Source organism: Pseudochaenichthys georgianus, chromosome 4 (genome assembly GCF_902827115.2).
Source record: "Pseudochaenichthys georgianus chromosome 4, fPseGeo1.2, whole genome shotgun sequence".
NCBI lineage: Eukaryota > Metazoa > Chordata > Actinopteri > Perciformes > Channichthyidae > Pseudochaenichthys > Pseudochaenichthys georgianus.
The window spans coordinates 8,804,639-9,063,667 of record NC_047506.1 but is presented as its reverse complement, the minus strand read 5'-3'; the positions used below and the strand labels follow the sequence as shown (position 1 = coordinate 9,063,667).

Here is a 259,029-nt window from a genome sequence, read left to right as displayed (position 1 = left end):
CCATTATTATTGCATTTAAACTATTGTTTTTAATAATGATTTTTTTTTGTAACATCCTGCACGGTTTATCATTTGTTACCTGTTTTGTTTGTGTGTTTTTAAATTGTGCAAAACAATAAAATAAAATAAAAATGTTTTCAATTCAAAATTAAATTGTGATATTATGACACCTACACATGTACAGTAATACAGCCCAATAACATACAAGCTTTTAAACTGCACAACAAATACTGCATTTTCAGTATCCTATAACTTAATTGTTTTTAAATAAAATCTATAACAGCAAGCATGTAAGTTATTAAAGAACACTATGTTTTTGCAAGACATGCTAGAATAGCAATTTGCAATATTTGCTCATCATACAAATGCTACTGTTGGCCAGTGGCAACCAACACACTTATATATTATTTGGCGTAGAAATAAAACAAATAAAATAATATGTTTTATTTACCTATTAACCCTGTAAGGCCCACTGTTGTAATTTTACAACATTACTTTAAAGGTGGGGTAGGTACGTTTGAGAAACCGGCTCGAGTGGCTAGAATTTGAAAATACACAACCGGAGAAAATCTGCCACTTCCTTATAGAGCCCCTCCTCCAACACACACGAACGCGCACATGACCATTGAGGGCACGAGATAAGTTTGTGCCCCGATGGAAGGCTGATAGGCAGGTAGGCTATCCAGTTATTATAGCCGGCCCGGCTAAACGGATTGGTTGTACTTTTTACAGTATTACGGCTTCTACAGATAAACATTTTTTATGGATTTTTTGTAAAAGCACTTAAGATATTCATTGCTAATCCTAAAAAGTTAGTAAATGTTTTTTTAAAGACTACATTTACATAGTCAAAAGGTCCTTTTGTTCAGCCTCACAATACTATTGAGTAGTAAATGTGTTTATACACTGAACAAAAATATAAATGCAATACTTTTGTTTTTGCTCCCATTTTTCATGAGATGAACTCAAAGATCTAAAACATTTTCTATATACACAAAATAACCATTTCTCTCAAATATTGTTCACAAATCTGAAAAAATATGTGATAGTGAGCACTTCTCCTTTGTCGAGATAATCCATCCCACCTCACAGCTGTGGCATATCAAGATGCTAATTAGACAGCATGATTATTGCACAGGTGTGCCTTGGCTGGCCACAATAAAAGGCCACTCTGAAACGTGCAGTTTTGCTTTATTGGGGGGGTCTGGGGGGATCCAAAAACCAGTCAGTATCTGGTGTGAGGGGTAGGGGTAGGGTTAAGGTTAAGGTTAGGGTAATGTTGTGAATCGAGTGGCCCATGGTGGTGGTGGGGTTATGGTATGGGCAGGCGTATGTTATGGACGACGAACACAGGCCACTCGATTCACAACATTAATGTGAGTAGAAATACAGGAATTCTGCTCCCACCTACTGTAAGCCCAACGTTGCAATATTACAACATTTGCCTAAAAACTTACCAAAACGTAAACAATGTGAAAACTCTTTAATTTCTGCTCCATATAGGCTCCCTACAACAACATCTGAAGGGTAAAAAAAATAATAATTATAATGTTTTTCTATATTTGGGCTTTACAGGGTTAACAGCATCTTCTGCCATCTAGTGGCTCATAATAGCAATTTCTTTAACATATATTAAAGAAAAATACCTGAGAGGAAATACAATAACATATTATCAGTTACTGCAAAACAGTATTAATGTATCTCAGATTTTACATATATATATATATTTTTATTGATCCCACGTTGAAATGCAAAATTACATTTTATGAAATATCAAGGTTAAAAAACCGTACTATAAACTACCCTTCAATATTTTAATATTTAAAAAATAAACTCTAATAATAAGAAGCGTTGCTTAAAAAAAAAACTTAACATGTCACTCACGTCTCCACAATTTATACTTTAAAAAGTAATTTGACACTTTTTGCTTATAGAATATACAATGGCTGCTGTTAACAACAACCTAATATTATCAGGAGATGAAACAAATGTACATACACATTTCAAGTTTAAATGAAATGCCTGCACCTGTAAAATACAATGTAAAATAAAAATAACTCCAGTAAATACAGCTATATGACTAATGAGAGTTGATTAGATTAATTAAGGCCCATGGCTTCTTTACAGTTTGCATCTCCGTTTGTCCTTGTGGCACTTCCGGGCTGGACTCGGGTTTCTGAGGTTTTGAGAGGAGGAAGCCTTCTTCAGGGTGTCCACCAGGACCCCAGGCCGAGGGGACGGGTGCTTGTTGGCCACAGGACGAGTGTTTGCATAGATTGGATCTTCTGCTGCATCAAGAGCAAAAACAGGGTGAATTACATTACAACTTTTTAAATAAAACTATATCTCAGACATCTACATAACAGAATTGTATAAGTTAGAAGTTATTCTGTCTAAAACACAATTGACCCCCTGACGGTAAGAGCTTAGATTAGAGACATGTCATTATATAGACAACGGTGTCCTCAAATCAAATATCCATCAAATATGTCATTTTTCTGGTTATCAGTATTACTTTATTTATATTTACAAATGTTGCATCATTTTATGTAGTCGGGTGCCCAGCCTTAAACATCATCTAATTGTAAAGTGTCTGTTTAACTTTTGCTGTTTTTAACACTAAAACTGTGTCCGTGTGCACCTTTCAAGTCCCCCTGTTCACCTGCAACTTGAAGTAAAAATAATGTAACATTCAAAAAGAAATACAATCTTATTACAGAGGTATTGTGTTAATTAGACCATTTACTTGTTCTGTAGAAAAGCTTCTGTCCTGCTTGTATAATTGCTTATAACAAAAACAGAAATTGGAGGTGTATGTGTGAAGTCACCTCTGTCCTATTCTTACTGCTCCATCCTGTGTGGCCAAACAGCAAACTTAGGTCTACTGACACATCTTTAATACCTTTGTCATGCACCACCATTAAACAAAAACATAAAAGGTCTTTGTTCGTGGTTAAGCAACTTTTGCTGATGAGTTACACCTGTAAGGCAAGGCACTTTTCAACACAAGGCCATTCAAAGTGCTTTACAAAAAATGAAAGACATTAAGAAAATGGCATTTAAAATCAGTCATTAAAAAGAAAAGCTAATAAAATAAACATTAAAAGAAAAAATACATGGATAAAAATTACAGTGCAGTCTAAGATATGAATAGTTCAATTAAAAGCAGCGACAAAAAGAAAAGTAAGCAACATAATGTTGTGTCACATGTTGTAAAAAATATGATAAATGTTACAAGGTAATTGAATCTCAAAGTCGACCACTCCCAATTATTTTGTCATCATGACACTTTCAATCAAATTATAAAAATGTTAAATGTCGTAAATAGTGGATGAAATATTTTGCATAAGCATAAACAAAATAAGAAAAGCAGTGTTCTTTTTTGTTTTGATTAAGACGTATTCAGTGCATTACTGGTTCATTTAAAAATATGTATACATTTGACTTATGTCTGAAAGCAACAACTTCTCCGGAGTTGCTCAAGGTGTGAGGCGCCGGGCGGGTGTGGGGATACTCACAAGTCCCCGGTTAGGTGCTTCGTTGTTGGAGTTTACCCCAGTGGACGAGAGGGTCGCCTCCCTACGCCTGCGGGTTATGGGGGGGAAAACTCTGACTGTTGTGTGTGCTTATGCACCCAACAGCAGTTCAGAGTATTCGGCCTTCTTGGAGACCCTGGAAAGAGTCCTGTATGGGGCTCCTGAAGGGGACTCCTTAGTCTTGCTGGGAGACTTCAACGCACATGTGGGCAATGATGGAGACACTTGGAGGGGCGTGATTGGGAGGAACGGCCCCCCTGATCTGAACCGGAGTGGTGGTTTGTTACTGGACTTCTGTGCTAGTCATGGATTGGCCATAACAAACACCATGTTCGAACATAAGGATGCTCATAAGTGTACGTGGTACCAGAGCACCCTAGGCAGAAGGTCCATGATCGATTTCGTTATCGTATCATCGGACCTGAGGCCGTATGTTTTGGACACTCGGGTAAAGAGAGGGGCGGAGTTGTCAACTGATCACCATCTGGTGGTGAGTTGGGGCGAGTGGCGGGGGAAGCCTCTGGATAGACCTGGTAAGCCCAAACGTGTAGTTCGGGTGAACTGGGAACGTCTGGAGGAGGCCCAAGTTCAGGAGGCCTTCAACTCACACCTCCGGCGGAGCTTTTCGGGCATTCCTGTGGAGGTTGGGGACATTGAACCAGAGTGGTCGGTGTTCAAAGCCTCTATTGCCGAAGCCGCGGTGGGGAGCTGTGGTCTCAAGGTCTTAGGTGCCTCAAGGGGCGGTAACCCTCGAACCTCCTGGTGGACACCGGTGGTCAGGGAAGCCGTCCGACTGAAGAAGGAGGCCTTCAGGGATTTGTTATCCCGGGGGACTCCCGAAGCAGTTGCAAGGTACCGACAGGCCCGAAGTGCAGCAGCCTCATCCGTGGCCGAGGCAAAGCAGCGGGTGTGGGAGAAGTTCGGAGAAGACATGGAGAAGGACTTTCGGGCGGCACCAAAGTTGTTCTGGAAAACTGTCCGACACCTCAGGAGGGGGAAGCAGGGAACCATCCAAGCTGTGTACAGTAAGGATGGGACGTTGTTGACCTCAACTGATGGAGTGTTGGGACGTTGGAAGGAACACTTTGAGGAACTCCTGAACCCGACAACTCCGCCCTCTATGTTAGAGGCAGAGCTGGAGTATGACGGGGGATCAACGCCAATCTCCCGGGGGGAGGTCACTGAGGTCGTCAAACAACTCCACAGTGGCAAAGCCCCGGGGGTGGATGAGATCCGCCCGGAAATGCTGAAGGCTCTGGGTGTTGAGGGACTGTCATGGTTGACACGTCTCATCAACGTTGCGTGGAAGTCGGAAACGGTACCGAAGGAGTGGCAGACCGGGGTGGTGGTCCCCCTTTTCAAAAAGGGGGATCAGAGGGTGTGTGCCAATTACAGAGGCATCACACTACTCAGCCTCCCCGGGAAAGTTTACTCCAAGGTACTCGAAAGGAGGGTCAGGCCGATTGTCGAACCTCAGATTGAGGAGGAACAATGCGGATTCCGTCCTGGTCGTGGAACGACGGATCAGCTTTTTACTCTCGCAAGGATCCTGGAGGGGGCCTGGGAGTACGCTTATCCGGTCTACATGTGTTTTGTAGACTTGGAGAAGGCGTATGACCGGGTTCCCAGGGAGTTACTGTGGGAGGTGCTGCGGGAGTATGGGGTGAGGGGGTCTCTACTCAGGGCCATCCAATCTCTGTACTCCCAAAGCGAGAGCTGTGTCCGGGTCCTCGGCAGTAAGTCGGACCCATTTCCGGTGAGGGTTGGCCTCCGCCAGGGCTGCGCTTTGTCACCAATCCTGTTTGTAATATACATGGATCGGATTTCGAGGCGTGGTCGTGGGGGGGGGGGGGTCTGCAGTTCGGTGGACTAAGGATTGCACCACTGCTTTTTGCAGATGATGTGGTTCTGATGGCTTCATCGGTCTGCGACCTTCAGCACTCACTGGATCGGTTCGCAACCGAGTGTGAAGCGGCTGGGATGAGGATCAGCACCTCCAAATCTGAGGCCATGGTTCTCAGCAGGAAACCGATGGACTGTCCACTCCAAGTAGGGAATGAGTCCTTACCCCAAGTGAAGGAGTTCAAGTATCTCGGGGTCTTGTTCTCGAGTGAGGGATCAATGGAGCGTGAGATGGGCCGGAGAATCGGAGCAGCGGGAGCGGTATTGCAGTCGCTTTACCGCACCGTTGTGACGAAAAGGGAGCTGAGCCGGAAGGCAAAGCTCTCTGTCTACCGGGCCATTTTCGTTCCTACCCTCACCTATGGTCATGAAGGATGGGTCATGACCGAAAGAACGAGATCGCGGATACAAGCGGCCGAGATGGGTTTCCTCCGCCGGGTGGCTGGTGTCTCCCTTAGAGATAAGGTGAGAAGTTCGGTCATCAGGGAGGGACTCGGAGTTGAGCCGCTCCTCCTTCGCGTCGAAAGAAGCCAGTTGAGGTGGTTCGGGCACCTAGTTAGGATGCCACCTGGGCGCCTCCCTAGGGAGGTGTTCCAGGCACGTCCAGCTGGGAAGAGACCAAGGGGTAGACCTAGGACCAGGTGGAGGGATTATATCTCTTCGCTGGCCTGGGAGCGCCTTGGGATCCCCCAGTCAGAGCTGGTTGATGTCGCCAGGGAAAAGAAAGTTTGGGGCTCTCTGCTGGAACTGCTACCCCCGCGACCCGACCACGGATAAGCGGGAGAAGATGGATGGATGGATGGATGAAAGCAACAACCAAAGTATACTGAAAAAAGGGAACACAACTCTATGCATTAACTGTTATCTGCCCACCAATTAATTTAATCATTGGAATAAAGAGATAATGCTGATTTTCAGGTTAATATCTGTATTTAGTGTCTCTACTGTGACAAGTGTACCTGCTTTAATGTTCAAAAAGGAATTTATTTATTTTTCTCATACTGCCCGTGCTGCAGCAACTCTTTTCACCCTCTGTCTGAAACCAGAGCCCACTCTGCTCTGATTGGTTAGCTGGCTGGCTCTGTTGTGATTTGTTTTGGGGTACTAGCCAATAAAAGTGTGAGTGTTCCATAGTGATGTCATTATGTTATGGAAGCAAACAAATGGGAGATAACTTTACATGCACAAAAACCTATACAACACACAACAGGAAAGATAAAACCAGACCTTTAAGTATAGTTTAAAATGTGTATAAACATGTATGTCCTTGCTTTCCAGCGTCCAGGTTGACATACCACACCCAATGATATTCGATTTACAATGAACAGAAAGAAACACTGTTTTTACTCAACTAAAATGTATTCAAACAATGAATCAATTAACAAAATAGTTGCTTGACAAGGAATTAATTAACATAGTTTCAGCCCTGTGACATTTTTGTGAGGAGTCATTTGAGGATTGAGATGAGAAACCATGGGTGTTTTCAGTTCACACTCTTGCTTTAGAAATGAGGACTTCAATTAAAAAGAAACAAAAACATTTAAATATAAATTCGTTGGTAAAATCTAAATATAAAAGTTGTTGATTGTTGTTTGTGAGTTATAATTCTCAGGTAAATTGTCTACATGGCTAAGCAGCTAAAGTGGTGGGTGGTGCAGTGTGGGGATTTCTCAGCTTTGCTTGCGTCTCTTCTGCATGTATGTATGGAGATATTTTCTCAGTATGGGTCAGTCAGCTGTGACCAAATCTCACTTTTTTCTTCGCGCACTGAGCTTTGCAAAATGACTTATTGCCTTTCAAGACTGTGGTCTGTTGTTCTCAAAACTAAAAAATGTGTGCATGTTTAACCACACAGCATTAGGCATGCTGTCTCGTTTGTCCTACATTGATGGTTTACTTTAGACTGTCACACTGTGCAGTAAAACCACACAAACCACTTGCTTACTCAGTTTGCATCCACCGGCCATGAGATACAACTACCTGCTGTGATGTGAAGAGTGCTTCCTCTCTGTATTTTGTTCTCTCACTCAGACATAAGCTAAGACATTTCTCTTGTTAAATCAATATTCATTTAGAGCAGGGGTGTCAAACTCCATTTCATCGCGGGCCACATCAGCATTATGGTTGCACTCAAAGGGCCAGTTGTAACTATATAAATAATACGTATACTATATATACATAATATACATAACATAATGTTTTATATGACATTATTGCCTCTGCATTGGATTATTATATTATAGGGTAATAACTTCATAAATAACTACGTCTGAAAGCAGAAGTCCAGGGCAAATAATTGCAAGTCTCTTCAGTGTGCATGTCACAAAATCAGATGCATTGTGGGACATGTAGTTTATGGGCAACCTGCTTCTGTAAATCAGCATGTAACCGTATAATATATTCTTTGCAAGCTCTTGCGGGGCCACATAAAATGAAGTTGCGGGCCGGATTTGGCCCCCGGGCCTTGAGTTTATTAAGACCAGTGTAATATAATGTATAAACTTCAAAGAAAGGATGTCTGTAAATAGGCCGATGTGGCTAGATAGCACACCGACATGAGTCATATTTAGTTCCGTGAAACAAGCTGCATGCGAGATCTGCTTGACTTCAACGTTCACTTGTAATGTATGTGTAGTACAGATGATTGCCTTATGTGTCTACAGGCTAGGCTGTATGGAGCATGTAAACTACATTATTATTGATCGTTGAATTTTTTAATTAATGTCTCACACAACCATTGACTTGTAATATTCAAGCCTGGGGGAGAAATGTGATCTGAATGCTGTGGTGGTAAGGAATATTTCTAAATAATGTTTTTCTACGAGCTCTTTTTGGACCAAATTGTAAGAACTTTGTATCACACATGCATCAGACATTTGTGTTTTTAATTCTTTTTTAGTATTTATTTATTTAAGAAATAGACAATGCACTAAATTAACATGAGCACTTGAGTCCATCATGTAAATGTGCCAGATAAAGTCACAGCACGTTCCCTGGCAGGTTGATGACATTAAAAGAAAGCGACTGAAGAGTGAACTGAAACATAAGAAGAGTGAAGAACTAAAAAAACACATGAGCACCATTTCATCACTCAAATAAAGAAGAAAACACACGAGCATACGCATAGGCAAAAACACATCCGGACAATACAAACATCAAAGCACAATTGCAGCACATTTTAAATCACATGGGCCCTTTACAAACCCAATAACATACAGATACATAAGCTAAGATGTAAGCTAATAGGCACAGACTATTAAAAACAATGATATAACCCTACTCAGTAATGAGCATGTTTGATTGTTCAGTAGCCAGTGTTTGACAGATGTGGAGAAAGACTGGAGAGATATTATGTTCTAAAGTTATGTATGTGAGCTGCCGGACAGGAAAGGCTAACTGGGCAAAGATACTTATTCTGAAAGGTGTGTACATGGTATTACTATTAGTATTACAATGGTAGCAGCTCTACTTTTTCATACACATGTGATCATGCTTACTCAGTTTGAGAAAACATATTCACTTAAATGGGGGCACACTCTGGACTTAATTATCTCAAAGGGTCTGAATATCTCTAAGGTTGTGGTGACTGATGTTGCGCTCTCTGACCATTCCTGTGTTTTCTTTGAGAGCTCTATTTCTGTTCACACAAGTGTTCAAAAAGAGGTAACCACAAAGCGATATTTAACTGAAAATACTAGGGAAATGTTTACTCAGAATTTTTCTTCCACACTTGCCCCTGCTAACATCTCAGTAGATGAGCTAGTAGATCATTTTAATTCAAAAATGAAAAATGTTATAGATGCCATTGCTCCAATTAAGGTAAAGGAAGTGACTGGGAAGAAAATATCTCCATGGAGAAAGGCCATGACCATTAAAACAGAAAAAAGAGAATGTCGAAAAGCTGAACGCAGGTGGCGAAAAACAAATCTCCAGGTTCACTTTGAAATTTATAAAGAGAGACTTGGCCTTTATAATTTGGAATTGAAAAACGCACGACAATCATTCTTCTCTGACATCATTACCAAAAACAAAAACAACGCACGTGCCTTGTTTGCTACCGTCGACAGACTAACTAACCCCCCAGTGTCAGTAGCCTCTGAATTTCTAACCACCAGGGCGTGCAATGATTTTGCCTCCTTTTTCACTGACAAAATTCAGAAAATCAGACAAGCAGTCAGTGCCTCTGCATCAGGAACAGCAAATGTGTTGTCTCTGTGTCCACTTAACATCAATTCAGACATCATGACACAATTCCATCAGATTAATGATAAAAACCTAGAGGACATTATACAACTTCTGAAGTCCTCCTCCTGCTGCCTTGATATTATTCCAACAGGATTTTTCAAAGATGTTTTGCCTTGCATGGCCTCAGAACTACTTCATATAGTAAACAAATCTCTTCACTCAGGTATTTTTCCACAGGCCCTGAAAACTGCAGTCATTAAACCGCTCTTAAAAAAGAATAATCTAGATGCTTCAGTAATGAACAATTACAGGCCCATATCAAACCTCCTATTTCTAGGTAAAATCATTGAAAAAGTTGTTTTTCAACAGTTGAGTAATTTCTTGCATTTAAATAGTTGTTTCGATGTGTTCCAGTCAGGCTTTCGTCCAAAACACAGCACTGAGACTGCTCTTGTAAAGGTCTTTAACGACATCCACTTAAACACAGACAGTGGCAGAACTTCAGTGTTAGTATTATTAGATCTCAGTGCTGCGTTTGACACTGTTGACCACAGCATATTACTAGACCAACTAGAAAACTGGGTGGGACTTTCGGAAACAGTTCTAAATTGGTTTAAATCCTACTTAAAGGATAGAAACAACTTTGTTTCTATAGGTAAATACACATCTGAGTTGACAAATATGACATGTGGGGTTCCTCAAGGCTCCATCTTGGGGCCTCTTCTCTTTAACATCTACATGCTACCACTGGCTCAGATAATGAAGAACAACAAAATAAGTTACCATAGCTATGCAGATGACACACAAATTTACGTAACAATTTCACCAGGAGACTATGCTCCAATTCAAACACTGAGTAAGTGCATTGAACAAATCAATGACTGGATGTGTCAGAACTTTCTCCAATTAAACAAAGATAAAACTGAGGTAATGGTCTTTGGAGCCAAGGCAGAACGTTTAAAAGTTAGCGCTGAGCTTCAGTCTGCAATGTTCAAACCAACAGATAAAGCCAGAAATCTAGGTGTAGTCATGGACTCTGACCTGAGTTTCAACAGTCACATTAAAACAGTTACTAAATCAGCCTACTATCACCTAAAGAATATATCTAGGATTAAAAGACTAATGTCACAGCAGGATTTGGAAAAACTTGTCCATGCTTTTATCTTCAGTAGACTCGACTACTGCAATGGTGTCTTCACAGGTCTCACTAAAAAATCTATTAGGAAGCTGCAGCTGATTCAGAACGCCGCTGCTCGAGTCCTCACTAACACTAAGAAAGTGGATCACATCACTCCTGTTCTGAAGTCTTTACACTGGCTTCCTGTGTGTCAAAGAATAGATTTCAAAATATTGCTGCTGGTTTATAAAGCACTGAATGGTTTAGGCCCAAAATACATTACTGACCTCCTGCTAAACTATGAACCATCCAGATCTCTCAGGTCTTCAGGGACTGGTCAGCTTTATGTCCCCAGAGTCAGAACTAAACCTGGAGAAGCAGCGTTCAGTTATTATGCTCCAAATATCTGGAACAAACTCCCAGAAACCTGCCGGTCCATTGCAACTCTGAATACTTTTAAATCCAGGCTGAAGACTTTTCTTTTTGTCGCTGCTTTTAATTGAACTATTCATATCTTAAACTGCACTGTAACTTTTATCCATGTACTTTTTCTTGTAATGTTTAATTGAACTATTCATATTTTAGACTGCACTGTAACTTTTATCCATGTATTTTTCCTTAATGTTTATTTTATTAGCTTTTCTTTTTTAATGCTTAATGTCTTTCATTTTTTTTTTTTTTGTAAAGCACTTTGAATTACCCTGCGTCGAAAAGTGCTATATAAATAAACTTGCCTTGCCTTGCCTTGCCTAAATGAATTAAAGCCTGTGAATAAATCTTCCCATTGCATGAGGCACTTAGTGAAATTGAGTTTGACACGACTGGTACATGATCATATATTAAAAAAGAAGATGGGTACCTCTGCTTCTGCGATGTCTTCTTCTCAGCAATAAACACACAACCAGCAGGACGATCAGGATGAAAGTAGAAACCCCCAAAGAGATCCACATCCACAGGTCGAGGAGAGGGAGGCTCTCTGTGGGGGACATGGTGGCTGCAAGAGAAAAACGTTGTTATGATATGTGATCACAATCATGTCAATGTATCTACTGTATCGAAGTAAGTCGATTTACACACACAATGAATCATAGAGCGTTGATGTATTTCTGCCCACAGCTAAGATTTGTTCTCTTTTCTACGCACAAATCTCAGGAAAGTTTTTTTCCCCTCATACTTTAGTCTTAAAACTGGGATTATATTATCCATTTAAATCTCATTATATTTTAGAATAAAAGAGAAAAAAAATAGCTTATAGACTAAATAAAGTATGATGTATCTGCAAACGCTTTAAATGTCAAAGACATGCTCACATATACCGTGTAAAACTATACTTGATGTGGATGATAATTAACAATCACAATGGAAGTGTTTTCACTTCAATAGTAACAAAATATCATTTTTCACGTCATCTAAAATGTTGTACGACTAGATACTTAAAGGTCCCATGTCATGCTTTTCTGGTTATTAACCGTCCCCTTGTGTGTTACAGTATGTCGTTTTTTGTATGCATGTAAAACCAATGTGTGATTGGAGAATTGCACAATATAAATCTATTTTAGTATACCTCAACAATGGAATCATGATCAGTAGAAATGGGACCTTTAAGACCTGAGCAAATGTGGCACTTTTACCTATCATACTCAATATAGTGTTTGGGCAAAAATGGCTTACAAGTCATTCTCACATTGGCCAATGTACAAGAATAAGGCTGAGATAACTTCCTTTAGAGAGAAATCACTTAAAGCATGGAAAGGGATGAGTTTTAAAGTGTGCTGTGAACCACAACATAACACTTGTGAGTGCAGAAGTTCACACATCACGGAATACAGTTGATCTCACTTCAGGTGTCATGACCCACTCGTCAAACTGACACACTCGTCAGTTCAGAGCAATGGGCACAACAACAATAGATGTTTACCAGAATAAAAGCTCAGGCTTCGCAGGGCACAGAAAAAGCTGCATTTTTCTTCATCAGAGCTATAGGTAAATACAGGGTTGGTTAGTAACAGATGACCTGGAAACAAATTAAAAGTGACTATAATCAGCCTGGATTGCATTATTGTTACAATGTCAAGAATCATTTAATTATATTTTAATCTTTGAATTATGGAACATTTGTTTATTTTGCATTGAATTTGCTTTATTTAATGAGGAAAACAATTATATTTGTAGAACTAAGCTGTAGTGGATGCCGCAATTGTTTTAATTAATTTGTAGTCTTTTATTTTGAAGTCGTATAAAATAATTTAGATTAGATAAAATGTATACAAATAATATGTTTACGCAACTACATTTTGTACGTTTTACTCCACTACATGTATTTAACGTCTTTTGTTACTAGCTTCTTTGCAGATTTAGATTATTAATACATAATATAAATTAAATAATCATTATGATTATTATTATATGTTAAGCAACCCAGTATTATATAAATATTATTTGAAATACTTAGTTGTGTTTAGACTTAGTTTTGTATAAAGTGCAGTATTTTTTATGTATTTCTTTTAAAGTTATAAGAAATGTTCCAGATGAGATTCAAACCTTTTTTTATAATTCAATCTAAAGACCGTTACTAATTACAAAAATTGCAAACTTATATTCAGGAACCAACTGTAATTTTACAAAACCCTGCGTACACACACCCATGCACACACACATACATACATATGGACATCATGCATGCACACAAACAAACCTTGTTTACCCGTCAGTTTGGGCAGTGACAGGTATGTTGTGAGTTCCTTGCTCTCCGCTGTCACAGAGAAAAGGAAATTATACTTTTATGTAGTCAAAGCAAGCCAGAACATTTAAAGAAATCCCTTAACTTTAGCTTTATGGCAACACTTTTCTTTATGTACCTCTATTTAGCATTTATAAGCAGCACGTTAAGATGTTATAAATGGTTTATAAGACACTATAATGTCGTTATTTTTAACAACTACTCCTGCTGTGGGCACCAATATAATAATAATACGGCACCTAGTCTGGTGTATGAACCGATAATGAAAAACAGTTCATTTAAAATGGGATGAGAAGATGTTATAATTGCACATTTCCTTATACTGTATGTGTGCAACAATAGTCATTATAGTCTGTTATGAATAATTCATTACATTTTTGTCTACGGTTTATACATGTTAAATAGGCGGACTTAGATTCAGCCCCTAGTTTTGCTGATATAGGCTTAGTTTGTCGGGGGACATCTTACTTCTTCCTTCTCTCTGTCTATACTCGTGTACACTCATGTTCCGATTAACCCAGCTTCCCCAAATGTCTTTCTTTTTGGTGTCTATATACGCTGGGATCCGGAGTCATGGATGATCCTGCGGTCCTGTGTCCTGGATCGTGAGCGCTGGATCTTGAGTCGTGGCTGTGGTCCTGGATCATAGGTCCTGGATGGATATCCTCGTGGATTCATCTTCCTAATATACACACATGCATTTCCAAACATTTGGACTACCTATGTTGCAAATGTATTATCTTTTCAATTTACACACGGCATCTATTGCACGTCTGTCCGTCCTGGGAGAGGGATCCCTCCTCTGTTGCTCTCCCTGAGGTTTCTCCCATTTTTCCCTTTAAACTGGGTTTTCTTTGGAAGTTTTTCCTTGTACGATGTGAGGGTCTAAGGACAGAGGGTGTCGTATTGTCATACTGATATTCTGTACACACTGTGAAGACCACTGAGACAAATGTAACATTTGTGATATTGGGCTATATAAATAAACATTGATTGATTGATTGACTTAAAGTAGAGTGTCACCAGCTTTATCATTAACAAGTTATACTTACTGATAACTAATTCTGTTCCGTTGCTTTCACAATGTTTCAAAACGGGAATCTCAACGATGATAATGCAAAAGTACCATCCGGTGTCATTTGTTGTTGCATTTATCAGAGTATATTTGTTTTTATCAATGTTCTGCTTTGTTTTGTTGGACACCACGGTGGAGGACTTTGAAGAATTGTTAGAGATGTCGTTTGATAATTTGCGTACGCCACCCGATGAAGGTCCAGAGGAATTAAATAACCAGTTCACCCGATATCCATCGAGTTTCCCTATCCTCACATGGCAGAGGGAAGTCACAGGACAGAAGAAAGTCACAGAGGAACCAGCAGGAACTTCCGCTCTCCTTTGTGTTTGAATAATCACATCTTTACCTGATGCCACCAGAGCTGCCACTGTAAAGAAAGATAGATAGATAGATACACCTTTACCAAATGCTACATTGAAGTGATGTACATGTAATTGATCAATAATTATAATACAATATCTCAAATATATCTGGTGCTTAAATGGGCCATTCTGCATAATGAGTACTTTTACTTTTGGTACTTTGGTACTTATCAAGTATATTTTGATGCTAGTACTTTTTTGTTTTACTTAAGTACAATTTTGAATGCACGACTAGACTTGTAACTGAGTATTTTTACATTATTTAAGTAAACAATCTAAGTACTTCTTTCAACTCTGATAGATACATAGATACATGACCAGATCTGAGACATTTTTAAATGTAAATATTTGTAAACTTCATTTAAAGAACATGTATCTCTTTTCCAGTTAGCCAGTTACAAAGAAACTATACAAACAAATGTGTCTAGCTCGGCACACATGACATTTCTGTCTGTTTATTCCTTAATCTCTCAGCCTCATGTTATGTATTCATAGTTATTTGTCTGTGTATTGCCTGTTATCTTGACTCTTACCTGTCAGCAACAGCAGAGTCGTCCGTTTCAGCCACATTTCCATTTCGTTATGTGTGAGGTGGTCTTCCTCTTCAGTCTCATCCTGTCTCTACTGTCTGCCTGTGAGCACATCAGACAGCGCTGAACAAAAAAACCTGTGTGTGGGTGGGAGGAGACGTCTTTACTTTGAGAACAAGTTACTGACTGACGAGGGGACTGTCTGCTGTGGAGGTTAAAGAAACAACAAGAAATGGAAAGTAGTGTAGGCTTTTAAAAAGAAAAGAGTACTGCACTGTTGTTTCATTTGCGTTGAATTCAAGTAGGCTACTTTAAAGTTCTGCTGCTTCCTCATTGTTAAATAAGCACATGCTGCTGAAGGCGCACTTCTGCTGACTGGGAACAGACAGTGAATCTCTCAATGGGATGCATATACAAGTGCTAACTTGTATAATGAAAAGAAAAGCTGGGCACAAATCGATGATACAAGGGGTTTCTGAAACCCTTGTGGGTTTTGGGGCAAGGGTGCTAAACACATTTCCACACATCGGGCTGAAAGTAAAGGAGCGCTTGGCTTCCTGTGACAAGACACAACTGAGAACCAATTACCAACCACAAACTACACGATAAAATGCAGCTGAGACAAAGAAAGATGAGAGAACAATGTGACCTGTATTTTACTGGCGGTTGTGTTGGAGAGAAACTCTTTAGGATTGTAGCCTTTGCAGACCATTTACATGGACAAACACCTACACTACAGGAAAAGGAAAACCCCCCAAAAGCAAAATAAGGCCTCTTTAAAAAACTGTCCTTAGTTGCTCTAACATCTTAAATGTAGCACTGATTTTCTTTCTTTTAGTATACATTTTTGTATGTAGTTTTTTCGACTGTTGCAGTAGTTATTTTCTTATATATTATTTAAAATCTTAAACAGGATAGATTAATAAGCACTTTATTTGGAACAATAAAGTGCCTTTCTATCTATTCTGTCTATTTTCATGCACAAATCCACATTCCCTCTATGTGAAAACTAACTTGACAATAAACCTGATTGTGATTTCTGAATTATGCAACATAAGATATTAAGTGTCTGTGTTTTATCTTTTCATCATGACGGTGAAGTGAAGCCACAAGAACAAACATCTCGAGTGTACAGTGGGGGGGGGAAACTTCTGAAACCTCAACTTCATTTTCACACAGAAAGTAGGTCCTGCCTAAAGACAGATGGAAAGACAGAAACGAGTTCAAATCACTCGTTTAGTGGAACAGCAGCTTAGGGTTGAGTGAGCTCTGTGGCTTGAATATACACCTTTATACATTGAAATTGAAAACAAAATTACCATATTTCCACTATTAAACAATTGGTAAAATAGGACAAAGAGGTTGGTGTAGTCTCTTTGTGTGTTCTTATCTTTTTTGTTGAACTTGTTTTATTTTGGTTGCAAATCATTACAGCTTTGTCTTAAAAGCTAAAATAATAAAAGAATCCTACAAACTGTTATCTTGTTTACTTTTTTGGCAAGTCACCTAGGATTCATTCAATTTACAGCAATAATCTTCAAATCTAGTAAGAAATGCACTTTATATTCAAGAGTTGAATTCATATTGCCATTACAAAATGTAATGGTTAGACAGTTTGCTGCAGACTGACAGAGAGAACGTAGGCATTGTAGTCATGGCCGTACCCACCATTGAGGTCACCGAGGTCCGGACCTCTGTAATTTTAATAAATATAATAAAACTCGTGCAATAACTTCACATAATTAACAGGATTCTTTGTAGTACTTTCATTTACTGGCGGTGGGTGCAATGCACAACTAAGTAGCCTACATTAAAGCAAACAGAAGAAGACAACATCAATGTATCAACAAACAGCCGCAGTCCCGACTTGTACCCATGGATCTATAATAAGGGAGGGTGAAATAAATACTTTACATTAAGTTATTTTCGTGTTGTGATAAGGATGCAATGCTTTTGAAAGGCAAATAATAATAATAATAATAAAAAAAATGTATATATGCTGAGCCCAGAGTAAAATGCTTGTGTGTGCACAAACTACAGGTGAACAGCAAACACCAGTGTGATTTTGGTGGCAGTACGACCACCCTGGACAAAGTTATACTGGGGGTGCCAAATCCGGCAGCACCAACAACACCTGGTCTACCACATGTGGACGCCCCTCTTTAGTTTGTCTCCTGCTGAGCCTGAGTAAAATGCTTTTGTGTGCACAAAAAAATGTGGGTGGTTAACATCAAAGCTTCTTTTAAAGTAATGCACAAGGGTTAATATATTTTTTTGGAATAGTGTTTGCTAAAATAAACGGGTTATGTAAATTGTATTGTATTATTTTATGATATATGATCAAATTAATAAAAACATATACATTTATTAATATATATTTGAATTATTTGATTCATATTTTTATAGACAATTGTTTGGGATTCTCATCAATTGGGAAAATCAATTTAGGGTCTGCATTATTATGTGTCTCATGAGTCATGACAAAATCAACACATGTTTCATTTGTTCTCAGGGTTATACGTAAGTCAGGTTTATAAGTCATTTTCAAAAAAAAATCAGAAAATAACTGTTGTATCAAAGTATATTATATATTATTGAAAGGCTGAATGGTTGATTCATTAATTACTAATATTTTTAATTAGAATAATTTGTGTTAATATGCCTAAAACGTATACAGGACAAAAAAAAACCTCTTTATTGTAAATGATTACTATAATTATTTGTATTTCTTCTTATGTGTAATGCCTTGTTTTTATGCTGCTGAAACGCAAACATTTCCCAATATGGGATCAATAAAGTACATTTTATCTTATCTTATTATCTTAAATTCACCTTTTCTCCGACAGTACTTGAAGGCAGCAGCCGCGCTGCAGAAACACCAGCACCCAGAATCCTCTGCTGACGCATGCGCACTACGCACTCTGGCCCGAAGGCGTTGGTGGTTGGTGTCCGTCCGAGGATGCGTTGCACTCCGGCAGCATCAGTACCAGCTCCGCCGTGCATATAAATCTAAATACCCGGAGGACGGAGCACACATTTGGGCTGTGTTTGCGGCTACAACCGCCCCGGAGCTTCGGAGATGGGGGACCAGAAGGTGAGCCGGATCCGGAGGAACAGGTGTCTCTGATGGGGGAAGCCGATTGAGGCAGGGCGTAGTGTACAAAGGAAGGAGGGGGACAAGCTGCAGGATTTGGGAGTTTGTGGATGCGGTACGGACTCGTATTGCACGGTGGTGTTTTGTATTTGAATCAATGTTGGTGTGGCTGCAGGGGAGGTTTGTCTTGAGCATGCCGAGATGTGTTATCGGTGTATCGGCGTTATAGTCACGGTCGTGGGGGCCTTGGCACATCTCCTCTCGCATCAACAAACATTACACAGCCCTTCAGTATGAATGGGCTTGTTCACTGTGTGCCAGATGAAACATAACCGGAAGTGGTAACATATCAGTTGTGTGATCCGTGTAATATGTTACCCAGTGTATGTCCAGTGCTTTGAAGTGGGCTGTTCAATGGGTTCAGATGCATTATTCCATTATTAATGCGCATCCTTCCGCCCGTGAAGTGTCCTCCCGCCCTGTGACACTATAGATCCCTCTCTGATCCCATCCAGTCTGATCAACACAATGTTAATCATGACTAAAAGGGAGCTCAACGCCTAAACCTCCATGAGTCCTCTTAAACCAAACACTGATTAGCATAACCTCCACCACAGAGGATACACTCAAGTTTGGTTAGATAATAAATTAGTATTCATGCTTAAGCAGTCTTTGAAGATGATAATATTACTGTACAGATTTTCCAGTCTCAAAGGATAACATTTCCTTTTTTTCTCAGAAATAACTAGTGTTGAATGTTATATATAGCTTGCTGCTATCTCCAATCTTTTGCAATGTACTAATGTTAATCTGGCTTCTTTCAACAATAGCACACTAGTCAGTCACTTTTATATTATGTGCAATTCACTCATTTAACATGCAGTTATCTCTTATATGTTCAACTTACCTTTCTAAAATGCTACTTATTTTTGTCCATGGGTGCATACTTATTTGTTTTTATTTAGATTTTTGTGTGCAAGCGTCTATATTTAATATGATCAGTCTACTCTTTTTATTTATGCCCTTTATCTGTACTGCCACCTTTGCTGTAACACTGTACATTTCCCCGCAGTGATTTTGATATTATATATTCAATAACATAAATATATTTTGTCTTCTCTTTAGGAATCTCTGCGTAAGATCACCCACACGCTGGCCATGAAGAACGAGGAGATTTCAAACTTTGTCTGCACCCTCAAACAGAACCTCGAGAACTTGGAGGTAAAATCAAATCACACATAGCTGGACTAGAATTGAATCCTGTCTGCACACAGTTTAGTAGTTAGTTCATTCATTTAGCTACAGAAAAGCTTACTTCCTGTATTCACTGTTTTTTGTTTGCGGCACCAGGGGAACACGAACAGGGTCCAGGAGGATCTGGAGTCTGAGTTCACCGCCCTGAATGCTGTTCTGGTCGAGATGAAGGAAAACATGGTGACTCGCATCAAACAGGAGAGAGCCAGCCGCACATACGAGCTACAGGTAGATGCTGTTTCATTTGCTTTTCCTCAAACATGCACATATTTAATTGCAATTTGTTTTTATTTAATAAGAAAATGAAGGCTTGTGAGAAGCATATTCTGTTGTCGGCATTTATTGTCATGTAAATAAGCAGATAGCAAAAAAGTACATATTTTCAACACCAGATTAATGATGTTACAGATGTACAGAAAATAATCGCAAACTGTTTTGATTGTCGATGACTGTTACGGTAAGTGTTCAGCCCCTCAAATAGGTTGATTTCCTATTCTCTGTTATGTTTAACTTAATATATTTTGGATTTGAAAGACTAAACAAGACATTACCTTGGACTTTGAGTAAATGTGAAGGGTACTACTTACAACACTTTTAAAGACTACGGTACGTTAATGGATAATAAAAGTAATATTTAGTTGTTGCCCTTTTTCAAAATGACTGAAAACACACTTTTAAACAAAGGAAATAAAACACAAGGAAAAGTAAATATATTCTTCAGATAACATAATTAGTTTTTACATCATCTGCAGAAATGTTTTATTATCAAAATAAAACAAATGTAATCAAATTGGCTCATGACCTCAGTGGTTGAGTGAGCTCTGTGGCTTGAATACAGCATCTTTTCCAGCTCACATGCAGTGAAAACAAGGTGTTATTATTAGTCAAAGTGATTATAATGACAAAGTGTTAGGTTACTCTGCAGCCTCAGGACTCAGCCATGACTCTCAAATGATGCAGCGAACACAGAAGTCCCTTTTATACGAAAGACAAACATTTAAGAGTTAAAGGATGTTCTGTGTTTGACCGTGGGTTGGGGATGTTTTCAGAGTCAGCTGAGCGCCTGCTCCAAAGCCCTGGAGAGTTCAGAGGAGCTGCTGGAGCTGGCCAATCAGACGCTCTGCTCCTCCGAGACGGACGGTTTCAATCAGGTAACTGACTCACCGTGATGTCCCATCTGCTCCCTGTTATAACCACATTGCTAATGACTGATGGTGCTAGGGCTGTACCAAATGGCCATTATGTACATTTAAAGCTTTTATGGAAGGTTTCGTATGTCTCTCGTCATATTTTATGATGTCGTCACCCTAAAAAATCATTAAACGTAATCCTCAATTTGAAAAAATCAAGTCCTAAGAGTAAGTGAGTTTTTTTAATCAAATCAAATCTCTTTCATGAATTTTCCTCATTATTGTGTGCCTCCCTTTGTGTGCAAGCAGGAGAACCAACTGTCTTCTACTGCAGGGACAATTATGCTTTTGAAAGGCGAAGTGCCAGCAAATATGTTTTGAAGTAGAATATTTGTTTGGATAAAAAACATGAACTAAGGAAATGTTTACACCTTTTTAAAAAAATACATTCCGACTTCTTAAATTATCGTCCCGATTAGAGAAGTCAGGAACATTCCTACGCATAATTCTACAAATAATATAATACTAATAATATACTATACTATAAGTGTTGCCTAAACTTCATCTGAAACTGTGCAGAAAATACAGGGTTTTTGGCAGAATTTGAACATTTGTATTAAGAATAAAGATTAAAAGCTTTTAACGAAACGGTACAGCTCTCACTGGTGTCCATGTATACTTTTAAATCTGTCTTTTCAGCGGTTTGCCACTAACAGTTATATTAACAAAGCCACCAGAGACTTGTGTTTAATAACAACATGATGAGCTACAACTCAGTTCTCTCTTCGCTCGTATCTCTCTTCTCTTTTTCCTGCCCCTCTCTGCTTCTCCTCTCCAGGCGGCCAAAGACATTAAGGATAGGTATAGTACTCAGTCATATATTTCCCTTTGTCATAGCCTCCTGTAGCCTTCTCATGATGTAGCATGCATGCATTCAGGACATGTAGCCACCACACCCTTTCTGTGGAAGCATAGCAGAAGAGAGCCTTTTGTGTTTGTGTTTCCCACTGTCCTCTCCAGTGTGTACCATCCTGTGTCAGCTCCCCTCCCCTCCCTGGATGATTTCCTTCTCTCGCTTAGTTTTTAAATGTGTATTAGGTTTATTAGCTCAGTGGTAGTACCAGAAGTCTAGCTAGAAGCCTTTCCTTATATTAGAAACACCTGTCCTTTCCCTCTGATCTTGTAAAATAACAGACAACGCTTGTTTCCACTCCTTGTGTTTGTTCGTTTTTGTGTGTCTCTCTTTGTCCGCAGCGTCACAATGGCTCCAGCCTTCCGCCTCTCCCTGAAGGCTAAAGCCAGCGACAACATGAGTCACTTGATGGTGGATTTCAGCCAGGAGAGGGAGGTGTTGCAGGGACTCAAGTTTCTCCCAGGTTTGCTCTGCTTATAATACAAATCAATACAGACGCTGACCACAGCAGTGGTGTAATGTAACTAAGTACTTTCACACAAGTCTGTCCATTTTATGCTGCTTTAAACTTCATCCAATTAATTTCAGAATGAGCTATTATATGTTTTGCTCCACTGCAAGTAGTAAACAACTGTAGCTACTTTACTTATTAGCTTAACAAATAACACAAATCAAGTTATTTGTCTTTATTAAGTCCGACCCCTTATTTTCCCAGAACATGGGAAAAATCCCCCCTTGCAGTATAGACATTTTCCATGCATATACATTTGTTTCAGTTACATTTTCTAAAATCAAGACCCCCTTTTTTACCTTTTGCACAGCGATACACCTCACTTTTTCTCTTTGTTGGACAGGTTTATTTCATTTTCAAACCTTTATTTATCCAGGTGTATCCCATTGACATCATTGATCTCTTTTTCAAGGGAGACCTGCTCAAGTAGGTTCCACATGAAACATAAAAAACATAAACAGAACAACAAAAGGACATCATACAGCATCGAAATAAATTTGAAATAAAAACAACTATTCGTATTGCAATAACATATTATCCCACTTATTTTGATATAATATGGTTTAAAGGAGGGTTAAAGCTATAAATCTCTTTATGTGATTGATACATTTGCTTATCTAAAGATTGAAATGCCCATCAGTAAAGTGGTCTAAGTTAGCAATAGCTCCACCTCGATTATTTGCAATAGTAAAATGCTGTTTTACTGTAATGTATACATTAGTAAAACTAATCTGCACCTATATAAATCACAATAAAATGGCCAATTCTACATTACTTTAACATTATATACACAATGATAATTTTCACATTTGGAGACCTATCAGTAGAAGTAAATCAGTTGCAACCACACAGACCTCTTTGCCTTGGTTAAACCATGCTCTGTAACAGGTCTAATCATAGCAAAACAAAAGCTCTATACAAACAAGCCTTGTGTTGAATTGGTTTCAATGTGCACTGCTCATTATGTTATGACAGTCAAATGGGTTTATTTAATGTGAACGGGGTCGCTTACAGCACTGTAACCACAGAGGGAAGTCGCCTACCTCTGCAGCTGTATGAGAATGCTTAACCTTTTTCTGCTGTGGTTTTTACATCTCACGTATACATTGTAGGGCTTGGTCTCATTGTTAGCAGCTGTTTCGGCAGGGAAAAAGCCGCTAGCTGGTGACGAAAGTTAAACAGGGAACAAGATGACAGCAACGCAGACAAAAAAAGTATAAAGTATAATTAAATTATTTCACACATTAGCTATTTCTGTAGTGAAATACCATTGAAAGTGTAGCTCTAAGTATAACAATTACAAGAAATGAAAATAAGGATCTTTGGTTTTATACCCTATATGAAATATTTGTAATGCAAAGAAAAAGGGTTCTTCTTCATGAAACTTCAGAATATTTAATTTGAGGAACATTTGGAGATATAGGACATTTATATTTTTCCCTAAGACGCCCAATTTTTTTCTTAACATTTTCTTTTTTTCTTATTATCTCCAATGAAAAACACCCCATACTCTAGTTGTGTGTTCTATGACCAAATTGTAAGAAGGATTTAACTTATGATGGCTGTGTGAACTGCTGCATCATAAGTGGATTTTCAATACATCCTGTAAAACACAAACTGTCTCCTCTCTGCAGTTCCTGGCACTCCAGAGATCCAGGTGTCAGAGTGCCAGGTGTGTGACAACACGGTGACGGTAGTTTGGACTCTACCGGAGCCCGACAGCAAGATCGAACACTACATCCTGGAGCACCGGCGCACAAACCACGAAGGGCCGCCGCGCCTCAGAGAGGATTACCCCTGGATGGTGGTGGAGGGGATCCGGGAGATGGAGCACTCACTCATCGGTAGGAGGAGGACTGTGGAGGGGTTTGTTGACTTTGATGACGCTGACTCACTGAGGAAACTTGTGTTTTTGTTTTTCCCAGGTCTGCGCTTTGACACCCGCTACTTGACGTTCAGAGTGAGAGCGTGTAACAAGGCCGTGGCGGGAGAGTTTTCTGAGCTGGTCACACTGGAAACCCACGGTGAGAATTTGTTGATGTTTTATGTTAGGCTAAATCCAAACATAATGTTCTTCCTCAGTCTATCTAGTTTATAATAATATGCAGATTTTTTTTCTTGGCTGTCTTGTCATAACTCATAACTAACACTCAATTTACACTGGATACAGTTTATTTTCAACTGTATTTTCAATTATTTAACCCATGTATTGGTATCTTTCTGGTTAGATATCAATTGAGAGACTCTTGACAGCTTAGAAGTGTTTAAGTTTAAAGTTTGTTTGTTTTATTATCTTTTAGTTATGTTGTTTTTGTTGAAAGTTTTTGTGCCTCTTATTGTAGTTTTGTTGTTGAGGAGCCCTTGAAAACAAAATGGTGCATCTCGTAGGGTTATCCCTGATCCTTTTTCAATTTGCAGCCTTCAACTTCAAACTGGACTCTGGTTCGGCGCACCAGAACCTGAAGGTGGAGGACCTGAGTGTGGAGTGGGACAGCTGTGGAGGAAAGATCCAGGACATCCGCAAGGAAAAGACCCGAACCAACTCCCCGATGCACTCTCCTGCCAGGTGTGTACCAGTGTTCATCTGAAGACTTAACAAAAAGTTACATAATTATATTTTTCTATGACAAAGATCAATTAGCCAACTGAAAATTACTCAAACAGGATGAGGTAGAGAAAACATCAATTAAACTAACAAGGACATTGAACTAAGACTAATAGAAAATGGCAAAAAAATAACACTAGAACACAAGCCTTTAAATCCTAGTTTTTACTGGATCAACAAGCCTAAAAAATAACTGTAATGAAGTTTGATGATGATTATTAAGAGAAATCTGGATCCTTGAGTGTTTGTTGTGTCTGTTCTCAGGTCGGCCCTGAATTCTCCTAAGAGGACGCCGACAGCCCGGCCCGGCAGAGACAGATTCACAGCAGAGTCCTACACAGTGCTGGGTGAGAGTGCGCACTGTTGACAGAAGTGGCTAAAACACACATCACACTGGAGTTTTAGCACTACAGATATTTGAGACCAAGCCGCAGCATAAATTATTTACTGCTTGACCTCAGCTGGTGAAACCAACCATTTGGTGTTTTACTAATTAGTGAAGACCTGCACATTGGCAAAGACTGGAAAATGCATCTAGACCTGCTGAGTTTGTCAGATAGCTTGCCTGTTACATTACCCAGTGACCAAGGCAAGCTAGTTGACCAGCCTGCTTGACTTCTGTAATGAATGTAATGCTTCTGAGTAGGAGAAACAGTTCTTATCATTCATATAGTTTATCCACGTTTAAACCACTCTCTGCCCACTTACAATTACACACTTGATATCCTTGTCAGGGTTGCCACATTTCCTGGAAAACCTAAAAAACAGTTGAACAATTTTACATGAATTGAAGACATGTAAAATGAGAGCGAAGTGATTTTTCTTTGGAAATGTTGTTCATTATAAACACATTTCATGATTTACATTCGATGGTTCTCGAGTGAAACTGCAAACATTTTAGTGTAATGTTCTCTTCCCAAAGTAGATCAACTACTAACACAACATGTAGCCACACCTCTCAGTCAACCCATCAGACTGTGTTTATACTGCATGTCTAAGAATTATCTGGGCTTATTCCTCATGACAGCTGACACCTCCATCGACGCCGGCCAGCACTACTGGGAGGTGCGGTTTGACAAGGAGAGCAAAGCCTTCGCTGTGGGCGTGGCCCTGCGGAGCCTCGGACGCTTCGACCAGCTGGGGAAGAGCAGCGCGTCCTGGTGCATCCACCTGAACAACTGGCTGCAGCAGAGCCTCACCGCCAAGCACAACAACAAGGCCCGCACGCTGGACTGCGCCATCCCCGACCGCATCGGAGTCTACGTCAACTACGACGAAGGTGCGATAAATATTGTTAGAAAAACATCACTCGTCACCGGCTTGAGCTTCAATATCAGGATACATGTATTTATTATCATTGCAAGAATGGAAGTAGTAATCACACAGAGCATATGGTACAACTAGTTCCCCAAACAGTGTCCTTCACTTGCTTATATACAAGAGAGGGAGTTACACAGTCACAAGATGCAGGAATACCGGTTCAAAGCAGTATACAATGTTTTGTTCAGATTAGCTAAGGCCCACGTCAGAAATGATCATGCTTGTCATATGTCTATCTCCATAGAGGCTGAATCATCATGTTAATCGTTGTCACATAGCTATCATATGCCTAAAACAGTCCTGACGCTCTTCTAGGTAATCATACATCCTGTTACGTACACAGCTACGTAGGGCCTTTGTTATCGTGTGCTACTCTGATATTGGAAGAGTACATTCAGTATTTTTACAACAAACACAAAGGGTCAATGTTGACATTTGAACAGATATACATTTACTGTAGGTTGAGAAGTTTTCCCCCACAAATAAATACTCTAATGTTTATCATTAATGAAAAGATTTGTTGCAAACGATAAGATCTACATAGTTTATTTTGAGTGGCAGTAATCAATTAAGTGAGTGTGCAAAATAGGACCTTTTTAAATATTTGTCTTTAGTGCAGAAACATTAGATTTGATTTGTTAATTGACACTAAGCTCATTATTCCGCAAAAATGGTTGAGAAGCCACGGTTTCATCTTTGAAAATGTGAGATTTTTAAAATATTATTAATATTTATTCAAACTTTATTTCACCCGTTAAGTCTCTTTAGGATTAGAAAACCTCTTTTGAATAAAAATAATATATTTTGATGAAGACAACATTAAAATCAGGCAACAGTGTTTTATATTGTTACAAAAATATGTCTTTGGTTTACAACTCTCGATCATTCAAGACATAACGTTTTGACATTTTATTGGCTATTTGACTAATTAATACTATTTGAAATATATGAATCAACAAAAAAGACACGTACATTTTGGCCTGGCTTTTAGAAATATAGTACCATGTTGGATTTACCTTCATTATTCTCTCCAGGTGTTCTGTCGTTCTACAACTCCAAAACTAAACAGCTGATGCACACCTTCAAAACCAAGTTCCCGCAGCCTGTTATACCAGCTTTCATGGTGAGAAACGTTCTTACAAAAGCATTTAAATACATCCTTACTCCTCTATATTGTTCCACCACCTGATTTGTTTTAACCTTCCTCTTGCTGTGGTGCCTGCAGGTGTGGAACGGCACGTTCTCGGTGCTGACGGGCATGCAGGTTCCCAGCCTGGTGCAGAGCGGCCAGCGGAGGAACAGCAACACCAGCAGCTCCAACGCCAGCCTCACCTAGACCCCCCCCCCCCCCCCCCCCCACACTTTATCCTGCTGGACGCTCTGCTTTAACACAGTCACCGCTGCAGAACATCGCCTCTGCCCTGGCTGGGGTCCAAGCCTCATATCATAGAAGAGTTACATCACTGGATGGTTCAACCCGTTCCAGCGTAACAACAAAAATGGTTTTGGCAAGAAGTGAGTCATCTGCCAGTGACAGAGCTCTTCAGGTGTATGACTGCGGCTGGTGTTGTTGCTTGAGACACATTAGCTGTACTAGTTTTTCTTCTCTCTACACATCATTTAGCACTGTCCCACTGCTGCTAGAGCAAAGATTTAGCGCTGGCCGCTGCCCTTCCTTCCTTGCCATCATCAGAAACTGTCAGAGGTACTGTCGATGCAGCTCTCCCTGTGCCTTCCTTCTCATTTCCAAATCGGGTGATGCTTTGATATATTTCAATGCGAGAAATCTCCCTATTTCCAGTTAAAAGAACGTGTTGTGTCAGTGTCATTATAACCTGGTTGTAACGTAGCTTAGTGGTAATCAATCCGCCATCAGCCAACCTATTTAACCCAAATAACCGGCTCCTAGACAATGCTAGTGATATATTGTAGTTTATTTAACCAGGTTTTAATCAAACTCTACTCTGCCACTTACGGATCATCAAGAAATACTTCACTTCCAAATCAATTATTCCCCCCGTGCTACATTGAATTCTTGAAGAAAACATTGTGTTTCTTGCATGCCTCCACAGTGAAATAAGAATCCAAAAACAGGGAGGAGTCTTAATGCATGACTTTATAAAGAGTCTTACACTTGCACAGACTTGCTGCTCTATGTGCAAGTCCTTTATATGTGGAAGAGTTTGAAATACTAATGATTTAAAAGAAGAAAAATCATGTGTAGGGATGTAGTGAGTATACGACTACACAAATCTGACTTTAATTGTGCTGCACTAGTTGTGTTAGAGTTTGTAAACGTATTGCAGCGACAAAATTACAAGGAAATCAAACAGAAAATCTACTCAAAATGTAAACCGCTGTTGAGGTTACCAAACCTTATGCAGGGAAAAGGATCCAAAGGCAGGAACGTCATTTATGCAGTTTATTCCAATCAACAATGATTTTCCTATATTCTTGCCCTGTGCCTTTGCTCTGGCATTCCTTGTCTTACCCTGGTAAAAAACCATTTGCCCTTGCTGGTGTGCTGATCCCACCACCACCTGTATCCAATATATACATAACCAGCATGTGCCAAAATCACCCAGTGCCCCAAACTGCCTTTAAAATAAAGGCATAAACAACGATGTCAATCAAATGATATTACACTAGATAAAAGGTATATTTACCACAAAGAAAAACAGCAAGAAAATAACTGTTTTCCATTGAAATAATGTAAATCAATGGAAGGGCTCCAAAGCATATGTATCTAAATAGTTTTGCTGTTATTGAATTGCAGAAAATATTCAGTTTTTGGATTCTTCGGTGTCTTTGGGGGCATGCGGGTAAATGAAGGATTTGTTGAAGAATTCAAGTGAAAATGGGATGAGTAATTTGGCAGGGCAGTATTCTTTTAGTACAAAACATATTCCAAACTTTATATTTTACCTCTCGCTAATGCATGCAGACTTGACAGCGTTTACTGCATTTGACTTATTTTGGTCAGGTCCCACTCTGTCATTTAGCCTCCTGCTGAGGTTCTGTTTTAATTCAGAGTCGGTGTTTGCTGTGAGCTTAATCTTTCAGCGAGACTGCACAGAAAGTTAAAAGTGAGTTTTAGTCTGTGCACCTCAGATATCCAGGATTTTGGAAACTGTACTGTATTCATCCTATTCACCTCACTGCACACTAATGCTTGTTTGTACAGTATGTTTGTGTCTAAAAACACCACTGTTTGCTGAAAAGGAATCCCATTATGAGTAGTGGACTGCCCTGTAATCCAAATATAACAAATAGCTAGCAAGTAGCCTCAGCTAACAAATTGTATTGAGAGTTAGCCAGGATGAGAAACAAGTGTTTAATTCTGGAAAATGATGTTATGAAGTTCCTATCAGCCCGACCTCTGAGTAGCGTCCACGTCATGTTACAGTCTTGCTTCTCCATGTTGCTCCCGCTGTATGCATCTCCTGAATAACTGTAGCCGGCAATGCTTTAAAGAAAATTGTGTTGACTTTATTTCACTCGCTGACACAATGTCACAGTTTATTGTAAATAGTTTTCCACTATAGTGTGTCAGCCATTGAGGTATTAAAGGAGCAAAAGCACTTTGTTCTTGGATTTATGCTTCAACAAGGAATAAAAGAAAGTAAGAAACGGATGTCTGCTTTATTTAACAAAAGCTGGTTGTTACACGGGAAATATAGCAGATACAGAACATCATAAAACTGATTTCTAACTGTTGCATAGCACATACTCAAAGTTGCTGGTTCATGTATTTAATATGATGCGACAGTTTTACAATTGCCTTCAATAGTCACACTAGCCCCCCAACTCCTCTTCATTCACAGTTGACTGGAAAGAGAGGCAGCAATACATTTGTTTGACTATATTGATACATTAGCCATGTACAAATATACAATACAATTCAAAAGTTGATTACTCTATAAAACAATAATATACAGTCTGATGGGGGAAAACGGACAGTCAGTGTTAAATGTGCAAAATGTACAAGAGAAACGGGGTGTGGATAATGTGACAGGTACACCCCTCGTTACAGCTGATTCATTTGCTAATGAGTGTGTTAGACGGGTGAATCAATAAAGTGTTAATCTTCGGAGAGGCTTTGCTGCCGACAGCCAGCTGACGAGGAGGAGCAGAGCCACGATGAAGAGGAGGAAGGAGCTTGTTTGTGTGGAAGCAGCTGCTCTACACACTCCCATGTGTCGGGGGACAGACTGGTGAGGGGTGTGTTCTGGTTTGAGTCACTGGTGGTGGTGGGTTTCACAGACGCTTTGAGAGGATCCCACCAGGAGAGGTCACTCTTGACCCCTCTTGACCTTTTGTTCCAGCCTTAGTTTCAGCTCAGACATGGCAGCAAAAGGAACTAGTGGGAAATAAAAGATAAGTGTTTTATATTATTGGCAATTAAGTTAAAGGACACATGACAGCAGATCATGACTTTACTCAGATGATATCTTCACACGTTAAGATCTAAAGAAAGCCTTCAGCTTCTTTAGCTTTAACTCAAATGTTTTTAAGGATAGGCATATGCTTGCATTTGAAAACAACTTTTGATAAATGCTTGATTTCCCCCCAAAACTCAGTTTTTTATCTTCATACTAAAACTTGTAAACCAAAACACTAATATACTGAATTTAACAAACACAACAACAAACTGTAATCCTAAATGAAAAAGTAAAAGAGTTGATGTGAGCATTAAACATTTCTAATGAAAATGATCTCCCCGGATAATGTGATATTGTTAATTGTATGCTCTTAGTTGATTGTTGATTGCTGTCATAGCTGTTGCATTCAAACATGTCCACTATTTCATAGATAAATCCTCTGTTGATATCTTGCTTTGGAAATGAGCATCATTAGATAACCTCAAAGTTAAAATGAACAGTTGGTCAAATACTGTAGTGATAAAGTGATGGCATACATTGATTTTGTGGGTATAATCACATTGTATTTGTATTTTGTGTCTACTGTGACATGTTTCCATGCTTTAATGTTCAAAAAGCTCTTTATTTTTCTCATACTGCCTGTGCTGCTGCTCCTCTTGTCACCCTCTGTCTGAAACCAGAGCCCAGTCTGCTCTGATTGGTTGGCTGGCCAGCTCGGCCAACCGCTTAGAGTAGTCCCGCTTCTTAGCCTATCAAGTACAATGTGTTGGAGCGCTAGCCAACAGAAGCGCGAGCGTAACATTAAGTCTTTAAGTTACACACCCTCTGGAACGCTCTCCCTGCGGAGATCCGCAACATCCCCACGCTCGATGCCTTCAAAAGGGCCCTCAAGGCCCATCTGTTCACCAAGGCCTTTGGCCCCTAATCTATTTGTTGTTTTTGTCTGTCTGACTGGTTGTCTGATTGCCTTTTGTTTTGTTATGTTTGTTTTGCCCTGTTCTTCCTTTTAAAGCGACCTTGGGTCCCAATGAAAGGCGCTATATAAATCTAAGCTATTATTATTATTATTATTATTACAGAAGTAAACCGAGGAGTCGAACAATGGATATGTTTCAGGTTGTGGGAGAGAAACTCACTACACTAAAGGGAAAACCCCAAGAATGATAATAGGGCCCCTTTAAGTTTTAAACGTTCTCCTTCCCGATTGGTTCTGGCTCTGGTTCAGGGGTTGGTTTTCTGAGAAGAAGCCATGTAACCCCAATAATGATATTAGGGCCCCTTAAGTTTCTTAGAAAGCACTTGCATGTTACTCCTGATGGCTGTAATACCCAGAGTCTGTACATACTCTGTCCGGTGGGCTCTGTGAGTCTCCTTATCCTCAGATCCCGGCTGTTTGATGAGGAGGGAGAGGAGATCTGTGGGGCGGAAGCACTTGACTTCAGAGTGCTGCTTGTAGAGGAGGAAGAGGAGGTGGAGGATGATGCTGTGCTCAGCATGCGAGGAGCAGGAGTTGGATTTGGAGGCATAATTGCTTTCCTCGTAGCTTTTTTCTCCGGTTCTGAGGAAGACCAAAAACATACAATGATTTACGCTCTTAGGAAAAAAAGAGTCATGAAATGGAAAATTGTATTTGCTTAGTCTTCCCTCTGTCTTCTTTATCAGTTCCACACTAAGGCATACAGACATTTTCACTACATAACTACCCTTAGAAACAAGATTACTATAACACATTTCTTTGTTTTGTCTTGTTTGATTTCATTATTCTGCTTTGTCTATATTGTTGTTTTTGTCTGTTCCTTTGTTTCGTAGAATGTGTGTAACAACCAGTCTATGGTAACAACCCCTGTTTTGTTTACATTGACCCAGAAAAAACGAAAGAGGAAAAAAGCTGTGAGTTTCCGAGATGGAAATACAAGAAGAGGAAACACTTACGTGGGAGTGGAACGGCTGAGGAATCCTCCGACTCCGTTTCTTTCTCCTCCACTGTTTGAACACAGACGTGAGTTAGTGATAGCAATGGAACAAATGAAGTCATACCTGTTTTATGTTTGCACGACAGAAGGGCAAATGCAGGAGGGGTAGAAGCATTGATTGATGTGGCAGAAGAGTTAGGCTCACATTGGTCATTCAGATAAACGTTCTCCTCCTCGATTGGTTCTGGCGTTGGTTTTCTTTGAGACACTGAGAAGGAGACATGTAATTATAATTATTACAGGGGGATTAGGTAAAAAACAAGGCACAACAATAGGTGCCGTCACAGGACACTTGAGAGACAGACAGAGGCTTTATGCTGGTTTAAAAATAGATCATGTACAGCACAGTATGTTCAGTTAGGATATGGATGGCAATGTTGGTCACATCTTATCTTTACAATGACATGAATACCTGTAGTCTATTGGAAGGATTGCCTCTGAATTTGGTATAGACGTTAATTTTCCTCAAAAGATGATTTCCACCAACTTTAGCAGTCCTCTGGGCTTCAAATATGTTGTTTTAAGTGAAATAGTTCAATAACTACTGATTGGTTTTCTATTAACACACTGTAATGGAAACTTCTGGAGCAATGGAGTCGAAACACAGTGAGTTCACTTTATTACGAAGTTACGGCCGGAGAATCGAAAAAGACATGTGCTGCAGCCACGAGTTGACACAATGGTTGCCAAACCAATTCTGAAGATCTCTTCCGTAGTCAGAGGTTTTAACAAAGTGTATAATCAACATTCTTCATTAGCAGGGTTAAACAAACAGGGCACTAAATCTAATTAAAACTGTCGTCCATGGTCCAAGAATGTACGCCAGTTCTACGCACCCGATATGAAGGAATCTAAACAATAAACTATTTCAGGTCAGCTTGTGAACCGGCAACAAGGAGCCAGAACTGCTCCTCCTTAAGGGAGCGAGATAGCAGCAAAACCCCGAGGCCGTGTGCAAGGAGAAAGTGATGGAATGGGTTAAAGGTTTGATACCGAAGCTAAATATTCCCCAACAACTACCAGTGGTGGAAAGAAACTAAGTACATTTACTTAAGTACAACAACAACAACAACAATAAATCCAGTAAAGAAAATGGTCTCCATATTGACAAACAACAACATATTTGCTATTACTTACTAATAGAACAATATAATATTCTTAAATAATATAATACTTTCAAAAGAGCCATTGTGAATAATGGGTACTTTACTTGTTAATTTATTGAACAAACAGAATTAAAAAATATAAACAATAATAAATAAATAGAAGCAAAATAACAAAATACTTAACAAGGTATACAAATAAATACCCAAATAGTTTCCTTCATTTCCATTTACTTTTACTATTATTGGAGTATTTTCAGACCCAAGTATTTCTACTTTTACTTGGGTTAAGGATCTGAGTACTTCATCCACCTCTGTTCACTACTCACAGGATAGGTCCCTGAGTTTGAAGGTAGTGCCATGATCAGGTAAAAAATGTGTAGCTCAAACATTTCCACTTAACAAGGCATTCCTTCCTCTCAACTGCCACTAACATGGTGAAATAAAGGCTAAAAGAAAAGGACTTGTTTACTTTTGCTTGAATTGCTACGTGCTGCACAAAGGCTGTAAAACAAAGAGTATGAGTGATTGGGTTGGCGTGGGTGAGTGGACTCACAAAGCAAATAAACCATTTCTGGAAAACATCAGTGTTATCAGAATCAGAAAGCCTGTATTAGTCCCGCAGCGAGGAAATAACAGCGTTACAGTAAATATTACTTAGCAGATAAGAGGCGAACCATAAGAAAGAGTAAGCTAACATATTACATATAGAGAAAAAGCACTCTTTAGTAATAGAACAAAGACAAATGAGTACATATCCATGGCTAAAAACGTATGGCAGCATTTTAAAATGTAAGTGAATATATAAAAGTTTGGAGACTTTATAAAAATGTCTTACACATACTCGTGATCATGCACAGAAGAATTGCATAAAAGTGTTTATATTGCTAACTGCAGGTTTATTGCACAGGATTGCCACGGATACAAATCACTGTTGCTTTATTCCTACAAGGTACATGTCTATAATATAAAATACAAAATGAAAAAGTGTATTTATTTGTTTTAATTGTTGTTGAAATGGTTGGTATTCTCATATAAGTCTCTACTCAAAGTCATGTTCTGTGTCACTGTAACTCGTTGGAATCAATCCAAGATTATTTGTAGAGTAGGTACAACATACCAGGACTGAAGCAAACAGGTGCAAATATTAAAGTGTGTTGACGTGAAGGTATTTGTGTTTGTGTGTGTTTTTGTTGATGGACACATTACCTGGTTTGGGGGGTACACTCGGTGGGACCAGGTTTGCCGGGGCCTGCCGAACGCTAATCTCTCCATTTTCATTATCAGACTGAATATAGGCTGTAAAACTTAAATTAGTCATGTATACATTTGAGTAAAAGTTCATGCTTTGGGGGGATTTATATTCGCATAGCTTAACAGCTGACCTTAAATATAAAGTGAGTAAAAAAAATGAGAAGAATAAGTAGGGTGAAAGACAAAATGAATACAAAAGTGTCTTGGCTTTTGTACGTACAGATTCTTTGTTCGTAGGCTTCCTCGATGATGAGAGGAATCAAAACGCCGTCCGTTGTTTCCACTAAATAGTTGATCACATCATGAAGTGTGGCACAGGGGATCTGCACAGAGGAACACTTTTATTTAACAAATCTAAGAAGAATAAAATACACACAATAATTAAAGCAGGCTGTGTTTTGCTCGGCTCAACCACAATCACTGCAATAAGAATAATAATATAATTAATTACTGATTATGTCATTAGAAAATCACGATGAACTATGTTAGATGAATGCTGGAACATCTTTCTCACTCACACACACGCACACACACAGGTGACAGGTGAGTCATGCCGCTGGCAGTCAACTTAGAGTCTTATCAAACACTTCTACAGAGCACAGATCAGAAAAATGTGACTGCCATGACAAAATCATCGCCCGTCACTTGTATTGCCGGTAAAATGTCTCACCCTTTCCCTAGAAAGGGTGAGACATTTTACCGGCAATAAAAGTGATGTCATGTTTTCCAGTAAGTCTGAAAACAACTTCCATCTCTTATCTGAACAATAAAACACTTGCGAACAAGTGCCAGGTTTCATGTGAAGTCGTTTCTCAAGTTGCAGACTGGTAAAGCTCATTTGCAAATATACAGAAGAACGTATATGCACAGCAGATTTGTATAAAGCAATATAACGACAATGCCTGTATCATCACCGATAGTCCTATCTGCCTGACACTGCACAGTATAGAACCTTTAACCTTTAAAAAAATGTATACTCACAGGATTGTCAACTTCAATAGTGAAGCCCCCGGCAGCTTTACGATTTATGCGATAGTGTCTGAATACAGAGCTGATGGAGAAAGAGAGGGAGAGGCAATTGTAACGCAGATGAAATCAACAAACATTTTGAATAACCATCCAAGACAACAACCACATGTGTGTAGGATCTGTGATTCAAGATAGTTAAAAGAAAAAGAGGTTGCTACTGATGGAGAGCAATCCTACACACCAAGTCAAAGCTCAGAGATCCTGAAATTAGCATCTCTATGTAATGAATCAATAATTGAAATGAAGTTCTGAGAAACTGAAAGATGTATACACCCTAGTCATTTTTCTTTAGTATTTAAATGATTGAGTAGCCAGCCTTGAGTGATCATACATGATTTGTGTTTTAGCATGTGTAACAACATCTGTGTTTTCAGTTTATATATATGTGTGTGTGTGTGCGTGCGTGTGTGTGTGTGTGTGTGCGTGTGTGTGTGTGTGTGTGTGTGTGTGTGTGTGTGTGTGTGTGTGTGTGTGTGTGTGTGTACCCTTCAAAGTCCTGCCTGGTGGTGACAGCGAAGGAGTTAACAATCCTCCCCGGCCTCAGCAGCAAGTTTCCTCTCTTGGATTCTCTCTCGAGCAGCAGCTCTGCCTCCAGACGGGAAACACCATGGTAACAGCTGCAGGATAGCAGAAAACACAGAAATTAGACAACATCAAACCTTCCAGCTTCACTCAACTAAAACTGATTTTTGTAGGTTAAATAAAAACTGTGCTAGGGTTGAATCCAGACCGTATACAGAGCTTATATATTGGAGAAAGTGTGTATTAACAACCACAAATATCTTGTCAGAGACTCAAGCAGGCAATGACTGAGCTGTCTTTTATTAACCCCTAATCTCGGGGCAATGACTGAGCTGAGCAGATACCACACAGTCAATGCCTTAAAAAAATAAAAACACTGCCTTAAATTAAGCTTCATGATGCTGCATCTTTCAGGTGATGTAATATACTTTTTGGAGACATGTATGTACCCATAAGAAATCATTGAATCATCCAGTATATCAGAAAACCCTGGACAGGGGGGCATTGAAACATTTGGACTAATTGGTAATCTGTTGTGTGCGTGAAACAACACATTTGTAATAACGCAGAACCTCAAATGCAGGTTCCTGATGCCTCTAGGCAAGGAATCAATCAAGAATTCAAATCATTTTCTAAGCTTGAATTAAGATCCTCAACCTTTTCTTCCTACTTACAAGTCTGATGCATACAGTAAGGCCTTTTGTGTCCTGTATGCTGTTCAAACTGTAGCTCGTTACCTATTCTATTTGTAAAAGTGACAGAATTAAGAAGAGCAGGAAAACCAAAGGCAGGTGATATACTATAGCCATTTAATAATGAAGTACTCCTTTTTGAATTAGCTTTAAATTCCTCCTCTCAAATATGAATGTTGGTTATGGGTTTTGTAACATCATCCCTTTTAGTTTTGCCACGTTAGAAATAAAAACAGTATTTCACTTAAACATAAGCATCAATACTTTGGCCTCCTGTTTGTACTCACGCTGGCATCTCTGCCTGCAGGGTGATGTAGGTGCTGGAGTTAATGGCAGCAGCAGGAAGTTTTATTCTTTCCTTTTCCTTTTCTACGGCCTCTTTCAGCATGAGGATCTGGCCCGGAAGCAGGTTGAGGGAGGACGGTACCGACAGCTGCAGGGACATGCACATGAGGAACTGATGTTAACGGGTCATCTTAAACTTGATTCATCAAATATAATCTGTGTTGTTCTTTGTTTCTATAAAGTCAGTTCAACACCACCCACCTCAGCCACAGAGCGGATGAAGCCCTTCCACAGCTCACGGGCCTCAGTATTAGGAGCCTGTAGATCCAACAGAGAAATTGTCAAAATTAGGAATAGCTCAGAAAAAAAGAGGCTTATTTAACTATATTTATATATATGCCCTCACAGTGAATTTGATATTTCTATCCTTCATCTGGAGGTTGAGTCTGGCTGCGTCCAGGTTTCGATCCTGGCTACCGTCGTCTGTTATTGAGATCATCCCACTGAGTTCCACTTTCTCTATGTACTGATGAAACACGCACACAGAGACAAGGTGACACACAAGTCCTGAGTGTTAATCTTTAATTAACATTCATCCAAATATCTGTCATGTATTAACCCCTAATCTCTTAAATGACTTACATCGCTGTCTCTCATCTCGTTGAAGAAGAACAGCGTGTTTCCACACAGGCATGCCCACAGTTTCCGAGAAGTCTGCACAAACACAGAGAGAGAGACTTAATGAGCGACTGAGAGATAGTACACCAAGCAGGGAAAACAACATTTGTTTGAGCAAAAACAAAGGGAAAGAAAAATAAAGCTTGTTTTTGTTATACACAGCAAGTAATTAGACATGATGGCTGCAGTCATTTCATTTCATTTCAAACCTTTATTTAACCAGGTAGGTCCCATTGAGATCATCGATCTCTTTTTCAAGGGAGACGTCCTGCAGTATGTGCAGGTGACATTGTTGAGTGACACTTGAGGAGTCAAGTTTAACCACAACAGACGCCAGCGTGTGTTATAACAGCGTTCAGTGTTTGGATTGGATAGACCAGTGTCGCCTGTTTCAGGTCAACCACCAAATCAAAATAACTTAAACTTAGATTTGACAGGATTTGGAGGCTCTTTCAGACACAATTCAAGGATCCTAATGTTGGATTATAACATTTTTATTTTCAATTAATCTGCAAATGATCCATTCATAATAGTTTGGGCTATAAAATGTCAGAGAATGGTGACAAATGTCCATCCCAGTTTCTCCATGCCCAATGTGATATCTATAAATGTCTCCTTTTGTAAGTCAAAAACCCAAAGATATTCATATGAATATTATATGAAACAGAGAAAAGCAACTGAAAACAGCTTTTACTTTTTGCATGAGAACTTACTTGTTGAATATTAGTTATCAAATTAGGTGATACATTTTTTTTTTAACTAAAATAAAAGTATATAAAACTGTATACTTGATGAACCAACATCCCTACTTCAATCTGCGACTGGGTTAGTTTTAAAGTGTTCTGAATGTAAAGTCTCCCCTCTGATTTAGTATTTAGCTCTCATTGTGATGCATTCACTCTCTTGTCAGGGAGGAGCTTGGCAGGTATTTTCAGAGCCTGCCTAGCCAGTTAGTGTCTTTACAGTTCTTTCAGTTCCCGGGCTTGCTCTATCTTTATGGCACAATGAGCAGAATTGCTGTCAGACCAGTTGAGAGACGCAGATGCTGTCAAAGTCCACACAGTTTACAAGAATCTATATGAGAGGCGGCTCCACCTATGTTACACATTATCTGACATGGTTTGTTGTTAGACCTCTGCACACACAGTCTTTCAAAGGGTTAAGAAAGCATCAAGCATGTCATCACACTGCAGGTTTTTGTTAATAAGCACCAATTAGATAGGTACACCGTCTATAATACTGATGTAAAGTAAAATACAGCTCCTCTGCACAACCACACGGATCAATGTGTTCCTTAAACAAACACAAAATCTAAACAAAAATAAAGACGTATTTGTTATGTTTCGAAAGTCTGAGTCATGCAGCGCTGGAATGACCCAAACGTTGACAGGAATGGCAGATACCTGCACATTGTTGGGATGCCAGTCATTCACATCTTTGTCTCTCTCTAACATTTGTGTAATAAGAGACACACACATATACACACACACACACACACACACACACACACACACACACACACACACACACACACACACACACACACACACACACACACACACACACACACACACACACACACACACACACACACACACACACACACACACACACACACACACACACACACACACACACACACACACACACACACACACACACACACACACACACACTGAGATACACTGAGCTAGATGGACACAGGCATAGGACATACACAGTCTTACATGCGCACCTATTTGAGGACATGTATGTGTCAATAATAATTGATCAATGACAATAAATTCTTTGTTTTAGTTGTTTTGCAAATGTGAGGATTTGTTGTTTTGCTGGATGCTAAATATCTGTTTCATAGCATTGGTCTGATGAAGCAAGACATCTTCAACTTGTGCTTCAGGAATTTGCAGAGGATATTTTTCACAATTTGCTGAATGCTATAACTATTGATAATTTAATTGAAATTATAAATCAACAGATACATCTACAATAAAACAATAAAATAGGGATAAAATACAAACAGTCACTTAAGGGTCTAAAGTCTTAACACCTAATCTTTGGTAAACATCTTAAAGCTGGTTCTGATTACTTCTTTTTTCCTGTGACGCATTATGATAACACAGATTAAAAAGCCTGAAAGCTACAGATAACCAGCGGTGGAATTACATTTTACAAGGTCAAGGTTGTGCAGCTTTATACTTTTACTCCACAATATCTCAACGGTATTTATTTTCTGTACAACATTTGTGTGACGGCTTTGGGTACTATATAGTTTTTAAGTTTGAGATAAACCGAAGGATAAAGTGTTTCCTTTATGTGTTGAGAACATGCTTCTACTTTTTTATTTTGGATCATCTGAAAAATGCATCTTTACAAATCTCACCTCATGTCAAATAAATGTTTCAGGACAAACAAAATGCAGGACGCTACAAGCATATTATGATGATGTATTGCTATATAGATTAAAATACAAAACAGTTCATGAGAATATTAAGGCAACAGTAATACAATATGCAAAATCATCAAATGGGCTATAATAGAAAAACACAAGGAACATTTTACTACAGAATACATTTAGCTGATAATACTAACATCATTGTACTTAAGGATTCCAATGAAGGACTTTCACTTGTAATGGGGTCTTCATATACTCAAAGTGTGGTATTAGTACTTTGGCTGAAATATAGGATTTGAATACTTCCTCCACCAGTGCAGATAACCATCAAAACAAAAAGTAATAATAAAACAAGCAGTCCGTTTCCGTTTCAACCTGTTGCATTCAACAAAGACAACCTTGTCTCGTGGAGTTAGCACAGAAAAACAAAAACAACTGTTACCTTATTTTTGAACGACCTCTTCTCCAGGTATCCCTGAAAGTAACAGGTGGGCAGCTGACTACTCTCTCGCGCGGTTTGCCTCGCCATCATTTTGATGTCTATAAAAAAAACTTATTTACAGTTTTGAAGTGAAGGAGACTTCCACTTTAACATATCAGAAGCTTCTGCCTGCTCGTAGGAAAGCTCTCGTATATTGAAGTCATACCTGCGCGTCAGGAAGACAGGTGGTGGTGTACTCACCGCTGATTGGTCAATATATGGAGCGGGCGGGGCATTTAAGTCTATCCACAGGAGGGGCTGCTTCTAAAAGTAGACCTATTTTTCAAATTTGGAAATAACCTGCCTGCGGGCTTTACATAAACTAAAACATGTATGTATCCTCCTCTTGTATTCACATATTTGAATAATATCCATCTCATGAAATGACTAACTTAGCTAGCTGAGTCAGACTAAATTGGAATTAATTTACTCAAAGACATATTGCGCAAGTGTGTTTTCCCACAACATGTCTGATTCTGGCCTGGTCTCTGTTAAACCAGAGATGTTCAATTGTTTGCATATTATAAATAAGCAATATCTTTTTATTTAACTTGTTATTATTGCTTGTGATTGTTAACTTGTTGTTAACAATCAACTAAGATTGACGTAAATTGTAGCTTATCTAATAAAATGTAAGGTAACAGCAGAGTCATTCGAGGTTGTTATTGCAGTGTTGTTTGTTTGTATGCGAGCAATGCTACTTTTTAAAGTTGCCAGTCTGCCGAGATCTACCAGTCCAAATAGAGAGGCGTAGCCATTACTGACAGTGACAGCCTACTACCAGGTAAATACACACTACTTCTATAAAACTGACCTTTGTACGATTAATACTTCATAAAATACTGCAGATCCTTTATCTTACCTCTTTCTAATCTACACACATACAAGTATTTAACTGAAGCTACACAACAGTGTTGTTGATACAGAGTTGGAGTTTATTCACACGTCACACACTACAGTGGGTAATGTTTTCAAGAAACATTGAACAGTGCTGCCACATATGACACAGGAAAAAAAGAAAAGACACCGAACCCTTTCTTTGCCATTATATAAAAATAGTGTTGCTACAAAAGTATAAATTAGGCTTACTAATAAGACAACTCAGATCTGAAGCTACACAGGAATCTGCTGCCAAAATGCAATAAAAAAGACAAAATTAATAGAATCAAACCCTTTTTTGTTGCATTTTAGTAGAGAATAAAAAGAAATGCCTTTAAAATAGGATGCAAGCAACACTAGCTTCTTAACCTGAATTGATAATAGACTATAATCAATTTAAGTTTGCATTCTTATACCATTTTGTACAATAATTATAATGTATAAGTTCAAACAAACTAAAACTTACAGCTGATTAATAACGGTATCTAACTTTAGTTTTTATTATATCAAAAACCTGTTGAAATGCTACTGTTATTTTTACTGTCCCCCAAAAGCGCGTCGGCAGCCTCCAGGAATGCTTCTTTCACAACTTCGCCGTCTTTGAAAGACTTCATGTGTTTCGCAAGAACGTGACTGACACGCATAGGCGGCGCGTGAGGCTCAGGTTTGGGAAGGCTAAATAACTGTTTGTACCTGACGCTGCCCGCCTCCGGCGTCTATAGAAAAGAGATCAACTCAGTGTGCGGAGTTTAAATCTCTCAAGTCATATTACAGGATAAAGGAAATACAGTTTAAACTGCCGTATGCAGAGAAGACGCCGACGTGTCGCACTTATCATTCATATTAGCCGACATCATCAATCACAAAGCTTTGATGCGTTCAAGTGCATTATTCTGGCACAGGACGATTATGTTATCAGGACATTAACGACAAAACAGAATATTGTTGTTCTATTTTTAGACAGATCTCGCGATCGACTGGGAATCTCCCCGCGGTCGACTGGTTGGGCACCCCTGCGTGATACGTTAAGTACAGGAAGTAATATTCTGAGCTTCATGTACTTTACTCAGTATTTTCCTTTTCTGCCAGTCATCTCAGTGAGGTATATTGCACTATTTTCTGTAATACATGTATCTCACAGCTTTAGTTACTTTGCTGGTTCAGATTAAAATTAATGCTGTCAAAATGATCGCGTTAACGGCGGTAATTAATTTTTGGAATTAATTGCGTTAAAATATTTAACGCATTTAACGCATGTGCAGAATGGCCCGCCCCATACGTGCCACCAGTGGCAGCGCCATGATGGCTGGGGTAGGCTACACCCATACCAAAAAATGGCTTAGCCCCACCATGAAAAATGATGTTAAAGTAAGCAAAATAAAGTCCGCCAACTCGCGCCGAGTAAATTGCACAGACAGCAGTTAGTAAGATTGATTTCAGTAGCCACTTGTCTGGAAATACCAAAGACCAGAAACGGTTTTGAAAACTTTGGTCACGTAGTGATCGTCTTCTCAATAGAACATCTTTGATAATGTCTTCTGGCCAATCAGAATCAAGATAACGGCGTGGTGTTGTCCCGACGGAGAATACTTTTGCTGTAGTAGGTGCACACATAGACATATAACATATCTTTATATGTCTATGAAGACATATAACATATAGACATAGACATATCTTTATATGTATATGGGTGCACATAACTGACCGCAGGTACGCATGTGCGGCAACAATCTGAAATGCTTATCACTTGTGTCACAAAGCGCATTTGCGTACCGACCTATGGTACCGACGTACTTGTGAAGTTTTCCAGAAGGCGGTTAGATCACCCCCCCCCCCCGTGTTGATAGAAATCAACACGTAAGGCAAGGCAAGGCAAGTTTATTTATAGAGCACCTTTCAACACAAGGCAATTCAAGGTGCTTTACAAAAATGAAAGACATTCAGACAAAGGCATTTAAAAACAGTAAAAGATCATAAAAGAAACATTAAAAGAAAAAATACATGAATAAAAAGTACATGAATAAAAAGTTACAGTGCCGTTTAAGATATGAATAGTTCACACAGAAGTTCCACTTTACTGATGAACACAACGGCTCAGTTTCAATTAAAAGCAGCGACAAAAAGATAAGTCTTCAGCCTGGATTTAAAAGTAGTAAGAGTTGTAGCGGACCTGCAGGATTCTGGGAGTTTGTTCCAGATATTTGGAGCATAATAACTGAACGCTGCTTTACCATGTTTAGTTCTGACTCTGGGGACAGAAAGCTGACCAGTCCCTGAAACGTAATGAAATAAGACCCCACGGTTTGATGAGGTGTGTGGGCCGACTTTCATTTTGACACACAGAACAATGTTATAATAAACATACATACATAGGCTACTGTATGTTAAATGGATATATCCGCCTTCTTTAATTTATCTTTCCATTCCCACAACAATATACATAAAGAAATGGCATATTTTGGACATAGTTCGAATGGTGATTAATCATGATTAATTAATTTTTAACTGTGATTAATCTTATTTAAAAATGTAATCGTTTGACAGCCCTAATTAAAATATAAATCAACTAATTATTTATAATGAGGTATAATTATAGTTTAAACTATCCATCAATTTCTGGTGTAATTAAAAGCTCCACCTTTACAAGCTACAACATTAAAGTAAGTGTACTGCATTCATTATTATAATCAAATATAATCTAATGTTATTAGATTACTAAAATGGGCCATTCTGTATTATGAGTATACCTAGAATATAGTTTTATGTTTATGCCATACTTACTTAATTTGAATATAGTCAAAAAGGCCTCTTTCTTGTTGCAAAGTATATATGTCAACAACAGTGTGGTAATAGTACTTTAACATAAGGCAAAGCAAGGCAAGTTTATTTATATAACACATTTCAACACAAGGTAATTCAAAGTGCTTTACAAAAATGAAAGACATTAAATTATAAAATGATATCTAAAAACACTCATTTAAAAGCAATGATATAAAATGACATTTAAAAACACTAATTTAAAAGCAAAGATACATGAATAAAAGTTACATAGTGAGATACACACATCTGATAGGTCTGACTCTCAATCATTGCTAACTTTTTAGCAGAAATTGTTTTCTATCACCTCCCTTTCTTTCTACTTTCTTGTTTAACTTGTCCTTTAGTTATTTAAAGTGTTTCATGCTAAACAAACCCCACTTTGGAAAATTATAATCTGACCCCATGGTACCTTTTAGGTTTCAACCTCTTTCTTATTTTTAAATGCACTAGTTAAGTTTACCTTGTCTTTCCAGGACTTTTTTGGTGTCCTCCGTGAACCAGGGTTTTGAAACCAAAACGGATTCCTGTACCCCATGGTGCCTTTTTAGTTTTCGCCAAAACTATTCCTCTTTTCTTTAAATGCACATTAGTTAAGTTTACCTTGTCTTTCTAGGACTTTTTTTGTGTCCTCCGCGAACCAGGGTCTTGAAACCAAAACGGCACATGTAGGGGACTTTAACCACCTATGAGGGGACTTTAACCCCAATAATGACTTTAACTCATACTCCAAGGCAATTCAAAGTGCTTTACAAAAATGAAAGACATTAAGAAAATGGCATTAAAAAGCAAATATAATAAAAGTACAGTGTTTAAGATATGAATATATCAATTAAAAGCAGCGGCAAAAATAAAAGTCTTCACCCTGGATTTAAAAGTAGTCAGAGTTGCAGTGGACCGGCAGGTTTCTGGGAGTTTGTTCCAGATATTTGGAGCATAATAACTGAACGCTGCTTCTCCATGTTTAGTTCTGACTCTGGGGACAGAAAGCTGACCAGTCCCTGAAGACCTGAGAGATCTGGATGGTTCATAATTTAGCAGTAAGTCAGAAATGTATTTTGGGCCTAAGCCATTCAAAGCTTTATAAACCAGCAGCAGTATTTTGAAATCAATTCAAAAACTACCCTTTCAATGATTTTTGAACATAAGTCAAAGTAAATTCTCATAAGTAAAAGTAAATTCTCTATGCATAAGAAACTATATCCTATTTGACCAGATTCAGTTCACTATTTGAACAAAATATAATCAACAAATAAGTTATGATTTAGGCTAATATTATGAGTTGGTCTAGGACTTTATTAGTTTCCAGGGTGAAGGACTAATAAAGTCCTAGCATTACATACAGATTTGATGCACATATTTCAAAAATAACGTAGGCCTACATGAATCCATCAATAATAATGACGGTAATAATTCAACAATAGTACTCATTATGAAGCCCATTTTAGATGGATATATATTAATATATCCATCTAAAATGGGCTTCATAATGAGTACTTTTGTTACTATTTCTAATGATTACATCTTTAAACTTTTACTTAGGCTAAGTATATTTGAGAATACAGGACATGTACTTGTACCTTACTATTACTATATTTCTGTCAAAGGGAAGAGATGGGGGCTCCCTCTGCTGGAGGAGCTTGTTATTGTTTTATCAACACAGATCAAATAAACTCAGTAATAGTTTACACATAACTAGAATCCGTGCCGTGCAACAGTCCTGTAGTAAATCCTACTTTCATGAAGGCTTGATATTTCAAGTATTTGTTAAAATAGTTTCAGGGAGGGGCTGATTTGACTGTTCACATTTGACACTATATTTTGCTTTGCTTTTTATTTATTTAAAGGGGACATATCATGCTATATTTGAACAATATATTGTAGGGCCATACCTATATAAAGTATATAAATATAGTTTGTTTTTTTCAAAATACCAAACAGATCCTGCATTTTAGCCATGCCTCATTTCGCTCTATTTGCTCTTTCCAGGCTGGGGGCTGATTCTGTGAGCTGCAGCTAACCACGCCCCCCTGCAGGAGAGGGGAGCATGCTTTGAGATCAGCTGCTGGGCTGTCAGAAGAGGGGGAGAAAAAGAGATCTCCGTCCTCCGTGTTTTATTCTTATAGAAGTAAGAAGAGAAGTGATGGGGCAGAAACCCTCCTTTTTACGCAGCGGTCCAGACATAGACATCAAACGGCGACACATATTCAGTGTGCAGTTCCTTTGGCATTAGGGCAGGGATATCTAGATACTTTCCAAGGTTTGACATAATGAATTGTGCTACTTTTAAAGCAAGCAACGATGTTTTCAAATCTGTAATCAAAAAGCTCCTCAAAAACGCTATCGAAGCAGTTCCTGCCGTTGCTACGTTAATTCAAACTCAAACAGTAACAACAGACTACTTTTCTTAGCGGATGCATGTCAATTTAAATCAATACAACTATTTTTTAAATCAATACAATCATTTTCTAAATCCATAAAAGCATTTCAATTAATATTGGGAGTCATATCGTTACTTTGTTGAGAATGTGGCCATGTAATAAGCGGGATAATGTGCACATTGCATAATGTGCCTTCATGCCGATCTAGATCCCTCCGCTTCGCGTCGGGCTCCTGATCAGCCTGTCGGTGTTCTTTTCCCCATAATGACCGCGTCACTGCACATTATCCCTTACATATGATTATATAGAGTCATTATTCATTTGTTTTAAAGCAGGAGGCGCAAACGCTTGCCTTGGGGAGGGAGAAAAAGAGCCACAGCGGAGAATAAACAGAAGGGCAACCATGGCAACCATGCAAGGGAAGTCTTCTTCGCTGCTTTTGTGGCAGACTACAGCGCCACTTACAGGCCTGGCATATGTACTACAGCGTCTCCAGCGTCTCCAGCGCTTTCGAGCGGCAATGGCCGGCCGTGGCCCAACCTCTCATTCCCCTGATAGGTGGAGAATTGACCACTAAGCGGAGCACCCCTTTTGTGACGTAGAAAATAATTCAAATCTGGATCAGTCTGTATCAGATCCGTTACAGCCCCTTTTTTAGAGATTTGGGTATAGAGGAAAAGAGAGAGGATTGTATTTTCTGACACTTGGTGAGTTCCCTGACACACCGGGGACACATATTCATGTATAAAAGACGTAGCTACAAGAGTGCATTTTGCATGATAGGTCCCCTTTAAATATTTCATTAGGCCATACCAATGGGAATAAATACACTTGTAAGGTTTACATTCTCAATGCATGTTCATTTATCTTCTACCTTTTTTAACACTGATCTTTTGTCTCATAAAGGCTTGCTGACTAGTACAGTACATCTAGCTGAGTTTAATTTATGCATCATATTACTTTCAATAGATTATGGAGAACCAGGGGTATTTTTGTTTTGTTTTTTGTATGGAGTCATCAGCACTAAATGTGTGAGAAAAGACAATGAGTAGCACATTTAAGGTGTAACATGAAACACTTAATTGCTTATGTTAGTTAAAACGCTGATACAATCATGTGGAAGCTAATATCTCTATATCTCTGGAGGTTTGTATTGTTAACTTTTCAGACATAAATAACAACTTATTGAAAGGACAACCTTTTATATAATTGATACTTAGAGGTGGAAGAAGAACTCAGATCTTTGAGTAAAAGTAGAAGTACCAGAGTGTAATACTTTGTTACAAGTAAAAGTCCTGCAATCAAAAATATTACTCAAGTAGAAGTACAAAAGTATTAGCATCAAGTACAATGAGTAAGAGTTCTAATTATGCAGATTGGCCCATTTCAGAATAATATATATTATATTTTATATATGCTTGATTATAAATATTGATGCATTCAAGTGTTATCACAGCTGGTAAAGGTGCAGCTAATTGTAATGACTTAGATTGTGAATTTACTCCAGATGTGACTAAAGTCTTTAGATGTTGATTATATTTCACATCATTAAACAAAATCTTCAAAAGTAACTCAAGTAAAAAATAAATGCAGTGCAGGGGTAGAAGTACAAAGTAGCAAAAAATGAAAATACTCAAGTAAAGTACAAGTCCCTAAAAAATGTTTACTTAAGAACTGTATTGAGTAAATCTACCTAGTTACTTTACATCACTTGAAATATTGACTCTTGAACTTATTACAGTACCTGAAGCCACATACCTGTAAGTCACGTGACCGTGTAGCGTTAACGCGGCTCCCTTACGCAGCATTTTCTTCTGTCATCTTGGCTCTGCAGCCTGGTTTCTGTGGTCAGGGAACATTTCTTCTGTCATCACCGTGATCCAATCAAACAATGGGGAACAGAGACGACGAGTATGATTTCTTATTCAAAGGTAAGCGGAACAGAATCCGCTTATTGATCACATATTATTTAGCGAGAAAACGAGCCCTGCTGAGGTTAGCATATGTGCTAGCTATGCTAACGTCAGTGGTCAGTTATAATATCAGCTGATGGTTGGGCAGCTAACTGAAGCTAGCCTAACTGTTTTCCGTTTCCCACTCGTCATGTCTTATTAACCTCTTACTTAATAATTTACTGTAACTAAGATTTGTTACCGCTTTTATTTGGGCAAATGATTGCTGACAGTAATGTCATTTGCTAAATGGATTTCACAGAAAATAGTGCGTATGGTGAATTAGCCCTGTAAGCTATAAGCTAACAGTACTTCAAACGGGTGGCGCTAATACTTAGCGATATTTACATTCTACTTTATTGTCATATAGTGGTCCTCACATATATAACCACACTTGTAAAGCACAAATAGAGGCGTATTTTATTTAGACGGTGTAATGTAATCCGATAGGTTTAATGGAAGAGGAAACAAGAGTTCCCTTTGTGGTGGAAACCTGTCCCCTGAGGGAGGAAACTCACTCTGTATTAGAGCAAAGAAGAGGAAACTCTTATGGGTTTTGTTAACTGCTTCAGGTGTGTAGGTAATTTCCCAGCCACCTATTTTACATCAGGGTGTATTATCATACCAAGCAGTCATAGAACTTACCTGCGTGAGTCAGTAGTCACATGTTTCTTTAACACCCTGGAGTTCAGGTTGCTGATAACATGATGCTGACCTGCTGGTATTTATTCTAATTAGTTGTAAACACTTGTGTTATGCATACATAAAACTACTGACCTTGACAAGAAGTGCTTGAGTATGGATGGGCAATAGCATATGCATTATTACTTTTCTATATTTGTACCACTATTTTATAACAATATTATTGCATTTTTATTAGTTTTAGTTATTATTTATTATACTAAATGTATTTTACAGTTTTGGGTATTTCTTTAGGCACTGGTGTTACTTTTCAATTTATATGTATTACTCTGCTAGATGTTGTAATTTACTTTTATGATTTAAGTGTATTTGTTTTAAAAAATGTACTTTAATTGTTGTCTATATATGTCAGAACTATTTCCCCTTACAGTCAACAATAAGTGTAAACAACATGAAAGAAAAGACAACACAGACACGGCCACACAAATAGGGCATGGCACACAGTCCTCTTAATAAATCGACTTTATGTCCCGCACCTTAGCTTCATACGTCCATTTTCAGTCTGCACAGATGGTGCCTGTACATTCAAATACTGCTGGATCTGGTGCAAAGCAAGTAAAGCCCATCCTACCAGATTATGATAGAGTGGGTCAAAGAAGGACAAAAAGTGGAGCAGGCTAATCTGTAAATGGTATCACCAAAGTCTAACTCATGCAGGAATAGGCGTGGAACCAGACATTTTCTTTTAGATATTATTAAAGTACAGGAGAACAAAAGGCCAGGCCAGTGTGGCAGCTGGAAATGGATTTGATGTACTGATGACTCTTCATAAATACACAGGAACAGAGACCTTGAGGAAGTGTCGAGTCAGATTTCCCAAAGAGCTGTTTTTTTGTGAGCCTCTTCCTGCGTGACTCCGAGCAGGGCAACGTCTGATAAGGTTTTCTCAGAACAGAAAGGAAACACTAACACGTCAGCACTTTTGCCTCGCCCGAAAACTATGGCAAGGATAGGAATGCCATTAAAATGAATATATCTATAAAAGAAAAACTATTGCTCTTGCTCTTCCCTGAAGGGCTGTCAATTGTTATTTTTCGTATTCTAGTTTTATTCTTATTTAATGGCATTGCATTGCCTCCATAGGATGGCCCTGGTCGATAATGAACTGACTATAGTGAAACTTTCAATTAAAGTTATAGCAGTTGCTTGAAATGTTGCATTCTGAAAAACATCAATTTGCATAGCATGACCGCACCCAGGGCTGCTGTTTTAATGTTGTTGTGCATTGTGTTTCTAGTCGTTCTAATCGGAGACTCTGGAGTGGGGAAGAGTAACCTGCTGTCCCGTTTCACAAGAAATGAGTTCAACCTGGAGAGCAAGAGCACCATTGGGGTGGAGTTCGCCACCCGCAGCATCCAGGTGGACGGCAAGACGATAAAGGCTCAGATCTGGGACACCGCTGGACAGGAACGCTACAGAGCTATCACATCAGCGTGAGTACTTGACTTTATTTAACTGCATTATATACCAGTTTTAAATGGTAATAAGCTGTTTGAGCCCATTAGGATGTTCAGTTTGATGCCCAAGAATTTCATGCACACATGTAGGTAACCTATTTTAAATCCAGCCATTTATTGTTAATGTAAAAGCATTATCACAATTGCTTTATGTAGTTTATATATAGCATTTAACATATTGAAGATGTATTTGATCATCTACAAATACATTTTTAAATAACTTTCATGAAGCACTTCATCACATTTTGACTGTTGATTAACAGACGATTTATACTCAGCAGATGTTAGGTAACATTGTGGTTATTCTTTATTCATTAATATATTTCTCTTTGCTCTGCCGTCACCAGATACTACCGGGGTGCAGTCGGAGCTCTCCTGGTTTATGACATCGCCAAGCACCTGACGTACGAGAACATTGAGCGCTGGCTGAAGGAGCTGAGGGACCACGCTGACAACAACATCGTCATCATGCAGGTTGGAAACAAGAGCGACCTCCGCCACCTCAGGGCCGTGCCCACTGATGAAGCTCGAGCCTTTGCAGGTAAACCACCAAGCGCTGTGGTAAATATATAATCTGTAAAATAGTTTCTGTAAAATGTTTAAAATGCATCTGTATTCTCTTCGCACTTTAGAAAAGAACAGTATCTCTTTCATTGAGACATCAGCGTTGGACTCCACTAATGTAGAAGAAGCCTTCAAGAACATTTTAACAGGTAGGAAAAACAAGACTCAGTGCTGCATGTGATTCACTATTACAAACTGTATTATGAGCTCTTTTGACATTTTATTATACTATGACATCTATCAACTGTATTTTAACACGTTGTATTACTTTTACTATGACAAACTATTCTGTAATTGTTTATAGGGCATACACTAAGACAGATACTTTGCCTGTTTTTAATGACTCACACTACTTTGACTTTTTTGCCGACACAATGACCTAAATCTTTTATGATTTTCTTGACTTGCTTATGACATTTTTTACAACATTTGTTATGGCATCTATGACTTTTTTTTAAAACAATTTTTACATCTTTTATTTTACAAGAGAAACTTATACTATTTTTTACATTTACATGACATATACCTATATGGCTTTTTTTTAAGACAAACTATGTTAGTAATGAAATTAATAATAGATTTTTTTTATTGGCATTTACTGTATAGCTTATACAATTTAAGCCTTTTTACTGACATACTACAGGATGACTTTGAATTATTTTTGCGACATATTATAATATAGCTGCTTGTGCTTACCATTTCACATTTTCCCGTTTTGATATGTAGCTACATGGTTTTATATAGGGAGACTCCAGTGCAGCAGCTACATAAACGAAACTTTCAACCATTCATTCAAATCACTGTCTGTGATTTTCCCTCTGCAGAAATCTACCGCATCGTGTCACAGAAGCAGATAGCAGACAGATCTGCACACGACGAGTCTCCGGGCAACAACGTCGTGGACATCAGCGTCCCCCCCACCACTGACGGGCAGAAGGGCAACAAACTGCAGTGCTGCCAGAGCCTGTGACACTAAAGCCCTGAAACTCTTCCTCCACATCACATCACCTGTGCACTTTTTGTTCGCTCTGCTTACGGCCAACGCCCTCTTTACTCTGTCCGCTTCTTTCTACCTGTCATTCTGTTTTATATTCTACTTTTGAACTCACTTGTGCGCTTCCCTTTTGCCATGAATGAAAACTTCCAGAAGCCTTTATGTCCATGTGAAGGAGGCAGTCCTCTCTGCCCTGGTGAAGCCTGTGAAGTTGTTTGAACTGAACCTCTGACGGCGTGGTTGTGAAATACATTTCAATGGTTACCACTAGATGGTGCTGTGTACATAATCTACAGGCAGTTACTCCACCCTGGTGAGAGCAGTATTATGCAGCATGGCTCCTCTAACATCAGATAAGTTATCATGCCAAAAATATCCTCATTATGTATTTATTGAAGAATATTTGGCTTAAGTTGTCATTGTTTTACTTTACATTTAAGAACTGTATACATTTACAATAAAATACTTGACAAAAGTGAACCGTTGAGTGTCTTTGTTCTTACTGAAAATAAGTTGTTTTTTTATAAGTTGTTAGAATTTAAATGCTTTTACTCTTAGTCTGTACCCGATTATAGTTTTGAGGTGCATTTTTACTTCACAATATTTTCGAGGGCATTGGTACTGTACACTCCCATACGTTTATGACAGCTTAAGTTTCTAGTTTTCAGAAAACATTTAAAAAAATGTATAACATTAAGGTAAACAATTTAAACATAAATATTGATTGAAAATGTAGCTGACAATTCTTTGTTAACGCAGCTTTAAAGCAATAACCTTTTTCCTAATGACGTCATTATATCATGTTATCCTGCTACTTTTAATTAAGTAAATTATCAAAGTACTACTTTTACTTTATAAAGTAACTAATAAGAGATCCAGAACGGTTCAGGAAAAAATATTCTCTCTCTTTAGTCCTGATCCTTCTATATAAAAACCTGTCTGAAAATGAGCTGATCAGATTTTGGCCATTTTGTGATGTCACAATGTTTTTTTGGGTAGTGCAACCATTAGCCAATCACCAACCAAGGTAACACCCCCCACCTTATCACCTGGATCTCCTCCTAGAGCACCGTTGTGTTTCTTCAAACCATATATCGCGCAGAGGTGCTTGGGGAGGGGCAGTTAATTTGCATTTAAAGCTACAGACACAGAATCAGCAGTTTTGAAACAGGGCTGAAACAGAGGGGATTATGGGATGCTACAATGCATGATCTGTTTGGTATGTCGAGCCAAACACTTCAGAGACATGTTTTGTATATATCTGAGGCCTATAATAATAGAGGACCTTTAAATAGAATACAAATCATTACATTCTGAATATCAGGGTTCCCATGATCTAACGTATTATTTGAATCACCATTCACACCCACATTCAAACATTTATAGTGTTTTTCCTTCCTGGAGAACGCAGACTGTTCAGCAGCATCTGGAACATTTTGAACGAGTGTTTTTCTAACTAAGCTGCTTATATTCTCCTCAGCGGTGTGGATGTGATGAGGAGATACTGCGAGTCTCCACAGGAGCAACACTTGCCATCACAGCAGTTGTTTTTCATCAGGATTAATGGGCACATACAGCGGTGGTCAAAAACAGAATTATAGTAATGACATCTCATCCTCTCTGGACTAAGAGGACGATCTGTAAACAGCCATATCACTGTACTGTAATGTTGACGCCCGACAACATGCATGTGTTTCCATTCGCAGAAATCAGACCATGATCATAATTTAAAAAGCTTCCTACACCAGAAAACAAATCACCAGTTCACCCGTCATTTATCATCATGTTTTATTTGCTTTGCAAACAATTCTTGGCTGATTGCAGGTACCAGTATTTTGGTGAAGACATCTTACTTTTTTCCACTGCACACATTGTATGATTTAAAAATGTGAATACTGAAGAATTGCAACATTAATTACAAATGATACATATTAACATAACCACCCTCCAGAAAATACATGTCGAAGGACAAACATGTTAGACACGATAACACAACAGAAGTAACATTTACATGTTTTGTAATAAACATCAAAAGAAAACACGTATTTAAAATCCCTTTTTGGATTGTTATTATGGTTTAAGTGTTAAATATAAAACATCTTTGGAGATTTGAGGATCTGCAGGGTGTCAGAGAAGTGTTGCATACTTTGTAGGCAAATTTGCACAAAAACATCCCACAACTATCATAGCGCTCAGATGCATTGACCCGCAGACTCAGCTGTTTGTTGAATAACTGCACCTCAGATCTTTAAATGGCTTCACATCAGATCTTAACACTTGGAGTAATTCCTCTTCATGACAACAGTAAACACAGGGATGATCAGATGACTCATAAGCTTGTGACCCCGGGGGCATCGCAGCACAGCAGGATGTAATCCTTTGTTCTGAGATCAGTTCAACACACAAACAAAGATTAATTGGGCCGATCCACCAGGAGCTGAAGTACCAGCACAGTGTCACGTTGTTGTGCACACACGGACAGGGCGAGGACCCTTTACACCCCCTGGGGAATTTAGTGACAAACAGATACATCGATGGTTGCTCAACACGACACTGGCATGTCAATGTCCCACTGAACGCGCTGCTGGGATGCTTCCTGTTCTCCTTAAGAGCCACTCGTCGTCATGGAGTACAAGTCTACATGGTTTCTCCTTACTGACAGCTAGAATCTGCTGGAAGTAAGTACACATATTGTTTGGCTAGGCCTGATTGTTATAAAGTAAAAACATATGTATTTTAAAAACATGTAAAGTATTAATACCACAATTGTGCATAAAAGAAGAAGTTCGGCCTCTGCACACCACTGCATGTAACTACAATGTGTTACGAAATGCATATTTACTCTCAATCTCTAAGGAGAAGCACATAGGACCAACACATCATGACACGTTTGTTAACTACCATAAATACATATGATGATCAAAAGTAATTGATAATAATACAAATGTCATTCGGTTGAATAGAGAATAACAAACAAATCAAAGGCCAATAATTGTAATCTAGAGTTCAGTCGCAGCATGAATATTAATAAAGCAGTGGAGCTTTAGCCTCTTTTTAGGCTTGACTAAATGCTGACGGTGTTGATGTCATTTCTTTGTTGAATTCCACAGACTTACAAATATAGAAAATAGTAAATACTGCAGAATAATACTGAACGGTAGACTTCCAATCCTGCATCAAACTCCGCCCCCCAAAAAGTGTTGCATTTCTGAAAGCAGTGTGTTTTGTTGGTTTTAACAATTACACATTCCTTCATACGACCAGGTGTTATCATTAATCTTATCTCCCTGTTAAGCAACAACAGTGTGAACTACTGTATTTGAACAACTGGATGATGTTAGGACCATGCCACCTGGAAACCAGGCAGACACTGTGGTTTGTTTTGTCAATAGCTGATAGAAAGTCACTATTAGCGACCTGATTACAAACTGCACGCAACTATATACACAAGAGAAAAAGACATGTTCACAAATCTCCAAACAACCAATACAGACCCACATGAGTCCAGTCAGTAACATGAAAACAAGATGAGGGCAACCATCAAATGGATTTTAAAAAGCACATAAGCATCTGATGAGTTCCTCTAAAGAAAAGTGAAAACAAGCTAGAGTGGGATTCATCTTCAGTGGGGCTTGCATAATGTACCCACCACCAAAGTCATCGTGGGGGTAGAGTTAATGTCAGACTAGCAGAAGCACTAAACACAAGCACTGAAAACATGTTGATGATGATGATAAGAGCTGATAAGTATGTACATGTAGCTTGTAAATATGTTGTATGATATCCTCTATAGTTTTATGTTGTTTTATGTTTAATTTGGAACCTAATGGCTGCAGGTCTCCCTTGAAAAAGACATCTATGATCTCAATGGGACAATCTGGATACATAAAGGTTTGAAATGAAAGAGAGATGGACTTTTTATTAATCCTCGTGGGGAAATTGTTTCTCTGCATTTGAACGGTGCCCGGGGAGCAGTGAGGTGCCTTGCTCAGGGACACCTCGGTAGCACTTGGTCTTGCCGGGACTTGAACTGGTGACCTTCCAGTTGCCAAGCCAAGTCCCTATCGACTTCGCCACCACCGCCCAAAGAGCAGAGCGTGTTTTCCTGGTTCTTGCTCTGATAATGGAAACTACACGCATACTGCAGTGTGTATTGTTTGATCATAGTTTAAACACAACAGAGAAGCTATAATTAGGTACTTAAACAAGCAGTTACTGTATAGTGCTCTGTGCCAGTCCCCAAACAACATTTGGAAATGTTCCTCTAAGAGCTATTTTGACAGAGATTTTAAATTGATCTACGTGCTAAGTGCTGATGGAACAAGAACCTCTATGAGGACACTGTTGATCCAACCTCAGTAGGAGTAGTTCAATAAATGTTTTTGAAACACAAAGAAAAAAAAAATATACTAATCTACAAAAAAAACGAAACAAATGTGAACAGTGCTCGCATGCATAACTGTGCATGTTGGGCGTGGTCTCTTCGTGTGCTGTGAAGACCTCGATGTCCACAGTGTTTTATTGCACAATCTCTGGCTTTACTAATGTTGTACTGTAACACATTCTTAGTTTAGAACAAATAAACTTAAGATAAAAATCAAATAAAAAAACGTTGAGAGAAGTTAGATAGGTTTGTGCTAAAATGCTCATGTAACACAGCACCCTGGCATCTGCATTGTGAATGGATGAATAAACTAAGAGTACAATGGGATCACACATTACGTGGTTTGAATGAGGTCATCAATGGGCAACGTTGTGCAGAGAATGCAAGGCCTTTAAAGGTAAGGGCATGCCCAGGATTTGCATCTAATCTCACTTAGTCATTGCATCACCACAATCATAGGCGCTGCTTTACTCCACAGTAATCTGTAGACGAAGGACGGGCTATTAAAAACCAGGCAGAAGAAGAACTAAAACATCTCACAGTCCACTCAACAAGTTAGTTTGGTCATTTCTGTTTCTGCTGTCACTGTTATTCATGTTATCATCATGTTCCCATGTCTCTGTCAAAGTCTCTGCACTTCCCCATGTGCTGCTCCGTTCCTCAGAGCCTTTGCATAAGCCGGGTCCACACCCAGACTCCATTCAAATGTGTTCATTTCTGCACCCACAGGAGGACAGATGTCGTTTAAAAAAGGGATGTAAAATAAGTACTGATGGGGCATTTGTAAAAACCAACAAGAAAAGCACAAAAAGTGCTTCTTTAAAGGCTAACTGGAAGGCGACAATCAGCCCCCGCACATTAAAGACACCTTCATCACCAACCGTCTCCACTTGGTCTCATACTATACTGTCATTGGCAGACTTCTTCATCAGTTTGGTAGAGAGCAGGGAATGCTGGGAAGAGTTTGACCCCTTGGCCTCAGGAAGGAGAAGGCGTACTTTCTGATTGGTTCTTCTCCACTCAGAGTACAGCTGACAGTGGTAGCGGAAAGACACCTATGAAGTCAGAAAAGACGGCAACAGAAGGTCCATTTTCAGTTTGAGCTTGATATTAGCATTATTAATTGTAATAATAGGTCCTTAATATTACATTTAAGATCTGATCTGTATGTGAATTAATTTCTTACCAGGGTCCACAGCACATATATGGTAAAGAGTGCGATGGTGAGGGCTATGAGGCCGACGGACTGCAGCCAGCTCCCCAGCTGGAGATGGTCCTGAGCGCCCCTCAGACACAGCCAGCCTGAAATGGCTGCTAGGGGCGTGATAAACAGGAAGCACACCATGTCACAGAACAGCGTCCTCTTCTCATTACGGGGGCCGGGGTCTCGCAGCCACTGTGGAATAGGAAGTGGAAAGAAAAATAGAGAAGAGGGAAACAATAGATAAGAGAGAAAGAGAGGGAGAGGTGGATAGATGGGCGGAAGTCAATCATGAATGAAAGAATAACACTACAATAACACTTTTATAACAAGCAAGCAAGCCAAAAGATGAGACAAACAGCAACGTCTCCTTCAGCACATAGAATAAAGAAAAGAAGAAAGATTGATGCAGACGAGGCAAAGAGCATTGACCTTTGTTACCTCTGTGAGAGGCCTGGGCCGGCGCTCGATGGTGAACTCCGTGTGGCAGAGCTCGCAGTAGCTGGTGTTGGACGATGAGAGCCACTTCTCCAGGCAGCTCTTGTGCACCGTGCCCAGAGTGCCTGTGCAGTCGCACGGAGACAGCAGAGGCTCACCGCACGCTCCTTCGTGGCAAATACGGCAGATGGGACCATCACTGAGACTAAAGACAATACATGCAAAGACAATACTATAAGTGTGACACCAGGGACCTGAAACACAGGTATATCTATGATTCCAATCATGATTCCATTATTTTCAAGGTCTGTTAAATAGTGTTCTTTGTTTAGGAAGGTTCCTAACTGAGTGAAATGACCCACGATAAGAGCTGCATTTCAAAATGCTAAGGAAAGGTGCTTCAGTGTGTCCTTTCTGATCCCCTTGAGCACAGGGTACACGGCACCATCCTTACTTTAAAGGGAACATACAAAACACCATCCCACATTCCTTGTTTCTTCCATGATTGTCTTTTCCTAAGCCCTGAAGAACTCTCCATCACATATTTCCTAACATCATGTGGTTTTCCAAGGAGAAGTGGTTCAGAAAAGACATAGGAATTTGTTTTAATATTCAACCACAGCCCTTGTACTGCGCATGCTGGCACACTTCATGAGTTATAACACTAATGGAGCACTTAAAAAGAACAGAGCTAACTAATGGTGTTTGTAGCATCTGTTCTTTCTCTGTGATGTGTTTGCCTTGTCCTGCAGATATCTGTGCATGTAAACACACCAAGCACTTCTTTCCTGATAACATGAGTGTGTGTGAGTCTCACCTTTGTGCGCTCATGGGTTTGAGCACAGAGGACAGCAGCCGCCCATCCATGGCTGTGACCTGGGTGATGTAGAGCGCCTGGCACGCCTCCCCCCCTCCTTCATCCACGTTTTTACACAGGCCGGTGCTGCTCGAACAGTCACACAGAGAGCCAGGCAGGTGGCAACACCCGCCTGTCGTCATGGTTACAGCAGCCAGACACAGGCCGCAGAGTCTGAGGTGAGGGTGTTGAGGATCAGAGGAGAAGGCTGGTTTGGGGATCAGGAAGCACAAACTCTGCTCTCCGCAGGCTGGGAAGGGTTCGTTTCTACAAATTGAGAATAAGAGAGACAGATTGAGAAGAAGGTTTTAATTTAAATGGACTTGAGAAATTTCCTTAAACTTCAAAGTTGTATGTTGTACTTATTTCTATACATTTATTTCATACATTTAGTTACTACATCATAACTATGTAGTATCTTTAGCTCGGGGGAACCAGTCCACTATGACTTTTTGATGACGTTTTTATTTAATATGACATTTCTATATTTGTTATGATGAATAATTTTTGATGACATGATAACCTTTGACTTTTATGGCAAACTACACAAACTATGATATTTAACCATGACTTTTATTTTGTAATGTCTTATTTTCTATGCCATAACACAGTATACTATGACTTTATTATAATTATTTGTATAACATTTTTACAACACTAAGATGTTATAAGACGTTTAATATGTTGTACTTGTTTATGATTTTTATATATAGTAGACATACTTTATTATGGTTTATATAAGGCCATTTCTATTACCTACTGTGCTGTGTCATCCCCTATTACATTAATATGGCATTTTTCCACGTACTTTAATAACTTCCTGCCATGTAAAGATAACGAGGGTCATCCAAGATGAAATTGTGTCATTTCAAGAAAGCTATCAGTTTTGGAGCTGGACCACTTTGCCCAAAGCAGCTGGAAATCTGTTGTAAAGCAAGTGTGTTGGTCAGAGACAGTGAGTGTGATGTGCAGCTCACTGATAAACAGCTGCCTCCCCTCAGATAACCCCTCACCAAAGATATGAAATGTGAAATGTTTCATGTCGAAGCAAAATTGTATATAGTTATAAGATATTACATTAAACAATTTATTCTAAAAAGCAAAACAAATGAATTGTCAAACCGAAAGTTATGTCTGACACGTATGTTGATTTTGCACTTTTGAGATGTCTCATTATATATGAGTTGAGCTTTACTACATATAACAGTTTAACTTGAGCACACACACCCCCATCTTATATAAGACACAAGAAAGTGGACACATGTTGATCCTTCATATCAGACTATTTGGGTGATACTGGGTCACTGTTGTTCCTCGAAAGCTGTACACACATCTCTATTAAACCATAGCATTAAACCCAAACATACATCATACATATATAATCCTATGTACTCAGCACCGGTGTTGTGATGTTCTTAAACTAGAGGTTTAACACAGCAGATGGTGCAGAAATTATTGTTGGGGATTTTGTCTTTATTCTATCTTCTTATAAATAAGAAATACAACAACTTGCACTCTACAATCATTTTAGCTTAACACTGATCTAATTAAATTCACAAAAAAACAACCTGCAATAAGTATTGTACGTGTTTATGGAAAAAAATCAAGCCTAACCCTAAATCATTAATACTTAAAATGTTACAATCAACTAGAATAATCTTATTTCCCCTATGGTAGTGTGTGTGTGTGTGTGTGTGTGTGTGTGTGTGTGTGTGTGTGTTTTTTAAGTCAAATATTCAGCCCTTTAAACTGTATATGTTGCATTTGCTGTATGCAAATATATTATTTAGCTCACACTTGGATACTTAAACCCAAAATGTAAACAGCCAGGAAACAGATGTTTGGTGAAACTAGAATGTCAATGTTCCTCTTTACAAAGCAATGGCAACAATTTCAGTATTACTGCTTTGCGTTATGCGTCAGTCAGTACGCATACTGATACAGCATGGGGGGGAACGATTAAAGGAACAATCCGTGACCCAGAAAAACAGATCGGTGGCCCCCAAAAGTGAGACAACAACAACAAATATTTTAAGGTTTGGAAGTGATGTACTTTATGTAAAAACAGGGATAAAACAGACCAATGTATTTTCAATTAAGAAAAATAATTAATCATGTTAATTGGAAGCCAAACCCTTCAATTACACATTTGAAGTTGACTGTTACAAGACGTACATTTTAAATGACTTGTGGCCATTCATCAATAAAGTAGTGCAGAAACTATATTCTGCCATGATACTATTATTAGAATTGAAGTAGTTGTCACTGTTTCACAACTAGCTAGCACCCAGGCTCCCTCACACAATGGTAATTGTATGAAAAATAAGATCATGAAAATGAAACAAGTCATAGAATAAAAAAGTTGAAATAAGGGATAACCTTACACAAATAAAATCAAGTAATAAAATGGAAATGTAGTAAATGAATGCCTGTGTTGTCAGAAAAAGAATCTGGTGCAAAAGGGCAACATTTGCACACCAAATTAAATATATGTACCCCAAACAACTAAATAAAACCCAAGGGTGAAAGATAACTATATGAATGTGTTTGTCTTTTAAATCCTGAACACTTTTCTGTTTGCCAATGCTTTTTATTAATCTATTTATATCTTACACTGCACTGTAACTTTTGTTCTTGTATTTTATACCTGTATTATTATATATTAGTTTGTTTTATGTTTATTGTATTCTCTTTGCTGCTTTTAAAAAGGGAATTTTATAATGTGTTTCTTTAATGCTTGTCATTTTTGTAAAGCACTTTGAAATGCCTACTGTTAAGTGGCATTGTGTTTGTGTAAATGTCTCAACCATAGGTCTCAACCTGGTCTCAATTATATTATTATTGGTTCTCATTATACATCCATGGTCTCAACATATAAGAAAAAAATAACCATACATTTCCCTGTGAAAACACATTTGATTGTATACCCTGGTTAGCTTATATGCAATATAATTTAAAAAAATGAAATATAGGTATATGGAAAAAGGGGCAACCATTAACATCAAGTCAATACAATAATATATTGACGTGGCGGCATACATTAGCTGTGTATAGCTATTTTGCAGTGACATATTTAACACATAAGCACCAATTATCCAAGTTCTTGCAAAAAATCAATAACAATTTACCCTGCAAACCGTTAACCATTGGTGTCCGTTACAGCTGTGTTGTTAGCTAGCTGCCAGCTGTCAATAGCTACCTACTAGCCGTCAGTATGGTATACAAATAAAAGCTTTAAATGTCTACTCACTCTGTGTCTTCTTCTTAAAAATGTCTTCCGACGGCAGGTATTACCGCCATAATATCCTCGTGTTTCCTTCTCGTTTCATTATTTAGTTTCGAGTGTGAAATAACAGATGAGAACGCTAGCTAATGTTATATGCTATGCTATATTCGGCGTTGTGCTAGCTAGCAGTCGTCCTCAGCTGATAACAAACAGCAGGCCAGGCTTCCGCTTTCCCGGAGCTTTAAATATTCCCCAGCGGCCCGCCTGTGATGCGCTGCAGACGGCCAGACGAGAGCAAAACACAACCAGATCAAGTGGTATTGTGTGAATAACAACAGCTTGACAAAGGGAGGGGCGCTCACAGAAAACATCTCATGCGTGCAGAAGAAATAAACAGAACTGACAGTACAAAGGAACATGAAATATTCAATACATTGAATTTACTATTAAAAGGCACAAGCTAAACAAGAAATTCGTCAAATCAATCACTTTTTAAAATGCATTTTTTCTAAGCTAAACAGGAATTGGGTGAGAATGGGGATTATTTGACACTCAACCGATTCATTTTTACAAATCTGGAAGCCAAGAATATACTATTTTTTTTTGAGAAAATGTTTTTTGTCATCATTTTATTTTAGGCTACTCCATTTTTTGTCCAATTTAACAACTACCCCATGTCCTCCTACCATGTTTAATGAATGATCCTTTTGAGTCATGGCTTTTATTTTATTTACATTGTAATGCCTACACGTTCTGTTTTGAAGTACTTAGTGTTGATTTTTAATAATGGAGATTTTTTAATAGACTTATGAACCCCTTCAGAAAATGCTTTCCAAGTTAGGCTGAACAAGCAAAAATATATTTATCTATTTAGTTTTTACAGCATTCTAAAATACAATTTATTTTATATTAAGTAGTACTATATTGAAATGGTCAACTTGTTTGAATGAGGAAGAATAACTCAAAACCCAACATTTTAGAGAGCCTACCTTGAATGAAGAAAGGGCTTTGATTAGATGCTGTAAACCTACGATTTCATCTTGTGTATAAGAACGGGCGGATTAAAATGGAAGCCTGTTCTATGGACTTGATGCAGCTAGAGCCTGTATCCTCATTGTACAAACATTTCCTCCGTCAGGACAACCACCCTTCAGTTAACACCTACATTGCACAACAACAGGAGTGGACAAAGTATTACGTTACGTGTACACAGAGTGAGTAATGTATCCAAACAAGTCTGTTTCCTATACAGTCATGTGGGTAAGGTTTATTTATACTTCAGTTTATTCAAAAGAAGCATAACAAGTTTATGTTGGCTCCCTTTACATATTTGAAAGAACTGTGAAATATTGCAAGAGATCATCAAATCAATCACACACAAAAGCATTTCTCCAATCGGAGGGAATACATGGTAGTTAGGTTACCTTTGAAACCATTTGCATTTCAGATTTTCAGTTTAACTTTCCAACGAGCTGGAGTGTTACGTGAATAGCATTTCTAATTGGTTAGTTGCCCATTTAAATGTTTTCAGATTTCACACATTTCCTTTTAACAGGTATCACTTTCAAATGAAAGCAAAGGGTGATCACAAATGAGAGAAACATTCAGTTAAATCAACATCGTTTCTTTTACAGCCAACAGGAAATGTTCCTCAACAAAGATTTTAAGTGTATGTTTAAAATTGATGGGACTTTGTTACACTGAAATGATTTGACATAAGTGCAAAAGAGATTCTTTCAGCTCCAAAATTACAACTTTTATATTTTACTCATCCGTCGCCTGCCAACTTCTTACCAACAAATGCATTTTCAGTCAAACCTTATCATTTAATACACTTAGTAGCAGACCTGCGCAAGCGTCGGACTGTAAAGGTCAAAGTATTTGATATACAAATTATACTTTTGGAGGTGGAGTATTCCTTAAAAAAAAAAAGATTGTTCGACCTCAACAAAGGAACACACAGATTCATCCAGGCTGATACTATTATTACACAAATAATAAAATTACACACCACAATTGTTAACATTATTTTTACTGTATAGCATTACACATTGTTTTGCAAATAGCCTGGATTGGTTTGCCAAATACAGCAATGAAATGCAACCTCAGCAGCCTTGAAAACGCTTAGATGAGAAAACCCAAAACTGACAACGATTGCATCAGACTCCTTTGGTATCTTTGTGCACTAAGATTGAAACACACACAGAAATAAAAACCCTTCATTTGTTTCACACTTGCCCATATTAAGCCAGACAGTCACAGCCAGTCTGGTCCCTGGCGCGTGTTAATTTCATGCCACAGTAGGCACAGTGCTTAAAGAGGAACATTAAAAATTAAAGATGCAAATAGAAAATCCAAACAGAGCAGAGAACACATCAATACTCCAGAGGTAGCTTCTTCCCAGCTCTTCCTCTACACCCGTATTGCATGATAGGCAGAATCAGGTCAACCTGACATGAAATTGGGATTCCACTGAAGCGGATCATGACAGCAAATCTATCATTGCAAGCTGAGAAAAGGAGGCAGGTAGAAACCACTTGAAGCACTGAGGGCTACTGATCCCTCACTATTCCTTCAACAAGAACGGGTCAAAGGGACCATAAAGTGTAGTTGGTTAAAAAGAAATTGTAGTTTACTACAGCTTTAAGATCAACCCCAAATGAGCTTTACTTGCTCTCTCTCTCTCTCTCTCTCTCCTCTCCAGGCCATATCATGAGGCTGTGAATTATTGTAGACAGATTCGTCTGTGATCAGAGGAAGAAAAACAAACAAAGAAAAAACAAAGAAATCAGAAAAAAGGAATGTCAAATACAAGAGTCTTGGTGTCGCAGACTTTTGAACCCAAAGGTGGAGCATGATGACAGTAGTATGACAACTGAAGTAAACCAGAAGTGAAGTGAGGAAAGACCGACAGGAAGTCGAACAAGAAAAGAAAATAGGAGTGTCACAGGCTTTGGCAGCAAGCGAGTTTGTTTCCCTTCTGCCCATCTGAGGTTGGGGGGAGACTTATGTCCACTACATTGTTTCCTGGAGATTCGTCATTTCCAGATCTGTCCGATATTTGCTTCTGAGATACAATACGGTAGATTTCTGAGAGAGAAAAACAGTGACCATTCAGTAAAAGTTTGCGTAACACTACCAGGATATTAACAGTGAGCTGGTTGTAATATTATACCCTTAATGACTTTCCTACCTGTGAGAATGTTCTTAAAGGCTTCTTCTACATTAGTGGAGTCCAAGGCGGAGGTTTCAATAAATGAGATGCTGTTCTTTTCTGAACAGAAAAGGAGAGAAAATATTCGTAACACATTGAAAGACATTCAAATGTACAGAAAGCTTGGATAATAACCTGCATACATTTCAAATAACCTGAATATTTGTTTAAAAAAAAAAAAAACACTATGGAATTCTACTTAAAGTAAACTAGTGCAGAATCCAAATGCTTGATCTATGGCATTTCTGCTTGCAATTTTCTCAGAACCGCTTATCCAAACAATTTCACCCTGAACCAAAAGTAATCTGCAGTCGGTGAGCCGAGAATCAATGAGAGTCAATTTACCTGCAAAGGCTCGAGCTTCATCAGTGGGCACGGCCCTGAGGTGACGGAGGTCGCTCTTGTTTCCAACCTGCATGATGACGATGTTGTTGTCAGCGTGGTCCCTCAGCTCCTTCAGCCAGCGCTCAATGTTCTCGTACGTCAGGTGCTTGGCGATGTCATAAACCAGGAGAGCTCCGACTGCACCCCGGTAGTATCTGGTGACAGAATAAACCTGATTATTACCATGTCTATACCATCTATATTCCAGTGCAGTAGTCGCACATATAGACTTTAATTTACACAGAGAAAGTACTCACGCTGATGTGATAGCTCTGTAGCGTTCCTGTCCAGCTGTGTCCCAGATCTGAGCCTTTATCGTCTTGCCGTCCACCTGGATGCTGCGGGTGGCGAACTCCACCCCAATGGTGCTCTTGCTCTCCAGGTTGAACTCATTTCTTGTGAAACGGGACAGCAGGTTACTCTTCCCCACTCCAGAGTCTCCGATTAGAACGACTAGAAACACAATGCACAAAAACATTAAAACAGCAGCCCTGGGTGCGGTCATGCTAGGGGTTAGGATACTTTTTTGCACTAACATAGAGTGCATATTTAGTCATTTAGAAGTCACATTAAAATAGTTTTTAGTTCCCTTCCTATTGTGACCATTATTATGGTTGACTATTATAAATGGCCTTGGATGTCACTTCCTATCCAGCACCTTTATTTCCCTATAGGCGGAAGCGGTCAGAATTTACAACCATCATGGCCCCTGGTAGATCACCACACATACAACAACACGACTATAACACCTCTGTTGTGCAATATATATATATATACATATCTCTTCATAATCATTATATTACTGGCTGCTGACTCCTCGTTATACAATTCAACGACTGTAATCAATCTGTAAGTAACTGTGCAATATATACTTGCACTGTTACTACTGTTACATGACTGCCATCACACTACTAATGTTAAACCTAGTATTATTATTTCTTAAAATGCTGTTACTGGTAGTTTTTGTTTTCCAGCTGGATGTGTATTTTTGTAACTTGTAATTACAAATATGTCTAACTAATATTTCAAGTATGCCTCTTAATGAGTGTTTGGCCATTTACTTTAGCTGTTACAATATACATTTCCCCTCTGTGGGGTGAATAAAGGTATTCTGTATTTCAAGCAACGTTGCTAGCTAGTTAGCTAAGTAGTCTTAGCCTAAACACAAGATGGCTCGTAAAGTGGGAAAATTATAAAAATAAACCTACTTTCTTTGACAACATATGGTGGCTGTAAAATAGCTTGCACTTATTTTAAAACTGAATTTCGTATCATGTGATGGTTTTACTGAGTCCTCGTCGCTAAGTTACCATGTTAGCAATCGAGCTAACATTAGCTTACTTGCTTAAATGTTAGCTTGCTAGGTCTCTGGCGTTAGCTGCCATCACCGGATTCTCTAATTGGTTTTCGAGTTAACGGTCTACATAAATTAAAGACGACGTTTTAGCTTTACACATCGATAGGTTAACTTAACATTGTGATTAAATGGGTTACTAATGTAATCGATTGCCTCTTGGTTACTAGTGAAGCTAACTTTAGCACTGGCTTAGATCACTTCCTCAGTTCGTGCTGCTGTCATCGTACTCACAAAGAAGAGTACCACGCTGTCATTCATTCACCATTAAAGAAGAAATTACCTTTGAACAAGTAGTCGTATTCATCATCGCGGGTTCCCATGTTGTAAAACCAGTTTTTGTACTTTTAAAGTACTTTATTCCCAACAAACAACAACAATCTTCCCAACCGGCAGCTAGTAGGCACCACCTTCAAGGAAGAGCCCAAGCACGTGAGGACAGGAACGTCCTTTTTGACCAATGGAAACTGTTGTCACACTCATCAACCAATCATCACGGAGAGCTGTGAGCAAGGCCTGGCTCGAAACGACTACGCCCTGCGCTTTCCTGTAGATTGAGCAACATCTTCTTTTTATAGGATTGAGGGGTATAAACCGTAAAAACATATTACCCAATTTCAAGAAAAAAGTTCTGGTACGACAAATTATAAGGCCCGAATGAGACGATAGACAACACACTATACATCCATAGGATATCATATAAAAAAGACAGGTTATTAACGAAGTAATGCATTACTGTCCATTTGCTACCACTATCACCTAATTCTTCCTCAGTGGACACAGTAGATTGTCAGGTCTGCTCACTTTTGAGGGTTATAGCCTATAGGGCTCCGACTTAGACTTTTTATTAGGCAATTATTTTTCAGCATTCTTGAAATGACAGGGAAAGCTAGATTTGATATTACTCCAATGGTATGCTGGTTGTCAGTGGAAAAGCAGAGCCTCTACTGGTAGGAATGGACAGTTGGTCTCTGGTTGTGCTAGAGTAGACTAGAGAACAGTAATGTGAATGTTTCAGTGACCACAATTGATCAGGCACAGTGGCGAACCGTCAGGGCCTTCAAGATATCCAGAGAATACCTTGGAACAGTCCGATAAAACAAACAAAATATCGATTTAATTATAGAAATAAAATGTAATAAAATGTATATAAAATGAATAAATGAGAATCGTATCAGTGTTGTTGATCTGTAATATTAGAGTGTTACGTTGATTTGTTTGGGGGGGGGGGGGGGGGGGGGGGGGGGGGGCAGCGGCGGGTGTGTGTGTCTACAGAAGGTCCAGTTGTGATAGACACGGTTCGCCACTGATCAGACATAACCAGGTCTGACAGCCACATTTTGCAGATATGGGTCCCAATAACAGGCCTGGATAGTGCTGTACACTGTCTAGCACTTTGGGGGAGAGCCAATGGTCAGATTCCCATCAAACTAACTATTTGTGACCTTTGATGTAGCCAATATTTTCAGTTTTATTTAACTGTACTTTCTTACATCATAAAGCTACATTTAAGGCTTATTTCTGCTGCTCATTTTGAATAGATCAAATAACTATTCATATCTTACACTGCCCTGTTACTTTTATTCTTGTATTTTATATCTGTTTTATTATATTTTATCTTGTTTTATTTTAACGTTATTCCCTTGGCTTTTTAAAGGTCCCCTATTATAGGCTACTGTGTTTCATTACTTTATTATAGGTCTCAGATATATACAACACATTTATCTGAAGTGCTTGGCTCCAAATACCAAACAGATCATGCATTGTAGCATCCCATAAACCCCTCTGTTTCAGCCCTGTTTCGAAAGTGCTGATTCTCTGTCTTTTAGATGAAAATAAGGAGCCACTCCCCACGCCCCTCTGAGAGATATTTGATTAAAAAGAACACGTGCTCTATATAGGAGGAGATTCAGGTGACCATTGACTAATGGTTACACAAGCCAAAAATCGTTATGACATCATAAAGTTGCCAAAATCTGATCAGCTTATTTTCAGACAGGTTTTTATTTAAATGGATCAGGACAAAAACTGAGCGAACCTTTCCAAATCTCTTTACACAGAGGGGACACATTTATGTATAAAAGACAGAAAAAAGTGGATTTTGCATAAGGTGACCTTTAATGTCTTATTTAAATATATTTGAATGTCATTTTATAATTTGTTTCTGTTGCACTATATCTTATTGATTTGAGTTTTATGTAAAGCACTTTGAAATGCCTTGTGTTGAAATGTACTATACTGTATAAACAAACTTGCCTTGCATATTTTTGTCATACTTACCCGTACAATTGAAAGTACCATGTACTTATATGACCATTATAACTTGGTCATATCTAATTTCAATTTCTGATTTGAGTATTTCTCAACCAAGAATCAATAATAATATCATATGACATTATCTCCATGAACAACAATTCATAGAACTGCTTTATTTTGTATTCATTCTGGTTGATTCAAAACACACACACATACAGCCATCTATTTATCCTCACGTATAAATAGATGAATATACACAGATATACATAAATACACATTTCTGATATGTATATTCATTTTGAAATCATGCTATGTCTCTGTAAAGGACTCTCCCTATTAGATGAGGGCACACAGCGATTTTAAAACACGTACACAACACAGCTGAACAGTTGGAAGAATCCCTATTGATTTGCATGTACAGTAAAACCCACAAATCTCTCAATGTTGGATATCTTACAAAGAAACAGCTGTGGTTTATAGACCATACATATACATCAGCTGAATCTCCATAAACACACTGAAGAATATGGTACAGTAAATTATGTAGATTGCAATAATTTCTTGCCCAGCAGCAAAAATAAAACCAAATAAAAATAATATTCTCCGATTCAAATGGAAAATATATTTGTATATCTTTATATATGTATTTATAATTTTATGTACACATTCGCAGGAGCATAACTATGAGAAATAAAAATAAATACAACAGCACAAGTGAAAAAAATATAAACGAAATGTTGATTTTCTCAATAAGGCAATAAACACGTAAAAGCTAGATTTTCTTTTTTTTACAAAATATTGCTGCTATGGTTTCCATCTGATAAACAACAGCAAACTGATTACAAATGGCCACTGCACGTCATGGGAACAAACTGATTTCTACTTCACAATGTCCGACATTGTGTGGAGTAGGTAATTCTGGAGAAACCAGCTCGAGTGCGCTACAATTTGAAAACATGACCAATGAGGGCACGAGATAAATGTGTGCACAGATGGAAGGCTGACAGGCAGGTAGGCCATCCAGTTATTTTAGCCGGGCCGGCTCAGATGATTGGTCGTGCTTTTTACAGTGCTACGGCTTCCACAGATGATATTTTTTTATGGATTTGTTGTCAAAGCACTTCAGATATTCATTGCTATCGGGATGTTAAGAGCATTCCATGGAATATAACAAAAAGTTTATCTCGAGCCGGTTTCTCAAACTTACCTACCCCACCTTTAATGTGTCCTCCCTCACTAACACACACAGAAACGCACCGACCCACTGAAGATACAGTTTCTGAAGTTAGATAAAAAATCAGTTTGTCGAACTTGAGAGTCCTACGATGTCAGCCACAGAAAGACGACAGTAAACACTAACGCTACAATGACTGTGATTGACTTCACAACACACACACTTGATAATCCTTAAAGAAATGCTGCCACATATCAGCCTGTGTGAGCAGAAAGAAGATAATGTGATGTATGTTTTATTTGGCCTCTTTCACTATTTTATCTTCAGGTCCTCTTGATAAGTGCAAACAACATTCAACCCATTTACAAACTGCTGTGTCTCCCCACGCTGCAGCATACTGTGTTCATTCAAATATACAGATAACAGGTACAATATCAACTGCAAATACTTACAACTGATGCTCTACATCTACAAACATTGGAAATATCCTGTCAATAGATTTTTCTTATTCTGAGGATGTCGACCAGATATAGCATCTGTCACTGATATGCTTTCCCCCCCCCCCCAACCTAAAATAAAATACATGTGTTATTGTTATATGATTTGTGTGCATCTGTCCAACAATAGGGCAACAATGGAAGACATTGCAATGATATGAATGTAACCATAATGACTGACAATGTCTGCTGCCTTAGTGTTGCAATTAATGCCTTTCTATTTCGAAGGCTAAAAGCCCTGTTTCGTTTCTAAACAAGAGCTGTAGTGGAAAAAGTAGTAGCACTGACTGAAATCGACAAACGTGATGTAAAAGCAAAAGCAAAAAAAGCTGCAGGATTGAAATGATCAAAGCAAAAATGAAAAAGTCTTTGGATGCAAAGTAAAACAAAAACATTTAAGCACTTAAAAGTTTAAAATACCAGCAAACAGTAAAAGTTAAAATACAAATACAAACAGAAAAAATAAATAAAGGCTCACAGAAGTAAAAGAAGAAAAGTTACAAAAAACATTTGATATAAATACATTATTATGCTATGAATGAAACACGTTGTCATCACTGTGTATATTGACTAATGAAATGATGCGTTCAATTCTTCCCTCTGTAAAATAAGCTGCATGAAATCCCTACTGGAAATGTGAGGACAGGTCTAGATGTTACGTGATTGGCCGAACAATGGTTATTATTGACACTCCAGTTCTATGCGCACAAGCACAACCCTCCAACAGCACAGGCCTGAACACTCACTCCTCATCAGCACAATGACATCTCCATGTGACCACGTGCAGGAGCAACATTGTGAGTTTAAAGGCCAATCTTAACCCAAAATCATGTCATGAAGTCTAACCTTCTGTGTTTCTTTCGTTTAGTTGTTGAAAGAAACCTTGATGCTAGGTGAGAGTAAAGTCACTCAGTACCAAGGAGGGTTGATGGGCTTATCCTGATAAATCCACAACATTCACAGTTCAGTGTGCTGCCCTGCAGAGTGAGAGCGCAAGCCTGTAAAGCCTGTTAGAGTGCTGTGCTTGGTGGAACTAGAACATACTGTACTATGCCTTTAAAAAGTATTCACATCACTTGGAAGTAATCATGTTTTATTGTTCTTATAACATTGAAGTTTTAATGTGGCCATGAGACCTTCCAAGTGGAGTGAATACTTCTCATAGGCACAGTAAGTTATGGTCTGTCATGTATTTCAAACACTTAAGACTACAGCCGTACACACACTACTGTAAGTCACACATACACATTATTATTAAATCGGTATAATTTTCTTTTTCGTCAAGGGTGAAAGGCAGGGATGGTTGGAAATCAGTGACGTTCCCCACTGTCAGGATTTTTTCCCCCTCTGGTACGCAAGTCACTTTTCCCTCGGTGTGTTCAGTTTCTGTATGTTTTAAATCCTGGTTCAGACAGAGATCCTGCTGCTACCGCTGAGGTCCGGACTTCAGACCGACGATTCCTCTCCACTGAGACGTTCGCTCCTCTCTGCCAGAGAACGGGGTTTACTGTTGGAGACATACAGAGTCAATGCATTAGGCAGAGTGCACACAACAATGCATGAGAAGATTGTTACACCCTGGGGTAATACAATTGTGTATCCTCTCATGCATCAGTTGGACATGATAGTGAAACAGTGAGTCAGGGGGAAATAGGGAACTAGGATAGGTAAGGCAAGCGGTAATCTGAAAAAACAGCACACCGAAAACTGAAAACCAGAAGTGAAGGGATTCGTGCCATTCAATCTGAGCGAGCATTAATTCAACCTCTAACACATATCTGCTGTGGTTTAAGAGGAACAGCTATCATCAAGTAATGCTGCAAAGTAGGAGTTTCCTGAGACTATATGAAATCAGCTGCATAATTAAAATAAAAATAATGGCCTCCTGTTTCTGCAGTATAGAAGTCGTTTTTTAAAAGATAGCCATATGTGCATTTCAGAATTGCTGATCATCATGCTTATGTGAAACAGGGATCAAGTTAAATATGATTTTATGTTCCAAGCACATTTTTTGGATGTCTACCTTAACTGAATGAACTGGATTAATCAGAAATCTCTCCACGGAAGTTACATTCAGAGATCCCTGGTGCAAAGATGTGTCGGAGCAGATGAAAAATAAAATGAGTAGGTCAAAAAATTCAATGGCTGATGACACTTTATTGGAGCATAATTCTGCAACACAAAACAAAGTAGCGGAGCAGCCTGCATAACACAACCTCATAAAACAGTGACCACTTTTTTTTATTTAACTCCACGTTTTTATGTCTTTATACAAATAAAGTTTTACCGAGAGGCAGATGGCTCTATCGGGGGTAGGAACGTTTCAAATATCAACCCTCACACTGAAAATAAGAGAAAAACTCTTTAAATAAACTCAAATGACCAAAAAAGGTCTTGAGTTAATATATATTAGGATAAAATAAATCCACCACATTACCTCAGGTTGATTACAGGATATCTATGAGGTGAGTTTAATGTTCACATTCTTAGTGTGAATGTCTAGCAGCATGGGTGTGGGAGTGTGGTGATGCATGAGTGTGATGGCTTCCTGCAGAGTGATGTGGTTTGCTGTGGGAGGGACACAGGATGGCTGCTCGTGGACTGAATGGTCATGCAAGCTGCAAGTGACCATTTCCACCAACGTGTCAATGAGAAATGAATGCTGTAATGTAGGGGTGGTTTTCTGGCCAGCCTTTCGAACCTGAGCTTTTTTTTTCTACATTTGCTGTAGAAGCTTCTCACGCAGCTCTAACCTGACGTTACACCTGATCCTTTCCATCTTTGTTACCCCAAATGAAACACAACTGATTTTATACCTGGGACTTTCCTGTACTTCATTATTTTAGTCCGATGCTTCTCACTTACTGTCTCTCCTTCCCAATCCCCATCTGGCATGGCCTGAGACTCTGAGCCATAGTGTAGCGGAGAGTACACCCAGGTCCTGTCGTCTTGAGGCTGTTTTTACACACCCACCACAGCAGAGGGGGCCAGAGGGACAGAGGACAGGCCAGAGGCACAGAGACAAGCAGCAGGGGCAGGCAGGAGAAAGACATGGGAGATCACAGGAGAAGAAAAGACAAGACAGGAAATGAAAATTAGGGATGCAAATAGGAGGAAATGTTGCTGAGACTGAGAGACATCGGAAAGTGTGAATTTGACATATCAAGTAGGTGTAAAACTGTTAAAGATTGAAAAAGGATGTTGTAATCCTTTTGGCGGTTAGCACACTTGAACACAGAGATGAAAATTTGGCAGATAACAGGTTGTTTCGGAACAAAGAGTGATTTTAGGAATTGCAATATTACGATGGGTCTGACTGACGTGTTTAAATCATATTTCTTAATGAAAATGAAGTGTGCAGAGCAAGGGAATGAGTCGCGGCATCATCCTCAGGGGGGGATGAGGGCCGGGACGGAAGAATGGGGAGAAAGCCAGGATGCCAGGAAATTCATACAGAGCATCCTCAGTCAAAGCAAAACACAACAACAGCTGTTTGTCTCCTTTTCAACGAGCAAACGAGCACTTTGCATAATGTAAATAAAAGCTTCTGTAGGTTACTTAAGGTACCGGCCCTTTAGGTTTGTTGGTGTAGGTTGATTTCACATGTTTACACACTCAGGCAAAGCTCAGCACGATGAACCTAACACATTCACACAGGTGTAATGGAGGAGGAGGGAGGCTGTCAGTGAGTGAGGAAGCAAATGGAGATTCAAAAAAGATGATAAAAGATAAGAAAAAAAAGACAGACTGCCCAAGTAAACATTTTTTTTTTACCTGCCTCGCACATTTTATTTTCTTCACAATGTGAAGAATAGGTAGTGTTTTTTTGTTTTTAACACAATCACACAAACACATGAGATTAAAGGGCCCTATTATGCTTTTGGGGTTTTTCCCTCACCTGTAATGGTTATCTCGGTTAAGGTGCATGTAAATGGTCTGCAAAGGCTAAAATTCCAAAGTTCCAACACCCCCCGCCCCCCAGCTTGAAACGCCTCTATTGGACTCCGTTGTTTATCTCTGTAACATAGTGACATCACTATGTAACACTCGTTCTTCTTTTGGCTAGCGCTCCAACACATTGTACTTGATAGGCTAAGAGGTGGGACATCTCTAAGCGGACGACCAATCATAACAGATCCCGCCAACTAACCAATCAGAGCAGACTGGGCTCTGGTTTCAGACAGAGGGTGAACAGAGGTGCTGCAGGCAGCACAGGCAGTATGAGAAATAAAGAGCTTTTTGAACATCAAAGCATGGAGACATGTCACAGTAGAGGCACACAAATGAGCAGAATAGGGCCCCGTTAACACATCACACAAGCTGCAGTTTAAACCATATTGTGTCACAAAACAACGGCGATGTACTCGGACTAATCTATTCTAATGCCAGGACAGCAACCGGCTATAATACTAACACCATCTCACTTACGGGCCAACTGAACTGGCATTTCTTCCTCAGTCGGAAAGGAGAGACCACCCAGGTCCTCCCATCGGGAAACTGACAACAATATGTGTGTATGGCACAGAGACAAACAAAAAAGAGATGAAATGTAAGACAGAGGGTGACAGAGGAGGAAAAGTGCAATAACATGATGAGGTGAAAATGGAAAACACTGTTCTGAATGCGCGTGAGATACTGCGGGTAAATCAGCGGAGACAGTTAGATTAACAAGTCTGGCAGCAACTCTGTTTTCCACACGACACAAAAGTATATCACTCATGAGGCCATCACAGGAGAGAGATGAAGCTGAGAGAATGAAGAGAACCGGAGGAGGATGGAAACAGGGTAAGGTGAAAATTGTTTAAGAGTAGGGGTAACATGTGATAACAGCGCAGAGGAGGATGGAGGTGAAGAATTGAAGACGAGGGCTCGCAGACAATACGAATAACAATCAGATGTGGATGACAGAGGTGAAGGGGAGCAGAGCGTGAATCATGAAAAAGTGAATGTGGAGAGTGCTGTGAGAGTGGCTGAATAATGTAGTCACGAGCCACCCTGAGGAACACACACACACACACACACACACACACACACACACACACACACACACACACACACACACACACACACACACACACACACACACACACACACACACACACACACACACCACACACACACACACACACACACACACACACACACACACACACACACACACACACACACACACACACACACACACACACACACACACACACAAAATTCAGACATATTCCCTGTCCCTTCCTTACTGTATGATTCAATGCTTTGAACAACTCTGTCCTCTAAGTCTTAGTGTGTAAGTCTGCAGTTTACATGTGCAATAAACAAATGCCAGCATGAGGGTCTAATTATTTTACTTGTGAAAAGAAATGCAAGTTGCTGGGGGCGAAGAAGGTGATGAGGTAAAATAAAGTAAATTAGCTCAAAAGCACAAAATGTGAGGTAAAGCATTTTACCCTTGAAACTACTCCAAAGCCTGAAGGATATGAGAAGCAATTATAGAGTATGGATACAGGGGCCATAAAAGTGACATTGTTTCGAGGTTCTTGATTTGTCAGTGTGAATGTTGTGCACCACCATGTGAGGTGGAGCAGCCATGCAGAAACGTGATTTGTGTGGGATGTCAGAAGTGATGATGATGATGATGATGATGATGGAGAAAGCAGAAACAGAGCGGGAACACAAAGGATGATCAGATGGTGGATTGAGCACCTCATCAGCAGAACTGACTGAAATTAGTTTTTTTCCAAAGTAGTTCTGTTTTTATTGTCTGATGTCATTGTCCCAACGGAAAACAAACTCAAGTAACCCTTATTTAAAGTTATTACTTCAGTGGAAAACAGCAACAATTATATATTGAAGCAGAAAGTGTCATCAGATTAAATCATGTTGGGAATTTAAAAAATAATAACATATAGCTTATTCTAAAAATGTATGTTGACTTATTTTGAATGATAGTCTTTTGGAGTGCAACACTCTGGATTTATTAGAAATATCCACAGCTGGAATAATTTTACAAATAATATACTACTTATAATATTAGTCTAGCCTAATTTTAATCTGCAACTGTGCACAAATACTATAAATTAAATTAAATAAAAAATGCAAAAATGTTGATTTCTAAGCATTATGAATAAAGCTTAAACAAATTGTTACTGCCCTATAATTTACCGGAACATAATCTATGTACAACATGTGTGAAGTTTGGATCCCCGCAGCACAGCATGTTATCAGCTTCTGAAACAGATGACTTTCCCTCAGTGTTGTCCCCCCCCCCCGCCTGCAGCATGTTTCTGTGTAGTTACACTTCAGGGTGCCACAGTGTCACCTCGAGCAGCGCCACAGACCCCCTGCTGCTGAGTGTCCGGCCTTTGAACTGAGCATCAGACGGAGCCGGTCAGATGAGAGGCCTGTTAAATAACTCAGGGGGCTCTTTGACTAACCTGTCGGCCATTAGTATTCCTCCTGCCACATTAGAGGGTGTTTGATTCCTGATAGGGGACACTCAGCAGGCCTGCAGCCGGGTGGGAAAGTTTCTCTCTGACACTGTGATCACTGGCTCCACTCTCCATCCTCCACCTGACACTCGTACATTAATGCATAGCTGTGCTTTTGGGAACATTTAGACCAACACAACACTATCTGATAACTAGATCATCTGCTAGACTGACACACACACACACACACACACACACACACACACACACACACACACACACACACACACACACACACACACACACACACACACACACACACACACACACACACACACACACACACACACACACACACACACACACACACACACACACACACACACACACACACACACACACACACACACACACACACACACACACACACACACACACACACACACGAGCTGACTGCAAACGCTTGGTTGTTATTCACTCAGAATGAGCTGCTGAGTGTGTCAGTTTATCATATTAAACAGGAACTCCAAAATGGTGTTGACATGCAATATCAATCTGCAAACACTCACCACCAGAGTGCACACTGCAACACACTGTGTTCACAACATAGTGTTAAATAGTTCTACAATTTGGGAATCATGCTTATTGGCTTTCTTGTTGTAAGTTAGATGAGAAGATGGATAGCACTCATGTCTGCACACTTATATGAAGCAACAGCCAGCAGGCTTTTAGCTTAGCATAAAGCCTGGACACAGGGGAAACGGGTACTTTGTGTCTGTCCAAAGGAAAGAGAATCTATCTTCGAGCACCTCAGAAGCCTACTGATTAAAATGTTTGATATGTTGGTTGAACTTGTTAAAAGGCGTGTTGTGCTTATCTTCTCATATAACTCTCTGAAGAAAACTCAAAAGTCTATTTCCCAAATGTCGACTTGTTTCACACACTGCAAGCAATAACTGCACACACTCTTATTCCCATACCAGCCTGAGTCGCTACTTCCTTTCTTTGGTCCTTCGGTCAACGCCTCTGTGGGATATCATATAGCTTTATACTGACTTTATGATCATAAGTACATTGTTAATTACAAATATGGCTCATATCAGTGACGATACACGATGGCCCTGATTAAATATCAAAGATGAGTTGATGGCTAAAATAAGAGGTCAAACTTAAAAAGATGAGAAGTGATGGGAGATGTGTTCATTTAATCTTAACATGGATTTGAAGTAATCTAAAAGTGTGTGTGTGTGTGTGTGTGTGTGTGTGTGTGTGTGTGTGTGTGTGTGTGGAGTGGTTTTGCTTACAAAGTAGATATCTGTGATTGGCACGTCGTCTTCATCGTCGACCGAGGCCTGGCTGGTGCAGCCGGAGCCGGACACCTGGCTGGCCCTGTCTGCCTCCACCACCACCACCATGGGACTGGGGGGGGCTTCACCGGCTGCCCCGGGAGAGAAGGGATCAGCGGGGGCAGTCAAGGAGGAGGCTGCAGCTGCTTCGGGTGCTGATGAAGAGCCGGAGGGAGCTGCTCCAGCACCTTCCTGAACCTCGCTGTGGGAGGGGGAGATGGGATTGTTGAAGAGTTAGTGCTGATCCAAGGCTTTCAAAGTCTAACAGTGCAGGACCCCCCTCGGACAAAATTAAGACCCCCTTACCCGTTCTGTTGTGTTTAGCACACATTCACCTTTCAATTCAACTTTTGCGTTATGTCTAGTGTAGAAATAGAGGTTTAAACAATAATATAGTGCTGTAATTATCAAAGAGGCTGTGTGGTTTAGGAACAAAAGAACAACCTAGTAACACACACACACACACACACACACACACACACACACACACACACACACACACACACACACACACACACACACACACACACACACACACACACACACACACACACACACACACACACACACACACACACACACACACACACACACACACACACACACACACACACACACACACACACACACACACACACACACACACACACACACACACACACTTCAGGGGACATTACATTGACTTACATGCATTTCCTGGAGACTTATCCTAACCTTAACCATAACCAACACATGCCTAACCCTAACCCTTGCCCCTAACCTTACCCTAGCCCTAATCCTAAACCTAACCAAGTCTTCACCCTAAAAGTAATGATTATGGGGACCTCCAATTTGTCCCCATAAGGGAAGCCAGTAAACAGATTTAGGTCCCCACAAGTATAGTAATGCTAGACCACACACACACACACACACACACACACACACACACACACACACACACACACACACACACACACACACACACACACACACACACACACACACACACACACACACACACACACACACACACACACACACACACACACACACACACACACACACACACACACACACACACACACACACACACACACACACACACACACACACACACACACACACACACACACACACACACACACAGAAGTTGCCAACATTGTGAGCCATTTATTGGGTCAGTTGCCATAAGCCACTTTCCTGCAGCAGGGCAGAGGAACAGGACAAAGCTATTAGAGCATACACTGGCTGAAACCCAACAGATGAGTGTGTGTGTGTGTGTGTGTGTGTGTGTGTGTGTGTGAGTGTTCTTGTGGTTTAGCTGCTTAAGCTCAAAGATTTGCCAGCTGGCTGTGCACTGCCACAATCCTGTATTGTTCCTGGCCAGATCATCAACTATTAGAAAGGCTTTAGAAACATCCACATTGCTGTCTCAGCTTCTGTCTGTGAGCTCAAATCCAGCTGAGGAAAAGCCCGGCGTCTGGCCACTGAGGGGGAAACAAAGCTGAGTTTGCATCTCAGAGATTGGCAGAACAAATTAGGGGGGGGGATGTCTGACTTCAACACCATCTCTCATTTCATTTAGATATATCTTTATTAAGATGTATATATATCCTATCCTTGTCTCTCTGCATATCAAAAACGGATAAATCCTTTATTATTTTACAATGTTACATCAGACTCTTTAATGCTTTAATTCCACTTTGCTCCCTTTCCTCTACATTTCTGCTTTTACTAATTTACAAGATGACTATTTTTGTCTTTCTCACCCCTCCAGCACTCTTCACATGAAACATTCTGTTTAATTTTCTCTTTCAATCAGTAAGTCTGCAATGATCCTTTCTCTGCTCCATGTCTCTCGTCCCACACCCACCCAGCTCTCCGTCTGCAGGTGAGTTAGAGCCTGGACTCAGTCAGATGGATAATTCAGTCGCCTGTCCACGTCTCTGCTCTCACATCCTCCCGCCAGCTCCTTCTCCAGACCCCCGGGCCATATGTCTAGCCACTGGCTTCTCAGCATCAGACACAATTATTCACTTGGTTGGCCCTGGCAACCACATCCTGATCCTAGTTGACCTCATCCCGACTCACAGCAACTTTCAGCCCCTCTTCGACCAGCTGTGTATGAATAAAGTTTATTTTATGAGGCTAAAACATTTGTACATGTGGTTTTATGTTTTCGCTCTCTAATAGCTCTCCAGTTTCTTTCTATGATGCAGTTTCAGTTTAAAAAATAAAATACATTAAATATAGGTTAAAATATGCAAAGTGTCAGGTCATCCCGTCTTTATGGGAACCCCCCCAGGCCTCCTGTCCCACTGCCCTACTTTCCCCCGCTGGCCCCCCATGTAGGGGCTCCTTCGGCTCTGTGTCTGCCTCACAGGGTCACCCCAAAAAAGAACACGCACTTCTCACGAACACAACACAGATTTTCATGCATGTGCGCACTCTCTCATAACTTAATTACTTCAGAGTGAATGCCTGAAGCCTTTATCCGTCCATAACAGGGCACTCCAAAGTCCCATAAACAAATCGGCAAAGCGGCTTCAGTGTTTAACTGTGTGTAATATTAAGCATTATGTGTGTGTGTGTGTGTGTGTGTGTGTGTGTGTGTGTGTGACAGTTGAGCTGGCAGCAGGTTATTTATAGTGCGGTGCCAAACGGAGTGATTTTGGTGATTACATTTTCCAGCTTTTCCATCCATTAATGGGGTCACACGAATAATAAGGGCGCATGACGGAGCTGAGTCTTTATGTGTTTCTGTTTGCAGTGGAAAGGACCAAGACATGTGTGTATCATATTATATATTTGAATCAGAATATAAAAAAATGATGTGAGCTGTCGTAAATTCCCAGAATGTCTTACATTAGTTAATGTCTAAAAACAGATTCCCTTTTCAATCTGTTCAGTTAATAAAGTAAAGACTAATTCAAATTAATTGATTAAACTGAGATGTGTGCAATTATGGAAAACATTTGTGTATTTTAATGTATTATTTAATGTGTTATTATTTTAACTTATGAATCAGATCTACAGTAAGTGCATGTAATACTCTTGCGTCTTCTATGTTTCCTGTATAAGACTACATGACAATGACATAGAGTTATACATTTAGAACTTGTTATTAACGAGACATTAACAACATTAACAATCAGGTAAAACAACATTGTGTTTGACCTGGCTTCAGGTGAAGGCTGTGGAACGGAGATGGTGGGCTCACTGTCGTGTCTCTTCAGCTCCACCTCCACCGTGATGGTCTGCTGATCCTCCTCACGCACACGCAGCTCCTCCTGGGTCCTGAACACAAGCAGACACACATGAAACAACACGCACAGAGGAAATGAAACACATGTGGAAAAACAAACACGGTCACTTCTTAGCAACAAGGACAATGGGCCTTCACATAAACACACCAACAGGCTGACCTCACATTTTCTCCTCTACACCCACCACACCCAGACATGTCTAATGCTGGGAAAACATGAAGCTAGCAACCCACACAACTCTGTAAAAACAGCGCTGTTAATCCTGTTCAAAAGGGTTTGTGATGTGAAAGCAGCATTCAGGCTCCAGACTCACCTCCCGTCGTGGCTGAGAGACTGGGTGTGCCTCCTGCAGACAGAGGACAGTGTCAGTTACAGCTGTACATGACAACAGCAGCAGCTAGCTGACTTGGAACATGCTGCTATGGCTGAGGAGACGCTCACAAGAGCAACTACTGACACTATAGTGGTAATTTATTCTCAGTTTAAATGGCATTTTAAGGGTTTTAATCAGGTTGTCGCAGCAAAATAATGATTCACTTGTGGAAGGTAGACCTTTTAACTCAAAATACAGGTAGAACATCTCTGACATTTTTTTATTTACACAGAATAAGGAAAGATAATCATACATTTCAGTTCAGCTATCGAAGACTGTCAATATGATGCTTCAACAATAAAGTAATATCAAAGGCAATGTCAACTGTACTTGCATATATAACGTGTCAGAAAAAGCATTTATCTTATTGTACGGTTTGCTCAGTGTGTGTGTGTGTGTGTGAGCACCTGTATCGGGGGTGCTCGACGGTGTCACAGGGGGATCTCTCGGGGATGGACAGAGAGGTGGTGGAAGAGAGAGTGGTGGCAATAGACGCTGTGGTGGCCTCTTCAAACGAGGGAGGAGTGCATGGAAGATGGTCTGCTCGGCCTGGAGGAGAAGAGAAAGAGAGACACACACATATAGATATGAGTGTATATAACTTCGAGATTATTTATTTCACCTTTTTATTACAGGTATTATGTTGTGTATCATATTTCTTCTTTACCTTTTTTTTAATCTAGTGTTATATTTATGATTAACCGTGAATTTCTTTGTCTATTTTTCAAACTGAAAAGCACCTCATGCTGCATTTAAGGAGGCATGAAGTGCTGTCCTGCCTGTGTTGCCCTATGATTCCAATGACACCAGCTAACAGGCCAGTTGTTTTCCAAAGGTTCGAACGATCAGAAGTTGTGTTGTTTAAAAAGGGGCAGAATATACCTTCCAGAACAACATTTTACTCATCCAAACTCAAACAACTGATGTGTCCTATTTTCTTTATTTGGTTATCCTCCCTGCACTACAACTCCGTATACAGATGTGATGTACCTTCATCCTCCAGCGTGGGGAAGCTGCGAGCTCCTCTCAGGTCATAGATGTTCTCGTCTCTCTCAGACGGCAGCTGGCTGGCTGACCAGGCGGCACCGGGGCCGATACACTTGGGCACCGACAACGACACGCGACCCTTCTTAGATGGAGAGGACTTCAGAGCTGAGGGGCACATTGACACCTTCAATAACTTGGTAAAAGTGGGAAAGCACATTTCACTTTGTTATTTCTGGGCTGGGTGCAAATGGGAAATTCCACACAGATTAAAACAAATCATAGCACCGGACTCTTTACATATATCAATGTGCTGTTTCAGCAGATGTATTTGACCTGTTAATCAATAGCAATGTGTTGAGGCTGCAGTACCATCAAAAAGTTTAAATTGTCAGTTGAAGTAAAAACGCAAAGAATTAAAAATGAAAATATCACATCTGCCCTCGGCCTCCACAACAAATAATTATTTGTGTGTTCGTTAATCTTTGGAAGGAGATGAAAACGAACTGCACAAGGATCAAATGGACGTTTGACTCTCACATGACACGAGGCAGCACCTAATAAGGCAGGTGGGCAACTGTGTCTGATTTCCTGTCAAGGCTCGGCTGTAAAAGAGACAAAAGCCTGGCATCTGACATTTGCGTCTGAGCTCTTCTCACCCAGCCCTCGTCTGATTATGTAAGGCAGTGAGTGGATGTAAATTGAACTCACAGGAGCTCTTCTTGAAAACGTTGCTGCTCATGAACTTGAAGAACCTGTCGGCGTAGAAGCCTGGCCGGTGGACAGACACGGTGTCCTGAGGGAGAGACAGAGACATTATGGACATTAGTGCACAGATAAAATGAGCCAACCATTGCTAATTGGAGATTAAACTGTCTATTAGTCCCTTTAGTTTTCCACACCAGGAATTATTTTGTATCAGTTAAAACGACCAGGCAGAGCAAACCGTTGAAAAAGTCAGAAAATATTTAGACTAGTTCTGTCAGGATAACTATGGTATACAGTCCGAACATGATTTTGATGATTTAATCCGACCTTTTGATTACATACATTCATTTTAACATAAGAATGTCACCAACATGTACCCTACCAGAATAAGACTTGCTCATTCTTAAAAGCAGACCCTGTGAGTCCATTTTATTTATTGTTTTTTTTAATTATCTTTCTTAATCATTTTGTTTTTATTTAGAATAGAATTTAGGATATTTTATATTCTTAGGAAATAAAACGTAATTGATCTTTGCTTTTTAATGCTTTTATATTGTCATGATATCAGTGGTATAGAATGGTATTGAAAGACAATATATAGTCCAACAAAAGTCGTTTTTGTGACAGGTTGCAGTCAGATCAGAGTCCAGACACGTCTCTTCATTATTCATGTTGCCGCGGAGTGAGATCACACTGCAGACTGACAGATGACACTTGGTGTTTGGTTTAGACTGACAGAAGGAAGGAGGGATGGAGGAGAGTGAGAAAGTGAAGGCTTGGTCGTTATTAGCATTTTTTTATCTGCATTACCAGACTCCACCATGAGTAACATCTGAACGCATTCACCTCACGGAGGCAACCACAGAGAGCAGCGAACCTCAGCAGTGACGCGCAGGAGGCTGAGCAGGGCTTCTGCTCGCTCCACATATATCTTGTTTTAGCGTATCATTGTGTTTCAGAGTGGGAGACAGGAGTGAGTAAGGAGAGAGCGCCGAGAGATTGACGACTTGATCCATCACCTCTTATAAATACCAAGGGGTTTTCTGAAATGCTTTGCAAGCTTCAGTTACATTTATGCAACCAATACTATGACACATATTATAAAATGTTCTGGTATGAGTGGCCAATCCTTCTGGATGACGTATTTTTTGTTTGTGAATTGTTTCTGATTTGTTGATAATAAACTACTTGTGTGATGTTAAATGTGTTGCATGCACAATCACATACAATTCAAAATGGAAAGAGGGATTTAAAAAAAACAACCACATACAGTCATTCATATAACTATGCGTACACACTTTTAATTAAAGTGGACCTATCATGCTAAATGCACTTTTGTACGTCTTTTATACATGAATATGTGTCCCCGGTGTGTCAGGGAACTCACCAAGTGTCAGAAAACACAACCCTCTCTCTTTTCCTCCATACCCAAATCTCTAAAAACGGGGCTGCAACGGAGCTGATACAGACGTTAATTTTTCTGACGTCAGAAAAGGGGTGCTCTACCTATATGGGCAACTCTCCACCTATCAGGGGAATGGGGGGTTGGGCCACGGCCATTGCCGCTCGAAAGCGCTGGAGACGCTGTTGTACATATGCTAGGCCTGTAAGTGGCGCTGTAGTCTGCCACAAAAGCAGCGAAGAAGACTTCCCTTGCATGGTTGCCATGGTTGCCCTTCTGTTTATTCTCCGCTGTGGCTCCTTTTCTCCCTCCTCGAGGCAAGCGTTTGCTCCCGCTGCTGTAAGTCAATGCAAATCCCTCCCGAGGTAAGCACTGTAATTCTCTCCGGTTTTCCACCAGCAGATGACAAACACCCACCTCTCCGCCTCTTCCAAGGAACGAGGGGACCGTGCGGCAGAGTTTCAGTTCGATTCTTTTTCGCCGGTCAACATGTCCGTTAAAGTTTAAATCTTCCGGACAAAATTAGAAAAGTGCCGGTCAAAGGTCTTCTTTGTTATTTATTGAGCTTTAAAACAAATGAATAATGACTCTATATAATCATATAAGAATAAAACACGTTGGACGGAGATCTCTTTTTCTCCCCCTCTTCTGAGAGCCCAGCAGCTGATCTCCCTCTCCTGCAGGGGGGCGTGGTCAGCTGCAGCTCATTTGCATTAAAGCTACTTCACAGAATCAGCCCTTGCAAAAACAGGGCTGGAAAAGAGCAAATAGAGTGAAATGAGGCATGGCTCAAATGCATGATCTGTTTGGTATTTTGAAAAAATACTTCACAGACATGTTTTATATAGGTATGGCCCTACAAGATATTTGTCAAATATAGCATGATAGGTCCACTTAAAAAATTGTTCAAATGTATGCATGTCATCAAGAAAGTGAGCTACATTCTGTGTGTGTCTCTCTCTACGTTTCTTAAATAAAGTCTGACTGCTCATAAATGATTCAAATTAAAAAAGGAAATGTAATTTAACACTAGAACCGCCAGAGGTCGCTGTATACCTAAAACCGCCAACGGGTCAAATTTACCCGCTATTGATTTGCAAGGTACAATGTTCTTTTATTTACTTATACCAATAGAATCTGTGGACTCTCAGCTTTTCATATGATATAGTTTGTGCAGATAGCATGAAGTATATAATATCGCTACAGTGCTGATTTAAACGCTTGGTGTTAGACTTGTGTTTTGTTTAGGTACAAATCTCTCTATATCTATAACTATCTATCAATCTATCTATAACTATCTATCTGTCGATCCCTCTATGGCAATTTTTTGGGCGATCTGACTTCATATTGACAATTTCTAACAACAGAGGGTGCTACATAACACACTTTCAGGAAAAGTCACAGACTGGGAGACTTTAATATTTTATTGAAAAAAAGTTACATACAATCAAAAAACAGCTGCGGGTAAAATTGACCCGTTGGCGGTTCTAGTGTTAAAACAAGGAACAACTCAAGTCATCTTTATGACAATAACAGAAAGATAATGAGAATGAGCGTATATTGAGTGCAAAATTATAGTTAAATACAAACTCAATAAAAGGCAACTGTGTCTTTTGATAGGCGTTTAATTCCCATTTAAGTAACCTATAGCTCTGGTTAGAGCTGACGTCTAATCAGATTTAATACACCTACTACTGGGCCCGCAGGATATTAATGAGTTTAGTCTTGCAAGTTAAAAGAAAGTTCACACATAGGGGAGGAGACAAGCTGCCAGAGATACACAGAAAAAGATTTAAAAAAAGGAAGAGGCCGTTGTCTGATGCCTCGCTAAATGTAACCTGTTGATATTGTTGTGTAATCTCCTAAAGGAGGGCCCGAATGTGTGTAAACAAAACGATCCACACAGTATGCGGTAGGATGAAAAGAGTCAAGATCAAAAATAATAACCATTTTGTTAACTGGAGAGTCAGTGTCTTTCACTGAAATATGGATGAGTATGATTTAATGTATTAGTGTGTTTACGAAACGTACCCCATCATGAACCAAAGCCTTCCACGTGTGCTCCAGTTTCTTGATTAGCCTGCAGAAAGAGAGAGGAGGGAAACAAAGTTTAACGCAGTAATGTTATAAATGTCATATAGTCTATAGGCAGTGTGAGAAGTTTTTAGAGAGTACTTGTCCATGGACAAGTGAGTTTGGAAATGTACTTGTCCGAATAAATGTTTCACTTGTCCAGAATGGACAAAAATTGGGGCCACTGGAATCTTCTTCTTCGTCATCGTATTTTACATTTTCCGACGGTTTTTACGACACCACTAACGTAAGTGAGCGGTAAGATTTTACTGCATCACACATAGGGTTGGGTATCGTTTGGATTTTAACGATTCCGGTTCTGCTTTTCGATTCCGGTTATTTTCGGTTCTCGATTCCGGTTCTTTGAGAGGGTAGAAATAAGTCAAACTGGGAGAAAAATATATTTATGAAAACATTAAGTCAAATCTGTATTCCTATTTACAAATCACTTCATACTGTTTAATTTCTTACGGTTATTGAATACAATTATATAAAAATAATCTCTGCATTGTTTAGTTAGTTCTAAGTGGTGCAGTTTGAGAATGTACAATTGGCCCAGTCTCCTCTGATGTTACACGGCAACCTGCCTGTGAGACAGAGTCCAACCACACATGTCCAACACATAGGACATAACCTAATAATAATAATACATTATATTTATAGCCTATAGGCCTAGCGCTTTTCTACAACTCAAAGACGCTTGCATGCTTACACATGTCCTGCAATACACATGCTGCAGCTGCCCAGCTGCTCACTGTTTGTAAAAGTAAATAAATAGTATTTTCATTTCAATAATGTACTTTCTATACCCTGCTTCATAAACAATACTGACATCCCTGTGCTCCTCCGAGTCTGGGGGTCCGGCGATGTGAGGACAGCGCGAGGACAAAGACAGGGAGGCTGCTTCACTTCATAAAGGAAATGGTGGTCAATATTAACAACACAGGAGCTAAAACGCTTAATAATCTTCATTACGTGTTAGAGAAAGAACATAAGAAAGTTTGACAAAGATGAGGCTGTTAAACGGGCAGCGGATCCGCTGTGTGTAGAAAGAGAGAGAGACGCTGAGCTGCACCGTGCAGCGATCAGCTGATACGGAGCATAGAGAGAGAGAGCTGCAGTCCGCGGGGCTCGGCCTCGCCTCCTGTCCTCACAACTCTTATTAATCCCGGTACCGGACAATTGTTATTTGTTCCTACTCGGAACCGAGTTTTGCTTCCCAACCCGGCCACTGTGCTACACTTCCCGCCCCGCCCCCGTCTAACTGTACAGAAAGCGGCGAGATGCATTCCCTTAAGCCCCCGTCACACTGTCCCGAAATTGACACCCGATGGACACACGAATATGGAATTGTGAATTTCGCACGAAGATGGCCCCGAACCACACACGAAGGCAACATTTACATTACATTTAAGACATACAACTGCAATGAAAGTACCAAAAACAATTATGTTACAGTAGATACTGTACTGATATCTTCAGACTTTGTTCTTTACTTTCTCCGTCTTTATATGTAGAAAATATTACGTTTTCTCCGTAATGTTGTTTCCATAACAACAACAACTTCCTGTCAACTGTCCTTCAAAATAATACATGATATCCTTTTTAGTTTCACAGAACACAAATTGGGTTATTTACATAATATGTTTACATGATTTTGTTGTGCAATAAAAAACCCGATGGACACACGATAAAGGAAATGTTCAAATTCGGCTGTGATCGTAGCAACATCGGGCCGTTCGTAAGGGCATCTTAAGCCATCGTATGATCGCTGGTGGAGTTTCTCAGGCTCCGGCAGCAACTTCGTGAGCGGTGGCAAAATCTTTGACATGCCAACAAATTTCAGAAGGTTCATTTTCGTGTTGAATTTGTGTGTTAATTTTGCCCTTTGTAAGGCCATCGTGAGGGCATCTTGTTATCATCGGTGCCATCGGGCATTCGCCCCGATCAGAGTGAGGGAGAATGCACCGATGATAACACGAAGATGACACGACTTGACAAGATGCCCTCACGAGTGCCTTACGAAGTTGCCGCTCACGAAGTTGCTGCCGGAGCCTGAGAAACTCCACCAGCGGTCATACGATGGCTTAGATGCCCTCACGAATGGCCCGATGTTGCTACGATCACAGCCGAATTTGAACATTTCCTTTATCGTGTGTCCATCGGGTGTCAATTTCGGGACAGTGTGACAGGGGCTTTAGGAATCGACAAGCAGAACCGAAACTAACATTTCTAAACGAACAATGGAGGACATGTACAATTTGCGAATGAGTTCTGCCTTTTGTAAACTGAATGACTCAATAATTTGTCAATAAACGCCACTTGTCCGCCGGACAATCTACTTGTCCGATATTGTAAATAACACGTCCCGGACGGTGGGACGTGTACTTTTTCGTACACTGCTATAGGCCAAGAACATTAAATGTGTTGTCTGAAGTGATGGAGTTTATTTGGAGCATGGCTGCTACAGAAGACAGGCACAGTGTGAACATATAGTTCTCTGAGGAGAATCTCCAGCCTGTCGCACTGGAAGATGTGCAGCTGATGACCTGTGGTGATGACGTTTAATCTCATGACTACTGTGATGCTCACCTGTAGGACTGCAGGATGTCGATGATTCCAACGTAGAGAAGAAGTCTCTCTCCTTTTCCATTCCAAGCTGGGATACCGCCCATCCTGCAATGAGAATGAATAAGTAAAGCTGTAAACCTGCTACAGTGTCACATTTCTATCCTACGAGAAGAGGAAAGATTTCAGCACAAGCTAAACTAAAATCTTAGTGTTAACACTGTACACATGCTAAAAATAAAAATATTCATTGTTTCGTTCTAAAATATTGCTCGGGGGTTTACTATTCAAAACTCTAAGCAACTTAATAGTCATATAAAGCAATGAAAGTGCATTGGGAAGTGTAAACAATGGAAGTAAATCAAACAGTTTAACGAGAAGAGTTTGAAAAAGCTTTTCTAGAAAAGTTAAAGTGGTGAGGAATGAGAGCACTGAGTTTGATGAAAAAGAGCAACGGATAAAGTTTATTATCTTACTACATGTATTCAACATTATTTATTCTTAGTGCTATGGCATGAAAGTGCAAGTCTAGTAGGGGTGTTGAAATGAATCGTTTCTACGATGCATGGCGATGCGGACGTGGATGATTCTGCATCGATGCAGTGACAGAACATAATCGATTATAGCGTAGTAACGTTGCTTCCTGATTTTCCGGCCACGGCTTTACAATAAAGTTTTTTTTCTCTCACTTGAATATCAAATCGGTCGGTGACGCAGAGATCAGGGAACAGACGGGACAGCGGCAAAGCGACACCAAACACGGAGCAGTCTGCTTCATCCGCCAACACAATCACCAGTCCAGAACCAACAGCAGAAGGACCCGCTCTGAATCACTCCGTGTCGCTGCGGCTCAGACACACAGGGATTTATGTTTAAAATCTGGCGTTATATGTCAGGTTTTTGGTGGATTTAGATAAGTCTTGGATTGCAGGGTATGAATGTCCTCTTGCTATTTTCAGACGATATATACGTGTGTAAAGCATAGGTGTAAAGTTTGTGAAGGCAGGAGGAAAAAAGGTTCCGCGATCACCGTCTCCTCTGTTCCTCCAAACCCCGCCCTGAAAAGAATGAGTGACAGGCTGATAGTAACCTGATAGAAACTATTATTCACTTAATCACTGATTGTGATATGATGAAGCTAACTTAATCTGATTTATGTAACAGTAAGACAGAGAATGTAAGTGTGCACCCATATGCAGTATTTTTGTTTTGATATGCTGTTGTAAATACTCCTGTTGTCTGCTGTGTTCAGACTCAAGTCCTGTGTGTGATGCCACATGCAGGACATTCAGTGTCCTTTTTTGAGCAGAAGACCGTAGCTAGAAGCTGCAGCTCGACTGCAGAAGCATTAGTTTTTTGTTTTTGAGGACGGAACAATTTCACAACCAGATATAGGGAGGCTAGACTTAATTCATTTATTTTGGTTTATAAATTAATGTCAAGACATTTATGTAATTGATTTCTGAAGCACTTTCTAAATAACGTACATAATAATGTATTTACTGCATGAATTCATTGATGAAAAAGAAGCCATGTGCAGTAATATAGAAAATTGAGGATGCAACTTATTTGTGTGAATCGTGATGCATCGGGAAATCGAATCGGGGACAGGATAATCGTAATCGAATCGAATCGTGAGACCAGTGAAGATGCACAGCCCTAAAGTCTAGTAGATGCACTCCCCCCTTTTATTCAGTGTCACATTTATCACTCGGCTCTCTTGCCACAGCCTCTTTGACTCACGTGTCGTCTGTGTCGATGTTCCCCCCGCAGGCCGCCCCCCCCTGGATGGACTCCATGGCGGTGGAGTATAGGGCCTTCTGCTGGGCCACGGGCCTCTTCTCATCGCTCTCGCCCTGGGAGCCCTCCATCTGCCTCTCCCTCTCCGCCTGGTCCATGTTGTGAACCCCGAGCAGCAGACTGTAGTCCATGATCTTAAAGCTCTCCAGCACCTGAGCAGGGGACAGGAAGTGAGCGGTGACTGACGGACCCGTGACGTATAAATCTGTCTCAAAGCTTTTATCCAGAGTGCATAACAGTGTCAGCACCAGGGGGAATGAGGACAGGAGTCATGGAGCTATACAGAGTGATGCACACACTAATTAACTATGCATAAGATAGCCAGTGTGAGCATATACTCCAAACAAGAACGTGCACTGAGAAGGTTATTACGAGGTGGTGATTTAAGAGACAAGGGCAGGCCGGCCACCACTGCAGACCCCTTATTAAACACAGTGCTGTAACAAAGCTCTAATTTATAGCGAGGGATCCTGGGAATGCCAAACACTCTCGTAAATAGCTTTTGTTTCTTTCACTGCCTTCTTCCATCCAATCTCCCTCCCTCCTCCTCTTTTATTAAAAGGTAATAAAGCTAACACTTTACATTTATAATTATCGCTTTGAATTGCCAAGGAGTGAAAGGATTATAACGTAACTCAAACTTGTTACCTTCCTTCGACTTTCTTGGTTGCCTAGAACAGCCTGTGGATTGATTTCTATGTAAAGACCTTGGGAAGCTTTCATCACAAATAACTGCTATTAGTTTGACTCATATTGCTAATTACAGTATGATTTGTGATATTAAAGACTTTAATAGAGGATGATCATTCAGCGTTATTGAGATATATGAATACTTTTCACGTTATTACTAAAAATCATCAAATAATATGATAATCTGTACCAAACAAAGATTTTGTATTAAGTCTGTAAAACATTACTTTATACTCACTTATTTTGCCTTTACCAAAATTGGGTTAACTGTGAATACTGCACTAGCCAATATTGTGGATTTCATACCAATTTCGATTAAATGTGTAGCGACTGAGGTTCCCTTAAAGGCGCTAGTACCAAAGATTTCCTAAAACTTCTAAATAGTATCTTTAAACAAGGCCCCATAATATCCTTCCAGCACGTTTCCATTTCTTTTTTGTTGAATTTCTACCCTATGTTTGTTTCTTTCCCTTTGAGACTTAGCCTTAGGGTATAACTTTATCCTTCCTTCAAACATGCTTATAATTTTCCGCTAAACCTGACTGCCTAGGATCTCCCTCCCTCTCACTGAAGGATCTCTCTCTCCTAGGCTCCTTCTCCCTCCTTCGTCCATGTCTCTTGCCTTTCTATCTGAGCTTAGACAAAATAGAAGTGGCTCCCGTGAAGAGCCTGAACACAGCAGCTGTTTGTGTCTCCGTCCCCCCTCTAACTCACCAGGCAGTCTCTCTGTAAGGTCTTCACCAGCGCATTGTAAGTGTCCTGGTCCAGCATCAGACCCTCCAGCAGGTTTTGCATGAAGTCCAGGTCTTTGAAAGTGGGCCTGGCTTTCTCTCTTTCTTTCTTGGATGCTCGCCTCTTGTAGGTGGAGCCCTTCAGGTCGTATTTGAGGTGCATGCGAACTACGCGGGGAAGGACGTTGTTCATCACCACCACGCGGATGTTCTTCCCGCCCGACTGGACACAATAGAGGCCGAAGAACTTGGGCAGCAAAGTGCGAGGGTTCTGATTCAAGTTCTGGAGAAGAGTGAAGGAGAAGAAGAGAAATCATAAGGTCTTTAAAGGTTCATAAATGTTTTTTTTGCTGCTGACAGGATTTAGAAGCAGGACATTTGAGGGAATTGTTTGAAGGAATTCAATTGTGCGAAGAAGCGGTCAGGGTCACCACAAATTGTAAGTTTTACAGAATTACCTTTTTACAAACACCCAAGGCCAAGATGTGCATTTTTTTAGACTTTGCACAAGTAGAACATGTTGGCACTGTAATGTAAAATATCTGAAAGATGTTATTTTTTGGCGAACAAAGACAGAAAGGAAAATATAACAGAACCAGGATCCCGACATCATTTTTTCATGGGACCTTTAAGGGGAGGCGTGTGGCGCAGTGGGTTGTGTGTAGGTTAGGGCTGCTCGGTTATGGCAAAAATCATAATCTCGATTATTTGGGTCAATAATTGTAATTGCGATTATTAAAAGGTCCCATGTCATGGCCATTTCCACTGATCATAATTCCATTGTTGAGGTCTACTAGAATAGATTTATACTGTGCAATTTTCCAAACTCACATTGGTTTCGCATACAGCATCTCTGTAGAGTATGTGTATTCAGCAGTATTCACTCTCTCCACTAAACGGCTCGTTGCAGCTCTTGCCCCCCCCTCCCAGTCGGGACGTTGTGAATCGCGCTGAACTCCGTGGAGGTGTGATTTCCTTGTTTAGCGATACACAGGGAAACACAGCCAAACTCACCCTGAGCACACACAAAGTCACAGCCGAAGTAAAAACAATAAGTGTGGCTTGATATTGAGTAAGAAAAAGGTTGGTAAACGCTGTGAGAATGGGTCTGCATGCACTGCAGAGAGAATTTCGCCGCGATCCCAACTGTCTGTTATCAGCCTGCAGCCAGGGAGGAGAAATCAGCAGAGCTGCCTGCACCGAGTGTGTGAGGAAGTCCGTGGATTGGTCAATTTGGACCAATCAGCGGGGGCATAACGTAACGGCTCCGCGGACGTAACGGCTCCACGGATTGGTCCATTTAGTTCCGGGGACTACATGATATCATGATGTACCCGGAAGAATCAAATGGACAGTGACGTATCTCCAACGAGGCGTTTTGGGGAGGTATTTTCTGTGTTAGAGTTTTACTCGCTACATGGTGTACTTTGAGGGTTTTGACTCTGCACACCGTTTACATGCATAAAAACCTTCATAACACACAAGGGGACGGGTAATAACCGGAAAAGCATGACATGTGACCTTTAAATGCGATTATTCATTGACTTTGAAAACATCCATTTATTGTACTTTAAAACAAATACAAATAATAATTTGAACTTTTTAAGTTCAGGGTAATCAACTGAAAAACCAATACAAAATAAAATAAATTATACATTCATGTCTACATTTAAATAAATAATATCAAAATAATAAATACCAATAAACAAGATCAACAAACATGTTGCAGTGCACTGTCACAACCTGAAAACTCCTTAACATATAGCCAACATTTTGGTAAAACATATTCAACATATTCCACTCACTCCACTGGGTCAATAATTGATATCACGATTATTAAAAACGATTATCCATTTACTTTGAAAACATCAATTTATTGGAGAAAAAACATTTGAACAGTATGTTTTTAACAGTTGATTACCCTGAACTTTAAATATAATTCAACTGAAAAAAAAAGTAATAATAAAAGAATAATCGTTTTATTTCGATTACGTTGTTTTCGTAATCGTTGCAAGCCATAATCGTAATCGCGATTAAAATACGATTAAAATACGATTAATTGAGCAGCCCTAGTGTAGGTGTTCTGATCAGGGTGTCACAGGTTCAAACCCCACTGTAGTCAGCATGACACTTCACCCCAAATTGCTCCTGTGGGGATTGTCCAGAGTATTGAGTACAGAGGTCGCGTTAACCGAATATTTTCCGTCTATGACGGATTTTTTTTAACAATGACGGACAAATCTGAAAGCAGTCCATCATTTTGACACATTAGAACAAACTCGGAACAGCGCCAAAGTTTCCCCGCAGCGAGGCTCCGGTGTTATGCCGTGTTATGCATGCCCTCCCAAAAGGAAATCATACCGTTTCCAAACCTAACTGTGCCGTACAAATCATTGAAATGTCTGTGAGTTTTGGCTTTACGCTGTGCACGCTCCCGCGAGGTGCAGCAGCCATGCATAACACGGCGCATGTAAACTGTCCCCCCCCCCCCCCCCCACCCGTTGACAGTTCACGAGCATGCTCCCCCCCCCCTCCCTCCCCTCATCAGAGTTGTGTAAAGGCCGACGGGTTATTCTGGATTTTGACGGAAGTTTTACGATCCTGTCCGTCAAAATGACGGGCAGCGAAAAAGTCTGGCGCAACCTATGATTGAGTATGTAAGTCGCTTTGGATAAAAGCGTCTATCAAGTAACATGTAATGTAATGTTAAAAAACACATGAGCAAAAGGAAAGGTGATACATGTTCTGCAAATAGTTTATTTATAAACACTACTTAATGCTCAGAGTACACAAACTGTCTACCCAGTTATTCATATGATTGCCCCAGGAAGTTTACATAACGGACAACAAACATGAGTCAAGATCTCACTTTCAAATAAAGAAGTGGTGATGCTTAAACTGTAATTTCATTTTCACTGGTATCAACTGTTTGGGATTTAGGAAGGCATTAAGCTTGCAAAAATCAAGTAACACAATTATCCTATATTTGTAAAAAAAAATGATTCTGCATTTTTACACTACAAGAATCCCCCATCGATCACCAATCCATGCTGAATAAACCAATCTCAACTAAGAGGTTACACTGTCTGGGGGCTCAGTTAAAAACCTGCTTTGACCTTGGGACTTGGGCCAGCTCGTTCCCATTAGAGAAATGAGGGGGGAGATGAAGAGAGAGTGGTCCACAAAGCCATTACGGAAAGCATTTAGGAGCAGATATGAGGAGAAAAAAAGAGGAATTGGCAGAGGAGAGATGAAGGATGAATGTGGACGTATGGCTAAAAGGCTCAGCACTTGTGTAAGTGACCTTCAGATTAGAGGAACAAAAAAGGAAAAAGAGAGATTGCAGAAAGACAGACAGAGACAGAGAGAGAGAGAGAGAGAGAGAGAGAGAGAGAGAGAGAGAGAAAGAGCATCCTCTGCCCTCAGCCACACATGACCCTTCTGTCAATGTTAAGAGGGCAGAGCAGTGACGAACCAAGACACGTGAGGGAGATAAGCAAATATGAGCATGAAAGGCTGGAGAAGGAGTGGATTAAAACACGACGCAGAGACAATAAGAGAAATAAATTCAAACGTGGGAGGAGATGGAAAGCCTTGGCACATAATAGAAGGGCTAATACACCGACGGAGAGCGGTGGAGTCTGTTACATCACTGCGATCTGTATGCTGCCCAGAGCTACACTCCTCAGCCAGTCAGCTGGGGAAGACATGAGCCGCTCCACCAATGGCTGCTGCGCGTTGTGTTTGCTACGAATACAGATGAGCCAGTTCCAATGAAACGTTTTGCTGTGACATGTGCAGTTCTGTACATCCTGGTTGATGTTTATGTAAGAATTGTATCCATGGACATAATGTTTTAATGGTTTTCTACCGTGTTTATCTTGGCGTGGGTTTGATTTGTCCATCTGTGTTATCTGCCTCTTTTCCCATAATCCACCTGCTCTGGCCTCGGGCTACAGCCATCTTGCGTGAGCCTGAATATCTCTGTTTTCATTAAACCTCTTTCTCAGACCAATCATTCGTGCAAATGTTCTTCAGAGCATTTCAGGCCACCGGAAAAGGTCACAGTGAAAGCGCTGAGCCTTTATTGCCCTAAATGATGAGACAAATTCCTGCACTGGTCTTTGGCCACGGCTGTTGGCACGGGAATATACACAAGGCTGATGGCTGTGGACCTCAAAAGGCTGGGATAGTAGCATGGACATACATGGAGCTGTTGTTGGTTGAGTTCATTCAGAATGAGCCAGCGGACTATATTGTAGGGGGGGGTACTGTTGGCGCAAGTCAGGCTCTGTTAGTCTTATGTGAAACACACCGGCCAGTCTCTTATGAAACCGCATGGCCCCAGGCTTCAGTCGGATATGATAGAGTTGTTATGTCTGCTGTATTTGAAAAGGATGTCATGCTCGGAGGAGAGATTTGCAGGGTCTTACATAAACCTCTAAAAATAAAAGTCAAAAAGAGAACATCAGAGCTGGAGGTCAGCAATTTAATGAGAAAGTAAAGGGTGCGTGTGTGCAGCGGCCTCTTTGGCCCGAAATACACGAACGCTGCTCGGCTTCTCCACCTTTGGTGCAGTGTGACTTCATGTGCCTAGATAACTCGCTGCGATACAGTTTATTTGATTTCCTTTTCTTTTCACCAACCTTTTACATAACATGACATTGAACATGTGCTTTTTTCCACATACACACACTTTGCTTACCATGTAGTATCCAGGCAACAGTTTCTGTAAGAATTCAGCCTCCTTGTGCATCACAGTCTTGATGATGAACTCGTCGTCCCTGGTGAGATAGAAGACCGAGCCACTCGCCCCGGGATTGGACAACTCGATCAGAGGCTCATTACACAGGGAGTACTGCAGACACACAAGAGGAGGGAAATGCTGGTTCAATCTTTGAACATCTTATAAAATGACAGCACTTATACGGAAGACAGTATTAACCAAATCATTTTAAAATGACTTTTCCTCGTGGACAAGACTTTTGAATCACCTAACCCAAATTGATCGATGGCTTATGAGGAAGAGAGAAAAAGATTGAAGGTGGAACTACACTTTAGTTGTAGTCTGTGACGTCATTGGGCCCAAATGAACTATTTCCCCATTGTCTTACACTGGGAGCGACATCTGTTAGCCAGAGGACATGTTTCCCTTTTTTAGCTAAATCAACTCCCCAGTACGAACAATTTTATAGCCCTTATTTGAATATTTAGGGTCTAAAAGTTGTAAAATGCTGTATCCAGTTCTCTTTCAGGGTCAGAACAGAGGTAATGAACAGTCTGACAAATATTTTCCCTCACTCTTATTTTCACCTCACAGATGAAGCCAAATGCTCCCAGTGTGTCGACACGGGCTGCAGCACTAGCAGTTTTCAATGGAGAACACAAGGTAGAGAACAGCAGTGAAAACAAGGGCTTTCTTTTTGCAGAAACTCATAACATGTAGGACAACATGCCTGTTTCTCAACCTTTTCCTTCACATATGCAGTAATACAAATGTTGCTTTCAGCGCTGACAATGAGCTCCTTTTAAAAACACCTGTGATCAAAGACAAATAGCAAATGAAGCTTTCAGCACTCGCACAACACTTTTAATGATGCACAGCAGCAGAAGGAAACAGACGTGTTACAGCCCCAAGCTTTCCTCAGCGCTTTGCAGATATTTGTGGGATTTATGGATCAAACACAAACTGCAAGTTGAAACAAATATGCACTAATAAATTAAAGCCCAAGATCAAAACAATTATAATGTGTCACACACTCGCACACTTATCATGTGGAGATGTGCAGAAGCACTTACAGTTAAACATTATGGCAGAATTATGAAAATAACTGATGGTGGAAAGTGGATTCACAGTGCATGCTGAAGTAGAAAAGAGTTAGCTAATATATATTAGACACATTAAGATGTCAAGTAATGACTGCTTTTTAGTTTTCGCTCCTTTAATACACACATCAAACTCCCGCTTAAATGACGGATAGCTCGGCTAATTATCTTGTTCTCTTCCCTCGGCTGCTTAAAAGCAAGTAATGACAGACATCAGTTTTCAAAAAAGCGAAGCCGCCGCTGCCTCTGTTTTGCTAATGGCAGACTTTCAGGAAAAAAAACCTCTCTGTGTCGCCTCATTTAATTTCAATATTTTTTCAATGCTGTGTTTGAATTTGTAACATCAAACACAACTGAACAGGGATAGAGAAAAGGTGTGGAAGCGAGATGGCTGAATGGAAATGGGAAAATGCACTCACAGAGGCAGGCAAACGGATGTAACCATTTTTTTTTTTTAATTAGGATGGATAATTTAACAGACAGGAAAGTCTGTATGTCATTAAACAGTAATGATAACGTAAGGTTGTAAAATGTAAGGGAAAACATATTCACAATGTTATCTTGTGATATCTTGTGATAGCCAATAAACATTGGCGACAGAAGAAGAAATAGATGATATAAATAATGCATTGTTAAACAACTGTTTGCTCCCTAAACACTAAATCATGACTACTTGTGCAAATATGATGTAAATCACTAAATCCCACGAGTGGCCGTTAGTCAAATAATTGATTGGCATTCGAAAACGATTTAATCATATTTGTCATTTTTAGCAAAATGATCACTGGTTCCAGCGCCCCCAATGTGATTTAATGATTTATTTGGTTTATATGATGCTTAACTAAATATCTTTGGGTTTAAAACTGTTGGTTCAATAAAACAATTCACAGTATTACATCACCCTGGGCTGTGGGATATTAAAATAAATGCACATTAATAAAGATAAAGACAGATAAAGACAGATTTGCAGATTCATCGATAATTTACAAAAAACATTAAAAAAAGACCTTGAGATGAGGCTGATTATAAAGATGTTTTATACATTAGGTAAATGCAAACATAGTTCCAGTATGTCTCTATGTGTATTGCTTTGGTGCCGTTTATGCGAGAGCTCTTACAGGGCAATAATTCAGTCTCGTTATTCTGCATGTTTAGCAGTCATTTCCTACACACACCCTGGTTACACCCAAAGCAGCGTTTATGCCAAACATATTCCACACAAGTGTATAAATGAGAACATAGTCCCCGAATGCTCCACCCAAACACCTCCTGAGGACTTCCATGGGAAACCCCTTTAAAAGTTACACTAATGTGTTGGTTAGAGGTGTGTAAATAATACCTTAAAGTTAGCTACACTACGCGTGTAAAGTAAGATTGGGATGAAATTCTTAAATGATGTGCCACAACAAGGGGTCTCTAAATCAGGGAGCGAGGTAAAACCGTGGATCTTAGTTTTTACCTGAGTTAAAACGGCAGCGAACCTCTAAATAAGGCGTTGTTTACACGAGAACGAAATGGTTGTATCTGCTACTTTTCTCTCGCGTATAGGCCGTTCGTTCACACAAGGCCGTAACGGAACCGCGGAAACGGACCCGCAAACGATAACGGGTCCCAAGGTGGATAAATCTGCAAACGGAACGCTCTGGGAGGCCAAACGGCTCAGTGTGTACGCCCTATTGCCTACGATCATTTCCTGATAACGATGAAGCCATAGATAGCCCCACCTCTGCTGCTCACTGCTGTAGCATGCTACAGATGTTAGTGCAAAATCTACAGCTCCTCTACCGCAACCATCAGCAACAAGTGGACATGGAGAATGACATGAACTACATGTTGCTATATCTACCGCGGGGCATAAACAGAAGGGCAACCATGGCAACCATGCTCAGGGGTCTTCTTCGCTGCTTTTGGTGTATTTTGTGGCAGAAGTACAGCGCCACTTACAGGCCTGGCATATGTACTACAGCGGCTCCAGCGCTTACGAGCGGTCTTGTGCGGAAGTACAGCGCCACTTACAGGCCCGGCATATGTACTACAGCGTTTCCAGTGGTCTCGTGTGAACGGGCACGTTAAATGAGCCGAATGCGTGTGAACGGAAGAGTTTTTTGATAACGAATTCGGTCCGTTTGCGCTCCCGTGTAAATGGGGTCTAAGGATTCTCTCCATCATTTAGGCCAATTAGAACCCCCTCTCCCCCCTAAGGTAAGGCATTACTAATGTCTTTTTTTAAACACTTAATAAGCAAGTACGTCAACATGGACTAACAAGGATAAACAAAGAGATTCTGTTTTGTCATACCTACAGCAAAACGTCAGTGTAACCAGACTTAAACTCTTAAAAAATGAGTCTGGTAGCAAGATGAAAGTAACATGCAAATCCCCAGATGGCTGGAGCTGATATATGTTGATGAGTGACCACAGACTGACCGAGAGGGATGTCAGGCAGGATGTGGTGTTTCAACGTGGCTGACCAACCGATGCATTAAAGATATGTGCACATGAGAGACCCAGAAACACTGACTGAGCAATGTATGTATATTGTGGTAGACTGCTGAAGGCCCAGCAGTGAATCATGCAGCCTCCAGGTCCTGCACACTGATGAGGGGAGACAAGCTGCAGACCTCTTCTCTCCCTCCCTCCTCCCCTCTGCTCTCTTTAAGCTGCTTCAAGGCGTCTTGCTCTCATTGTTCCCCTTTTAGCTCTCTAAACCGTATCTGCAGTTCTCATCTTTATGAATACCGTCCTTATTTAATTTGTATTTCATTGTCTTTCCCTTGGCTTGGCTGCCTTTCCTTTCTCCCTACATTCCTCTTTATTGCGCTCTCTTTCTCCCTGTTCAATTATAATCCTCTGATTGGAGGAGCTCCTACTGATGTTAGCAGTTCAATTAACAACATAACAATCATTGTGCATTTCTTTTTTCATCTTGTACCATATATTTTAAAGAATGTCTAGCATCCAAGAGGTAAGAATCCTCTTTAATTCATTCAGCAACACAGTAAAAGTAAAATCTCACCAGGTAGTCATCCGGCCTGATGCCGAACAATTCTCTGAAGTAGCGAAAGGCCACAGGAGCGTAGGTTTTAAAGCGGAAGTCTGGGAAGTGGTGAGCTGGAGTGAGGTTGCTGCCTTCACTGAAGTACAAAATAAGACAAGAAGACATAACTTACATTCATGTTTTAAGTGAACATCAAGGAAGGTTAAGAACATATCAGCAGCATACTTAATATTGTATAATACATATGTGCATTGGAAACATGCTGCATGTATTCCGTTTTTTAAGTGTTTGGCTGCTTTAGAAACCTGGGGAAAAAGATGCTCTCCACCACGTAGAAGTCCTGCATCAACACATCCCTCTCAGGCTTGGAGCTCAGGTTGCCCACTGTGTAACCGATGCCCAGCTGGATCGCTCCTTTCAAGGCTGAGGATGTGGTCTGTGGAGCGAGGGAGGCAGAGGTGAGTGAAATACTTACCCCTTCTTTAAGGCTGGTTTCGTTAAAAAAAACATGATACCAGTATCAACACCAGTAACCCTAAAGTGATACGAATACGAATAAAGTGGTTCATTCAATACTTTTTTTCCACTTCATTGGTAACCATCATGTGAAGGGAAGCATTCGGTATCTCCCCATTCAAAATATTTAACTGTTTTGAATCAAATTAAATAGTTCCTGGCATCCTCAGCAGACTGAATGACCAACATGAAATACACAGACATTGATTTCACCAAAGCACAGACTGTATGGGTTGAAACTTTAATTAAATAACTCCCAAGGTGATTGTAGTAATTTATTTCTAGATCTGGTACATAAAGGATCAAATGAGTGGAAAATACCACTTGGTTATTTTGGTCGATACTTTTTGGTGTAGATCATTTTTAGAGAGCAAAATGAGCTCTCTGCTTTACCTTCTTGTAAGTGGTTTCCCCTGATGCATCGACTCCTCTGTGGCCAATCTTCTTCCCCTGACCAGGCTGGCCTGAGGACGAGGGCATCTGGGGGGACAAATACAGAGGGACTTGTGTTACACAGGTTGATTTGCATCTGGTTATTAACATATATATTTCTGCAGAGTGACACAGAAGAGCTCATTAAAAAGACAATCTCCAAATTATCTTATTAACTGATTTTCAGAGTAGACCAGGTGCTCAGTTTGAAGCAAAATGCTAACTTGGTTTCTCTGTTCTCAGGATCTTTACTTAGTGTATAACCTTGCCTATTTCATCATTCTAACTCAAATGAGATGCGATAACATGTGTAAAGTATGAAGGCCTGATAGCACCGTTTGTAAGCTTATCTAAATTAAATTAATAAATAAATTAAAATTAAAGTTGTAATGGTAGAAGCTGTTCATTGAGCTTTTTGGTTTGAAACAAACTGTGCCATACATCAAAAGGATGCTTTCAAGTACAGCTGAAGCGCTTGATGGATGGGATTTATTAAATTAGCACGATTAAGGATTAGCAAAGACCGAAAAAACTAAAGCAATATTTAAATACTCTCTTGCAATTCTTGTAGACTGTTATAAATGTTGTGAGCCTTTGAGCACTAATCGAGGGTAATTATTTACAGTTAATATGTATTGACCCAAATATAACTTGCATCAGATCCTCAGATCAAACCTTCGAGGGCGAGTGGTTTCATAAGTGTCTGGGTAAAACCAAAGCACTACTTGTTATTGATGTGGAGATAAAAAAGGAACTAAAAAGAGAAGCGTTACGATCACAGGGACAGATGGCCGCTCACCTCGGTGATGAAGGCTTTTCTAGCAACAGCATCTGAGAGAGAGACAGGAAGAAGGAGAGAGACAGGGATGATTGTGTTAGTCGCTCGAAGACAGAAAGGCTCCATTACTCAACATCATTAGTGCTCTATATACCACAGGGTGGACGCAGCGGTGCAACATTATGTAATAACAGTGTCAAACACAAGTAGGGCCCTGTCAGCGAGAGGAAGCACAGCACACAGTAACACCAGCTACAAGGGCAAGTCCTCAGGAAGCCCTCTGTACACTGTACCAGTGAGAACATATACTTCAGGGCCAAGCTAGCTGCACGGCTGTAGAGATTGCAATGTTTGTGTGTGGGTCATTTGGTCTACAACTTGGAATTACATGGAAAGAGGTACAAATACAATGCCCTACTGCAGTGACCATCAACTGGCGGCCCGCGGGCCACATCCGGCCCGCCAGACATTCTCATCCGGTCCACACGACGGGGGTGACTGTGGCGTTAGCGGAGTGGTTAGTGCGTTCGCCCCCCACTCTTTTTTTTTTTAACAACGTCTCGTGAGTAATGTGCAGTACCAGAGTCCAACAGAGAGGCAGCAGCTGCGGGACAGTAGACTGCGTACTGCGTAGCCTTCCCCGCCTTGAAGAAGAAGTGATCCTTCGTTGTGAAGAGATGCTTTATGCGCTCCACAGCAGTAGCCCCGCTGCGACAGAGTCCAACAGAGAGGCAGGAGCTGCGGGACAGTAGCCTAGAAGTGATCCTTCGTTAGCGTGAAGAGTCTGCTAAGCTTTATGTGCTCCACAGTACCTGAGCGTGCTCCATTAAATTCTGGGCTATATATAAAAATCGCTGGCCCGCGAAAGTGTCTATTGGATAAATGTTGGCCCTTCGACAAATGTAGTTGGTGATCCCTGCCCTACTGGAACAGGACTAATGTAACAAGGGGAGAAGTCTGCATACATCTGCTTATATCGTAAATATTATACTAAATGACTTTTAATGTTCAATATTATAAGCGTATTTGTTTTTTTATGTTTGTATAATGTTCACCACAGTGAAAACCTTAAAAAACAAAACACCCCTATGCTTTTGCCAATCGCACAGGACTAATATTATCGCTTGATAAAATATGGTAGATAATTACAAATTACTCGGATAAAACCAGTGCTGTTCGAATAGGGCCTAATTTACATAATCATGCAAATATTTTGTTTGAAAAATGCTCAGACACCGTTTTATTCAAGTTTGTCCCAAGACTGTTAGTTTTACATTTGAACATCGAATAAATAACTCTGTAAAAAGCGCTGAAATGTGTTTCACAGAGAATAACAAATGCAAACATCACACATTTTAAATGGTAATCATTGCAGTGTTTTGATCATTTTCAGTCTAATAACAGGATGTAGGCAAAAGCGAGAGGCAATAAAAGGACTGTTTTCCCCAGGAAGGCCTGAAATAGATGCATAATTATAGAGATGTAACACTCAGCATAATACTTGAGGCATGGCTCAGGAAAGAGAAACCACTAAATGGGCAAATTCATTAAAAAGATACAGATATGTTTACAACAGTCTCAATTTAGCATATACATGAATGAGTGAGATTAAATAAGCCTTGGGGAGACATCTTCGAGAAGACATGCGTTTTATTTCAGTTTTTCTTTCACTTATTAATAACAGATATATTGTTAAATTATGACACTGTAGTATTTTGGATTAAAGGATTCACTTTAATATGTCACATGTTTATACATACATGTATAAACAGAGCATCCCATGGTTTAATTGTTGAACAGGGAGGGAGGGATGCACTTGTTTTGAACAGCCAGGTTACATCACGCTCCACAACTCACATATTTCCGTGCTTTTGCATCCAGTGTGAACCTGGCGAGCTGCAAACGATATCTGAATCGATGTCAGGTCTCTGTAGCGGCTGTTCTGCCTGCCTGCCTCTCGTGGACGTCCATGTGACCGAGCACAGAATAGCCTGTTTGTCACCCCTCCTCCTGCTCTATGTCTCTATCTCTCTCCCTCCGTCACACATGCTCACATTTGCACCAAGATGAGCAAGCCACAGCATGCCAATACGAACCAGGCAACGTTCCCAAGCTCGAACAACCAGGGGATACAAAACACGGCTGGTGAAGGAATGTTTGCAATGCAGATAATTAAAGAGGAGCCTCCTCTGCTTTTACCATCCCATCCTATTTACAGTATTCGTGTCTGCCGGTCCAAGTGTGTGGATGCATGTCATTTGCTTGGTGACTGGTTATGTGTTTTTTTATCATTTCCAAATGTCTGTTCCCTATGTGTGCGAGTGTCATGTATCTCACTGCAACCGCCACACTTCTTTGCATGTAAAGACTGCTCTCAGAGTGTGTGTTGCTAGCTGAGACAACAGGTTCAAAGGCATAGTGCGTGTGTGTGTGTGTGTGTGTGTGTGTGTGTGCGTGGGGAATGAGGCTATGCATGTTCAAGCATGTGCTCCATCTCTCCCTGCTCGACAAAGTTAGATGGCTGATTCTCTGTTCAATTATCTCATCTCTTATCTCAAGCTACAAAGCCACGTTCTTCCTATACACTAGCCTTAAACATCATGATAATGCTGTATTTATAATTTCTCCTAACATTTCCAAAACATTGAGCTGTCTTTGAAATAAAGAGCAGATAGCAGTACTTATTTTTAATGCGAAACCCATATACACTGAACAAAAATATAAATGCAACACACTTTTGTTTTTGCTCCCATTTTTCATGATGAACTCAAAGATCTAAAACATTTTCTATATACACAAAATAACCATTTCTCTCAAATATTGTTCACAAATCTGTGATAGTGAGCACTTCTCCTTTGCCGAGATAATCCATCTCACCTCACAGGTGTGGCATATCAAGATGCTGATTAGACAGCATGATTATTGCACAGGTGTGCCTTAGGCTGGCCACAATAAAAGGCCACTCTAAAATGTTCAGTTTTATCACACAGCACAATGCCACAGATGTCGCAAGTTTTGAGGGAGCGTGCAATTGGCATGATGACAGCAGGAATGTCCACCAGAGCTGTTGCCCGTGAATTGAATGTTCATTTCTCTACCATAAGCCGTCTCCAAAGGCGTTTCAGAGAATTCGGCAGTACATCCAACCGGCCTCACAACCGCAGACCACGTGTAACCACACCAGCCCAGGACCTCCACATCCAGCATGTTCACCTCCAAGATCGTCTGAGACCAGCCACTCGGACAGCTGCTGCAACAATCGGTTTGCATAACCAAAGAATTTCTGCACAAACTGTCAGAAACCGTCTTAGGGAAGCTCATCTGCATGCTCGTCGCCCTCATCGGGGTCTCGACCTGACTCCGGTTCGTCGTGGCAACCAACTTGAGTGGGCAAATGCTCACATTGGATGGCGTCTGGCACGTTGGAGAGGTGTTCTCTTCACGGATGAATCCAGGTTTTCACTGTTCAGGGCAGGTGGCAGACAGCGTGTGTGGCGTCGTGTGGGTGAGCGGTTTTCTGATGTCAATGTTGTGAATCGAGTGGCCCATGGTGGTGGTCTGGTTATGGTATGGGCAGGCGTATGTTATGGACGACGAACACAGGTGCATTTTATTGATGGCATTGTGAATGCACAGAGATACCGTGACGAGTTCCTGAGGCCCATTGTTGTGCCATTCATCCACGACCATCACCTCATGTTGCAGCATGATAATGCACGGCCCCATGTTGCAAGGATCTGTACACAATTCCTGGAGGCTGAACACATCCCAGTTCTTGCATGGCCAGCATACTCACCGGACATGTCACCCATTGAGCATGTTTGGGATGCTCTGGATCGGCGTATACCACAGCGTGTTCCAGTTCCTGCCAATATCCAGCAACTTGGCACAGCCATTGAAGAGGAGTGGACCAACATTCCACAGACCACAATCAACAACCTGATCAACTCTATGCGAAGGAGATGTGTTGCACTGCGTAAGGCAAATGGTGGTCACACCAGATACTGACTGGTTTTCGGACCCCCCCAATAAAGCAAAAATGCACGTTTCAGAGTGGCCTTTTATTGTGGCCAGCCTAAGGCACACCTGTGCAATAATCATGCTGTCTAATCAGCATCTTGATATGCCACACCTGTGAGGTGGGATGGATTATCTCGGCAAAGGAGAAGTGCTCAATATCACAGATTTTTTCAGATTTGTGAACAATATTTGAGAGAAATGGTTATTTTGTGTATATAGAAAATGTTTTAGGTCTTTGAGTTCATCTCGTGAAAAATGGGAGCAAAAACAAAAGTGTTGCATTTATATTTTTGTTCAGTGTACTGTTGGTCTGGCAAACTGATTCCAGCATAACAAAACAATATATATGTGCTAAGACTTCATCCTCCGGTCATTGTTTACCATCTGATTGGCACCTTTAGATGCAAGAATGGAGTTGGAGTTTAATGACAATGTCACGGGAAACACAGATAATTGTGTGTGGATGCATTTTTTCCCAAAAGATACAAAAATGCTCAAAACTAAAATAGCCGATGGGTTCTCAGTGTGCGTTTCAGCCAAAGTGTCCTGCCTCTTCTGACAGTTTGACTGAATTCAACCAAAGCTGGCTCAAACACTCTACTCAGACTAAAGCGAGCTTTCGATACCAAAATCGTTTCTTTTTGCCAACAGATTCATATTAAATTTGATATCTGTCTATAGAAATTATTCTTTATATTGATTTACTTTGTGGTTTCACATAATATATTAGAATGCTCATTTCATTTTGTCCCGAGCAGCATGAAGTAAAACACAAACACCATTACTATGAATTCGGTTATGGGAGGACAGCCTAAAATGTAATTATATTATGATAACAGGCAAGCAAATGTGACTACAAGTGTCAAAGCCCTGCTGAAACATAAAGGTGATGATTATTTATAGTCTATTACAGCGTACAGTGGACAAGCAGAGGAGAAAGTTATGATTGGATACAACAATGGGGGTCTTCATACGTGTCCTTCCAATCATATTTCATGATTGCTTTCCTGCAAAATGTGTGAAAATCGTCTTGAGAAATGCCTCTACCCAGCAACACAGGACTCTGATGTGATGACACGTTATAAGTGCTACCTTCCCTCCATTAGGCTTCAACAAGAACCCAGGTGATTTCATCCTTGACACTGTAAAGAGGCTTTAGAACGAGAGCATGAGGAAAAATAGGTCCTCCTCCACCGTCACGCTGCAGCAGCAGTCTGCACAGTTCTTCAGGGGATGGAACAACAAATAGACCCATACAAATAAATAGCTTCTGGCTGGAACTGTTGCCTAGTTGGACCGCTATGTGCAGGTTTAAGGGCCCACTCTTACACCCTTAAGAGAGCGGTCCATTACCAGCTGGTGGCAGCCATGGAAGGTGAAGCAAAATACAGTATTTCTAGGATTTTCACACCCTCTTTGACCCCACTGTAGATTATGGCCGTCACCATGTCTCCAGTTTGGAGATACGACTTCCAACTAGATTCAATTTCAAAATCCACCAGATTCCTTTGAGAAAAACAGCTATTTTAATTCACATAAATCATTTGAATGCTGGTGTATTGTGCCGTGATTGTTTCGTCTGTGTGTGTGTGTGTGTGTGACTTAGTGAATGCCAACTCACTCTTAAAAACACTAAAATCACACAAAAACAAACAAACTGCAAAAGACCAGTAGACCTCTGTTTAAAATCAGTGCATCCCAAGGTCACTCAAAGCACACAGCTGATCAGCACTAAGAACACATTCTTGTCCCAACTTGCTTTACGATGTAAAGATGGTATGGAAGAAACAATAGAGAGATATCAATCTAACTCAGGGTTCTGCTTTCCTTTCTTGATGTCGGTGTTTTGAACGATATAGAGTGGACTTTTCAGTATTCATGGCACATTTTCATTGTAATCTAAAGTCCCTTTAGTGTGCCACCGATCTATTCTAATAACCTGCTTTACATTCTGTGTGCTGGACTTGGGCATTACAATATATAGATATATAAAACGTTGTCTGGCCTTATGTTTATAATTCTCAAACTCTTGCACTTTTCCTGTACTTATTTCTATCATGCCCCGATTATAGTCACAGTCAGATAACAGACGGATGCTGCCCTAAACATGTCCTTACCTGCTGCAGTTAAAGGAGGCTTTAGCTACATGCAAAAAGAGTATACAACATACACACTTCTAAAATGATTGACCCACTCATTGCTATCAACTACTTCTTTTAAAGAACACACAAACAACAGATCTCTATGATGTCTTGGTGCATCTCAGCAACACAATGGATGCAAAACACATAATGACTTGGGTGTGTCAATGAATTGTTAACCTCACAGTGCATGCAGCATTGATGTGACTCTGATCAATACTGGGAATCCCTGAGGATGGGCTAAGTAAGAGGCAGTCTTTAAAATGATTGTTTGTTATCTGGGTTGAGGCTAAGTGAGGTTCCCTCTATCGATTGGGTGTTCATTTTGAATGCCACAACAAAGCAGCGCTTGCTTATTGTGTCAAAGAGCGTCAGCCCTGACCTACAGAAAGCAGAAATCCATAACTTGTCAAAAAGAGAAGGAAGATGAACAAGGCAGCCTCCTTTAATACAAAGTGGGGTAAAATACAGTCAGTGTGTTACCTTGTGTTGTGAGCAATGCTGCGTGATTGCAATGTTATCTCTAACATTAATGTGAGTATAGGTCGAGTGTTAGAGGAGGGTCCTTTTTCTCTTCTCTGCTGGAAGTTCAGATAGAAAGAGCCGCCTGGAGGACCTCCTTTTTTAAGAAAATATTAATTTATGGTTAACCTCAGCCTAGTTCACTTTGACACTGGAGAGTTATGCAACACTGATGGCGAGTGTTTAGACAGAGGGAAGGAAAACTGATCATCAGTCAGTGTCATCAGGTCCTTCCACCCTGAGCCCTTGATCTCAGTAGCCGGCACACTGTGTGAGAACACCAATCAGCCAGTGTGTTCCTCATCCTCCCCCATCCAAAGTAGGCTTGGGACAATAGCAACATTATGTCACCCTGCAACCAAAAGACTTGATTAAGAAACTAAAAAGGTGTTACTGAACCAAACGCTCACATGATACCCCAACTGACTTCAAATGTGATACTGTTCACCTTTTCATATAACACTCAACAAGGAAAACAATGAGCGTGTTGTCAAACTAGTCTTCCGAATTCACATCTTGTTTTCTTTTTCTACCTCTAATGTTATTCCAGTCAAAGGCACACCTGTGCAAATGGCAGTCCGTGATAATAAAACATGGATATGGTGTTTACAAGCCACAGTATCCTAGTTTCTGTCAGAGTAATCCAGCATAACACCGAGCTTCTCCGTGTTTCTGTAACTAGGACATGCTGTTTGCACAGGATACTCTGAAGGACCTGAGGCCTGTACTACGAAGCCGGATATTTGCTTAGCGAGCTAAATTCAGGGAAAACTCTGGGTTTCCGGTCCTACGACGCTGGTTCTCTTACCGGGGTATATCTCCATGGTAACTTGTGCTGAACGGCTAACCTGCTCCGGAGCAGGTTTGGTTGCAGGCTAAGAGCTCAACTCAGTGAAAGCACCGCCTGCTGACCAATCAGAGCTCCGTGTGCAGAGTTTAAAGCGATCAAGTCATATTACAGGAGAAAGGAAATACAGAAAAGCTGCTGTTGCAGGAAAGACGGCCGGCAAAAATCAACTGACTGTGTGAACGTGAACATTAATAGAATATCACCTCCATCTTCAGAGCAATCTGACTATTATAACATTAGCGTTAAGAAAGCTTACTTAAATATCTGCCACAACATAAGTAACCGGTTCAAAGTAACATTACGTACAGTCCGCGGCACAGTGAGTGCAGACGTCGATGTGTCCCATTATCATTCATATCACATCATAATGTATCATATATTTCCTTATCTGAGTCAGCTGAGCCGTATCTGGCCGTGCAACACTCACAGTGTCACATACTGTATGCAGAAGTATTATTTTAAGCAACACATTAAGTTGACGAAACACTCGAGACAAATGTAATGAAAGTCAGATCGTGTCTTAGACGGCAGTGATATCATAAACCTGTTAATGTACGCATTCAAACACTTTTTCTTTTACCAGCTGTATTCACCTTGCAGGTGCAGCTATGTGGCTTTTCTCCTGGATAAAGTGTTAAGTCATGGATGTTTAAAGTTTAACGTCTTCATATTTATCTAATATTATAGTTCACTTTTCATCCAGGAAGTATGAAGCTGCACTGTCAGTAAGCTTCTCCATGTTTGTGATTGGTCAAATGTTGCTAGCCCCGCCCCTTTCATGTGAACGCACACATAACTAGATAGGGCACACCGGGCTTGAGTTACCGAGTTGATAACCAGCGTCGTAAGACCGCTTAGCGAGAGCGCGTTTGTTTTGGACTAGGTAAGCCGGGTAACTCAAACATATCCAGGGTATGTTGAACTGGATTCGTAGTACAGGCCTCTGATCTAATGCGCATGTAAACAAACATGGGGACTCTTTCTGCTGCTGTGTAGATATATGTGTGTGATTCTAAGCATATCAATGATACCTCTGTACTGACCATTCCTCCTTGATGAGTAGTTAGATGGCAACGCTTATAATTAAGGAGTCATCAAACACTTTATGCTAAGCTTTTCAAAGAGGCTTTAAACCTTCATCGCAATTATAGCAGAATAATAATCTTGTCCTTACTGTTTCTGTATGTAAAGACACACGGTAACTGACACGCAGTAACTGACACAATGCAACGCCAGCTACTTAAAGACGACAGTAGAAAGTATGGCTGAACTCTGTCTAGAAACGTACGTCAACACGTCTTAAACTGGCGTTGTGGTGATGGCAGACATCCACAGCCTTCTCTCTGAAATACATTTCCTCTCAGCAGTCCTGACTTACTGAACAAAGCGGTGTGCACAGAAGGGGGAAAGCTGCTCTGTCCTTTGCTGTCAGTGCATATCATCCACTGTATAATACAGGGAGTGTGTGGAGGAAGCAGGGGCTGGAGAGGACAGCTTTTCCCTATGCCAAGTCATCCGTTACAATCAATGGCATCAAGCAACAGCAAGCAGGCTTAATAAAAAGCTTGCTTTGTAGCAACGAATAACAGTCTGCATACAAGCTATCTGGTGCTGAGTCCCAATATAAGAACCTTTTACAAGGGAAGCCTTTAAGAAATACAACCGGTCTGCAAGTAATTCATTACTTTAGTTTATAGATATCTGTTTATCGTTTTTTTAAGTTGTTTATAGTCAGGAAGCGTTGAAAAATCACCAACAATCTCCATTGTGTTGATATGTCTTCAAATTTAGCAGCAAAAGCAGCCAAAGATAGATAAAAAGCAGCAAGCCGTTATAACTGAGTAAGCATGACTCAGGAACTTTTGCTAAACATTAATACATTTCTTGATATTCTAGCTACTACTTATTCCAAAACTGTGTGTGATGATTAGCAGTAATAGTGTCTAAAAGTTGCTTTTCATTTGATGAATTAGTCTATCAACAATTAGGACATAGAAAGCTTTAAATGATCATTTATAATATTTGCTACAGCTTCTGCAATGCAAACATTTCCTTTCCTCATTTTAATTCTGTGCCATTGTAACCATGAGGTCGGTTTTTATGCTGTTGTTTACACAAACATGTGATTACTTTTGGGCATTTACGTTGCATGATTCATTTGTACCCAAACAATTTAGAAAACTAAAGACATGAATAAGCAACATACTTCAAATGAGCTGTAAAACAACACAACCATTTCAAAACAGACATAACACCATCATTTTCAGCAAAGACCCCTTACACCAGGCGTGTCAAACTAAATGTCATCACGGGCCACATTCGCATAATGGTTGCACTCAAAGGGCCGGTTGTAACTTTAAGACTATATAAAAATACATATATAAATATATTTAATATATAAAATAATGTATTATATTACATCATTGCCTCTGCATTGGATTACTATCGGATAGGGTAATAACTTCATAATTAACTCGGTATGAAAGCAGAAGTCTAGGGCAAATAATTGCAAGTCTCTTCAATGAGAATGTCACAAAATGATTTTAAAAGAAATGTTTCCAAAAAATAACATTTTTCAAAAAAAGTCAATTCTGAGAAAAGGGCAAATTCTGAGAAAAGGGCAAATTCTGAGAAAAAAAGGCATATTTAGAAGAAAAAAGGTCAAATCTGAGATGCTTGTGCTCCATGTATGGGCAACGTGCTTCTGTAAATCGCCATGTAACCGTATAACAAACATATTATATTCTTTGCAAGCTCTTGTGGGGCCACATAAAATGAAGTCGCAGGCCGGATTTGGCCCCCGGGCCTTGAGTTTGACACCCCTGCCTTACACCTTTTCAGGGCTGGAAAACGCCTCACACAGACACACTCGCTCCAAAGACTACAGTTGGCCAGGCTTAACTGAGGTTCTCCCAGACAAACCAGCAGACAGACGCTCAGATGCAAATCCAGCTAAATCACGGTCACTATTACTTTACTAACTAATCCCAATCCCATTCTCTCCAGGCTACTAGACTAATTGTCTGGATTATCAGGATAAAATAGCACCATCGCAAGGACAGGTGGGAGTCAAGAGACAGTCTGTCTGCTTATCTGCCTGCTCTGCTTCAGCATCAGAAAGAAGTGCTACTGTTTTACATTAAAATGATGACTAATTGCAGAGAATGACTGTTTTTGAATTATATAAACAGGCAGATTTACCATATTTCTCTGCTGGTTGTCAAAAATCCTCGAATAAAAATTCTAACTTCATTCAAATGTCACACCTGCAAACACTCTGCCTTAGCCATCCTAAATCCATCTATTTACAAATTAAACTGACAATATGCAGAGGATAAAATGACTGGCTTAGCAGCTACTGAAAGCAGCTAATAAACTCCAGCCTATATCTTACTGCCGTTCGGGAGAGGCTGCGACAGTAACATCTTCATTTCACACTGTGGATCGCACTAATGGAACAGGTGGGTATGAAAGTGGAATTTTTCCTTGGAGAGGCCTGAAAGCTCAGTGGAATATGAAATTGAAATTCAAAGCGAGGAGAAGCCAAGATGGGTGTTCTAATAAAGAGGAGTCTAGCTGCTGGGACAAGTCCACGCCTGACAGAATATTAATGAGTAGCTGTTTTTTATGCACACTGCAGAGACACTTATGGCGCGTTTCCACTGCAGGCCTCGCTCGGCCTTATTAGGCCCGGCTCACTTTAATGCCCGTCCACACAGCGGCGTGCGTTGAAGCTTCCAACGCTTCTGCCCATTCACTTTGAATGGGGTGACATCACTTTTAGCCGAACTGCATCGTGGGAAGCGACGCGGAGCGTTGCTGGCATGGCTCGCTGCAAAAGTTGAGCAATGTTCAACTTTTGACGCCTCGGCAGAAGCGTCAGCCAATCGAATCATATGCCAGTACAAGCTCTAGCCAATCAAACCGCTGCTTGTGTGTCAGGGGCAGGAGATTCATGTGATTGGTTGTTGGTCGATTGTCAGACACGCCCGCCGGCAAGCGGAACAGTTTAGGAACTGGGGTAGTTACTATAGTAACGCAGTGTAGGCGGAGCCGTGACGTCATCTTCAATGAGCGCCCCAGAAAAACAACACAGCCGTTAGCTGTTAGCACTCAGAGCTCACAGCTCTTTATATCTGTTCAGAAACTAGACAAAAGTTAAACAAGTACAAACCACAGACTGCCTGTGTCATGGCGAATACAGTCGCTGGTTTATTTATGTCTGTATAGGCCGTTGTTGTGAGTGTGGACGGTCGGAGCATATATAACGTTAGCTTAGCCAAGCTCCATTTAGAAAACACGCATTTTTGAAAGGGTTTTTCGCCTGCCGTCTGTCTGCAGACTTGTCAAAGCATTAATTCATGGTTTTTACTAACCGGTTTCAGTGTGTTGTTACTTCGGCATCATTTTGAAACGTGTATTACAATTAAATCACGGTCAAATATGTTCATCTTGTTGTAGTTGTAGCCCCCTTGCCAGCGATTCTCTCTCTAGTTTAGCATACTCAGCCCGACTCAGCCTGGTTGTTCCTGGCCCTAGAACCTCGATTTAGTCGGGCCAGAAAAAAGGTGAAAAAATAGCCCCGGGCCAAAACTAGGCCAAGTGGAAACGCAACCAAAAACGGGCCCCGTACGGCTCGGCACGCTTAAAGCGAGCTACCCGCTGCAGTGGAAACGCGCCATTACATGGCATACACCTCCGTAGGTCAATACATAGTCAGTGTTGGTGGCCATGTGATGTCTGCCCACAGTGTCAATATGAAGTCTGAGTTATTACAAACACATCAGGAGAAGACTTGAGGCAATATTTACAGTTAATTAGTCAGTTTACATTTCCTGCTGGATACGCGTCTAGTTGGGATGTAGTATTAATGTATCTATGTAGATTATAGTTGTCAAAAGTGTCCGGGAGGCTGGGAGGTTTTGCTGCTCCTAAAAAGACTTGCAGGGTAGCAGTTCCCTGATCTCTGGGCAAAGCTAAAAACAGCTCAGTCCTCCCAGCAAAGTCGCACACAAGGGCTCAAACCTCTTGTGCAATTTCAGTATGTTTTTCATTACTGGGCTCCTAGATCTGAACTGAGCTTATCCTCACTGATCCTGAAAAATGCAGTCAAGGCAGAGAATAAAGGTCCTTTTACGGAGAGGAGAGGAACTGTGTGGAGTCATGGAAGTGGATCGAGTAAATAAACATGCTGGTGATCAGCCTGGCTTCTGTTTGCTGCAGTAATTGCTGAGGACAGCATCTTCTGCCACTGGTGACTCAGTTGGAGGGTAATCTGCTCCAAACTACAGAAGAAGCAGAGTTGCACAACAGTGTGATTGGATGCTGCAGTACAATATCTAAAAAAACACTTGCCGATTTAGTCCGACACACATCAAGTTGTCTCTCCTGTATATCTATGTCATGTTTTATGCTATCATGAAGATGTGGAGCTAATAACTGACTGGTTTTCAGTTCCCTAATGGCATTTCAATTCACCAAACACTGCATAAATGTTGACTTACATGTATTCAAGTTGACCTTGCACCTCAGTCTTAAGGGGGATAACAGTATGTCATCACCCGAATGCTGCGAGTCGTTGCATTTTTCCCAGCATGATGCCCCTCAGACATGCTAAACATAGACAAGCTACACCACACAGGCCTCCTCTGCATGCTGACATCTGAATGAACACATACTAAACCGAGGATGATGTCTCACTGTTGGTGTGTAGCACCCTCAGGTAAAATACAGTTGGTTACTCGGCAAGGTGTACTCCATCATTTACCATCCTACCTTCAGAAAGCCGCCTCTATCTCTTCTGAACAGTGTGAGGCTGCACTGCCTGTGGTTTCAAGGAGAAAATCCTTTCCACGGCCCCTAATGGGCCCAGATAAATACCCACAGGAAAACTGATAGCAGCCTTGGCTTTTTGAAACATACAATGCAGCAAATAACACCGCTGGATCAGCTCAAACTGCATAGAAAATAAAGCTTATTTTCTGCCCTCAGAACTTCAGAAGATGGAAGAAAACAAACATATATCTGTCTGTGCAGAGAACCTGGAGAGAAGTGAGGAAGGTTTTATTTCCCAACAGTGTAAGGAAAGCAATAATCACACACTGATAGGATTTTGCACAACAACATGTAACAATTTGGGGCGAAACACAAACTTGTTATTTTATTATCATTATTTCATCTAATCACACAATGTTTAAAATTGATTGATTATTGGTTAATCATTTTAATACATTTTCAAAAAAGCTTAACTGGGGCTTATCTCAGGAGCACACACTGGGCAAAGAGCAGGGTACACACTGTGCAGGTCACCTGACACCCAAACCCATTAACTACAGGCAATTTAGAGTTTCCACTCGACCTGACTTGCTTGTTTTTGGACTGTGGAGGGAGGCGTGGAGAAAATGAACAAAGACACAAGGTAAACATGCAAACAGAGGAAGGCTCCAGGATGCTAGATTAGCTTTCGAATGCAGGCTGCTCTTACTGCAGTGAACATTTCTCCTCAATTGCACTATACCAAAATTGGTCCAATTACCGTAGCAGGCCCCACTCCAATTCTAGCTCCATGTGGTATGTTTAAGATGAGTTTGACAGCTTCATGCTCCTGCCCCTGATTATGAAATAATAATAGCCCACACAGTGGGCACAGTAACGCTCTTAATTGAAAACAGCAGGCTTTATTTCCCCTTTGAGGGAAGCCAGAGCATTATGACACTGCAGTCATGTAAGTGCAAAACTGAGCCAGGGCCTCCTGTGGCACATGTAACCTTTTACAGCTGCAAAGTCACCACAACAAAAGAAAAATACAGCCTAGAATGTTTTACATCTCTCCTCTTTACATGTGTCTCCATATCTGTATTTACCCTCATCCCCCTGACTCATCCTCCCAGCAGCTATTGCTTAGAAAATGAAAAACCCTGGACAAGCCCAAGGACAAACGCTGTGGAGTCTGTTTAGAAAAGCTACATTAGCACACAAGCCCCACTTCCAGATAAAAAAAACCCCAGCTGCACGGAAGATGCGACTGAAATGCGTCATCATCTACGTAAAGAAATATGACATTAATGACCGGGAGAAGGATGAACACGCTATATAAGCCTTGGCCACCTGCTTACAATCTGTTACTGGCAGACATAGCCACAGAAAGAGAAATAGAGAGACCTTGCAGAGTGAATAAGGAGCAAGCACATAGATGGTAAGTTACACCGAAGGCAACCACCCTTCGTGCCTCCGTCAGCAAATCTGACAGGCCTTGCCTTAAGCAGAGTATAGAAAAAAACATACAGGGGGGAGGACTGATGGATGGTGACAAATGAGTGGCTGAGCCAAGGGAATCACTCAGGGAGAACGAGGAGAGGAGAGGAGAGGAGAGGAGAGGAGAAAAAGGAGAGGAAAGGTTCAAGGTAAAAGAAGTACGAGTGTGGGGAAAAGATAAGTGACATTAATGATGCCATGCTGGACAGGACACTATAGGGACAAATTATGCAGCTTAAGGATGAGAAGCTTTGAATAGGAACGAATGCTCTGACAGATATTTAACAGCAAGCAGTGACACCCACACAAAGCATAGTTTTCACACATTCAGAGCAGACAAGCAAACAGTGAAGCCTGCACTTACACCGGACACAAACCGAGCTCTCAGGTTGACATGTTTCATCACTTGGACATCTACCATCTCTGGGGCCCAATGAGAATCAAGCAAAACCTCTTCAGGGGACATTTCCATTAATTTCTGGTGACCAGTGCTATGTTGTTATTGTACACTGTCGTAGAAAGGAGCACAGTCCCTGGGTTTAACATATATTAGCTGAAAAGCCTTTAATGGCCTTTAGGACCATTCACTAACAGATGTTGCATGGGAGTCACAGTGTGATGCACGCCTACCTCTCCCTGCTGCAGGGCTTATCAGACAAACTAGCTTAACCTACAACATCTTTGCATTAAAGGAGCAGACACTGACAGATATACTGTGTATATTAGTAACAAAGGAATAAAATCGATCCAACCCACAGTATTTGTCATTTCAGCTCCAGAGTTAAATGGGATAACATGGTATCGATGTTGGTGTTGTTGGTGTGTTAAAACAAGAAGCTTTAACAGTCAGCAGTGTTGTGGAGTCCACATTACACTGCAAATTGCACCATACTTGTCGTCTGTGGTTTTATTCAACATATATTTTGCTGTTCTCCGTCATCGTGAAGTCACTCAAAAGACAGTACAGATTGGGGATGCCAACTGTCCATCAACCTGAACTTGGCAGGTTAGAGGGGTACTCAATAATGCATCTGTTTAAAAAGCATGTGGACCTCTCTGTATTGTCTGTCGTTTTTCCTAATATGAAATATAAAAAAGAAGTACATGTACTGTATGTATGAAAAAATGAAACACTGATAGAATATGGCTACATTTTACAATCACTAGTCCAATTGCCAAATGCCTCAGCCTGTCACAGCTTGCTGTGGGGGCTGCGGTCTGTTCCTCAGCCTCCTCCATGCAGAAATGTGGATTTTCTGGCATCAGTAATATGCAAAGATGGTGGCAAATAGTAAATCCAAATTGAGGGTTTAATGATTTCTTCAGAAACGTAATGAATGTTTTCCTACAGCTTGTATTTCTGACAGGTGGTGATTATTGTGTTGTATAGTAACTAAGTAGATTTACTCAAGTACTGTACTTAAGTATTTTGAGGGAATTGTATTTTACTTGAGTATTTACATGTTTTGCTACGTTGTACTTCTACCCCACAACAATTCACAGGTACATTGTGTAGTTTTGCTCCACTACATTTATTTAGAACCTTTAGTTACTTGCAGATTTTGAGTAACGATTTGAATAACATTGAACAGATAAATTAAGACTTTAGTTACACCTGGAGTAAGATAAAAGTAATTACAATTAGCTGTAACTTTATCAGATGTGATAACACTCTTACATAGTGACTAGTGAGTACTTTTACTTTTGGTACTTTAAGTACATTTTGATGCCAATACTTTTGTACTGTTTTCCTACAGCTTGTATTTGTCACAGGTAGTGATTATTGTTGGTGCCTGGAGGCGTTTCCTAGGGAGAAGGTGGTCATGCATCCTGCAGCCCTGGCTCTTTCTATATGTCAACCCAGGTAATTAAAGATATTTACAGTAATACTACTGTACATATCATATTGCCCGTTCATATATCGATTCAAGGTTTGTTGTCCACACATATTTATACCTGCGTGTATTTACTACACAACGTATACAGCCACGCATAGCCTATAGGTAATAAAAACGTTACTATCCAACTTTACCTGCTTCCCACATACATTAAGCTAACGGTAAATGAGCTACTAGCTTAACGTTAGCTTACCGATTCCCTGCTAGCAAAGATGAGTCGGGACTTTCTGCTTACAGTAGAGGAAAATGGATGTCAGGTTGGTGAAATAATTACTAAAGACAGACAGATACGGTTACATTTGAAAGTACCCATGTCTCCGGCGTCCATGCCGTAGCTAACTCCGACGACCGTGTCCCCATCATTGGATGCTGCGTCTCCGGACAGCGGGCTCCCGTCCCCGGCCTCCGACAGCCCGACCGCTCCCTCTGCTTCCATTCAGCCTCCCGGAGGAAAAACAGGCAAGCCCTCCGATTGAAAGACCCACAGCGACGGTGCGAGAGCAAAGAGGGGATGTGTTATTGGATAAGTAGCTGTAATCAACTTTAGGAATATGTGATAGTAATCCGCGACGGTCCCTTCATGTGTGCGGTGTTTTCCTCACGAACAGCGTCCGCTCCTCTCCGCTCACCGCACTTGCTGCTGATGGTGCTGTGACTGTGATGGTGCTGCTGCCTGGTTCCATGCTGCCGGACACTGTGGCTCCCTCTGCAGAAAGTTATGGAGAACTGCAGCCAGGAGCTTCATAGTATTGTTCAGAGGTCAGCTTTAAAGGTCCCCTATTTACGGTGGCCCTGAGGTGCAAGTCAAAACAACATTTCACAAAACACTACATAATTTTCAAAAACACTACAGCATTTCACATTTTACGGCATTTCACATTTTACGGAAAGGGTATTCCTTTAGGGAGAACACTTCTTGTTTGTGATTGGACAGAGCCAGCCAGAGAAGCACTGCTGTGATTGGTTGTTTTTGCTACCAATCAAGAAATTACGCTTCGTGCTTGGTCAGCACCCGGCTGACAGCACCACGTATTTCCTGTTTGGTACTGTTCAGCTGTTTCTTCACACATTTTAAACTGAGTTGGAAAGAATAGAAGAAGAGATGGAAATCTTAAGGGAATATTTTAACGAAGGATATACATACGATGTTATCCTCGACATGCTCGACATACATCACGACATCAACATGTCCCTAGAATCAGCGAGTAGTGAGATTCAGGTGATAAGGTGGGCAGGGGTTACCTTGGTTGGTTGTTGGCTAATAGTTACACAAGCCAAAAAGACGTTATGACATCATAAAGTGGCCAAAAACTGATCAGCTAATTTTCAGACAGGTTTTTATATAAATGGATCAGGACAAAAAGAGAGTGAATCTTTTTTTCTGACACTTTCAGAATCTCTTAACGCAGAGGGGACACATATTGACATATAAAAGACATGAAAAAGTGGATTTTGCATAATAGGTGACCTTTAACGGACAGGGTGGTTGCATGGGGAAACACCTGGATGATTGACATAGTTTTGGAGATACAATTTACTTTATATGTAAAGAGCTAGTCACAGAATGTTTTTAATTAGAGACTCAAGGGGTTTGGGGTGAATCAAAATCTTACTTTGGTTAACTAAACTAAGCCGTTATTGTTAACACAACAGGAAAGATAGTAGGTTGCCAACAAAGACAATAGAGGACATCTTCATCACAGCTGTACACATTAAAGCCCTGTCAAATTTGAGCTATAACACATATTCCTTCTTCCCTGGATTGTAGTATTCCCCTCAGGCCAATGCAACACGTTAGACTACCTAACCTCATCCTTGGTGTAATATGTGTATAATACGAACAGGCAGATTTCTTAAGTCTTCTTCAACCACTATTGTAAATGCACAAACTGTAATGAATCATTACTGTGCCTGTAATCTAAGGTAATGATTTGTCAGTGAACAAGACGGTGACATTATTCATTTTTCAACCCAGAAAAAAAGAAATCTCAGTTTAATTTTAAGCTCCAGTGCTCAACTTTTTCAGTATGACAATAATTGATTTTCTGTCCTTTTTTCACCATTTCCATTACACAGAATAAAAAACGATTTCTCAGAATAAAAAAAAAACATCTATTCTACAAGCAAGCAAATCTCATATGATATAACATAACTTGACAAATGCCAATGTTTTCCTGACAGACAAAAATGATGGACAAAGATGTCATTAGGGCAACATTTTGTGCAATTTATTATGAAAACAATGCCACATATGAAACTGTCCTTTCCCCTTCTCTCTCTAGAACCAAATGAAAGCAAGTCTGGTTTTCTTCCAAGCAGGTTTGCACGCCATTTTCATCAGGTCTGCTCTGTCCGCCATGCGGGTTTATGAACAGGCCGTCACTGGTCTGGGGGGAAACCCAAACTTTATCCACTGGTGCCAGGGAGAGCCAGAGAAAGGAGCTTATATGATAGAGTTTCAGTAAGTGAGGTATCAATCATCTATTTACAAGTATTGAGGAAGATCCTTCTCCACCACCTGGAAAAAAGAAGAAGAGAAGAAGTTCAAATCTACTGTCCTAATGAATGAAGAAGAAGCACACATTGTATATACAGGGTTCATACACTTTTTCACCAATGATTTTCAATGACTTTTCCATGACCTTTACCTCATTTTCCATGACCAAAAAAAAATTCCCACTGAAAATGGTTTATTTGAACATGGAACAGGAAAATAACATCTGCATATGAAACATGTCTATGCCTATCTAAAACAAATCAAATAGTAGGCTTACTAGCTTCTACACGCTAAAGCAACTGTAGTCAGGGAGGCAAAGTAATCAGGTATGAAAAAGGTGGCAAGGACCCGACCCCTGACCCCCTGAAAGCAGCAGTGTCAATAATAACAGAAACGCCAAAGAGTCACATATAATAGAAATATATAAAAGCATTTATTTTAATTGTGTAGCAGTCAGTTTATAATTCTGGCAGCACTGTTGAGCATTTAGAAAATGTATTGTCATGCCTCTGTGCAAGGCTTAGTCTTTCTATCTTTATAGCCACTGGTGTAACTAAGTTCATAAACTCAACAAGTACTATACGGGGGTACAGTTTTGAGATACTTGTACTTTATTAAGTATTTCAATGTTTTGCTACTTTGTACTTCTACTCCTCTACAATTCAGAGGTACATGGTGTACTTCTACTCCACTACAGTTCAGAGGTACATGGTGTACTTCTACTCCTCTACAGTTCAGAGGTACATGGTGTACTTCTACTCCACTACAGTTCAGAGGTACATGGTGTACTTCTACTCACTACAGTTCAGAGGTACATGGTGTACTTCTACTCCACTACAGTTCAGAGGTACTTCTACTCACTACAGTTCAGAGGTACATGGTGTACTTTTCCTCCACTACATGTATTTAATACCTTTAGTTACTCTACAGATGTGGATGAATGATGTGAAATATAATCAAGTGTTAAATTAGACTTTAGTTCCACATGGAGTAAATTCACCAGCTACCCTGCAGAATACAAAGTCATTCAAACTAGCTGCACCTTTACCAGCTTTGAGAACACTTTGATGATCAATCATTATAAAACATATCATATATATTATTCTGAAATGGACCAATCTGCACAACGACTACTTTTACTGTCGCTACTTTCACTATATTTTGATGATAATACTTTTGTACTTTTATTTGAGTAACATTTTGAATGCAGGACTTTTACTGTAACAGAGTATTCCTACACTCTGGTACTTCTACTTTTACTCATAATATACTATTTAAAGAAACGGCTATTTTAACATACACAGACACACATAGTTTATATGAAAGGTAAATTAATGTTAAATGCAAAATTATGTCTACACTCCCTCTTGCCCTTTTTATACATTTAAAATCCTAGTTTTAACTTATTTATATTTTTTGCGACAAAATTTCAGAACTGTAAACAATGTCTAGATTGTTTCACATATTACCAGATAAGCTCTTTCCTGTGTCACTAGGCCCATAAAAGGCAAATAATTACGCAGCCGTATTTAAAAGATTAAATCTAAAATAATATATGAAGGGTGCTACAGTCAGGCTATATACACCATACTATCTGTGGCAAATTAAGACCGGTGTACTTACACTTGGATCATTGAGGGGTCCATATCTCTTCATCACGTGACCCTCTCTGTTGATCAAGAACTAAAGAGAAAGAGACAAAAAATACAACTCAAAGACATATATTTATAGAGACTTAAAATATGAAATACAATCATTATCTGTTTTACATTTAACAGTTCACAGAGTTCTTCTGTTACGTATTATCTACCCTATATAGTTAGGGCACCTTTTTAACGTTGATGTACATTACAGGAATATAGGATTAAATGTCAGCTATAACAACCATTGTATCATCTATATAAAATGACTGATATTTACCTTGGTGAAATTCCACTTGATACTGCTGCAAGAATGAAAACAAATCACATGTAAACAAAATAGACTATGATGATCAATAGTTGATTAATATGATCTGGTTTTAATTCAATCAGTTTGTAGATAAGTGTATCATGTCATCATCAATACTGTATACATGTTGTAAAATCACTACTTACTTTCCCAGGAAGCCTTTCCCATTGGGCTGACTTTTCAGCCACTTCCACAGAGGATGAGCAGTGTCCCCGTTCACATCGATCTTGCTGAACATGTCAAACTGAGCGTTGTAGGAACTGGCGAACTGCTTAATCTGAGTTTCATTTCCAGGCTCCTTCAAAGTAAAACAAGATGAGAGAAATAGACGTGTCAGCAAGAGTCAAAAGCCACGCAGGTTAAAGTGCCCTACTAAACCAATGAAGAAAAAGCAAATGGTTTAGTGTACTACAACGTGATGTCCCCTTCTGTTGAATAGGCCTTTTGCAAATATTAGGGCTGGATTCCATCTTTTGCAATGTGACCTGTCTGTTCCCACTTATGTGACATTTTCAGATCTCCAGCTTGTGTAATGCCTTTTCTAGCTTTGCATGTTAATAAAACTCTGATGTGTTTCGTACCTGGTTTCCAAACTGGTTGGAAGGGAAGGCGAGGATGCGTAAACCTCTCTCAGCGTACTGGACGTGCATTTCCGCAAACTGAGAGTAGTTTACTGGGGTTTTACCTCATTTAGAGGCAAAGTTGGTGATGATGACAACATCCCCCCTGAAAACACAAAGAAACAGATTCATAAGGATTTAGTGATGGTATGTTTATGGTATGCTTTAGTACATTTAGGGAAAATAAAAAGACATACCTGTATTTCTCTAGGGAAACCAGATTCCCATCAATATCTGTTGCTGAGAAGTCATAAATAGACGTGGCCCTCTGCCAGTCCTCTGCCGGAACAGCCTGTGAGGAGGAAAACAAGTTGAGTTAAAGGAGCTCATTTCAAAATGCACTTTTATGCTGCTTAAGGAATATCAAATAACAAGAAATATGACTCAGCAAATATATCAGCGACATACGCATTTCCCCTTAAAATGTATTTGTGAAGACAGCAAAGAGAGACGAATCTCTTTTGTATGCAAATATTTAAATACTAATATCTTAAATAATAGAACATCCTACACAACATAAAAAAAGATTAAAAGAACACTTTCAATTATCAATTTAGTTGGAAAAAATGTGCCATCTTCCAAAAGCAACATAATCCAGAGTTTCAGTCCTACTTTTTTCTTACCATAGCCTGCAGCAGGACAGAGAAAAGGACAGTGGACCCTAACAGGTGCATGACTGCCCTTCAGTACTCCCCTCTGAAGGCAGAAAGCGATACAATCTGTAAAACGCCCGAGTAATGTTCTCTACACCCTCACAGTCAGACCACAATCCGACCACTGAGGATGAGGACGCGATGCAGTGTCCTCAAGACAAGGGAGCGGGTGATCATTAACCAAACTGATAAGCTCTGGTTCTCCAATAGGTCCCTCTCTGCTGTTGGCTAAAACCTCTACGTCATACAGACACATGTACTGCGGTCCACAGTCCACAACATTTGGTAACTTCATAATGAAAGTTCTCAAAGTCTTCAGACTCATTAAAAGAGCCATGTGTGGTTGAGCCTCTTGTGGCCAGCGTTAAGAGCAACAGTCTGAACATTACATAAACTACTTATGAGATTAACATTGGAATGAAAAACAGCTTTTTGCAGCAGTGAATAAGCACACATAACCCCTTAAATCTCATAAAAGTCACAAGGCTGCGCCCAAAACACGTACTCTACCAATCTATCATAGCAAAACAAGAGATTTTGTGTTTCAAAATAATCTGTTTTTTTGTACCTGCCCATGGAGTTTTCCAGAATATTTTTCCTGCAAAAACCAATCCATAATAACCAGAAGAATGACCAGGCAAAACCTTACACACCAGGCTGAGTGGTTGAGCAATACACTTATCTGATTTTTTCATAATTTTCTAGGTAGAAATCCAGCTGGTTACACAATATAAGCCCTATTCCATACAAATCTTTATGGATAATTTACTGTATGATTCAAAATATACAACTAAAGAGCCAAAACTATAGGCTATATCAATGAACATTAAATACATAGATAGGCTTTGAAAGATAAAGGAATTTGTATTTTAAACATCCTATTGTGAATTGGAATACACGAAAAGAGAGAATAGAGATATTACACATTTTATGTGTATGATAAGATTAAGCAGTAACAGCCAGGAGCCCCCTTCTACTATTGGCATTGTTAACAAGTATTTATTGTAAACTTATTTGCAAGATTGAACTGTATGAAGTACATTTACTCAAGTAGGCAACTGTCTTTAAATGTAACCTTGACATACTTGTACTTCACTTAAATACCTTCATTTTTAAACTACTTTATTCTTCTACTCCACTTTTTATCACTTATTTTTCAGATAGTTCCCTTCTTTGATTAATATTTTGTGGGACTTATTGTTTTAATGATGCTGGTAAAGTCAATTTGATTGTACTCATATACTAACATAACATTTCAGCTGTACCGAGCATCGACCTTTTGTTATGAAACCTTCCAATGACTGGTCATGTTGCTGCACTACAGACTGATAGCCTATCAGCTGACCCCAGCTGCAGCCAGATGATGGGTGGTGCTGCTGCCGAACAGCGAGTTACACTCAGTCATATGAACTGTTGAACTATTATTCTCACACTAAAAACCTTAATGAAGTAATATGTATGTTGCACTATGTAAAATCACGTTAATGAACTTAAAGGCTATGTTATGCAAAGCAACGAGGAGCTCAGATTATTGACGTTTTGGCTACAGGCAGTAACTTTACCAGATATATCACTCGTTATATTGATTATATATAATTTGAATAAGGAGGACAGCGGTTGTTTCATGTGTCGATAATAGCCTGGCATCACTGTTACGCAGATAGGAAATCAGAGCAGCACGCGCACCATATGCTACATACCAACAACCATTAAGGTTTACGTTACCGTTGTAGATAAAACAAAGTAAAATACCATCGCCAGTAGTATTCCACTGCTCGCCACCGCTCCGAATGTCAAAATAATAAATAATGGCCTCATCTTGGTTATCAGAGAGGCCACATGTATCTCAAAAGCTGCTTTCGTTATTGATCCCCCCGCAGTTGGTTATGAGACTGCACCGGAAACAGAAGACTGAAAACAAAACTACTGACAATTAATTTGTTTTATTATGATGACATTTTGTGTCGTTAAAATGATTATTATAGTATATTTATTATTGTACAAATAATACAAATAACAAGTTTAATTTAGAAACGTAGTCTTTATGCTAAACTCCACCCACATACTGCTACTCAGTTTTCTCGTCATCAGTTTGCGTCGGTTAGACTGTAACGTGCATAGCGCGTCGCATGTACACAGGAGCTAAAGGGATAAATTAACAAATATAAACAATTGTTTTTGATAAAATATCAAACAAGTTAAACCTTTGAGATACTATGGATGATGAAGAGGAAACATACAGGCTATGGAAGATCCGTAAAACCATCATGCAGGTGGGTTAGATTTCAATGTGTTTTTAGCTTCATGATTTAGCATGTAGCTTAGCTGCGGTGCTCTGTGATGTTAGAAACAACCGAGTTTTATTTGAATTTAGATATTTAGATCAGTGTCACTTCTCTAAATTCCTGAATAAGTTTGATTTGCTTTGCACATTTAGTTAGAATTGTGTTTCAAGAAGCACAATTCTGTCTGCCAAAGTGCCTTTAATCCGGTCAACAAATCTTAACTTTGTTTTAAGTAATAGTAAGTGTAAGTAGCTGGCCCACATATGTAATATGTTGTAGTTGCAGATGATTATGGTTACTTCACAACAGAGTTCCCTCGCTAAACCAACAAACGACGCTGCATGCAAATACAATGGAAATACAGACGGTAGTAGAAGTATAGGAATATGACAGGAAATACATAAATATCACATTTTACGAATAAAACAACCATCCATTGATTCAGAGTTGCTGAAAGAAAACAAGGCTTTCCAGAGTGTCTGGAATTAGTCAGATTTATTATTGGGATCCTAAGTCTATTTATATGAAGAAGGAAAAGCCCATATCCATGATTTATATTAGCCAATCATGGGGTGATTTGAGCAGACCACTGAAGCAAGATAAACTTGAATTTGCTAGAAATGAAATAATCTGGTGTCCGTATTAGAAAGAAAGTTTAGTTTTAAATGTAAAATGATGAACCCTTTTCACAACATGTCTGTATGTGATCACATGACCAGAACAAGTGGATGAATGTACTTTTGTGTGTTTTACACTTATAACAGGTTTGAGCTATTGGAAACATTTCAAATGTTGTCCATGTAGGAAACATTAGAACATTTTAAATCTCAATGTAATCCGGAGAACTACATGGACTAGAAATATTTTGATTTGTACCATACACTCAATGAATTGATGGTTTCATCTATCCCCCCCTCAGCTGTGCCATGACAGAGGCTACCTGGTGACTCAGGACGAGTTGGACCAGACGCTGGACGAGTTCAAGAGTCAGTTTGGAGACAAACCCAGCGAGGGTCGGCCCCGGCGCACAGACCTCACCGTGCTGGTGGCGCACAACGATGACCCCACCGACCAGATGTTCATTTTCTTTCCAGGTAGGTTAAGAGTTATTATTAAATACTAGAGGGATAGAAGCCCTCTGTATAAAAATACGAGACTAGTGTATAATCTAGAATGGATGGTTGTTCCTTTGAAACATTCAGCGTTGTGATATTATTAAGTCGTATTTTTCTTTACATTGTAGAGGAGCCAAAGGTTGGAATCAAGACGATTAAGATGTACTGTCAGAGGATGCAGGAGGAAAACATTACACGCGCCATCATTGTTGTTCAGATAGGCATGACACCATCAGCCAAACAGGTAAACACACACATTATATATTATTATATTAAACAACTGATGCAAAAATGTATTTGAAAAACAGAGATTGCAGAACCTCTCTCGTATTAATTATGTGACTTTCTTCTCGACCTTTGACTTTTTTTATTTTGCTGTTAACATGTTGATTGAAATGTCTCCCTTCAGTCTCTAGTTGACATGGCCCCCAAGTACATTTTGGAACAGTTCCTTCAACAGGAGCTGCTCATTAACATCACAGAGCACGAGGTAAACAACAGACTGATGAATCCACTGTATTGCAATCCCTTTGACACCATATTTAAAACTCTAACAGACTATGCCTCTGATGTAGAATAACATTTTACTTTCTGTATTCTTTTCTGTTTTTCAGCTTGTTCCAGAGCACATCGTTATGCTAAAAGAGGAAGTGGTTGAACTTCTGCTAAGATAGTATCCTTTCACCCACTGCACTGTTGAGATTTGCCGGCAGAAAATGCAATTTGACTTTGAAGTACTTACTATTCATAAAAATGGTAGTTAATTGACCTAAAGAAAGATACTTTGTTTGGTTTGTTTTACTTCCTTAACGTTTTGTCTCAGTAAACTAAAGGAAAGTCAGTTGCCGAGGATCCAGGCTGGAGACCCCGTGGCTCGCTACTTTGGCTTGAAGAGAGGACAGGTAACTCATCCAGAGGCCCTTTTACTATGCATAACATTATCAGTATTATGTGACTGCATGCCATGGTGCTTTATATTTGATCTTGGTAAAATGATTTTCAGTAAAGGAGAGTGATAACACAAATAGATTTGTATAACCACTACTTGTTACTAGACATGTTGTGTGAAAGACATTTAAATGATCAGTTCGTTTTTCTACGATGTTGGTCCTATTATACATTTCCTCCAGCATTGTTGCTTGTTTCCAAATCGCATCATTTACCTATGCAAATAGATTTTGCAATACTACTGATAATGGTGGCCGAAACTATAGACTGGCACCATGACAATAATTCTGCTCCAGGCTAACATTCTGCTTTTCTTTCTACGACTTTTCCAGGTAGTAAAGATCATCAGACCCAGTGAAACAGCTGGGAGGTACATCACATACAGACTGGTGCAGTGACAGACAGGTGAGTGTTATGGATAAATATGTAGCTTGTTGAAAGGTCGAGACAGCCACACTGACAAAATCCTTTTGATACACAGCGCATATATACTCATGCAGAGGCTGCATTTTTGAGTTGTACTTTATTCCACACATACGTAATTTGTTTTTATAGTATTTACTTTGATGGGAGTTAAGGGATGTCACCTCACTGAGGTATCATACCAGCTCAGACACACAAAAAAAGTCAGCCGGACAAGGTCTGTTCATGCTCACTCTAACAGTAGTCTTTCATGATGCACGAGGAAGTAGCGGCTTTGAATAAAATGTAAAGTACTCTACATGTTTTATTTTTCAGATATTCTCCTGTATAAACATTGGAGGACCAGTGAAGGAAACCTGCGATGTTACATCTTTCATTACTCATCCGTGGACGATCCTTCTACTTTTGAATTGTTTTCTTATATTTTCTGACTTTGTAAAATAAAGTATTCCAAAAATGAAAATGTTATAGTTGACATCAATCTGTACACCTAAAAGTTATTAACTTAACACACCTATTCCATCTACTTTATGCTGTAATGATTTGAGACGCCTACCTTCTTTTTACTTTTGAAAGCCATGCAGTAGCCGCTGTATCCTGAAGCTTTTAGAACAGTCTTTGTGCCTCACATGCTGCACTTTAAACTTCCACCCACTGTAATAAAGTCCTCACACTACCAGGGAAGTGAACACAGCTGAATGAGAACAGTCAGAGGCAGTCTGCCGTCATTCAGTTCCTGCTCACTGTTATTTACCGGTTCCCTATTTGTCTAAACACAAGCAAGGTTCTAAATGAAAAGACAAAACCAGAGTAAAATTAAACGTTTATTAAAATAGACCAAAACATTAAAAACAAGGCAATACAGGCGACATTTATAAAAATACTTCTATATTTATTTTTAAAATGTTAGTGCTGAAATAAAACCAGCAGCACTTTTAAGATCATTTGCTTTGAATTCCTGCACATTGTGATGTTACTTACGACCTGCCTTTCCTCAAGCACGCAAGAGCAAAATGCTTTAAAAATACAAACTGCTGCAAAAATAGTTTCAGATCAACACACACGTAAAGACTTTAACGAATAGAAACCCAATCACTCCTGTAAAGACTTCACATACACACACGAGGACTTTAGTAAAGATATCAGACAAACTCGGGCTCGCTGTCCCTGTTCCTGGTCAGGGGTAATTTCGTTCCAGACAACCGTGACAGTGGATGCCCCGACAAGCTAAGAACGGGGGAGCAGGGGTAGTTGTTGTTGTTGGACTGGTTCACGTTGAGCTCGGCCAGAGAGACGTTCAGCTCCTCCTCTGTCGCTGTGTCTTCATCTGGGGGTCCGCTGACTGGCAGGGCAGGAGGCTCCACTTTGTCGGGGGTTTCTTCCTGGTCTGGTTCTGGTTCCGGGTCGGTCAGGGTTGCAGACTGGCTCGACAGGTCCAGGCTGTCCCTGTAGCTCAGCGGCTCGTCGTCCATGCTCACCTCGCTCTCCTGCTTCACCAGGCTGCGGGGGGGCGCGGCCCTCTGACCGCTGTCTTCCTGCTCTGAGTCGGAGTCAGGGAGCTGCTCACTGGACCCCAGAGACCCTAAAGAACTTCCTGAATGGAGAAAGAGGCCGGTGGTACGACAGGGGTAAAAAAAAGAAATGAAACGGATCATAAATAAACAATGCAGAAACTTACATATGTATTCCGCACATTTAAATGACAATGAAGATGCAAGAACATGACTTTTGATGTATACTCATTCAGGGGAATTCTGTTCATTTACAACGTAATATGAAATGATGCTTGTATGGCGTTTTACAATACGTACCACATCCCTCCTCCAACTTCTCAGATTCTGGTTTATTCGGCTCCTCTCCATCAGCGGCGCTCTCAATCTTTTCATCTGCAGCACCGACCTAAAGCAGAGGTTGTTATCAAGTCAGTCAACCTGAAGTGTTATTTGTTTCTATAATGGACCATAAATCAAACAACCAAAGCAGGAGGGTGAGTTGGTTTAAATTATTTGCAGCTGTAGGTCATAACTCTGGATGAGCTGATATTTTACTGCTTCTGTAATTTGCCTTTCCACAGAAAGCGGGTTGGACCAGCTTTAGGTCATGCCCAGACATTATTAGCAGCCTCTCTTTTAAGACAACCTTTTGATATTTTCACTGCGTGCCAATTTACATTTGCCTAGTGACCACAGAGGGTCTAATATATGGACGCACCAAAACTTCTCTTCCAAAGTAATACATCTTAGTATACAAAGTTATGTTAAATAGCAAAGTCACACACTATAAATATATTTAAATAAGTGATTTTAAGTTTTCAATTCTAAATATATTAAGAGTAATTAGTCATGCTAGCTGCTGTAGGAGGCTATTCTTTTTCTTCAGGTGGAAGCCCTCACATATCAGACTGAGAAATAATGTATTAATCCCCGGGAGGAACTTGGATTTTGTAACAGTAGCTCCATTGGATGAAACAAATATGTATATAAACATACACAAGTTAAATCAGTAAATATTTTTATTTATATTACAGTAAAATAGTGTTATAAAATACATTTTTTATAAATGCTGAAAACCAGATAATTGCTTTAAATGTAGTGTCATACAGTAATAGTACTTTGTACAGTTGAATAAATATAATTACAGCAACCTGGTTTGGATTAACTGAATGATAAGTTGTTGCCCGTGGCGTCATAAATCTACAGCACCATGAAACAGGAAGTCACACTCGGTACCTTATCAGAGGGATGAATATCCTCCTGTCCCACCTGCTGGGCAGAGGAGGAATCTGAGCGGATGTTTTTGTGTGTCTGAGAGGATTTGGACTGGAAGATGGATGAATAGAAGACGATGAGACACTCAATGATGCGAGCCTGGTGGGGGTAATCGACCAGAGAGGAGAGGGAGATGGTGGCCCCGGTGGGACGGGGGCGCATCAGGGAGGGGCCGAACACAATACCCAGGTTACTGGGACTCATCTTGTTGTCCTCCTCCAGCTCTGCAATCCTGGAGGGAGGACGATAGAAGAATGATCAAGAGAAACTATAGAGAGTTTGGAGCCGTTTTGTAAGGATTGCCCCTTAAAGTTAATACAAGTTCGGGATACAGTTTAAAGTCATTCATAAAGCATTTAGCTATTAAAAGAACTCCTAAGGTGATGAACTGAAGGGAGCAAGACTTGAAGAGTCTTAACAGTTTCTTAAGCAGAGAAGAAAACGGCAAAAAAACTGATATTTCTCAATGTTGAATGACGGCGAGGTAATAAACACCACAGATGATATTTAAGCTACATGCCAGCAACCACTGCTATCTACAGACTGAAAGGCAATCACAGATATTGTTAAAAGCTAGTACTTAAATCTATATAAAATAGATTAAGTACTTAAATGGCAAATAAATGTTACGAGATAACTTTAGAGTATTTTTCAAAATGTTTGTAAATGGTGTCCCAATTGTGTTCATGTCGTTTAGTTTTTTTAAAAGACTGACCTCCGGAGGTGGCGAATGATGTAGCGCAGCGTAGCGACGTTAGCTTTGGGCGGCTCCTTCAGAAGCTCCTTCAGCTTGTCCACCAGGACCAGGACCTCGGGGTCGCTGTTGGGGCCCAGGTCCACCAGCTCGGGCCCTTTGCCCACCGCCGGGTTGATGCTGTTCGACTCCACCTCCTCTCCCTCCGCTGTGTCAGCCTCTCCCTGCAGACTCTCCTTCGCCAAACCCATCAGACTGTTGTACAGGCGGAACAGCATGATGGGCTCTGGCAGCTGGGGGTGACGGATACAGGAGACATTTTAGAGAGACTGAAAACACAACCTTTAATATATGTGATTGTATTGGTCTGTTGACAGTGCTTTATTATACTAAAACCCTGCCACTATGAAAGCTGCCATGGTTCCACATCTCACTATAGGCTCTTGTGTTCACTCCTGCATGTTTACCTGTCGGAGGTAAAGCTTGAGGACATTGCTGATGTCATGCGGTGAACACTGGGACAGCTCCACCAGCTCCTTGCCGTTCTCAAAGGCCTGACACAGCTTCTCCACCCGAGTCTTCACCCCGTTCACCCTGTAGATGCCCTGCAAGGAGGAAGAAGACAGTTTAAAACACGTCAGTGGCAAAGACTTCCAGCGCTCTGTTTAATACAAACATTTTCACTGCCTCACCTTCATCTTGAGCGCCCGTCTCTCTATCTCAGAGATGCACTTGGTGATGATGAAGGGGATGCCGTCGCTGGCACAGCTGGCTACCTGAGAGAAGTCCCTGCCGAACAGCTGCAGACGGCCCTGCAGCTTCTTGTGACCGCACTGGATGGCCAGAGTCTCCAGACAGCGCTTGTGACACGCCAGGAAACACTGAAGACAGAGAAGAACCCGGTGTGATTATCATTGGGAGTCTCTCTCTGCAGGTCTGATGTTAGCAGATGATTACACTATTAAATAAAGGACTCACCTCCTCACACTCGGCCCCCTGGAAGTAAACGTAGCTGTCACACTCGCGGCACTTTGACGGAGTGCGTAGCTTCCTCAGCCGGTGGGTATGTGCTGCTTTAGAGAGGCCGACGTTACGGAAAGGTCTGGTGGACACCATCACGTCAGGGTCCATGCCGTTCATGTCTGAAGAGAAGGACGCACATCATACACACTCCGGAAGACTCATACAAGATTCACAGCAAAGCCATTTGAAGAGTAATATTGGGACTGCATGTTATCACGGAAGCTGGGAGAGGCAAGTGAGAAAGAGAACTGGAGATCCTTTGAAAGAAGGTTGGTTTTTCCTTTTCAATGCTCCTTAAGTATATAACATTTTTCAGCAAGTTATATAACATATTGTGGCTAGAAATGTGTTTAAAATGGTCGCATATCTGACATTAAGGAGAACACGATTTATTTTAGTCGTATGAATATTACACCAACCAACACTATTTTAATTGTCTTTTTAGACAGATTAAACTGGCTAAATCACCTTGTATGTGGAAATAGACTTGCCTCTCAGGGTTTATTGTAATGTCACATCAACAGTGATTATAATCTGTAAATCTTACTTGGAGATTCAAATGATGTCATATTCCCGTCTTTCTCATCTGCGTCCTCATTGGACGACATTGTCCCAGTGGATGATGTCCGAGCAATTTTACTGACGTCACCTAAAATGAATAAACACCTTAAGTACCATCACACACACACACACACACACACACACACACACACACACACACACACACACACACACACACACACACACACACACACACACACACACACACACACACACACACACACACACACACACACACACACACACACACACACACACACACACACACACACACACACACACACACACACACACACACACACACACACACACACACACACACACACACACACACACACACACACACACACACACACACACACACACACACACACACACACACACACACACACACACACACACACACACACACACACACACACACACACACACACACACACTGTGTGTGTTTTCCTTTAAGTGGAAAAATGCAATCTCTTATGGTTTATCACAGAGAGATATCCTGGTGTTACTGTGAACATGTTTCAACACAGTTCTCACTCACTGGAGCTGGCAGTAGGCGACTCTAGACCCGCCTCTCCTCCAACACTGTCGTCGCTCACTGTTGAACCCCAAGACTTATGTCCCTGCCCTGGGGATGACAAAAGGACAAAAATATGTGAATAGTCGGCATCAGAATAATGGATCTTAGATCGGTTGAAAGCACTTTGGTAACACTGTGTGCTCTTGTTACTGTTGTTCACTCTTGAACAATGAAATGAGTAAATGAACCACAGGCTGGATGTCTCAATAGTAGTCCTCTTTATAAAACTACAGCTGTCTATCATCTGCAGCAGTCGTCACTCACTCTTGCGCTGAGCCTCGGCGTCTCTGCCGTCTCCTGCTGCTGCGTCCACACTGGTGGAAGGACTGTCCGTGTTGAAACTGTCATTCCTTGGTCTGTGGCCATGGCTGCAATGCAGGAATATGAAACAAAAAAAACACTCTTAATACCACTCATGATTGCAGGGTGACTATGAAGCTACAGCAAGCAGATTAGATTAGTTTTGCACAGATGCTGGTCTCATAATAGCGAGCTAGCTAGTTAGGAGACAAGTGTTATACAAAAAATAATAATAATATTTGGGTTATGTGCTGAACTATTTATTGGTGCTTTGACTTCCTTGGTCCTTTCCTGTGTATTTTGTTATATTTGGACGGAGCTAGCCTAGCCACTTCCCTTTGTTTCCAGTTGTTTTGCTAAGCCAAGTGGCCAAAGCTTCATATTTACTGTACAGATGTGATACTGGTATCAATCTTCTCATCCGAGTCTTGGCATAAAAGCAAATCTGAACTATTTCCTTAAGGTTTTAATTGAAACTGCATATTGGTGGATCCGACTGATGCTCTTACTGTGACGATGAGCTGGAGGGACAGTAGTTCTCAAACGTATAGTGAACGTTGGGCTGCTCGGGCAGCTGCAGGTCTCGAACGTGAGCAGCGTACTGCTGGCCCGGATCGTACAGCTTACTGCTCTCACACAGAGTCTGGTAGTGGACCGGCAAGGCCACGGTCTGCATGTGCATGAGCTGGTAGTACGAGATGGTCGCCTGGTGGAGGGAAGAGTGACAACACAAGGATCAGGGGAGAGTTTCCATCACTGCTCAAATCTGGAGGATAGAATACAGAGCACGATAGGCACATTAAGAACAGGTAAGAAGCCGATAACATTTGGTAACAGTGAGGTTTGTTCTGACCGAGCGCAGGGTCTGGTCGCTCTGTTTGATGACGTCCTGCAGTTGTCTCAGCACTGTGACCTTTGTGTGCTCCAGCTCCTGCTGCTGGGTGGTGGCGTCTGCTATACATGTCCGGTAGGTGGCCTCCGCCTCGTCTGACTGCACACAACATTTGAATTTGTTTTATTTACCCTACACCAAGTATTATTGTTTGGAGTACACACCTAAAACACAACAGCAGTATAAAGGTACACAGGAGTAGATCTTCAGCACAAAGTCATTTTAAACAGAGACCAAACATTACTCGGATAAATCAAGGATGTAAACGTGGTTGTTTTCTATCTGCAATAATGATACCAGTATATCCAATAGAGGAATACTTTATGAAATATCTTGCAGGCACTCCTTTCTTTTCTAAACAATGCATTGCAACATGGTATTCCCATACATTAAATACAAAATAGTTTTTCCTTTCAAGACCTTTTGAATATTCCTGTTATTGTTCTGCTATTAAGGCACAAAGATGATCAATGTGATAATGTAGCAACCAGATCATAATCAGTTACATTCACCACGCAACTCTGGTAACATCTAGCTCTTGAAATATTTTAACATGCAAATCAATAATTGTTTCATTCCTGAAACCACAGATAAAGCCATGAAATGGAAGTGGTTGACAGTAACCTTGTTGCGCGCCTCCTCCTCCACTCGTTTCTTCTTCTCTACAGACTTTGCTGTAGACCCTCCTCCTTCCTCCTCAGCGCGGCAGGCTGCCGTTTTGGCCTTCTCGTACTCCTCACAGCGGACCATAAAGGCTTGCTTAGCTTTACGCAGGTTCGCCTCACACTCCATCTAAACAAAGACCAACAATTGGTGGTCCGTATGTTATTGTAATTTAGAGATGAATACAACGGTATATTACTACATGTGCGCACATAAATACAAGGTAAGTACCAGTTTTCTCTTAGCTCGAATCCAGTGTTCCTTGATCTCCTTCCGTCTCTTCTCATGCTCCTGTTTTCGCTGCATCAGAGGCTGCAGAGCAACACAATGTGAACACAGTCAAACACTCTAGTATAAACGGACATGAGTGATTCATGTAGCAACACACATCAGTAGAGCTTACCTGGATGAAGGTCTGTGTGTGCAGGGTGGTGTTGGCCTGCTGCAGCCCCACACTCTGCTCCTGGTCCTGCTCCAGAGCCAGAGAGTAGATGGAGAAGAGTGGCATCTGGGGCTGGAGGGAGCCAACGCAAACATTAAGGAGGTTTGATATACAACACAGAAAATGAGTAAAAGCTGTACTGCTTTATCGTTTCAGAGAGAACACTCGAGATGTATTCAGAAATGAAATGGTCAAACAAAAAAGGACTTTTACATGCGTTATGCTGTGTTTGCAGGAATGGTACAATCTCTGGAGGCCTTTGGAGAACTCCATCTCTGTTAAAAAAAATAAATGACAAAAAGGGTTCGCAATGTTTTGCTTCAAGTACAGCTAAAACTACTTTCCCTATATCTGTATATACATTTGAAATAAATGAACTCAAAATGTCCCGAACTTGTGTTATGTTTATATTTTCTCACATAACCCATTACATTTTTTATTTAAACATGTTATGATTTTGGCCATAGCTTGAACATGTACCCCAACGAGACAAACATACACCACAATAATATACATCTATTGTAAACATCAACACATTTCCTGTTAATCAATAATTCGATTTTTCTAAAAATAATCCGAACACTGAGGCACCCCCGCTCACCCAGGGAAGTTCTCTTCTCCACGTAGCTGATCAGGTCCTTCATGTATTTGGAGATGGTTTTGGCGTAGAGCAGAGCGGAGTCCACGCCTCCCTCGCTCTGCTGCAGGATCACATCCACCTCCTCAGCTCTGCCTGCACCACAGCACACAAACAAAGTGTGACGTGATGATCTCCAACATCCTGTGTTACATTTTTGTGCTGACTGTTTGTTTGCGATAAAGAGTTTCTGCAGCTGGCACTTAATTGTACTACAGTACTTACGTCAGCAGGGGGAGACCTATTAGTTATTGAGCATATCAAAATATAAACGGATGAAAGTGTACAAAAACTAGGGTGCCAAACTCTTTTCACCAGCCAAATGGGCAATGCATGTTCAAATTTGACACGCCATAGAGCAGTGCTTCTCAAAGTGTGGTCCGCGGACCACTGGAGGTCCGTGAGTATATTGGTAAAATTTCACATTTGAAATAAATAAATACATTTAAGTTTTCCGCACTCTTGCGGGAATATCTCCGCAATGGAGCGAGCTTAAGTTTCACTTTCGATTGCATGATATAGCCCAGCACAACACCTTCATCACACATGTGGCCACTTGTTTGTACCATTTTCAGGCGATTTGTAAAGAACGATGTGTTTTTGGATATTTGGAGTTAGTTGGTCCGCGAGTATTTTTTGTATTGGTTAAGTGGTCCTTGGTATGAAAAAGTTTGAGAAACACTGCCATAGAGTGATCTACTTAACACTTATTTTGACACACAATAATATGAACATTTCTTAAAAAGTTGCATTTCGAAAGGACTAAATGGAAAGACAGAGGTGCACGCAGAAGCTTCACAAACTTCAGCCATGATGGACTTAAGTGAGTCCTCTAAATCGGTAGTGTGTGTATAGGAGCATCTGGTCGCCGTACCCATGTAATGCAGGTCGTTCCTGAAGTGTCCGCTGTCTGCCCCATGGCCTGTCGAAGCGTACAAGTTCTCCAGCGACTACACCGCAGCACAAAGAAGATTATCACTGTCTCGCACACATTAATGCTCAACATTGACTAAAGAATGCCTCCATTTCATCCCAGAAACAGTTTTGAGAGGAAATCTCCTTCTGTACAGTAATATTTAATGGTATTTGGTTAAAAAGTTGACTTAGTTCATTAGACAACAATCCATTTGTAATAAATGAGCAGATTGTGATGAACTCACCCTGCTCCTCTCAGTGGGCAGCTGGGAGAGCAGCGTGCTGCTGTCCACCTCTCCGATCAGCAGCTCAGACACACTGAGGAGAAACAACAAAGAAACCTTAACATCGACCATTATGAAATAAATAAACGTTTTGTAAATATGATATGGTTGGGATGTCGCAGATGGTCATAAAAAACATTTTAGTTTTGTTAAAAATGGTAATAATATGTCATAAGGGACTTTATAAAGGCTTTTTGGCTCAGTGAAAATAATCAGCATAATGAATGAAGCAGTAACAATTATCTGGGTCTAAAAATTACCAAAAAAGGCAGATTTTCCAAAAATGAAAGCAGAAAGAAGAATCTTTGTAGGAAGGCTTGAGAGGTATAATTAACCAGAGACAGGAAGTGATAACATGTATTGATTTGCATTACTGTTCTACCTTTTATGATCATACTCTCCAACATGTATACTGTATGACAGAGTATTCATTCCATTTTCTAACAGATCCCTCATCAAATCAAGAAAATTCCTTTTTTTGACGTCCTACATTTTGGTTTATCGAGTTGAGGTGCTTGCCGAAACAAAGGGTGAGGAAAAATAAAAACAGCATCTCGATCTTGTTGTTTTTCTCTTCATGACAGACAATTAGTCAAACAGAGGAAGAGCGGAGGAGAGAATGAGGAAACGGACACGTCAGGCAGATTTCAACTGTCTGCCAGCTCACTTCCTCCTGAGCTCTGTGACAGATGTCTAAACCCTGAAGTGGCAGAGACACAGAGCATGTGATGAACGCTCCGTGAAATGTACGCCGATTACACATTGAACTGAGACGTCCCTCTACTGTGGGTTTACTTTCATTTATCATAATGTATCTTTTTAAAGATTGAAGATATATAGTTAAAAAATATAAATCCCAGAAAAACATTTAATGTCATATTTAATTATACGTCTGATTTAAAATCCTTTCCAGAGCCTGAAATAAAGAGACCGTGTTTGTGATTTCTCATCTTCTCCGTCTGTAAGCAATCTGTTCACAGAGAAGTCAACAGCAATTTCAGATTTTGGTTGTGTGTAACACGGTAGAAAAAAAACCCACTTCCTGTTTTCAACTCTGCCTGATGCAAATGTGTCACCATTGCTTCACTTCACTCTACAATTCCCAAAAACAGAATACTATTACGCATTGACCCGCACGCACTACCTTTGTCTGTAAAAGAGGTAATACCAGGGGCGGCGGGTACTGTAGGCTAGGGAAGGCTAAGCCTTCCCAAATATTTTTTTCACTGCATCCTGGTAAAATAAAAATATAATGTTTGTGTCTTTGACATTAGCGCTGCTATGCAGCTACCAGTAAACTGTACTACGAAGCCAGTTCAACATACCCTGGATATGTTTGAGTTATCTTAACTAACCCTAACAAACGAGATCTCGCTAAGCGGTCCGACAACGCTGGTTATCAACTCTGTAAATCAAGCAGTGTTGTAGTCAAGTCACCAATTCACGAGTCCAAGTCACCCTCGAGTCACCACTCTTCGAGTCCGAGTCCAAGTCCGAGTCACCAAGGGAGAGTCATAGTCGAGTCCGAGTCCAAGTCCGAGTCACCCAAGGAGTGTCCAAGTCGAGTCCGAGTCATCATTACCTGTGTTCGAGTCCAAGTCAAGTCCGAGTCACAAGTCTTCATGTATTAATATTCGTGGATATATGTTTTGAAATGTAGCTGCTCCTCTACATTGCTGTTATCCTGTCTATTGAACTGCTGTGAAGCGAGTTTGGCTACAATTCTTGTAATAGGTGCTATACAAATATAAAGCTTATTTCTAATATTAATATTATTATTATTATATATAAATAAACTATATTTAAAATGAGTTACCTTTTAGAGAAGTGATTATATTTGTATGCCAATATTTTCCTATGGTAAAGTTTTCGTTTTGCACTTTTATTTTGATAGTAATAAGATCGGGACTCTTATTTTGAAGGAACTTTTACGGGTTAAATCAGTTTACGATAAAGATTTATCCCCAGAAAGCACATGGCTACTTAGCATGCAAAATGAAGTCATTCTGCATGTTAAGTAGCCATGTGCTTTCGTTCGGCTGAATCTTTATTTATTTATTAGATCACGTTACTCTGATGATAGTGTTCAAGACAGCCTATATGTCTGAACTCGATCCTTAGAGTAATGTGTTACGGAGCCTTCTCTTCTATATTGTTTCCACATAACGAGCATTTTGCGCTGCTCTTTTCCAATGTGGAAGCAGAATGTGTGAAAGCATACAGCATGATGCGGGGTGTGTCTGTAGACATCTCTAGACTGGAACAGCGGGGCCCAGTACATGAACTCGCCATACAGGATAGAGGACATCAGACTCCAGAGAAAATGTGCTCGAGTCCGAGTCCAAGTCGGAGCGTCAATGTACGAGTCGAGTCCGAGTCATCGTGGGGGGGGGGGGAATTCACGAGTCCGAGTCCGAGTCCAAGTCATCCTGTGCGAGAATTCACGAGTCCAAGTCCGAGTCGCGTCAATCAGTGCGCGAGTCCGAGTCGAGTCACGAGTCCCGAAAATCGGCACTCAAGTCCGACTCGAGTCCGACTCGAGTCCGAGTGCAGGACTCGAGTACTCCATCTCTGAAATCAAGCAAGGGTTTCTTTCTCCAGCTGAGAGCGCATTCACGTGAAAGGGGCGGGGTTAGCTACATTTGACCAATCACAAACAGGGACAAGTGTACTGACAGCGCAGCGTCATACTTCAGTAATGAAAAGTAAACTAATATTAGACAAATATGAGCTTTAACCATCCATGACTTAAACATATAATTCAGGATACAAGCCACATAGTTGCACCTGCAAGGTGAATATAGAACAACTGGTTAAAAAATAAATAAACTACCGAGTGTTTGAAAGCGTACAACAGTTTTATGATATCACTGCCCCATCTAAGACACGAGTGGATCTGACTTTAAATTACATTTGAGTTGAGTGTTTCGTCAAGCTAATGTGTTGCTTAAAATAATACTTCTGCATACAGTCTGTGACACCGAGTGTTGCACGGCCAGATACGGCTCAGCTGACTCAGATAAGGAAATACATGATATATTATGATCGATGATCTGATTGATGATGTGATATGAATGATAAGTGCGACACGTCGGCGTCTTATCTGCATACGGCAGTTTAAACTGTATTTACTTTATCCTGTAATATGACATGATAGATTTAAACTCCGCACACTGAGCTCTGATTGGTCAGCAGGCGGTGCTTTCACTGAGTTGATCTCTTTTCTATACATGCCAGAGCCGGGCAGCGTCAGGTAAAAAAAGTTGTTTAGCCTTCCCAAACCTGAGCCTCACGCGCCGCCTATGGGTAATACCTGGTTTTATACACGGAAACCTGTGTCCACATCAATCTCTGTAGCAAGGACAATAACTCCCAGTAAGTCACTACAGAGAAGACAGAGAACTGTAAATGATCCAGCAATGGTGACAATTTAATCTTTACCAGGATTTTTGACAAAAGAGATTAAAACAAGTTTTAAAAAGTTACGATTGTATCGATTCATTATTAATGGTAGAGAAAGTAATAGCGTAGCAAAAAAAAAATTTCCCGGTTTTTTTTCTTCCAAAGATGTGATATTGATGGACAGAGCTTTCTATATTTATGTTTTGTAATTAAATGGGCTGTATTGTTATAATTAATTTAGATCTCTATGATGTGAAATTATGTATAACTTTCTGTTTTACTCTAGTTTAGTTTGTGTGAAATAATGAGTCTTGTATGCATCTCAGATGTTTTTGTATGATGCGTTTTGTTTCATTTTTTGTCACTGAAATATTGTTAATAAATTACACAAACCCCACAAGGAGTATATTGTTTTTGTTGACGCCATTATTAATTGAAGCCAATCTAAATAAACAAAAATACTGGTGTTACTTTAGGATACAAAATAAATCATGTTTCGAAGATGCATCAGATACTCACTTGCTGCTAAAAGCGACTGCGATGGTTTCAATGGCCTTCTCAAAGTCATTTTTATCTGCCTCGTTACAAGCCTCATAGTGGAAACCTGAAAAATCACAACCAAAGCATGTATTCAGGTTTCAGTTGTGGTTGGAAATTAAAAAACGCTGAACAAATGAATTCACACACATCTGCAAATCAAACTCTTTATACATGAAATACAGTATCACCAAAGGATGTTAAAACAGTGGAAGGAACCTTTAACAACTGACTGACCTTTGACCTTGGATATGAGCTTGCCAGCGGCGGTGAGGATCTCCACGGTGTTAAGCAGAGGGTACGTGTTGATGACCTGACGCAGCACTCTGAGGACCTCCCCCAAACACTCGTGAGCCACGGGACGCTGACTGTCCTTACCTGGACGAGAGGGAGGAGATAGATGGGGGGGGGGGGGGGGGCAGTTAGATGTGCAACAAGAGGAGATAATAGAAGACTACATATTTTTTTCATTCCATAAGTTGCGAGGAAAAACAAAGAATTTACGCTTTAAATGGATGCAATCTGTTTACTATTGGACTCCTGGAAGCCATAGTTTACTATATTTCAGCAGTTTATAAACATTGATGTCAGAGACTTGTATCTTGTTTTAGATCCATCACATCAAAGTGAAATGAAATGATCATTATAAATACTAATAAATAAATAAAAAGTTAACTAGGTGATACACTTTTAAAACTTATTGAGAGCTAAAACTAGTCTTTGCCTCAAAGAGGAGAAGGGGGGAGAGGAGGGAGACAGGAGAAGCTGATTCAGGAGCACAGACACACTCACAACTATAAATGAACCAAAAATAAATATTTCATATTGGAAATGGGATGTTATTGGTTATGGCCATGATTTTATGATTATTGAAATATATACAGTTCTGTTTCATATAGGTGTTTCCATAGATCTAGTCTCTTTATTTTCCCCTCAAAGTGCACCAGATTGATGCATTTAACTCCAACATTTAAAAAAAATAATCTTACTGGGAGAGCATGCCCCCGGACCCCCCATAGAGGATTTGAGGTCCACCCACACTTAAAATCACATGGATCGATTCCTAAATACATTTACCATTTTCTTTTAAAATAGTAACCCATGTCCATATGTATATTTGTGGGTAGTAGATTTAAACTATAGGGCTATCACTATGGGCCCTGCCTGTACCTGTTCGCTCTGCCATCGCGTGAAGGGTCTGCTAACAAACGACCAACAGAAAGGTTGTTGCACGTCACCTCAACCCAATGTTTCTATATAGTGGAAACCACAGGGAGACGGACAGTCTGAGCAGACGGTCAGGTCAGTGATAACGGGCAAACCAGTTCAAAATGTCAGACAGTGTCAACTCCTCTGCTTTGATGTCACTGGTGACCCATCTGCAGCCCGCATCCTCCTTTCCTCTACACTTACACACAGGGATTGGCTGGCTAGCTTCTTTCCGTCTAATGTCGCAACCTCACACTCCTCTGTACACCCTTTCTCTAAATGGAGGCAGCTCGGGGAGGAGGCCAGAGGGCAGCCGACCCACCCCTCCCTCAGTCTGTCTGAAAATGTGTGTCAGAGTGTCTGAGCAGCAGGGTGACCTGAACACTGTGCCAGAGAGGAAGTTATCTTCTCTATTGTTTTGCAAGATTAGAAACTAAGTCTGGTGCAGCGGTACATCTGCTTTCTGCGGCTCATGAAAAGAATCAACTCACTTTCGAGTCGAACGGTTTGATGAGGAAACAACGGTGAGCTACAGATTAAAGGTGCTGCATTGTATACAAGGTTAAAACTTGAGACGATGTTGGAACTCTGATTGTGCTGCAGATTAACAAAAGACGTGACGTCGCAGTGATGCAGCCAGCCTATCAGAGGAGGAAGTGTAGGACGAGGCCCTTCTTTCAGAGGCTATCCATCATGGCTTCCTGTTTTAGAAAGCTGGGTGGAGACAGAACAGAGCCAGATAATGGCCGACAGAAGACACACACAAACAAAGATCTTTATTTCATCTGGCCCACAAAACTCTGCTCTAAAAAAAGCTTCTCAACACTTGGAAACCTTCAAACAGGGAAATATTTCAGTTGGTGAGCAGGTGGAGTCTACACTCCATGAAGAAAAGGTATAGGTGTTTTTCTATTTTAAGCCACACTGGAGGGGAAGAGTGTGTGTGTACGAGACTGCAGTAAACAAGAAGCCGACTTCCTGCTGGAGACAAGAGTGCGGTCGGAAACGCAGCCTTCACTTGGAGAGAAGACGCTCACAGCCACTTGTTAGCTTGTGCAAGGTGGCTCCACCCTCACTTTTCCTCCTCCCCTCCCCCACTCGCCACGCACACGTGTTGGTAAAGAGAACCGTGTACGATCTACGAAAACCTTTTTTGGACACATTATGTCCTCTCATGTAAGCCCATTGTTATCGACTCGAGCATTTAACCACGAAGGGAAGCTAAAAGGCCAAACAATGTTTTTTGGTCTGCAAACTCTTACAGATTCATATCTACATAACACAAGAAGAAACTGACATACCGTTGTATTAACCATAATTACATTTTTAAAAAGTATAACTACTCACACAAAGAGAATATATTTTATCTCCACAGTAGTGAAAACAAGCCTTTTTCATGACTGTAGGTCTGTGATCCCAGCACTGACAGTGCAGTTCAAACACAAATCACCACAAACTCTTTTCAGTGCCTTGTAATTTGCCAAAAAGGCAGCATTTGACAAGACAGACAGGAGCCCAACAGTAAATCTGTGGGGCCTACAGAATCATACTCAATGTTAATGTTTCTATTGGATTATTTATGTCTGGTGTAAGTTTGATGCCATAGCTTTTAAAAACGTAAGGCTTTGGTGGATAACACTGAAGAATCTACATTTGTAGAAGTTAACCAACCAAAGAACCCAGCCCAATGCCCCCTACTCTAGTCATGAAATAGAATGAAAGTAGCTAGGGACATTCCAAAAAAACAACAAAAATCTAGCAGGAAAGTGACACATTTCTTAACACTCATAGACTATCCCTTCAGGCCTCTTTAGTGTTAATATGTCACTGTGCTCACCTTCAGTCAGCACCACATCCTTCAGTTTCTCCACAGCCTCTGCGAAGCGGGCCACGTCCCTCAGCAGGGCGGGGATGTCCTCCACCTCAATGGCCGTGCTCTCTGGACCATCAGACGGAGTGGTGGGGGCGGAGGCCGTCCTCCCCTGGCCTTTAGAGAACACCCAGGACTGGAGAGGGAAACCTGAGGAGAACAAATGCATTGTTTAAGTCATTTATCTATAAAAACTTGTTTTCTGTTCTCTAAGGTGTATCTATTTTTTTTTTAAGAAAGAGATTTCAATACCTATCATGTATTGGCTTATAAAGAATACCACCTTCTCACCAAATCTTGTACATACAACAAAATCCCCCTACCACCACCTATACAATCTTACTAATTAACTTGTTAGGTAATTTTTGCTTAATTCATAGAACATCCAAAGTGTAAATGCAATATTTTGCAGTTTTATGTATGTAAAAAACAGTGCTGGTTTGCTGATCTTGTTACCTTTAGCTTGAATGTACTACTTTTCACTTTTGTTTAATCTGTTAATTATTTTCTAGATTAATAATTTAGTAGTTTTGTCAGAAAATAGTGAAAGATTATCTATCCCAGATTCTCAAAGTGGAACATTTTGAGCACTGCTATTGCGTCTTCTTTCTCCAGATGTGGCTTTCCGTTTCAGCTCAGGTGTAGATGTGGTGCACAGGAGACATCACCAAGTCTATAAAATGAATATATGGATGTGTTAACAGACCTGCAGCACTGGCGTGTCGGCTCAGTGCAGTCGGCCTCTTCAGGGTGGACACAGGAGAGCCCACGCCCTGCATGGCCGCCAGCTTGCTGTGGTGGATGCTGGGGGTCCCGGGACAGGAGACGGCGGAGTCCTGAAGACCGGCAGAGGTCGGGGTGAGAGTTGAAGCGGAGGATAAGGGTGAGGAGGAGAGGGTGATGTCAGCTGCATCTTTCCGAGGCTGCTCCTGCAGGATGGAGAGCTGAGAGAGGGACAGGAAGAGAGAAAAGGTCACAACGATCACATGATTGAACCTTTCCCAGATCAGCATGAGGGCACCAACAGGACCCCTTTCTGCTTATGTGGCCTTAAACACAGAAGCGCTGCTGTTGGTAAACACACATGTGAAGGCTTTCACAAGATCCTGTGCTGCGTTGTGCAACACTTCCTGACTCCAAGCTGTCGTCGGGTGTGGCGAACAGAGCGGAGTGTAGAAATGTCATTTACTGTTTGGAATACAAACTGATATTTTTATGAGAAATGACACTCCTCTGCCAACAAAACACAAACTAGGAGGCACCGAATTGTTGTTTTTTTGGCCTGGTTGATGCATCTCATTTCCAACTTTTGGTAGACTTATAGCTCAGGGACTTGGCTTGGGACACTGCCATATGCTCTTTAGCAAGGCACATAACACCTAACAGCTCAGGGCACTATGCTGCAACATCACTCCACATTGATACACTTGTTGAAATTAACAACAGAATGAAAAAACATATGTTCCCCAAGAGGATACATTAAGTATATTTTCATTATTAGTGCCTGCCTAACTCACGGCTACAAAGAGTACAAAAATAAGAAATAGAAAAGCATCCCATATATATCTATATGATAACATGCATAAGCTCAGACATACCTGCTTAAGCCACACGTTTTGCTTGCTGGGCAGTATGTCCAGTCTGTCCTTGCTCTTTGCCTCAGCTTTCTTAACTCTCTGACTGGTAGAGTAAGGGTTGTAGCTGCCCTTACCGACCCGTCTCAGCATGCTCCTTCTTCCCCCTACAGCTCTGTCCCCATTCTAACTAAAAGCACCAGCAACTTCTTAAAACTGATCTCACCAGAGCATTCACACACTGCAACCCTCCACAGCTTCAGAGGTAAACCCCAACATCAGAAGTTACACTTCCTTTGAGTCAGATGAGTCAACGTGCAGTCAGGCTCACATCAAAATGGAAGTCAAGACTAAAGTAGTCAAACAGCAATAATGCCCAGAACAAACACTTGACAAAACAAAAAGTATGTGTGCAACTAGGCAAACATAATAATGATTTGACTAGGCTTTTTAAGACATTTTACCCAGTCAGACTACATCACAGTCAAAAAGAATTAATGATCATACTAAAACTTGACTAAACAACACTTATATTTGGTGGTGTGCAGTCAGGCACACATCAAAATGGATGTCAAGACTAAAGCAGGCCAAAAGCATTAATGCTCACACAGAAACTTGACTAAACAAACTTATATTAGGTAGTGTGAGTGAGGCACACATCATAATAATTTGACTGGGGTTTTGAAGTAGTTTCACCCAGTCAGACTACAGTTGAAAGGCATTAATGCACAAACAGAAATGGACTTAACACAACTTATATCTGCTGTTAACGACTGCACATTCACACACCATCACCACTTGTCTTGAGCCTGTCCCTCCAGCTGAAGGTCATCCACACACCCACCCACACACACGCGCACACACACACACACGCACACACACGAAGTGATGCGCTACTCACGGCCGGGGCGCTGCTCTGCGGCCCGGGGCTTCCTGCTCGGCTCTTCTTCGAGATGGATGGCGTTTTGATCAGTTCCCGTTTCTTCCTGTGGAACATCTTCAGCGTGCCTTTGCCGTCCATCCCGACTTCTTTGAGTTTCACGTACAAACCCCCCACCCACCCCCCGACTCGCCACTTGGGTGCCGTGTGTCTCAGCGGGATCTCGGTGCCATCCCTGGAGAGTTTGATCCACGGTCGCTGTCTGTCTGTCTTCCTGCTGTTGCTGCTGTCGCACATCGAGGCGCGCAGACTCACTGACGGAGAGACAGGCAGGTCACCGGCATCCGCTCTGCAGGAGGAGGAGGGACACGCGGGTAAAACTCGACTTTTCACTAACTTTTGGGAAGATTAACTGCGTTTGAATTACGGACACGGAACTTTAACCTCAACCTTTGTCATTAACTTAAACTTACTTTAAAGAGAAATGACTGAAGCGCACTAACGCAGACACAAACAAACAACTGTTGCTTTGTCCAATTTCACAGTAATCAGCTCGTCCTGATACACGTGTGTTTGAACATGTGACCTTTTTATTAATGGTAACCCTCCGCCTCCGCGTGCACCTGCTCCAAAGTGTAGACCCATGCTAAAAGCATCAAATTAAAAATGATATGATTAAACAAAAGATCATAAGACACCACACATTTTCTTCAATGTATGTTTTTAATTGGCCTATTATGGATGCAAAACAAATGTGGGTGTTTTAGACTGGGATCTCCTTTCCAATCAGTGTGTGTGCAGTGATAAATGTATAAATTCTTAATGCATGAAATTAAAGAATACATGTTTAATGTGTCAGCAGAGGAAGTAGAGGGGCTTGATAAACCCTGGGGTCCTACAACCCCCCTCTTCCCATGTGATCATTTATTTGTGTACATTTTTTAAGAATATGCTCCTCATGAGGTGGTCCTTAGTGCCATGTCAATGTTCGAATTCATTTATGTTAAGCTCAACCACCGGAATTTGTTATGATAGTCAAGAAAACTCTCCTGGTGAACTGTATTCAAATTCCAACAACATTTACCCCTCCCTCATCGACAGGTGGATGAGGGAGGGGTAAATGTCGTCAGATTGAGGAAAAAAATCACCAGGAGAGTTTTCTTGACTAATAGAATGAATTCTGGGGGTTTGAGCTTAGACTTTCCGACTTTCAATTTTAAGGACCACCCTAATGAGGCTGATATACTAAATAAATGTTTGAAACAATGTTTGACAAAGGGCTTTTGTACAAGAATAGGTCAAATGCAGAAGCCACATTTCATCTCTATATATCAAGTTAGTGGCATCTGTTAAACAAAATGAATAATCAATCAGATCGATGGATTCCAGAGAAGAGGAAACTTTGAAGGCCTTTTTCTCAAAATGATGACTCTGTGACAGTCATATAATGTGACATATTTTGCTTAATATTTGGAGTACAACAACAATCCTGATATTAGAAAGCTAGGAATCTCCTCTTTCCAACAGTGTATACAACTAAAAATGTGTCTTCGGGTCAATGCGTGAATTCGATAAGAGCAGGTCACAAATACACAATTCAGTATATAAACCAGAAAATAACTGTTACAAAAAGAACCTGCTGTCTTTGTGACATTTGTGTTTCCCAGTTGGTCATCCAAACTGGAAGGAGAGAATAATATCAAAACTCTGTCACAGTTGCTTTAAAGTTTACTTGATCAATCATTGTTTGTCCACAAAAAAGTAAATTCCACATATGTAGTTAATATCAGAGATCGAGGTTGTATTTTATGTAAATCATGGCAAAGACATTTATAGCATTTAGTCAAATTAAACAAACCCACTTTTGAAATCAGGAAAACAGTTTAATGTAGAAAAAGTGTCATCACAACATTTAATAAACGTTCCATCATATTTATTTGAAAAGACTCATTCATTATGACTTCTAATAAAACTAGAATTTGTTTACATGTTACATGCAGTAGCCTTGACAAATGGCATGATGATTTGTTTGACATTTAAATAAAAAAATATGAAAAGAAATCAAGCACGTCTGTGAGAACCTTTCTTCAAAAGTTAAAATGTTTAGTAATCTGTTAAAGGTTGTAAGATATCTTTAACATCCCACACCTGTACAAGTTTGCTGGGGGAGTGAAAGCGTTTTAATGTTCTTGTTAGATCAGTAAACTCCAGCTGTAATCCTTGATGTATCCTCTAGAGTTCTGTTGCAGGACCCCATTCAATGTCCTCCACCCCTTCCTCCTCCTCTTCAGAGCTGTCGCTGCCTCGGATCTGTGTGCGTCTGAACTGCACTGCCTGATGATGGTGTGCTAGCCTGTCAACAAGAAGGAGCAAGGGGTTAACATTTTGCACATAATCCTCATTTTGGCTCTACTGTGAATACCAAGGAGAGCTAAAGAAGACTTACACAATGAACTGAGGGCCCTTCTTCGCCTCCGCCACCGCCTGCGGCTCTGCAGAGCGCGCCTGGAAGAGAGGAGAGAAACGTAACATCATTTTAGTTTTCTATAGAATAAAAAAATGGGCCTAAAAAGATACATGTAATAAATCAGCATTATACTGTTTTTTCATGGATGATTAAGTGACATTTCTTCTTCTTTTACATTACTGACGAGCATTTTCAAAACCAGTTCTCGTCATAATTATTACTTTTCAGGTAAGAAAAGTCAATTTAAAGACTTAAGACTATAACCTTTACATCTGGGTTAAAATGGTTGAAATGCAGCTTTAAATGTTTCTGTCTTACACTGCTCGAGCATTCATTTGTTTGAGGGAAAATCAGTCATATTTAAAAACTGTTAAACATGAAAGAAAAAATATAGATAATGTAGTAAAAAATAAATACATTACCGAGGTACACTGAGGCTGCAACTAATGATTATCTCATCCTCAAGTAATATGCAAATAATTAATTACATACTTGATTACTTGTTAGGTTTGCAAAAATATTAGTAAAAACATTTAATCTCAGTTTTTCCTAAGTGCAAGTTGCCTGTTATGTCCAAACAACAATTCAAACCCAAATATATTGACATTGTTTTCATTGACTAATAAACCATCAAATATTTACATCTGAGAAGCTAAAACCAGGCGATGTTTAGCACTGAAAATTATGCATTTTGTTAATTTTATGACCAAACTTTAATAAACGTATTGTTCCAGTGCATTTGGTTTAAAGTTACTGGCCTTATATGCATAAAACACGCAAAAAAAGACCAACATTTAGTTTACCCGTTGTAGTTTCTCCTCGATGACAGACAGGCTGGCAGGGGGCGGGCTCTCCGGCTGGGCCTCAGCATAAGATGGCTCGTTCACAGAGTGGCGAACAAACGGGTCAGGGGCTATAAAGTCTGGGGGTCCTTCTGATGGAGTGGTGGGTGCAACTACCTCATGTGCACTGAAATCCGAGTCTGAGAAGCTGCGGTGGGAGGGGTCCTCCTCCTCTGCAGCGCTGTGGGGGGGGCTGTAGCTCTCTCTGCGGGACATCCTGAGCTCGGGCACGTGCATCAAAGGCGGGATATCCCGACTCGGGTCTTCTTGAGGCTCGGGGTCCTCGATGGGGCTGAGGCGCTCGGAGGCGGGCTCAGACGATCGGGCTAAAGCAGATCCAATAGCCCGGGACCCTCTGGGGGCAGCGGGGGCACTCTGCCCGGGGTACGCCTCCTCCAGGTCCTCGTTGTCCGTGTAGGCCTCTCCGTCAGTGAAGGCCTCTCCGTCAGTGTCCTCCAGGTCACTAGCAGCACTCAGGTAGTCAGACTGCGTCTGATCCAGAGCATCCAGGTCCTGCTCCGCTCCGGTCTCCAGCTGCAGAGGAGAAGACAACACATTTAATTAGTTTTACAGGCAGGAAGAGACATCCAATGAACTGTCAGTTAGATAACAGATCAGGTTAATAAAAAAGAAGTCTCAGAATATAAGAAAACCAATGCACAAGAATCTAACTTTTTCTTAATCAATCTTATTTTTTTATTTGTGTATTTACCATTTTTTTTTACTTGAACTTTGTTTATTTACTGCACTGTATCACCAAGTCAAATCCCTGTGTTTCCTCCTCTTGGGCAAATGTTTTTATGAACATTTGAACAAAAATAATTTCCAAAACTAATCATACACTTAAAAGATTAAAAACAGAAAGGCATCGGTAAATGCAATGTTGTAAATAATGTTCATTAGACTGCAGCACTATGCTTCACTTAAAAACAAAGAGAAAAGTGCTTACATGTGAAATAATCAGTGAGTGTTTCTTACCGTCACTTCAGACACCCAGACAGGCTTTGACTGTTGGTGGCGGATCTTATCCTTCAGAGTCTCGTACCAGATATGAGAGTTTGGCTGCAGGTCAATACGTGCTGTAAAGGTCAATAGAAAAACATTAAACTAAAAGTTTGTACATTGTACAATTTTACTAAACAACTACACAATTAGAGAATAAGGAAACTAACTTTATAGTATTCTCAATGATGATATATGACAGAGACAGACTTTGCTCCTGTGTGATTACCTGAGAAAAGGTGGCTGCAGTGTTTCCTGAGCTTCAGGGCCTGTGTGTAAAGGCGTCTGGAGCTCTTGTTGGAGTTGGGGCTGTACCTCTGCCTCATGGCCTTCACGTCTTTCCTGCTGTGAGGGTCCAGGAACAGCACCATCGGGTGGTACTGGATGTAGTTCAGCCTCTCCACTGCAGTGGGCGTGATGTCCAGGAGGGGGTGTTTGTCCTAAGAAAAGAGGTAATGAAAAATAAGATGCAAGGGGTAAGCAAGTACACAAACTAAATAAGATTCATGTTGTTTTTCAAAGTGACCAAATATAAAAGTTGAGGTTTATTGGCTCACCTTCTCTGCTATTCTCCTCACAGTGTCCAGTTTGATAACTGTGGAGGCGCCGTCTCCTCCTCCACTGCGAGGAACCATGTCTACGCAAAACAGGAGGCAGAAAAACAATGTTTACAAAGTGAACACACAACAGAATTACTGAAACAGAAAATGAAGGAAATATTTTCCTTATTGAAAAGAAGCCCCACAAACCTGCTGCTTCATAATCATCAGGCATCTCTCTAGCCAGTTTATCCATGGCAATATCATTAAGAGGACCCAGAATAACAATGGGTCTTTTGAAATTAGCTGGAAACAAAGAAATTCAGGGTTAAAATTAAACATGCTCCAGTCGAGTAAAGATATTAAATCAAATGTGTATGTGAGGTTAAAAAAACCTTCTCTGAGCAGAACCCTCTCATAGGCTGGAAATTTGCCCTGGATGGTGAGCTGCAGCAGGTCTTCACGAGTCTGCCGGACGTTCTTTTCATTCTTTTTGTTGCCTTTGAGACCCCGTAGTTTCCAGAACTCGGCTCTTGATCCGGTCACCTGCCTGTCTGCAGTCAGCCGCTGCGCCTGCTCGATGCTGGCCAATGTCTCCGCCCTGCAGGAGATAATAACAGGATGTAACACTCAAACATGGTTGTTCCTAAAGGATCAGATTTTCTGAAGTGGTGTTGTGTTGCGTGTGGTACTGATCTGTATACAGTGTATATATCTACAAGCAGTATACTGCTGTCGGTGGGGCAGCAGCAACATGTCTTACAACTACATTAAAAAACAACTGTCGCAATATTTGTAATATTTCAACACTTTAGGCCAGGAAACTGAGGGTGTTATCTATGCTCATTTAAAAGCCACCAGAATCCATAGATTCCGATTTAAATATTTAAAACACCATAGTCACTCAATACCAACAACAAATTCATAAATTAAAGCAGTGGTAGGACGGCAAATCTCATGTGAGGTAAATTTAGAATTTATTTTAATGGAGTCTGGTGGCTTTGAAGTGAGCAAAGATACCAGCTAGAGTTCACCATTGTGAAGAGTTGCTGACGACAAGATAAAGCAACGGAAATATTGTAAATAAAGCGTTCACTTAAACCGGTTTTAATATTAGATGGTAGTCCTTTTTTTTAAGAAGGCTTGAATATGTTTTTCTGCTGCTCCTGTCTACAGCAAATATGCTGCCACTACATTCTAATGCAGGTAATAAACTGACCAAAAGTAAATGATACAACCCCACTTGTACACAAAAACAACGGTCACTTTAAAATAGAAATGTGAACCTCTATCACCCATCCCTTCCGTACCTGGCCTGGTTGGGGATGGTGCCTTTGTCCATCTCGTGCAGGTCGTTCCCCATGCGGCTGGCCAGCCAGTTTCCCAGCTTCCCGCGGTGCATGGTGTCCACGACCCTGAACACCTCTCCTCTGGTGAAGCTCAGGCCGATGGGCCCCTCTGCCTCGTGGTCGAAGTGGGAACGGATGTAGAAGTTGTCCGCCAGGTTAGACTTGATGATCTTCTTATAAACTGAGGAGAATGAAAATGATTGATACATTCAGTCACTGATTGAGAGTAGTGTTACCCATAATAATCATCATTAGGGATAAACCTACTGTCCATCTTGTGCTGAGTGCAGATTGCAACCTGCTCTCCTTTCTTGATGTCCAGGAGGAAGTTGGCCGCTTCTTCTCGTGTGAAATGACCAAAATCCACGTTATTTACCTGAATGAATGAGAGATAATTGTAAGGAAAAAAGTTATTTATTTTAAAAGCCACTGACAAAATAGTGAAGATTTAAAAAACATAACATCTGACTTTTAGAGTCACAGTCAACTGCATTTTTATCTTAAACTTAACAATTAAATTGTGATTTGTTGAGACTCTTTACTTTAATTGTATTTAAATTCTTTAGCTCTTAAGCTCAAATGGCAAGGAAGATTTTATGTGAAACCCCTTGCTTAACAAAATACAATGTGCTGACTCATGGTGACCTGTTGTCTCCTTGTCAGAGCGTTGATCTGGAGTTTTCTTTTTTTAAATCAGCCAACATGTTAAAATATGGGCTAAACCCTTAAAAAGGTTATTAATGAACTACTGCTAGGTGTAGAGTGTCAGTGTCTCACCTTCATGATCTGGTCTCCCTCTTTCATCCCCTCCTCGTACGCGGGGCTGTTCGGCTGAACTCCCCCCACAAATATGCCGACATCGTTGCCCCCGACCAGCCTCAGACCCACGCTGCCCTCCTTCACAAACGACACTGTGTGGAGGTCTGAGCTGTACCTGAGAGTGGAATTATGTGAATTAGAAATGAGCACATTTCTGCTAAAACGAATTTACTAGGTCAAAGATAAAGATGAAGGAACCAATGAGCATCACTCACCCTGGATTAGCTGTGGGGTACGAGTCTGGAGGCAGGGAGTAGATGGGCTCCTCTACAGGCTTTGCTGGAAGAGATACGGACATGGTGAGACTCCCTGCTGCTGCTACTAATGCAGTGGTCGTCAAACTTTTTCTGTCAGGCCCCCCCTTTGGAGAAAAGAATAAGTCGGGGCCCCCCCAACACAAATAGTCAGGCTCAGTGGCGGCGCCAGTTATTTATTTTGGGGTGCTGTGGGGTAGCTTGACGTTTCATAGAGGGTGCTCAAACATTTAGGGTTTCCCATTAATGTCCCGGGCGCTACAGTGGAATGTTCTACTGCATATACACAGTGTGACAGTTACAATGAAGGCTCGCGGCATATAGGTGTAAGCAGGGGTAAAGTGCTATTTTATAGGTGGTGTGTGGACCTCACATAGGGGGGTCTGGGGGCAAGCTCCCCCGGGAAGATTTATTTTTAAATATTGAAGTTGAAAGCATCAATCTGATGCACTTTGAGAGCAAAATGAAGAGATCTATGGATACCTCTCTCAACACCCATTTGAAACAGAACTGGAAACAGATTTACTATTTCTTTATGGATATTTTACAAATCACCCTTTTAAACTTTATTCTTATTTTACTGTCATATAGTATTTCATACCTGTTTTTCATTTATTCTCTTATTTTATTATAACTATAATGATCATATAAACGTGTGCCTCGGAAATAATTGTTTACATTAATGGTGATCAAAACGTTTGAGACCCACTGAGATAACACTGAGAGTCCTTTAGCTCACTGAGTCTCTCAGTCTGACAGGAGAGGACTCTTCTCCACTTTGTTGTTGAAAAAACTCCTTATATCCTTTAGCGTAGCTCGCTAGCACCAGAAGCTAGCTAACGATCTCCGGTACGCTATCTCTCTCTCGCTCGCGCACACACACACAGAGCCGAGCTTTAATGAAACACAGAGACCAAGACGTAATAGTACTGCATCATATTATTTTCGAATCAATAATTTTTCAATTTATGATTTTTTTTTTTTAATCTTTTTTCTTTTTATAACCATTTTTCCTTCTGGTCTCTTGCGCCCCCCTGGCATGCCTCTGCGCCCCCCACTTTGAGAACCACTGTACTAATGTATGTTTCTTTGTTGTCAGTGAAACTCACCATGTAGTCCATACTTTTTTTTAAAATACACTAAGACCACAATTTATAAAAGCTCAACATATTTGTTTTGACAACACGTATGTGAAACTTGAAAACAATTATTTAGTAGTCAGTCTAAATTGTACTTTGCTGTTATGAGGTTATTGCAGTAGTTTAGAGTTGAGCCTTACAGTAGGCGGTTGGGTTGTTCTTCACTGAAATCCCAGACCGGACCGTACCATTAGCAGCACGAGGAGCTCTGAGAGGAGGAGAACAAAAATCAGTTGAGATATTTATGTCATAGCAAATATACACTTAAAACTATTTATCTAAAAAGTTCCTAAAGATGTTAACACGTACATGTAACCGTGGCCCTTTTTAATTTCTACAAATAATGTTGGCTGTGCTGATGCATTTCGCATAACATTTTGATTAGGGAGTGAGTTTTATTTTATTTTTCTATTTTGCAAGTTCAACCTGAGTTCCTATACGTTTTTAATAAACTGCATAGAGAAAATACAGACACTGCTGCATTTATAGCATTACATTATGCATTATACAATTGCTTTGAATACAAAGCACTGGCTTCAAAATTGTAGTTATTACTATTATATGTTATATTATATTTTCTCATGTTTACCCCTATAATACAAACACAAAAATATAAATGAATCAAAATCAATAATGTAAAACTATGGAATTATGTAAAAGAAAATGTTTTAACATCAGGACTCATTATCTCTGTGAAAGTGGAAAACAAAACAGAAACAGATATATTTTTCCTCTAAGGACATCAGAGCCTCTTTTTATAAGTTAAGCACACGGAATACAGACTTGATTTTGATAAAGTGTGTGTAAGTTCTCAGGCGTACCTGCGGTGGCTGTCTCCTCGCTCAGAGCTGCCCGACCTCCTGAGGTGTGACAGCTTGTCTGACTCTGAGGAATCTGAAGGAGAACAGACAACAGGGATGGTGGTCAAGACTAACTTTGACCTTTCTGATCGGATGATGACAGTACAGAGGAGGAGAGGAGGAGTGTGTGAAGCAGAGGAGTGAACTGACCGTCAGGAGGAGGTTCGGAGGGGGACACGATGCGACGAGGAGGCTCCTGCTTCACCGCGACTGAAACAGGTTTTATTTCAGGCTGGACTCTGAAGGTAAGACAAATATATTTGATCAACTACAATATATAATGTAACCTTTCTTGTCATCTTGAGATACAGTATGTAACAAGAACAGTGCATTATAACTGTAACAAATCTAGCTTGTTATTTAAAATATCTCGTCAAAATATAGATATTTTTTGCATTCGACTTTCAAGATCTTTGGGTATCACTTTATTCTTATAAGATTACTAGAGACTCTGTACAATGACAAATTATCAGTTGTAAACAAACATTTACCAAACTGGAAGCATCTTGTGTTTTCTGATTCTGACTAACTATAAAACGCCTGCTGGTTTACTGTCAACAGTGTTGGTTGAGATCTACTTCAGGTCATTGGAAGTACTTGTTAAATTCAGAGTTTCTGCTTCATCCCACAGATTGTGTTTATGAAAAAGGTATTGCATCATGACTTATTTATTTATTATGAAGTGTTTTATAGAACTTGAGACTCGACTATTAGGGGGTTAAATACTTGTAACATGTCTGTTGAGAAAAGTATTGCCAACATCCACCTGACTACTGACAAAACATCTCTATGTTTCTCACCTGTATCTGTCGGTGGCTAGGTTGGAGTTTGTGCTGTTGGTAGACGCCCTGCGAGGCACGGAGGCATAACTGGCCTCTGATTCAGTCTCTGAAGGAGCTGTGAAGATAAAGAAATAATAGCTGCCATCAGGAAACAATCATCATTTTTCATTTTAGTAGCTAAAAGACAGTAGATGTCCTTTTTTTAAAGAAAATATTTATACTAAATCAACCATTTTTACATCAGAGTACGATGTGCTATATTTAAGCCACTAATACAGCACAAAACACTTTAAATTCAAACCATAACACACAGATGCCTCTCCTTGACAGAGAGAGACGCATACACTTCTCTTAATGCTGGAAATATTCAATCAACTGTTATTCATAAACCCCAATCTCACAAATTACACATTCACCCCCTCTGTCCTCTCAGTGCACAAGGAGAAGCTCCCAATAGAAACCCCACAATTAACAGGGGAGAAAGGAACAATGGATGTATTGTTCTCCACACACACACACACACACACACACACACACACACACACACACACACACACACACACACACACACACACACACACACACACACACACACACACACACACACACACACACACACACACACACACACACACACACACACACACACACACACACACACACACACACACACACACACACACACACACACACACACACCTTTCTGTGGTGGGTTGCTGGCGGTGACGCTGGGGGCGCTCCATCGCGGCGGCTCGACCTGCGGCAGCTCGACCTGCGGCAGCTCGACCTGCGGCGACAGGGAGACGTCGGGTAGAACTCTGCAACAGAACAGAGGGATGCGGGAGTGAGGGAGGAGGAAGACAACAGATCTCAGTTACGTTTGGAGCAGGGGGACCCGTGGCTAATATGATGATGATTGATGATGAGACTTAAATGTTGAATATTCACCTTAATGTCTCTTGAGGGAAGCTCTCTCAATCATGGTTAACTGCTTTGTAACTGATCAAAATTAACCATTCATAAGCAGAATAATTCTATTTAGAAATATGTTATGATCTTGTTTGCTATCAACTGTTTGAATACATGCTGAATAAAACATGCAGATTTTCAATTGAGGAACTATTGTACAGGTGTTTGATTGGAATAGTGTTCTTCAGGAATAATTGTCCTCAGTTTAATCAACATTTAGCCACATACAGGAGAGGCTCTGGTTCAGTGGAAGTCACTTTTATTTAGTAATAACAAAATATCATCACAAAACATAAAACACTTAGTACACAGCCAAACAAAAACAAATCAAGCAAAATCAGAAAGGCTTCAAAACGAGACTTAAGGTACACAATGAGCAAATCAAGCAAAATGGCAGAGACACAAAGGGGTGAATTAAGAAGAAAAAAAAGGTAAATAAAAACATGTGATTAGCTAATGGTAAAACGGGGAGGCGTCTGCTCAGTGTCCCGGTCCGCGAGATGGTGTTGGGTTTCGGGGAGGGGGTGGGGGGGTTGGGCAGACCTTCATCTGTACCTGTATCTGCTGAGTGATTCCTGGCTGTACGTGGTGCTCTGCCTCTGAGGAGGAGCCAGGCTGGTCTCAGACTCGGAGTCAGAGTCTGAGGAAGAAGAGAACAAGAGGTATAACATCAGGTTTTGTTGTTGAGCTTTTAGCTGGTAGATAAACGACACACACCTTTTGTAGTCAAAGATATAAGTTATTTGTTTCTCACAACTTCTACAATTATTCATTGGTTTTAGTCGCAAAATATGTTTATTGCGCTTTCTCATTTAAATAAAACAGAGCACTATTTCACTTGTGTTATAATCCCGCTAATGTACGAATTAGGGCTGCACCACATTCGAAAAAACTGAGATTGCTGTTTTACACAATATGAAAAAAGCTATATTTAAAGTTTAGTTTAAAAGGTAAATATAATACAAATATAAATCTGTTGCACTTTGAGAAACATTGCTGGCTGGTGGCTGGCTATTGGTTCCCTTATATGAGCGGAGCACATATTTTAAGACGTCAATATTGCAGGTGATCATGTGTATTTAAGTATGGGAAGCCAAAATCATGATGCGACTAAAATTCGATTAACTTTGAAGCCCTTGCTCACAGGCACAACACCAGGTCCAGACTTAAACCAGTCACCTTTAAAAGGAAAAACAGACATGGTAGCTTTTAATGTTTTTTTTGTTAACACCTTTGTTTTCCTTGATCTCAGGAAGGCTTTTGACACTGTTGACCACCAAGTGCTCCTTACAAAGCTGACGTATTTCAATTTTTCGGCAGATTCAATACAGTGGGTTAAATCTTACTTATCAAACAGAAAACAGTATGTTTTGGTCAACGGTACCAAATCCCCCTACCTTGTCAACCCTGTTGGGGTTCCACAAGGTTCCATTCTTGGACCATTACTGTTTTCTCTGTACATTAATGACTTGCCTAATGTATGTCCTGATTTGAATGTACAAATGTATGCCGATGATGCGGTCATCTTTGTACAGGGGAAAAATACTGAAATAATCACATCCTGTCTCTCAAATGCATTGGACAAGGTTCAACACTGGCTGGACAACATTTGCTTACAGTTAAATGTAAAAAAAACAGTAAAACGACCAGTAAAAATCGAAGGATCCAATGTCATAAATGTTGTGTGTGACGGGACTACGGATGGAAATTAGCTCAAAGCTAAAATCCGGCTCATTTACATTTCAAAGCATTATTTTGTTTAAAATGTTCATTAATGTGCATTGTCCCGGTTCAAATAAACAGTTAAACGCAGAGCCTTTTTTATTGTTCATCTGTCTTTAGCTCTATTTGACTGCAGACACCTGCTCAGCAGCAAATATTCAAAGCAAATATTGTCAAAGAGGTGTTCGACAAAGTCCAGGATGTGTACCATCAAAAATGTATGTGTGTGTGTGTGTGTGTGTGTGTGTGTGTGTGTGTGTGCTGACCTGGGGGCGGGACTCTGAAAGGAGAGCTGACCCTCCTTGGTGGCTCCTGGCGAACGTTGATGGGGGAGGATCTCAGTGCTACGTGAGCAAGATCAGGAAGCACTCTGAGGGGGAGAGGGGGGAGGAAGAGGCGGTTAGGAATCGCTGGTGGACAATTAAGTTTGTATTACTCATGGTATAACTCGTTTTTCTTTTAATGAAGCTTAGTCCTTACTTGTATCTGATGTCGGGGCGGGGGCCCTCTCTGCGCGGCGGGGGGGAGGTGCTGCGGTCAGAGTCTGACGCGGACACCGGCCGGCGGGGCAGGGAGGCGGAGGACGGGGCGCGGGAGGTGTTCCAGTTGGGGACCAGAGGAGAGGACCGGGGGTTTGGGATGCTGGACATGCCAGACAGAGTCCTGGAGAAAGAGCAAATCAGTAGATCATGAGTTCCTTCTTCTTCTAACTAATCGTAAATTATTTAGATGAAAGTCAGAATGCAACTGAAACCAACATGTCTAAAAAGTCTGTATGTTTCCAAAGCTGAATAGATTATCAATCGTATGGCCAAAAACTGTGTATGATTATTTTCATAAATAAAAACAAATCATCCAAGAAATGTTACTGACTTGTATTTGCTGGAGTTGTCCCTCAGGTCCGGGCTGGTTTTCCTGACAGGAGGAGGAGAGGCACTGCGGTCCGACTCAGACTCTGATGGAGCTGAAGAAACAATAAACAACAACCAACATTAATGTATTTCTATTGTCCAACTTCTATTAATATTTATATAAAGTTACCCCGATCACTGTAAGTCTCGGATTGTGATCACCAACAGTGATAGGGGTACATTTAAAATAGCTATAGTTTAGTGATACTCAGCGGGACTGACCTCTGCGGGGAGTGTAGGTTCTCACAGGAGGCCGGGTAAAGGTGGAGCGCTGCGGTGATGGATCCCGAGACTTTGGGAGAGGAGCTTCAGCTCTCGTTCTGGGGTAGAAATAAATATTAAAAAAGTTAGAGAAACAATCTTGTGCCTTTTTTTCTCCACTTTGTTTTAACATTATAAGCAAAAGGTAATAAAGTTCTTGATAGACGTCTCCCTTTTTCTCAAAATACACTTCAAATCTACCATAGACGTTTTCCAATGCATATTTGGAATTCCACAATCTGAAGCCTAAACAAATCATGTATTAAATTGTATTTTACTGTATTGTCTTTGATTTGTATTATATAACGGTTACTGTGTTCACCACCTGTTTGCTCGTTCTAATCACATGAAAAAGTCACACATTCAGTGATGTCAACAGTTTTGCATTTTCACAGACAGACCGAGATAAACTGCCACAAGAGAAATAACACTGTCAGGAAAGACATTTTAAACCACTTAAAAATGACAACTAGTACATCTACAATTATTTCTGTTATGACTGGTGAGGTGGGTGCCGTGTACCTGCGTGTCCGTTTCTCTCGGGTGGGATGACGGGACGTCCTGTGAGAAGGGATGTCTTCATCAAGGTCTGAAATGTCTGATAGGAAACAGAAAGATTAGCTTAGATAGCTGGAGATAAACTTCAATAAGCGAGGCCAAGAATTCTGCAACAACTCACTCAAAGCAAATCCTTTCTCAATGATCATCTTCTTTTTTACACATTTTATTTCAGTCTAGCTTTAATTCAGCACACCAAGCTAACATTGAATACCGCACCTCCCCTCCCCTCATCCTCACCTTCCAGCTCAGAGCTGCTGTCTCGGTGGCGGTCCTCCCCACTGTTAGGGGCGCTGTCCGCCACCTCCGGGATGCTGACCAGGAACTTGCGGTCGTCTCTCAGCACCGTCATGGTCAGTTTCCCCCGGCTCTTCTCCACCAGGTGCTTTGTCTCCAGCAGGGACAGATTCTCCGTCGTCATGCCATTTATCTGGACAAGGAGAACAATCAAAAAATATAATAAGTGAGGAAGTACTAGACTCCTGGTACTAGGATGGGTTAAATGCAGAGGCCACATTTCACTGTGTGTGTTGTGTGCTCTGCATGTGTGACCATTAAAGAGGGTTTCATCCCTCCCAATTATATTATATTCTTCTTCTATTCTATAAGTCCCACACCAGGAAAAACAAGAGTTTGACGTGTCGGAAACAATGCGACTCAATAGAGGGCGTTTTGTTTTTGATGAAGAGGGGTACAAAGCTGCTGTAGGCCTATATGGCGGGAAATACAAAATCCATCATGGATTCATTCCATTGTCTTAATCCAGTTTCAACAACATTGCAAGATTGTCATGAAATAATATATTTAATATTTAAAATGGTCCAAAAACATTCTATTACATGTGCATTTAATGATCAAATGTGTAACCCCAATGCTTTTCTGGATGAGACAAGTAGAAATGATGGTTCTAATGTATAGAGATACATTTTTGGAAAAGTGTGGGATGGGAATATGTAGGAAAGCTTAACAGGAAAATGCTAACAGAATAAAGTAGAAGTACGTAGGTATGTACTGTATACATAAGGGTATGCGGGTGCAATTAGATGTGATGGAAAGAATAGGAAGAGTACGGATATTCACTTCTGGAAGTAAAGATAGAGGACTCAAAGTCTTCCTGGGTTATGGCCATCATGCACTGTAGCTTTTGAATACCTCTTTCAGTGCTTCTGCATATATATATGTATAAAAAGGGTTTTATCGAAATATATTGAAAGACCAAGCCCCATTTTAGATTATCCAAATCTTATGTATCACCTTGAGGATGAGGTCTCCCTCCTGCAGCGTTCCTTCTGTGGCAGCCAGGCCCGTCTGTGTCATGTGTTTGATGAAGATCTGACTCCCCAGCTTCAGTCCGTACTCTGCAGAAAGAGGACGACAAGAAGAGTTCAGTCAGACATCTGCACTCTCCCCATGTCAGTGCAAACCAACCCGGTGAAGTCTTACCATCTGTGATTTTCTTTTTAATCAGTGTGGTTCTGAGTGGTTTCTCTGGGACGTCCTGATGCGGCAGCCTCTTGTATCCCGAGGACATCAGTGGTAACGTGTTGCCGTGCCCGTTGCGCTCGGGTGAAGTGCTGCGGGCGCGGCCTCCGTAGCGTTTGGAGTCTCTGTTGTCGCTGCCGTCGGAGAAGCGTCGTGTTCGTCTCGGGGGGTCCGGGTCCAGCAGGTTGGAGTGGGAGGCGGCCCGAGAAGGTCTGGTTGTGGCCGGGATCTGGATCTTTCGAGGGCGTTTCACTGTCTGAGAGAAAGATGGAGAGGACAAGGGTTTAGAGACAGTAGGCAGCAGTGCTTTGCAGATTAAAAAGTCCTTAAGGTGTTCCAGTTGTTGTGATCTCCATACTTACAACATTTGCAGTCTTGCCACATGACTTGAGGGTCTGAATGGTGAAGTTAGAGTGGACGTTTTCCATAGACACTGCATTGACCATCACAATTTGGTCTTTGTTGCTGCACAATGAAAGCAATTATGGAATAAATTAGTCCAGGCTAAAAACCCTTTTAAGGAAGTGTACATTCAGACAGGACATCATCTGTGTTTTGATGAAAGAGTCAAGTTCATTTCAGATAGTCATGTCAGACTCATGTAAGGCTGTACTGAACAGTTTTAAGCCATCTATACATTCTGTTTCAATCCGGTACATCTGCATCTGTGCAGGTTCAAATGACATTCTTTACAAACCTAGATTATAGTGCAGAGCTTTTTATTAAAACAAATAATATATGTAATTATATATAATATTCACAACGTAGCTTATCTATGGTTCAATCCATACTTGTATTACTAAAAATAAGACTTATTTGTTCATAGTACACGGTACATAGTAGTCAACTCACAACAGTCGTCCCATGGCTGGTCCGTTTGGCAGCACATCGGACACCACCACCGCCGTGTCCCCGTTGTCCGGGTGAGGCTTCTCCTTGCCTCCTGAAATGGCAAAGCCAAACCCATACTTGGGATCCTGTCATTATGAGAGAACGAGATTTAAAAAAAAAAAAGTCAATTGGAAATGACAGCAAGTAGAAGACAAAGTTATATAACTGAAGATAAAGAAGGTAAATGTGCAGAGAGGCAGAGGGAGGACGAGCACATTCCAGCGGCGCTCAGTGGGTGGACAGTGAAGTCGGCCGGGGTGCAGCAGCAGGGTGTGTCACTCTGAATTCCTGTGTGCTGTGAAACTGACACTGCTCAGGTCCAGCTCATCCCTAACGAGCACTTTTACGATACCCGCAAACACAACACTGACTGTGTGTCGTCAAGGAGCTTCGACTTTCACTTCTGTATTTGTGTAGCGATTAAACACCGACCGACTTCCACTGATGCACCAAAGATAAGTGGTCTGTGGTTCAACTTTACTTTGGTTTGTTGTAAATGTAATGTATTTATATGACACAAAGTAGGATTATACATGAATGCCCATAAACCAACACCTTATTGTCTGAAATGCATATCATTTCAATACCCTTATATTATACAACGTAACAAACAACCACCTACTTTGAGCAGTGTTATTGTATGTTGCTCCCATATCGTTAGCTCCTCCATTCCTGGTTTCTGGAACCAAAGAAAAAACACAACAAGGATTTTAATAAATGTATTCTTTAGAAAAAATATAAATGACTATTTCACAATATTAATATCAAAATAATTCATATCAATAGATAATCCAGGATCTTACAGGGAGGACAGTTGAGACTGAGCCAAGCAGGAAGAGTGTGTACGACTCAACCTGATCTCGGCATGCTCTCACCTGTCCCAATCCTGCCCGACCGGTATGGGGGAGGGGCTACCTGTGTGTGTGTGTGTGTGTGTGTGTGTGTGTGTGTGTGTGTGTGTGTGTGAACAACACGTTCAGTTTGTGTAAAATATTGTTTAGAGGCAAGTCGGATGGCAACTAACATGTATTTTCTATTTTTTTATTATTGGATGATCATGTGTATCATTTTGTCTATACAATGTAGATACATCATAAACGTCTTTTTCAGTGATATATGTATGACAAAGAAAAGCAACATATTCTGACATAAGATAACAAATTTGCCATACAATCTTTTGATTGTACATTTTTTGAGAGCTCTACTGAATCTAGTTTTATTTGCATTTAATTATTGTCATGCGATTTTAGAAATTTCAGACGTCACTAAAATCAAAAACTAATCAAAAAGAAACATATTTTCAATTGTAATAAAGTGAGCACATCTTCACCTGTGCATAAATACAAGCTTAAAACAGCAGTGCAACGGTCAAATGTTGATTGCTCCAGCTCTCGACTAAATATGTGCTCTTAAAGTGACAGACACATGGTGGCTGTTCTTCAAACACATCCCTGTAAACGGTCACAGTCAAATCGCTTGGCCCTGGAGGCTGAAACTGTAGAGCGTTTGTAGATACTCAAGTGTCCAGTCACCTGTTTGTTTGTAGGAGATTGTGAATATTCTCTTAAGCAGTCTCTTTATCTCGATGAAGACACTTTCAGCGTTTTGGTTACTGAAAGCTGTATTTCGAAGCAATCATTTAAACGTGCCGTTTAATCTCAGAGGTTTGAATCATTGTGGGTTGTTCTTGCTTTCATCTCACATGGGAGTCGTTACCGTCATCCGAGAGTCACAAACAAAGGTGCACATTGTTATGAAACCACCTGAGACACCATCATTATAACCCCTCCCTCTGTTACATAAACGCTCATCTTCTCTTTGTCTTCTTTTTTGAGCAAATCTCCAGTTTCTGTACAAAAAAACATTCCGTTTTGACGACATACAAATAATTTACTTACAAACCAAACCACAGATTTTCACTCCGTGCACCAACATACCTCTCGTGTTTATCATTTTTCACATACCAGCACTTTTCAAAGGCAAACTAAAACAAAGTGCGGGGTGGCCTTTGGACAATAATTCAATCATGGCCGGGTTACAGTAAGAGAACGAGTAGAGCCAGCTCCTCTAGTCAGAGCCAGAGAGATACTGTCGGCGGTGAAGAGTTTGGAGCTTGTTCAAAATGCAGGTCAAACACCAAGTACAAGACACAACAAGGGTCAACTGTCCTGATCGACTTGAACACATCACCTTAAAGTACAACATTCATTTATTGATCCTGCAAAGATATTGTCAGTATAATGAAGTCAACCTTCCTTTGTCAAAGTAAATAAAGATGACAGACTTTGATCACAGCTGTAACATGAGACAGTGATAAAGGCTGAATCCCCTCGAGGGTTAGAAATAAAGACAAAGGTGAAAAGGATCCTTAACTAGAGCATCTCGTGAAAGAAAATGAACATGTTAATGGCACATGTTGACCCAGGTTGTTCTCACAAAGTAATGAATACAAATAAAATAATACTATACAGATGAAAAGGGGAGGAATGTCAAGTATGTTCACCACAACAATCTCAAACTGCCAGTGGGTGTCACACAGGTGTTCAGTGAGTGACCTGTGAACAGTGGGGCGTTTGTTTGCACAAGTTAATCATAAACCTGAAAGTAAAAACCAGGGCAACTGGCTGACATAACTGCCTGTGCATTTTGTCAACCAGACCCGACACTAAAACGGTTTGATAATGTTGTTTCACAGCAGTTACAGCTACAACATGCAGTCCATTGTTAGCAAAGCAATGGATGAACCAATGAGAAACTTTCCTTTTAGAAATACAAGTCGGTAAAAGATCAAAAAAAGTCAGCTGATTCACACCGAGCCGTTGAACCTGGGAACAGCAGGTCGTCCAGAGTAAACACGCCAAACCATAAAGCAGAGCTAAATTCATCAAATGTGGAACAAAAAGAAAACATGTCGGTTTAACCACTTCATGCAGTCCCACTGGAGAGGAACTCTTTGCCATGATACGGATATATTGATCACAGCTAAAGGTAAAGAGAGAAAATGTGCAAATTCAATCAAGCTCTCAGTCCTAACTGGAGGTAATTCCCTTAAAATAGGTTGAGATCGTTAAAAAATTGTTTGGCTTTTGAACAAAGAGCAATGTCTGTCTGCACTGAAAATCATTTACAAGCGGGCGTTTCGATGAATCAGACAGTCAAACTAATTCCTCCGACGACATAGGTATATTGCAAAAGCCCCTAAAAATCAGAAGTTTACCAAAATAATTTAACAAAAAAAGTAAGAAAGGCCATTCAGGAAAGTAATGTACTGTCTGCTAAGGGAGCCAGGTTAGAGGCCACAACCTCCTGCATCTTCAACATGTCTGTAATAATGGATGTCCTTTGTTAATGTCTAACAGCTAGGTTTGAGGTACTTCCAGGCAGTGATACACTGTTAGACATGCTTTGTGTTCTTCCCTCTCCACTTACCACATGATCCTTGAACCTCACTTCCATTTCCCACTGTGTCTTCTAAGCTGAACGAAACACCTGCAGCCTCCGGTGCTCAATGAACAGCCAGCTCTTGATATTCCATATGGCAAAAGCAAAACAATCCCAGATCCCACAGTTCTCCACCTCCACGTTCCTCCTCCTCCTCCTCCTCCTCCTCCTCCTCCTCCTCCTCCTCCTCCTCCTCAGATCAGCTCTGTGAGGATGGTGGCTGCCGTCCAGAAGAAAACCTGACCTCCTCCTGCTGAAGTTATTTGTAATTCGAGTGGCTGTGGTGTTTCTCTCTCAGCGGGCAGAAAAGAAAGAGACCTGGAGGAGAAACCTCACCTGGAGCGCTCCTCCCCCACCCAACCTTTGCCCACTCTCAGTCACTCTCCAGCGCCCTTCAATAAACGTGGATTCAGGGTGGAGCTGCACTGCAGGCAACCCCCCCCCAACACACAAAGCAGACCAGCAGAGTATCTCAAATGTGACCGGTACTCACAGGGAGGAGAGGAATAAGATCATACACAACTTCAAAGAAATACCAGCAAGAGGCACGTTTGATCAATTATTGACCAACTTAACTGCAAACTCTAAATTGGCTGTTTTCAAACAAATGTTATATTGAATTCTTTATAATAAGCGACTTTCACTTTCACAATCCAGCGCCCAATTTTGCAATGCAAAACTCATCATGTCCCATGCTAATCTTGCCATGTTTGTAGAGCTGCGAGGTGTATTGATTTCCAAGCATTCAATATAATGAATGATGCCAATCATTATTTGGGGATTTCACAGTCTGATAAACAAACCCCTAACCCGAGGAGGCCCAGCTGACACATGGGTGGGCCAGTTTAGTGCAGATTGCTTTTCCATCCATTACCTCTCTTTATGGTCACAGACAGGCTTTAATCCCACTGGATAAATAAATGGTTTAGTTTTTATAAATTCTATGTATATTTTTGTAATTATACATTTATATCATCTTTAGATTCTTAGAAATCATTGAAAATCACGTTAAAATCTTAGCATTTCTGAAGCTGTTACAAGCAGAGATGTGTATTACAACTAAACGACTGACCTTTAACATTACATCCGAGTAAACAATTTGTCTCAGGAGGACATGAATCAAAATAATTGGATTCGAGCTCAAATGTATAATAAAGATATATGGGCTTGACTAAAGCTTGGCCAACAAACATTCATTGTGACCAACTTTTATAATATAATATATGAAAGAATGATATCACTGCGCCGCTAACTATACGCAGCAATCCGATCAAGTGCGGTACATTGAATTAGGATACACAACCATGCAAACATAATGGCAAAGACATTAAGAAAGCCTTTGCTCCAGTACTATAAATCCACTTACAGGCACCACCAGCAGAGGAGGTGGAGGCCCCGGGGGCAGAGAGCCAAAGTGCTTCAGTAGTTTCATTCGCTGCGTCAGATTCATGATGATAACACTATCTTCTTTCGAAAAATACACTAAGGTCTAACCATGGTCCTTGTCTTTAAAGTCTCCAAAAACAAAAACAATCAAGAGAAAAAGGCAAAAAAAACAAAAACCGGGCACTTTAAGTATTCAACTTTAGAAAAAAGCAAATAAAAAAAAAAGCTTCCAACAGATACTTTGTGTATCCAATGATCTGTGTCCTCAGTTATTCCCTTTCGGCCGGGTTCATAAAGTCACGCAGGTCCACTTGCTCCCACAGTCAGAGGTGTGTGTGTTTCTTGGGTAACTGGCAGTGTTTCCCACAGGGCAGCGGCAGGCTGTTGGCTGTGTTTCAGTCCGCTGGGTGCTATGGTTACGTTGGGGAATGAGAGCGCTGGGCTGTTAATAATTGAAGCGGTGTTTGCTGCACTCCACGTCTGCTTGCCCTGAGTAAAGTTTCATGGGTTCCTGCACAGGCCCTGCACTGTTTCAGGAGGAGGACATGACAACAGAGGGCTTCAGAGGGCTCTCTCATCCATGGGTCAAATCATGGGAGTGCTGCAATCTTCTTTTTGTGATAATCAGTGCCCCTGCCTAGGGAAGAGTCACAGTGACTTTTACCTAACAGGAGCAGGAATAAAATGGGAGGAGAAGTTACCTGAAGGGTGTTCGGAAAGTGATATCAAACAGCTTATCAAATCTTAAACCAAAGAATGTCTGACGCAGATTGGTTTCTTAACGATGTTACAGTTTCTTTATTTATTTATTTTTTATATATTTCTAGTTATTGTGCTTTTTATTATGTTTTTAATTATTGTTTTTATTATCGTACTCCCATTGGGTTATTCACTATTGTAGTTACTGCCTGCCCTGTACAGCACTTTGGTCAGCCGAAGGTTGTTTTAAATGTGCTATATAAATAAATAAAGATTGAGATTGAGATTAAAAACAAGTGGGAGAATAACAAAACAGATGCCAGATCCTCGGCTAGAGTTCATCCAAGTGGAACAAATTATTCATAAGTCTGAAGAAAACAGAGCATGACAAGCAACCACTACTGTTACTAAAACAAGCACTTATCAAAGGTGTGCCCCCCCCCCAGTAGGTAAACACTCACTCATTCCTGTGTCACAGGCTCCACTGTGTTCATGTCATTTTAAGGCCACTCCTGTTGGCCTCGCAACATGCAAAGAAATCTACTTGTGTACCTTGTTCCACCAATACCAAATCCAGAATCGCTTTTACGATGATACATAACTGGAATTCTTCAACAGTGCAACAAGCGGCTCTGACAGATAATATTGATGAGAGAGACAGACTTAAAGCCTTCAACATAAAGGGGTTAGCGGTCAATGAGCAATACCAAAGCTCCCTCTTGTGTGCAGTGATTGAAGGACAAATACTCCAGAGGTTTGCAGAGCCCACAGACTGGCTGTAATTACACAGTGGGGCTTTGTAGCTCCCACTCACAGTGGACTTACTCATGGCATGTACTGTCAACAGTGTTTAAGTACTGCAAACACCATATAGCTACCTGGAGTCACACACAGTCCTCACTTGGGTTATGGAGAAATACACCCAAACACACCAAGGAAAAGTAACTCAAATGCATCTATAACAATCAATCAATGCAAAACAAATGCCTCAAGGAATACACTTGAAAAACAGTACAAAGAATGAATGCAAATCGTTATTTAGAGCTAGGTCCTGTGATCAATTGTAATGTGAAATGTAGTGCAAACCAACTGTGTGACAAAAAGGTACCTGAGGGTAAGTAAGTAAGTGAGCACGTTGTTTACTAATGTTATGCTAAATAAACATAAATAAAGTAGATAAATAGTCCTTTTTTTATTATAACAGAGTAATATGTACTATGAGGCTATTACATTTAGTTAAATGTTGTTATTTCCTGGATAAATTGATTCATTGTTTGGCCTAGAAAATGTCAGAAATATTGACAGACGTCCATCCTAGTTTCTCAAAGTCCAAGGTGAGTTTTTAAAAGTCTAGTTGTGTCAGTGCAAAACCCAAATACATTCAGTGTATCATTATATTAAACCGAAAGCAGAAAACCTCCATATATGAAAGGCTAAAAACACAATTTATACTTGGACATCAGTGCCTCTGTATCAATGAGAAGGTCTACTTTATAGCATTATTATATATATTTTAAGTTCATTTGATTTAATAGGGACATATTCTATATAATGTACACACTGAAAACAGCCATTAGATACAAGTATCACTGTGGGAAGAGCAGATGCTCATTTGCATATCCATCCCTAGAAGGGCTCTTATTTAAATGGCATACATGTGATGAAGACATCTACTTAGATTCGCTTGATCAGCCAAAAGCAGGCGTTTTAATCCATTTACAGATTTTGAATTGATAGAATATGTTTTCCTTGTCACCCACAAAAACACAGGAAATGAAACTAGGGCCTAAAACAGTGGCAAGCCGTACCAGTCTAAATGCTTTGGGTTAATGTTTAATCAGTGCATCAGTAAATTCACTCATTACATGAAGACGCAGATGTTTGGGAATGCAAAGACGAAACTATTGTGAAACTCTGTGACAGACAGGTAGAAACTTGCATGTGTGGCAGAACCAGTAAAGTGAGGATGAGGAAAGTGGGGCTTGCAGCGGACAGTCACCAACACACACACAATAGGACATGTTTCGAAATATCCTGTAATGGGTACATATGATATTCATACTAATATAAGTTGAAAGGCAGTACTCCGTCTTTCACTGAACTCACTATAATCACTACTACCTTGTTTGTTTATGCTTTTTGTTTGTTTACTTGATTGTGTCTCGTTTTTTTGTGTTGCTTGGTCCATTTCTTATTTCAATCCCCTTTCTTATGTCTTGATTTTAAGTAGAATTGTACTTCTATTGTTTATTGTTTGTGTATGTTTGAGGTTATAGCATCATCTCACCATTGTTTTAATTGAATTATGGCCTTCCTCTTTGTATTTTATTTCCCCTATGCTTCAGAAAAAGGAAACACCCAGTGAATAAGGTAAACCAAGGAAAACTCTCACACCGTGATAAACCAGGTGACACTCAGGCTTGTCTATAACCAACAATAATTAGGAAGCCATTATTAATTTAGTCCTGTAAATATCAAGTCGCAGGCCTGTAACTGCTCAAAGCTAGTCCTGTAGCTAACAGCTACATCGTAAGAGGTGAGATTAAAGCTTGCAAATGTACACAAAATATAATGTTTTCTTTCTTAAATTTGGTTTAGTAAAGCGTTTCTGTTTTTAAGATGTTTCTCTTACACTTCTCCTTCCCCTCGTCAGGCTGCTAACATGTCTGACAGCCACGCTTTTTATGTGTTTGTACAAGGAACATTTGACAGCAGTGAAGCAATCTCACCTGTACACTTCCGCTCTGAAGGTTAACACTGTGTTTGTCCGTCCCTCACACCACTCGTCGTGAAGTTTAAAAAAATAAAATCCTCTTAAAAGTTGACTTGCCTCAGCGACTGCTCGGCAGTTTGAAACTTTGTCCTAAATCTTCCTGAAGACAGGTGAGCAGGAGTGGCGTCCATGGCAGGTGAGTTTCACGACGTCATCACGCAAGTGTAGCGTCACCGACCGGAAGTTGGTCCTCCTCATAAACAAATCCTCCACCCAGTTTTGGTTGAGATAAGCACAGATGGAAGAAGTGTTTACAACTTTTACTAGTAAAAAGTTGCATTTTTGCTCTATAAAAATACTGTTACAAGTAAAAGTGATGTCATCAAAACTGTTCTTAAGTCAAATGTTTTTATGTAGTTTAAACTATAATAACACATACCAATGTGTCTGTTGAGGTAACTGAAACTGTTAAATAATTGTAGCGGGGTAAAAGTAGCCTACTTTATTTCCCTCCAAGGATGAAGTAGCATAACATGAAAATACTCAAGAACAGTTAAGTAGTATGGCAAACTTGTACTTGAGGAAAGTACTTAAATCAATGTGTATACATGTTTGTAACTACAATATTTATAATAGGTGTGTAGCAAGTGTATTGCATGCTCAGATTTTAAGATAATAGCCCCCTATTTCAGTAGTAGAATGAACTATATTTACAACTTAGTCAAATGAAGATAGTTGAGTGTTTTCTGGGGAAACTTCTGCTACCCAGCAGTATAGAACTTATAAATTAGCACCACCAATACCAGATTCAACATTAACGTTATGGACACATTACTACATAAATATTTATAATCCAAGATATATAATTATGCAATAGGCCATTCACTATGAGTTACACTACTATTGGTCGTTTGTGGTTGTCTGCTGAGTCCAGAGGATTGTTGATGGAGTTCTTCACTTTTTTATTTCTGCCCAATTTAATTTAGGTGGTCCAATTCTTTATTTTGATTAAAGCATTCAAATTTTTTCACTTTTTTTTACAATTCATAAATATTTTTTAAATGGTCTGTAACTATATCCATTAATTTCTTTAAATGGAAACAACTATATGAATTAGTCTTGATATAACCAATTGTGGACGGTCAGGTACTACACTTAAAAACTGAAAAAAACTAATATTATATTCTGTATTGTTATAGGATAAAAACTGTATAGATCCCATGGTAAAATGCACGAATACCCAAGCAGTATATATATATATTTAAAAAAATACACTCAGCTGCAACATTATAGTGATGAACACATCAGTAAATCATTAATTATAATTAAATCATGTAACTAATTATTCTAAGGAGGGCCATAGTGCAGAATGAGTGCTTTCACTTTATGTACATTTGTAGGCAAACACCTTAAATATTAATCATTTAAATAACTTTGAAAATAGGACTTTTAGTTGTACTCTTACTTGTTACAGAGTATTTCTACACTGGTTTAATTAATTTGACCGAATTAAAAAAACGTAAGTTCTTTGTCCACCACTGGATGTCCCCCATGTCTCCTCTCCCTAAAAGCGCCCACAGTAAACCTCTTGGACCGAGGACAGAGGATTTATAGTCGGTAGGGAAGAATGGGACAACCCCGATGAACAAAAGACTCCCGAGTTTCAGCAATCTTCAAGTTTTTATTTGTTTACAAAGTTAAGATTGCAATTTCATATAGTCCTTCCTTTAATGAGTAGAAAACCTTTTTAAAGAATTAGTCGAAAGGCACAAATTTTACAATATATACATTTGGATCTAAATTATAAATATATAGAAAACAAAAGCACAACCCAGAATAAAAGTGCTGAACACAGTTTCTTTTTTTACAGAAAAAATAGGCTTTGTTTAAAAATACATACAATCAGTAGCATGTTTTTTGTTTCATTTTTTGTTAGCAATAAATTATTTTGAGAGTGATAAGATGATGTAATATGCAAACGGTAGAGAAACAAGAACAGATGGTTACAGTATACACAGAGCTATCCATCAAAGATCAGGAAAACAACAAGCTTGCAACGCTCAATCATAACCCACAAGAGAACAGTAACTTGATTATGCCATTCTTAGTGCAAAATGATAATAAAACCATAAAAAGGCCTAAAAACACTAATAAACTTGAATAAAAACAACGCTTTTTCTTCCTAAAAACGCGGTCCAAATCCCTCAAATGCATAAAGCTTTATTTTTGTGACTATAAAAACTAAATTGAAGGCAAGTCTTTTGCAGACCGATGTCCGGGAATGTGCCTGATGAGGAATATTAAAAGCTAAATTGTTGCAATGTTGCAAATCAAAAGAAATGAAGCGTTATCAAGAATCGGAGAAACTGGGAGACTGAACCTAGAAATCTGTTTTACGCTGAGGCTTGGACAGATCAATTGCACGTATATAACCAAGATACGAATCGACTCTAAAACCCGTCAGCTTTAACATGAATTAAATGTCCAGCACAGATAAAACTGTTCCTTAAAAAGAAACAGCCGTTGATCTTTGCCCTAAGAAGGCATAAACATTTATAATCACTGACATGTTCACAAGGACAAACAACAAACCCATCACATTAATTCTAAAACATAAATACAGCAAGAGTCACAGCACAGTTAAGAACAGAATAGCACATGAACTGGTTAGTTTCACCGCTGTTAAAAGGGGATATGATATATTTCTGCCAACGCCCGCCGTTACACCTCTTGGTTTCTTCCTGAGATTGATAAAGGTCTGATATCTTAGAGCCAGTAACTTTTCGGGGGAATACTTTGGTATCTCTCTGCAAATTGGAGGCCTGACAAAAGGTCTACGAGTTGGAGAAACAATGATTTTTGAGTGAAAGCAAAACTGAAATGAGCAGAAATAAATCCAGACACTGTACAGCAGTACAGAACAGTGCAATCTTATTTGGTGGCAGGTTATAATATAATTTGTTTTATAGTAATCTTGAAAACTAGAAACTTCCCTGACCAAAAACATTTCCATGATTATTCTAATAAGCAGGATAACATATCTAAAATCTAAATATCCCTTAAATATAAATAACAATAACTTTTCATAATAACGAGGACTAAAACATCATCCCGTGAAAACTTACTATACAAAGGTGGTATGCATTTCAGAATCTGTTTAACTAAAAGACTATGAAGCACAACAGAAATAAAAGATTCATACCATGCAAAGGGAACCACAAAGCTTTGCCTGTTGAGCGTAAACAGTACTTAGGCATCTCTGTTTCACAATAAAATGTAGAATATGGTTTTATTGCTTTTTGATCACTTGAACTTATCCCGGCATTTTGTCATGAACCAACTACAGTGCATCGTTTTCACACAAACATGGCCAGATCTCACAGGTACTACCATACACAGAGAACATCACAAGTCTGCACGGTTCAAATGTTTTTATGGTCTTGCTGGCTGAAATGGAAACAGATTTGAATGAGAAATGGATCTCAGAATTTGCTAAAAACAACATGATTTTCATTTTCAGACATCAAGACAATAAAAACTTGAAATTCTTTGTCACTGTACTTAAAAACTAAAATATTTGTTGGTAAAAATGACACAACAACAACAACAACAAAGACTTTCCTGAGAAATTCAAAATCAGATCAAACCAGGAGTCACATCACTAAATGTTATTGTCAGATTTAAAAAAAATGGGGGTGATAACATTTTTGGACATTTTTGCTTTATCCATGTTGCTCAATAATAATCCGTGCCGTACTGACCACACTGTCGCTCGCATCAACAGGGACAGAAGGACACAGAGAAGAAGATAAGTCTGCCGCTCTATTATTTTAGGAGCAGCTACATACGAGCACACACAGAGTAATGGCGGCTTCTTCCTGAAACCCACCACCAGCATAGTGTAACACAAACATCGACTGACGGCCTCAGGGGGGCTAAAAGATAAATACAAATACACCACGTTTAAATTAAAAAAATGAAAAACCAACGCTCAAGAGTACAAATCTATACATTAGGCTACATGGATTTTTAAAGACTGCATTTATAGATTTATCCAAAGGCACTGTTTGCAACAGCAGACTGCTCTTCCTCTCTCCTTTTCCTCACACTAGTGTTCATACAAGCAGGGAGGGAAACAAGAGGGAGCATGTAGGAGGAAAAAAAAGGAAAACTGAGGCATTTCATGGCTTATCAGCTAAAAGATTCCATCTGTTTGCTTTCCCCCCCATCTTCCAGTTCAATGTATCTTTTGTTTCACTCAAACCAAGCCTTGCATACAGCCTTGTTTTAGTCAAGACAAAACGGCCATGAAGCGAAGTAACAGTAAAGCAAAGTCTAAAGATGTGGTTAAAGCCGGTGAAAAGCATTGAGAGCTTCCAGCAACTTCACCAATCATACCTCGTCAAATCAGCAGCGGGAGGTTTATTAAAGATTTCTACACCTCTATGAATGAGCTTTTGTTTGGACAGCTCGTACGATCAATAAAATACAGTTACTACTTTTCACTTCTTTTATACAGCTGCCTTTCACTTTGGTGCAGAAATCTGATATTGATGGAGCCCGCTATGGCCTAAAGCAGGTGAACGCTACAGGTGGGTAAAGGGAAGGGTGAGCCGAGCGCAGGGCAGGCAGTGACGTGACTATAGGCCCTGAGGGGAGGGGAGGGGAGGGGAGGAGGGGGTAGGTCCGAGGAGGCGTTCATAGACAGCAGCAAACAAGACACAATCTGCTTTAAAAGACAACAAAAGAAGAAGCAAAGTCCAGGCGAGCTGTAGCTGTTCGAGCTCTCACTCTGGTGGGCGGTACTTAATGACGGACTTGCGATCTGCCGCCTCTTGCAGCATGATGTTCAGAGCCTCGCGGGCGTCCAGGGTGCCGGGGTGTCCGTTGGGCAATGAAAGCGAGTCCGACTGAGGGAGGAGATAGTTTGACGAGAAGCGAGGCGACGAGTTGGAAAACAGAGAGGAGGACGGGGACGGGCTGGAGAAGAGAGAAGACGGGGAGGGGGTGGGGACGAGGCTGGAGGCGGGGGGGAGGCCTGCCGAGGCGAGAGGAACCAGGTTGTTGGAGGTGGAGGACGCCGAGGAAGAGCAGGAGGAGGTAGAGGAGGAAGGGCTGGCTTTCTGTGTGGGCATCTGGGGAGACAGGGGCAAGTCAAATAAATCTAACAAGTCTTGGTGGTTGTTGGCCAGCAGGTTCTGGCTCCTCTGCTGTAGATGATGATGCTGCTGCTGCTGCTGACGCTGCTGCTGCTGCTGCTGCTGCTGCTGCTGCTGCTGCTGCTGCTGCTGCTGCTGCTGCTGCTGCTGCTGCTGCTGCTGCTGTTGCTGCTGCTGCTGCTGCTGCAGCAACAGCAGCGGCTGCTGGATCTGTGCAGCCTGCTGCTGAGCATTCGATGCCGTCTGAGAGATCAGAGACTCCAGGTTAAAGTCGTCTGTGAATGCAGCGTGGCCTGCCAGACTTTCCAGATTTAGCCCGCCGTCCGTGGTGTCCGGGGAGGGGGAGCCCATGGTCAGATCCAAGATGTCATCCAGGGGATTCTTGGAGGACAAGCTGGGCGACAGCGTGGTCTGTTGGAGTGAAGCGTTTTTCCTCTGTTGAAAAGGCGGTGCGAAGGACTGGGAGAAAAACTGGGAGCGGATGCTGGCCATGTTGGAGGCCTTGTTGGTGGAGGCGGAGGTGTTGAGCCAGCTGTTGTGGGTCCTCTGCTGGGATTGGCCGGGGTTTCTCTGTAAGGACAGCAGGGGGACGTTCTTGGAGGGCTGCTGTAAAGCCGACTTGGCTTGGGCTTGCAGTCTCTGAAGCTGAGAGCCGCTCAAGCTCTGCCTTCGCTGAGCGTTTTCGCTCGGTTTCTGTTTGAGGAGCTGGCTCTGGGCGAGAGTCTGAGCGAGGGACTGGTTGAGCATCGGCTTCTGGTTGAACAGATTGGCCAGGAGGTGTTTGTTGTCCTGCTCCATCTTACGATTGCGGTCTTGAGCCTGCCGCTGCTCCACGGCCTGCTGCTCCCGCTCCTTCCGCCTCCTCTTCACCTCGTCGTCCATCTGCAGCAGCTCCTCTCGCACGCGCGCCACACAGTTCTCCGGGATCTTGATACCTGCGTCAGATGAGAGGACAGTCAGGTCACAGCTTTCAGGGAGGGAAATGCTAAAGTAGTGTATTTATAGATTAATGCAAGTTAGATTTAAGACTTTAATAATGCCACTAGGAATTTTCTACTTTTCAATAACGAAATGTCTATTGTAACATAAAATAGACCCCTTTTTTGTTGCTAGCTATAAGACTCAGCAGCAAAACATAAGCTATCCTGATCCGCAATCAGATGTTTGGTAAAATTATTTAAATAATAGATAATTTGAGAATAATAGAATCATTTTAAATGTCAGTCAGAAAAAATACAAACCGAAAATATTGCATATTTAGGACTTTTGAAAGATTGATTTAAGAAACGATCAAACCAATGACGGCCATATTTTTTGATTCATTAATACATTAATATAATTACTTTTGAAGGATCCATGAGAACCCTGTTAAAGACTCAATTTATTATTTTATAGATAAACACGGCTGTTTGTATGTATCACAGCACATGTATTAAATGCAACAGTAAACAGACTGGTACGCTTAGCACTGATTATGACATGATATGTGCTCCAGTTTATGATTCTTAAAATAAATATTTACAATGTTTTTTTCTCCTATTAAACCAATATAAACTCCTATGTATAATATCTGTGTATAATGCACAGAGAAAACAGATCCAACACTGATTCTCTGGTGAGCGTCAACATGCTGTTGGGATTTCATGGATGTTCAATTGCGACATTTTCTGTCTGTCTGGCCTAATGATTTCATAACAGTCATCTTACGTCAATTTAGTGCAACCAGGAGTCCATAGGAGACAAATATGTGAGTGAGCGACAATTTCATGTCCTCAATGTGTCATAAAGAAGCGTCAGCACTTTGACAGCATCAAAACAACTCACTGTTCAAATCCACATTTAAAACTGTTTCTTCTATTGTGTTCTTCTAATGTTTACAGAATATCCCTGCTTATATAAAAGGTGGGACCTATTCTAAACACCTCGTGGCAATGTGTGAAATATGATTTTTTATAAAGGGGGGTTGTACTGACCGACTTGCTTGTTATGATGTTTGGTTTTTAGACGGACAATCTGCAGGATGCTGGAGCTGGTGAGGTCTGACACCACGTCAGACACACGCTTCCACACACGCAGCAGAGCTCCACACAGCATGTGGTACTGACGAAGCCGCATGCCCTGCAGACACTCTTGACCTTCCTCGATCTTCTTACACTTCCCATTCCTAGGGACAGGACAGGAAAGAAAAAGAATATTATTTTTAAGAAGCACTCACCTTTCTACCATACCACGGTCTCAAGAAAACTGTATGGCAGGATTAGAGACGAGGGTTTAACCCTTAGATGCATGAGTGACTGGACCCTACAGTCTTCCATAAGTGGGTCAAAAAGGACCCGTACATTGGGTTTTCATGCCATTTTTGTCATTTTGGTTAAGAGAAATCCCTTGTATAATATTAGTATTATATTTTGGTTCACACTAGAAATATTTTATATTTAATTTTTCACTATTTATCATTTTAGATTTTCATTCATTTTTGACCCACTTATGGAAGCTTGGGGTAGTAATACAAAAACTACAATTTCTTAAAATGTATTAAATGTAAAATGTGAATGGCATGATATCCAAAACATGTTTTTTGAGGAATAGCTGGAATATGAAATGATAAAAAAAATGTAATTACAAAGATACTTCAAGAAAACCACCTCACCGGGTCAAAAAAGACCCACTTATGCATCTAAGGGTTAGAGGTCATTGTTCATCCGGTGACGCGGGCACATGTGTGGGTTATTTCTTCATGACTAGTTCTCAGGTGATCTGCAAATCCTCAGGAATGGCATCTGACCTGTAAGCCACCCTGACTGCATTAGTAGTAGCAACCTGATTGGATGGATTGAGCCATTAATCCCACGGGACAATGGGGATTGCTGCTTACCAGTTGGCATGGCTGCACTTCTTGAAGGAGAAGTTGAACTGGTTCTCCCAGCTGTCCCTCGCTTCCTCTGAAGTCACCTGGGAGAGAACATTTACAACATTTAAAATCAGCAAAAAAACTCAATTACCCAGCTTTAAAAAATATATCTTAGCCTAAGTGGAAACTTAAGTAAAAAAAGAGGCTTCTTTAACTTCAGACTAAAAGTCATATTGTAGTTTTACCTTGTTTTTGATTATTGTCAAGATGAAAATAACTATTGTGTTTTTGGTTTAGGGGTAAAGAACATTAATAATAACTTTCTTTTAATGTATGGAAGAGAAACAGTTACAATTTAAATAAACAACATTGGCATGAACTTCATCCTCTTCATGTATATGTATTTCTAATTGTTACGCCAATCATGTTATTGTTTAGGAGTTTGTGTTACATTCACATATTGTTCTGCTCCAGAGTGCCTTGAATATTTCACAGTTCAGTACTCCTCCGTGGCCACCAGGGGGCATCGGACTCCATATTTAAATTACATTTACTCCAAATAGCAAAGGGAACACTTCAAGCTTTTGTTATGTAAATCCTTCCCTATAATCAAATATTTTTACAAATGTTTTTATTGTTATCTTAAAGAAACTCTGAAGAAAACACAACAAGCTCAAATATGACATTTTGGAGACATTTTACAGTACATAAACCTCCATATAGAGACAAAACTATAATCCTGACAGATTAAAAAATCCACAATTTAGTTTATTACCTTTCTGTAGCGCAGCTGCAGGTTGTCCAGGCTCTCGGGGTGCGTCTGCTTGCCGATGTTGGGCTTGTAGACGATGAGGTTCTTGCCTCTTCCCTGCTCAGCTAGCAGCACACATGGGTGGTTCCCTCGCAGCTGTGGAGAGAGCAGAGGTTAAATATTTACTCTATTTAAGGGACTAATAGCGTTTTCAGTGGACAACCATTGAGTCATCACATGCTAATCTGAGAGGTCTGTATTCAAATAGAGATATAATGCCTTTTATAGTAATCCTCAGGTTCAGTTTGCTTATTATAACATGGACTCACCTTCAGCGACAGGTAGAATCCGTCATCGGGCCCGCTGAGCTTCAGGGACCTGTTGAGGGCCTCGTCCCAGGGCATGCCTCGGTCCACGCTGATCTGCAGGGACACAAGGAATCAGAGATGTAAGCATGTGCTGGGAAAAAGAAAGATGGGGGACCAAGCAGCTGCAAAACCACACACTGAAGGTGAGACAGACTCTTGAATGGAAACTCCAGAGCATGTCCTCCAGAAAATATACTCAGTCGTGGGATGATTATGAGACAATGGGCCCGTAGGCACAGACATTTAAACCCCACCACCTGGCTTATATTGGAGCACGACACGGTCTTTATAGTTGTTGAGTGTCTTTTTATTGTTGTGTGGTGTCCCTGTGTGGTCATTGGGCGTTTCTTTGTAGTCATTTTGCTTCTTATATGGTCGTTTTGTTTCGCTTTGTGGTCATTCTGTGTCCCTTTGTGGTTGTTTAGTGTCTTTTATGGTTCTTTTGTGTCTCTGTGTGGTAAATGCTTCTCAGTGTTTTGTGTTCAGACTTTTTGTAGCCATTTGGTGTCTCTTTGTATTTACGTTGGCGATAACTGACTTCAGTTGCAGGTGAAGGCCAGAGGAGCCGTGACACTCTTGGCATCTGTGCCTGCAGGCCTGTTCTGTAACTCAGCCATGCCAACAGACACTATTCCTCTATACTCGCATAACAGGTCCTAGTTGTGCAGCGTTCTGCCTGGCTCCAACTTTGAAATGTCAAAGGCAAGTCAGCCTGCAGCCGAAAGCAGAAGATTTATCGTAATTATCCTGTTCTCATCTGCCACTCGCGTCTACATAGGCCTCCTTTAGCCATGGGCTAATCCCGCACGATAACAGCCTTATTTCTGGTAAAGTGACATCAATCGTCATTTAGCCTAGAGGTATCTTCTTGAGTTACCTCTTGGTCTGCAGGTAATGTGGAACACACTCTTTACCAACTGTCTTTGTGTGCAAATCATTTGTGCACTGTAGCAAAAATGGTCAGGAACTCCTGAATAAATGTATCCACATTCATTGGATGTTCCTACACGATCAGTGGATATTGCTTTGTTGGCATTTCACGTGAACTTTCATAGTTTTGGTCTGTTGGGAGCCTTCAAGCCCCGCTGGGTTTATTATAAAAGGAGAGAGGAGAAGATTTGCATATATTTGGGGTCATGTTTATTCATAGAATTAACCTTTTTGTTTGGGATGTGTGATGCCTCAAGATCAGCCTGTTAATGTGCCTCTGCTCCTCACACTGTCTGAAGGGATTGAACCAGTCTCTCAAAGCTTCTCTTCAAAATCTAATTTGTTACTATTTACTAAATGTAAGAATTTCTGTTGATTGTAGCTGTTTATTTGACCAGTTTTACATGATTTGACCATACTTTGCTCCACTCCAATACAGGATTATTTAAGAGACAAGACACTAGATCATGTTGAACATAAAGCAGATTTCAAGGAGTATCTCAAGAGACAATTATGATATTTTGAATATTGTTTCACAAGAGCTATCTAACAATGTAGTCGACATGAGATGATGAGGTGCTTACCTTATAGAGAACAACCTGGCCATCCTGAGGGTTTCCAACCGTCATGAACGTTTCCTGCTTCTCCTCATAGATCTCATCGTTACCTGGAGCAAGGTCTGCCAGAGAGAAAAGAGGCGATTACTAACATTAAAAGATCAGGAACACAATCGCAGACAATTGAAGAAAGGAACAGACACTATTTCCAGATTTAACAACCATACCATTTATAAAAATACCGATGTTAGGATCCACACTGATGGAGGTTAATGTTCTGTAAACAGTGGCACCATGCAAGTGCTTAAACTCCACATTTGACCTCCATACCTAGGATTCCCATGTCATATTTGCCCTCCTTCTTATCCTTCTCGATCAGGTAGTCAAAGTTGTCGGTGAAGTACTGGAAGAGATGGTTCTGCTTGTGGACCTCCAGGCCCAGGATGCGGTTTAAGAACTTTGTGATGCTGCAGTCTGGGATAAAAGCACAACGCAGAACAATTAGTGGGGCTCATTGTTTTCATCACAAATAAACAAATAACAGAGCTATGGAATTGTGTCGGCATGCATCGTGGACACTCTACCTTTCTCAGTATTGATCCCAAAGCGTGGCTCCCTACAAAAGATGCCGACATCCATCATCCCGATCTTCATCTCTGAAAAAAGAACAAACTAGTTTTAGTGGCCAATCACAGTGAACATGCTTGGGAGTTGGTTCTCTGTTTACAGATGCTGACAGTAAACAACACCTCAATTAACTCACCTCTGAAGAACATGGCTTCACCCCCAGGGTATCCTTTGGGAGGGGGCACCTTGTTCTCTATATGGCCAAGGATTGCTTTGGTGATTTTATCTAGAGCCTTGGTGCCATACTGCAAGAAATAGGGGCATGTAATCAGTATAGGAACATCTGAGAACAATCACTCAGGAATTTAGCAACACGAATGAACAGCGAGAAAAACAAGTCCTCTTTAAAGCTTAAAATAAATGTTTTCACACTTTAAAAAGTTACATTTTCTTACCTTGTTCTCGAAATTGTACTTGCTCAGGTCTCTGGATTCTGTGGCTCTTCTGTCTCCGTGGGTTAATGCACCCTGCAAAGTGGATTAGCACAGGTGGTATTATTAGTATTAGGTTTACAGCCTTCAGAGCTTCGTCACATTAATACAGATGGACAAAGTGACGTCAGATAAATCTGCGTTTGCCGTTCATCAATAGAACACAACCCGACTTCACTGCTTAGCGTTGGTATGAGAGGATGAGCATTACCTACACGAATGGATAATGTGCAGCCGTTATAGGATTACTTTGATTACAATGGCTAAGAGCGTGGACTTGTTGCCCTCTCGTTCATAGATCCTGCTCTTTTAATGATAAGAGAAACAGTATTTAACATAATTGAGGAGTGAGGATATTGAAGTCAATATTCACAAGTTGGCAAAGTACAGAAATTCCTTCAAAATAATTTAACTATGATTAGCAAATATGCCTAATATGTCTGATACAGCTGTTGTTTCCTAGTACCGTACTTTTCGGACTATAAGCCGCGACTTTTTTCCCCATTCTTTTGTACAGCTAACGGCCACTAGGGAACCTCCTAAATCTATGGATTTTACAGGTAAAATTAACCACCACTAACACTATGGGCTCTATGACCGGTCCGCGCCCGCCACCTTTAAGCGGCGGGCTCCAGCAGGAAAAGCTGGAGGCTGGAAAAGAGTGAGACAGGTAGCGCGCCAAAGTAAAAGTGGAACCGAGAGACAGAACGAGAGCAAGACAGACGGACAATTTAGCTGCTGCGGCTTATATGCAGGTGCGCTTTATAGTCCGAAAAGTACGGTAATATGCATGTAAAGCAAAGTTAAATTCCAGTCAGAGATCCAGCGATTGAACCTGTAGTAGTCTCACTTTGAAAAAGGTCACATTGTTATTGCAGGTACATTGACTCTGCATCAAACAGCAGCATTGTGATATAGTGGAGAAACATCATTCAAACACAAGTTTATTTTTATGATGGGTATAATTAAAAGCCCAGCCTGCCTTTGTATTATCTTCCATACTCGTAAGATTTTAAGTGAACTGGAAAGGGAGCGGTGAGGGGAAACTTGAAGAAGAAGCAAAGTCAACAGAAGAACAGCAAGCTGCTGGCTCTGCCGACTCTGAAAGATGTCTTGAGATACCAAAACAAAGAATATCCGAGCCAAATATGACTTCACTGCTGATCTGGAGTCTGCCCGTTTCTAGGGACCGTCAACAATCCAAGTATAAGCGACTGCGTGTGTGCGTGTGTGTGTTGTATCGGGTTCAGGCATGCAGAGGACATGTGACCTATGTTTGATGCTGATTTACCGAACAAAGCTGGCAACCGCATGAACGACTTTCTGGAACCCTTCTTGCTGTTTTCCCAAAAGAAGTGTCATGCTGTGTCACTATGGAAATAAATGACTGCTTGCACTGAAATGCATTGATAATTATGGAAAGTAACCCCGAGAGTTATAAATTATTCAGACGAACATTTTTGCTTTTTCTGCTTATTCAGTTTTCCGTTATTGAGCCGGAGAAGGGGAAGACCCAGAATCCCTTGAGGTTTGTGGAGAAAAGTTGATGTGACTTCAAGTGAACCGCCAATAAAAGAGACTCCATGGAGGAGCCTGGGAATACCCCGTGCCACAGGAAGGGCAAGGAGTGAGGCTGAGAGGGCAACGTGTTGGCAACCTATAACAATCAATACATACTAACTGTCTCCATTTACAAAAGAAACACTCTTCTCACAATCCAAAGGACAACAAGATGAAAATGATTGTTTTCCCATGAGACAGGTTTCACTCAGTTAACAGGAAAATTACACATAAAAGTACAAATTGTTCAAAATAAAAGGAGATGCAACACACCAACACCCACACATTCATAAAAGCTCTATTTACCAGGCTCTCTAGTCTCTTCGCCACAATGGAGGCAAAACGTCTCTCCCCAGCCAACTCTGAAATGAGGAAGATGTACTCTGGAGCCGTGACCTGATTGGACCGATGGGTGCGACCTGCAGAGACGAGACAAAAACAATGATAACACATTATTGATAACATTTGAAAAGTTCAAGTCACTGTGACTGCAACATTTTTCAACAGACAGTATCAAAATCCAGACGGGCAAAAACAAGTTACAGATTTGATGAGGACTTGTTTCTTCTTAAGAAAAGAGGAGTAAGAAAGGGGATCTTTATGATGACAACATCAGATGAGATCTGTTCTTAAATCGACCGTTTCACACCATGTTTCAGACCCTGAACAGGGCCTTATTCATTACCAACAAGAAACTGGACGCTGAGAAGAATTCCTTAGAACCTCTATGAGGAAATGAATATAACTGTGTGTGTGTGTGTGTGTGTGTGTGTGTGTGTGTGTGCCAACCTGCCAAACAAGAATTAAGATAAGAGTCTGACACTAAGAAAGAAGGCTGCTTACAAACAAATTATTACCAAGCAGTATTATAATTACGTCAAACTATTTATTTATTCCGTCCTATACGATGGTGTGTGAGTGTGCTTGAGTGAGTACAGAATTTTTTTTTAAACAACAAATGCTGAGATGCTACTGGACTAGATGATTGCCTTTGCCTGGCAGCAAACTCACACTTAACCATGTAGACTAACAGAAAGAAAACCGCACATTACGAGGAGTGATTCAGTGAGACAAGACAGCATTTGTCCTAATTTGGTAATCCCTGTTCTACACATGAGATAAGCCCAGGCAGGGCCGCACAGAGAGACCGTCCTGACACATTTCTCTTTTAACGTTCCTGATAGCCTTTGACCCTGAAACAGCTGCTTGTTTCGGGCTTATACACAGCCCATCTTTCAACATGTTACATCTTAACGTGCAGCGGCAAAGAACGTCCGGCTCATTGATAAAAAAGTAGTAGTGGTAGTAGAGATATATTCAGACCTTAAAAAAAAAAGAAATGTGAAAAAAGGAAAAAAAGAATAGATGATTTTTATTCTGACGGAGCATATTTTTATTGGTAACCTTTTCACAATTTCCTACATAGTAACTTTAATGTATTCCTGTTTACTACCTTATTTAAAAAATGTGCAGACTGAACTAGACACTATAACAACAATTGAAAAAATGAAACTATCTTAAATTGACATTCTTCGCTATACTAAGTCATGCATATGGGCAGCAAATATTAATTCACATTTAACAAGCAGCAAACACGAGAAACACAGTTAGGCTAGCGCTAGCTTAAGATACCCAAGATTCAGACCACAAAAAGGACCCTGGCTAGTCTAAGTGGGAAAGAAGGAATGTGTTTTTGTTGTCTTTTATTGCGTTCCATGTTTTCCTGTTCACTTTTGAAAGACTCATTGTTTGATTTCCTGACTCACCGAATTGCTGAATGGCCCTGTCTGCACTCCAAGGCAGCTCTAAGGTCATGTGGACCCTGCGCCGCTGGTTCTTCACTCGCTTGTCCGCCTGCAGGGAAATCCCAGAGCTGGCCGCCTCAGAGATGATGGCCACGTACTGAAGGAAAAGTTAGGATAGTTAGTAAAAAAAATCTTATTGCACAATGTTCATAAAGCAGTACCTTCCTTTAAAGGTCTCCTATTGTACTGTTTTTCATCAATATATTATAGGTCTCAGATATATACAAAACATGTCTTTGAAGTGTTTGGCTCCAAACACCAAACAGATCATGCATTGCAGCATCCCATAATCCCCTCTGTTTCAAAAGTGCTGATTCTCTGTCTGTTACTTTAGATGAAAATAAGGAATCAACTCCCCACGCCCCTCTGAGAGATATTTGGTTAAAAAGAACACAATGGTGCTCTAGGAGGAGATTCAGCTGATGAGGTGGGGGGGTGACCTTGGTTGGTGATTGGCTAATGGTTACACAAGCCAAACAATCGTTATGACATCATAAAGTGGCCAAAATCTGATCAGCTCATTTTCAGACCGGTTTTTAATGGATCAGGACAAAAGGTAAGCGAATCTTTTTTCCTGAAACTTTCAGAATCTCTTCACACAGAGGAGACACATGTTGATGTATAAAAGACATGCAAAAGTGGATTTTGCATAATAGGTGTCCTTTAAGATACAGAAAGTTAGCAACAAAGTCATGCAGGACCTATTTCTCCCTGATTGATTGGGGTTTCTGACCTTCTCTGCACTCATGAAGCGATCTTTCTCCTTGATGTTGATGTGGTCGATGGTCAGACCCTGCTCAGCCCGAGACTCGTAGCGGACGCTGCCATCAGGACGCCGCACCACACGACCCTTGCGACCAGTCATCTGCGGGAAAAAAAATACATCACAATGTCAAGTAAATAAATAATACATTGATTTAAGTGGAGACGGTGACACCATTTAGGCTCATTAGAAACACATAGCGCGGCCGTTTATCGTTCTTTGCTTTGGCTCTTACCTCTGAGACTTGATCTGGTCCTCCAAACTTATCGATGAGCTCGTCCAAGGTGTTGAGAGGTAGTTCTTTTCCCAGCACGGATATTTTACTGAGGAGCCCCTGCTTCATCTCCTCTATCCTGGCTGTGAACAGGAAGCAAAGAGGAAATGAACCATGTAACCCTGACGTCCAAAGGTTGTTATTGTGGTTATATTACATGTCACTTGTTAGACACTTTTATCCAAAGCGACTTATATAAATTCAATACTGTGGGCAATTTGGGGTATAGTGTCTTTCCCAGGGATACAATGACATGCTGACTCCTTATATACATTTCATTCATGGTTTTACTAAGTTACTACACTGTAAACAAAGCTGCGTCCCTCCCGCTGTGTGCAGCTAGAAGGACAGCAACACGTTGTCTGGCTCGAGTGAGAAGGCTGATGTGAATGGGAAACAATCGACTTAAAAGAAAAAAGACTTGTGGACTTGGCAACGTTTTAGAGTTATTTAAAATCTTATTCTACAAATAGTATAATACTCCTGATATTACTGTAGCCTAACCTTTATCCACAAATGTGTGTGTTTTTTACACAATGAACAAACAAGCAAAAATAAAAACTTTAAGCTAGATTAAGAATCTGAAGGTAAGAACTATTTGACTATAGAAGGTCGTTTCTCTGTCTAGACATGCAAGTATTTGATCAACACTGGACACACCTACTTAGGCTGAAATATCTTCCAGAGAAAATGACATCTCCCTACCTGTCTGGTGGCTCGTGTGGTTAACAAAAATGACATCATCATTGTCTAGCAGGGAGTCTGGTGAGGAGTTGGAGTCGGTGTCCATGCCGTCGGAGTCACTGCTGCTGTCGTCGCTGATGTTGATCACACCCCCGCTGTCCACCGTGTGCTTGGGCACCTTGGGATGGCGACCCCTTGGGGGCTTCCCTGATTGGAGGACACATCATGTTATTAAATGATAACATTAGTATTACAGCTTAAGATATTTGACTTTTTGTATTCACACTCAATGAGAGGCCTAGAAATAAAAGCATAATGCAAGAAAATTGTGTTTCACAGACAATCAAAGCTGGCAGATGGTAATCAAACAGCCAGAAACACATAAATACATGTATATACAAACAAACAACACTCTGTTAACTGGTCAATTAGACTGCAGGGCAAATGCCTGACATGTCTGCTGAGTTCTGGCTATTCACAAGGTTAAAAAACATATTTTTTCTAATACTATGTAGAGTACACATGCTGGCACTTACGTTTTCTCTTTGGGCCCGGGGCTTTCTCTCTCCTCTGTTTCTCTGACGGGAAATGTTTTGTTACAAGCGACTGGAATACTCCCCTAAAGGAAAGAGGAAAAGAGAAACACATTTAATCGGACAGCAAAGCGGACGACACAGGACAGTTTTGACAGTTCGACACCGCATACATTTCTGATCTGGCCTAATTATACTGTCAGTTGTTGACAGGGTGACGAACATGTTGTGTGTGTGATCTAATATCCTCAAACCTTCAGGCATGTCTGCTTTGAGAGGTTCAGGGTCAAACCAGTTCAGAGCGCTCATCACATGTACCCTCCCTCACTTGTTATTCTTGACTGGCGTTGTTCGATAATTAAATAGCTGCTCAAATGTTCAGAGATTGTTTGGTTTTATTGAGGATAAATGGTGATGATCTGATGTGCCACCTAAAGGCAACCTTTCTAAAGCCTGAAACTGACTAGTTCTTAAATAAAATGTATGTATTGAGGGTGTATTCGCCTCAATATTGGCAAATCACTTTGATGAAGCAACAAAATGAAATGTAAGAAACCGCCAGTTAGCTATCGCTTCACAGACACACAAACACGCTTTTTCTAATAAACAACACTCTTTCAAACAACTTTATAACAACATTAATATTATAGAAACACACAAACATGCAGAGGAAATATTCCTTTTCACTCACTCTGCTGCAGACACAAATCTGTCGAGCTGGCCGTCGTTCTCATCCAGGACTTCTCTGGTGCGAGACTCTCCGGTCGACTGCAGCCCGATAACGATGCACTGTGGTTGAGGTGACACAAATACACATCAATAAACGGGTCTGCTGTGTCACTTGAAGTATTGAGGACTCGTTCCTGGCATTAGATGGGACATATTCTAACATCCTTAAATGCATTCGACTCATGCATGTGTAAAAGGAAGTGTAAAATATGGTTAACAATACTTTAAAACAACTCTTATTTACTAGAAAGAAAACAATATTATTTCTATGCAGTTCTCCCTTCTTTAGCAACATTTACAGACATGCGTTTCCTGCTTGGACTTTCGATTGAAGAGTCCTCTAGATCAGTGGTTCCCAACCTGGGGGGCGCGCCAAAGATCGCAGGGGGGGCGCCAGGCCTCAGATGATTTGAGGCCAAATATCATATTTAGACTTTTTTTTAATTTTTTTTACATATAATTGTAAAGCAATACATGATTGTCACTAAAAGCCTCTTCTCTACATTACAATCAAATATAAAAAGTAATTGATTAATTAATTTGAATAACAATTCAAGTTAGTAGCTATTAAAGGCATAAAAAGACAGAAATGTATAATTCTTTCTTTAATAGAGATGTTTCTTCTGCCCGTAAAGTGTCCAAACCGGGCTTTTCTGGATAAGCGGGAATCCCAATGAATTAATCCTGAGTCCAATAACCATCAAAGTCACTCCAATAGTGCTCCTTAATTACGCTTTCATCCTCCTTTAACAAAATACTTCACATTCATCTAGTTTGTGACAGTAGTCTATGGACAGAGGGTGTCGTTTTTCTCATACTGATATTCTGAACAATCTGTGTTGTTGTATTTGCTGTAAAGTGTCTCTACTGTAGGCTATTTTTATTATATGTACAGCACTTTGGCTCGACCAAAAATCGTTTATAAATGTGCTATATAAATAAAACTTGATTTTATTTGAGTAGTTGTAGCATTTTTGAGACTTTTAAACTTTAATTACCGCTGTTGCGGGGGGGCGCAACTTCCAACAGGAGTCATTTGGGGGGGCTCTTGGGACAAAAGGTTGGGAACCACTGCTCTAGATTATATATACTGTATGACTCAGTGTGTGACAGTGTGTTGTGCTGACCTTTCCGGCCAGCAGCTCTTTCTTGGCCAGCTCCACCAGGCAGCGCACCTTGGCTGCAATACAGAGGTATTTGAAGAAGCGCTGGTGAGACGCCCAGAACTGCCCCCACAGAGACTTCCTGCTGACCAGGCCCAGCTCATCCGCTGCACGCATGAACACCTGCAGCGCCTCTGCCCACTGCACACAGATGTGAACCGTCACAATGTTATTGTTTCATCCAGCAGAAAATACCAAAAGGCTACAGATATGGAAGAGACTCAGGCATGATGCTCACCAGTCGGGCAGCTTTGTTATAGATCACTTTGAAGTCACTATCCAGTCCGATCTCTTCAATGCGGAAAGACACCCCTGAGAAGCTCAGCTGTCTGGCAATGTACATCCCGCTCACTTTCATGTCCATGGCAACGATCTCCATGGCACCGACACCTCTGTTTATGAACAGCATATAAATGATTCAACACAACACAATCACGGATCAACCAGCTATAACCACAAACTGATTGCAAGAGATTTGCCAGTTGGCACAGCAATTTGAAGATATATGTCAACATGATTGAAAGGCAGGCATAAGGCAAGGCAAGGCAAGGCAAGTTTATTTATATAGCACTTTTCAACACAAGGCAATTCAAAGTGCATAACACATAACTAGGGATCGACCGATATGGCTTTTTCAAGGCCGATACCGATACCGATTATTAGTAATCAAGGAGACCGATAACCGATATTTGGAACCGATATACATTTGCAGTAAAATCAGAAAATCTTGGTGTCAAAATGTAGAATAACACAAACTCCAACACAACTTCTTTGAAATGCATTTAAGCATATATTATGTTTCATTAACTTTTAAACATCTTACAACTGGTTTCCTCTCTGTGCCCTTTTCTTTAGTGCAGTCAACTGCAATGAGATAGAGACAAGAAGTGGGGCTGCAGGCTGACATGCTTAACTAACAATAATGCTTAATTTATTATATCTGTCTATCTAGCATACAATCCCAATAAGCTGCTAGCAACTGATAGTCTGATGTTGCTGCTAGCAGCTGATAGTCCCACCCATCAGATAGCGCTGTGGGCGGGACATTGCTCGTGTACACATAGTGGTGACTGCAGCCAGAGAAACGGCCGCATCAGAGCCAAAGTTGTATCGGCAATTTGATAAAAAAAAGGCCGATACCGATAATCGGTCAAATGCGGAATATCGGCCCCCTACACATAACACTTTCTGCAACATGTCGCCCTACAAACCTTTTCTCGATGGCATGCAGGAAGTCTTCAAATGCTCTGAAGGGCGTGCCCTCACCCCAGATTCCCAGGCGGCTCATATAGATCATGTTCTTTGGCTCAGAGGCACCTGGGACAGAGATTTAAAAAATATGTATTCTTAAATGCTTGTTCATATTGCATTACACATGCACACGTAGGATTGTGTGATTATTTATGCGTCTGCCTACCTGTGGCACTGGCATACACCACTCTGGCCCGCGGCAGCTTGTTTTGCAGGTCAAGCACGGCCTTGCCCATCTTTGTAGATGTGGCATTCTTGGCTTTGTGACATTCATCAAAAATGATCTGTAATGGGGAAATGTCAAGGGCATAACAACAAAGACGTAGAATATCGTTTCGTGTTTGAAAACTGTCGGATGTCAGTGAGGTCTTTTGAATGAAAGGATACAACTCCGTCGAAGTCTGGCTTGCACCAGTCCAGGATCTGTTTGATTCTCGTCCGGTGCTGCCCTCCTGCCTGGCTCTCTCCGATCAGCGCAGAGTAAGTTGCAAATAGGACTCCTTCTGAGGTAGCTGTGTCTCCGTACTTAATCTAAAATAACAAATCAAATAGTCAAAAGAGGATAGCATTTGTGAAATACAGAGCTAATTTACCCTGTTTCCAAATACAGCTTGTTTCATTTGCTTGGATGCACGCATCATTTAAACAGTTGCCTAAAACAGATGTCATTCTTTTAACTCATCACACTCACCTTGTTTAAGGCATGCACAGGAAGAAATGATGCATTTATGTCTTTGAGATCTCTCTCTGCATCAAATTTCAGGTCATTGGATATGCTGAACCTGAGGGCAGGAGCAGGAAAGTCATTAATTCAGTCGGGATCTGCTCCATTTGCCCACTCTGGGGTCAATCAGAGTTGTAATTCTCTCTTACCATAGTGCTTTCTTCCTTCCCTTATTGTAGTTCTCCAGGATGATTCCTGCCACAGTGCGTCCCTTTCCAACCCCCGCCCCATCTCCGATCAGGAAGCCCGCCCTCTGGTTGTTCTGCAGGATAACTTCGTGTTGCTGAGGGTGCACAAAGAGCAAATATATAAACAAAGATGCATGGGCAATACAATGTTAGCCATCATCACAGTTACAGAATGAATAATTGCTACATGCACGGTGTGTATACCTGGCAGGCGTAGATAATAGCCTCTAGCTGCAGAGCGGACAGCAGGCCCCCGCTGACAGTTGGCTCAGGGATAGACAGAGTGTATGTGATGTCAGGAGGAGGGACACTGGACAGAGTGCTGGTCTCCACCACTATGTCAGGATGAGAAATTCCTATAGTGGCTAGAAAAAGGAAAACAGCAGTTTAAATAGGGGGACAGTTTACAGACACGAATGATACATCCATAATGTGAAAAGTGTCCTGTTGTTTAAGGGACCCTATCATGCTTATTTTCAGGTTCATATTAGAATGTTGTGCCTTTACTGGGACATGTCTCCATGCTTTAATGTTCAAAAAGCTCTTTATTGTTCTCATACTGCCTGTGCTGCAGCACCTCTTTCCACCCTCCGTCTGAACGAGTCTGCTCTGATTGGTTATTATCTGGCTGGCTGTGTTGTGATTGGTGAACCGCCTAGAGAAGTGTCGGAAATGTACGGCCCCTAGCAAATCAAACCAATGTGTTGGATTGCTAGCCAATAAAAGCAGGAGTATTACACAGTGATGTCACTGTGCTACGGAAGTAAATAAAGGAGTCCAATGGAGACGTTCCCGGCAGTGGGGGAGTGTCTGGGAGAGATGAAACTTTAGGATTTTAGCCTTTGCACACCTCTTTCATTACCTTTATAACAAACTACAGGACACTCTACAAGTGAACAAAAGCATAATAGGGCCTCTTTAAGCAGAACACTGTAGATAAATAAAAAATTAACTTCATGTTGTAATTCAGTCTAGTAACCTACATTTGGAGGGTTTGTACTCAGCATATGTGTCTACATGTCCCAGTTCATCAGTCTCTTCTTCCTCAGCATCCTCTTCCTCCTCTGGGGGCGGCTGTGTTCTCTGAGGCTGGGCAAACAAATACAAAAGGTGAGTATGTATTTCACGTTAATGAAAACCACACATGGGAGTTATGCTTCTCGTTTCAGCGAGTAAGGAAAGACACCGTAGCTGAAAGATAGAGGCAGGTCAGCTGTTAGTAGAGAGGTTAGCGCAGCACATTTAAAACCCCTCATCAGGGCATGGTAACCAGGGCAACAGTGAAATAAAAGATAAAGCTGAAAGGTGCAGAATGAATGAGAGCTTTGAAACATGTTTGTAGCTGCAGATAAAAGACTGTTTTACATATTCAGGCAACATCCAGTAATGTTATCTGAGAAGCAGGAAATGCAAAAGGGTCCCATTTTGACAGGTTAATATTACACTGTCTCTTTGTATTGTCACAAACTATTCAAAAAGACAATGCAGTATATGGAATAATCCATTCTCTAGGTGCATTGGCAGAACTATGCAATATGCAGCAATGCTTTCATCCTCTGTGGTAATACACTATAACTCTTAACATGCTAGTAGCTTTATATACTGTCAAAATGGGACCCTCAGCGTTAGACTAGTGGCTTTTTATGTTGATATGAAAAACAATCTAAGCCTTAAACCCAGGTTAATAACAGATCAGATTAGAGGGGTTGGTGTGGCTACCTGGAATCCTCCTAAGGGTGGGGTGCTGATAATAGCATGTATATCATCCAAACTGGCCAAGCCATGAAACCTGCTGGTGCCATTCTGCTGTCAACAATGAAATGAAATGAAGAAACACAAATGAAAACAGTGCACAATGCAATAGAAAAGAGTAACACAAAAACATGAATAATCCTTGAATACGGAGTGTGTGTGTATATGAATGTGCATAAGTGTATGTGGGCGCTTCATAGATGTCTGATGGAGCAGCACTCAAGAAAATGCAATTTGTTGTCAGGCGGTGAAAAGCCAACGACATCAACAACAAAAGGCAGATAAAGCCGTGTGTGTCTGGGAAACATAATGGATGAAATTAGGGCAGAATGAAAAGGAAAATATAAAAGGCTTTCTGAAGGCAGGAGGAATGAATGAGCTCTGATTCATATCAAAAAGATATCCCTGAAGCCTCTGAGTCAAAGAGGGCTCAACAGCAACCAAGCAGGGATAGAGAAATAACACTCAACAAAGTCGCTTTCCTCAAATCACTGACTCTAAGATCATGGTATAGTACACTGAGGGACAATCAATCCAAAACAAAGATGGCTATCATTTCAAGTCTCATACGAGCCTCTGTAGCGGGGGCTAATCTGGTGAACGGCTTTAAAATGTCTGTATGGTGTTTTTGTGATCATGCCTGAAATCTCAATATAGCTTGGTACAAATGGTAACATTCCTTCAATATAGTATAGTATTTACTTTTTGAGAATACTGGATGACTCAAACGTGTGTGTGCAATAACTGATCAAGGTAATACCTATTTACAGTCTAGTGACCTAATTCCAAGTCTCGTTGTTGTCTATTGATCTGTTTGTGTGTGCAGAATTGTATTGATGCAGTAAGAATACTATTTTCCTTCTTCTTGTGTCCCATTTGCTGTGGAAAAGTCCAAATAGAAGTGTCGCACTAACATCAAAGCTAAATAAGGCTGCATTGGTTTAGTAGTGTCTTTTTCGTGTGGTCTAATGGCTAAATAGGTTATTTGAGGATGCAGAGCATTAGCCATGGTTAAAACATACATTAACTGATTGTGGCAATTCATTACTTCCCAAGTAGATAATTGATACAAATTGGTTGAAATCCATTCGGCAACTAATGTCGATAACAAGCAGAACATCTGTTGTTCAGCGATGGTACCACGTGACGGCTGTGTGATAAAAATATGTATTAAAGCAAACTGTTTTCTATGAAAAGACTGCACTGGTGCCGGGGTTTTGTGATGTGACTGGTGTTGGCCTATTTAGTTTTTTTCAAAAGAATGAACATGAACCCAGCTACACCATGAAAGTCCCACATGAGAGTGAAAGGTTGCAGAGAGCCAGAACAGCACGAATGTTTACAGAGAAGAGGGACAAGAGGGTGTTCTGGGTGATGTGTGAGTGGGTGCTGGCTACTGACCTCTAGCTGGCTCTGTGCTGGTGTGGTGGTGGTACTAGTGTTGACGTCCCAGAGGGTGGGCACTGTGTTCAGGTTGTCTGGGCTGATGAAGGGCTGTGCATCAGCATACTCCGACAGCGAGTCAGCCGGAGAGGAGAACAGGGAGTTTGTAGAGAGGTCATCAATGCAGGACAGGTCCTGAAGGCAGAGAGGAAGAGAGAGGATGTTATGTTCAACTTCTAAAGAAAGGGCAACATCTGTGGCAGAGCAGCGAGACATACCGATTTCCTTCCAGCTGTGAAGGAGTTGAATATTGTGAAATGACATGTGGATTGCCAAAACAAAACCATAGCCAGAAATATTTCCAAGTTTCATGGAGAGAAAAAAAGTGAATAAACCCTAACTATATTTCCTAAAGCAGACACAAAACACAGGTTGTGCAGCAGAGGACTATTCACTGCATACCTCAGAAGGGAAAAGTTGGGAGTGAACCACAGACAATAAAGGTGGCCCATTCATTCTGGAGTTCAGCCAACACAGCAATATTTTAGGAGTAACACGAGAAGCCTAAACAAAATCTAATCACACACAGATGTGTGAGGTTGAGCACATAAAATAGAAAGCAAGTGGCGGCCATAATGAAAGTGCTTGTGTCTTCGTCTGTATGTGTGTGTCATTTCAGCTATGGCTGCCTTCCAGACGCCCCTCTATTCATATCCTTTTCCAAACCATTAGCATGCCATGTTCTTTAACTAGCCGCTCACAGGCACCCCTCGGCCCCCTGAGACTTGTAAACATGGATGAGGGGAGATAGGGATTTGGAGGTGAGGAGGGGGGAGAGAATATGGAAGACACAACAGGCTGAACAGAGGAGAGAAATGTTTTGGGAAATGGGAACATGGGTCTACATTGTTGTGTATGTGTATTCCTGTGTGTAGTCCTCAGTTTGTGTGCATGTATATTTATACTACATGGGCCATGTGTGACAGTTCCCACACCCCCCTTTCCAACTACATCCTACAAAAGGACCATGAGGCAGCATGAATACTTCCAGAATATAATACTACAGTTTAACTCACTTTTAAGGGACAGTTCCACATTTGAGAAAACTAGCCAACATAAAGAAGAAAAGTGTCATCTTGATTGACAGGTCTGTGTTGCATGTATGGGTTTACTACAGGTTAAGTTAGCTTAGTATAAACAGTTGACAGTTAACCAGCAGAGACTCCACGAAAGTAGTGCCAAAGAAGAGGCATGCAAAACAGAAAATTGTCTTTGATTTGCAAACGTAAGTCTGCTTCAGTGCCTCCATTTTCAGGGACATATATTGGAGACATCTGAGTTGTATTAACATGTTCCTTTCAGTACTGGCAAGAGAGCAGGCAAGCCTATTTCTCAAAATGTTGAACTGTTCCTTTAAGGCCTGATTGTCTGCGCTACAAACTACTGTGTTATATAATATTCAAAAATGGAAAATGTGTATTAGATATCTCTGTAACCGTCCTGCACTTAAACATGGTTAAATGGTTTTTCTTACAGAGTAATACTTTCTCACCTAAGAATACTGTACAGCAACAAGCAGTGATAATAAGTGGGTTTGACGCACAACATGGTGTTATGACTGGAGATGACTATTAAACAAAGGGAAAATACATGCCGTGCGAAGCCAAAGTAAAACTGTTAGGCAACAGAAATGCACGACACTTTGTGTTGCTGCCACCTCGACAATATGCTGCTTCTGATTAATGAGAGAATCCGTGCTCACTTGTCATAGCTGCCTGCTAGCTGTTGCTCACAGTTCAGCTGAAAATGTTTCACAGGCATGAGAAGACAAGAAGCAGAGCGCTTATGTTAACATGAGTGAATCATGTGGGAATGGGGCCCAGTGAAGGTGGTAAACAGCAGGAAGACGACCAACAGAGGCTCACAGATATATGTGTATATTTGTGCCCTCTGACGTTAGAGAAACAACTTGCTGACCGAAACGCGGGGATATTTGTGTGTTGGAAAGAGCTCTTCCAAGGGTACAGCCTGAGCTTATCAGTGTTTACTGGAAGCCTCTTTTTAACTCCGTCTCTCTCTTTCTATTTCTCCCTCTGTGTGTGTGTGTGTGTGTGTGTGTGTGTGTGTGTGTGTGTGTGTGTGTGTGTGTGTGTGTGTGTGTGTGTGTGTGTTTCCTGAGGGCAAGATCAGACATGAGCACAGAAAGCAGGCTCTCAGAAATGGTTCTGCACTGTCGACAGCTGAGTGGAACAACTGCCTTTTCTAGGGTGTCAGATGGGTGTGTTTAGAGAGGGTTCCTGTAAACTATCACTCCCAAACACATAAGCTTACTTTCTACCATACTTCCTTCCTCCATATTCTTTGTTTATTCTATCAGCTGTGTGTCTTTCTATCCCAGGAAAACTGTGTGTTGTCTTTCCAGCAGCAGAATAAATCATAAACAATTGATAAATACATTTAGAACGATAACTAAAAACTCAGATTTGATATGAAATACAGCTAAATTAAATGTATGGGCTATCATATATAGCTTCGCTTGTAAATAACGTGTAATTAAATGAATGACTAATTATAAGCATCCCTCTGGATTCATTCAAGCTCAAGTTGAAACGTGTCCTAAATCCATTTGTTTTCAAATATTGAATTTGTATTGAGACATGTAGGTCATCGCTCTGTGTTACGTTTGGATGTAACTTCTGGCTTTCCCACATAATGTGCATTTATGTAACAGGGCATACTGTGCTGCTGAGGCAGTGTTGTTATTAGAGTCCTGATATGAAAGCATAGCAGAGAACTGCAGCGGGTTGGTTTATGCTAACCAAGTTGGACCGACCTGAACACCATGCTAATCGAGTTGTTAAGCAGAGCATAACAGAGGCAGCAGTGTTTGTCCCCTGGCGCTCCGTACCGAGGGCCAGCTCATCTTCTGTTCCTGAGAGAGGGTCCTGCCGAGCAGAGATAAGGCTTGAATTCCAACTGCTCTGATGCTAATGTGGCTCCCTCCGCAGCACACAGCCATATCACTACTTATCCTGACTGTGAATCCAAAATCTGAATGTGTGTATGTTGATTCTTTTTAGGGAATAATATCTGCTTGAATTCTCTACTGCAATTTCTGAGAATAGGTAGGGGAAAAAGGAAATCACAGTCTGGGTCTATCTGTACATGTTCAGAGGAGAACATGTGAAAGCCCATGTGAGTGTTATTTGTTCACTCTGCTGTTTGCCTTGCACGTGTTCCTCCTCTCCACTTCCATTTTCTTCTCTGCTATAAATGCTAAACCCAGCAGCATAATCTTCCCCTACGACCATCACAGTAAAGTAGAAACTACGCATCCTTCTGACCACTGGTGTATAACATGGTGACATTTTAACAACCTTGTATGCCAATTGAAGCGCTGTATAGAAGCATAACACGCATATGCATGTACTGTATGTCACATCATAAACCCAAAGAGGCAGTAAATTGTATTTGAGTGCCTCGATAATGAAAGTTGTCGACTTGGGGATGATTAATAGAGGCACAAAGCAATGAAAAACAGGATCACATTTTCTCTGTAGAGCGGAGCTGCATAGCGTGATGGCGGTGGTTGAAGGTGGGGGTTATTAACTCTCAGAATCAGAACTGGAAAAATACATTTTTCACACTAACCACCCACAGACAGCTGGGCTTCATCATCCGTTATGGTTGATGTATTTACAGTGCGATGAGTAATCTGTCACACAATAACCCCCTCCTTTAAAAGTAACATACAGTGAATCTGTTATCATGAGGTAAGTGCTAAAAATTCAGTCAAACATCCGTATTAGCAATTACAAGAAAACAGTGAAAGGGCATTTATCTTTAGCTTCAACAGATGCTTTGGTTGAAATGAATAACAGCAACGTGTACAATGACACTGGTTGTGACACCGGTGATAAGCTCTGGCGCTACCATACAAGGAAGTCTGACAGCATTATCTTTTAGTGAGCTTTATAAAACAATACATTTATTGTATTTGTCTCTAAATGTTACCATTAAAGGAAAAACAATCAAGTCTCCAATCATAAAACCTTCATCTAGTTTAAAATATATGTTTGGTTTATTAGGTAATAGCCTTTCTTAATCAGAGGACTGTAAAACAATACATCCAGCAGCGTGTGTCCTGATAAGCTCCACTGTTACAATCATAGCCTCTCAAATCAATTTAGGAAAAGTTGATTAGACAAATGTTCTTTTTATTTATTTTAATTCTGTGTGCGAAACTCTTCTGCATTGTAGGTTCAGTCACTGCTTACTCAACGGGAATATATGGACAGCACATGCCCCACATGGTGCTGCCAGCTGCTCCTTCTCACCAGAAGTTGTCTGGCATGCTTAGAATGTCGACAACAGTTGACATGTCAACATGACGCTGGTTAAACAACAGGGACTAATTCCTTACCAACTTCCCACCTGTATACACACACTAATTATTTGTGATGCACTTCATGACCAAGATAAAGACTGGAGATGTATTGAACCATTATGAGAAATAAATCATGTTGTATGCCTTTAGTTTCCTCACTGAGACATATCGCAGATTATATTTCCCCCTGCTATCAAAAAGCAAATATTAGGTAAAAAGTACTATATCTAGTCCTAGGCCACATCCTGTTAAACTCAATAACCTGCGTTAGGGCAGGGCCAGGCCACGGCCCCAGGCAGGCCAGGCCCTGGGCTTTCCCCTCCTACAAACTGCCAGCCTTTCCAAGGCCAGGAAACAATTCACCCTGTCCTCCCACATACCCCACACACCCACATAGACAAACACACACCTCAAATAACCTCATGATATGTTTCCGTCATCTCTTTCTTATTTCCATAGTGTTTTAAACTCCATCCCCCTTGTTTCCCATCCCTCTCTGTCCCCTTTCTCCCTGTACGTTCAGCCTCTCCTTGTGTGTTTATTGTAGTTTTGTTTTCCCACAGTATTCTGCAAGACCAGGAAGAGGATCTCTTTAACCCAACGCTTATCTGTATCAACATCCTTTTGGGTAGATATGGTCAGTCACATAGATCAATCAGGACAAAAATGGCCTTATGCTAAAAGCACCATTGTGCCACTAAGGATGAAGAGAAATGTAAATGTAAATATGTGCCTTTTGTACAATGCAGTGTGTACTGATATAGGCAAACTACAATCTAAAAGCAAAAATGTTAGAAGTCCAGTGGCGTCTTAGAGCAGCAACTGCTTTCCCAATTGGCCTTTTTATGTCAATGTGCCCTTGCTCTTGACTATAATGTAGGTAGTCAAAATGACAGTGTATCCTAGTGTAACACAGCGAAATAAAGAAATAGAGTCGTATTAAACCACCCACCCCACACTTGATCAGCTGGCTAAAACAACCCCCACCCCAGACCCTCCATTCTGGGGTCAGCTGTTAACCTTGTCCATGCAGTCAACAGAACCTGATTGATGGCCGTGTGTGTGTGTGTGTGTGTGTGTGTGTGTGTGTGTGTGTGTGTGTGTGTGTGTGTGTGTGTGTGTGTTTTATGTCAGGCATTAAGTCAGGCGTCAACATAAAGGCCTCCACTGGTATCTCTCTGTCTGGGGTATGATAGGCTATACTGTATGCATGTCCTTCAACTCTGATATATCTATTAGGCTGTGACTTTAATAGCACTGCTCTAAGCTTTCCTGTTTTCTGGTAGCAATTGCACTTCTTTCAAATTAGGCATTCAATCCATCTGCAATGGTGTTTTGTGAAAAGTAGAAAACCTCTTTGTATCCCCACTCTAGAAGACATGCAGACATAAATCAGGATCAAGAGTCCAATTTGTCCAAAAGCCATTGTGTTTTTATGAGTACACTTGGAATGATTTAAATCTTGTTTTTGACCCTTTAGTCACATAGCCTGCAGCCAAAAGATACATTTGAACACTTTTTAAAGTCCATCACAGATAATTACAAGTCTCAGGTCTAGAGAACGGTCGTCACAGCTCCAGTTGTTTCACTAAGCACAAAGAGCTCTACTCAGGACCCCGCCAAGCCAAAGATGATTTTAAAAGGCCTCTGACAATATTATTTAATACCCAGGTTGACTTTTCTTGACATCTGTGCTGAAATGTTGGTCTAAGAAATAAAAGAGATTAACAATGTTCAATGTATTTACACTTTAATGGTGATAGGGTCAAAAGTAAAAGATCATGCCATGTTTGTCTAGCCCACAGGTCTCGCCTATCCCTGACCGACTATTCAATGCTAATCGAGGCAGCATTGCCCGTCCAGCAACCTCATGACAGGCAAGTCTTCATGTCCTGCCAAGTCTGAGTAAAGTGAGCCATGAACTGTTGCTGCTTACAAACGCTTGGAACTTTCCAGTGTTTTCATATGTTCTGGAAAATAAAAGGATGTCATGTCTATGTTCCCAGCTAGCAGCCGAATGACGGTGCTGGTTCAAAGAACTGTTATTTGTTCATGTGGAAGAGCTTTAAACTTCCACTGAGCCTACTACTAGAAACAAGGCAAACAGGCTCCAATATCCACAATGTGCCGCCAGCAAATAAAACTAAATAAAAGTCTGGCAAATTCAGTTTCTTGTTCAAGTACAAAAAGTAGCACACGATGGTAAATAACAAGAGAACAGAGGAAAGAGAGAGAGAGAAGCAGTGAGAGAGATTTCATGGGGTGGGTGCAAAGAGGAAGTCAACCACAGAAGGGTGCCATGATGAAAAGCCAATAGACCAATAAGAATGAACAAATATGGTGGGTTTTGGAGAAGAATTGCAATCGTCAAAAAAAGGGCACAAACGTACACACTCAATCTACGTGCGTGTATGTGTGACGACCTGCATGAGCTTGCGTCTTCAGTGCAGAGGAAAGTAGGTGTGAGGGGAGTCTTGACGCAAGGTGACGTCTGAGTTATGAAGAAATGTCAACATACCACACAACCCTTGCAACAGGGGCTGTCATTTCCTACAGGCACATGGGACACATCCCTAAAGAATAACTGAGAATGTTGATACATTCTGAGCGAGGTAATGACATTTTTGATCATTTCTCTAGAGAAATTGTATTATCTCTAGAGGACAAAAACATCTACCTATTAGGAGTTTTATTCCTCTAAACCAAGCCCTTTTAATGTCTTGAGTTCATTATCTGATGTTGATATGTGTGTTAATTAGTAGCATACAACCTGAACTGAAGATTCTCTTTGATGTCTGAAATGACATTTGACTATATCCTATTGTTATGCTCTAGTGGGAAAACCAATACTAGAAGGTTCAGAATTGTCTGAACGTCTCTAAAGTGTATATTCACAGCTTCTCGTATCACCCCAAATAACCTTGCTCACTTTTGTCTCGTGTGTATGACACACACCCAGGCTTTCCCACACCTTCGGCCAGTGAACTACTATCACGCTGTGACTCATGACGGTGGGCTTGTTGCCCGTAAGTTGCTGGTTTGGTTGTTAACCAAACATCTAACTTCTAGCAGGGGATTGTATTTACTTTCATAACCCTGGACTCATTGGCTGGGACTATTACATCAAGTTCAACTTATCTTCACATTATGACGACTGCATGGTGGCTAGTAGGCAAACACGCTTATATTATACAACAGTTAAAACCAATATTTGTTTGTATTGAGAACATTGGAAAGAGACACCCTGAACCAAAATGTAAATGACACCCAACAGTATAGGGACAGAACAAGGGTGGAGAGAGTAGTTTGACGCACAACATAACACCATTCAGCTACAGGTTAGTAGTTTGTTGGTGACACATATTAATACAAACTAGAATGAATTCAATTCTATCTCAAATCAAAGTTAAAAAAAAGGAAAACAAAAGGCATAAAGGGCTGTTAAGTGAAATGCTACCGTTTTGCCAAGACTACTCACTGGTGCAAAGAAACTGCAATTATTCATTACCAGTAAAACTAGATGATCCGTGAACCTGAAATGTAATATTCGTATCCTACTGCAGCTGCTGCTCAGCTTTCTGAATACATTCAGACCCGACAGATTTACTGCACCTTGTTTCCTGCATGAACTGTTTTAACAGTCGGGAATAATTATCCAGAATACCACCCTGTATTTTCACCTAGCACCCCCACGAATTATTCCACTGTTGCAATTACACATGGCAGATAAGCAAGACGGCAACATTTAATCTCTATTTTGAGCGTAGCAACCTGCATTACTGGCATCCACTCATCATCACACCATCCCCCATGCTCTCACCCATCCTCACAATCATTTATTCACATCTCATAAACTGCACGCCTAGGTCATGCTTTAAGCTTAACGTATTATAAATAAGTTCCGACCAAGAGGCTTCCGAGCGGCACCCCTCGTTTTTCCAGCCAAAATTCACAAATGTTCAAGTTTGTCTTAAAACAGTGCTCAGGAAATGTGCCCTAAAAAGACTGTAGATCTGGAACAAACCATCTAACTCAGACGGCTGAAGACTCATATAAGCTTCTGATCAACTTTGGAATAAATTGCCACCCCATCTGTTGGTATCGCTTCGGAAAAGTATCTCGAAATTATTGGTATTAACATGAGAAATAAAACATCTTTCAATGTTCATATCTGCCTTTTTATGTACAAACGGTGAGAAGAGACGGGATAAAGGCAACGCAGTCTGCGCAAATGGAAGAAACAATACAAAACTGTCCATCTTCAGGTTGCTGTGTACTAGACAAAACACATCGTTCAGGGGAAAACCGACTCGACGCCCCCGATTGTGTAATTTCACTGATTTCTGTGAGGATTATAAATGCTGACGTTGTGGGATTAGCCAAACAATTTAATCAGAGATTCAGTGGAAATGTGCAAGACTCACACCAATGAGCACATTGACTGACTAACATGATGTAGTCTAATCTAGGACAAATGGAAAAAAACTGTGCAGTGCTCCTTACAGTGCAATGCAACCGTGGCCATATTTAATAGCCATCAAGTAAACAGACAAAAGTGCTATTTAGCCTGACATGATATCAGGTTCTCACACTTACTGGAAGCCAGCAAGGAAGGGGTGAGACGGACAATCATTTATCACAGTTCCTGGCTGGGAAGGAGAGCATCAAAGACGTAATGTGTGACTGACTGGCAACTCTGGTGTGCCAGCATGGAAATGTACTGCCTGACTTGATGATGGACAAAAGCAAACTTGGAATAGAGAGCACAAATCCCACCCATTGATTAGCTTTTTTAGCATACCTCTTGTTCACAAACAGCAGACAAGTAAGTGAAGTTTGCAGAAAAGGAAATGAGGAGAGTATATTTTGTTTCCTGTGATAAGAATTAAGTCTTATTCTTCCGTAAAAATACATCTAAATGTAGATTTCTATTGAGCAGTTTTCTTAGTCTATGACGTGGCTCAGTCTTTGGCCAGGAAACACGCCTTTGTAAGCACTGCCGGGAAACAAATTCAAAACCTTTTTTGAAATAGATTTTCATATTGTTTACTGAAGGTGTGTAATCTGCTCCTTACAATTGAATCACGTGTGTATCCTCCGTTTTGTCAGACAAATTAAAATGACAAAACATAAATAAATAACTTGCCTGCCTTTCTACCATAAGTATTATGATAATAAGGAAGTATATTATATAACAAAAATCCTTCAAGGAAGTTAGAATAAAATAAGATAAGTGGGTAGTGAACATTTTACTGGCCAAGACAATAACACTCTTCACACAAGCAAGTTTCGGTTTGCTTCTCAGAAAGTTATTAATGATTATAAAAAATTGTTTTCAATAAAATAACAGCAACAACAGACTTGATTCAGCGTAATAAAGATAAAAAATAAGCAAACAATACCTTGGGAAGTGGTCGTCCCAGTTGTGAATACAATTTAGTCCAAAGCTGCATGAGAGACATGGGTCCAAATGCTGCAGTATGGTGGGGGTAAACACACGCACGCGCACACACACACACACACACACACACACACACACACACACACACACACACACACACACACACACACACACACTCCTGCTTCACCTAGAGTCCCTGAAAGCGATAGCCTCTTCCATGTGTTGGTCAAAGTGTTGTTTTCACCTTACAACTGGTGCACTCCCACCATGCAGTTCACTCTCACCCTTTCAGTTCCTCTCTGGTTCAACACACACATTCCCTCTACAGCAGGTACACTCACACACACACACACACACACACACAAACCCTGCTCCGCTCACAGACAGGGGGAAAGTCTAACACATGCTTCCTGCTTCAGCGGGACAGTCGGGTATTTGCATAGCGGGCTTACTCATAGTGATTGTGGACTAGTTCCTCAGAGCTCTGAAGGTGGTTGGAGAGCGAGCGAGAGAGCAGCGGAGGGGAGGGGAGAGGTGGGGAGGAGAGGGAGGGAGGAGGGAGGAGCTTTCAGGAAATGATGCTTTTGTTGGTAAGTGACTAGAGTTACTGGCAGTCGGGCCCATTTTACTGTACATGGTGTAACTCAACCGCATTTGTAGTGTAAACAGTATTGCACTGTGGACCTGGCCGTTCCTCACACCCCGCTGCTTACCGCTATGTTTAATGGGCCTGAGCCGCTATTTAATGATTATTATATTTAGAGACAGACTCCCTGCCAGGCTGCCTTTCTTACCTCATACTCTGCTTTCTGTCTGTCTTTTGTCTGAGCTGGCTCTATTTCATTGTTGCTTTTTTTAGTAATGATAAATGATTGATATTATGAGCTAGGGTGTAGCAATATACCGGGATTGACGATAACACTCATATTTGAATGATGATAATTAAATGTAAATAATTCAGTGCCTCTTGTATCATTTCCTTTTCTATGCATTTTCACTTTGTCTCCCTTCCCAAACGGCTCAGACACTGATTAGTCGAAATCGTTTTTGAGACAAAATGATAAATAAACAATGTTAAAGGATTACATTTTTTATTTTCTATAGATAATGTGATGAATACTGTTATCGTTAATTAGCAGGTGTAGTTCCCAGGACACTTTTATTGAAAGTTAGCCGGTCAAAACATGCCTCTGTTCTGTTCTTTGAAAGACATTTGGCAACAACATACATAGTTCCCCGTATTCTAAAAAACACTTAAGTAAAAAGAAAGCAGCTCAAGTGTTCAACAATGTATTAAAAAGGTCAAGAGCAAGCTACAAATTTGCCTTTTCAAAAAGGTCTTTAAGGAGTCAGCCACCACTTCCCTCTGTGCACACATACATCCTCATAAATGATAATTCCCGTTTACTGGAACGAGGGATGAATTGTTGAAAAAAGAACATTCTGGGAATCTGATGGCAAATGGGTTATTTTGAAAATCCAAGATACTGATCAAAGACAGTGTTGCAACACTTATTTTTCTGATTGAACCCCAACATTAACTGTTTAAGGGGCATAAATCAGGAAATTGTGGCATTTAAAAACAGAAATAATGTGATTTATCTCCTTCATGGATGGCATGGAGGGGTCAATTTGCACAGCCAGCTTCCAGGAATATGTGATATCAAGCCAGCGTGGTAAGGTACTGTAATGTGCGACTGCAGGACTGCAGGGGAGCCAGACTCTCAGAGACTGAGTGGCGCCTGTCCGTGGTGTCATCATGCTATGAGTGGGAATCCTCTGAATAATAGGGGGGTGTGTGTGTGTGTGTGTGTGTGTGTGTGTGTGTGTGTGTGTGTGTGTGTGTGTACACACGGATAGGGATGAATTATTTATGAGCTTCTTTTGAAGACTTTAAAAACACCTCATTGCATCCCAGCCTAAAGAAGGCTGAATGCATGCATGTTTATTAAAGACAAAACAGTTTGCGTACAGACCATTAAACATGCACCCTCATTGTCACATGCACATACCTAATCAAATACAGGCTAGTTATATGTTCAAGCATCCATGGCTTATTTAAAAATAAGGTGGATCAGGTGGGGCAATCCCAAAAGAAAACAGTGATCCTATCAACCCTTCAAAAATAATATTGACCTTCCTTGTTTAAACTAGGGCATTGAAATAAGACTATCTTTCAAGGAAGTCACGAGAAAACACCAACTGATTTCAATTATAACATAAAAAAAACAAGATGATCTACTATGGCACTTAAATAATATCCGTTTGAATGTTTCCTTTAGCATGGCACGGTACATATTTGGACTGAAGATATATGTAAGTCGGTTTGAACTGTGCTTGTACAAATAAGGATGTACTCATGGATCAGATGTGGGTCTGTGGGGTCACAAAGGTTTAAAATAAATGCATTATTAGAGCGCAACCCTGCGATCAGTGGACCTTATCCAGCATGCCTCAGCCGTTAGCATTTTTCAGGCCAGTTTGGAGACTAATTGGAATTTGCTGTTGAATTTCTCGCATTTTCAAAATACATATACAGTTTGTCAGGGGTATACAATTACAATGTGTTAAAAGATGGAGACACATTTAGGTTTTGGGTATGACTTCAAATATTGCCAGTGCATTTCTAGATAAAGCAAAACTAAGCTGTAAAAGCAGACTGCAGTTCAGTTCTTCTAAAGGTTGCACTCTGGACATGAATACAGTATGTGTGTGTGTAATAGTGAGAGGAACCGCAGAGAGACGGAATGAGAGTATGTAGCAAGAGAATATCACTGTGCATATTCCTAAACGTGCTCAGTGTGTGTACATGTGTACGTACAGTACTCGACGAGTGGACAGTATGTGTGTTAATCTGCATGCTTGCAACGTGCTGTTGACTCTTTGAGGTTAGCCTCAAAGAGTGGTGGTGAGTGAATGAGTTCTGTTTTTGGTGTCTTCCAGTAAGTCTTGTTAATATTCTGGTGTTCTGCATAAAGATCAAATACTCCACCAATGACCCAACCATAGACAGGTGTGCACGTGACACTGCGGCAGAACTTTCAGAAGCACAGTCGATGTTTTTCTAAGGTATTGGTATCATTTTGTGATGGCTACAGATATGTTTAGTATTAACTCTGGTGGTTAGTGAACCAGCACTGTAATGGCGCATTTCCACTGCAGGCCTCGCTCGGCCTCGCTCGGTTTGGTTAGGCCTCATTAGGCCCGGCTCACTTTAATGCTGCGCTTCCATTACAGTTTAGGAACTGGGGTAGTTACTATAGTAACGCAGTGTAGGCGTAGCCGTGACATCATCTTCAATGAGAGCCCCAGAAAACAACACAGCCGTTAGCTCTTAGCACTCAGAGCTCACAGCTCTTCATATCTGTTCAGAAACTAGACAAAAGTTAAACAAGTACAAACCACAGACTGCCTGTGTCATGGCGAATACAGTCGCTGGTTTATTTATGTCTGTATAGGCCGTTGTTGTGAGTGTGGACGGTCGGAGCATATATAACGTTAGCTTAGCCAAGCTCCATTTAGAAAACACGCATTTTAAAAGGTTTTTCCTCTGCTGTCTGTCTGCAGACTTGTCAAAGCATTAATTCATGGTTTTTACTAACCGGTATCAGCATGTTGTTACTTCGGGCATTATTTTGAAACGTGTATTACAATTAAATCACGGTCAAATATGTTCATCTTGTTGTAGTTGTAGCCCTCTTGCCAGTGATTCTCTCTCTAGTTTAGCATACTCAGCCCGACTCAGCCTGGTTGTTCCTGGCCCTAGAACCTCGATTTAGTCGGGCCAGAAAAAAGGTGAAAAAGTAGCCCCGGGCCAAAACTAGGCCAAGTGGAAACGCAACCAAAAACGGGCCCCGCACGGCTCCGCACGCTTAAAGCGAGCTACCCGCTGCAGTGGAAACGCGCCATTAGTCATCAGAGCTAATTTTACAAAATATAAAGCAGCTGCCATCTAATGTTTGAGTAAATATGATGACGGCTCAATTTTGTTTTGTCAAAGTTTCCACTGTTTATATAAATTCCACTGAGTTGTTTGATTGTGCTTTTTAAGGATGTCATTAGTTTCCAAGTACCTCCCAAGAGACTTAATGCATAAGGGGACTTTCATTGTTTACTTATGCATGGATCACTTGCAATTGAACCACATTATAAAATAAATTGTAAAATAAGTTCCAGTAGAAGTATCTACATGTTCTGGTGAATTAGAAAATCATTTACTTGTCTAAATCCAATACATGTAACTTAAAACGTGAGAGGCCAAATTCATATACAGCATAGTATGGTGCCCATGAAATAATTTTCTCAGCTTGTGATAAAGTGTAATTGACTAATGATCCAGGAAGGAGATCAAGTCTGTAATGTGAGTCTATTAATTGTAAAACAAACAAACATTTAGCTTTACAGACGGATATCCACATGCTCCAACAGTGTGCTTCCTCACAATAAGAGGATATTCCAACCGAACTGCATAAATAAACTGTTACACTGCCGGAAGTCAAACCAAAAGAGACTTCTCCAACAGCTGTACAGTGACTGAAACAAGCACATGGCTGTGATACACATGGCAGTGATACACATGGCAGTCACCTGACAAACTAAACTAGGACATCCACTGACTGAGCGTTTTCTGTGCCTTCATGGTTCAGCAGTTTACAAATCTACTTTCTGATTAAGGACATAGAGTCAGCATAGTGCTCTGATGGTCGGAAGGATTCTGGAGGGTGAAAAATGGTCCGAGTGGTGGATTAGTCATGATGACCCTGTGACTTACATTTTCTCTGCATGCCTCACATGGTAGGGAGTGTCAAAAACCAGAGAGAACAGCTGAGAAAGCAAAACACAAGCAGAAAACCTCTCTTTCTGAGGCTCAATAACATTCTACATCGCAACTGCCGGGAACTTGCAGACCACGAATGCACCAATGATGAAAGAGCCCATTTAAATTAAACGTTAAAAAATGCCAACTATAAAATAGATACTTTTCTATATGTGTACATAAATATAGATCCTTGTAATTACTTGTAAGGAATACAGCTATAGCCAGAGGGGGTAACACACAGACAACAGGAAAGCTAGGGAAACCCCATGTGAATCATAAAATCCTTGCCATCACTTCTAAGCACGTGATCAGGATGACACATTACTTTCTTATATAGAAACTACTGCTGTCAAAATTATCGCGTTAATGGCGGTAATACATTTTTGTAATTAATTGCGTTAAAATATTGAACGCATTTAACGCATGTGCAGAATGACCCGCCCCATAGGTGCCACCAGTGCCAGCGCCAGGGTATGGCTGGGGTAGGCTACACCCATACCAAGAAATAGCTTAGCCCCACCATGAAAAATGATGTTAAAGTAAGCAAAATAAAGTCTGCCAACTCGCGGAGTAAATTGCACAGACAGCAGTTAGTAAGATTGATTTCAGTAGCCACGGTTTTGAAAACTTTTGTCACGTAGTGATCGTCTTCTCAATAGAACATCTTTGATAACGGCGTGGTGTTGTTGCAGGAAGTCCCAACGGAGAATACTTTTGCTGTAGTACAGGGGTGCACATAACTGGTACGCAGGTTATGTGCGTAATCTGAAATGCGTACCGTCACTTGTGTCACAAAGCGCATTTGCGTACCGACGTACTTGTGAAGCTTTTCCAGAAGGCGGTTAGATCACCGGACGACAGAGTCGGTCTCCGTGTGCAGACAGGGCTGCTGTTAACGTCGGTCTGTACAACGGACTTGTGCCAAAACTACGCCAACCGGCTGAGGAGGGAGACTCCCCCCTTCACAACGTTCACACTCTGTGGTCACAAAGTACTCCACTAGCCGCCCCGCCCTCTGTCGACTTTCCTGAAGTACTCCCCCGTTGATAGAAATCAACACGTAATGAATTAAGACCCCACGGTTTGATGATTGATAGGTGTGTGGGTTGTCTTTCATTTTGACACGCAGAAAAATGTTATAATAAACATAGATACTGTATGTTAAATGGATATATCTGCCTTCTTTCATTTATCTTTCCATTCCCACAACAATATACATAAATAAATGGCATATTTTGGACATAGTTCGAATGGTGATTAATCATGATTAATTAATTTTTAAGCTGTGATTAATCTGATCACAATTTTTAATCGTTTGACAGCCCTAATAGAAACGTCTTCATTCGTAGTCTTTGAATTCCCCTCGGTTTAAAAACTCAATTCAAACATTTTAATATAACTCCAAGCATTCTTCTTTTTTTCCACAGAACCACTATGCTCATCCAAACACCTGGACACAAACATGAAGTGAAACTTTTTATATTTTAACATTTCATTTCACTTTTACCCATAGCGACCACAAATAAGTGACGTTGTAGTTTCTGGTCTATTTGTGCTTTCCTATATAACTGTTGCTTTTTCTGCCAACATCAATATATGTGAGATGTGAGAATGTTCTCGTGTGGGTTGATGAGGTATAACAAAACATGCATATAAGCCTTGAAAATGCCAGCAAACGACGAATATTAACTGGAAATATCCAATGCTTTTTCAACTAAAAAGGGACCAATGATGTAAAAATTAGTTAACACTCACTCCCAGGACTTGCCAGTGTTCCTGTGCTAGCCACAATAGAAGATGCGCCTGCAAGAATCTCACTTATTTGGCAAAACCTTGAACAAGTTAAATGAATGTAAAACACAGCCATACGTTTTATAAAACCCTCAGGCTGTTCGACTCTGTAGCCTCCAGAGAGACAAGGAAAAAAGCCTTGCACACAGCAGTTTATAAAAACCTATTCCTCTATGCCAATTTTGCTAATATTTAAATGTGTTGGTTTATCTAAGAAATTACATTCTCTTGTGTATTAGAATTTAATTAATTGTATTACATTATTTCACTGCATTTGAAATGCTTTTTTTTTTTTTTTTTTTTTACATGTATTCAATAATAAAATATCAAACTTAAAGAAAAACATAATCAAACAAAACAATTTTCTCAAAATTGAACAGGGCCTTCATTGTTGCTCCTGATTCGCTGGGCTTCATTATCTAGCGATGTGTGTAGTCATTTTATTTATAGAAAATACACATATCCCTGGGCTTTGAACACACCTCACCCTGCCCCCTTTTTTTACTGCTTTGCCCTTAAGTTGAACCAAGAAAAACCCCGATGGCTGATCCCTATCCTTTGTGAGACATGTTAATCAGAATACTGCATGTCTGCTTTGTAACCCATGACTGCACTTCTTTAAAACTCATCATGGCATCTTTTTTTATATGGTTGCATAATGGCACTCATCTGCTCAACCCAAGAGGCCTCAGATTAGAAACTCACTGGCCTGTGTTATTACAGTGGCATAGCTCCTATGCATATGATTGTGGCTATAAGGAATTAGCTGGACGGACACACACACTCATAGAAAATGCAAATGATGAATAGTAATCATCTGCATGGTGAGGTAATTGAAGCCGGCACCTTAACTTCAGTGCCTACGTCTGTGCATCCTGAAACAATCGTCATAGGGTTATAGTTGTGTTTACCCAGTTTAGGAATGAAATGACTCCAATTGTTTACTTCAAAACTTTCACACTTTCATCAGATCTCTCTGTGTGGATTCCTGGTTTACCTAACAGTGGTTTCAGAAGACGTAGTGGGAATGCCTGGAAGAACGCTAAATTACAGTGTCTTATTAATGACATGCCTCGGCAGGAATGGGGCAGGTACTGCTTCGGTCGTCTAGACAACACTAGCCTTTAATCAGGCTGCTCTATGGTACATTAAGCAGAGTTGAATACACTTGAAAGACAGGATGAAAGAAGTGGGTGGGAGGCAAGGTCCTGCCCTCTGATAAAGGGAGTAAGACGGAAGGAAAGAAAAAAAGAGTACTAGAATGCGTCCAACAGTGTATTCATGTAGGCACTACAATTTGTCAGTGTTACATTAATAAGAGAGTTATGTGGAACAAACCTGGGGGAAGTCTCCATTCCTAGGGAGGTTGAGCCCGGAAAAGTCGACGTCAGGGAATCCCGAGTACATGTCCATGTGCACATCCGGAGTGATGGTGGTAGTGCTGCTGTCCAAGTGGTATTGCCTGGGGAAGGGGAGGGAAGGAATGATGTTTAGTTTGTTTAGCAGCTACTTCTTCAAGTAAAACTGGCACATGCTGTTTTCTTCACCCTTATACAGATATTGTATATCACCTTGAACCATGCAATAAACAGCTCCAGTAGAGGAATGAAAGAAGTGTCAGGATAATTTCTGAAGACAGTGGGCCAGTACAATAATACTTAAATACGAGGATTCAACACTTTCCTTCTACATTACATCATGTTTTCAGCAAGTCCAACTCATTGCAAATATGTACACAACACTGTCAGTTTTCCTTTGACGAAAACGCTCTGAAAATGTAATCGCGGAATGGGACTGAAGCCAGTGAAGTGAAGCAATATGCTCCTGTATCTTATTAAATCTAAGTGTCTAATAATGCAAGTGTTCAAAGCCAAAAAAGTAGTTGGTAAAGTAATCGTCAAGTGCCAAAGATACATGAGAGATAATGAAAACACATATATCAAGTCAGATAGGCAGAAAGGGTTAGAGATTTAAATAAGGTGAGAGAACGACAGAGGGAGGGCGAGCATCTACTGAGTCAATGAATGAAGAACAGATCATACCTGCTTTGAGGATCAAAGTTCCAACTTTCAACAGTTCCAACCATCCTCCTCAGAGACAGGTCAATATGCCTTGTATTCCAGACATGAGGTATTTTCAGTTTCTTACTGAGTTTAAGTCGTGTCAAAACGCAACAACCAATTTAGCAGACAGTAGTGGGCATACACTAAAAACGAAAGGAAAAGTAAACCTTTGTTAAGGTGGAACTGTAACCGTGACCTCCCACGCTCCAATCATGCACCAGGGCTCCGGCTCAGAGGGATTGAGCTCGGCCAAAGCTATTCACAGGATTTGGCTCATCGCCGTCAACAAGAGGCCAGAGATCAGTGAGACTGATTGATTTAAGATCATAACCCACCAAGAGGATGAAAGGGCAGACTTGAGCTGGTGTATAGAAGCAGCTCCATTCAAATCAGGTTCCATGTTCAATTAAGACTTTTGGTTGAGTTTGTGCTAGAAAATCTTCATCATTTGTTTAGATAATCATAAATGCATCATTGATATAGATTCTTATTTAGGATATTTTAATTGCAGTGTTTCCCATATATTGATTTATTTGTGGTGGGCCGCCACAATTAAATAGCGTCCACCACAAATAGATCTCGTAAAAAAAAAATGTAAAAAAAATTATTTCCCCCAAAAAAAATACAAATGATTTTTCATAATTTTTTTTATTATTTTTGAATAAAATATACATTTCATTGTAGAGTGCAGTTACCCGCTCAGCCCCTCTTTGCATGCTCTTTGCTCTCAACGGCCCCTGAGCCCCGCCCCTCCCCTCTGCAAGACATTTCGGAAGTTTGAAACCAGATGCCGCGTGCTGGAGAATCACGGCCCGTCAACACAGCGGCGTATATGGTACATATGTATGCATATATATGTATGCATATATATGTGGTATATGGTATATGCATACATTTGTCCAAAATGGATGTATTCAAGTTAACTTTGATAAGTTAGTCTCTCTGTTCGTATCACGCTGTAAATCGCGGAGACCCAGCTCTTCAAATAAGTTATTAGCTAACAAGCATGAAAGGAGCCTAGCTAGCTAGTTGCTAGCTGGGTTGTCGAGGTTAGCACGCTGTGTAACATTATAGCGCTCCTAACGTTAGTCAACTACCGACTGCATTTAATTCTTTAACTCTGACGCTGAATGATGTTTGCTCCCTCAAACCAGATGAATATAGAAACATATTTTCAGGGGCTCATCTTGAAGAGGAGCAAACACAGCCTGGAACAGAGGTATTAGCAAGAGTACCTATAGAAACACACGTTGGTGGGACACACGCGGGAAAGCTGAACAGTCCGACCAGTGTGATTAGCTATCCAATTAATTTGTTTGAAATATTTCCAGGCTTCAACCAGTGCTAGTGTAGCAGCAAGAGAGGGTCAGGGAGCCGTGGCAGAGCCAGCTAGCTCAGAAGCAGCAGGTGAGATTGACAGAAAACACAGAGATATAGAAGCAGGTGGTCAGAAAACCAGATTTCTGAGGCATCATTTCTGTAATTGTGAAGCAAGCAGCAAGCATAGACGCACTGGATTTCATCCAGAGTGGTTGAATATGCCTCCATTTAAGGCCCCAGCCACACGAGGACGATAACGGTCGTTTCCGTTACCGTTTTGTGTCATATAGACCATTCGGCCACACTAGGACGACAGAATACGGCACTAAACGACTACGGTAACGATAACGGGTCCCAAGGTGGATAGACCGGCATACGCAGGGCCGGCCCTTCCCACTGGCGAACTAGGCGGTCGTCTAGGGCGCCAGATCTGGAGGGGCGCTGCCTAATTGTATGCCCTTGATGTAATACGTTTACATTAATAATTGAATAAAGTAAACACCCTTTGCGCCCCGGGCCGGCGGCAACATTTTGCATTTGCCCTGTACGATGGGCGCTGTAACTGTGATGAAAGGGGGGGATGGTCGCTTATCTGGCACCCACGGGCTCACAGCCAAAGTGACGCGGCAGCTCCAGCTGAAAGTGTGGAGATTGCAACGATGCAACAGCAAGAGGCAAACAATTAGCATTATGAAAAGGTCCAAGCCTTCAGGGGCAACGGGAAGGAAACGGAAAAAAGAACAGGAGGAATCGAAAGTCAAAGACAGAGGTACGTCGGCTTGTGTAAAAAAGAAAAAAGTCAGTATGTACTGTACCGTTAGACATTTGATTTTTAGCTAGCTAGCTAGGAGGTAGCCTGCCCATGATACAGCTTTGATGCCATGCTAGCCGCGAGACTCTGATACAGAATGATAAATACAAATTATTTAAAGTTTTTATTTATGTGTTATTATTCTTATATAATCTTTTTGTAAATAATATACTACTTTTCTATTGTGATAGCTGTAAATTGATCCTCCAATAGTGTTTAATTTGTCATATAGTTTATTTTCACGGTCAACTTGTGTGTATATAAATATATATATATATATATATATATTTATTTTTCTGTTTATTTTCTATTATATTTTAGAATTTGTTTATTTTCTGCTCTTTTTAATGTCTAATTATTGTGCAATGCTTTGTTTTATATGCTTCTGTAACGAAATAATGTGAATGTTAGCCAGAAGAAAGCTATCTGGATAACTGCTCCTTTGTATAAAGTGAGGCTGACCAACCAATATGGGCATGTGTTATTATTTACATTACATGTCATTTGTTAGACGCTTTTATCCAAAGCGACTTACATACATTCAGTACTGTGGACAATCCCCACTAGGGCTGTGCATCTTCACTGGTCTCACGATTCGATTACGATTATCCTGTCAACGATTCGATTCAATTCGATATCCCGATGCATCACGATTCATACCAATGCGTTGCATCCTCAATTTTCTATATTACTGCACATGGCTTATTTTTCATCAATGCATACATGCAGTAAATACATATGAACTCTCTTTTTATTATTTAGAAAGTGCTTCAGAAATCAATAACATAAATGTCTTGACATTAATTTATAAACCAAAATAAATGAATTGTATAGGTCTAGCCTCCCTATATCTGTGTGTGAAATTGTTCCATCCTCAAAAATTAAAAAAGAATGCTTCTATTCTGTTAAAAAAAGGATACTGAATGTGGCATCACACACAGGACTTGAGTCTGAACACAGCAGACAACAGGAGTATTTACAACAGCATATAACAACTAAAATACTGCATGTGGGTGCACACTTACATTCTCTGTCTTACTGTTGCATAAATCCCATGAATGTATGAGATTATGTTAGTTTCATTATATCTCAGTGATTAAGTGAATAATAAAGTTTCTATCGGGTCACTATCAGCCTGTCACTCATTATTTCCAGGGAGGGGGCGGGGTTTGGAGGAACAGAGGAGACAGTGATCGCGGAAGCTTTTTTCCTCCTGCCTTCACAAACTTTACACACGTATATATCGTCTGAAAATTGCTAGAAGGCATTCATACTCTGCAATCCAAGACACCAAAAACCTGACATGATTGTAACGCGACCTGAGCCACAGCGACACGGAGTGATTCAGAGCGGGTCCTTCTGCTGTTGGTTCTGGACTGGTGTTCTTTTGTTGGTGGATAAAGCAGACTGCTCCGTGTTTGGTGTTGCTGTGCCGCTGTCACGTCTGTTCCCTGATCTCTGCGTCACCGACCGATTTGATATTAAAAAAAACATTATAGTAAAGCCGCGGCCGGAAAATCAGGAAGCAATGTTACTACGCTATAATCGATTATCTTCCGTCACTGCATCAATACCGAATCGTCCACGTCCGCATCGCAATGCATCGTAGAAACGATTATGTTCAACACCCCTAATCCCCACAGGAGCAATTTGGGGTGAAGTGTCTTGCCCAGGGATACAACGACATGCTGACTGCAGTGGGACTCGAACTTGCAACCCCCTGATTCAAAGTCCAGACCTAACTTTTATATAGGCCAGTTGTGAACTTGCATACAGCGGAGGCAGATTGCAGCAGTTATTTTTGGCTGACTGTGTATATACATGTTTTTGCTTGTAATGTGCTAATATCTACCCTATAATTTTCCAGCTGCACTTGAGAAATACCTCAAAAAGCCCCCAGTTGCTGGAGAAGGAACATCTGATCTCCCATGTACATCACACTCTGAAGAATGTAAGTTTTGCCAAACATTTATGGTCTCTGTGTAATCGTTAATACACTACTTTTTTGTCATTATTATTATTGTTATTATTATTATGATAAATAATGAAAATTGAAGCATGAATAACTTCTTTGCATGTTTGGATTGCCTGCCTGCAGGTGAAGGAATAACGAGCACAGTATGTGAGTCCACCATTGCAGTCCCCTCAGATCCTGCTGACTGGCCAGCACTGAGTGATACAGTGAGAAAAGCCATGTGAACATCACATTGAAATCATGGTCTGATACCAGATGGGAGAGTCGGATCAACAGCATAGAGGCTGTAAGCTATCAGGCTGCAGAAGTCAGAGATGCACTTCTAGAGATGAGGGATAAAGCTACAGATGGAGTTGTAAAAATTGAGGCACAATCTTTGGCTGAAGAGGTTGGATCATACCGCTTTGCAATATGCACTGTGGCATGGTATGACATCCTGACCAACATCAAACATGTCAGCAAAATGTTGCAATCAGTGTCAATGCAGCTAGATATTGCTGTTGACCTCCTGAGAAAAACAGAAGTTTCTTTGGTCAGCTACAGAAGCAATGGATTTGCTTCTGCCCAAGCATCTGCCAAAAACATCTGTGGCCAAATGAATGTGGAAGCTGTTCTCAAGCAGAAGAGGCTGAGAACAACCAAGAGACAGTTCTCCTATGAGTCCCCGGAGGAGCAAGTGAGTGATGCACTAAAGAAACTCGAAGTTTCTTTTTTCAATATGGTGGTGGATGTTTCCATTGCATCACTGTAGGAGAGATTCAAGGCCTTAGGTGAAGTAGAGGAAAAGTTTGGGGTGCTACTCAACTTCCCTGACCTGCCAAAGGAAGATCTGACGAAGCAGTATGAAACACTCAGCAACACCCTGAGCTGGGGTGGACAGTCAGACCTGGATAAGAGGGAACTTGCACTGGGCCGCCCAGGTATATTAACGGCCGCCCAAGTATATTTCGCGACCCATTTAGTTTTTTTTTTATTTATTCGTCCGTGACCACGACGCATCTGCGATCGATTAACTTGTGGACAATGATCCCTCGCTCCCTTGCTCTGATCTCGCCTCCTTCTGGCCTGTTAAGTGGCCTGCCTCACATAGGGTGACCCCCCCCATGTATATTTCAGATCTGTGAGAAACACTGGCAGTTAATGGACCAGCACCAGAGGCGTTCCCATACACACAGGCGTTGGAGCTGTTCTTCATGAAATCCCAGAAGGATGAAGTGCTCTGACAAGCAGTGCCATCTTTGCGCAAAATGATTATACAGGAATGAAAAGTCATTAATTAAACATGCTGTTAAAACTTTTTTTTTTCATGTTCATACAATAACGAATACATTTGAAACCTTTATGTAGATTACCTATGTCAATACGTTTCTGTTTTTGTAGTGTATTGGTCTTTTGTAGAGATTTTTCATTTATTCTATTGTGTATTGCTTGGAGGGGGGGGGCACCAAATCATAATCTCGCCTAGGGCACCAAAATGTCTAGGGCCGGCCCTGGGCATACGCAACGTGCGTTTAATATGCGTTTTTTTTACCGTTATCGTCCTCGTGTGGCCGGGGCCTAAGTCATGGCTATACCACACACAGCATGGTCAATTTGATGAATGGGCTGAGCTCTACCCCTGCCTGAGCCTCCTTGCGGGCATAGGACTAGTTATCCCCGTTTCTAGTGTCAACTAGTGTGAACGCGATTTCTCGACGATGAACAGAAAAAGCATCACTTTGAAAACCACAACAAATTATTATGCATTTTCTTTATTAGTTCAGTTTGTGGTATTCCATTTTGCTTCATCCTCAGGTGAAAACAGACCTCCGAAACCAGCTCCAAGGAGAACACCTGGCTGCTTGCTTGAAGATCTCCATAAATGGACCCTGTCCTGAGGCCTTCCCATAAGATAGGGCATTAGAATATTTGTTCAGGATGCCCCGTAAAATCGGATGTCAAGACAAAGGGTGCAAACTTTGCAACAAGTAGGCTGCAAACTTTGCACATTGTCTGAACATCTGAAGCGTTGTGTAGCCGAGCCAAATTGTATTTTGTTTGTTTGTAACGGTACGTCCACACAACAGCTTTAGACGAATCTTCCACCACTTCTCTGCCCATTGACTTTGAATGGGGATGACGTCACTTTGCATCGCTTTTCGCCGAACTGCATTGTGGGGGAGCGAACCGAAGATTTCCAGAATTTTCCAGGATTCAAAAAGTTGAGCAATGTTAAACTTTTGAAGCTGAGCTGGAAGCGTCAGCCAATCAAATCACGTTTATGCAAATCTGACAGTAGAAGCGCTAGCCAATCAAACCGCGTGTAAGCAGGGAGAACCAGACCGCAGTTCATTTCTTCATATTCCAAAAGAGAAATTACGGTAGCAAATCACCCGGTTCTTTACGACCAGAACTATTAACGGGATACAAACCGGAGGAACCAGGCATGGAGGGAGGTGGCAGAGACAGTGGGTGCAACTGGTAGGTTTTCGCCTGTTTGGGGAGTTTATATATATATATTGCTCGCATAAAATCCCAGGGGTTTTTTGCTTTGTATGTCGGGGGCGGGAGATTTATGTGATTGGTTGTTGGTTGCAAAAAATCCCCAAGCTTTCAGACACGCCCAGCTCCAAGATTTTCAAGATTTTTGAAAAGCTGCTGTGTGGACGTACCGTTAGACATCCTAGTCGTGGTGTTCCAGGCGGGATTTGAACTCGGCACTTAGCCCTCAGTTACTCCGGGAGAATGTAGTTAAATGTAAATGTATGTAATCTAATGTAAATCACTTTGGAATAAGGCCTCTGCTAATTATATTTTTGGGAGAATAAACCCCACAGATCCTCAACTCCGGTGTGGCTCACTCATTTACAACGCGGGAGAGGGGGTGCCCGCAGGGGGGGTGCCCCCACAAATAGAATCAAATTCTGTGGGAAACACTGAATTGGGTATTTATTTGCTATGCTTCTGTCTTCTATGATGAACCAAATAAGAAGGTACATTTGACAATGAAATAGGGAAGGAAGCAGATTAACTTTTCAATCATGATGAGAAAAAAAAGAATGAGATCATACAGGTAAAGGTTTGTTTCAGTACTACGAAAGATCACATCAATCATTCAGCCTGGAAATCCCCTACCTGGAATTTTAGCTAACGATACGCCAGTGATATTATCAAGGCAGAAGTCTTGGCTAGCTGCAGTACCTGCTCTCCAACAACACAAAGCTGGTTCTGGACCAGTGCCAAACGACCTGGTTGACTTTCTGCTTGCATGTGTAAATCCTAACCTATATACTCTGTAGCTTTATATTAGTACTCTTTCTCCATTGTTATTGTTTCAAGTGTATTTCATTTAAGACTGAAAACATATTAGCCAGGCGTGAAACCTTTATATTTTTGACAGTCATTGTTTTTATTAACCTCATTCCTTAAAAAGGTAGGGTAGGTAAGAATGGAGAAACCAGCTCGAGTGCGCTAGAATTTGAAAGTACACATCCGGAAAAAAATCTGCCACTTCCTTCAGACTTCCTTACAGAGCCTCTCCTCCAACACACACGAACGTGCACATGACCAATGAGGGCACGAGATAAGTTTGTGCACAGATGGAAGGCTGACAGCTGCCGGCTGAAATGATTGCTCGTGCTTTTTACAGCGCTACGGCTTCCACAGATGACATTTTTTTTAATGTATTTATTGTCAAAGCATTTAATGTATTAATTGCTATCGGGATGTTAAGAGCATTCCATGGAATATAACAGAAAGTGTTTCTGAAGTGAATTATCCTACCCCAGCTTTAAAGGATAGTCTTCTTTATTTGTTGACAAGTCCACACTGAATCAGCTCTAAATGTACTGTACCTTTCAAACATTATAGATCATACATAATGGCTGTTCTTCAAAACACACTTAACTAGCATCTAAGAAATATCCTTTAAAACACGCACAATACATCAACTGCAGAACTTACAATAAGATAAGACACACGGGAAATAAGGAATAAAGGTAGATACTTAGGACTAGAATTATTCAAAGATACATTTAAAAAGTAGTTTAAACAAATACTCCACTTTGTTATTGATTTTGTTGGTTAAGGAAAAGTGACAATTGCCCTATATAATAGTTTCTTAGAAGTCATGTACTCTGACTTCTAAGAAACTATTCTTCTTACAATTGAAACAAAGAACAACAGTAGTCAATTCAAGACAAATGGTCCATGAAACTCCCTGTGAGAAAACAGAATCGCCAATGAAGTGATAATAAAACAGGATAAACAGGAACTTGTCCACGGAAAAACATGTGTATCAATATTTAGTCAAATACCCAGAGACCATTCAGCTACAAAGGCACATCCATCAATAAACAAATGCTGAGATTCCTTAGAAGAGCTCTTCCTTGCTGGTAACACAATAATTAATTCTAACTCTCATGCTATCATCAGGGCGCATTGCAATAAGTGAACTTTGACCCAGCTCTGAAAGCACATCAGTTTGGCTGCAGGCTGTATAAAGAGTGAACAGCGAAGAGAAAGCAAGCAGAAGGAAAGGGCAAAGCCTCGGATGTTTCTTCTGCTAATCTATTTCAAATGTAGTCTATAGTAATAAAGGAATATACAGTATTAAGTAACAAAATGTAGTCTATAGTGATAAAGGAATATACAGTATTAAGTAACTAAATGTAGTCCTATTTCACAGAGCCATGTTAACCTGATGATGCACACCGCAAACGATATGAACCTTTGTGATTAATAACCTAGAGTTGGTCATAGACGATCAGTGACAAACAAAACGTAAAAATAGAAGCAGATTTGTGGCCTGTTTCTTATTCCAATGCTGTAAACAAACACCCAGACTCAGCTGTGTGGAGCGACGTAACCATCACAAACTGTCACTGCAGTTTGCTAAAATTATTAAAAACCCCAGGCCTTATTTTCCTATTTAAATTGTTTTGCTTTTGGGGGGGGGTTTTAAAAGATATTTGATAGGCCATCGAGGGCCTTTATTACAGATACAGTGTTTAAAGGGTAAAATAGATGGGGGTGACATTGCCTGAAATGTTCTGAATATGGGCCAACAGCTGCCTGTAACCACCGAGCTACACAGTAGCACTTAAATTGTTTTAAAAATATAGCGATAACAATAACAGAACTGGAAAATTACACAACATTATTTCATAAGACATAACATATGAAGAAACGGCTACGTTTGTTTTTTACAGAGCCTTATATGGATTTGCAATCACCTAATTATGTAACTGTACTGTTGACCTGTTCTGTGCAGATGGGCAGGGGACCGTTTAAGACACTATACTAGTTGTCCTTAAAATCAAGTGTTCTCACCTTGAATGAACCGGTTATTGTTCTGCTAACTCAACATTGACTCACTGTCTCTGGGACATGTTTATCACCAAGCATGAGAATATTGAATGCTTTGCAAGTGAGTGAGCATTTCAGTGAGTGCAATCTAAGCGCTGGCCCATTCACATTTTCTCCTCACTGGTTCAATGTGTCTGATTCACTCTGCTTGTTCTCAATGGCCCTGTGAGGAGAGAACTAGCGTATGGGCTTTCAAGTTCAATCAATAAAAGCATGACTCTAATCGTCTTATGATCGTGCACATACAAGCATTTGACAGAGCTTGTGCCATGTAGGACTAAGGTGAGACATGAGGAGGCGGAGTCTGTGTGAACAGATGATGCTCGGTGCAAACAGTCAAAGTTGATAAACGAGGTGCCCCTGAGGCCAATGCCTTTATTTAGATACACCTTTCATATTATTTGCCTATATAATTATTGTGTTGCTGAGTTTAACAGTCCTCCTGATGCAGCCTTGTGTTGCATAATGACAAGGATCCTTGAATCCTCAGTGTTAGTCAGACACACTTTAGCAGTAGTCTGTAGATTATAAAAGAACAGGGACAAATGATGAAGGGATCTTGCTGAATATCAGAAATACTGAAGAGAGGCAAAAGCTGGATTGTTTCAACTGACAAAAATGTCTATACCAGTAAAAAATGATTGCAAAGCATTTCTCCGGATTAGAATCCTGTTTATTTCTCAAAACATCATGTCCGGTAACTCTGGGCCAAAACATTTACTGACATCGAAAATGCTGAATTAACAACTTTTCAAACCACTTCTTGCTACATGATGGTATTTACCAGACAAGAATTAAGTCATGAGATGATATTTGATCACACATATTTCTTCTTTAAACCACAAAAACATGATTTTGATCCTGATGTTAGTACACTATGAGACAGAGAGTGAGATAAGGGTGTTGTAAAACCAACCTGATGTCAGAAAACTACTATGAGCGAAATCAAAAACCACAGACCACGTACTCGCACATCATCTGCTGCGTGAAATTTCAAAGAAACACTGCACAGACAGCAATAACAAAACACCACTCTGCGAACAAACACTTCCTGAGTTGTGTTTGGTATGACACAGGTTTGACGATGACTGAATCCAAGTCATTTAAAAAGTTTTGACTAAAAGCACGAAATGTTGTCTTTAAAAAAAGACTTTGCTATATGTTCATATACAAACCCACACGCAATCTCAAATTAAATCCAAAATGTCCTGACATTTGCATTGGTTAAAAAAAACAGACCATTTTTAAAAACAGTGATAGTTATCATTCTGACATAAGAATAAAAACCTGTTTCACATTTGTGAAACAGGTTTTCCATAGTGAGTGCCAAGCTCTAATGCAAACACACCTTCATGAAGATGACCTAGATAAAGCCTGTACATACGATACTGCTCACACAGTTAATACATACTCTTCACACTCCAGACACACCAGAACTACATGATAGAAGTTTCAGATTAGCCCCTATTTTTTTACTTGTTGAAATGTTGTCTAAATATTAATAATGTTAAACGGAATTTCAATCCCTTTTAACAAAAGCCAGGGAAGTCAATCCCACATCCAAGCACCCCTTAACTGAATCTGCATAAGAAAAGGTATGTTGACTAATTCAGATAGACGTCTCCGCTCCATTATTCCACCACAGTGATTGTCTATTGGACTGTGATTATTGTCAAAACGTATTTGTGCACAGCAATCATGTGGTTGGTCGGGTGCCATGGAGACAAGACAAAGACTGCATGCATCTGCTTCTGCTCTGGTGTGATGTGGTGCTGCTTCTGCTACAGTAAATGGCCGGTGTAGTCAAGAAATTGCACAGCCTTTGAATTACACACTCTCACGCACACACACACACTTCATGTGGGAAGAAAGACGCAAACATCTCCCATTTAGTGGTGAGGTCATTAAAACACCAGAGCGTCAAGATGTTGAGATTATACCCCCCCCCCCCCCCCAGTGACGCTGACACCGGGCCACCCACTGCAGGAAATGAAGGATGTGTGATAAAGGAGACCCTCCCCTATGACGTGAGCGGGTGGTGTAGTGTCAGGTTTAAAGGAGGGTTGATTCAGGTGTCTTCAGGAAAGCAATAATAGGACCTTATAATAACTAATAATACAAAATCAATCGACACAAGAAGAGTCTGAATACCTTCAAGGCCCCGTTTAACATTTCAGTTATTTCATAGGAAGGATACAACTTTAACCTTGAGGGTAGGCACAGATTTAGGGTGCAACCGCATTAATTGTCTTGCGAACCATTGGAATGAATCACTAATCAGAACCACAGCTTAAAATAAACTCAATGAAGCAGCATCTCTTACATTTATAATTGCAGTCACTGTCACACGGTAACATTTATATTGGAATATATACAAGTCAAATTCAAGCACTTTTAAGGTGCATTTTCCAGCTTTTCAAGCATCTTACAGCCGTTGTGAATTACATATTTATATACACATACTCAAATGATTATTTCCCTACCTCACATCAATCAGATGTTCTTTATGCTGTAAACAACCAAATGTGTGTTTCGTGATAGCATTCTACACGAGGATGAAAAATTAAAGAAAAGAAAACTAAGTTTAATATTTCAAAATGAGTGACATGTACGTAGACTAGGCCTCCCATATAACCTGGCTGAGCCGATATACAACAATCAGCCAAATAACTTTTCAATACATTATTGATTAATTGTTGAGGTACTTTTAGGTTGGTAGTGAACGCAAGTCAGAGGTACATGGTGTACTTCTACTCCACTGCAGTTCAGAGGTACATGGTGTACTTCTACTCCACTGCGGTTCAGAGTTACATGGTGTACTTCTACTCCACTACAGTTCAGAGGTACATGTTGTACTTCTACTTCTCTACAGTTCAGAGGTACATGGTGTACTTCTACTCCTCTACAGTTCAGAGGTACATGGTGTACTTCTACTCCTCTACAGTTCAGAGGTACATGGTGTACTTCTACTCCTCTACAGTTCAGAGGTACATGGTGTACTTCTACTCCTCTACAGTTCAGAGGTACATGGTGTACTTCTACTCCTCTACAGTTCAGAGGTACATGGTGTACTTCTACTCCACTACAGTTCAGAGGTACATGGTGTACTTCTACTCCACTACAGTTCAGAGGTACATGGTGTACTTCTACTCCACTACAGTTCAGAGGTACATGGTGTACTTCTACTTCTCTACAGTTCAGAGGTACATGGTGTACTTCTACTTCTCTACAGTTCAGAGGTACAAGGTGTACTTCTACTCCTCTACAGTTCAGAGGTACATGGTGTACTTATACTGCACAACAGTTCAGAGGTACATGGTGTACTTCTACTCCACTACAGTTCAGAGGTACATGGTGTACTTCTACTGCACTACATGTATTTAACACCTTTAGTTACTTCACAGATGTGGATGAATGATGTGAAATATAATAAAGTGTTAAATCAGACTTTAGTTCCACATGGAGTAAATCCACAAGCTACCCTGCAGAATACAAAGTACTTCAGACCAGCTGCACCTTCACCAGCTTTGAGAACACTTTCATGATCAATCATTATAAAACATATCATATATATTATTCTGAAATGGACCAATCTGCACAACGACTACTTTTACTGTCGCTACTTTCACTATATTTTGATGAGAATACTTTTCTATTTTCACTTGAGGAACATTTTGAATGCAGGACTTTTACTGTAACAGAGTATTCCTACACTCTTGTACTTCTACTTTTACTAAGTACAAGATATGAGTACTTCTACTTTTACTCAAGTACAAGATCTGAGTACTTCTACTTTTACTCAAGTACAAGATCTGAGTACTTCTACTTTTACTCAAATACAAGATCTGAGTACTTCTACTTTTACACAAGTACAAGATCTGAGTACTTATACTTTTACTCAAGTACAAGACCTGAGTACTTCTACTTTTACTCAAACAATATCTGAGTACTTCTACTTTTACTCAAGTACAATATCTGAGTACTTCTCCACCTCTAGTAGTGTATTAGCCTGAATTGTAGCCACAAAATCACGCAGAGCTGCATAAAAATAGACTCACAATGGTAACAAGTGGAAAATAATATTTACACATGTGTAGAACAATGATTTGTAGGTAATGCTGACTACTCAAGACTCCTGACTTATACATCTTCAAAGGAAGACTGTGTTCATTCTACAATTACATGGGATTAAAGCAAAATGTAGTTTTAATTGTATAATACTTCAATTTTATATAAAAGACAGTTTGTTTTCATGTTTTCAAATAAACAAAGTCTTGGCTTTCAGAATATTAAACTTGTTTCGGCAAATTCAGATGATAAATACAACTTTGAAGCTTCGGCATAATTACAAGCAGAGAACGGACTAATGTAACATCACAGCAAGCATAACAACAGCCGGTGTTTCTTGTGAATGTTTCCCCGGTACACAAACGCAATAAACACAAACACACTCGCGAGCTTCCCCCAGACCAGTAATACAAACGAAAATGTGTCTTCGGGTCAATGTGACTGATTTCGATAGAGCAAGTCACATTTGGTTTAGGCACGAAACATACTACCAGTAGAAATACATTGCTTTCAAAATCGCTCTGTGTCGAATCAATAGATTATATTTCATGACTATAACACGAAATGCCGTGAGTGCTTCATCCTCTGAACACCACAGGATGGCGTCTGTAACGCACATAACATAGGTACGCTCCTCTGAAATGATTGTCCCCTGCAATTATTATTATCCCTCAATCGAGTTCGCTATTCTGCTCGCTAACGTTAGCTTAAACAAACGTAACATGCAACGTTAGCCTAATCTAAAATGCTCTACTGCGGCGTACCTTTCATGTGGCTCGTCAGCGCAGACTCTCGCATCGTTATTTGTGCACACTTTGCAGGAGGCTACTCGTGGGCTGGACCCTCGTCTTAGCCATGGCTTGTATTTGTCTTCTGCTAGCCAACGCTCGTTGAAACTGCAACCTCCTGGCACACAGTCATCTATCACTCCCATCAGAATGCCCAGGTCACACGCAACACAAACACTTGCAGGTCGCGCGCATAGCGCGGGAAGGCCGCAGCGGAGATGTTTTATGTAGAAGAGAAGCAATTATTTTCTTTTAATCTAAAAAGCGAACTATTCAGTCAGACAGCAATTTATTGTAAAAGTAAAGCATTTACATTTTCAAGCACTTTATCTCAATTTCAAGCACCATTCCCAAAATTCAAGCACTTTCCCAACCTTGAAAACACCACGTCAAATTTCAAGCATTTTCAAGGATTTCAAGCACCCGTACGAACCCTGGATCTTATGGTACTTTTGCAGAACACATACAGCTATAAATGTATGGTATCTGTGTCCTATATAATAATAATAATAACATATCTTTGTGATTCAGACTCTGTGTCCTTTAAAGAAGGTCAGTATTATGGGGAAGTGTGTTTGTTTGCCATGTAGATGTGGCTGTCTCACGCAATAACGCATGAGTCAAATATAAACACTATTAGCTAAATATTCACAAGACGCTCAACACAAACACCACACTCATAACAACTACATGTAACTGTGTAATACTTGAGACTCCAGGGCATTAGGCATTTTTTAGCTCACGTGTGAAACCCTTGAGGTAGCTATTGCCTAATTTCAACAGTTTGCAGCCCTCATTGTGAAAGGCATTGCCTGGTTAGGAAAGATATAAAGTACAGAGCATGTGTGACTTCAAAGTACTCACTGGTCATGCTATTCAGCTGATAAATATATTATTCCTCGCTCATGATAATACGAGGTATGGGTTTGTGAGTGGGTATGGACTTACTGGATTCCAGATTGCATAGGGCAGTGAACGTTGTATCCAGGCTGCTGAGAGTAAGATCCCCAGGAACCAGAGGAGGAATATATTGAACTCTGAAACAAAGGACACAATCTGTCATGTAAGGAAAAAACACACTGAAATATAACAGTTAAGATCTTAAGAGCAATATAATCGTAAAAATAGAGCAGCAGGTTTTTGCGATTTTAATGTGAACTGACCTTCAGCCATGTTTTTACTTCTTACTGGTAATGGGTTCTAGATGGTTTCAAAGTCCATTTAGATAATTTCCTTGGTAGAGATCACTTACAGTAAAAACTAAAACAGACTTTCTCCAAATGTAATTTTAAAAACAACGGAACAAACTATTGAACATTCTCCCAAATACTAGGGTGACAGAAGAAATCTCAGAGGGCTTAACCCTTCAAAGTAAAACACCTAGAATTTGGGTGATATCACATGCCCTCCCTCTACATGGAATCTCACGAAGATTGTTGAGCAGATCTGCCTGGTTATTATTACCACAAGTAGGATCACTTCCCACAAATCTAGATGAATCTCTGCATGCGTCCCATATATTTGAGCTGAGATTAGGGCTGCGCTGCCAATTATTTGATATTGTTTATCTATTTGTGATTATCAAAATAGTTGCAAATGATTTACCTGCCTATAGGCTAATGAATGAGCTCAGATGTCCCGCAGTCAATATTTGAGGTGTAGTGTTTGAGTTAGAGGTACAGCTAGAGTGTGTTTTAACATGATAGATATGTGATCGTGGGGAAAGTGAAAAGAAAAGGGGCAATACGCTGCAGTAGTTTAATTTGTCGATATATCGTATTGTTATAACTGATTTATCCAACAGTCCTATGTATAAATGCATTGCTCTATACTTATGCAATGAATACATTCAAGCAGTCTTCTGGGATTGATTCCTAACACTATTTAAAAAATACCTGACGTTTTTCAACCAAGTAATGCTATAACCAATAACAGAAAAAAGGTTAATTAAAACCTTCCCAGGAATGTATCTGCTTTCTATAAAATAATTATAAATAACATGGACAGGACTACAAGGAAAAACAACCCAAGTAAGAAGTAACATGCATCTAGCATCTAAATAAATGTAAATAAGCTGTTAGCATACCTCTGTGCTAGGGGAGGCCACAGAGAACAAGTTGCTGTCCAGCTGAGGGCCTTCTGGATGCAGGTAGTTCTCCCCGTCCATGGCCAGCGCTGAGGGGAGGGTGGGCATTAGACCAGAGCTTCACACATGACCACCAGCTGACTTAGGCTATGTTCCCTCCGACCACCACGTGCTGCCTGTGTTCCAGATAGTACTTCTAACAAGGGCAAAGGCTTTCCATGACCTGAGGAGGAGAGCAGATAAGGAGGGATGTAAAGGAGAGGGAGAAAGGGCCAGAGAGACATTAGAAGACTGACTTGTAGGGAATGTCTTCCAGCAAACATAGTGATAAGAAATACAGCATCAACGAGGTGGGACTTAAAAATCATTCAAAGAAAGTAGGAAAAACTAACAATATACATTTTTTATTTTTCTTCTTTTAATACATTTCCACCTGCAATCCCCTCGTAAAAAACAGTGGGGAGTAAACTACAATTGAAAGAAGATAAAAGTTTAATTAATTAATTTAATAAGAGACAATTATGTAGACCTATACACTCTTGAACATTTTTAAATTAAAGGACACCTATCATGCTATATTTGAACAATATATTGTAGGGCCATACCTATATAAAGTATGTAAATATATATATTTTTTCAAAATACCAAAAAGATCCTGCATTTTAGCCATGCCTCATTTCGCTCTATATGCTCTTTCCAGCTCTGTTTTTGCAGGGGGCTGATTCTGTGAGCTGCAGCTGACCACACCCCCCTGCAGGAGAGGGGAGTGTGCTTTGAGATCAGCTGCTCGGCTGCAGCGGGGAGAAAAAGAGATCTCCGTCCACCATGTTTTATTCTTATAGAAGTAAGAAGAGAAGTAATGGGGCAGAAACCCTCCTTTTTACGCAGCGGTCCAGACATAGACATCAAACGGCGACACATATTCAGTGTGCAGTTACTTTGGCATTAGGGCAGGGATATCTAGATACTTTCCAAGGTTTGACATAATGAATTGTGCTACTTTTAAAGCAAGCAACGATGTTTTCAAATCTGTAATCAAAAAGCTCATCAAAAACGCTATCGAAGTAGTTCCTGCCGTTGCTACGTTAGTTCAAACAGTAACAACGCACTATTTTTCTTAGCGGATGCATGTCAATTTAAATCAATAAAATCATTTTCTAAATCCATAAAAGCATTTCAATTAATATTGGGAGTCATGTCGTTACTTTGTCGAGAATGTAATAAGCGGGATAATGTGCACATTGCACATTGCATAATGTGCCTTCATGCCGATCTAGATCCCTCCGCTTCGCGTCGGGCTCCTGATCAGCCTGTCGGTGTTCTTTTCCCCATAATGACCGCGTCGCTGCACATTATCCCTTACATATGATTATATAGTCATTATTCATTTGTTTTAAAGCAGGATGCGCAAACGCTTGCCTCGGGGAGGGAGAAAAAGAGCCACAGCGCAGAATAAACAGAAGGGCAACCATGGCAACCATGCAAGGGAAGTCTTCTTCGCAGCTTTTGTGGCAGACTACAGCGCCACTTACAGGCCTGGCATATGTACTACAGCGTCTCCAGCGCATTCGAGCGGCAATGGCCGGCCGTGGCCCAACCAAGGTGGAGAATTGACCAATAGCCGTAGCGCCACTTTACTGACGTCAGTAAAGTGTTCAAATCTGGATCAGTCTGTATCAGATCCGTTGAATTCAGATCTAAATCATAATATAGTGTGAGCTTATATATATTGATTGACAGCCCTTATTAGATGGTAATCACCCAACATCACTCAAGGTTCAACGGTTATCAGAGGGCCAATTTATATCCGCGCAGGAGGTCCACGGAGCAAACAGGCTGGGATGCAGAGGAGCAGGCCTTCTCTCGAGTATAGCAACTGATCATTGATGTATACGTCTACTCATATTTCACATAATATACACTTAATAATTGTGCTGGTAGGTTTTCACTGTTTGTCTAGGACAGTCGTAGATAGACAGGAATGGGGGAAGTCATGCAGAAATGAGCCGCAAGTCGTGTGTTTGTTTGTGTGTGTGTGTGTGTGTGTGTGTGTGTGTGTGTGTGTGTGTGTGTGTGTGTGTGTGTGTGTGTGTGTGTGTGTGTGTGTGTGTGTGTGTGTGTGTGTGTGTGTGTGTGCATGCGTGTTTTAGAACTCAAGCTGTTTGTCCCTGATATGATGGCAGGTTGGACTGGATATACCAGACCGTCTGGACACAGGCAGAACCCCGTGTGATGCTAACAAGCTCCACACTCTTTAAATATATACGCACATTTTAGAAATCAAACCATATATTAAAATGTACACAATACTATAACTTGCTAAAGATAGTATTGTGTTTACATTTGAATTACAGACTTCTCTCTTGAATCTGTCAGAATGTATTCGGCAAAATAACCCTATAATTGGGAAACTAACCACAATGACCTACTTTCTTCAGATATGGTTAACTCTTGAGCTTTGTGCCTCTGCTGCATAATTCAAAGATGTTATGAAAGTGAAAATATAAAATAATGTGCATGAAGTCAGCATTAGCACACTTTCACCGTATGTGCTTTTATAATAGATCTGTTTCCCTGAAAATAAACTACTGATTCTAAATGGATATGCCAAATACATGTATAAAGAGAAAACAACTCATTATTTTGACTCAATCCAATCGCCTAGCTCTCCACAATGCATGTCTGTGTAGCATAAGTATCACTCCTTGCCCCAAACTAATCAGACTGTTACCTTCCGCCCCCCCTCCCTTCCTCCCCCCCAATCTGCGACACAGACCTGACGTGTTCACCGGGGACAAAGCTGAGGTAATAAATCCTAACAGAGTTCATGAGGGTCCAAATAAGAGGGCCTTTGTGTTTCTGAGCGTGTGCGACAGAGAGACCTTACCCAATGTATTCACATTGCCAAAAACACACAAAGAAAGGCCGTTTTACCATAAAGCTGCCGGTGTGATACTGTCTGGATAAGGGTATAAGAACATGTGCAAAGGACCAACAGGCAAACCTTCTAGGTAGGAGGTCATAAGAAAAAAGATATGGGATCTGATGTGAACGTGTGTGGACAGCTTCCAGCCTCTGAGGTCCAGATGAATGCAGTAGAAGGGAAACAAGGGGCAGTCATGGAGTGTGTGTGGAGAGCCTGCGAGGCCCCTTTGGTGTTGCAGAATTGTACTCAATGCAACATCCAAAGGAGGCTTAAAGCTTGGATGCATCGAAGCTTCTTAAGCCTCTTGTAGGGTTATCTCGGTCAGAGGTCTTGCTAAGTTACTATAACCCTTTTCAGCCCAACATGCACGCCACAGGTGGTGCAGTTCAATGGGCCAATAGTATCCAAGCAGTTCATAAGCATCCTTGAATTAGGCTTTACCTAGGTGTAAAGCATTGTTTTATAATAGGGAAACTAGCTGCTCTAAACAAAGAACATGCAGAGAAAAAGGGTGAAGAGAAACAGAAAGTTGTAAGTGGGTGATTGAGAGAGAAACTAAACTGAAACTTGATTTTGTTACTTTATCTGATGTAATTATATTGCATTACATGGTTCAGGGGTGATGTCTATAAAACTATAGTTAAGTTTCTGAATGATATAATCACAGGTTGCTCTGTGTGTAGGAATACAGTAGTAGTTGTACTAGTATTAATAGTAGTAGTACACATTCTACAGCAGACAGAATAAATTAGTCAGTATTTGTGACAGCTGAAAACACACTAGTTCTCCTGATAAGCCTGAGCAGACAGACAGTCGCTGTCATTCCATCCCCACGTCACCCACCACCATGGCAGTTACTGTCTCTTAGCAACAGAAACATTTCCGTATTCTGCTGTCCCCTGTTAGCCAACCCCCCACTCCTCCAGCCAGCCTCTGAGGATAATCGATACTGATCATGGTCCCACATATCTGCTTCCTGTAAGGCCTCTCATTACCAGAAAACAGCAAACCCCCTACTAGTCCTAAACACCATGGAGAGGCAGAGGGAGGTGATGAGGAAAGCCATCAGTGGAGGGAAAGAGGGTTGGAGATATGGGGAAAGAAAGATAAGAACGAAGCATGCCCACTGCAGCACTGGGGACACAAGGAGTTCATTCATCAAAAAGCAGCAGATACCGAGCTTTTTCTTCTTTCTTTTTTTAAACCCTGACTAGTCATTTAAAATATGTCTCTTTTTGCAGATATCTGGATTTATAATGTGTATCAAGACTGTTAAATTAAATATCCAAATGATGAAAAGAGAATGGCCATGGTATAAAGATGTACACACACAACACCTTTGTTATAAAGCAGTAGAGAAAGAGACTATTTTGTAGGGTAATCTGTTAAATCTGTTAATTACTTCAAAGGTTACTGCTGGTTTTGTACAACCCCCCTCCCATGTGTCTCCCTCAATCTCTCTCCGTGGGTGGCCTGGCGCAAAAGCTCACTGCAGGGAGATTAGGCCATTTCAGGTGCACCGATTGTGAACATCTGACAGAAATGAAGCTCAAACACTATGCGATGATCGTGGCAAAATACACTCAATGACCTGTGTGGGCAGAAGGACCGCAAACATGGAGATTTAGTGACGCAAGATTTCGTGAGAAGTGGCCAGTTAGTTCCCTTTGTCTGTGTGAGTCACTGTGTCCGTCTGTCAGCCAGACAGAAGTTCACAAGCAGCATGCCACTGTCACATCAAAAACACAAGATGTTTGTTTTTATGTTTACAGCAACCAACATGTGCTGCAAGTACATAAATGCAGAGTGTGGCAGGAAGCACAGGCAGGCGTTATGCTGTTGGCCTTTGGAGAGTATCAGTTGTGGCCAGAGCACATGGGGATCATCCAGGGAATTGTGACTTCCTTAAGCTGCTAAATCACGATTAACGCTCACGAGGAGAACAACCTCGCTGCCTGGCGCGTGTGCCATTTCAATCACAAATGCACACTCACATGTAGAGTGTTGAAATATAATCAACCCTCCACTCACACAACACGGTGCCAGATGATGGATAAAGGTGTTTATTTGTACAATATTTTATTATTTTACCCTACGGTAAGGTGACAAATTCCTAAAACAAAAAGGCAGTGAAGATGTAGTATGACTGTGAGAAAATACACCATTTTGCTAAGGTTTGGCCAGAAGGATGGTCATTATCCCACTTTCTTTTGTCTCCCCGCAATTGTTGCTTCATCATCTCTCTCAAGTACTAAATCCTTCTCTCGGTAGGTACAGAGATAATCCTTCAACACACATCTGTGATTTATCTTCATTACTACATGCTCATTGCCTACAGAGGAATCATTTTAGCCACATTTCTCACAGACATCTTAACAAAAGTACTAGTATACATTAGGGATGCCAGCGATTATTCGCTACAGTCTCCATAATCGAATATTATTTTTAAAAATCGATTTTTTTTAAAAATTATTATTATTTATGTTTTTTTTTTTTCTGGCTTAGTTTCAACCAAAATATATATAAATATATATATGTTAATAATAGTAATAGTATTAATAATTGTAAATGGTCATTGGTCACACCACCAGTTTGTTTTACTGTAAACTTGGAGGAAGCCTGCGGGTCGGTCGAATAATCGATTATTATTCGCCAGGGCTGCCGAATAATCGATTTTGATCATGGTCAGTTTCTGGCAACCCTAGTATACATTGGCTGTATGACGTTTGACACGCCACCCACGTGAAACTGAAACCATGTCAAGTCATTATATGTCCTGTACGTTGCATGTGTGATGATGTGATTTACATCTAACTTTTTCATTATATAATGACTTTTGGAAGTATTGAAAAAGTTTGGATCACAAGAGATGTAAACAATCTTACGCAGACACAAATTGTACAAATAGTATTACACTAATAATATTAGTGTAGTCTAATTCTGCAACTGTACCGTTAGTGCATTGACAACAACTCATTGTATCTTTCACTCTTCTGTTGTATGTGCATCTGTCTTAATGATGATTCATTTAATCCAATGCACGACACTCACTCATGATCTCCAATCTGAGTGCATCAGCATCGCCAGTAATCAGGTTAGAAATGATCAAGCAGCAGCTGCCTGACACCAGAGCAGCGAGGGGGCTGTTAGTTGGTTATGATTGTCTAGAATGGCTGGATTCATTAGCTACCGTGATAAAATATTCATAAAAGGAACAAGTTACTTCCCAGGGAAACACAGGGCTTCGTCATTCAAAACAGCCTACATTATTAATTAGCACCTTTTCCAACACAAAAGGCTTATCCCTGCCTCTGTGTGTGCACATGCACAAACACGCAGAAACACATTAATGACACAGAGTCCTGTCTTAAGCACAAGGATGGGAGGACAGACATTAGCTACCAATCTGTTCCCCTCCCCACATTCACACTCTCCATTCAGCATTACAGTCATGTCCATGAAGGGCTGCGGACAGCCCAGTGACCGGGCAGGACACTGGATAGAGAATAATGATCGACTGACTGCGTAACCTAATCTGCTGTCTTATCAAAAGCCGGGAAATGGAAACAATTTGGGTTTTAAGAGCCTGTTGTTATTGCATTTCCACCGTTCAAATATTTATCAAAGAGGCTCTCTGGACAAAAAGTTCAGCATTGAACAAATATAGTCAATTCAATGATTTGGTCTGACTGAAAAGAAGGGCTCAAAGATTTAGATCCTTACAAAGCGATAACGATTCATCTTAATTAGATTCTTATTAGCCCACTCTAAGTGGCTGTTCAGCACCAGTTTGCCTTGATGATAAATATCTTTGGGCCCACAAACACCAGCTGAATGAGACATTACATTGATTTGTCCATAAAGGGGGGGGACTTAATCCAGCTCTTGTGGCTCAATGGGTGCCTTTGTTGTGAAAGAAAGAGGAAAGAAAGGTGAGTTTGAGAAAGAAGGCCAAAGCTGGGGCAGTGCAGAGAAGTAGAAACAGATCACACACACTCTGCTTTTGCAATGGCTTAATGACACTCTTTTTGGGGAGTACATCTACCACGACCAGCCCCCACCAGAAATAGATCAAAGCATGTGTACATCAGAGAGAGAAGGATCCACTTAGCTGCCTCGTTTTCCTCTGAATAGAGAGGGATGATGACACATGCTAGCTGGATGCAGCAGCTCTCTACCATGCATTGCTCTTGTTCAACTAGTTTGGTGAACAGACAATAGCTTATTTTAAAGAAATAAAGTTGAATAGAAAATACTCATTGAATACTATAGGCTGGACAGATTTGAACAATTGATTAGTTTGGGCTTGTTATTCAGGCTAGTGATTCTAGGTGTATTTTCTCACAGCTAAGTGTCTTTTCCACTGTTGTAAGGTGAAGATAGAAAAGAAGACCAAGGTAAAGTCACAACTTAAAAGTTATAGGTATATGCGTTTTTTGATGTAATTAAATCTCTATTTATATCTTTTGGATTACTTAATTAACAGAAAACGACTCATTAAATACAATGTAGCCTTTTTCATTTACTTTCATCCGCCCAGACACAACACAGCTCCTCCTTTTCCTTATTTGTTCTGATGGTAAAGTATTATTATCCAACTTTATCTCTTGGCGTCAGTAATTATCTCGGCCTTTTGATTCTCAAAAAAAGTTTGAACCATCTTTGTCCCCATTTATTTCACCCTCCCACTCTATATTGTTGCCACCCTTCACTGCCCCATATTCTCTTTGTGACTCCTTCCCCATTTCCATCACTATCCCTTTCTCGCGAGAGCCTGTTGTTTTCCTATTTCCATCACAATCCCTCTCTTGCCTTGTGCTAGCCATGTCTACATTTTCTTTATGTTCATTTTGCTTTCTCCCCTCTCACCCAGCCTGACCCCCAGATGGATTCTGCTGATCGGAGGCATCTGGTTCCTTGACTCTCAACCTCCACCCCCACGCCACCCTTCTTATTCGTAGTTAATCAGAGGCAGTCAAAACACCAGACGAAAGCTATCAGATGCACGTTTCACAAACAATTAACATAGCACAGGGAAGCAAAATGTGCACTGCTGCAATAGAGCGCGAGATAGAAGACGGGGTTTAAACGTGCCTGTTGTGATGTTACGAAATATTATGTTACATAGTACTAAAACAATTGTTTTGTTCTAAGTGCAGCTTATCCTGAAATGGCAACTGGAGCAAACCTGCGGCTCAGAATCGAAATAGCTTGAAGTACTTAAATAAATAAAAAATGACTCAATAAAGGTAAGTGTGTGTTGTTGCCAATGTAGAGTAAGTGTTTCAGTTTAGTGAACTCAGCTGTGCTGCTGTTTACATCCAGATAGTACTCTGCTCCACTTCCAATGACCTCCATTCTCTGGGAGCAGTCTTTATCTGTCCGTCTGCACCCTTTGCTTTGCCCAAATCATTTAAATTCAGGTCATCTGTCTGGTATCAACTGAGGCGCATACTCATTGACAGGTAAAACTACTGTAAGCCAGTGAATTATAAAGATTAGCCAGAAACATGTAATTTCTCAAAACATTTTAGTGGCTTATTTGTGGAAGACAAAACTAAAGGTTACATTTCATCAAATCAAGAAATGCATTGAGTGTATGTGAATGTGTCAAACATATCTAAAATATTTGTTATTTTAATTAGGGATGTAACGATACCAAAAACTCACGGTACGATAATATCGCGATAAAAAGTCCACGGTATGATATTTATCGCGATATTGAAAAATAAAAGGGAAAAAAAAATGTGAATTATTTTTCTTTATTAAATAATAAATCTGATTTGTACAGCATTTTAGTAGGATAGTATTTTAAAGTGTCAACAATATAATAATCAGACCCTGCAATAGAATAAATCAAGTTTCACTTTAGTTTTTCAAGTAACTCAACTCTAACTCACTAACTCACTCACTCAGCATCATCAAGGTTATCTTTTAGGAATATGAGCATGTCCACATTTCGAGGTAGAAGCTGGGATGTTTGGGCGTTTACAATATCCCCTGCTGTGGAAAAAACTCTCTTGCTTGGTACTGATGTTGCTGGGACAGAGAGATATGCTTTGGCCATGGGTAAAAGCAGTGGATAAAACTGTGCATTGTCTCTCCACCACTTCAAAAACAATACAGTTTTTGCCAAGAAGGTGAGGGTTATTGACGAGATATAAATATACTGTTGGTACTTGTCAATGTCTCTAGGTATGTACATGTAGCCCTGTAAATACGATGTCCTTTTGTGTTATCTGTTGTTTTATGTTCATGTTGTAACCTACTTGCTGCCATGTTGGACAGGTCTCCCTTGAAAAAGAGATAGATGATCTCAATGGGACCATCTGGTTGAATAAAGGTTTTTAAATAAAAAACCTTTTTTTTTTTTTTTAAATCGCGGTATATTTTGTCAGTCTCACGACGGTATTGAGACATTTATTTACCGTGATATATCGTTACATCCCTATATTTTAAGGAACAATAATTACTTACAGTTCAATGTTTAACTATTAAGTACCCCACAAGGTTATTTGTTTTGTTAAGAAATTTATATCAGCCAACATAGTTATTAATCTTTGTTAAAAGGTCATTCTTGACATCACCTCATCTTTTCATACTCCATTTCATTTAATCTTCTCAAAGGTACAATGTCCATAACTGAAGGATGTGACCAAAACAAGGAAAAAACGAACTGCTGCTGCCTCACAAAAAAATGACCACACATTAAAATACGATTGGATCAAGATATGTGAGATTAATTGAACTGTTTTTTAAGGACAAATGTTAGATAAGACAAGTGAATAACGTTGGCTGCCAGCAGTGTAAATACCTATAGGGTAGGACGAGGCAAGTCAAAATGTGGCTCATTGTTTAAATGAAACTGAAGAGGCTGGGAGGAATGTCAGTAAAGGCTGTGTTTATCTCTCCCTAACTGACATCTTCAAAATAAATATCCTCAAACCTTGTCAGTCTTCTAGTTAACAAGAATGCCAAACATTTACTCATTCTGTATTGTCAAATAACCTTAACCAAACATCAGGGTGTCCTGTAACAAGTTTGTAAAAAGAGTCAAGACATGTTGGAATTCACATGGACTAAAAATATAATGAATGCAGTGTCTACACACTGCTGTGCTGTTATCATAAGGCACAAAGACCAGAAATTCAAAAATAATTAAAAAGAAAATAGTTTAATCTCAATAAATATAATAATAATAATAATCCTTATATTTATTATAGCGCTTTATCAAAGACTCTCAAAGTGCTTTTTACAAATACACATACAGATCATACATGTCTTGCCCAAGGACACAACGGCCTGATCTGATGATCAAACACACAGACCACTGCGCCACCCGTCCCTATAAATATAGCATGCTATGTAGTGCTGCACGATTAATCGAAAAAAGATCGTGATCTCGATTCAGACACCTATGCGATCTCATTTTTAAATTACGGCGATCCTATGAGGTCAAGCTGATTTTTTTGTGGATTTTTTAAATTATTTTGCTTCTGAATAATACCAACTTGCAATGTCAATCATACTTAAACGATGTAAAGCAAATATACTGATACATTTAACATTAAAGTACCATGATCGCATGCAAATGGTAGTGTTCTGTCTGTCTCTCCTCCTCTCATGCAGTGTTAACGCTGCAGCCACTCGTGTTGCCAGTTTTTGCGGAAGGAATAAGCAACCAGGTCTATGAAAACAAGCGCAAAAGAACATGAGCACTTTAAACTAGGGATGTCCCGATCACCTTTTTTTGCTCCCGGTCCGATTCCGATCATTTGATTTTGACAATCTGCCAATACCCATTTTTCCCGATCCGATCTTTATGCAATGCATTAAGAGAAAAAAAAGGTAACAGATAACGGCTGGTCATCCAACGCGATGAATTCAGCTATCTTGGCTGTTATTGTGTTGGCCTTTTCACTGTTCTGGGGCAGTTTCTCTTTCCTTTTAAAAGTCTCTGAAAGTGTCGGTTGTTTCAGTGCCGTTACCTGAGTGGCCGCTGTGTACTCCCCGTGTTGTTGTTGGTGTTTGTTTCTCAGGTAGGGTATTAGATTGGTCGTGTTGAACGTAGCTCTGTTCTTTCCACCACGCGGAACCTCTGCCTTGCAAACATTGCATCTGGCTGTTACACTGCCTTCGCTTTCAATTTTATAATACTTCCAAACTCCTGACATTTTCTCTGTCCCGACTTCCGAGTCACCAGCTGAACGTAGCCTCTCGTTAGCTTACTGCTACTATTAGACACTGCGCCCACTCTGTTGCCAGATTTGAGAGAAATAAGCAACCAGGTCTATGAAAACAAGCCCAAAGAAAGCAACACATACATGATGTTGTGTAATTTTAAACCAAAACTAAGTCCTCAGGATGACTTTAAGACGTGAACATGGTCATTTTTGTTTTGTAACATTAAATAAAAAAAAAAATATTTTATATAAAAAAAATAATAATAATAACCCCGATCCCCGATTTTTTTTTCCCGATCCCCGATTTTTTGAAAATCAAGTGATCGGCTCCGATCCCCGATCACGTGATCGGATCGGGACATCTCTACTTTAAACCTATATATGTCGGGTCGGCTATTTGAAAATAACCTATCTACAAGCACACAACTGCAACAACCATTATTACTTACTACCAAGCAACTTTACAGAAAGATAAGCCCAATGTGGCTTATAATATGTATACCTGGCAACACTCACTGACTGCAGCACGTGAGGGCAGGAGCCGGCAGTATGTTTACAGAAGCGTTAGCATTAGCACTGATTAGCAAAGAGTGACGAGAGCGACTAGTAGTACAGGAAAAACAGAAATGAGTGACACAGAAATGATTGACGAGGAGGTCGAGGACAATGACAACAACACCGATGAAAAAAAAAAGGGGGGACATTGTAACTTGCCAGCGTTCCTCCCTGAAACCTCAGAATGTCGACATGTTGGTGTTCTTAGCCAAGAATCTTAAAGTGCAGTAGATGGACTGTGCTAGTAGCTAGGCAGCTAGGCTTTATTTACATTTATTCTGAAGCTGTAACTTTATGTTCTGTTCCGTTTTTATATTCAGTAGACTGCAGTATTTAAGTTAATCCTTTTGATTCAGTGACATTACTACTCAGTGGAGTCTAGCACTTTGTTTAAGTTTATGTTTTTTTCAGTACAAGAACCTTTAAGTGCAGTAGTTGAACTGGGTGCTAGCCGGCTAGGCTTTTTTTATATTATTATTCTAAAGCTGTGACTGTTTTGTTTTTATATTCAGCACTGTGGTGAGGTATTTTGAGTAGCTTAAGTGCATTCCTCCCTGTAACAAACAGGTTGGTGTTGTTGTACAGTAGTTGGGTGTCCACTGTGGACAGGTGCTACTGCAAAGTTTACATGTTGTTATTATAATATAAAGCTGCAAAAATTCTATTTTTTATGTTCAGCATGTTTGTTACCAGAGAGACTTGAGTTTAAGTCAAGCACTTTGTTTAAAGCCACAGTAGTTGGCTGTCAAATTCATTTTAGTTACTCTATGTTTTTGCTGCAAGAAACTGAGTCTTGGATTTAAAGAGCCTGTGACACCATCCCAACAACTGTTGTGCAATGAAATATTGGGCTACTAGTAATCTCGAACCGTCAGTTTAAAAAAGAAAAAGCGATACCGTTTCGTTAAATATCAATAATTTCGAACATCGCGGGGAAATTCCTTCACTCATTTTGAAGTTTTGGGGGAAGCCGGAAGTGACGTCAATGCGGGAACGCTTCGAGAGCCAAACACGGACAAAGTGTGTTGTGTCATGCGTAGAAATGGTGAATTACTGAGTTTAGGCACGTTAATAACGTTTTAATGAAGTTGACTACAGTATATTCATATTTGTCAGTGCTTTCATGTCAATTCGGCGACATAAACATAAATGATCGTGGTGAAGATGATGATTACATTAGGATTAAAAATCGGGAGTGAGAGCTGCTGAATTTCCTCCCGTCGGATGTGATATAAAAACAAATCGATTATTTTTGTGGTTATAAACTCAAGTGGATGAAACTACATTTATTAGTGCTTTCATGTCAATTCGGCGAACATATGATACATTAAATGATGAGTGAGGATGATGATTAAAAATCGTTTGTTTGAGCCGGTCTGCATTTACTGATGAGAAAACAAACCGATGCTTTTTGTAGTTGTAGTACACCAACGTGGATTAAACGTGTGGTTTTTTACCACAATGTTGGGGAAATTAATGGATACAATGCACGGATTATTATTATTATTCCCACTCCGATCGGGACACTAGGTCCACCGTTTCCCCGCAGCGAGGCTCCCCCCGTTGACAGTTTACGTGGGCTGGGTGCAGTGGCGGACTGGCCATCGGGACGAATCCCGATGGGTCGGTACCGAAGTGGGCCGGTCGGATAAGTAACTAGCACATCCCCCATAGGCGGCGCGTGAGGCTCAGGTTTGAGAAGGCTAAATAACTTCTTTTACCTGACGCTGCCCGCCTCCGGCGTCTATAGAAAAGAGATCAACTCAGTGTGCGGAGTTTAAACTCTCAAGTCATATTACAGGATAAAGGAAATACAGTTTAAACTGCCGTATGCAGAGAAGACGTCGACGTGTCGCACTTATCATTCATATTACATCATCAATCAGATCATCGATCATATAATATCATATATTTCCTTATCTGAGTCAGCTTCTCCAGCCTCATCTGGCCGTGCAACACTCACAGTGTCACAGACTGGATGCAGAAGTATTATTTAACACATTATGTTGACGAAACACTCGAGACAAATGTAATTAAAGTCAGATCCACTCGTGTTTTAGACGTGAACGCGCTCTCAGCTGGAGAGAGAAACCCTGGCTTGATTTACCGAGTTGATAACCAGCGTCGTAGGACCGCTTAGCGAGATCTCGTTTGTTAGTTTGTTGTTAGTTTGTTTGTTACTCAAACATATCCAGGGTCTGTTCAACTGGCTTCGTAGTACAGGGCACAGGTGGCGAGCAGCGCTAATGTCAAAGACACAGACATTATACATTATATTTGTATTTTACATCCCCCGCTCCCCCCGTTGACAATTTACTAGCGGTACCGAAGTGGGCCGGTCGAGAGTCCCGGGATGATTTTTAGTCCCAGTCCACCACTGGCTACATGACCATATGATCGCCCATATTGACGCACCTCATTCCTAAACTTCTAACAGATACAACATAAACCGATCCTTCAGCCTCATATGAGCTCTCAGACACGTTCAACATTAACCTGTCATCGCTGTCTGAGCTTGCTGCTGTGTGCGCCGTCGTGCGTTTACATCTGACTGTATATATATAAAGGTTTACATGCAGATGCTGGGATCCTGGACGGTGCAGCTGGAGCGCTGTGCCCACAATGACGTCACCCATCATTTGGCGGGACTTGAAGAATCCGCGAGAAGATCCAGAAAATTGTCAACATTGAAGGCAGATTAATGGTTATCAAAGTACAAATATCCAAAATCAGTTCAGTAACGGTTTTCAAGGGGACAATATGTACTCAAATTGATGGGTTTGGATGATGGGAGAAAACCATGTCACAGGCTCTTTAAGTCCAGCACTTTGATGTTGATGGTGTCTGTTAAAGCCACAATAGTTGGCTCCAGGTTCCACATTTTGAATGTAGTAATGTTTGTTCAGTATTCAGCAACTACAGACTAAAGACAAAGTTATGTTTTTGTTACGAGAGACAAATGTTGTCTGTTTAAATTCATTGTACTCACGTGACGTCTAAGAGTAAGAGTGCAATAAATAATTTCATTGAAACGATGAGAAGCGTGTGAGAATTGTGATCTCAATTCTTATAGAGGAAAATCGTGATTCACATTTGAGCAAGAATCGTGCAGCACTAATGCTATGTCAGTGGTGAGGTGTAAAGTGTCTTATAAGTTGACACTAGGGGTGCAACAACTAATCGACTTAATCGATTAAAATCGATTACCAAATTAGTTGTCAACTAATTCAGTCGTCGATTCGTTGGTGACGTCATCACGTGTGTTTTACGAGCCGTCTTTTTATCGGTACTGGAGACATTAAAAAAAGATATGTCATGTATTATTACTACATAAGCATTATATCGCAGTCTTACGGCCCGTCCACACTACAGCTTCAAAAAAAGTTTGGAGCTGGGCGTGTCTGAAGCTCGACCAACAACCAATCACATGAATCTCCCGCCCCTGACACACAAGCAGCGGTTTGATTGGCTAGAGCTTGTACTGGCATATGATTTGATTGGCTGGCGCTGGCTACTCCGGACGGACCGCTATGCTACCCACAATTCAGTTCGGCGAAAAGCGAGGCAACGTGACGTCACCCCATTCAAAGTGAATGGGCAGACGCGTTGGAAACCGTTTTTGAAGCTGTCGAAGCTGTAGTGTGGACGGGCTGTTAGTGTCACCAACTCGTTTCTAATATGCAAAAAGACAAACAAATTCGTCTATGATGTATTTTCGATCTTTCTCTCCCCCGTCTGTATGCGAGGGGGCGGGGCAGTTTACACACACGTAGCTGCTGCATGCATGCAACACACTGCGGAGATGGCGGAGAGAACGCGCTCGGAGGTTTGGTTAAAATGTACCCGTCTCGATGTGGAAAATGCTCGTTGCCAAAAGTGCAATAAGAGTTTAGCATGTAAGGGCGGTAACACGAGCAATTTGTCTAAACATTTAGCAAAAGTGCATCACATCCAGCAGGAGAAATGCACCGTTTTCTAGTAGCTCTGTAGCCCCATCCACAAGTAACGTTTCCACGTCAGGTGTTATGTATGCTAGCAGCAACACACGGAGTTAACTCAATGATACAAACATGGGTTAATGATTAGAGTTAACTGAGTTATTTATTTTGTTAAAGTTTCAGCTATTCTGTTTACAGTTCTATCATCAGATTATTTAATATGATTTGTTAAAACGTTGTTTCTTTTGATGTGAAATATTATTTATTTTATTTAAATAAAAAGCAATGTTAATTTTGTTCAAAATGTGTTTAGTTAATTTAATAATATATGTATTTTTGAATCAAGTATTCATCTTTATTGTCTTCATTGTTAGTTTCCACATGCCTAAAACAACCTCAAGCTAAATCTAAAAGTTGATGGCTAAATAAGAGCGCTTGAGAAATTGTGCAAGGCATAATAGTCCGAATAGTCGATTAATCGTTTCATTAATCGATAGATTAATCGATTATCAAATTAGTCGTTTGTTAGTCGCTAGTTGACACTGAACCTCCAGCCAAGCAGGGGGCGTAAAGTGGCCGGTGATAATATGGCTGTGGTCTGTGTATTGCAGCAACTACCTCCACCCACAACTTAACTGTTGTAACTTGTTACAGTACATTGATTTGTAGTCAAGCAGTGGGCTACAGATAATGCATTGCTTCAACAAATATATAATATAAAGCTATGCTCTGACTAGAGAAAGGCGCATGTATAAAATGGACATTTGGAAGTAAAAAGTCAGATTGGTGGATATTCTTAAAATAATTGACCTTATGTAAAATTGAATCAACTTACTGTATTTACAACAATGGTGATCTACAGGCAAATCAAATGTTTTGAGATGAATGGTGAAATTTGCAATCCAATTTGCATTCAAAAGATGAGATAATATGAAATGATGAAAACTTGCTTAATATCAAATAACTTCATATAAAACATTATGTTCTAACTAGTGGTGCACGATAATTATCGGTCCGATATTAGGAATTATGACGCCATCCCGATAAACCCGATAAAAGCATTAATAGCCCCGATAATATACAATATATTCTTTGGGTAAAAAAAAGAAAAAATACTGCGGTGTGGGTGGATTGGGATGAGGGGCGCTTGTTTTTCACTCAGCTCCTCCCGTTTTGCCAGTACTGTGGTATTAGTGGTTTAGGAAGAGGGGAGTTTTTCACAAATCCAGCGCTCCCTAACTCATGCCTGGCTGTGACGTAAATGGTGTGCGGCCGTGAAGCCAGGACAGTAAATAAACATGTCGTCGGTGGGACTATTTCAAAGTTTCAGAGTTAGATAGTTCGCTTGCTATTTGTATTAACAAATGCAATGCAGAAGTTCCACAAGGAGGGAAAAAGGCAACGAGCTCTAATACTTCCAACCTGATTAGTCACCTGAAACATCGTCATCGCTATGATGGTGTGTTAAAAGCGCCCGAAGACGCCTGCGCTGCTAAACTAGCGGCGAATCCAAAGCCAGCTGCAAAGGCACTGGGGCTTTTACCTATCGACGAGGCTTTTGAAAAAGGCAAGAAGTTTGCCAGAGACGACCCCAGGGTTAGTTTTGTTCATAGTAGTAATGCTCATGTCATTTGCTCACTACTAGTCTTTTTTTTTACCACCAGGTGTGCAAAAACTACAGGTACATTTAATATATATATATATATATATATTATTATCGGTATCGGTCTTGAGAAGCAGGAAGTTATCGGTATCGGTTTCAAAAAACCAATATCGTGCATCCCTAGTTCTAACATATTATGCAAATACACCAGTGCAACATTCATCAAAACAATATGGGTCATCTACTATAAGACCACCAAAGCAGGCAGGACAGCCATATGTTGGATAACATTAGTTAATCACAAATCTTGTGATGTTAGATGTGGGGGGGAAAGGCCAGTCTATTACGCTACTCCAAACATTTACAGTGCAGGTTATATGTCAGCCTTAAAAATAATGTTTGTTTTGTACTTCCCTGTTAATCACATGGTGCTGGATATAAATCTAGGCTGATAAGTGACACAATGACACACAAGGTATTCAGTAATGTATCAACATGGACACTAATATTTCTCTCAAATGTCCTTCCTGGATGAATCCCATTTTGGAATCATTGTTTGCTTTTCTAAGAAGGATGTTGACACACTTTTTCCACAGAAAAAAGGCAAAGCAGTGAGGAATGCTACAGTGTTGCATGCTATCGTGCATCTCAGTCAACTCGTACAGAGCTCTTATGTGGCTTGGGAGTATTCCACATAGCCTCCAGGTCTGGATACTAGTTGAGACATGGGATACTCAAATAGCCCATTGTAAAAGACCAGTTTGTCTCGTCACAATGTAGAAGTGAACACTGGCCACATATTCCCCAACAACAAAGCCTTGTTTTTCTTGCTTTCTTATGACCAAACATCCATGTTATGTTTAATACATGAACTATTATCTAATGAAGGCCAGATTCCGGGAAAGCAGGAACTGAATCAAACGTATTACCTAGCCCCGATTCCCCTCCTCCACTCCACATTTTTCACTCTCACTCTAATCAGCCCACGGGCCATAAATTAGATTTATCACTGGCACCAATTGGATAGGGGAGAAAAAAGGGACTAGCAAAGATGAAGGCAGAGGGAGAAGGTTGGCCAAGTCACAAAGAGCAGGGGCCATGAGCCATGGTTGAGCCATGTATCACAGCTGTTTGAGTTCACACCACCAGTCAGTGTTGAAAAAACTAATATCCTAAGAGTATCATATTGACAAAAACCAGATCAATACAATTAAGAATATCCTTGAAAATGAACATTTCAGAAAAATAATTATGCCTTGAAACATTGCGGACCCATTGGCCAATACTGATTTGAAATAATCCATGTTCTGAGTAGCATCCTCACAATTCCTGTAGACGTAGTATTAACACATCTCGTGTTGTTGTGACCATCAGAGTCCCTGTCCCTGCAGGGCATGCAGCCCTCAAATGTCTGACACAAGAAACTTGGAAAAGCAGGAGCTGTGCAGCACAAACATGCAACTAAACTGTCACACTGTTACAGAAGTAACCTTTAATAGGACTACAATAAGGGGCCAGGCAATTGCACATATCCTCAAAATAAACCACAGCACACTGGTTGCCAAAAGTAGCCAGTATTATATATATAAAATATGTCCACTCACTTGGGAAGTACAATTATTCTGGTTACATCAAAAGACAGAGCAAATAAAAAAGAGCATAGGATACAGCCACCTTTCTGCCTGTGTGTGTTTGTCTCTGAGAACAGCTATCTAATACGTCTTAGCAGTCTAGATTGTGGACAGGATAAAAGGGAACAGTGAGTTGTGTTTGTCAGCCCTTAATTTTGCTAGTCAATCAAAAAGCTGAACAGCTTGCCTGTTGCTATTACAACCTATAATATGAGGGAGACAGAGCTTGTTGCAAGAGGGATTTGACAACAAATGACACCAAGGCTGTTGACCATGTCCCCGGGGTCAAGAGCATATAGTAAAAGATGGGAACTTTTTACTTAACAGTCACCAAAAAGTGTCCATCAGCAAAGGGGAATTTCTAATAATGAAAATTGGGATTTTAATCATTAGAAAAATAGCAAACCACTATGACGAGGCTTGACTAACCTTGGCTGAAGAGTGAGAATTGCACGAAACAAAAAAAAAAACTATAGGGGGGACTTCTTTGTGGGAACTGTTTTCATTTCCTCTTGGTCACTCACTCCTCCAGTCTGAGTCAACCCCTAATATGCCAGTGTATGGTTTCAGTCTCACACTAAGCAAATAATGTTAGATCAGATATTTCCACCCCTACTAAAACACAAGCTATGAAACAAAAAACGGACATGTTTAGCCTAGCGTGTTGATGACTAAAGTTAGTAAAGTACAGCATTACACCATCTCCTTTATAAACGTTATGATAATACATGCCGGGCACAAACTGGGGCTATATTACCCAACTCTTTGTGAGATCCAACGTTACATTAATCCATCTTGCTCAATGTACACTTCGATAATAACGTTAGTAAAACAAGACGTTGCCTTATGTGTAAATTAATATGCATGAATAAATAACTCTTCATATTTAACGTTACATGTTTATGAATTAAAGTGCGTGGACTTTGTGAAATATTTAGCAACCAAAACCGTAAATGAAAAGTGGTTTATAAAGAAGGGTACCGGGGCAGACTGGTCTTCGAGCAGCACAAAGAAAGGCAGCCAAGGCTCTTCTTTACAGGCTTACTGCCACTGTTAGCTTGCCGATTGGCGAGCGAAACACTTTAGATGAGATAGAAAGAAACCAAACGTTGGATACAACACATTTGTGAATTGGCCACTCCCGTTTTCTTGCCACATTATCACAAATGTAGCAATATTTTAGACTAGTTTAATACACTATACATACTTAGTGTAGCCAACTGTGCTAGCTAGGTTAGCATAGCTCACAGTCGTTTTCTGACTTTGGGTATGTTCGTTTTGAATGTTACCTCCGTCTGTTATTGGATTAGCCTCACTATCTTAACTAGTTAGTGTGTTGAAGAACATTTAAGATTATTGTATGACATGTCTGTGTAACAAGCACTTAGGCAAGCATGTTTCACTTTAAAGTAACGTTATCACGTATTTGTGATGAGCCACATTACTTGGTGGTTACCGATTATCAGAGCAGTAGCTTATTACAAGCTAGCTAACGTTACGTAGTAACTAGCTAGCTTGGAATAAGCTAGTGGTTAGCTACCGGCCTTTCTTGATCGTTGAATCGTAATTGCGAATATCAACAACACGGCGTCTTATTCTGTGCTACAGATAACCCTAACCCAACTTCTCTTGATCTCCACTTTATCCAAGACTACCGATATCGTCGTCTATGATAACGCTAAACTCAGGGGAACCACTGAAGACCGGCGTAACCCGTCGTTAAAAACGTGCGCTCCTAGGAGAGGCTTCCCTGGACGCATCTTGTTGTATAAAGGCAACTGCCGATGTGTCGCCTGCCTTTTCACAATATCCTCGAATTACACTTACCATCAATATGTTTCTTATTCTCAATCCAAACCCCGACCACACGGGATGGTTTTCAACGAAGACTCGCGTCAAAGTAACAGCAAATAGCGATTGTATCCAACTTATTCTTCTTAGTTGTTTTCTCCACTTCCTGATTGAGACGGTGCCATTTTGAATAGCGAGAAAATATTTCCGCCGCTGTCGTCACACGCAGTGCCGCTTGGTGATCGCGAGCAGAGAGTAGCCCAACAGGCCATAAATAGTTCATCTTACACACACACTGATCACTGTCACACTGATCACTGTCACACTGATCTCACACCTGAACCAATGCTTAACATGAGAATACATTCATTAAAATGATCGTAAAGAAACTAAGTAGATTTCCTCTAGTACAATTTTGAGGCACTTGTACTATAGGCCTACTAGTATTTCAATGCTGTGTTACTTTGTAGCCTACTTCTTCCGCACTACATAATACATATTTAAATAGTAGCCTACCTATTTAATACCTTTACTTGCTTTGCCGATTTGGATCAATGGTGTGAAATATAATCAACACTTACATAAGACTTTACACAAGAAAAACCCTGAAGCATAAATAGTTATTATAAAATTAGCTGCACCTTTACCAGCTTTGATAAACACATTATTGCATCAATATTTATAATCAAAACATATGATATATTATTTTAAGATGTGCACATTTTTTCACGACTAAATTGTGGCACTTTAAGTATATTTTGATGCTGATAATTTTGTACTTTTAGTTGAGTATTCATTTTTAATGCAGGACTAGTAACAGTATTATGTCACAACCTCAGGAGCAGTGAGTGACCCCCCCCCCCCCCCACACACACACACTTTTTATGTATATACTAATATGTATATATATTTTTATTTGCACGTTGTTGGCATATACAGTATGTTTTGTGTTATGCTGTTGTGCCACATGAATTGTTGACTTTATGTTTAGTGTTTCTTTTTGTCTTTGTTCTGTTATAACACCTTGTGTTGTATTCCTATACTCATATTATTTCTACTTGTAGGCTACTTGTCCATCTAAGATCGAAGTATTTCTCCCACCTCTGAAAATGATAGCCAATAAGACAAGAAATTATCCAATTACTGCCCAATTATTGGCCTTAAACAACGATAAGTCCTAATAATAAGCTTCGGAAATGAATTTGATTAAATAGCCAAACATCAATTTGCCTGGTAAGATCTACAACTTGATGCTGCTTGATGTGACTTGCTTATAAATTGACATATCTAAAAGACTAAAATGTTAATCAAACGGCAAAGGAATTTTACAGGCAAAGTGTGTTTGGGTTGGTTTTAAATTGTCCCTATACCCTACATTCGGTGTAAGTTTGTATGATCTCAAACAGTTAAAAAGCTTTCAAAGTTAATTGAGCCAATAACTTCCATTAAAAAATGAAAATGTAGTGAGGCCTATTCAACCAAAATCATTCTAGGAAAGATGTCTATAAATACATGTTAATCCATGAGACGTTGCCTATTACTGATATGCCTGTACTTCTTTATAGAGCATGTCATTTTTATGATTGAATTAGAATGTAATTTATTTTACTAATCGTAACTGGGATTGCAAGGTTTAGAATTCCTATTCTCTGTCCCTTTAAGAGGCCATAGGTCTAAATTTAGCCTGAAAAGGACTATGAGCCACTAGTAATGATAGTAATAATCAAAGCTAATGAATAACCTAATGAATGTAAAAAGAGCTCATTGTGTAATATCAGAGAGGATTTTGGAGAAGAAACCAATATAAAAAAGCATCTTGCAAAAGTAAAAGTAACGCACAATAGAAGGGAAAAATATATAGAGAGAGCATAAATTGCATTATGTTTAAATTTAGGAAACATATACAAATTGTTATCAAAAAAGCCTTTCTGTGTTTTTGAGTGTTGTATTTTCTGTTTCTGTTGTTTTGTTACTGTTCTATAGGTATTTTCATTCAAGAAAATCACCAGAATTGCTTCCCTGCAGACAGTTATTGTATACAAACCAATGTAATATTAGATGTTAAATAGGATAGATGTTCATCTATGCAGGTCGTTGTCTCATTTTGGCATCCATCTGTTCCTTCTACGTTATTGAACCATCGAGCTGGAAGAGTTCCAGTTGTTTCCAGCAAACACACAGTGCCACGGCCTTCCTGGTAAAACAGTCCCCCCTTTCCCAACATAGAAGGTTGGTAGGAATTAAAGGGCGTGTGCATGTGTGTGTGTTGTTTACATTTAAGCTACTGAAATTGTCCTCAAAGATAAAAGATACTGGCAGGGTTGTGCTTTGTCTTCCCTGTCTGATGTTGTTGTTTGGTCTTTTGTCAGACAGGTGGTGGCTGTTGATACAGGATTTAAAGGCAAGCTCCTGGCACATTTAAGTTACACCTTTATTATGCATGTTAGCTAATAATTGAAGAGCATTTGAGTTAGGACTAACATTGCGTTTATCTGTTGTAGTGTCACTGTATAAGAATCAGAATTACCTTTATTTGCCAGGTGTTTGTACACATACAAGAAATATGACTTACCTGTGCTATTATTAATGTACTTACACGGAATAGATATTACACATGTATCTGAATTGAGTCAACGCAATATCAAGCTGTGATAAACCAATTACCCTAATTTTTGGAAACATTTCTGATGTTTCTGAATATTTTAAATCAAAAGCATTTCTAATTTAACAACCTCAAAATCAATAGGGGGGGGGTCTTCTCTTTTAGCTTGGCTCTGGTGCACCCTACTGGAAACATACTGCAAATACTTGGTTTGGAATGAACTGGATTTTGAGTTCTTTAAGAAATAACTGAAATATTTAAGTTGCAAACATAATTTAAA

General features: G+C 40.4%; 12 protein-coding genes across 25 annotated transcripts; 3 read left to right on the top strand and 9 right to left on the bottom strand.

Annotated features, from left to right (window-relative positions):
- Positions 1-1,932: 1,932 nt before the first annotated feature.
- On the bottom strand, positions 1,933-15,535 carry LOC117445068 (uncharacterized). Its single transcript, XM_034080467.2, has 4 exons — positions 15,451-15,535; positions 14,533-14,922; positions 11,600-11,734; positions 1,933-2,288 (listed from the first exon to the last, which is right to left on the bottom strand). Exons 1-4 carry the CDS (start codon positions 15,491-15,493, stop codon positions 2,122-2,124), a joined length of 735 nt encoding a protein of 244 aa, XP_033936358.1. The 5' UTR covers positions 15,494-15,535; the 3' UTR covers positions 1,933-2,121.
- A 2,801-nt stretch (positions 15,536-18,336) lies between these two features.
- Positions 18,337-27,626, top strand: fsd1 (fibronectin type III and SPRY domain containing 1). Its single transcript, XM_034080866.2, has 13 exons — positions 18,337-18,541; positions 19,667-19,762; positions 19,892-20,023; positions 20,845-20,946; positions 21,764-21,786; positions 22,180-22,301; positions 23,984-24,193; positions 24,275-24,373; positions 24,768-24,915; positions 25,219-25,301; positions 25,982-26,233; positions 27,309-27,397; positions 27,500-27,626. The coding sequence occupies exons 1-13, from the start codon at positions 18,527-18,529 to the stop codon at positions 27,608-27,610; spliced, it is 1,482 nt and encodes a 493-aa protein (XP_033936757.1). The 5' UTR covers positions 18,337-18,526; the 3' UTR covers positions 27,611-27,626.
- A 2,153-nt stretch (positions 27,627-29,779) lies between these two features.
- On the bottom strand, positions 29,780-48,987 carry LOC117445305 (signal-transducing adaptor protein 1-like). Of its 2 annotated transcripts, none has more exons than XM_034080865.1 (13): positions 48,901-48,987; positions 38,157-38,228; positions 37,921-38,040; positions 37,776-37,832; positions 37,517-37,662; positions 36,501-36,632; positions 35,968-36,037; positions 35,207-35,309; positions 34,942-35,031; positions 32,775-32,837; positions 32,589-32,639; positions 32,002-32,214; positions 29,780-30,634 (listed from the first exon to the last, which is right to left on the bottom strand). In XM_034080865.1, exons 2-13 carry the CDS (start codon positions 38,169-38,171, stop codon positions 30,567-30,569), a joined length of 1,128 nt encoding a protein of 375 aa, XP_033936756.1. In that variant the 5' UTR covers positions 38,172-38,228; positions 48,901-48,987; the 3' UTR covers positions 29,780-30,566. The 2 variants fall into 2 exon arrangements, with proteins under 2 accessions (XP_033936756.1, XP_033936755.1); XM_034080864.1 differs by lacking the exon at positions 48,901-48,987 and adding an exon at positions 41,027-41,195.
- LOC117445307 (ras-related protein Rab-11B) lies at positions 48,981-53,291 on the top strand. Its single transcript, XM_034080867.2, has 5 exons — positions 48,981-49,073; positions 51,034-51,229; positions 51,601-51,794; positions 51,886-51,966; positions 52,642-53,291. The coding sequence occupies exons 1-5, from the start codon at positions 49,034-49,036 to the stop codon at positions 52,785-52,787; spliced, it is 657 nt and encodes a 218-aa protein (XP_033936758.1). The 5' UTR covers positions 48,981-49,033; the 3' UTR covers positions 52,788-53,291.
- Positions 53,292-54,582: 1,291 nt separating this feature from the next.
- On the bottom strand, positions 54,583-64,087 carry marchf2 (membrane-associated ring finger (C3HC4) 2). Of its 2 annotated transcripts, none has more exons than XM_034081397.2 (5): positions 63,906-64,087; positions 59,652-59,957; positions 58,838-59,039; positions 58,382-58,591; positions 54,583-58,250 (listed from the first exon to the last, which is right to left on the bottom strand). In XM_034081397.2, the coding sequence occupies exons 2-5, from the start codon at positions 59,831-59,833 to the stop codon at positions 58,092-58,094; spliced, it is 753 nt and encodes a 250-aa protein (XP_033937288.1). In that variant the 5' UTR covers positions 59,834-59,957; positions 63,906-64,087; the 3' UTR covers positions 54,583-58,091. The 2 variants fall into 2 exon arrangements, with proteins under 2 accessions (XP_033937288.1, XP_071058946.1); XM_071202845.1 differs by lacking the exon at positions 63,906-64,087 and adding an exon at positions 62,941-63,892.
- Positions 64,088-64,177: 90 nt separating this feature from the next.
- On the bottom strand, positions 64,178-68,311 carry LOC117445629 (ras-related protein Rab-11B-like). Its single transcript, XM_034081398.2, has 5 exons — positions 68,152-68,311; positions 66,772-66,967; positions 66,476-66,669; positions 66,110-66,190; positions 64,178-66,006 (listed from the first exon to the last, which is right to left on the bottom strand). Exons 1-5 carry the CDS (start codon positions 68,189-68,191, stop codon positions 65,861-65,863), a joined length of 657 nt encoding a protein of 218 aa, XP_033937289.1. The 5' UTR covers positions 68,192-68,311; the 3' UTR covers positions 64,178-65,860.
- Positions 68,312-70,258: 1,947 nt separating this feature from the next.
- pip5k1ca (phosphatidylinositol-4-phosphate 5-kinase, type I, gamma a) lies at positions 70,259-122,018 on the bottom strand. 3 transcript variants are annotated; one of them, XM_034081828.2, is made up of 18 exons: positions 121,681-122,018; positions 104,708-104,739; positions 103,870-103,956; positions 103,266-103,396; positions 102,979-103,096; positions 98,843-98,995; positions 94,121-94,420; positions 92,660-92,868; positions 90,941-91,024; positions 88,307-88,355; positions 84,877-84,961; positions 84,172-84,333; positions 83,589-83,730; positions 83,122-83,154; positions 82,720-82,839; positions 79,522-79,765; positions 79,198-79,243; positions 70,259-73,302 (listed from the first exon to the last, which is right to left on the bottom strand). In XM_034081828.2, exons 1-17 carry the CDS (start codon positions 121,805-121,807, stop codon positions 79,235-79,237), a joined length of 2,085 nt encoding a protein of 694 aa, XP_033937719.1. In that variant the 5' UTR covers positions 121,808-122,018; the 3' UTR covers positions 70,259-73,302; positions 79,198-79,234. The 3 variants fall into 3 exon arrangements, with proteins under 3 accessions (XP_033937719.1, XP_033937717.1, XP_033937720.1); XM_034081826.2 differs by lacking the exon at positions 79,198-79,243 and adding an exon at positions 74,661-74,750; XM_034081829.2 differs by lacking the exon at positions 79,198-79,243.
- A 1,556-nt stretch (positions 122,019-123,574) lies between these two features.
- On the bottom strand, positions 123,575-128,992 carry gpx4a (glutathione peroxidase 4a). Of its 3 annotated transcripts, none has more exons than XM_034081120.2 (7): positions 128,817-128,992; positions 126,636-126,730; positions 126,400-126,544; positions 125,965-126,116; positions 125,789-125,813; positions 125,492-125,551; positions 123,575-123,889 (listed from the first exon to the last, which is right to left on the bottom strand). In XM_034081120.2, the coding sequence occupies exons 1-7, from the start codon at positions 128,907-128,909 to the stop codon at positions 123,857-123,859; spliced, it is 603 nt and encodes a 200-aa protein (XP_033937011.1). In that variant the 5' UTR covers positions 128,910-128,992; the 3' UTR covers positions 123,575-123,856. The 3 variants fall into 3 exon arrangements, with proteins under 3 accessions (XP_033937011.1, XP_033937012.1, XP_033937013.1); XM_034081121.2 differs by having other exon boundaries at positions 128,844-128,991; XM_034081122.2 differs by lacking the exon at positions 128,817-128,992 and adding an exon at positions 127,062-127,224.
- A 195-nt stretch (positions 128,993-129,187) lies between these two features.
- polr2eb (RNA polymerase II, I and III subunit E, b) lies at positions 129,188-132,325 on the top strand. The gene is made up of 8 exons (XM_034081119.1): positions 129,188-129,364; positions 130,296-130,470; positions 130,620-130,735; positions 130,901-130,981; positions 131,106-131,164; positions 131,315-131,393; positions 131,772-131,844; positions 132,178-132,325. The coding sequence occupies exons 1-7, from the start codon at positions 129,308-129,310 to the stop codon at positions 131,835-131,837; spliced, it is 633 nt and encodes a 210-aa protein (XP_033937010.1). The 5' UTR covers positions 129,188-129,307; the 3' UTR covers positions 131,838-131,844; positions 132,178-132,325.
- A 348-nt stretch (positions 132,326-132,673) lies between these two features.
- Positions 132,674-151,656, bottom strand: arhgap45b (Rho GTPase activating protein 45b). Of its 2 annotated transcripts, none has more exons than XM_034081649.2 (24): positions 151,118-151,656; positions 149,349-149,586; positions 148,610-148,792; positions 145,801-145,941; positions 145,546-145,630; positions 141,586-141,658; positions 141,300-141,375; positions 140,390-140,521; positions 140,002-140,063; positions 139,750-139,860; positions 139,578-139,658; positions 139,308-139,475; positions 138,645-138,782; positions 138,301-138,497; positions 137,756-137,859; positions 137,453-137,539; positions 136,895-136,996; positions 136,303-136,466; positions 136,017-136,205; positions 135,792-135,929; positions 135,346-135,617; positions 134,592-134,862; positions 133,674-133,761; positions 132,674-133,456 (listed from the first exon to the last, which is right to left on the bottom strand). In XM_034081649.2, exons 1-24 carry the CDS (start codon positions 151,391-151,393, stop codon positions 133,005-133,007), a joined length of 3,828 nt encoding a protein of 1,275 aa, XP_033937540.1. In that variant the 5' UTR covers positions 151,394-151,656; the 3' UTR covers positions 132,674-133,004. The 2 variants fall into 2 exon arrangements, with proteins under 2 accessions (XP_033937540.1, XP_033937541.1); XM_034081650.2 differs by lacking the exon at positions 151,118-151,656 and adding an exon at positions 150,241-150,648.
- A 1,310-nt stretch (positions 151,657-152,966) lies between these two features.
- On the bottom strand, positions 152,967-176,396 carry tjp3 (tight junction protein 3). 3 transcript variants are annotated; one of them, XM_034081648.2, is made up of 30 exons: positions 176,199-176,396; positions 168,566-168,622; positions 167,905-168,029; positions 167,415-167,517; positions 167,014-167,308; positions 166,825-166,928; positions 165,811-166,000; positions 165,535-165,610; positions 164,974-165,071; positions 164,714-164,804; positions 164,321-164,503; positions 164,107-164,210; positions 162,674-162,758; positions 161,849-161,967; positions 161,168-161,264; positions 160,518-160,606; positions 160,329-160,401; positions 159,648-159,715; positions 158,330-158,393; positions 158,073-158,229; positions 157,563-157,671; positions 157,257-157,476; positions 156,342-156,547; positions 156,157-156,252; positions 155,965-156,044; positions 155,637-155,847; positions 155,384-155,484; positions 154,367-154,939; positions 153,543-153,601; positions 152,967-153,449 (listed from the first exon to the last, which is right to left on the bottom strand). In XM_034081648.2, the coding sequence occupies exons 2-30, from the start codon at positions 168,611-168,613 to the stop codon at positions 153,329-153,331; spliced, it is 3,945 nt and encodes a 1,314-aa protein (XP_033937539.1). In that variant the 5' UTR covers positions 168,614-168,622; positions 176,199-176,396; the 3' UTR covers positions 152,967-153,328. The 3 variants fall into 3 exon arrangements, with proteins under 3 accessions (XP_033937539.1, XP_033937536.1, XP_033937538.1); XM_034081645.2 differs by lacking the exon at positions 176,199-176,396 and adding an exon at positions 172,751-173,126; XM_034081647.2 differs by lacking the exon at positions 176,199-176,396 and adding an exon at positions 171,373-171,526.
- Positions 176,397-177,843: 1,447 nt separating this feature from the next.
- On the bottom strand, positions 177,844-256,346 carry sbno2b (strawberry notch homolog 2b). 5 transcript variants are annotated; one of them, XM_034081935.2, is made up of 32 exons: positions 256,184-256,346; positions 235,521-235,743; positions 234,383-234,471; positions 218,402-218,525; positions 200,684-200,860; positions 199,250-199,336; positions 198,514-198,619; positions 197,735-197,895; positions 197,492-197,625; positions 197,310-197,400; positions 197,006-197,149; positions 196,785-196,902; positions 196,579-196,684; positions 195,606-195,759; positions 195,332-195,508; positions 194,167-194,264; positions 193,479-193,561; positions 192,964-193,149; positions 192,220-192,341; positions 191,955-192,086; positions 191,183-191,318; positions 189,723-189,835; positions 187,821-187,892; positions 187,562-187,670; positions 187,383-187,454; positions 187,129-187,272; positions 186,826-186,920; positions 185,273-185,365; positions 184,968-185,099; positions 184,217-184,293; positions 183,315-183,505; positions 177,844-182,276 (listed from the first exon to the last, which is right to left on the bottom strand). In XM_034081935.2, exons 2-32 carry the CDS (start codon positions 235,626-235,628, stop codon positions 180,970-180,972), a joined length of 4,938 nt encoding a protein of 1,645 aa, XP_033937826.1. In that variant the 5' UTR covers positions 235,629-235,743; positions 256,184-256,346; the 3' UTR covers positions 177,844-180,969. The 5 variants fall into 5 exon arrangements, with proteins under 5 accessions (XP_033937826.1, XP_033937827.1, XP_033937828.1 ...); XM_034081936.2 differs by having other exon boundaries at positions 199,250-199,333; XM_034081937.2 differs by lacking the exon at positions 199,250-199,336.
- Between the last annotated feature and the right edge of the window lie 2,683 nt (positions 256,347-259,029).

Coding starts and splice junctions, on each gene's coding strand:
- LOC117445068 (XM_034080467.2), bottom strand. CDS start 15,493: ATGGAAATGTGGCTGAAACGGACGACTCTGCTGTTGCTGACAG. Junction 14,923..15,450: donor GACTCTGCTGTTGCTGACAG/GTAAGAGTCAAG, acceptor CTTTCTTTACAG/TGGCAGCTCTGGTGGCATCA. Junction 11,735..14,532: donor CGGAACAGAATTAGTTATCA/GTAAGTATAACT, acceptor TTTCTCTTGCAG/CCACCATGTCCCCCACAGAG.
- fsd1 (XM_034080866.2), top strand. Junction 19,763..19,891: donor AGAACCTCGAGAACTTGGAG/GTAAAATCAAAT, acceptor TTGCGGCACCAG/GGGAACACGAACAGGGTCCA. Junction 27,398..27,499: donor CTGTTATACCAGCTTTCATG/GTGAGAAACGTT, acceptor TGGTGCCTGCAG/GTGTGGAACGGCACGTTCTC.
- LOC117445305 (XM_034080864.1), bottom strand. CDS start 41,116: ATGATGGCGAGGCAAACCGCGCGAGAGAGTAGTCAGCTGCCCACCTGT. Junction 36,038..36,500: donor ACCAGGCAGGACTTTGAAGG/GTACACACACAC, acceptor TTTCTCCATCAG/CTCTGTATTCAGACACTATC. Junction 32,640..32,774: donor CGTTTATCTGAATGACCAAT/GTGAGCCTAACT, acceptor GTGTTCAAACAG/TGGAGGAGAAAGAAACGGAG.
- LOC117445307 (XM_034080867.2), top strand. CDS start 49,034: ATGGGGAACAGAGACGACGAGTATGATTTCTTATTCAAAG. Junction 51,795..51,885: donor TGAAGCTCGAGCCTTTGCAG/GTAAACCACCAA, acceptor TTCGCACTTTAG/AAAAGAACAGTATCTCTTTC. Junction 51,967..52,641: donor CTTCAAGAACATTTTAACAG/GTAGGAAAAACA, acceptor TTCCCTCTGCAG/AAATCTACCGCATCGTGTCA.
- marchf2 (XM_034081397.2), bottom strand. CDS start 59,833: ATGACGACAGGCGGGTGTTGCCACCTGCCTGGCTCTCTGTGTGACTGT. Junction 59,040..59,651: donor AAACCCATGAGCGCACAAAG/GTGAGACTCACA, acceptor TATTGTCTTTAG/TCTCAGTGATGGTCCCATCT. Junction 58,251..58,381: donor TATATGTGCTGTGGACCCTG/GTAAGAAATTAA, acceptor CTGACTTCATAG/GTGTCTTTCCGCTACCACTG.
- LOC117445629 (XM_034081398.2), bottom strand. CDS start 68,191: ATGGGAACCCGCGATGATGAATACGACTACTTGTTCAAAG. Junction 66,968..68,151: donor ATACGACTACTTGTTCAAAG/GTAATTTCTTCT, acceptor TTGTGTTTCTAG/TCGTTCTAATCGGAGACTCT. Junction 66,670..66,771: donor TACAGAGCTATCACATCAGC/GTGAGTACTTTC, acceptor TTCTGTCACCAG/ATACTACCGGGGTGCAGTCG.
- pip5k1ca (XM_034081826.2), bottom strand. CDS start 121,807: ATGGAAGCAGAGGGAGCGGTCGGGCTGTCGGAGGCCGGGGACGGGAGC. Junction 103,397..103,869: donor GGGAAACCACTTACAAGAAG/GTAAAGCAGAGA, acceptor CTCGCTCCACAG/ACCACATCCTCAGCCTTGAA. Junction 84,334..84,876: donor CGTTTTCAAGAAGAGCTCCT/GTGAGTTCAATT, acceptor TGTGCCCCTCAG/CTCTGAAGTCCTCTCCATCT.
- polr2eb (XM_034081119.1), top strand. CDS start 129,308: ATGGATGATGAAGAGGAAACATACAGGCTATGGAAGATCCGTAAAACC. Junction 129,365..130,295: donor TCCGTAAAACCATCATGCAG/GTGGGTTAGATT, acceptor TCCCCCCCTCAG/CTGTGCCATGACAGAGGCTA. Junction 131,165..131,314: donor GTTGAACTTCTGCTAAGATA/GTATCCTTTCAC, acceptor GTTTTGTCTCAG/TAAACTAAAGGAAAGTCAGT.
- arhgap45b (XM_034081649.2), bottom strand. CDS start 151,393: ATGTGCGACAGCAGCAACAGCAGGAAGACAGACAGACAGCGACCGTGG. Junction 139,659..139,749: donor ACACACAGACCTTCATCCAG/GTAAGCTCTACT, acceptor GTTGCTCTGCAG/CCTCTGATGCAGCGAAAACA. Junction 136,467..136,894: donor GACATCATTTGAATCTCCAA/GTAAGATTTACA, acceptor CCTTCTCTTCAG/ACATGAACGGCATGGACCCT.
- tjp3 (XM_034081645.2), bottom strand. CDS start 172,834: ATGAATCTGACGCAGCGAATGAAACTACTGAAGCACTTTGGCTCTCTG. Junction 162,759..164,106: donor TTTCAGAGTCCCGCCCCCAG/GTCAGCACACAC, acceptor CTTCTTCCTCAG/ACTCTGACTCCGAGTCTGAG. Junction 158,230..158,329: donor TACCCCACAGCTAATCCAGG/GTGAGTGATGCT, acceptor TTCCACTCTCAG/GTACAGCTCAGACCTCCACA.
- sbno2b (XM_034081935.2), bottom strand. CDS start 235,628: ATGCCCACCCTCCCCTCAGCGCTGGCCATGGACGGGGAGAACTACCTG. Junction 234,472..235,520: donor TGGCCTCCCCTAGCACAGAG/GTATGCTAACAG, acceptor CCTTTGTTTCAG/AGTTCAATATATTCCTCCTC. Junction 195,509..195,605: donor ATAACAAAGCTGCCCGACTG/GTGAGCATCATG, acceptor ATCTGTGTGCAG/TGGGCAGAGGCGCTGCAGGT.